Source organism: Muntiacus reevesi, chromosome 6 (genome assembly GCF_963930625.1).
Source record: "Muntiacus reevesi chromosome 6, mMunRee1.1, whole genome shotgun sequence".
Taxonomy (NCBI): domain Eukaryota; kingdom Metazoa; phylum Chordata; class Mammalia; order Artiodactyla; family Cervidae; genus Muntiacus; species Muntiacus reevesi.
In genome coordinates, this window is record NC_089254.1 from 11,303,366 (window position 1) to 11,586,387 (window position 283,022).

At 37.8% G+C, this 283,022-nt stretch overlaps 3 protein-coding genes and 1 non-coding gene across 11 annotated transcripts; 3 read left to right on the forward strand and 1 right to left on the reverse strand.

Moving 5' to 3' along the window:
- Positions 1-28,168: 28,168 nt before the first annotated feature.
- CASD1 (CAS1 domain containing 1) lies at positions 28,169-81,436 on the forward strand. Of its 3 annotated transcripts, none has more exons than XM_065939031.1 (19): positions 28,169-28,535; positions 35,749-35,845; positions 36,381-36,501; positions 47,695-47,739; positions 48,943-49,005; positions 53,753-53,797; positions 54,244-54,367; positions 55,554-55,768; positions 57,411-57,833; positions 58,866-58,955; positions 64,185-64,304; positions 65,608-65,764; positions 67,182-67,261; positions 68,810-68,890; positions 69,486-69,587; positions 70,534-70,674; positions 71,404-71,481; positions 73,723-73,815; positions 79,990-81,436. In XM_065939031.1, exons 1-19 carry the CDS (start codon positions 28,403-28,405, stop codon positions 80,254-80,256), a joined length of 2,475 nt encoding a protein of 824 aa, XP_065795103.1. In that variant the 5' UTR covers positions 28,169-28,402; the 3' UTR covers positions 80,257-81,436. The 3 variants fall into 3 exon arrangements, with proteins under 3 accessions (XP_065795103.1, XP_065795104.1, XP_065795106.1); XM_065939034.1 differs by having other exon boundaries at positions 28,454-28,471; XM_065939032.1 differs by lacking the exon at positions 68,810-68,890.
- Positions 81,437-123,265: 41,829 nt separating this feature from the next.
- SGCE (sarcoglycan epsilon) lies at positions 123,266-194,480 on the reverse strand. 6 transcript variants are annotated; one of them, XM_065939558.1, is made up of 11 exons: positions 194,285-194,478; positions 168,072-168,194; positions 166,284-166,441; positions 158,826-158,898; positions 153,578-153,776; positions 142,670-142,832; positions 140,113-140,324; positions 139,164-139,190; positions 138,245-138,433; positions 126,829-126,872; positions 123,266-123,639 (listed from the first exon to the last, which is right to left on the reverse strand). In XM_065939558.1, exons 1-11 carry the CDS (start codon positions 194,391-194,393, stop codon positions 123,617-123,619), a joined length of 1,320 nt encoding a protein of 439 aa, XP_065795630.1. In that variant the 5' UTR covers positions 194,394-194,478; the 3' UTR covers positions 123,266-123,616. The 6 variants fall into 6 exon arrangements, with proteins under 6 accessions (XP_065795630.1, XP_065795631.1, XP_065795632.1 ...); XM_065939559.1 differs by having other exon boundaries at positions 123,266-123,799; positions 194,285-194,477; XM_065939560.1 differs by lacking the exon at positions 194,285-194,478 and adding an exon at positions 177,641-177,741.
- A 205-nt stretch (positions 194,481-194,685) lies between these two features.
- Positions 194,686-207,468, forward strand: PEG10 (paternally expressed 10). The gene is given in 3 exon segments (XM_065938998.1): positions 194,686-194,904; positions 201,180-202,363; positions 202,366-207,468. Coding segments are annotated over 3 exon segments (2,364 nt in total). The 5' UTR covers positions 194,686-194,899; the 3' UTR covers positions 203,541-207,468.
- A 20,986-nt stretch (positions 207,469-228,454) lies between these two features.
- On the forward strand, positions 228,455-228,565 carry LOC136171268 (U6 spliceosomal RNA). Its single transcript, XR_010663814.1, has one exon. It is a non-coding gene; the product is annotated as a U6 spliceosomal RNA (small nuclear RNA).
- Positions 228,566-283,022: the final 54,457 nt, after the last annotated feature.

The following is a 283,022-nucleotide window of genomic DNA, read 5'->3' on the forward strand; positions in this document are numbered from 1 at the left end:
AAGAAGAATCTTGCAAGCAGTCAGAAAAAAAAATGACACAGTTACACAGGAGAAAATTATTCCAATGATTATAGACTTTTTAACCTAAACTATGGAGGCCAGAAATTCATGAAAGTATCTTCAGGGTGTTGAAAGAAGAAACTGTCAATCCAGAATTCCATATGCAGCAAACACATCTTTCAAAAACTAAGGTGAAATAATGTTTTCAAATAAAAGAAAACTAAGAAAATTTGTCACCTAACAGACATGCTGAAATGTTAAATAAAACTCTTCAGGCTGAAGGGAAATGAAAAATTCAGATCTTCAAAAAGGAATAAAAATACTTGGATATAAATTAAATATCTGAGCTAATATAAAATATTATTTCCTCACTTAATTCCTTTTAAATTATATGTGTTAAAATATACCTAGGTATTTAGGTCAAAAATTATGAGATTTTCTTGTGAGATTTATAATACATATAGAGATAATACATATGAAAATTATTACATAAAGACTTGTTGGAGAATAATAGACCTATACAGCTGGGGGAATAATAGACCTACAGCTGTAAAGTTTTTACATTTTATGTGAACTAGCTCATTATTAACTCTAAATTGAAATAAAAAGTTAAGTATATCTATTAACCTGTGGGGAACCACTTACCCTGGAATTATAATCTCTTAAAAAGATGACCTGTTTTATTCATCTTTCATCCTGAATCATAAATCACAGAGTAATGAATCTAATGAGTAAATAAACATAATGTCTAATGAGTAAACAAATATAATGAAACAATGTTTGTTGAGATGTTTTGAATCAACACTTTTAACTGGCACTCATTCACAGCTGAGTTATGATTCTACTTTTAGCACAACTGGATATAGTAAAGACATAATAAATGCTATTATTAGTGTTCCTAATGATGTCTTTGAAACACAAGAATATCATGGGTGACAAATTTAAAATCACCAAAGAATAATCAATCCATAGATAAGGGCACAGGTTCTAGAGTGCCCAGACTTAGGTTAGAGTTTCACTAACCACCTGTGTGACCTCTTAATTTTTGTCTAAAGTGAGATGATGATCAAACTTGCTTTATAGCACTGTTGAGAAGAGTAAATAAAAATCCATGTAAGTTGCTTAAAACAGTATTTGGCACAAGAAAGTACTCAATAAACACAGGCTGCACTTATTGAATACTTAATACAAGCTAAAAATTTATAATCCAGGGACTTTCCTGGTGGTCCAGTGGTTAAGAATTCACCTTGCAATGCAGGAGACATGGGTTCGATCCCTGGTCCAGGAACTAAGATCCCATATGCCATGGAGCAACAAAGCCCATGTGCCACAACTAGACAGCCCATACGCCACAATTACTGAAGACCATGCTCTGGAATCCAGATGCTACAACTAATACCTGATGCAGTCAAGTAAGTAAGTATACATTTTTTTAAATTTATAATATTCATGGATTATATATATATATGTATATATAGCAACTTCACACTAATTAGAATATTGATTAACCAGAATATCCATTCCCCAATTGCATGTATCACTGTGTCATGTAACTCTATCGAGTTATGAAAACGTCCACATTTTCAATCTAAAATATGACACAAATAAACTTACCTACAAAGAAGAAACAGACTCACAGACATAAAGAACAGACTTACGGCTGCCAAGGGGAAGGGAGATGGGGAGGGATGGGTTGGGAGTTTGGGATTAGCAGATGCAAACTATTACATACAGAATGGATGAACAACAAATTCCTACTGTACAGCCCAGGGAACCATCAATATAGTCACATCCTGTGTTAAACCACAATGTTTAAGAATATGAAAACAATGTATATACATGCACAACTGACCACTTTGCTGTATATTAACAGATATTAATATAACATTGCAAATCAACCATACTTCAATAAATATATCTTTTAAAAAGAAAGTTTCTACATTTTCAAATCATTTGTTTTGTGCCCAACAAATCAAAAACAAGATTGCATCTACAACCCTACCACTTCAAATAATAGCTACCCAGATCGACTATCCCCCTGGCAAAACCTTTGGGACTTGATATTTTTTGGAATTCAGAATATCTCAGGTTTAAGAAAATCATGGCTATCTTATGTAACAACCTTAGCAGAGGCTGTCGGTTGCTTTTAATCAAACATATTAATAATTCTTCAGTCATTAATATATAAGCCCTCTGTATCCAGGGGTTCTGCATCTGGGGATCCAATCAACCACAGACTAACAACATTCTTTTTAAAAAAAGCTAGAAAGTTCCAAAAATAAAAACTTGAATTTGCCACAGGCTGGTAACTATATGCACAGTATTTACATTAGGTTAGGTACTGTAAGTAATCTGGTAATGCTTTTAAGAATATGGGAGGATATGAGTAGGTTATATGCAAGTACTACCCCATTTTATATTAGAGACTTAAGCATCCAAGAATTTTGGTATTCACAGCAGGGTCTGAAACTAGGACCCTGCAGATACCAAGGGACAACTGCATTTACACAAAGTAGGGAAAAGTGAACCTGTAAATTGCCACAGATCATTTCCAGTCAGATCTTACCACTTAATGAGTTCACTACAATAGGCACCAATTTTTTTAGGTTTTCAATTTTAGAAGTGCAAATAAGGGATTGTGGCCCTATGAGAGTAAACACTTAGATTGTGTGTATCATGATCCAAGCGTACTTGATACTTTACATATCAATATATTTGACCCACAACAAGCCTGTCAGGTAGACACCAGGATTATCCTCATTATACAAATCAAGAAAGGAAGGCACAAAGAGGGTAAGTCATTTACCCAATGTTACATACTTAATAAGATGTAGAATCAAGATTCTGTTCCAGGGCTTATGCCTTAACCATCTCGTTTTGCTGGCTTTCTGAAATCTAATTTAAATTCTAATTATCTGTAAAGCAAATGCGTTTAAAGGTCATTCTAAATAACAATTTCAAAATTCAGCTGGATACCAGTCATTTTCTGACCAAGAGACCATTAGGACCATAGAAGCACTTCCATGCTCTGTATGCACTCTTGCACTGTGAACAGAAATAGAAACTTGCTCAAAGTTCCAGTATGTCCAATACCCACCAATATGTACCAATAACCACATTTTTTCCTCTGCCATGCTGGCAGTGAAAGAAATAGCAGGGAGTGAGAAATTAGTGGGAGAGGCAAGCAGAAGGGAAAATAACATGTGAAAATCAATAAACTCCCAAGTGGGTAGCCTTTTGTCATCCCCATGTGTTCAGTCCTTCTCTTGAGAGAACAAGGTGACAAGTATCTGGGCTTGACTGGAAGTTACAATGCACTGGGTCTCCAGATCTCCTCTTGAGAAATTATATAAAAGTCACATTCGAATGCTGGTTATTGATTTAGAACATTTCTCACCTCTGATTCACTCAGTGTATTATATAAAAACAACTTGAAAAACTTTACCAGAGTTTTCTACAACTTAAATTCAATTACAGATACATATTCCTTGAGATCTCTTTAGTAACTGCAGAAAATCAAGAAATAAGCATTTTTTCCAAATTAGATTTCTTTACAGGTATCTAGGAAACACATTTTGTCCAAATATCTTCTGTTTGGGTGACTGACTTTGCAGTTTAGGACATTACTGTTGAAAATGTACTTTTTTAATGAGATGTTTTCACTGTTAGCCAATGAAACAAGGCATTCACTGTGTCCCTTGCCCTCCCGGATACAGTCAAATCTAGGCTGTGCCTGCAACTTGAAAATCATTTAAATTATATGTCTATGTTCCTTTTAGAAAACAATCTGCCTTATTTTACACCCTTGTTTTCCTATTCTCATTTCATGCCCTGGGCCCGCAGGTAAACACAGCGCTGGCTCTTACATTTGAAAAATGAGTGTAGTGAGATTAGATTTGATTCTCTATGGTAAAAAAAAACATTGATTCACTATAATATTGTACCTATGGCATTCAGAGCACATACAGAAGATAAAGAAGTCTAAGAACCAAAGGCTCCACAAGTTACTTAACTCTAAAAAAAAAAAAAAAAGAAAAAGCTAAGATAACAGACCAATTTTGAAAGATCTGAAAAAAAATGAGAATATAACAACATAGGAAATGAACTACTTCCAGGCCCCAGTCTTGAATGCAATTAAGTACTTTTTTTTAAAAATAGAAGAAATTAAAATAAAAAAGCTTTATATTAAATAGATACAAATGGAAAAGGACAAAACTATATAGATGAAACTTTCAACCAACTCAGTAACCCTTATTATCTCTCTCCCCAAGGGCAGAAGGGTCATTACTGCCACTGTAGGACAGTGAAATATCCTCTTCATTGGCAAATTGAACCAATCTCCTCTCTTACCGGTGATCACAGCAAGGGTAAGTACACTAAGCGAATCAGGGAAAGAGACCGCCGGCAGGGATGTCTGCAGACAAGGCGTGAAAGAGCTCTTCTCTAGTTTTTTTTTCACCAGGGTGATCACATTAAGAGAAGAGAAACTTTCAATCAACTAGAATAAAAAGGTCTTATCCTGGAAGTCCTCTTTTTTTATCTGCTTACAATTAAATGTCATGGGTTAGGAAGAGAAGGAAACTAGCATTTGAACACCACAGTGGTTTAGGCACTTTGTTCATGTGACTTCATTTGATGTTATAATAAATGCTGTAACCTAGATGTCTTCTCCCCTCATTATACTGATAAGACTCAAGCAGAGAAGCTGTGCAACTGTCGATTGTTACCCTATTGGTAAGTGATAAGATGGGATTCAAGCACAAGTCTGTGTGACTTCAAAGCCTGTGTCTTTCCCACTGCACTTGGAAAACCTTCCCTCTCAAAAAACAGGTTCCCTCTTTCTTGTTTCTCTTCTCAGAAATATAAGCTCACTCCTCTCTTTACCTGAGTAAAGGATTCTCCTTCAAACTGGACCATGCTTGCCTCCCCTCAAAAAGAGACTCCTCTGTAACCAATCATTTTGCCTTGAACATCCTCAGGAAATCCCACTTAACAAAAACTGAGATTGGACAAATTGCTTCCTAGTTTTCTTTTAATAGTGGAGAATAGTCAACTCGCATTTTTCAGAAGTTCGGTATTACTTAATTTGCTTACCTCACAGGTATTCTGAGAATATTTGTGACTTCTATGTGCTACCTATATATAAGTTTTTAAAACTGCACTTGTAATCTTAATTTATATTTTACTGTATAAATGATATTCCCTGGTGGCTCAGAGAGTCAAGAATCTGCCTGCAATGCGAGAGACCCAGGTTCAGTCCCTGGGTTGGGAAGATCCCCTGGAGAAGGGAATGACTACCCATTCCAGTATTCTAGCCTGGAGAATCCCATGGACAGAGGATTCTCTGGCAGGCTATGGTCCATGGGGTCGCAAAGAGTCAGACATGACTGAGTGACTAACACTTTACACTTTAGCCTTTCCCTTCTCCCAGGGGATCTTCCCATCCCAGGGATCAAATCCAGGTCTCCCAGATTGCAGGTGGATTCTTTACTGCCTGAGCCACCATGGAAGCTCAAATGATAACCAGTTAAAGTTAAAAGTAAACTTCTCCTGAAGTCAGTACATGAAGGATTACAGTTTTCCCTGAGACTGTGAAATGAGGCACTATGAACTTTAAATGGTTAAGCAAGCTTAGGACACAATGACTAATAAGAAGAGATATAAAAGAGAGAAGAAAAACTCTCAGGCCAGTTGAGTTGACTGTGTTCTGAATGCATTAACAGTTAAGGAATGGTTTGTTTAACCAATTCCCTTTGTTCTGATTTCATATTCATCAAATAAGCTTCAGGTTATAATCTTACATCTCATGTTCAATTATCTAAAGAAAGATCAGAGACTATAGCTTTCTAACGAGTATGACAATGCCACTTCCCATTAAAAATTAATACACTGGCACTAAATTTTGGATATCAACCTTGTGAACATGGTTTACATGAAACCATCACTAAGAAATGCATCCATTTCATGAAATGACTAAAGCTTCAGGGCTTCAAGCCTAGACAAGTCAGAGCCAGATCACTTACTGTGATGAATTCACCAAAATAAAGCCCCCTCACAGGGTTCTGTGAGGTGTCTGAAAAGTCAGCTGCAGGCTCGGCCCTGACACCACACCTCTCACAGCCTGGACCTGTCTTCACGTTTCTATGCAACAGAGTTAACCTTAGCAGCCCACAATCACTGGCATCTTAGTCAGCCTCATGGGCAGAAATTTATTACAAACAGAACATACTCTTCACATCTAGTTGGGGGGAAATGCAATTTCGTGGTTTCCTCATCCCACTTGTGTCAGTTGTCAATTGTCACTTTCAACAAGAAAAACGAAATTAAAAAAGGGATAGTCAATAATCTTTGCCCCTATTTTGTCACCAAGAATAGCAAGCTAATACATAAAAGATAACATTCCAAAAAAAAAAAAAAATCCCAGATTTCTACAGGCTTTTTCCAATTTACTATACATGCTTACCTTCACCAATTTTGATAGGGAAATACACAGGTTTTTATTTTCTGTGCAATTTTTCTCTTTCTTGAACATCTAAAAGCAGATAGATTTGCAAATCCGTCATCAAGGTAGGCTACTGTAAATGTATTTTATTCACGTTTACCCACATTATCTAGACAGTTTGCTTTTCTAACTATTTCTAGGGGAAAGTGAAAGCTCTGCTTCTCAGGACTACCACAAACCACCGTAATGTAATTTCATGACAGCCAACACGAAGAAGCACTTCTTTATCAGTTTCCAGGTGTATATTGCATTAAATCAACCAATATTTACTGAGTCCCTAATATGTGTGCTCAGCACAGAGGAATCCCCAAGTTCGGTCATGAAAATCTTATATTCGAAGTATGTTTTAGGTGTCTATTTGAAATTGTGTTGAGACAGAGACAATCAGGGTCTTTGCTTGTTCTCAAGTTGCTATCACAAAAGGTTTCACTTTTATTTATGAAAAATGAAATAAGACCTAACTATATTTCAGTCAAAGGAGAGTTAAAAATTTAAAAAAAAAAAAAAACAGTCTTAGCTACAGAAGTCTTAGGTGTAGGCCTACTGGTCATCAATATCCTTTGAGACTGGTTAATCAAAGGAATCTATGGCTGCCATGCACAGCCATAGAATCTTGTGGGAAGAGTATGCATGCTTCTGTCACTAGAAACGTGAGCAATATTACCATGTAAACCACCCTATTCCATTTAATCAGCAAAATCTTGATTAAAAGGGAGAAGGAAAAAAGTGTTACACAATAATAAATGATAACCACAATAAATGTGTATGATTTCTTCTCTCTTGTATTAGCTCTGTTAGGGCTTCCCAGGTAGCTCAGTGGTAAAGAATCTGCCTGCCAAGCGGGAGACACAGATTCAATTCCTGAGTCAGGAAGACTCTCTGGAGAAGGAAATGGCAATGCACTTCAGTATTCTTGCCTGGGAAATCCCACGGACAGAGTGACTGGCATGCTACAGTCCATGGGGTCATGAAGAGTCAGACATGAGTTAGCAAGTAAATGGCACCAGCATTAGCTCATTTTACATATACTTTTGTGCTTATTATTTTTATAACATAGGGGATGACATATCTTCTGAATGGATGGGGAAACTGAGGAACCATAAATTCCTCAGTGCCCTGGGAAAATGCAACTGCATTTTTAGCAGAGCTTTGGAAAACAAGTGATCTCTGATGAGAAGATACATTTTTACTAGGTTTAGAGAATAGATTGTGTCAAGAGTTACACTGTTCCTTTTCCCACAAGGGACCATAAAGCCCTTCTGAGAACTAAAAGATGCAATGTAGTGGACTAGATACAATACTGAAAATCCCACAGACTGAATTTTGATGGCTTCTGTATGTTTTCCCTTGTGTTTGATTCTTTGGTGAAACATTTTAAGTCTCCCTTCATGGACTTCATCTCAACATCTATTTATCCAACCTTTTCTATAAAGTCTCTCAATAACCAGTATAAACTGAACCAGTTTCTCTAGCCTCAGCAATTTAATACACAGTGGACATTTGTCATTAGCCATCCTACTTCTTGGGCTTCCCTGGTAGCTCAACTGGTAAAGAATCTGCCTGCAATGCAAGAGACCCCAGTTCGATTCCTCGGTTGGAAAGATCCCCTGGAGAAGGGAAAGGCTACCCACTCCAGTATTCTTAAGCTTTTCCCTGGTGGCTCAGACAGTAAAAGAATCCACCAGCAATGTGGGAGAGCTGGGTTTGATCCCTGGGTTTGGAAGGTCCCTTTGAGGAGGGCATGGCAACCCACTGTAGTATTCTTGCCTGGAGAATCCCCATGGACAGAGGAGCCTGACGGGCTACAGGCCATGGGGTGGCAACGAGTCGGATACGACTGAGCAGTTAAGCACATCCTACTTCTTAATAGCACTCTAATGTCCTTTTAGCAAGTAAGTTCTCTTCTTTGTGTATTTATCACAGTTAGAGAATAACTGTGCCTGGCTGTCAAGCTCCTATCTCTAAATACACCCTGAGGGTGGGCTCACGACCTACCATCAGCCCACTGAATGCTTTCATCCTATACTATGAACAAGTAATGGAAGAATAGAACAAATGGTTGATAGTTATACTCAGGGTAACAACATAACAGCAGAATCCTGACAAGACTGTATTTCTCTGCCCTACAGAGTTCCCTGGAATCCTCCCTTTTCCCAAGCCTGGTCCCTGACCTAGCCTCCAGATGATTGTGAAAGTCCCTGATAGCTTTTGCAACCACCTCAGTTTTTGCTTAATTAGTGGACTCCTGTTGCATGCAACCAATATCCCTTATTAACATACTATATGTGAATAATTGGTTATATATTTTCCATAATTTCTGTACTTCAATTTTGTCTCCCCAACAGGATTTTTAGTTACAGAGCTAATATTTACTAAATCCTGAAGACTCTTAGGATAATAGAAAACATAAACTGAAGAGGATTTTAAAAAATAAACTACAGGTAAAAGAAATAAATGCTGTATAAAGTAACTGGCCACAGGTCATATATTTAACAGTGGGATCACAAACTAGAACAAGAATCACTAGCTCTGCTGTTTATTACTTTTTCCACCAGAACCAGCTTCTTTCATATTCATCAGGTGCTTTTTGGAAAACATTAAGACTAAACCATGAATCATATTCTCAGGTGATATTCAAAGAAAATGTAATATGCATTCAAACAAGGAGCCCTAAGAGCAGTTATGGAACAAGCTAACAAAACAACAGGACTGCATCCGTCAGTTTAGGATGTCATCCCACAGAGCTAATGGAACATAGGAAATAATTCCCAAGAATGTGCCAAAGAAAGTAATTTCCCATAAGAACCCAAGGAAATATACTGCTATAATGACTGCAATAACTGATATACTGTTCACAAGTCTTCATTTATCATGAGATTTACATGAGTTATTTCCATGCTGACAGAAGTTCTTCTCTGTTTCTTCCATGAAACAGCTGTGATAGTAAATGTTCCAGGATTAACTAAAAAGTATCATGTTGGATTCAGAGTGACTATTTGCATAAGCATAGCAGATAGAAGTTTCTTTTTTTTTTTTTAATTGGAGGCTAATTACTTTATAATATTGTGGTGATTTTTGCCATACATTCAGTTCATATTAGAGAAGAAGCCCAGAACATTGCTGCTAGAAGGCAATGCAGGAGACCCGGGTTCAATTCCTGGGTCAGGAAGATCCCCTGGAGAAAGAAATGGCAACCCACTCCAGTATTCTGCCTGTAGAATCCCATGGATGGAGGAACCTGGTGGGCTACATTAGTCCATGGGGTCGCAAAGAGTTGGACACAACTGAGCGACTTTACTTACTTACTTACTTACTTAAGAGAGACTGAAAGGGGAGCAGACCAAGCCTTGATGGGATGTCTGTCCCCAGTTCTCTGCTGTTGTCTTTAGAACCTGAAGCACTCAATACATTTTTTAAAATCAGATTTGGCTTCCCTGATAGCTCAATTGGTAAAGAACCCCTCTGCAATGCAGGAGACCCTCGTTTGATTCCTGGGTTGGGAAGATTCACTGGAGAAAGGATAGTCTACCCACTCCAGAGTTCTTGGGCTTCCCTTGTGGCTCAGCTGGTAAAGAATCTGCCTGCGGTGTGGGAGACCTGGGTTCGACCCCTGGGTTGGGAAGATCCCCTGGAGAAGGGAAAGATTAACCACTCCTGTTGTAGCCATGCGTTCCGGGAAACAAACTCACTCAGAAGGACAATGCAGATAGCGAAGTACATACAGTTTATTACATCAGCGGGCCCAAGGCAGAGTATCCTCTTAGCCAAGGACCCCGACCAGCATTTGTGAAAATCTTTTATACCCCATGTATACGTGTCCGAACCCACCACTCCAAATTCCTTGAGACTTACATAAACTAAGGAAGGGTAAATACAATCCAAATAACCCCATCACTCATGTGCCATGTGCTCAGACAGTTAAACAATTAGCCAATAATCAATAAGCATGAGGTTACACTCCAACAGGTACGGAAAAATTTATGACCTGTCTGGAGGAAGGGGTGATTAGTGTCGGCAAGGAGTAACCTGGATATGATCTTCAAGATTCCCCTGTCCGGAGGGGGTCTTATCCTTCTGTTGTCGTTTCCATAGACACTAAACACAGGGTTCAGAGTCCATTGGAGAGGTGGCCGAGCACGATCAGCATGGACAGGCCTGAGATGGAGCCCAGGCCCTATGAAGTCCTTCTTCACTCCAGCATTCTGACATGGAGAACTCCATGGATTGCATAGTCCATGGGGTTGCAAAGAGTCAGACACAACTAAGTCGCTTTCACTTGGCTTCTAAGTCATGAATATAGGAGTAACAAGAAAGGTCTCCTTTACTTAGCATCCTATATTAAACTTTCTTTCACTTCTGCGTGTTTAGTTTTCAGCACCTGCCATAGGAGCAGATCTCTGAACAGGGCAAAGATGCCTGAGTTCACTAGCACATCCCTAGCCTCCTGCAGATGAACTGGCACCTATGAGGCACTGAACAAGGCCGACTAACTGATGGTATGAAAGAAACAACAAGGAAGTTCAAGGAAAATGGTGGTTTAGTGCTGCTCGGTGCTCAAAACAAGGAGATCCTGGATCTACAGTAGCGACCAGACTAACTCTGTGACAGCAAGTTAGTGATCAAGCTGCAACCAGAAGCGGTGTTGCACCTCCTAACACACACATTTTTCCTTTTTCTCTCTTTCTCCTTTACTGTCCTTGCTCCTTTCCTTTCGTCCTTCCTTCCTTAAGGAGCAAAGATATGTAGTACCTCATATTCATATGCTGGATAAACAGAAAACATATGCTAATTTAAGGTGAAATTGTGGAATGTTGGGAAACCAGAAAGGCAAGTTTAGAGCAGACGTTGGTTTTAAAACTGAGTTTCAAAGGACCTTAAGCTAAGCAAACAGTAATATGGTTATAAACAAAGAACCTAGTGTTCTTCATATTTCAAATATGAAAAAGGTTCCTGGTCATATAATTGCCTTTTCCCTCAAACTTTTAGAAGAAAGGATAATGTGTCTTCAGTTCCCCCTACTTTTTTTCTCCCTTAGAATATTCTCTTATCAAATTCACACTGGGGGAAAAGAAAAGTAATGAGCATTGACTCCTGTGATTCCCTTTAGGAATTTCCTAAATTCCCACTTAAATTTTTTGTATGTCCACAAGTGATTCCTGACCAAGTGCCCCAAAAAGGGTGATACACTCTGAGTCAGTTCCAGAAAAGGAAGCTAAAGGATTTACCCAGGAGCTTCCAGGCAGAGTAAGCACACCATTTTCATTTAGGCTGTGTGATTATGTCATGTGGCCTTAAAAAGGGTGGGTCTAAGGATAATGCAATCCTCCCCATCACTACCAAAAGACCTCTTCACCATCACAAAACGTGGGTTTCTAAAATGACCCCTTCTTAAAATAGTTCCCTTGTTTTTCTTTTCATTGACCCCAGCACCCTACAGGTTATGATCCTAGCCCATGTGAAGCAGCCAATGGAGACTGGCAAACACACACAAGTAATGAGTGATCTTTGACATCTCCTTCCCACTCACTATGACATCTGAGCAACTACCAGTTGCATAGTTTCTACTCCAAAAGCAGATCTCAAGTCTGCCCTGCTTCCTTTTCCCATTATGAAGCCAGTCAAGCACACAGTAGGGAAAAAATTATGCTTCAATGTAAAAGAGTATGTATTATTTAGATCAAATCTTTCTAGGTATCTGATTCTAGCCTTTCATTATTCTTGAGCTATCTTACAGGTCTGTAAGTTGTAGATAACTGGTGACAATGCACAATAATCATCGTCTGTAACTGTGCAAGTTCTACCTGGTGGAGAGTCAACTAATTTTTCTCCCTTCCCACCAGCCCCCTTGAGGCCAGTATTCCTTTGATTTGCACATTTATTTCAATATTCCTGATTTGCAAATGTCTTTTTCTTAAATCCTACCTTGAACTTATAATACCTCAACAGTTTCCCATTAATGAGTTCAATTAAAAGCTTAACATCTACTTATTCTTACATCTGTGTGAAAGCTGTAATTTTACCTTTTAAAAAAGAAGTATAGTTTACATTCAGCAAAGATACAGTTGCACATTTTAGCACTCAAGGTTATCAGTTAACATGGCCCCTTTGCCCATCCTACTCCCCATGTAAATTCTTTGATATCAAAATAGCCTAAATCATTGATCCTGAGTAAACCACAGAAACTCTTTGTTTCTCTTCGCTGGTTCTTGGCCAAGTCTATCTATCTATTCATGTCTTGTCTGCCTCCACAGCTGGACCCATGGACCAAGTCGATACACTGGACCACTGGGACAGTCTTGATTTCATAGTCAAGAAGGCATCTTGTGTTCATTTATGCACAGTCAACAATTTTTTCCTCATTGGTAACAACGGTATTTGGGAATTTGCTTTTATGATCTCATCATTAGGTGATCTCTGTCAGAATATAATGGGGAACAGTTAGGTGAGGAAGTCTGATTCTGAGGCAGGCGGATTCTTTACCAGCTGAGCTACCAGGGAAGCCCTAATTAAATCTTTAACATCAACTCATTTTTAGATCTGTGTGAAAGCTGTAATTTTACCTTTTAAAAAAAGAAGCATAGTTTAACACATTCAGCAAAGATACACTTGTACTTTTTAACAAGGTTTGAGGTTATCAGTTAACATGGCCCCTTTGCCCATCCTACTCCCCATGTAAATTCTTTGATATCAAAACAGCCTAAATCATTGTTCCTGAGTAAACCATAGACACTTTTTGTTCCTTTTTTCTGGTTTTTGTCCAAGTCTATTCATCTAGTCTAGTCTTGTCTAGCTTTACAGATGCACCCTGGACCAAGTTGATACATTGGACCATTGGGACAGTCTTGATTTCATAGTCAAGAAAGCATCTTGTGTTCATTCATGCACAGTCAACAATTTTTTCCTCATTGTAACAATGGTATTTGAGAATCTGCTTTTATGATCTCATCATTAGGTGATCTCGCTCAGAACAGGCAAGAGATGATAAAGAGTCTGGTTTGCTAGCATTTGTTTGTTTGAGGAGTATATATGAACTGTACTCAGTCAAGAAAACATTTTATGCTCTCTGAAAGTAGAACATCCCTTGAGATCTGCTTTAATGAGTATTTATGGTTCTGCATTTAATGTTAATCTATGAATGACGCTATAGAACTCAAGCTGCAATCTCTCAGCAAGTCTGTGTATGTCACTCAGAAAGACCTTTGCCTCTCATCATTTTTGATGTTTTCCTGTCTCTAGAATATATAAACTATAAAGTCTCTCAAATACAAATAGTGCCATTCTAATTGGCTTATAAAGAAAAATAAGCACTTATGTAACTCTATTATTCCCATATTTCTCAGGAAATAAAGAAATCAAACTTGTAAAACTAGGTTTTAAAATGAATCTTGCAGAAAGCTCAATGTCAGAAGCAGGTCAATTTAAAAACTTAAGTTCATGTAATAAGGTTTAATCTTTTACAAACTTTTACAAACTAGGCTGGTTTAATAACTTTTGGGTTGAAAACAGCAATGATGCTCCCTTGGTTTTATCAGTGTGGTCTTATGAGTTTACCATTGCTGCATAACAATATTAGCACAAACTTCTCAGCTTAAAGCAATGCACATTTATTAAACTCACAGTTTCTGTTTATCAATCAGAGTTAATTTTATGAGGCCCACTGCAGTAAGGGAGAACACTACCTTGAGAGATTCTAAGGATGTCTCAAACGGGGAGACTGGGGATGGACTTGGGGATCTGGGCTTAAGTGGCTGAAGGCAGGACAGTCCTTGACATAACAGTTTAGGATTGAGAGGCAAAGAAAGTCAGTTTCTTGACATGAGTCTTAATAATGTTTTTTATAAGCTACCTATTTGACCAAGTGGGCAGTCTGTTATCCTGACAGGAGATAGAGTTGTCTGGCCAGATGGACAAGCTATGCAGATAAATCACTTTTCAGGAATTTCCTGAAGCAAGTAGTGAAACTGTTAATTGGCTACAGTTTTTAAATTCCTGGACAAGAATGTCCTGGAACAAATATTAGGTCAAACTGATACAGAGGATCTCAGTTCTCAGTCCCAATCATTAAGCTATGTAAATACAAATGGCCTACACATATTCTTAAATTATAATTCTGATAAGTGATTTTCTAAGTAGTTACATGTCAACTTAAGATCCTTATTTAACCCTAAAACCTTAGATTATGATTTCCTTCCCACCTAGGTCCCCATAGAGCACTGAGTTCCTTGTGCTATACAACAGGTTCTCACTAGTTATCTATTTTATACATTTGCATGCTCAGTCACATCCGATTCTTTGCGACCCCGTGGACTGCAGCTTGCCAGGCTCCTCTGCCCATGGAATTTTCCAGGCAAGAATACTGGAGTGGGTTGCCATTTCCTCCTCCAGGGATCTTCCTGACCCTGCAACTCCTGTGTCTCCTGCATTGGTAGGTGGATTCTTTACCACTGAGCCACCTGGAAAGCCCATTTTATACACAGAAGTGTATATTTGTCAATCCCAATCTCCCAGCTCATCTTACCCCCACTTCCCTCCTTACTATCCATACATTCAATTTTTTACATCCTATGTCTCTATTCCTGCTTTGCAAAATTATCATTTTTCTAGATTCCACATGTAAGTGATTTGCTTTTCTCTCTCTGACTTACTTCACTCTGTATGATGGTCTCTAGGTCTAGACACATCTCTGCAAATGGCACAATTTCATTCCTTTTTATGGTTTAGTAATATTCTACTGTATATTCCATTGTACCACATCTTATTTATTCCTGTGTTGACAGACATGGGCATTCCTTTCACATCCTGGCTATTGTAAATAGTGCTGCAATGAACACTGGGATACAAGTACCTTTCTGAATTACAGTTTTTCTCTGAGTTTATGCCCAGGAATGGGATTGCTGGGTTATATAGTAGTTCTAATTTTTGTATTTTAATGAATCTTCATACTGTTCTCCATAATGGTTGGATCAATTTATATTTCCATGGACAGTATAAAAGGGTTTCCTTTCCTCCACACCTCTCCAGCATATATTGTTTGTATATTTTTTTGATGATGGGCATTCTGACCAGGGTGAGGCGATACTTCAATGTAGTTTTGATTTGCAATTTTCTAATTTTCTAATAATTAGTAATGCTGAACATTTTTTCATGTGTTTTTTAGCCATCTGTATGTCTTTTTTGGAGAAAAGTCTAGTTCTTCCACCCATTTTTTTATTTTTATTTTTTTATATTGAGTTGTTTGCATATTTTGGAGATTAGCCCCTTGTTAGTTGCTTCACTTGCAAATATTTTCTCCCATTCTTATCTTTCTTCTTGTTTGTAGTTTCCTTTGCTCTGCTTTGAGTTTATTTTTGTGTATGGTGTTAGGAGAATATTCTGATTGCATTCCTTTAGAATCTAGATGTAGCTATCTAGTTTTCCCAACTAGAGAGACTGTGAAGAGACTGTCTTTTCTCCATTGTATATTCTTGTCTTCCTTGGCATAGATCAGGTGGCCATAGGTGCATGGGTTTATCTCTGGGCTTTCTCTTGTTATCTTGCTCCACTGATCTACATTTTTGTTTTCGTGCCAGTATCATACTATCTTGATAATGTAGCTTTGTAGTATAGTCTGAAGTCAGGGAACCTGGTTCCTCCCACTCTGTTTTTCTATCTCAAGATTGCTTTGGTTACCCAGAGAATTTTGCGTTTCCATGAAAATTATAAAATTTTTGGTCTTAATTCTGTGAAAACTGCCATTGGTAATTTGACAGGGATTGCACTGTATCTGTAGATTTTGGGGGGTAGTACAGTCATTTTCACAATATTGGTTCTTCCAGTCCAAGAATATGATATGTCTTTCCATCTGTTTGTGTCATCTTTGATTTCTTTCATCAGTATCTTATAGTTTTCTGCATACAGGTCTTTTGTCTCTTTAGGTAGATTTATTCCTAGGCATTTCATTCTTTTTGTTGCAATGGTAAATGGGATTGTTTCCTTAATTTCTTTCTGATCTTTTGTATGAAAAAGATTTCTATGTATTAACTTTGTATTCTGCAATTTTACCAACTTCATTGGTTAGCTCTAAAAGAAGAACCTAGACTATTCTTAAATCATGGAGAAGGAAATGGCAACCCATTCCAGTATTCTTGCCTGGAGAGTCCCATGGACAGAGGAGCCTGGTGGGCTATGGTCCATGGGGTCACAGAGTCGGACACGACTGAAGCACACAACACATTCTTAAATCAAGTTTTTTAATTCATAACCTTGGACACCTAGAAAATCTCTAAGTGAGTGAAATATTAAACTGAAATGTGGTCACCCAACACACACACACACACACACACACACACACACACACATACATGTTTTTGTTTCTTATAGTGGCTAAATATGTTGGCCATGATAGTGATTATATTTATTTTGGTAATTTATAAGGGTGAAAATGGATGTAGGGGACTGCAGATGGTTTTACATGTGTATTTATGAGTTTTGTTAATTTGATGTGTATGAGATTCTGACACTCCTTTCCAGTTTTCTCTGTGAAATAGAAGTCAGTTAATTTGACTGAAAGTCATGAACCACATAGGTAGTCAAAGACTACTAAAGCAATAGTAGCAGAAAATTACAACTGAATGTAAGATAGTGATAGGTGTTTTTGTTTTCAAGAAAAGGAGAGTAGTCTTGTCTTTAAAACTCTAGTTTTTCCTTAATACAAAAAAGGATTATGTAAGAAAAATCTTGAATATAGAAAATTACATACATTGGTGGGAAAAAAATAACTGTATTTGTCTCAAACTAGAAATAATGAAATGGATTCAAATTTTGACAAAGTTCACTCAGTCTTGATGGGTTTATTTATAAGAAAATTTAAAAAGTAGGACAGGGAGTTCATGAATCCTTTACTGCTAAAAATAATATTAATGTAAATAGTAGAATTTTAATAATAGGATTCTAATGTAAATATAGGATTTTATTTTCTATATATTAAAAGTTCAAGTTTATCTTGAACTCTTTAGTCTTCTCTTTACAAGGAGTAGTAAGTAGCTACTTTTTTATATTCTGTGTGATCTGTCTGCATTTTGGAAATTCCACATCCTAACAGAACAGTTTTCTGTCTTTTTTGATGACTTTGTCAAGTACTTTACTATTAGGCAACAAAAACATAACATTCCTCATTTCTGAAAAAGCTTCGATTCCTTTCAACTGTGTTACTTTCTTCTTATTTAGAATATTGTATTGTATTGTCAGTTTGCTTAACAGTTAGCCACCTTATTGTTTCTCAGGCACATCTGATCCTGTCTTGATAAATTATCTAATGTCCTCTGATAACTCTCTTGATTTTGCTTTCCCACACTATCTTTTATTCAGAAAAATAAAATTTTCAGGATTTTCATTACAAATAAAACTTCTTTGAAATTCTCCATAAAATCCCTGGAAATTCATGAAGATTTATTCTCTTGCCTTATAAAATGAGGTGATGCCCCCAAATTGTTTTCTCGACATGTTCTGTATTTCTAGATTAGCTCAAGTATAGTGTAAGCACCAATCAAAAGACTGGTCAAATTAAAGGGTAAATTTTTATATAGACAAAATATTATTCACATATATGTTTCAGAGACTGTATGCATCATAAAATGAATTGGAAGGTCCTGGAGATGTGTCAGTGCTGTCATTGTCTATAATATGTTCTTACTCCCAGGAAGAACACTGATCAAATTCTTACAAAAAATTACATACTACATTTAGTAAAGAATTTCACTGTCTTCAGCTTTGACATTGTTAGTTACCACAATATATTAACCGTAATCATTTAGTCTCATTGACAGATGACTCCTATTATCTTCTGAAGCTTGTCAAAAGGCTCACAGGTTAAACTTTTAATATTCAACAAAGGACAATCTCAGAATTTCATGGGAAAGAATATACTTCGTGCTCTTAATTGATGATAGTTCAATGAATAGGCTCATGAGTAACAACTTTCAAGCATAAAGATGACATTGCTTGCACAACTGTCAGATATATTTGGAAACGAGTTGAGATTTTTCAAGACTCTTTTCTTTTTTCAGAGTGAGATGATTTCATGAAAGCAGACTGATGACCCAAGATGCAGCAGAAAAAGAAATATGTACATAAAGCTAAATGAATTGATATGAGAAGTTTAACTATAGTTATTTGGTCTGGAGTACTGACAGCATTTACTTGTTAACTGCCTATTTTCTGATGCTTTTGTGAAGAAGTCCTTTAGTTGGCATTAATAATTTATGTCTAGCTCTCTAACTTTCAACATCAAATGTAACTTTCAACATCAAATGAAACATTTTAAAAAATGGCTCCTAACTTTCAGTGCCTTCTTCAGAATTTAGAACCAAATATCTTTACTGAGTCTCCAAAGTTACTTGCATAGGTCAAAAAGAAGCTGTCTTCCTTTCAGTTCAGTTCAGTCGCTCAGTCCTGCCCAATTCTTTGCAATCCATGGACTGCAGCACGCCAGGCCTCCCTGTCCATCACCAACTCCCAGAGTTCACTCAAACTCATGTCCACTGAGGGTGATGCTATCCAACCATCTCATCCTCTGTCATCCCCTTCTTCTCCCACCTTCAATCTTTCCCAGCATCAGGGTCTTTTCCAATGAGTCAGCTCTTCACATCAGGCAGCTAAAGTATTGGAGTTTCAGCTTCATCATCAGTCCTTCCAGTGAATATTCAGGACTGATTTCCTTTAGGATGGACTGGTTGGATCTCCTTGCAGTCCAAGGAACTCTCAAGAGTCTTCTCCACATCACTGTTCAAAAGCATCAATTCTGTGGCACTCAGCTTTCTTTATAGTCCAACTTTCACATCCATACATGACTACTGGAAAAACCATAGCCTTAACTAGATGGATATTTGTTGGTAAAGTAATGTCTCTGCTTTTTAATATGCTCTCTAGGTTGGTCATAACTTTTCTTCCAAGGAGTAAGCATCTTTTAATTTCATGGCTGCAGTCACAATCTGCAGTGATTTTGGAGCCCAAGAAAATAAAATCTGACACTGTTTCCACTGTTTCCCCATCTATTTGCCATGAAGTGATGGGACCAGATGCCATGATCTTAGTTTTCTGAATGTTGAGTTTTAAGCCAACTTCTTCACTCTCCTCTTTCACATTCATCAAGAGGCTCTTTAGTTCTTCTTTGCTTTCTGCCTTAAGGGTGGTATCATCTGCATATCTGAGGTTATTGATATTTCTCCCGGCAATATTGATTCCAGCTTGTGCTTCATCCAGCTCAGCATTTCTCATGATGTACTCTGCATTTAAGTTAAATAAGCAGGGTGACAATATACAGCCTTGACATACTCCTTTTCCTATTTGAAACCAGTCTGTTGTTCCATGTCCAGTTCTAACTTGCTTCCTGACCTGCATACAGATTTCTCAAGAGGCAGGTCAGGTGGTCTGGTATTCCTATCTCTTGAAGAATTTTCCAGTTTGTGTTGATCCATACAGTCAAAGGCTTTGTCATTGTCAATAAAGCAGAAATAGATGTTTTTCTGGAACTCTCTTGCTTTTTCGATGATCCAGCAGATGTTGGCAATTTGATCTCTGGGTCCTCTTCCTTTCACCATGTATCAAATTCTTATTAAAAGATTATGTCCTGTACCCCAACACTGAAGATTTTGACATTATCATACAAACTCATACCTGGGAGTCATATTTGAAAATAAATTACAATCAGATATGGAAATCCCATCATTAACAAGCAAGTACTGTATTTTATATGTGAAAACAATGCCTACAATCCCACCTAGAAAAACTAGCCTGGTACCTATTTTATGGTTAAAGCCCCACAAGTCAGAAGCTAGAAGACTTACTGCTGGCCAGGAACCTCAGCATACTTGGAACATAAAGTGGAAAAGAGTTCACCAGAATCTATAAGCCATGAGTGAAATAGGTTTCCTTTGGGCTTGGTTTCCTAACCTTGGGATAGAAGAAAAGAATATATCCTTTTAAATTATTTGAATCTTGACATTTCTTAATGAAAAAACTCAGCAGAAATTAATTCTTTGGCTCTACAGTTGCTCTGTACTGAACACTCAAGGAAGCATACGCAGACAGTTAATACCTTTGGCTGAACTACGTAAACAAACACTCCAAAGCATAATGAATCCAGCCTTTTGTGTGCACGATCAAAAATAAATCTCTAAAGGTTATTTATGATCAAAAGAATGGGTTGTTAAGCAAAAATTAATAAAAATTTATAAATAAAGCAAAAGATGGGTGACAGGACGTCTCACTATCATACTGGAGTATTATTTAGCAGACTAAACCAAAGATTATTTAATTATCTAAAGGAGTGTACCTATGTCTGACTTGGTTATTTTCTATTAATTAAACACACAGTCTCCATGACACATATGCGAACCAGTAGAGAACAAATTTAAGAAAACTTCTGGCAAATTTACCAGTGACAGAGAACTTTGAAGGAAGAAAGAATCTTTTATTAAGCATCAACTAAGTGTCAAAAAGTATACATTACTCATTTAGTCATAAAAACAACCTTGAGTGATAGGTCTTATTATCCTCTTTTTACAAGTAAGAAAGTTGAAGTTCAACAGGTAAAACAATTTGCCACATTGTTTAGCTAGTAAATGGTGGATCCAGGTGTCAAACCTGAAAGTTCTTTCAAAGCCTACGCTTTTCTTTTTTTTTTTTTACTACATTATTCTACTCCCATAGTAAAAACTTTCCACTAACAACCACAAAGTTATACCTGCCACTCTGCAAACCAAAAATGATATCTAAATGTCACCTCAAAAAATATGCTAGTTAGAAAAGCAGAATTTCATGATGGGAAATGTAAGTTTATATTCTGTGTGCACGGAGTAAAAGACCTATGAGTCATCTCCTGCAACCCACTAAGTATTTAGTTGAAGACTGCTCTTCATCATCTAGCTAGATGGCAATTAGAAGCGTGTGAGACAAAGTATCCCTCAGGAAAAACTGGCTAAAGAATAAATCATTTAAAGTGCTTTACAGACATTACCTAATACATTTTCACACAGCTCTGCGAGCTCCACAGCATTATACGCGAAGCGATCCTAATTTGTTTATGGACATTCAGAGGTGAGAGTGTGTAAAGTGGAAGGCCAGGACACTGCTAACAACATTAGACTTACCTGAGGCCTTGGGCAGTTCTGTCTGTTTCAGCTGAAACACCACTAAGTCAATTAACCTTCACTGTTTTCCTTAACCTGTTTAATGAAAATGTCAGTACCACTCGGGCCAGAAGGCTGTGTGAAACCAGGCAGGTCATTTAGAGTTTTTTTTCTTCTCTTTAAGTTGCCCCACTCTGATCTGATCAATGGTTAACATCCTTCACCTTAGAAACAATGCGGAGATATTCATATTTGCCTTCCCTAAGGGATTTTTTCAAAGCAGTGAACTGTGAATTTCCAGATAATTTAAAACAACTACTCTACAGAAAGGAGAATTTGTCTCAGCCACTGAGTAAGACTCAGGGCAAAATTATTGTTATACTATCATCCTTGTCTCCCTTTTTTATTTAACTGTTGATAGGAAACATTGATTTCACCTGAGAAAAATCTGTGTAATTTGGGAATAAAGTGGATGATACATGTTTCTGTCCTGCAGAAAGGGTACTGAAGATGGCAGAGGTGTAGGGCAGAATTTCATATGTGAAAATTTAATATGTATTAATAGATTGCCTTTCTAAATACGAAGAAACTTTGATGTAAATACAAAGAAACTGAAGAACTGTTCTGACGATCTTTCCCACGTAGGTAAGTGATCCCTGAAGCCACCAGTTGCTCAAGCAGAAACAGAAGTCACCCCTGATTCTCCTCCCCCCTTATCTTCCCACAAGCAATCCACTGGCTTGTTCTGTCAGGCTTTACTACTAAAACCTCTCTGATCTGTCCACATTTTTTCCCCTATCTCTTCTGCTTTCACCTTTGTTCAAACAGTGAAGCGGATGATTCTACCAGGGTAGGGTATAAAGAGCTTTCTCAATAGTACAGATAACTGCGGAAAACACCACAACTGGTAGCAGAAGAAAAGTTCAAAGAGATGCTGAAATGGTGTGAGAACCAGAATTGGGATAAACAGAGAATTTAGACAGAAAAGACCTGAGACTTTAAGGTTAACTTTCAGCTGTTTCCCAATCTGAAGACAAGAAGGACAAGTATGAACAGACTGTGAATTCAGGATATGTTTCTTACACATGATATTGAAGACTACAATATCGTGTATAAACTTTTACTTAATACAATTTCCAAATGATTACTGAGATCTGTATAATTTTTAAGATGAAATCTTCCAGATTAAAAAAAAAAACTAAAAGCATGTAATAAAATAACGGTATAATACTTCATAATTTCTAACTATTTCGTATAAGCTTTTTTGACATTTGAATACACACAAATCAGATGGCTTTTGTTTTGTTTGGGGTACACTCAGTCAAAAAATCAAAAGGCCAATACTAAAATTCATTGTGATAAAAACAAGTTTTTCAGTCTCGCATAGGAAATTGTTCATTTGTTCAAACACGCTAAATTCATATTAATATTTCTTAAGTTCAAGGCATTGTATTAAAATATAATTTTTAGAAGAGAATATAGCATAACTTTCATACAGACATAAAATTAATGTCAAAGCTTTAATTTAATTCATTAATTAATGAATGAAGCAGAAAGATATTACAATTGGTTCAAAGAGAATTCAAAGAATCACATATATCTGGGCATTAGGAATGGGGAAATAAATTTGCTTAACAAATTTAAAACTTCAAAACTACTCAATATCCACAGGGCAATAATCAAATGAATCCCAATGAGATACAATTTGCATTTCTATGGACAAGAATCATTTGCATTACTATAAGTATTATATAACTTACAGCAATGCAAAATAATTCAAAGACAATAAAAGACTCAGAGACCAGACAGAATCAGATAATTTGGACAATGCCCAATTTCCCATTGAAGACAACCCTAATATCTTGGTCTATTTCTAAGTCTTTCACAAGTTTTCCCTACAAATAAAACAAAAAGTACTAATTCCCTGTGCCCCAATGCACAAAATCTGGAGGGAAAGGAATGAAGAAGAGGGAGATAAACACAATAACTGAGTAGATTACAAGGCACAGTGGGATATAGTCCAAAAGAACTGATAGTTTCCCAATAAACACAACATGCACAAGGAAGGAAGATATCATACCTACTCTGATTGGGTGCTGTCTGGTGCCGAATGCATATTGAAGCATACACAGAAACAAAAGTACTCTGACAAATCCCGTGCAGGGAAAGAGTGATATTCCCACAGGGAGCCTTGGCGAAAAGGCAAAATGTTGCAGGTTTTTACAGGAGAAAGTTCTTTTGATTGTGTTAATCATTTCACAAAGTATGGTTATATCAAATGATTACTTTGTACCCTATAAACAATTTTATTTGTCAATTATACCTTACTAAGGCTAAAGGTGGGGGAAGAAGAAAGGTTTTAAATAAGTAGAATATGAGGTACAGGAGAAAAAGTATTCAAGCTAAGGGAATAATATTAAGAAAAAAGCAACAGATACATAATGTTTTCTGGCTTGTACTTTAGTATGGCTGGATAATATGAGAGCTAAAGAAAGTAGTATAGGTAAAGTAATAGGAGTAGAAGTCAATTTTCAAGTATTTAAAGAACCAATAAATAGAAAACATCAGGCCAGAAGTTTGACAGTTAAGGGAGAAGAGATTGTGTGGTGAATTAAGGAACATGCTTTAAGTAGGAAGTATTTGAGCTTACACCCTGGGTAAACAGTGAAGAGGGAGCAGTTCATAGGTAAAAATAAAGAAGGGAAACTTATGATACCAGATTCTCAAATGAAATTTTACTGATACAATCAAGGACACAGATGAAAGAAGAGAAAAAAATTGGGAAAAGAAGAGAAAGAATTTCTCAAGTCAGAATGGAAGCATAGTTAATTACACAGTATTGCATATTTGCAAGTTGTTAAGAAAGCAGATCTTAAAAGTTCTAATCATAAGAAAAAAAATCCTGTAACCATGTATGTATGTTGTTATTGTTTAGTCACTCAGGCATGTCCAACTCTTTTGCAACCCCATGAACTGTAGCCTGCCAGGCTCTTCTGCTGGGGTATTTTTCTGGGCAAAAATACTAGAGTGGGTTGACATTTCCTTCTCCAGGGAATCTTCCCGACCCAGGTATTGAACTCACATCTCCACATCTCTTACATTGCATGCAGATTCTTTATGTATGTATGCATGGTTACAAATGTTAACCAGTAACGATTTTGCAGTATATACAATTATCAAATCACATTGTATGCTAGAAACTAATACAATGCCAAATGTGAATTATACCCAAATTTTAAAATCCCAACAAAATGGACACAGTAGAGCAAGAACAGTTTATATCAAAATATTCTCACCTCAGAACTGTGCTTCTCCTATGGTGCTGGTCCTTTTCAGACCTGTTTCCTCTCTTCTTTATCCTCATGACCTCCTGTGGTACAACAGGAAATAGATATTTGGTTAAAAAAGAAAAAAAAAAAAATAGAAGGGAAGGAATAAAGTGTGGTCAGTATTTTTCATTTTGTCTCCTATTAGATCGTTTCTTTCTTTTTTTTTTTTTATCCTATTATTAGCATTGAGATAATATGCTGAGCATTAGTTAACATTCTGGCAAATAAACATGGAGCCACTAACTAGTTTTTAGCATTATGATATTTAAGAAAGTTCAGTCTGGTTAGAGGAATGGCAGGAAGCTGTAAGATTTAATTTTTGAGCCAGACATGAGGGAGGAAAGTTTAAAGGATAAAAAATCCCAGCAAGATATCACACCTTAAGCAAGGCAACAACAAGGGAACGGAGAGATGGCAATATATTTGAGTTATTTAGAAGCAGAATGGGAGTAGAGCAACTGAAGACTGAAAAGTCAACACTATTCTTCCTAGAGCTTGTCAGAGAAGGGACTAGATGGAGAGTTAAACAGAAAGAAATACAGTCCATGGATGGGCTTCACTAACAAGATAGTTATTGGTAGAAGGGAAATGTCCAGGAGAGAGGAAGAGTTTAAAGAAGACACAGAAAGAGAATGACTGACATAGGGATAACTGATGGAGTCATCAACACTCCCAATTAAGGGGGACAGGAAGAGATTCAGAGCAGAGAAGGATTAGCTTTAAACTGGAGGGAAGGATATGCAGATGACACCACACTTATGGCTGAAAGCGAAGAACTAAACAGCCTCTTGATGAAAGTGAAAGAGGAGAGTGAAAAAGTTGGCTTAAAGCTCAACATTCGGAAAACTAAGATCATGGTCCCATCACTTCTGGTCCCATCACTTCATGGCAAATAGATGGGGAAACAATGCAAACTTTGTGAGAGACTATTTTTTGGGCTCCAAAATCACTGCAGATGGCGAGTACAGCCCTGAAGTTAAAAGACGCTTGCTCCTTGGAAGAAAAGTTATGACCAATCTAGACAGCATATTAAAAAGCAGAGCCATGACTTTGCCAACAAAGGCCCGTCTAGTCAAAGCTATGGTTTTTCAAAGAGTCATGTATGGGTGTGAGAGTTGGACTATAGAGAAAGCTGAGCGCCAAAGAATTGATGCTTTTGAACTGTGGTGTGGAGAAGACTCTTGAGAGTCCCTTGGACTGCAAAGAGATCCAACCAGTCAGTCCATCCTAAATGAAATCAGTCCTGAATATTGATTGGAAGGACTGATGATGAAGCTGAAACTCCAATACTTTGGCCACCTGATGTGAAGAACTGACTCATTAGAAAAGACTCTGATGCTGGAAAAGATTGAATGTAGGAGGAGAAGGGGATGACAGAGGATGAGATGGTTGGATGGCATGACCATCTCAAAGGACATGAGTTTAAGTAAGCTCCAGGAGTTGGTGATGGACAGGGAAGCCTGGCGTGCTGCAGTCCATGGGGTCACAAAGAGTTGGACACAGCTGAGTGGCTTAACTGAACTGGAGGGAAGGAAGGGGGGCCACACGTTATTTACAACATTTCAGAAAGCCTTCTGGAAATTGCAATTAAATAAAATGTCAAGTTTTTTTTTTTACTTTTGGCAGGCATTAAATCAACCCTGCAGGCTAACACTGGTTATCACGTGCTGATCAGAAATTCTAATTTGCTGTTGATGATATCATAGAAATTTCCAAGATGTGATTTGGTAGACTGTATAATATTAGCAGAGTTATTTGTTTTTTTTACAATATCTGATTTAATTCTCCCAGGATGTGATCAACCTTGGATCAGGAGAACGACAGCCAAAATTAAGCAACCACTTCCAGGGAACAGTGCCTAGTGTTTGTACACTTATTTAGCTTTATTGCTTATTAGAATTACATCCATGACAGTGATGTATGTAATTTCATTTAAGTGACAAAAATCTTTCAAGATATGGGGTCCATAGATAAAAACATAATAAAAAGAATCCTTGGATGAAAAGAACTGGGATGACAAGATCTCTACAGTCCCATCATATCGAACATTCTATCACTTTAAGAGGAAACTATAAATACAAGTTCAGGAATGGCTAAATGGGAAAGTTGCAAAGAACACCAGAAAACACCCTAACTAATCAGTAACTCACTCAAGTAGAAAAGGAAGCAAATGTAAATAACCATTCCCACATGGAAGGCAGCACAGGGGAACCCAGAAAACTAAATAAATAATAAAATGGGGGAATAAGGAGCGTCTAACAAAGGCAAAGGAGTGCTCCCTTTTTTGATAACCACAGTCACCAACTTCAGGAGCATGAATGATGATGGTTCCGGGAACATATTTTGACGTCTGGCCCAACCACCTAGCCAGCCCTCGTGTAAATGGAAAAAAGTGGAGTTCTTTTCTCACCAACAGCTACATTAAGCGAGGCTCGTTTTGCACCTTCTGCTCTGTTCATTCCAGAAGGGAGAGGTAACCCACTCCAGTATTCTTGCCTGGTGACTCCCATGGACAGAGGAAGATGGTGGGCTCTAAGTTCATGGGGGTCTCAACGAGTCGGACTTGACTGAAGCAACTAAACACTCTTGTACTTTGGTATACTTTCGCTCACTGGAACTGGGTAAACCCAGGACTTTTTTTTTTTTTCCCACCCAGTTTTCAAGAGAAATGGGCTTCTGAGCAGTGAGTTAAGAGTTAAGACTGGTCATCCAGGTGGGTTGGCTGCTAAGGCTGTCCGCAGTGTCTGCACCTGGCAAGCATCTGGGGGGCATCCAGACTGACCAGAGAGCCTGACGATAGCCCCGGTGACATCGGGGTGGCCTTCGCATCCTGCTAGGCCGGTTTAGGGAGTAGAAAGCTCGTTAAAGGGTGTGTTGCAGAAGGAAGGAGGGGAACGATGTGTGCTTTTCTTCCGGAACAGTACTTCTATTGCCCCAACCTGGGCTCAGGTTGCCGCCAGTAAGCTAATTAAAAGCCCAGGAGTCGCGCTCGGGCCAGGGTGGAAGCCTGGTCCCCTCTCCTCACGTCCCCCATGTCTCTGCCGCCACCGCCGCCGCCTGCCGCGGGTGACCCGGTGACCCAGGCGGACAGTCTGGGGTCCGTGACCCCGGAGGACTGGGCAGCCGGACCCCCCTCGCAAGCGCAGCCTCTATTAAGACAGGAGGCTAAAGGGGAGGAGGAGGAAGGGGAGGAGACAGGCGTCCGGGGCGCCTGGGGGACCGGCACGGCGGAGCAGCGGCGGCGGGGCTGCGGGGAGGCCGCCGAGGCGGCCGCGGCCGAGGAGGGGCAGGGAGAGGCCGGGGGCGCCGCGGGGTCAGTGTCCCCGGCGGGAGGCGCGGGTGGCGGCCGCGAGGGCTGGCGGCGGCTCCTCGCCTGGCTGCGGCGGCGGCGGCAGCCCCAGTGCTGCCCCTGTGCGGCGCCCCTTCCCCTCTCCGCCGCGCACTGTTGTCATGGAGGAACCAAGATGGCGGCTCTGGCCTACAACCTGGGCAAGCGGGAGATCAACCACTACTTCAGCGTGAGGAGCGCCAAGGTACTGGCGCTGGTGGCCGTGCTGCTGCTCGCGGTGTGCCACCTCGCCTCCCGCCGCTACCGAGGTGAGCGGGCCCTCCCCCTGCCCGGGCCGGCCGGGGCGGGCGGAGGCGACGCGGAGGCTGGAGGCCGCCCCCCTCGCCCGACACACGCCCACGCTCACGCGGCCGCCCGCCGGCGCGCCCAGCGGGCGGGGCGGGCGGTACCCCCGCGTGCCCCCAGGGGGCCCGGGCGGCGGGCCAGGCGCCCCCGACCGCCCGAGCGGACCCCAGTTCGGGCGGCCCCGGCCCGAGGGCCCGTGGTCCTGGGCACCGCCCCCACCCCGAGGCGCCAGGGCTGGAGTCGGGGGCGCCCGCCCGGCCGGGCCCAGCGGGCAGCGGGGGTCCCGGCTCCTGCGCGGGCTGGGCCGGGGGAGACGCGGCAGGCCCGGGGCTCGCGTGCAGGAGGCGAGCAGGCGGCTCTCGGGGGCCAGCCCAGGGCGCCTGAAGGCCAAGGCCGCCCGGCACGGGGGCACCTTCGCTCCAAGTGGGGTCGCCCAGTTCCGCGCCTGAGGTGCTCGGCCTTTTAGCCTTTGTTTTTTCCCGTGTCTGCCCCTGGAACTGCGGGGCCAAGCTGTTGGACAGCGGCAAGGGCCGCCCCATTTTCTTTTGCCGCCGAGTTGACAGCTGGCAGAAGATGCCCTTGGCCAAATGGAGGAGGTATCACCCAGGCTTTGTGATTCAGAAACGTTTAAAGAGGTCTGGTTGCACACTTTTTACAAATTGAAGCCACTGGTGCCGATATCAGAAAAGAACTCATGGGTTGACAGTTGAGGTGGGCAATGAAAACAAATTGGAAACTGTCTGAGAGGAGGCCTTCGCTGTGGGTTTTGAAATTGGTGCAAAGAGTAAGGAAATATGACCTCATTATTTCAGAACGTCTTATTCAGTAATCAAGGGATATTTACTTGTCCTTCTTGATTGATTTTTTTTTTCCTTTAATTCTCTCTCTAAGAATGTTACTGGGATAGAGGTTGACAGGCGGAGGGAAATTAACAAAGACAGAATCTCTTGTTTGTGGTTCTTATAGCTTTGAAGCCATTATCTGGACACCTCTTGGTGATTGTGAGATAACTGGTCAAGAAGTAATGTGTAATAGGTGCACATTTAAGGTGTCTCCCCTTTAGCTTCACACCTACTTTGGCAAAATATCCAGTAAAGGGGGCACTGGAATCTGAACTCTCTTCTCATTTTAGGAAATCTTTAAAAGTAAAGGGAATTTGATCAGTTGTGCTGGTTTTTTTTGGTTTTTGTTTTTGTTTTTTCTGCAATGCTTGGGAATTAAAAATCTTATACTCTAGTACTGTACTGGATGAATAGCCCTTAATATAAATACACGAAATTGATTGAAAAAGATAAATTGCTTAGACTGTCTTGGCCTTTCTCCTTCAGCTTCCCATAGATCACATTCACATGACCTGGCAAGACTTTGGTTCATTTGCTGTAAGAGAAGTCCAACACTTTCATACACAAAATAAAGCTAGCAATTTGATGCCTTCATGTATTGTCATTTTAAAGAAAAATTTCTGACCACCGACATTTTTGCTATTTTGTTATGATAGTAGTCTAACTCAATTTTATGTATGTGATAGTGGAGATAACTTTTATAACTCTGTGCTGTGGTCCTCCTATAAGTTAAACATCTAGTCCCCCACCACCTCCCTTTTTTAATTGTGCTTTTATCTTTTGATAAACATGGATCCTAATTGCTGTATTTAGATTATAAATTTCATCATTTCAAGATCTGTCCTCAGCAGGGAAAATAGAATGTCAGATGTAGCAATCTGGGATTGTTTCTAAAGATCATCATCAGCTTCTGTAGGTGCTTCAATGTCTTGAGTGTGAAGCAGTACACCTGGTGTGTGGACATGCCCAAGCAGAACGTCAGGAACTTGAGCCAGAGACTGTTTGGGGAAAAAAAGGATCTTACCAGAAACTTTTTAGCCATCCTCATGCTTTAGCAGTGTGAAACAGTCAGATGCAATGCTTTTCACACAAGGATAATCAAACACTTGAATCACAGCATCATAAATCTTTAGAATAAGGAAGGACCTTATATTACGTATAGAGGTTTAGGCTGTGTATTAAAATCTCCAGTGTGTGAGTATGGGTTTGCCACAGGCCAGGAGAGTGAATGCAGTTGAAACACACAAATTCAGTATCTCTTGTTTTACAAACTAAAGAAAGTAAAAAATTGCACACTACAGAAAGCAAAGCTTGGCCAAACTACATGCTATCATTGAGCGCTTATTATATGCCAGGTGCTATTCTACTAAGGGTTTTAAATCTTAACTCATTTTGTCTTTGCAACCAGCCTGTGGGTAGATACAATTACTAGATTTCAATCTTCCCACTTCCCGCCCCCACCATTTTTAATATCTGTAATCAAGATGAGTTTTTAAAACTTTGATTGCATGTCAAAGTTTAATTGATAACATTTTTCCTACTGTTATATAAAATAATGGTGTATTTTATAATCAGTGGTCTTAGATTCAGAGAATTGCAGTATTATTTGTATTTTAAAGATGAGGCATGAGAGGTTAAGTTGCCTAAAGACACACAATTAGTCTGAGCTAGGATTTAAAACCAGTTAGTCGTGTCTCATACCATTATGTTATATTCTGCGCTTCTGGAGCTTCTTAGACAGTAGTAATATATAAAAGGAGTGAGAAAGTGTTTTCTGTCAGAACATGGGTTAAAAGAAATACCAATTCAACCTCACAGTGCCAACCAAGAATTGTCTTATTCATTTTGCAATAAATGGTGATTTTCTAGAAGTTACATGTCTAAAACTTCAAAATCTTACCTGTTTACGTGTTCCTTTAAATCCTGGTTCAGATGTCACCAGCATAGAAGTAAAAATTAGGAATTCAGTGTTTCTACAGTAACTAGTACATGCTTACCATGTTGTATCATAATATATATCTGACTTCCCCACAGACTTTGAGCTTCCAAGGGTATTTTATTCATCCTTAAATCATCAGAGCTTAACACAGAGTAGGAACTCCGTAACAGTTATTGGATAAACAGATTTTTGAAGTCCTTATTTCTTTCTCTTTGCCTCCCTGCACTTGGTTATTTTGGTTTTAATTGAATTTCATGTTCTAAGAGCATATTCTGATCTTAACTTTAGAAAGTAGTGTTTTGTGGGGTTTTTTTTTTCATTAATATTATTTCACATAATATTAAAAAATGACATTTTTAAAAGTTGTTATTCTTTTAGTTACATTTTCTCTAAATTTTACTGTTATGGAATCACAAGATATGCATTAATATTGTGATTACAGACTAAAAGCATCATTTCTGGGATAAGAAACCAATATCAGTAGCCTTAAGAGTAGTTCCAATCTGGTTAAATTTAGATTTTTTAATTGATAAAGTTAACTTGCTTCAAACGTCTTAGTGTTGTTGAATTCTAATTCCTTTCTGTCATAGGCATATTTAATGCAAATGTGAAATAATACTGCATGATTTGGAAAAAATGAGTTCAAAGCTTCAGAAATTAAAACAAGAAGCAGCGTTAGGTCTCTCAGGCTTTTCCTTCTTTGGCGGCTAGAAAAATCCTGATCTACATGACACCGCTTGTAAAGAGGCACTCCTAGCTTATCTAAAGAAAATTGTAAATGGTGATTTTTCAACACAGACAGAAGTATAACTTGCTAAATTTGGGGCAGATAAAATATTCTGCAGATCACATTGTAAAATTTATGATCTGGTATTTTCATGGTTGATAATAAGAAACATACAGCTTTATCAAGATGATTCAGTCTAAAGGTACAGTGTGCCAGAGGTATTCTATTCAATGAAAAATGTAAGCCTCAGTTTATTTAGCAGGTCAGGTGTTTTCTTTAGTTGTTAACATTTTGTTTTTCAGGTTGCTTTTTTTTTTAACTTGTTTACCTTTTTACTTACTTTGTTTGCTCTTAGTATCTTTCTATTATAGAAAAATCATGCATAAAAACCTGAGACTTTAGATTGACAGACCAGGATGCTTATGCTTAAGATAACAGAATGAAGGGAAGACAGCCACTCATCTAGATAATCTTTGTATTAGAGATAGCTGAAGTGGATAATTCTATCCCATTAGTTGCTTTTTTCTTTTTTTAAATTCTGTTCCTAACTTGATTTATCTGAGCACTTGGCAACTTTCATCTCACTGGTTGTATTAAGGTAGCTATCAAAATTATATGAAGCAATTGAAAATAATGACTGCAGTATTTTGTTTTCTTTTGTTTGGGGTTCTTCTGGGTAAATTTTGAAAGGAAAATAGTGTGCCAGCATATGTTAACATGTCGCTAGTATACATAATATAAATGTGTCACATTAATTTAACATTTAGATGTACATTTAGTGATTTGATTTTAAAACTTTCCTTCCCAGGGAAAGAGAACTAGTTTTAGAGTATAGAATTTTGTGGAGGTTTTTGTTTTTGTTTTTCTTCAGGACAAGTTATTTTTAATCAGATATTATCGTATTTACTAATGCTACTATTCTTATTATTTTGCTGACAAATACATAAAAGTCTGTGTCCTCCTAACCTTTTCAGTTATCTACTTAGCGATTCTTTTACTTTCCTAACAGTTCTTCATATTACATTCTCTCTACTAAAATAGCTAGTGTAGTTCTGTGTTTTGAGTAGACCTTAACTGGCTTCCCTGGTGGCTCAGACGGTAAAGAATCCACCTGCAATGCGGGAGACCTGGGTTTGATCCCTGAGTCAGAAAGATCCCCTAGAGAAGGGAATGGCTGCCCACTCCAGTATTCTGGCCTGGAAAAGTCCGTGGACAAAGGAGCCTGGCAGGCCTCGTCCATGGGGTCCCGAAGAGTCGGACACAACTGAGCGATTTTCACTTTAACTGATAAGATACAGAGACTGTTTCAGATAGAAGGTTTTTCTTTTATTTTAATTTGCATCATAGAATATATTATGAAGAGTCACCATTAACTAACATTTATTCAACTACCATATTAAGGATATTTTCCCCAGAAAGACCAGCTAGTTTTTAAAATAGAGTGTTCATAATGTCTTTTGGCTAGTGACAACTTTAAATCTGTCTTGGTGTGAGATTTTTCTAATGTGAGGTCTTGAGATTAGAGCTTTTGTTTTCTACCAGCTGAACTACTGAAAAATAATGTCTGAGTAGGAATATTGAAGAGGGAAAGAAGAATTTAGCATTTTAACACACATTTTCTGATGGAGAAAATTGGTTATTTTAAGACACTGGTGTGGCACTTCCATCTCCACAAAATCATATCGATAACCTGTAGAGATGGTTAAACAAATAGCATAATCTACCACACTGAAGATTGATCCCACTTCTATTAAGAAACAGAAGTCAAGTAACAACAACAGTAAGAAGAAGAGATGAAGAAAGGAAAGCTATAGAATGCCAATTGTTTAAAACTTCTTATATAACTTTTTAATAAAATAAATGTGTTGCTAACTTTTTGCTTGGTTTAATAGATGTATCTAAAGAGATAGAAGTGCTGTAAATAAGGAATTTTCATCCTAATTTTAAACATTTACTGGATTTTTAATAGGATTTTACTATGGCCATTATTAAAAAATGCAGCAGCAGTTCTGTTTTTAGGAAATAATTGTATGTTTCTATAGTCCTTTCTTTACTCCTCCGTGATTGTTTATGTAACTTAATTTTGTTTTTTAGAACTAGCATTAGTTTTTGATAATTGAAAAGAATTAAGAACTGATTATTTATAGTTTCCTTAGAGAGATGTTATTAAAAAATCTTTAAAATACAGAAAAAACTGCTTAGGCTACATCTGTAATTACAAAAATATAAAAATTTATCGTCTACTTTCCTTATCCAGTTTTCACCAACAAAACAGTGTACTATTTTCACTTTCCTCCCTGTTTTAAAATTTATGACACTGTGGTATCAACATTTTCATTGTTTATGCTTCCTTGCCTTGTGTTTGTATCACCTTTTATCTGTGTGTTGTTCAGATAAATGGATGACTGGATGGAGAAAAGAGACGTGTTCTACTTAAAATATCTTTGGCTCTTTCCTATCTCCACCATTTTGTCCTATAGTATTATTTTTACCAGATCCTCCGTTCAGACCTCAACTATTTGTAAAACAAATAGAGATTGCTATTGACTGTTAAAGAACTGGAGATCAAATTTAAAAGCACATTAACTGTAACCCCACAGTTAATGTGCACATCTCATTTCTCCCTCGTCCATTTGACATATTTGAACTTTTCTAATGCCTCCAACCCCCTTTTTAACCACATACATTGGTTATGTACATTAGGCTAATGTACAGTAAAATGGCCAAAGGAAGTAAGGTAACCATCTGTCCCAGTTTACACAGGAGTGAGGGGGTTTGCAGATGCAGAATTTTCTGTTTGAAACTTCTCCCAACCACAGTGGGAGGAGTTTGCTGTCATCCTAACGGTGGAGGCAAGAGACAATCAGAGAAGTAGAGGATGGATATTAATTAGCACTTGTTACTGATAATTGATCATGTGTATCTTCAGCCATCTTTTGACTAACAGTGTTTCAAGTCTTTTGAGATTGTAAAAGGATGACATTTTATTACTCATTTTAAGAAGTTTTTAGTAAGCCTTTCTCTGTTTGCACATTTACAGAGTAGGGATATAGCCCACTTCCTCGCAGGGAAGTTGTGAAAATTTAGGGCGTAGATTTATTAAACTACTTCAATATTTACCAGGTTTCTGATGTACTAATGCATGAAGTACTGTAATAATTGAATAGGAAGTCATTTCGAAAGTCTTCTCGTTTATCTCTTAAACTTCCGTTTCCCCGCTAGAAGTAGAAGTGATAAATAGATATAAAGGCTATTTTGAGAGGAGGAGCTAAGATGGCAGAGGAATAAGACGGGGAGACCGCTTTCTCCCCTACAAATTCATCGAAAGAACATATGAACGCTGAGCAAACTTCACAAAATATAGGCTATTTTGAGACAAGATGTCCTTGGAAGGAAAACTTGCAGTAGAAGGAACTGCCACAGAATTAACGTAGCACTGGGGATGAAGTATATTCTGGTAAATTATCTGTACTAGTGTCTCTTATCATTTTCAATATTAATATATTAATAGTTACTTTGTTTCTCATGGATGAGTCATATGTACCTAGAAGGTATAGTGAAGTGTAGAAAACTCTGTACTCTCATCTCCAAGGGTAAATTGGGGTCAGACAACCAACATATAAAAATGTAACTATTGTTAACAACGTTATTGTGTTTAATTATTACAGGCAATGATTCATGTGAATACCTTCTCTCAAGTGGCAGATTTCTTGGAGAGAAAGTTTGGCAGCCTCACAGCTGTATGATGCATAAGTACAAAATCAGGTATAGTTTCTTCATTTATTTTTTGTTTTTCTTCTTTTCTAAGATGGGTCTTAGTATCTGGTGGAGAAATGTTAATAGAGCAAAGAAAGTGGCAGATGGTACTTCTCTATGTGATGGTAGAGAACTGCTGACAGGGCAGGAGTGGGGGTGAGTCCAAAGGAGTATTCTTGCTCTAAAGCATTAGGGAAACCTTTGGACCAATCTGCTTTATCTCAGGTGAGAGAAAACCAGAGGCCAAGGGCAATAGCTTGTGAATGAAGGACTTTTGCTTTGGGACTTGGATAGCTACCTTGTGCAATTTTTCTGAGAGAGTGGGTATTAAGCACTTACTGTGGTTCGAGTACATATGAAACACTTAATAGAATTAATCAATCATACACGAACTGGTAGGTTAAACAAACCTGGCCACCTGTTCCTAAAACAACAATGTAACTGTGTATAATAATCCCTTACTACTTTCTTCACAAATTATGTGCTTTAAAGATGCCTGTGCTGATTTTCTGTATTCTAATTGATGCTTCCTTGTTGATTTCAGTGAAGCAAAGAACTGCCTCGTAGATAAACATATTGCATTTATTGGAGATTCCAGAATTCGTCAATTATTTTATTCTTTTGTGAAAATAATTAATCCTCAATTCAAAGAAGAAGGAAATAAGGTAAAATCTGTCTATTCATTTCATTAAGGTATTGTTTTAGAAGTTAGGCAATTGAGGAATGTGCCCTTTCACATTAACACAAGAAACTATAAAATTTTTAGTTTGGTTTTGGGAAAGGTGGCAGGGGACACTTTGCCATTACAGAGCCATAAGAAAAAGAAGTAGTGGGTAAAGTATTGGCAAACCTTTTATTGACTTAAACTTTTTGTTTTCAGAAATATTAAAATTCTTTCCATGGAAAAACTTTAAAAAAATTTTTTTAGAAAGAATAAAGAAGAAATATCCCTTATCCTCCTTTTAATATTTTGCTATATTTCTTTTCAGTCTCTTTTTTAAAAAACAAAATTGCAATAGATTAGCATGTACAATTTGATATCTTCTTTGCCAGCACTTATCATAATTTACCATATTATTATAAATCAGTTTAAGTATCTTCATAATCACAGCATACTAGTGAGTGGATATAATGTGATCTTATATAATCTTCCCTTTTCTTAACTTTTTGTAGTTTTCTAATTTTTAGTATTTTGTGATTTTAAAAAGGACATTTTTATTACATTTTTGTGTGAAAACTTTGCTTTTTAAATTATTTCCTTAGGATAGAATCTCTACAGTGCAAATATTAGGTTAAAGAATATAATACTTTAAAAATTATTGATTATATTGTTAAATTCTTTCAATCTATACTATAATCAGCAATGTACATTGGAACCTAATTTTCTGTAACCTTTCTGGCACTGGACATTCATGCTATATAATTAAAATGACAGTGTGGCAAATTTCTGCTCTTTAATTTCTCATTTTAAAAATGTATCTTTAAAAAAAAAAACTAACAAGGATGAACATCTTTCTAAATGTTAATTTGTTAATTAGCTAATTTTTGTGAACTATTTCATCGTATCTGTTTAATACATTTTTAAGTGATCTGAAGTTCTCATTTCTGTCTTTAATTGCATATGGTTGAGAGTGGGGAATAATAGGAAGAAAAAAGTAAAGTACAAGAAAGTTCAGAATTGTAGGGCTAGTAGTTCATAAATGTATGATAAAAATCTGCCTGTACACCTCACCTTGTCCAGTGGTAGGAACCTGAAAAATCAGGGACTTCACAGCCAACTGACTAGTCTCGTCGTGATGATGGTGAGGGATACTGAGTCCTTAGGAACTCTTGTGAGAAGAGTCCAGTACAGTAGTGATTTTGTCTACTGGGAAAAGCTAGTGTAGATTTTAAAGCTGAATAATAGAAGATAACAAAGCCAACTTTTCATTTTATTTGATATCTTAAATGTATTTTGCTTTCGTATTTATACATACAAAACTACACAGAAGATTTGAAACTATTGACTTGAGAGTCTTACAGTTTAAAGTAAAAAATGTCAGTAAACATTTAAAAAATAGATGTCTGAATTTAAAAAAAACAGTTTTGCTATTTCTAGGCTTAGAACAGAGGATTTGGAAATTGGAATAATGCATTTGGCAAGAGTTAGTTGGAAAAAAAATCTGTGGTGGTTTAGTCTATAGCCAGAAGTAGCTACAATGTGGCATGTTGTTCCTGAGCTCTAGGTTTCCGATTTTTATTTTCTAGAGGTTCCTTGTTATCCCAGTTATCAAACAAGATGCATTTTATTTTATATACATTTTGAAAAGAAAGTCTGTTATAGTTTTAAAGAGACAGTTATTGTGAAACTAGTTCAAACTACTGGTGGAGCAATTGCTCAATTGTATTTTACTTATTCTCTTCTCTCTGAACACCTTGAGGACAAAGATTGTGTATTATCATTATTTTAAAAATATGTTTCTTATACATATTTCACAACATAGCCTGGCATGTTGTGAAAGTTGATTAATTTTTTTAGCCTTGGTAATGGGATTCTTTAAGTGGAATAGGAGTATTGAAGATTTTTTTTTTAATTTCTTTTCTGTATTGAGGAAAATTTTTTTAAAAAGAAGCTTTAGAGCAGGATTTATTATTTTCAAATTATGTTTTGTGGAAGACTAGTTCTGGTCAAATAAGTTTGGGCAGAGGCGGATATCATATCCTCCTCTTAGATAGTTTTAGTTTAGGCTGGGATATTAAAAACTTGAGAAGTCTTGCAATGAAGAAAGCTGTTTGTGTTACTTCTAGCCAGAGGGCAAGTTAGATAGTCTGGGGGCCCCTTCCACCTCAAATCAACTAGATCCTAGATTAAAAAATACTTGTTGATGTATTTCTAGACTTTGAAATGGGGGACACATCCCCCTTAAAAAAGGAACGAACTGTGAGGCAAACCCAGTAATGGGAACAATAACATCCAGTGTGCAATAGAGACTTGGGTTGCCCTGAAGATAGAGGCCTGTAGCTATAATGCCTTGTATGAAGCAGACGAAGCTCTGAGCCAGCATATTTCTTTTTTTTGTTGTTTTGAGCCAGCATATTTCTCAACAGTAATATTGGTAGCCAGAGTACGGTACACTGATAGCTTTAAAATTCTGATAGAAAGTGAGTTTTAACCTAGAATTAACATGAATTAATTAACATGCAAATTAATTAATTCATTTATGTTAATTAAATTAACATATGAATTCCTCTATTCTTGAATTACAGGACATTTTAAAATAAACAACTATGAGGGCTTACTGCCATATAAACTTATACTAAAGAGTTTTCCAAAGAATAAACTTCAAGAAGGAGGGAAATAATTCAGAAAAAAAAATGATATGAATTAATGGTTAAAGAAAATAGGAAACATGTGTATGAATCTAAACAAACTATGTCCAATAATATCTTTTTACACTTTACAAAAATAATACTAAAGAACTGACATAGCATATAAGTCAGAGAGGACCACAATTAAAGTATTCTAATGTCCTCTTTACACTTTAAGGTATCATCTTAACTTAGAACTTAAGTTAAAGATGCCCTTTATTCCAAGGGCAAGGACTGAAAGGATAGAATTAGGGTGGATAATTCCAAACCAGAAGAAGGAAAAAATTAAATGAAACCAAACTTATATCAAATATAATACATAAACATACATACATAAGCACACACGTATGTGTGTACTCTGATGCACACATGTGGATACATATATATGTATATATATAAACATTTATATTACACGTTGAAAAATCAGTGTTTAATTTTATTTTTATATAAATGTTTATATACATATAAACATTAAACATATACATATAAACATATACATATAAGCATTTATATTACATGTTGAAAAATCAGTGTTTAATTTTATTTTTATATAAAATATGCATATGTGTGAGGGAGCTAGAAATAAAAAATTATGATGGAAACATTTGTTATCAAAATAAATATAGGTAGTCTAAACTTGCCAGCTAAACACAGATTTTTCAGACTGATTTCAAACTGACTGTCTACTATAGTGGGAGAATTACTCATTGCTCATGTAATTAATGATAGTGCAAGCAAATAAGTAAATATGGCTGTTGTTAGTATGCTGATTTTATAAACTTATAACTCAATACTTAAAGAATACACTAAGATATCAAGAATATCTTTCAAAGCACACATGAAATCCTTTTTTTTGATCACATATTGGTCCATTAACCAAATCCTAACAGTAACAGGGAATTGGTATCATCTCTCTTTTTTAAGTAGGCTACTTTATATTCTTATTCTGATAAAAATTCCAAAAGCCTACAATAAATGTTACAGTGGTAAGATGGTAGGCATATTTCTGTTAAATTCAGGATGTTCATTATTGCTATTCAGTATATCTATTCAGTATTGTGTTAGAGATCCTTAGGGAGACCCAATCCCTGGGTTGGGAAGATCCCCTGGAAGAGGATGTGGCAACCCACTCCAGCATTCTTGCCTGGAGAATCCCTTGGATAGAGGAATTTGGTGGTCTACAGTCCATGGGATAGCTAAGAGTCAGATATGACTGAGCGACTAACTCTTTCTCTCTCAGCCAAAGAAAGGTGGGTACTTTGAAGATGTAAGGATTGGAAAGAAATAACTTGATATTTTATAATACAGTTATCTACATAGAAAATCCCGAAGAACCCTATAGAAAATTTACTAGATATAATAAAAATTTTAACAATATAACATTTGTTATATTTAACAAATTTAACAATTTGTTTTAACAAATTGTTAAATTTAAAAATTTAACAATAATTAGCTAATTATAAGATAAATATATGAAAATTGATTGTACTGACTCAATAAAGCTGTTAAAAATTAATTGCATATCTACTTGCCAGGAATAGAGAGTTCAAAAATGTTATTTAAAATATACTCTGCAATAATAATAATAATAAAACACAGTACATAGGAATAAACCTAGTAAATAAGCATTACATCTGTATGCAGAAAGCTCACAAAATTTTATGAAAAGATAATTTAGTTTTCTGAGGAACCTCCATACTGTTCTCCATAGTGGCTGTACCAACTTACATTCCCACAGACAATGTACGAGGGTTCCCTTTTCTCTACATCCTCTCCAGCATTTGTTGTTTGTAGACTTTTTAATGATGGCCATTCTGACTGGTATAGGCTGGGACCTCATTGTAGTTTTGATTTGCATTTCGGCTCACGGTAAAGCGTCTGCCTACAATGTGGGAGAGCCGGGTTCGATCCCTCAGTCGGGAAGATTCCCTGGAGAATGAAATGGCAACCCACTCAGGTACTCTTGCCTGGAAAATTCCATGGACGGAGAAGCCTGGTAGGTTACAGTCCATGGGGTCACAAAGAGTTGGACACGACTGAGTGACTTCATTTCACTTCTTCAATAATTAATGACACTGAGCATCTTTTCATGTGCCTACTGGCCATCTGTTTGTCTTTCTTTGGAGAGATGTCTATTAAGGTCTTCTGCCCGTTTTTTGGTTGGATTATTTGGTATTTTGTTGTTGTTGCTGCTGAGTTGTATGAGTTGTGTATATATTTTGGAGATGAAGCCCTTGTCTGTGGCATCATTCGCAGATACTTTCTCCCATTTTGTAGCATTGTCTTTTCATCTTGTTCGTGGTTTCCTTTCCTGTGCAAAAGCTTGTAAGTTTGATTGTGCTCAATTGTGCTTAGTTGCTCAGTCCTGTCCAACTCTTTGCAACCCCATGGACTGTATCTCATCAGGCTTCTCTGTCCATTGGGATTCTCCAGGCAAGAATACTGAAATGGGTTGCCATGCCCTTCTCCAGGGATGCTTCCTAACCCAGGAATCGAACCCAGGGCTCCTGCATTGCTGGTGGATTCTTTACCATCTGAGTCGCTAGCGAAGCCCAAGAAAATTGGAGTGGGTAACCTAACCTTTCTCCAGGGGAACTTCCCGACCCAGGAATTTAACTAGGGTCTCCTGCCCTTGCAGGCATATTCTTTACCAGCTGAGCTACCTGGGAAGCCCCAAGTTTGATTAGGTCCCATTTATTTGTTTTTATTTCTATTTCCTTGGGAGACAGAGCTAAGGAAATATTGATAAGATTTGTGTCAGAGAATGTTTTTTATGTTCTCTTCGAGTAGTTTTATGGTTATCATGGAGTTTTATGCTATCATGATATTTAAGTCTTTAAGCCATTTTGAGTTTATTTTTATGCAGGATATGAGGGCGTGTTCTATCAGACAAAACTATAATTCAAAAAGATACATGCACCTGTCATAGCAGCACTGTTCACTAACCAAAACATGGAAACAGCCTAAATGTCCATCGACAAATGAATGCATAAAGATGTGATACATGTATACAATGGCATAGTACTTAGCTAGAGAAAGGAACAGAATAATGCCATTTGCAGCAACATGGATGCAACAAGAATTTGTCATATTAAGTGAAGTAAGTCAGAAAGAAGAATACAAATATTAATAGTAAGGACTGATGACAAAAATTTCGTGGTCTAAAGACATTGAGATCATACAGAGACTGTTCTCCTATCACTGTGGAATTATGTTAGAAATCAATATCAAAAAAGATATTTGAAAATAACCCACATATTTTCAAGTGCATTGTGACCTTTACTAAGAGAGATCTTTGGCTTAGCCATTGAAAACCTCAATAAAGTCAGAAGACAAAAAAACACAGAGGGTGATTGCAGAGAAGAAAGGATTTAAATGAGAAATTAATATCAAAATAAGAAATTAATATCAAAGATACTTTTTAAAAGCCCATGTATTTGGAAATTAAATGACCCTTTTTAAATGATGGGTGTATCTAAGAAGCCATAACAAGGAAAATTAGAAAATATTTGTAAAAGAATAAAAATGAAAAAAGACTACCAGAATTTGTTGCATGCAGCTGAAGCTGCTGTTTTGGATTTGGTTTTGTAGGGTCATTTTCTTCTTCCTTCTTTTTTTATCTTCTGACTTGATGACTGTATTTAGTGTTGTGCTTGGATTTTTTTCTTTTTTGTATGTGTATCTTTTATAGTTTTTTGGCTTGTGGTTACCATGAGGTTTTGAGGTAACAGTCTCTCTCTACATACACACACACACACACACACGGACACATATATATACACGATTGTTTAAGTTGCTGATCTCTTAATTTCAAATGCATTTCAAATATCCTGATTTTGTACTTTTCACCTCTCACAGTTACTGGTTTATATTATATTTGTGTGAGGGTAGTTTCCTTTACTATATGTTTGATTTATCCAATGAGCTTTCCCATTTTGTAATTTTAGTGTTTCTAATTGTTGCCTTCTCTTTTTCATGTAGAGCAGTTAGTTTGGCGTTTGATTTGGTGGTGCTGAATTCTTTTAGTTTTTGCTTGTCTGTAAAGTTCTGATTTCTCAAACAGATCTAAACAAGGCCTTTGCTGGGTAGGGTATTTTTTCATTGAGTTTCTTCCCTTTCATCACTTTAAATATATCATGCCACTCAATTCTGGCCAGTACAATTTCTGCTGAAAAATCAGCTGATAGTCTTATAGGGATTCCCTTGTTGGTTATTTTGTTGCTTTTCCTTCATTGCTTTTCATGTTTTCACTTTGGTCTTTGATTTTCATTAGTTTTACTACTGTGTTTCTGGGCCTGTTCCTCCTTGGGTTAATCCTATATGGGACTCTGTGCTTCCTGGACTTTGCTGACTGTTTGATTTCCCATGATAGGGAAGTTTTCATCTATTGTCTCTTCAAATACATTTTAGGCCCTTTCTTTCCTCCTTCTGGGACCCCTATTATGTTGGTGGTGGTGTATTTGACAGAGTCCCAGAAGTCTCTTAAATTGTCCTGTTTCCTTTTGGTTCTGTTTTCTTCCATAGCAGTAGTTTCCAGCACTCTGGCTTCCAGCTTACTTTTCCATTCATCTGCCTCATTTATTTTGCTGTTGAGTCTTTCTCATGTATTTTCATTTCAGTTGTATTCTTCATCTCTTTGGTTGTTCTTGGTGTTTTCTGACTCTCTATAAACGTCTTGTACCTTCCTGCTCTGTGTATCCATTACTCTTAACTCTTTCCTTGGATATATTGCCTATCTTCATGCCATTAGTTGTCATTTTGGGTGTCTTTCTTTTTGCTTCCTCTGGAACATATTCTTCTGCCACCACATTTTGTCTAAATTTCTATTTATATTTCTATGTATGTGGAAGTTTAATTATGTTTCTCAACTTTGGAGAAGTTTCCTCCAATAGGGGATGCCCTCTGTGTCCAAGCAGTCCATTTCCCTCTCATTACCAAGGTCCAGTGACCAGCTGGTCCCCAGATCGGTTCTGACCTGACTTTGTAGACTCAGTTCCATAGGTGCTGTGTGGTAGTTTTCTTGCTTCTGGTGTCTGCCCTCTGGTGGGTGAATCTGGTCTAGAGCCTTGTCCAGGCTTTCTGGTGAGAGGCTAATGTCTGCCCCCTGGTGGGTGAGCATGTTCCAGAGGCTTGTGAAGGCTTCCTGGTAGGAGAGGCTGTTGCTTGCCTGCTGGTGAATGGAGCTGGGTCTTGGTTCTCTGGTGGGCAGGGCTGTGTCAAGGGCCATGTCTATAGGTGACCACAGGCTCAGAAAGTCTTTAGGCAGCCTGTCTGCTAATGAGTGGCTAGTACTCTGGCCACCTGATGTGAAGAACTGACTCACTGGAAAAGACCCTGATACTGGGAAAGATTCAAGGCAGGAGGAGAAAGGGACGACAGAGGGTGAGATGGTTGGATGGCATCACTGACTCAATGGGCATGGGTTTGAGTAAGCTCTGGGAGCTGGTGATGGACAGGGAGGCCTGGCGTGCTGCAGTCCATGGGGGCGCAGAGTCAGACAGGACTGATGACTGAGCTGAGCAGCACTGCTGATGAGTGGGGCTGTGCTCCTGCCCTGTGGGTCGTTTGGCCTGAGGCATGCCAACTATGGAGCCTACAGGCTGTAGGGCAGGGTGTGGTCCTGCTGCTAATTACCCACGTGAGATGTCTGCCTCTAACAGAGAGTTCAAGGAGAGGCACGCTCCCCAATATTACACTGCCAGCTTTTTTGACACTAGAGAGAGCCACAGCTGCCCCCTGCCTCCACAGAAGACCCTCCAAGACCAGTAGGTAGGTCCAGCCTAGCCTCCTTTGAAGTCATTGCTTTTGCTCTGGGTCCCTGTTCTCATAGGACCTTGTGTGTGCCCTCCACGTGCGGAGTCTATCCCCCAATCCTGTGGAACTCCTATAATCAAGCCCCTTTGCTGTGGAAGCCAAATGCTCTGGGGGCACCTCCTCTCAATACCAGACCCCTACCCCGGGGAGCCTGGCTTGAGGCTCGGAACTCTCTCTCCTGTGTGAGAGCTTCTGTGATATAATTATTCTCCAGTTTGTGGGTCAGGATATGGAATTATTATATCACAAGTGTGACTCTCTTACCATTTTGTTGGGCTTCTTTTTGTCTTTGGATGTAGAATATCTTTTTTGAAAGGTTCCAGTCTTCTTATCCATGGTTGTTTAGCAGTTGTGATTTTAGTGTTCTCGTGAGAGGAGGTGGGCTCAAGGTCTGTTTTCTCCACCGTCTTGTCTTCAGTCACATACATGATACCTGATTTTTATTGAATTGTAGATTAAAATATAAGAACTATAGCGAAGACTTTATTAGGGAAAGTTGAACATGCACTGTATTATTAAATTTGATAATATTTTATCAATGGCAAATTCTTTGGGACTGTAGTATTGCAGTTATGCAAGAAAATGTCCATATTCTTCAAAGATATGTGTTTAAATATTTAACGGTGAAATGTTATTATGTCTGCAGTTTACTTTTCCATGGCTCAACAAAGAAGAAAAACTATGTATATATGGTACATAGAGACACATGAAATTAGTGTAGAAAATACTAATAATTAGTAAAGGATGTCAATTTTGCTGTAAGTCTGAAATTTTTCAAAATTAAAATGGAGTGAAAGCCAACAACATTGAATCATTTAATAAAGATGCATATATGTGTGACAAAGCTGTATCATAAAATAGAAAGCAGAATAAAATGTAAGATGATTGTTCTTTTTGGGTGAAGCAAGGAATTTAGAGAGGGAGAAGCCAGCATAGCTCATTTTGTGTGCTGGTGACACTGATTGTGCCTTGGATTCGTGAGTGCGAATTTATGTTTACTGTGACTTGGGACTCACATATGTGTGATGTGTTATTTTGTATATAGCAGATGTTCTATTAATGAAGAGATTGAATTGACTGGATTAACTGTGCCATGCGAAAAGGAGAAATGTTTCATGACGCACTGTATCTCGGAGGGAGAATTGCTTAAAGGTTAGGATGGGGTAGGAAGAGGAGAACACCTGTGTGGTTTTCTCTGACCCTATTTCCCAGACTTATTTGACCAAGGAAACTCTCTTCATATAACATACCTTGAAGTACTGGAGAAGGAAATGGCGGCCCACTCCAGTATTCTTGCCTGGAAAAATCCCATGGCCAGAAGAGCCTGGTGGGCTGCTGTCCCCAGGGTCACAGTAGCCAGACATGGCTTAGCGGCTAAACCACCACAAGGACTATTGAATTAATGGTCTCAAGAGTCCTTTTGGGAAAAAAGAATACGGGTGAACTTATTAAAGAACAGAAGTAGAGTTGGAGATGTAGAAAACGAACTTACGGTTACCAGGGAATAAGAGGGAGGAGGATTAAATTGGAATATTGGGATTGACATATACATACTGCTATATATACAATATATAACTAAAGAAAGAGGGATAAATGTATATATATAACTGATTCACTTTGCTATACACCTAAAACTAACAGCGCCGTAAGTCAACTTGATTTTTTTTTTTTTAAAGCCCTTTTGGGAAAAGATGCTTAAACAGGACTAACAAGAATTTTAAAATTTAGCCTGTTGATAAGAACGAATTTTATTTCTTAATAAAAATAAATACTATCTGTCTAGTTAAATTAATGAAAACATTTCAACCTTGATTTTAGGAAGACAGTTAGCTTCTTATAAACCATCCCTGTTCCATCCTGAATATTTAATCATGAAATGATTTTTTTTCTTTTTATGAAACACTTAGTTACAAGAAGTTATAGTCTTTGACTTTAATTTTTTTTTCTACAACCTATTTACCATCTTCAAAGTGAAATCTTTAATAATCTAGAGTCCTATGTGTCCATTAATGTTTAGGCAAGTATAGTGGTGAGGATGGACTAGCTGTTGCTACAGCAGTAAACCCAGATCACAGTCTTAATGCTTAGCACTTCTTGTCCTAGCCACCTGGGACAAAGGGCTTTGTTCCCTGCAGTCATTCAGGGATCTCTGCTGTTGGAATTTTTACTGTTTTCTAGTTGTTCCGTTTGGGACATTCAGCCTCCTCAGTCTCTGTATCAGGTTAAACCAGAGGAGCAGAACTGCCCTGGGAACTTCAGCCTGGAAGTGACCCACGTTGCATCTAGTCAGTACACTGGCCAGAACTAGTCATGTGGTCCTATCTAACCAGAAGGGATTTAGGAAATACAGGGCAGCAACTGGCCTCTGCCACAGATAATAATACTAGGACTAAATTGGAATCGTGGGAAGCTTGACAATAAGGTAATTTATGTAGGCATGTTCACATACCTGCTTATTCATAGTGGGAGTTTTATCTTTAACCTACCTCTAAGATGTTGAAGATCACAAAGTTTTTTTTAAATAGTATCACTTATTTTGGGGTAGTCTGTGCAGGTGGTTTCCCCTTGAGGTTGAATATAGATAATTGGGATATGGTGTATAAATGAATCAACAAAAGCAGCTGGAGGAGGAATTATTTACATAAAATTAATCTATACATTAATATTTTTCTGTCATCTCTCCCCCATTATGGTAGCATGAAAACATTCCTTTTGAAGACAAGACTGCATCAGTTAAAGTGGTAAGTTCATACAGTAGTAAGCTGAGTGTTGTGATGTTGAGACTATTCGTTGGTTAATTTACATGTACATGTCGTGGATTAAGAGAAGACAGAGTAAGATCATGTAATGCACGCACTATTTTATGTAATAGAAAATTTGGTCTCTTAGATTTTTATCCAGGAAGAAGTAATCTTGTATGTTAATTTGAAACCAGTGTGTATTCAGGATTACTCTTCATCAGAGAACATTATATGAATTTTCTGAATTCCCAGTGCCTTCTAGGTCCTGAGAATACAGGTGGGGATCAAGACAGCAATGTCCTAGATCTATCTAATGGAGCTTGCAAGTCATTATCGTTTTCTGTGAGCATTTAAGCATGGGATTAGGTGTTAAATTGTTAGTCGCTCAGTCGTGTCCGACTCTTTGCGAGCCCGTGGACTGTGTAGCCCACCAGGCTCCTCTGTCCATGGAGTTCCCTAAGAAAGAGCGCTGGGGTGGGCTGCCATGCCCCTCTCCAGGGGGTCTTCCCTGCCCCGGGATCGAAGCCAGGTCTCCTGCATTGCAGGCAGATTCTTCACTGTCTGAGCCAGCAGGGAAGCTAAGGATGGCAAAAAGGAAAAAGTAGGACATTATAAATGTATAGAACAGGGGATTGAAAGTAGTTTTCCTCCTTGAGGAAGTGATGCTTTACCTGAGGCCTCGAGGAGCTGGGTGGACTGAGGGGGAGAGCTTATGAGCATTATAGGTGGAAGGAGCAGCAGCACAGCCCCAGAGAGAAAGGGACACGTAGAGCGTTCCAAGAGCTGAAGGAGAACCAAAAGTATACTTAGAACAAGCGGGAGAGTGGCAGAAAAAAGGCAGACTATCTAGGCAGAGGCCAGACCTGCAACTTCTTGGAATTTTAAGGACTTTGAAACGTATCCTCAGGGCAATTGATTGAAAATTCTTAAATACTTAAGCAGGGATGTCACAAGATCAGATTTTAAATTTTAAAACATTACTCTGTTGAAAATGTGCGGAAATATTCTAGAGAATAGCAAAAGTGGACATACAGAGAACTCTTGTGAGACTTGCCAGATTGGGATGAGAGATGAAGATAAGGTAGTGTTTGTAGATAAGGTAGTGGTTTACCTTTAACTACTCTGTAAGAGATGTGTTAAAGTTTGTTTTGAATGGTGGACATAGTATTTTCTTTGACTTCTTTTCTTACATTTCTCTCTTAGGATTTTCTGTGGCACCCAGAGGTTAATGGTTCTATGAAACAGTGTATCAAAGTGTGGACTGAGGTCTGTATTTGAAAATATGGCCTTGCTGGTTTTGAGCAGTCAAATTTTGAAAGCTGATTCTCCTACACTCACCTGTCCTACTCTCCTCTACTTTATACCAACCTTCTTGATTTCGACCATGCTAGATTGATTGTCACTTTACAACATAGTTACAGAGAAAACAAAGTTTTGACTCAGCGTCTCTGGACATTACCATTCTAACCCTGTGGCGATTAGGCTTGTAGCACACTTGGCTGATTTAAAGCTTTCGGGTACTGTTGTGTGTCTGCATGCCCAGTCATGGCCTACTCTTTGCGACCTTGGCTCCGCTATCCGTGGAATTTTCCAGGGAAGAAATACTGGAGTAGGGGCATAGCTCAGTTAATTCAAACTCAGATAATCTTTTTATCACAATACACATTTTCTTGAGCATTTTTCCACTTTTTTCTTCAAACTTATGTCCTGATACTTCTGAAAAAAAAAATTTTTTTTAATATCCCTATCCCCTTTTATTATTACATTTGTGACCTAAAAGTCAAGCCTAGTGTGTTTTGGCTCATAATGTTTGGAGATAAATTAGATATAAGACAAGAGTGCTGTTAACCTCAGAAAACCCCAAACTTCTCATAAGTCCACTTTACAATTCCCACAGTGTCTCCATACATCTCCTTGTCAGTCCTTTAATTAAACCTGTATCCTTTCCCAGAGGTATTTGCAGTTGCGATGGATAAAACAATATTCGACTTTGTTGGCCTTGTTTTGCTTAATTACTTGTGTCGCAATGGTATTTTTCTTTGCTTCTTTTCACAATAAGTGTTTTAATACGGCAACTATAACACATTAAATAGAATTTTATAGGATCCAGTGAGAACCTAGTCAACATTTTTAACTTTGTTTCTTTGAGAAAATGTTTAAGTTTTCTAAAAACAAACATACAGACAACTTTTAGAATTCAACTTTCTGGAAAATTTGGATCTCACATAATTTTGTTTTGCTTTTATTAATATGTTTTCAAATGTCCAAAAATAAGAATAATGTTATGTGTATATTTCAGATGATTTAAATATGTTATTTATATTTATGCTGAACTTGATAGTGTATCCATTAAAGTTGTAGAAATTCATAGTTAAACAGCATCAGTGTAATATAATTTAGAATTCAGGCAAGATCACAAAAACCTTTGTTATAACTAAGCTGAAGATATATTGCGTGTTCAGATCTTCTGTTCTTATAATTTACTAATACTTGATTTTGGAGCTTTAGTTTCTATTATAAAACTCCTTTTGATTCTTGGGGGAGAGGAAATATTCTGCTTATTTGGATAAATGGTCATGTAATTACCTGAGATTGACTAGTTGACTGGCTTTAATTATTCAAGGAGTTTGCATACATTCATGTATTTTTTTACTGTTTCCATAGTAAGCTGCTGAATCCTGAGGATACATATTTTTATTGTCTGCTATAACTAGCTTTGTTCTCGGTATTAGGAATGTGGCTGGAAATTAGCCCCAGTCTCAGCCCTCAAGGAGTGTGCAATCTAGAAGGTAGACTAGACTTTCTTATGAATGATGACATGATAATATGAAGGGTAACAATAGACTTGGCCCCAGAGAACTATGAAAGCACCGTGGACAGAGGCACTTAGGATGAGAGTTGTTTAGAGTATAGGTGAAGATCTAAGAAAGCTTTACAGAGAAGATAAGAAGAACATTGGCTTAGAAAGATAGGAACTGAAATAACCTTACAGATACTTATAGGCATAAAAGCAAAGTTGAATTTAACTCCACTGTTATCCAACAGATATTTATAAATCATGTCATATTTTAGGCCTCAGGCTAAACATTGCTGATACTTTAATTAACATAACAGAGTTCCTCTCTCCTCAAAGAACTTCTAGATGACTGGCAGATATGGGTAATTAAGGAAACCAGCAACTTAGATTTATTTCTATAGATGAATGGTAAGCATTAGGTCTGAGTTACTTAGACCAGTTTGGGGAGTCTTGGTATGAAGTGAGGTGATATTTGAAGCTACTTGAATGGAAATAATTGAATAGACAGCAAGTGTAGATTAAAGAAGAGAATGTAGTAATGAAACAGAAAAGATTCTGAGAGAAGGCAATAAAAGAGGAAAGGCAACAAAAGCAGAAAAATAACTATAATATAACACACAGGGAAGGAAAGAGTTTTAAAAGTGGATAGTAGTATCACTTTAGGAACCATAAAGGATAGACTGAAACTACAGGACTTGGCAATTCAGAGTTCATTAATGGGCTCTGAGGGACGTTTTAATGGATTATTAACTCAAAATTAAAACATGATAAATTGAGGCATAGATGAGAAAGCAATTATCACAGTGACAGCCGAACGCCTTTCCGAGTAATCTGTTGGTCAAAAGTAAACGGGGGAAACATTTGAGAATGAGACAGAATTGAAGGAACATTTTTTGAGGATAAAGATGATTTGACATTTTGTATATTGAGAGAAGGATGAAGAGAAGAGGATGAAAGGGATAATTCCAGAGTTTGAGAAGATAACTTACAGACATAGCTCTAGATGTAAAAAGGGAAGAGATACAGACTCGGAGTAACACATTAGCCATTAAGTAGAATAGGGATACGTTTGGTTTACTCTTCATCTATCAGAAGATGACAGACTGTGAGTATATGGATAGAGTTGTGAGATGGGGCAAGGAAGGCAAGAGTACACAGACCAGATGAGTTCTGTTTTTCTCTGTGAAGTTTGAGGATTAGGCGTTATGCCAAAAGTGAGGAGGAGGGCAGGAGGGACCTGTGTAAGAAAAGTATTTAGTATGATTTGGGATTGCTTCTGTGAAGAGTGAGGAAGGGAGCCACCTACAGATGAGGAAAAAGTTTCGGTAAAATAGCAATATAAAATGGGGCATGCTAGCCTGGAAACTGGAATATCTAACAGAAAATAGACTAATTTTGTTATTACATTTCTCTGTTTTCATAGTTCTCTACACTTAGCATGTTTTACCTTCATAATGAGACAGTAACTGTCACTTCTCTTTTTGTGTATGGCTTGGACATTTTCTGATTTCTTAATTGTTTCTTGTGCACACAATCATAATATCAGGTCTTCTGTGTTGTGAAAAGTGCATTGAACTCAGTAGTCAGAGACTTAAGTTCTGGTTCTGTCTCTGCCAGGCCTCAGCATTACCTCTAAACCTGAGTCTATAGCCTTTTTAAAAAACTAATATATACATATGTATATGTATACATATGTATATCTCCCTGCCTGTCTCACATGTGGCAAGAATCTATATTAAAAGGAGCTAATTTAAGAGAAATACTTAGTAAATTACCAAGTACTTTGCAGTTGGTGTGTGTGTGCTCACTTGTGTTTCTGTGACCCTATGGACCATAGCCCGTCAGGCTTCTCTGTCCATGGGATTTTCCTAGCAAGAATGCAGGACTGTATTGTCATTTCCTCCTTCAGAGGATCTTCCCAACCCAGGGATCTCCTTTGGCAAGTGGATTCTTTACCACTGAACCAACTGGGAATCCTCTATATAATTGGTAGTGTTATAAATAATATAATTTGCATTAGGTGAGGATTTCGACCAAATTTCTCCGTGTTTTTTTTCTACATTGTGGTCTATACTAGTCAGTTAACTTTGTTAAATACATACCAGACTAGCTTTCCTAAAAGATCTTGTCTCCTTAGAGCCCTACTTTTATTTAACACTGTAACTGTGTACCCTGTAGGCTTCCAAAGATTCTTTTTAACTGGCTGACATAACAAACTAGAACTTTACACGATTTACTCAGAATTCGGAATATTAGGCCATATTAGATTTTAGTGGTGTTTTTTTGGTTTGGGTTTTATCTTCAGTTCAGTCACTCAGTCATGTCCGACTCTTTCGACCCAATGGACTGCAACACGCCAGGCCTCCCTGTCCATCACCAAATCCCGGAGCTTACTCAAACTCATGTCCATCGAGTCGGTGATGCCATCCAACCATCTCATCCTCTGACGCCCCCTTCTCCTCCCGCCCTCAATCTTTCCCAGCATCAGAGTCTTTTTCAATGAGTTAGCTCTTTGCATCAGGTGGCCAGAGTATTGGAGTTTCAGCTTCAGCATCAGTCCTTCCAGTGAACATTCAGGACTGACTTCCTTTAGATGGACTGGTTGGCTGTCCTTGCAGTCCAAGAGACTCTCAAGAGTCCTCCAGCACAGTTCAAAAGCATCAATTCTTCAGCACTCAGCTTTCTTTATAGTCAAACTCTCACATCCATACATAACTGGAAAAACCAAAACTTTGGCTAGATGGACCTTTATTGGCCAAGTAATGTCTCTGCTTTTTAATATGCTGTCTAGGTTGGTCATAACTTTTCTTCCAAGGAGCAAGCATCTTTTAATTTCATGGCTGCAGTCACCATCTGCAGTGATTTTGGAGCCCAAAAAAATAAAGTCTCTTGCTGTTTCCATTGTTTCCCCATTTATTTGCCATGAAGTGATGGGACCACATGCCATGATCTTAGTTTTCTGAATGTTGGGTTGTATCTTTAAGAACACCAAAGAATTAGCCATACAAGCTTCATGCCACCCTGTGTAGTCATACAACCATGTAAGGTTTTAAGCATAGGATGTCCATCTTGTTGTAACAAGAATCTGATAAGGAACCCTAGAAAATTAAAATGCATTTAAATGGAAGAAGAACTTAAGGGAAAAAAATTAAGTAATATTACATGTATTACTCTCCTGAACTTACTATAACATTATAAAGATCTTTCTTTCTTCAGGATTCTGTTGCAAAGCCCCATGTGATTGTAGCAGGAGCTGCCACAGTAAGTTATTATCTGTACTCTTACATAAGTGATTTTTGTTTCATATACTTAAGAACATGCTAAGAAAAAATTAACTTATGCTAAATAGAATTCTTGATTATACTTATATTTTAATTCTTATTTTATAATTAATTAGACCAATAATTTTAATAAAAAAAGATCTGAATGAACTTAGGAAATTTGATGGTAAATGTCAATATTATTTTTATATCTAAAATTACATTCTTTTTTCTTGAATGTTTTACATTGAAAGTCTAATTTTTTATTAGCTCTTTGTAACTGCCTTCATGTATTTCATGAAATAATTGACCATATTTTATTCTAATATTGAATAAAAATGGAATTCTCTTAAAATAAGAACCTTTTTTTTACAATAGGGGAAATTATATACTTTCATTTTCCTGTGATAAATACTGAATTCATGCTTAATTTTTACTTCCTCTTAGTGGTCTATCAAGATTCACAATGGCAGCAATGAAGCGCTTTCCCAATATAAAATGAATATTACCTCCATAGCACCACTTTTAGAAAAACTGGCAAAGACTAGTGATGTTTATTGGGTCTTACAAGGTAAAAGTAATGAAACAATGTCATTTGTGTGTGTTTTGAGGCTTGGGTTTCTATTATCTATTTCAAGAAGCAAAATTACTACTTTATGAGAATAAATATTGAGGTAAGATTTGCGAAATTAGAGTAAACTTGAGCTATTTATTTTCCTGTTTTGAACTTAAGGAGCAGACAGACTAATAAATATAATAAGTAAACGATTAATAATAAATAAATTCTCCAAGGAGTCTCAGCAGTTAGAATAGAACATAACAAAGAGAATAAGTCCTAAAGGCAAATTAGATGCTTGCCTTTGATTTTATTTCTTATCAAGTTTTTATGGTGATTGGGAAATATAGACAAAATTATCTGGTTCGTAACATTAGGCTCATTGAAAGTAAACATTCTTTGGAATTGACAGAATATATTTAAATTCAAACCATCTAGTTTACACTTGGCAATGAAATTCTTTAAGAAAAAGTTGACATTAGATCAACTTACTTCAGTTTATTTTATGTCCATTATTTAATGCCCTGCACAATATGAAATGGCTTGGGTATTTTAGCAATTTAAGTTGTTGGTCAGAAACTCTTATGATTATTTCCAAGTTTAATGTCAAACTGAGAGGAATAACAAGGATGGTAATAATCTCTTCTGAAATCCCTATTTCATTTACAGACTCATTAAACTTTCTCTTACTAAAGTGAGAAAAAGTTAAATTTAAATGATTATGTTAAGTGGTAAAAAGCTTTGATCATTAGTAATATTACCTCCTAATTGTGTGAATCAAGTGTGCAAAAATTAAGCAGCAACAGGAGGAAAAAAAAAGTTTGCTGTTCTTAATTAGGCAATCTTCTATAATCCAGTTTTGAATTCCCGTTACCTGATGTAATCCAGCATCCAAAATTTTCAAAGTCTTAAGACATGCCAGAACATAAAAATATTTCCTAAAAGTTGTGTACCTGAGAGAGAAGAGGTATAAAAGTCTTTTAATTTTAAAAGAGGTATAGATTGATTCAAAATTTGAATATAAGCTAGGAAGTCTATTACAAAATCTTGGTCAACTGTTTTTTAGAAAATGAATTATTAGGTGCTTGGAATGCTCAACTTTAACAACAAAATATGAAATGCAGCTAACTAACTTGCATGATTATAATTTCTACCAGTAGGGACTTATAAGTGTATTTTTAAAAATATGTTTCATGCGCAGATCCTGTCTATGAAGATCTATTAAGTGAAAATAGGAAAATGATCACTAATGAGAAGATAGATGCCTACAATGAAGCTGCAGTCAGTATTTTGAATAGTAGCACCAGAAATTCTAAATCAAATGTTAAGGTGTTCAGTGTTTCCAAATTGATTGCTCAAGAAACCATCATGGAATCTTTGGATGGCTTACATCTTCCTGAATCAAGCAGAGAAACTGTAAGAATTTTTGTATTTGTCAGTAGGGACCAGAATATTTAACCTATAGTTATATATCACTATAACATGGTAATAAATAATTAATTTAATTGCAGTCAGTTATTTTCAGTTTTTCTGTCTAGACATAGATCTAGAAATAATTTGATTTTCCATCACCTAGCTAAATATATAAGAGTTTTCGTATACTCTATGGAAGAAGGTTATGGAAGGGAGGAAATGCGACTTTATTTAGTCAGTGCTAGTTACTCTTTATAATTATACCTCGTTTCATAAAAAGCTTTTAAGTCCTCGTTACACTCATGTTTGAAAACTACTGCTTCATGTTCTCTTTGCCTTAAACCTTAAAATTAAGCTTCCGCAAAGAGCATATTTTAACATAGAGAACAATTTTTTTTTATTATTTCCTTCTAATTCTGATACCCTAAGCATTAGTCATGGTACAGAGTAGATACTGAACAACTCCGGATTGATGGGTGGGAGGGGATTTTAGTTTAAATACAAAAGAGAACTGGATAATTATAAATTTTCACACATAGTGCAACAGATAAAGCAGTGGTCCTGAATCTTTTTGAGTATCACATAACCCTTGTATCTGATAAAAAGTAATTGTTCCATTCCTCTCATGCAGAAAAATGCATATTTGCATACACACACAGGCACACACACACAACACTTCTCCATATTTTTTCAAGGGCTTTGTGGACTCCCTAGAACTGGTTATGAACCTTGGGATGGAGTTTGTAGACTAGTGTCTGCAAGAGTTCCCGGCTCAGAATCTTCTAAAGTCTTAAAGCTGAGAGAACGAGATTTTCTAAATGGCTGAATACTTTGAATGCTTTAGGCTTAAGTAGTATAATCATCTTAGAGTTCTAAAGGTTTTTAGAACCATGAAGTTTTTATAAAACTAAATTTGACTGAACCTTCAGCTGGAAAGGCTCCTGATAGCTTGCCTAGAATATTTTATTATGATAAAACTATGTTGAAGATTTTCCGCTTCAAGTTAGAAACACTAAAACTATTGAATCCCAAGTGGTCCATAAACTTGTAAACCAAATGAAAGGCATATTATAAATATTGTTAGCTAAGAGTTAATCATTTTTGGTGGCAGTTACTCTACATTCTTTTTTCATATCTAAAGACTGGAAGTGTATCTTAAGTATCTTGGTATTTTCTTTATTGAACATCTGTTAATTAAAATTCTTTGGCCCTTGACATCTGTCAGTGTTTTTGTAACCAAACGTCACGGCCCATTAACAGTCATGAAATCGCATTTTTTTCTTTTTTTAAAGAATAGAATAGAAAAAACTCAGATACATTCCAAGTAGTAAGAATGGGTATTGTTTCTCATATATATATATATATGTATGTATGTATGTATGTATGTATATATATTATTCTGAGTCACATTATAAAACGAACTTTTCACTATGGATCATAACCCAAGAAGTTTGAAAAACCCTGAACTAGTTATTTACAGATTGAAGGACTATCATTATTTACATGATTGTTTGGGAAATGGTAGTAAAAAGTGCAAAAGCATTTTGGTTTCAGTGCTAAAAAGTCAGTTGTATTCACAGGAGAAAATCTAATGGGAAATAGATAACTGACAAGATAATAACGAAATCACTTGATTTGTTCACAGAGTGCAATGATTCTTATGAACGTGTATTGCAATAAGATTTTGAAGCCTGTAGATGGTTCCTGTTGTCAACCTCGACCTCCTCTTACTCTCATACAGAAGCTAGCTGCTTGCTTTTTCACTTTATCTATTATTGGATATTTAATTTTTTATATAATTCATCGTAATGCTCATCGGAAGAATAAGCCTTGTACCGACTTGGAAAGTGGAGAAGAAAAGAAAAATATTATCAATCCCCCTGTGTCTCCATTAGAAATACTTTTACAATCTTTCTGCAAACTTGGCCTGATTATGGCTTATTTCTATATGTGTGACCGGGCAAATCTATTTATGAAGGAAAACAAATTTTATACACATTCAACTTTCTTTATTCCAATTATCTACATTTTGGTTTTGGGAGTATTTTACAATGAAAATACCAAGGAGGTAAGAATCCTTTTCTTTTTAGTTCATGTTATCCTTCTCATCGCATTATAAAGTCTGGATTAAAGAATTAATACCATTTATCATGCCATCATATACAAACATTTACATATATAGAAGAGGATGAAGGAATATTGCAGTTGTACTTCACTTGGTGGACTCTTAACTGTTGCTTTTTTGAAACAGTTTGGAGAAAGTTCAGTTTCATAAAGATTGTTGAAAAGTTGGAAAATAATGACTGAAAAAGATATCGTGACTTGGTGTTATTTTGCCTGCCTGAGGATGGAGAAAGTAGAGATGCTCCCAACTTTGTGATGGTCCACAAACATGAGATAACTATTATCTTTTATAAGTTAAAAGTATATAATTACACTAATAAACACTTTTTCTATTTATATATTTATACACTCAGGCATGCACACACAAATTCGAACTTACATAATAATGTGGGCACTGTTAAAAGTGTTCTGAATGCCTATTTTAGCTTTGCTGTAATTGCTCAGAATATAAATGTAACTCCTTTATAAGTCATGATTTATTTGAATTAATAAATTCTTTTGTAAGAAATAACTTTCATATGAGGATGATTAATCAGTTCTTCATCCCCAGTGGGAATATTCTAGAGAAAATAAAGTATGATAATGGAGTTTTTTTCTTCACAGTACAGTGTAAGAGAACTATGAGTTTTTTCTAACTGAAATTCTAAGATTTTCTTAAGGAAAATTATAAAATGCCATTTTTTAGATTTATAAACACATCTGTCACAGTTTAAAAAATAATATAAAACCATAAGTATCAACTTAAATATTTTAAATCTCTTTTATATTCATTTTTAATTCATATTATACTTAAATAGTTTATTAACTCTCTTATCAAGAAATTAAATGACAGTCTTTAACTGTTTTTCCCCCAAGGTTCTTTTGAAAGGAGCATTAATTTATATCCTATAAGAAAAATTTTAACATACTTAATATATTCTGTCTAAATAATAGCTTCATGATGAGTTTTAAAACAAATATTGATTATTTTGCACAGACTAAAGTATTAAATAGAGAACAAACAGATGAATGGAAAGGCTGGATGCAACTTGTGATTTTGATTTATCATATCTCTGGAGCAAGTACAGTAAGTATTTCAAATTTAAGTTCAGAAAATATAGGAAATAATGTCACTTTAATGTTTCCTTTAGGGCACCAACTCGTTGTGTTTTATATTCTCCACCATTTAGAGACCCATCTTATTTCCCACCCAATCTTTTTGTCTTCCCATTTCTCTCCTATCACCTGATCTGAGAATGTATACACTTAAGGCAAAATAATTATTTTTTTAAAGATAAGGCAATAATTTGTTTGTGTTTACCTGACATTAATTTTAATGCAGTGGGAACAATCATCGTAGGGTATTGTTTCATATCCTGTTAGAAAACTTATTTAAGTTGTTAAGAGACTTTCTGGATGATACTTAGTTGCAAAGGATTTAGAATAGGCAAGTTACTATTAAAAGAAATCAGATTATATGATTATATTTTATATTCTGCCCTTCATTGTATCGTAGCAAGTTTGACCAACTGTTTTTATACTTCTAAAGTTTAAAAATGTAGAACTCTCTTGCCCCAGTATTCAGAATCCTCAGAGACTGATGATCTGCTGTTGTTGACCATGTATTATCTTCCATACCTCCTAAGTATTACCCCTTCCCTGAGATGGAGGACCCTTCCTTACCTCAACTGGTGCCCTCTGTGCCTGGCCAAAATCATTTTTCCTTCAACAGCAGGTGTCTTTTTAAGTCTTTTAGACTTAGGATTCTCATTAACCGGGGTCACCAGATTTGGTAGGGGTAGAAAAAAATGTATTCAGAAGTGTAACATTAGAGCTACAGTTAAAACAAGCTTTAAGAGTGAACCTAGGTATCTAATAACCACTTTTTACACTTTTTAAGTGAAGGTACAAATTGATTTCTATAAAGTTTGTTTTTATAGAAATCAAATTTTATTTGATTTCTATAAAATATGTTTTAAAATTTTAACAGATTCTTTCATAATTTGGGAACTATTGAACATGAACTGGTTTTTATTTTATTTGCTTATATAAAGCACATGTCTATAAACAGTAATTTAACATAAAATCAATATTATTTTGAGATAACAGGGGAGATTTGCCAGAAAGGAGTGTTATGAAATTTCCATAGCAGCAATTAAGATAAATAATACTGGGGTTCGTCAGATATCTCTTAACAATTAGAAAATACTGATGTTATTCTTCATTAAGTCTCTTTATTTTCAAAAATTGCTAGTAATTTTATGAATGACTTGTTTTAAGGGTGAAAGGCAGAGGGAGAAGTGTAACTTTTAAAACTGAAGTTGTCCAGCTCTAGTATGTATATGTGTGACAGCAGAATTCCTGTGACACTGCAGCTGAAGGGGACCTAGTAAGTTCAAGCAATTGTGGAAGAGCCAAGACAGTGAAAGAGACCCAGAGCAAGAAGGCATGGAGATAGTAAGGGTTAGTTTATAAGCCCGGTGCAGAATTTGTGGGATATATTTAGCAAGTTCTCTAAAAAGTAAGTGAAGACCAATATCGAGTCATAGAAATAGCTCTGACACCTGAAGAAAGATTAGATTAATTTGGGGTGGGGGTGGGGAAAGATTTGAGAGGATGTGGAAAGGGTTTTGTTTTAAGAAAATGCCACTTAAAGACATAATTAATTGCTGACATATTAAAGAGTAGTAGTACTGTTTAAAAAACAAGAAACAAACCCAAATCAGAAAGCATTAATGGCAGATTCAGTTTTTCAATTCAGTGATTCCAGAAAGCATTTGGATCATAAAGGGATGAAAGCAGTTTGGCATTCTAGTATAATCATTTGCCAAGTTAATGTTCTAATACATCTTAAACTACATCCCAATTCATTCTAAATTACAATTTTAAAATGTCTATATTCTGGAAAGATATAAGGATCATTTGTGATGATTCACATATCCCTGTTCTTTTATATAGAATTTTGTGGTTAAAAATTACCTGCATCTACATTTGGCAAAGCATTATCAGCATGGGTTATAACATATTTGGGGACTTGATTCTTGGATATTTGTGGAATTACCCTCATTAAAAACTTTTTAATTGTCATGATTATTTTAATTACCTTATATTAATGTTTTATGTTTTGAGTAAAATATGTCAAGCTTTAGTTGTGCCGTGTTTTTATAGTAAAATAGAAACTACGTAAAAAATTACAGAGAATTATTAAAATAATCCAGGTGGGCTGGCAGATTGCAATTGTTGGTGTAAAAATTCCCTTAAAACATAACTTAGATATAGATAAAATACTGTGAAATATAGAGTGTGCAGCAAGTTAGATATATACAGTAGATGACTTTGTGTTCCATTGTGGCTTTTTCTTCTTTGAGAGTTTGTAAATAACTTCCCCGAAGGGACCTGAATAAAAAGGTCTTAAGGGAAAATTTGTGAGGCTAGAAAAAGAACAGAACCAGAAGTCAGCCTCAATATTAATTCTAATGAAGTTGGATACTAAATACATTTTTAATACTAACATTTTGTTGTAATATTTGACTCCTGAAAGACAAAAAAGGAAAACAATTCATATTAAAGGAGGCTAAAGAGGAATAAAAGCCAAATGCAGTGTATGATTTTTAAGGTTCCTAAATTTTAAAAGAAAATTAATAATAAAGGATATTGCTGGGACAATCAAAGAAATTTGTATATGGATTGTACAGTGGATGCTATTATATTCATATTAAATTTCTTGGGTGTTATAATGATAATACAGTTATGTAAGAAACAATTCTTTCTTAGGTGATACTGATAGTTGCTGAAATTTCTAGGGATGGTGTCGTGGCCAAGCAACATACTTTTTAAGAAGTTCAGCATAGTAAATAGGCATTTCTCGTACTATTCTTGCAACTCTTCTGTTGGCTTTATCTTTAAAAAGTCAAAAGTATTATATAACATTTGCAATAATGCAGCATTGATAGAAACTTGGCAAATTGTTATGATAGTGTTTAACTCCATTTAAATGGTTGCATTTCCTGTTTAAATATAACTAAATCTCAACATTGTAAGCCCAGACCCATTCTTGAAGGGGCTCAAAAGCATGTTTCATGGAGAGTGGTTTACGTAATTGGGAATGATTAGCCTCAGTTTGACCTCTGAACGATCAGATGTAAAAGTGATAAAAGGCATGCATATGGCTCTAGAGCTAAACTGTCCATTGTGGTGGCCTCTAGCCACAGGTGGCCATTGAGCACTTGAAGTGCAGTCAGAATTGAGATGTTCTGAAATGTGAAATATGTATCAGATTAAGTATGATTCATTTTGATAAATGCATACAAAGTTCACAAACCTAGTATGAAAAAATATGAAATCTCTAGTATATGTTGGGATGATATAATATTTTGGATATATTTAGTTAAATAAAATTTGTTTATTTAAATTAATTTCACTTGTTTCTTTTAACTGTTTAAATGTCTGGCAGCCACATTAAAAATTTGCCACATGGCTCACATTTTATTTCATTGCACAGCACTGCCCTAGAGAGCTTAAATTGGTAGCTTTTACATAGTTTGATTTCAGTTTTTCATGACAAGGAACTTTATAGCAGTTAATGACCACCTGAAAATGGAATGGATTGCCTTGAGAATTTGTATGTTTTCCACTATTAAAAGGTGCTCACATACTTGAAGGAAATATTTTAAAGTGCATTCGGGAGTAAAGATACAGGTATGGATTAGAACAGTTTTAAGGCTCTTTCAATCCCGTGTTCCCACCTTCATCCCCATGACTCTAATATGTTATACCTGCACTGAAAATTTCCGATCTAATGATAAGACATTTAAAAAGAACTAATGATGAAGAACAATAAATAAAAAATCTGATATGTAGATGTTTGTGCTAAAATACCTCAAAGGAAGAAGAAATAACTTTCATCTGAGAGTAAAAGATTGGAAAATTTCACCAGGGCTCTCGAGAAGAATATGATATGTATAAGTAACATGTGGTTAGGAGAACACTCCAGGGTAGAATGAGCAGGTGAACAAAGGAGAGGTGACAGAAAAACAAGAAGGACCAGTGTAGGAGACAGAGAATCTAACAGTTTGGCTAAAGTGGAGGCTATATTGAAGAACTTATAATTTATTATAATCGGGGGTTTCCTTCCAGAAAAAAATGTTATCCCTCAGAAAAGATAAAAGAAATGTTCAAGGCTGCATTCAAGGATACATACAAAAGATGCATATGTCCAAGGCCTTATTAAATCTGTTTAAGGCATCTGCTCAGTTATGTTATCCTGCAAAGTATCACTTGGGGAAAAAACACTTAGCTAGAGTGGCCATAACCAGTGTCAATGCTGGATAATTACAGAGATGATCAGATGAGTCAATCAAATAGAAGCAAAAAAAAAGTTTACATAGATTTAGTAATTATTCCTAAAAGAATGGCCTTATTATTACAAATGTCGGGTGTCACTGAACAAGTCTTTTAAAGATCATTTTAAAAGGCAGCACCCTACCTGTGTGGTGAAATGGTGAATAGACAACTAATGAACTAAGATGTCGTGGAGAAGTGCAATGACAGTGGTTTAAGGTTAAGAGAATTAGGACTTGTAAATGAAATAATATTTCCAGTGACTCCCATAAAATATAGATGACAAATGTATTTCATTCAGCTTACAGAAGTGAAGATGTGATGCTTTGAAAAATCATGGTAAAGATGAAACATCGAAAAAGGAGGGAAAAATAAATTGTTTTATAAAAGAAGATTAGGAGGGAAATAATATTTCTCAATTATGTTTGCATATGTTTTTTAAATGTGTAATTTTTGCTAAATAATAAGTAATCGTGACAATTTTATTTATGTCTAGATCCCATGTGTTTAAGGGGGCCAAAAATGTAGGATTTTGTTTGGTTTTTTTATCTTCTTATTGAGAAAATGTGAACTCCAGAGTGACCTCATGTTCAGCATATATGATGATTAATAATTATGGATATCATATATTTAATTCAAATTGAATGAAGTATATAAAGCACTTCACATTTATTAAGTCATTCATTTCTCACAAAACCCTTTGAGGAAGGAGAAGATAGTTTCATTTTGCAGTTTAGAAAATTCTAAAGTCACATAACTGTTAGAACCAGAATTTGAATCTAGGTCTATCAGATTCTAGAGTCTACTTTTTTTTTTTCACCCCCGCTATGATGCCTAATTTTTGAGAATAAATTTTTTCATTAAGCTAGCACCGAATGATAATAATGCTCCGTTATCTTGGTTAAATGTACTGGCTCTGATTATTTAGGTATAGTTAATGTCAACATGTATTTGACCTGTTTGTTTTTGTCCACAGTTTTTGCCTGTCTACATGCACATTCGGGTTCTGGTCGCTGCGTATCTATTTCAGACAGGGTATGGGCATTTCTCATACTTTTGGATCAAAGGAGACTTTGGAATCCATAGAGTATGTCAGGTAGGAATGCATTGTTATTCTTTTTCTTTCATTTCAAAGTGCTTTTGTACCTGACTTTTGAGAAAATATAAATGTAGCCATGAATAATTTGATAATTTGAATTTGTGAAATAGCACTTTAAAGTTGTGTTATTTCCATGTTCTATGGTTAATAATTCCAGATAAGTAATTTATTACTGAGGAATGGAAAAACAGAATTTAGATGAATGTATAATAGATGCACACAAGAGAAAAACATTGCTGATTGACTTTGGTTTTGTAGAAATGTACAGTTACCTGGGATTGTTATAATATGCTGTTTTCTCTAAGAGAATAAGATTTATTAAGTTTATACATTGTGCTAGGCAGTTTTGTAAACATTATTTTATTTACCCTTAATTACAACCCTGAGTTATGATCTTTATGTTTACAGACAAGGACATTGAGGCTCAGAGAGGTTAAGTAATTTGCCTAAGCTTCCCTGATTGCTCAGTTGGTAAAGAATCCGCCTGCAATGCAGGAGACCCTGGTTCAACTCCTGGGTCAGGAAGATCTGCTGGAGAGGGGATAGGTGACCCACTCCAGTATTCTTGGCCTTCCCTTGTGGCTCAGCTGGTAAACAATCCGCCTGCAATGCTGGAGCCCTGGGTTCCATCCCTGGGTTCAGAAGATCCCCTGCAGAAGGGAATGACTACCCACTCCAGTATTCTAGACTGGAAAATTCCATGGACTGTACAGTCCCTGGGGTCTCAAAGAGTTGGACACAACTGAGCGACTTTCACTTAAAAAGGTCACATAGTAAGTGATAAAGCTCTAATATTAATCTCAAATTCTGTGTTCTTTAACATCACACCATCTGAAATGACTGTTACGGAAATCCCAAAGATACTTTTGTTTTTCAAAGGCACTTTTTAATTTGAGTGATATTATTTTGTATCTATTAAAACTTTCAACTTAATACCAAATGGGATAAATCAACATCAAATGGAGATCAAATGGACATTCTTTCATTGAGATAATCTAATCTTTGTTTATGAACTGCAGTTCTGGATAGAAGGTTTATGATTCTTTTCCTGCATTTAACAAGATGACACTTGTAGCCCGAGGACTGCTCAGATTGGTGCTTTACTGGGATCCAGTTAATAAAATGATGCATACATATTTTATGTTCAACTCCTTACAGTGATTTTAGAACAAATATGATTTTTTAAGGATTAGTAAATGGTACTTATTTTAGTCTTAAACGTTTATACTCTGTCGGAGAAAATCTGTCTACTTTTCATGCATACATAGAATGAAAACCGTTTTCTTCTCCTTTTTCATAGGTCTTATTTCGTCTCAATTTCCTGGTAGTGGTGTTATGCATAGTAATGGATCGGCCTTATCAATTCTATTACTTTGTCCCCTTGGTCACTGTATGGTTCATGGTCATATATGTTACTTTAGCGCTGTGGCCACAAATAATCCAAAAAAAAGCAAACGGTAAATATATTTTCTTACTAATGTTAATAAATATATTCTTCCAGTGCCAGTTTCTTTTTAGTTGCTAAAGGCTATTATTTTTATTGAGATGTATTGACAGTTTAAATTTATATGTAGCATTGATATTTTGAAAATTTGTTCTTAAATTGTGTTTCTAGAATGTTAGTTATGTGGTTCGAGTAGCATTAACAGTGAGGAACAATAGTTTGCATTTATATTATGTTTTCTGTCTTTAAAGTTAAACTTTCAAAACCATTTTACATATCAGCTAGGGCAACCGTTTTCAAACTCTCTTGTATGGAGCCAGAATGGCGCCCCAGAGGGCCACACGTCCTGCTTCAGTCTTGGCAGCTCCGGTTTACTTGATCCTGTGTCTGTGTGTGTGTGCACGTGTGCATGTGCGTGCGTGTGTGTGCACCAGTGCGCGTGTGTGTAGATTTTGAGTAGACATTCATTTGCAAAAAGGCTTTTTGTGTCAAACAAGCTTAAAAGTCACTAGTATAGCTTATCTTCTAAACAACACTTTAAGGAGTTATTATCAACCTGCTTTATGTTTAAGGAAACGTAAGGGCCCAGAAGTTGTCATCTTCAGATTTGACACAGCTAGGTCTGATGAATGTTCAAAGCAAGGCCACAGTCATTGATCCTCATGCTTTTCTCCGTCAAGATCATGTCATTAAAATTAAAGCCTGGTTGTTTTTTTTTTTTGAAAAATAAATTTTTTATATTTAATAATGTCTTTTAGGTCTTTCAATCAAATATTATATATCAAAAAAATTTTTTCTGTTGGCTTCTATTATAATACTGAATAATTTTTCAGGAAAGAGTTAAGCTCCAGCCTTCAATAAAGTCCATTTGTGTCTTGGAGAGTCTCTGTAGTTTAATTCCTCAACACAAACCCTGCATATTTATAAAATGATAATCAATATGTATAAACTGTGAACACATAACTTAAAATATGCATCCATTAAAATACATCTTATGATTAAACTGGGAAGTTCTTAAGCTGTCTTCTTAAAACTATAATGTTTCATCAGTATTACCTAAGTTATTAAACATGAATGTTTGTTAGAATTACATTGAACCTGTTTTTCCAAGTTTTGTTGTACCTTTCAATAATGAATAGTATAATTGAATCTGGAATGTATTTTCAAATGCATTTATAGTGGCTAAAAATCAGGTATATGGGGTATCAGATTAATGTTGTAGCCTCATTCCTGGTAAGGACACTCCACCTTTTCTTCCTTTGTGTCCCGTTGTAATTTATACTACTTAGACACATTTTGTGTATCCTGTAGGCAGCCTTAAATTATTATAAAGAGCTATGCAGGGTATTAATATGTTAAATAGAGAGTATTTAACATGTTTTCTAATGTAAGTTTACATTTCTTAGTAAATTAAATATTTTCTCTCTTAGGAAATTGTTTATGGCATTTTGGCTTACTGTTGAAACTAGCCTTCTTGCTGTTATGTATATGTTTTTTGGCATATTCTCAGGTTTGTATTGTCCTTTTTGGTTTATATTTTCTTGTATTTTATTCTAAAGTTCAAATCTGTTAAAGTATGAGAGAAGAGTCGGAGCTTTTTTTTTAAGCTTCATTTTTTAATGACTGTAATAAAAGTGTCACTCTGTAGTTGCCTACTCAGTGTAGTTCTTTTGAGACCTATCTACTTTTGTTACCTCTGTTTTTGTTGTAAGAGCAATTTAAAGCTCTTCTTCTGGCAATTGTTCAGAATCCATTTTACTTGACTTTGATCAATCAAACTTTTATTGAACGCCTCTTATAAGACACTACTCTAAGTGAAGATCAAAATTCTCTTGACAGAATTTGCAGCTTGGTTTGTGCATTATTCATGGCATCAAAGTGTTACTTGACTTTTCCCATAACTTCATAGAGCAAAATTTTGGCTGTTAATAAAGCCAACTTAGGGGCAAAGGGTCTTGTTTATGTGTAGTATGTATCTCTAACCTTTTATACCCCTATTTTGATGGTTGAGATTTTCTCAACTATTTTCTCAAGATGGCAAACTGCTACCTGCTGGTCAGTCCATTAGACAGACTTATTATTTGGGCAGCATGATATTTATGACAGTATTTTAATTTAAATGCATTTAGTTGTGACATATTTTGTAGTTTACTCCCATCTCCAACACTGTCTTGTATCTGACTCTACCAGCTGAAAATGCCATATGAGCATTGTGCATGTGTGTGTGTGTGTGTGTGTAAACTCCTATAGAGGGCTTTTCTTTTTTTTCTTATAGGCTTTCCTATTTATTTTCATCCTTAGAAATAAAGTATCTTATATCTGCCTGACTTCTAAGGTTTTTTGCAGGAAATATGTAAAGTAATAAGGAAACAATAGGCAAATGTTAAAGAAATAACCAGTTAAGTGTCATACTACTTGACAATTATTCATTAAAATTCCCAACACTTCCTGGTTCATCTGAGGGAGGGAAAGGAAGACAGACCAGGAGTTCATAAAAAGAATTAAAACTTAGCTTTGAATCAGTATTGACTACTGGATAAGAAAAAAATGTACATAGCCCAGAACAGCCCAGTGTCTTTCACAAATGGATGCTCATTAAATACTGTTGATTACATAAAAAACAAATTTTGATGAGAAATAAACTTGATACATGATCTATGGAATCCTGTATCTCTAGTACATATCGGTGAAATAGAGAAATGTGATATAATAGGTATACACTTTATATTGCAGGTCTTGGTAATAATCATCCTGAGGCATAGACCTTGATAGAACCTATTTTTATAAGTGACTAACATTTTAAATTCTGTGACTAAATGGAGAATCTTACATTTTATTAAAATAATAAAGTTCTTCTGACCGAAAGATTTGATATTACCTAAAACATAATACTGTTTTCATGTTTTACTTTGATTTTTTATTAGCCTTTTAAAAAACTGAAGTTGCACATTTTTTTTTTTAATGCCATGGCATCATGTATAATAATGGAGTTTCCATAATATAGTTTGTTGTCATTCTTTAGTCTGGAAATTGAGTGTTTTGTTCTCTTTTTTGAAAGACTTCATTAATGTACAGAAATGTACCCAAGACTTCTGCCCCTTCATTCCCAGATTTTCCAGACTGTCAGATCAATAAGAAGGTACATTCACTAACTTGACCAGAGTAAAGTTGTAAGCTTTGTTTCAAAGTCTAATAATGGCATTTGGGTATAGTTGATTGAATAAGGTGACTAATTCAGAGGATTCTTTTAATTCATATAGTTCATTATAGATTTATTATTAAGGACACTACATAAAGAAAAACTATAACCATCATCCTTTAGGTTATTGATACCATATTGGCTGAAGTAATTTATAGTTTTGTGTTTTTATCATTAAATAGTAGCTCTTAAAAATAAATAAATAAATAGTAGTCTTTTGTACACTAGATTAAATGGAATAACTTTCCAATTACCAACTTGGGGTTTGTTTTGTTTTGTTTTTTGATTTTGCAGTCTCAGTAGCCTTTCATGTGCTATGAAAGTAAGTTAACAAAAATGTTTTGTTATCTTTACTACCCATTAGTAAAATAAATTTCTTCTCAAATGAAATGACATTGTGATATGAAATAGAATTTTAAAATTATGAATGACCTTAATATAATCTTAACTTTAGAAAATTACAGTTTATAATAGAATTGCAAAAGCCAGTATTGACTTATACCATCTTAATTTATTTTCTGAATTCCTCTCTCAGGGTGCATTTGAGAAGATCTTTTCTCTTTGGCCATTGTCCAAGTGTTTTGAACTGAAAGGCAATGTATATGAATGGTGGTTCAGATGGAGGTTAGACCGTTATGTATGTATTTACCTTGTGCTCTTTTGCCATTTCAAATTATACTTTTTAAATTTATTTGGAAAAATGTAATCTGTTTTTATTTAGTTTTGGAGTAAGGAAACATGTTGATTTGGTAAATCAAAGCAATGCAGCCCACCCCTTGGTTTTCTTTTCTTTTCTATTTTTGCAGTGAGCAAAATATTTTCTTTATTTTTACACAGGTTATCTTAACATTTATTGTTATTGTTTTGATTCATCTGGTCTTTAAAAAATTATTGTTTTTTCATTGAAGTATACTTGATTTGCAATGTGTCAGTTTTTAAATGAAAATTCTTAAATGTTGGGAAGGGTTTAAAGTCGGGAGTATCATCGCTGTTTGGCAACATGTACCTAGGACTTGTTGTTGTTTAGCCTCTAAGTCATGCCCAGCTCTTCTGAGACCCCGTGGACTGTGGCCCACCAGGCTCCTCTGTCCATGGGGTTTCCCAGGCCAGAATTACTATGACTGCAAGTGGCATTTTTCATTCTTTTTTATGGCTGAGTAATGTTCCACTGTATACATGTACCACATCTTCTTTGTCCGTTCACCCACTGATGGATGTTTAGGGGCTTCCGTGTCCGCTGTTGTAAAGAGTGCTTCAGTGAACATTGGGGTGCATGCATCTTTTCAAATTATGGCTTTATCCAGATATATAAAATGTCTTTATTTCCTTACTTGCTGCTGGGACTACTTGAAGTAAACCAGCTTGTCTTGTCATTGCATGAGATGTTAGCTTGTCTATTACAGGTTGTTTCCAATGATCATTGACTTGACCTCATTTCTTGATGTTTAGGTTCTTCATAGAAACTTTGGACCTTTAAGCTTTGAACCTGTATACTTCTGTACATATTGTGCTCCTTTACCAAGTATATTTTCTATTTATTGAAAAGCAGCTATTTAAAACAGGTTTCCCCCCTTATTTTTCAGGTAGTCTTTCATGGAATGTTGTTTGCTTTCATTTATCTGGCTTTACAGAAGCGGCAAATACTTTCTGAAGGAAAGGGTGAACCTCTTTTTTCAAGCAAAATTTCAAATTTTCTATTATTTATTTCAGTAGTTTCTTTCTTGGTAAGTTTCACATGTAATCTTCTAAATTTCCAAAATCCCAAATGGTGCAGAAAATTAACTTTAAGAGATAGGAATTTTATCATTTGTTTTTAATAAATAAAATCTTTTACTTTTGAAATATCTTTTTCTCATTTTAAATTGAGCATAAATTCTAAAGAGAATATAAACATATATGTGTTAAATATGAAGAATAACTTGAGATCTCAGTGAAATAGGAATTTTAAAAGTTGTAATAAGTTTGGGAAAAAAATATAACCTATTTAACAGAAAGAGCCATCACTGTGTTATGATCACTATTTCTGGAAAAACACAGACTTAGGCTCCTCTCTCTCTACTTTGTTATATTTGAGCTTACCAAAATGAGTGAGGGGCAAACCTGTGTACAGTTTTTACTGAACTTCTTTTGATAGCATGATGAAGTATAATGTCGGACTTCCCTGGCAGTCCAGTGGTTAGCACTCTGCCTTCCAATGCAGGAGGTGTGGTTTTGATCCTTGGTCAGGCAGCTAAGCTTCCACATGGCTCCTGGCCAAAATGTCAAAACATGAAACAAAAGCGACCCTGTAATAAATTCAATAAAGGCTTTTAAAATGGTCCACATCCAAAAAAAAAGAAATCTTTAAATAAAATATGAAGTATGTTATAAATAAAGAAACTTCTTAAGATTGAGTGCTGCCTTTTTAAGGCGTAACTGTTTTTGTGAAGTGATCCATACGTTTTTTGTTTTAGACTTACTCCATCTGGGCTAGCAGTTGTAAAAACAAATCAGAGTGCAATGAGCTCCACCCGTCCGTTTCTGTGGTACAGGTAAGTATCTTTATTTAGAGAAACGTTTCTTAATTTCTGATTAGAACAAGGAGTCTTTAGAGACAGCTTTTATATCGAAATCTGTTAATATCTTTCTAAGCCCTACCTTCCTCTACTGTAATAGAGATACTAAAATCTCTTTTAAAGGGGGTGGTTATTAAATGTTATTATTAAATGTATAGAAATGATTGGTGTTTATCACTTGATAAGCACTTAGAAAATGTTAATTCATTTCTCCTGTTTGCTGTTTCATCATTTGTTTATTCAGATTTCTTCATTTACTTGTCTTTGGCCTTACTTATTAATGGCCTTCCACGTGTTAAGAACCATGCTACAGGTCAGAAGTGCATGTAGTTCCTGCCCTCAGAACTTACAGTCCAGTAGAAATATGGATGAACATTTATGCACTTAACAGTTTTTAAAATTCATTTAGCAAGTCTTTGATACTTGTATGTGCTAGATGTTATGCTGAGGGATATAGTGATGACTAAAGCAGATGAGCTCCCTACCCTCACAGAGCCTGTATTCTTCAGTTGCAGATGGTAATCATAATCACCAAGTAATCGTAAACAGAAGTTCATGATGCTCCAAGGGAATACAGTAAGGATATATGACCTAGTTGGAGTTGGAATGAAGGTGGTTAGGGTTCAGAGAAGGTTTCCCTGATAAAGTTAAGCTGAGAGGAGCTTCCCTGGTGGTCCAGCGGATAAGACTCTGTGATTCCGCTGCAGGGGGTGCAAGTTTGATCCCTGGTCAGGGAAGTTCTGAATGCCATAAGGTACAGCCAAGAAGGGGGGGTGGAAAAATTAAGCTAAGGTTGGAGGAATGAAGGCAGGCAATGAGAACTTAGACCCTGTGGGTAGAAAAGAGTATATTCCCATTCAGGGAACTTGAAGAAAGCCACTGGGGCTGGAACTCAGAGAGCCAGAGTCTTAAAGGGAGGCGGGGGGTGGGGGGGGGATTGGGACGGGGAACACATGTAAATCCATGGCTGATTCTTGTCAATGTATGGCAAAACCCACTACAATATTGTAAAGTAATTAGCCTCCAACTAATAAAAATAAATGAAAAATAAATAAATTAATTAATTAATAAAAGAATTATATGGTAGTGACTGGGAGGTGGGTAGAGGCTGCTCAGGGCAGCCCAAATCAGATTTGTATTTTACAGAGATACCTGTGGTTACAGATAGGGCATTGTGATTAGTGTGGTGATGGTTAAGTACAGGGCACTTTAGAGCATTTGGGATTTCTTCCTAATCAGTCTTGATATCAGGGTTCTTGGAGAAAGTTATGTCTAAGCCAAAGCCTAAAAACTGTATGGTTCAACAGAAAGGAACAGGGAGGATTTCTGGAGGATCTTCTTTTAGGTTTTTAGTTCTCTTCAATGAAGAAACTATTTCATCCGTCTTAAACCTCTATATAGTCAGTAGAACTAAGCATATGACCAACTCTCCAAACACAATTGATAATGACATTTTAAAAATTGTACTAAATTAATATAGCATTTTCAGGACTTCCACAGAAGTCATGCTTACAAGTAACACTTTGTATTTCGTATCTGATGTCATTTCTGTAACAAGGTGAAAGGAAGGGGGCTGTCCCACTAACATCACACCAATGTAAGAGTAGCTCAGGGAGAGAGTGACTGCACATAGAATAATGTTAACATAAACCCTGCTGGGCTGCATCACTTTAACTCCCAGTCACTATATGCCACACATTCATCTTTCCTTAGTTACTTTTTCCCACCTTTACATTGCTGTCAGTAGAAGGAGCCTTGAAGAGAGCAAAAAGATGGGGGTGGGCAGCTCCCAACAGAGTGAATACTTTATAGAAGAAGCAAAATCGTATCGTGGAATTTTATTAATTTTGATAGCATTTCTTTCTACACAAAGGTCCTCAAGATGAGTTTATATTTCTTCTAATACATATAAAATAAAACTGTCCAGCCATATAAAACTTGCCCTTGTTTGCACTATATAGACCACATGCTCAGAAATCCAGTTTGAGTAGACTCTAGATCAAAAATAACTTGCATGTAAAGTAATTAGCCTCCAACTAATAAAAATAAATGGAAAAAAGAAAAAAAAATAACTTGCAAATACTTCATCTATTGAGGGAAAAAAAACAGTCTATGTATTCAGTTCAGTAACATAAAGAACAAAGTTATCACTTGAAAGAAAGCAAAATTCTTTTAATAAACAGATTATTAATATTTGCCTGTGTGTTTTTTCTTTAGATTTTAGCCTTCATCCTAATAAGGAATATCCCTGGGTATGCTCGTTCAGTTTACAGTTCATTTTTTGCTTGGTTTGGAAAAATTTCATTGGAGGTTGGTACATTAATATTTTGATCTGTCTCACACTACCCAGTGTTTTATGGAGCTGTGTATATAAATGTATATATAGGTGTGTAACTGACTTTTTTTTTAAAACCAAAGCTATGTTTATGAAATTATAGGCAAGAAACTTTGAACTTAAACAGCAGTATTGTAGAATGTTTTTAAAGTCTTATTTACATGGCTAGATAGAGATGACTTTCACATACTTATTTTGTCTTAAACTTTCAAGTATAACCAAGATGTGGAAATAAGATGAGAAAAAATGAAATAGATACAAATGAAATTTGTAAATAGACATAAATGAAATCAAGCTGAGAGGATTTTGATTTGTTGTTCATTTGTAATTAAATATTATATTGCTGGAATTTAGTTTATTGACACTTATCATAATAAAATTCACTCTTATTGAAAGTTTGGGGGAAATTTTTAAACTCATTATTTTGTGTGCAGTAAGTAATATGACTTTATCCTCAAAATCATTTTAAAGTAGGTATGAAATACATGCAATGTATTCTGAGTTTTATTATTGAAATAGAACACTTTAAAATAGTAGAATTCATTTAATCATAAAAGATACATTTTAGAGTTATAATATGTATTAAGTTGTCTTTAAAATGGGAAAGACTTCTGTGTGATTCAATTATACATTCTTTTTCAGATTCTCTTCCCTTATAGGTTATTACAAGATGTTGAGTATAGTTCCTTGTGCTATTTATTAGATTCTTGTTGGCTATCTATTTTACATATAATCCCAACCTGCTAATTTATCACCTCCCCATTTTCCCATTGGTAACTAGCCATAAGTTTGTTTTCTGTATCTGTGAGTCTCTTTCTGTCTTGGAATTAAGTTCATTTGTTTTGTTTTGTTTGTAAGATTCTCCAGATAAGTGATATCATATGATACTTATCTTTGTCTGGCTTGCTTCACTTATTATGATAATTTCTAGGTCTGTTTTTTATGACTGATGTTCCATAAACACACACACACACACACACCCCCCCTTCTTTATCCTTTCACCTGCCAATGGACAGTTAGGTTGCTTCTGTGTCTTGGCCATTGTAAATAGTACTGCAAAGAAGACTAGATATTTTTCAATTATCATTTTCTCTAGCTATATTCCAAGGAGTGAAATTACTAGATCATATGGCCACTTGAAAAGAATGTGTATTCTGCTTTTTTTTTTTTTTTGACTGTAATGTCCTGAAGATATCATTTAAGTCTGACTATTCTGTTGTATCATTTAGCATTCTGTTGCCTTATTGATTTTCTCTCTCAAAGATTTGTCCATTGATGTGCCTGGGGTGTTAAAGGCTTCTAATTATTGTATTCCTGTCACTTTCTCCCTTTATGTTTGTTAGTATCTCCTTGCAGTGGTCCTTTTTTTTTATCATTATACAGTATCCTTCTTTATATCCTTTGTTTTAAAGTCTATCTTGTCTCATATGAGTATTGTGACTCTAGTCGTTTCTGTTTGCATGAAATATCTTTTTACATCCCCTCCCTTTTAATCTTTGAGTGTCCTTTGTCCTAAAGTGGGTCTTTTGAAGACAGCATATTGTAGGCTTTTGTTTTTATAATCCAGTCTGCCACTCTGTGTCTTTTGGTTGGAGCATTTAGTCCACTAACATTTAAAGTAATTATTGATAGTGATAGTGATAGTGAAGTCAGTCAGTCGTGTCTGACTCTTTGCGACCCCGTTGACTGTAACCTACCAGGCTCCTCCATCCATGGGATTCTCCAGGCAAGAATTATTGATAGATATGCTATTTATTGCCATTTTAAATCTTGTCTTCTTGTTGGTTTTATATTTCTCCTTTGTCTCTTTTTGTTTTTCCTTTTGTGGTTTGATAGTTTCCTTTTGTATTATACTTATGTTCTCTTCTTGCTTTTCGTGAATCTGTTGTGTTTTGATTTGCCATTGCTCTGTTTTCTTCAAGTACATTAACTTCTTCCTATATCTACTTGGTTTAGACTGGTAGTCATACAGGCTCACACACTTGCTAAAAAAAAGTCTATATTTTCGTACTCTCCTCCCCCACATTTTATGATGTCCTCCTTTACATCTTCTTGTCCAACCTGTTGCTGTCCATTGTGGTCATCCTTGCATTCACAAAATTTTTAAATTTTTTAAAATCTTTATACTGGTTTATTTAAGAGATGTACTTTACAATTATGGTATTTTTTTTCCCTATAGATTCCTCTTTTCTATTTAGAGAAGTCCTTTCAATATTTCCTTTAGGATGGGTTTAGTGTTGTTGTATTCTTTTAGTTTTTGCTTATCTGAGAAATTCTTTCTCTCTCCTTTTATTCTAAGTTATAATCTTGCTGGGTAAAGTATCCTACACTACAGGATTTTGCCTTATAAGACTTTTAATATACCTTGCCACTCCCTTCTAACCTGAAGCATTTCTGTAGAGAAATTGCCTGATAACCTTATAGGGGTTCCCTTGTAGTTAACTCTTTGCTTTTCTCTTACAAGCATTTAGAATCTTCTCTCTAACTTTTGCCACTTTAATTATGTCTTGGCATAGGTCTGTTTGGGTTCATCTTGTTTGGGACCCTGTGTACTTCCTATACCTGAGATACCTCTGCTTCCTTCTTTAGGTTTGGGAATTTTTTTTTTTTTTTTTTGGTTTGGACAATTTTTAGCCATAATTTCTTCAAGTACATTTTCAGTCCCCTTTTCTGTCTCTTCTTCTGGGATCCCTACTTGTGGATTGGCATGCTTTATCTTATCCTATAAGTCTGTTACATTGCTTTCATTTTTTTTTTTTAAATTGGCTTTCTCTCCACTGTTCTAATTGGGTAATTTCCATTATTCTGTCTTCTAGATCACTTATTCCTTCTTCTGCATTATCCATTCTGCTCTTCATTGCAGTTCATTCACCTTTTGTCTGTGCAAATGAATTTTCTAATTTTTCTTGGCTCCTTCTCATAGCTTCAAGTCCCTCTTTAACAATAATTTGCATTTCTGTCCATAGCCTCTCTTCATTCCTTCAGTATTTTCACTGTCTCCTTTTTAAACTCAGTATCTGTTAGACTGAAGAGGTCTGTTTTATTGCTTGTTCTTTCAGGGGAATTCTTTTCATAATTTTAATTGGGAGCGGTTCCTCTGCTTCTTCATTTTGCATATTTCTCTTGCTGTCTGAGTTTAGGAGGAACAATCATCTGTGGTCTTGGAGGTCTGTCTTTCTGTAGGTGCGTCCCTATGTAGCCTGCATGGGTTTAGTATTTTTTGGTGCAAGTGCTCGTTTTAGCACGGATGCCTGCCACCCCTTTGCCCAGTGTACGCTGGCCGTTGTCCTCTTGATAGGAGGTGTGACTTGTGACCAGAGCCTGCACTGGGTATGGAACTGGGCGTCCTCCTTGCCCTGTAGCTGTCATTGCCCTGTCGGGGCAGGGTCTGCCCCCCAGCTGCTGGCCTAGAGGCCCCCAGATGCTTTGCTGAGCTGCATTTCTGAGCTACAGTGTGAGGTAGGTGAGGCTGGAGCTCTCCCTCTGGGAGAGCAGCCTCTGAGTCTCCTTGCAGGAGCTGTTGTGTCCCCTTTCACATGTCAGGGCTCACAGACGCATTGTTGTTGGCACTGCCCTCAGCTCTGCCTCAGTAGTGGGAATGCCAGCCATGGCCCTGGTATCCCTGGGGTGTTGTCTTCCCAGGACCACAGTACTCACGCCTCTGAATCCAGTGTGGGAGCTGTGGAGGCATCTCATACCCGGGCCTAGCCCAGCCCTCACGCACGTGTACCCGCAGAGCCCACAGCTGCTGAGGTCAGAGCCCTCCCAGCGGCAGAAGCATCTGTTGTCTATTTGTATGTCCCACAGGTGCTGAATTTACAAAGCTGCCAGTGGAGGTGTAAATCCACGGCTCACCCAGCCATGGGGAGAGGATTCAGTCCTGCTTCCCATGTTGCTTGGCCCCTGGGGCTCAGCTGTGGTTTCAGCCCCGCTTCTGCATGTGGGCAACCCGCTGGCATGGGATCCTGGGGCCTGCCGAGACAGTGGTTGACACAGGGGTCTCCTGAAGCAGCGGCAGCTGGGGTGCACTCTCCTGGAGGCGGAGGAGGCAAGGCATGGGCCAGCATATGGAGCAAGAGGCTGCTGTGGCGGCCCACCCTTCACACGCCGCTTAACAATGGCCCTTCGTTTCTACAGCAGGCCCACGCTCCTGCAAACACCTGCTGTTGCAGCCACACCACACCCCAGCTCCTTCAGGCTGTCTCCATGCATTCAGCACCAGTCTTTTCCCCAGGTCTACCTCATAGTGGTTTTGATTTGCATTTCTCTGGTAGTTAGTGATGTTGAACATCTCTTCAGGTACCTTTTGGCCCTCTGTATGTCTTCTTTGGAGAAATATCTATTAGAGCTTCTGCCGTTTTTTTGACTGAGTTGTTTGTGTGATTTTTAAAAAAATTGTATTGGAATGCAGTTGATTTACCATGTTGTGTTAGTTTCAGGTACGCAGCAAAATGAGTCAGTTGTGCACATATCCACTCTTTGAGAGTAGATTCTTTTCCCATATAGATCACGGTGGAGTCCTGAGTAGAGCTCTACTATGTAGCAGTTATTTGCTACCTGTTTTATATGTAGGAGTGCGTGCGTATCAGTCCCAGGCTTCCAGTTTATCCCTACACCCTCTTTACTGCCTGGTAGCCACAGGTTTGTTTTCTACATCTGTAACTCTGTTTCCGTTTTATATATAAGTTCACTATATATAATGAAGTTCTTTGACCTTTACTTCACTCAGTATCAATCCATCTGTGTCCACCCATGTTGCCGCAAGTGGTGTTATTTCATTCTTTCTTTTGGCTGAGTAATGTTCCGTTGTAAATATGCACCACGTCTTCTTTATCCATTCCTCTGTTGGACATTTAAGTTGCTTCCATGTCCTGACTATCATAAATAGTGCTGAATATTGGTGTGCATGTGTCTTTTCAAATTATGGTTTTCTCTGGATATATGCTCAGGAGTGGGATTGCTGGATCATATGGCAGCTCTATTTTTAGTTTTTTAAGAAACCTTCGTACTTCCTGCATAGTGGCTGTGCCCAGACTACATTTCCACCAACTGTATAGGGGAGTTCACCTTTCTCCATACTCTCTCCAGCATTTATTGTTTATAGATTTTTGATGATGGCCATTCTGACTGTTGTGAGGTGATACCTCATGGTAGTTTTGATTTGCATTTTTCTAATAATTAGTGATTTTGAACATCTTTTCATGTGATTTTTAGCCAGCTGTATATCTTCTCTGAAGAAATGTCTGTTTAGATCTTCTGCCTATGTTTTCATTGGGTTGCTTTTTGATACTGAGCTGCATGAGCTGTTTGTATATTTTGGAGATTAATCCTTGTCAGTTGCTTCATTTGCGAATATTTTCTCCATTTTTGTAGGTCGTCTTTTCATTTTGTTTATGGTTTCCTTTGCTGTGCAACAGCTTTTAAGTTTAATTAGGTCATATTTGTTTGTTTTTGTTTCTATTTTCGTTACTATAGGAGGTGGATTGAAAAAAATCTTGCTGTGTTTTATGTCAAAGTGTTTTTGCTGTGTTTTCCTACAAGAATTTTATAGTGTCTGGTTTTACATTTAGGCCTTTAATCCATTTTGAGTTTATTTTTTTGTTCTAATTTCATCCTTTTACATGGAGCTGTCCAGATTTCCTAGCACCCCTTACTGAAGAGGCTCTCTTCTCTCCATTGTATATTCTTGCCTCCTCTGTCATAGATTAGGTGACAGTAGGTGTGGGTTTACCTCTGGGCTTTCTGTCTTGCTCCATAGATACGTATTTCTGTTTTTGTGCCACTGTCATTTTATTTTTGTGCCAGTGTCATACTGTTTTGATTATTGTCTCTTTGTAGTCTAGTCTGAAATCAGGGAGCCTGATTACCCAGTGCCATTTATCTTAAGATTAGTGTGTCTGTGGGGTCTTTTGTGTTTCCATACAATTTTTAAGATTTTTTTGGTTCTAGATCTGAAAAAAAATGGCATTGGTAACTTGATAGGTGTTACATTGAATCTGTAGTTTACTTTGTGGTATAGGCATTTTGACAATAGACTTTTCAAGGCCGGCAGTGAAACAGTTATGCTATCATATGTTTGAATTGGGAAGATCTATAGTATATTTATGGACTTTCTGAAAATACCTAACTTGAAATATTTTTCCTTCCAGCTGTTTATTTGCCAATATCACATATGGCTGGCAGCAGACACAAGGGGTATCTTGGTCCTCATACCTGGAAACCCTATGCTCAACATTATTGTCAGCACTTTCATATTTGTTTGTGTGGCACATGAAATTTCTCAGATCACTAATGATCTTGCACAGATTATTATTCCTAAAGATAACTCATCTCTGTTGAAAAGATTGGCATGTATAGCTGCATTTTTTTGTGGACTCCTCATCTTATCATCCATTCAAGATAAATCAAGACATTAGGATTCTAAAAACTTAAAACTCTTCAGATTAACTGTGAATCTACCTAGAGGAGAACAGCGTCTATCTGGAGATGTATTGTAAATGTAAATAAAAATTTGTGTGGCAAGAAGATAGCTCAGTGACGTCTGTTGAACATGTGTGGTTGTATATTTTGGAAATGTACATATACAATGTGAAATACTGAAAAAATTGAAGCAGAGTGCATCGTATAGGACTGCATGTGAAAAGTCTTTTCTACTGGATCTACATTTCCATTTAAAAGTGATTTTAAGTTAACATATGAAGGCAGGGAAATAATTACCTTTCCAGTAAAAATACAGATACTTTAATTAGCTTAAGTAACACCACTGAGTGTTTTGATATTTACTAAATTTATGGTAATAAAAATGGTATGCACCTATTTTCATCATGGAACTTCCTACTTCATCGGAAACTTTCTTGCTCAAGAGAGATTGCAGTGTTGTTCTCTTGTATGTGCAATGATGTAGAGTGACAAGCAGTGTGTCTTTTATTGTTCATGCTCTGATACTATGTTTCCTGACATGACTTTTCCTCCTAACTTTGGTTTTCAGGATTATAAGCCTAAAACCTTTGTACACTTTGTCCCAGAGTTGTTCTAGGCTCCATGACAGGCTTTTGTCATTGATGCTCTTGTAGCTTTTTATAAAAAGGCCAAATTTTCTTTCCAGTCCAAACATTCACCTATTTCCTTTCCTTAAGCTACACCAGTGTAATACCAGTGTTACCCTGTGGATTCATCACATATGCTTTCCCCATCCAATTAGTTTTTGTATATTATTTCCAATGTTTGGAAGCTCTTTATAACCATTTTGGTATTTCCTATTACTCCCTCCTATTTTTAAAAAAATATTTATCAACCTAAATGTGTGCAGTGTAGTAAAGATTCAAGATATGTTTGAGATATATAACCATAAGTAGAATTTTAAGTAAACTGGTCACCTTGGTCACCTTGGGCAATGTTTGTTTTTGGTTTTGTTACAGGCTTAACTGTTAGAGGTATAAATTTATTTATCTGTTGTACAGATTTGATTACAGATTTTAATGTTTTAAAAATTGCACTTGTTTGCTGTTACTGTGTATGGGGTAAAATATTTTTTGTTCATGGTATATGAAAATATGGAATAATTTAAACAGTAAATAAACATTCTGTGGATGCTTATTTTTGTATTGTAAAGTATCAATTAAACTATGTGGTTTTTTTAAAAGCTGGATCCATTAATGATTGGTTCAAATGTCTAATTCATTTCCTCAGTTTAAATTTACTTTTTTAAACCTCTTAGCATATATGGGTAAGTCACAGTGATAGTTAAAGAATAATTTAGTTATCAGTGCTTCAGAGGATAATCTGCACTTTCTGCTCATGAGTTAAAACATTGTTTTATTAGTAATGTTACTTGAAGATTTAAAAAATTGAAGTGTATCTTTAGCACTGGATTTAGTGCTAGTGGTATATTTCCATTAATTGACGAGTGTCTCTCAAACAGATGTGTGTTCTTTCCTTTTCTCTCTTCTTCTGCCGTTACTTAGTCTTTTGACATTTCCCAGATAGACAATTGTCATGATTCATTGCTCTGCTTCCTAGACTGCAGGCTTATAAGTAGACAATAGTATAGTTATAAATCAAACACTTCCAAGTACTGTGATCACATTATTCTTGCTAGTGTGGCTTGCCAATGAGTAGAGTGCATTTTAATTTAGCTTGTAAGTTTTATCACCTGAGAAAGATTCTTCCTGATGAAACAACTGAAAAAAAAGATGACCAGTATTTGTCTTTTAGGAGCATTTATGTCTTCTAATAGTGATACCCAGCTGATTACAAGGTTTCTTCCCTGTTTGAACTCAAGCCTAAAACTTAACTGGTGAGCCCTATTTCTTCATCACATGTTTTCATTTAATGTACATATAAAATAACACAGTGACAGATAAAAATTAAAATAATTAAAATATACATTTGTAATTAAAATATTCTATTTGTATTTGATTTTCCTAATGAGTCTTTACAGATAAGAGGTTGTTGTGCTCTAAGTTGCCACAATGTTAGCATCTATGTATGCTGTGTTTTAATATTTTTTTCTGCATTGACTCACATAATGATTATCTGCATTACTCAATCATACCATTCTTCAGAGAAAGATGTTTAACAGAATATTTAGCAATGCTAAAATTTAGATGAAATCACAGGTTCTCTGAAGCTGAGTTTCTATAAATTGCATCACATTGAAAAATCTGTCTTCTGGCCTCTGAAGGCACTTGGCTTACTCAGGCTACACCAGCCCTCCACTGTTGCCTTTGTCAAGCCTTCCCATTTGTATGAACAGCCAAAACAGCATTAAAACTTCAGGGCCTTGTGATACAGCACATTAACAAACTGAAAGATAAAAGCCGTGTGATCATCTCAAGAGATGCAGAAAAAGCCTCTGACAAAATTCAGCACCCATTTATGATTAAAGCTCTTCAGAAAATGAGCATAGAAGGAACCTACATAGTAAAGACCATATGTGATAAGCCTACAGCAAACTTTATTCTCAATGGTAAAAAACTGAAAGCATTTCCCCTAAGATCAGGAACAAGACAAGGGTGTCCACCTTCCCCACTATTATTCAACCTAGTTTTGGAAGTCCTAGTTACAGCAATCAGAGAAGAAAAAGAAATGAATCCAGATTGGAAAAAAAGTAAAGCTCTCACTGTTTGCAGATGACATGGTACTGTATGTAGAAAACACAAAAGACAGTATCAGAAAATTACTAGAGCTAATCAGTGAATTTAAGAAAGTTGCAGGATACTAAATCAATACACAGAAATCACTTTCATTTCTATATTTTAACATTGAAAAATCAGAAAGAGAAATTAAGGAATCAATCCCATTCACAATTGCAATGAAAAGAAATATCTAGGAGTGAACTTACCTACGGAGACAAAGGAACTGTACACAGAAACTTAAAAGACACTAATGAAAGAAATCAAAGATGACACAAACAGATGGAGCGATATTCCATGTTCCTGGGTAGGAAGAACCAATATTGTGAAAATGACTATACTACCAAACGCAGCCTACAGATTCAGTGTGATCCCTATCAAATTACCAATGATATTTTTCACAGAACTAGAACAAAAAAATTTTACAATTCACATGGAAACACAAAAGACCTCAAATAGACAAAGCAGTCTTCAGAAAGAAGAGTGGAACTGGAGAAATCAACCTTCCTGGCTTCAAATTATACTACAAAGCTATAGTCACCAAGACAGTATGGTACTGGCACAAAAACAGAAATATAGAACAATGGAACAAGATAGAAAGTCCAGAAATAAACCCATGCACCTACGGGTACCTTACTTTTGAAAAGGAGGCAAGAACATACAATGGGGCAAAGACAGCCTCTTCAATAAATGGTGCTGAGAAAACTGGACAGCTACATGTAAAAGAAATTTGAACACTTCCTAACACCATACACAAGGATAAACTCAAAATGGACCAAAGACCCAAATGTAAGACCAGAAACAATAAAACTCTTAGAGGAAAACATAAGCAGAACACTCAAAGCAAGATCCTCTATGACCCACCTCCTAGAGTAACAGAAATAAAAACAAAAGTAAACAAGTGGGACCTGATTAAACTTGAAAGCTTTTGCACAGCAAAGGAAACTATAAGCCAAGTGAAAAGACAACCCTCAGGATGGGAGAAAATGATCGCAAATGAAACAACTGACAAAGGATTAATTTCCAGAATATACAAGCAGCTCATACAACTCAATACCAGAAAAACAAACAGATGTTTCTCCAAAGAAGACATACAGGTGGTTAATAAACACATGAAAAGACACTCAACATCACTCATTATTAGAGAAATTCAAATGAAAACTACAATGAGATATCACCTCACACCAGTCAGAATGGCTGTCATCAAAAAGTCAACAAGCAATAAATGCTGGAGAGGGTGTGGGGAGACAGACTGCTCTTGCACCATTGGTGAGAACAAAAATTGATATAGCCCGTATTGAAGATGATATGGAGATTCCTTTAAAAAATAGGAATAAAATCACCATATGACCCAGCAATCCCACTCCTAGTCATATACCCTGAGGAAACCAAAATTGAAAAAAACACATGTATCCCATTGTTCATTGCAGCATTATTTTCAATAGAACATGGAAACAACCTAGATGTCCATCAACAGTTGAATGGATAAAGTCCTGGTACATATACACAATGGAATATTACTTAGCCCTAAAAAGGAATGCCTTTGAGTCAGTTCTAATGAAGTGGGTGAACCTAGAACCTATTACACAGAGTGAAGTAAGTCAGAAAGAGAGAAATAGCATTTTCTAATGCATATATACAGAATCTAGGAAAATGGTACTGAAGAATTTACTTACAGGGCAGCAGTGGAGAAACAGACATAGAGAATACACTTGTGGACAAGGGGAGGAGAGGGTGAGATGTATGGGAAGAGTACCATGGAAACTTACATTACCATCTGTAAAATAGATAGCCAATGAGAATTTGCTTTATGGGTCAGGAAACTCAAACAGGGGCTCTGTATCAACCTAGAGGGGTGGGATGGGGAGGGAGAGGGGAGGGAGGTTCAGAAGGGAGGGGTATGTGTATACCTCTGGATGATTCATGTTAAGGTTTGACAGAAAACAACAAAATTTGGTAAAGCAATTATCATTCAATAAAAAAAATTATTAAAAAAAATTTCAGAGCTTTCACATAAAACCATTCACTGTACCTATGAAGTGAATCCTATTACTCTAGGTGCTAGTATAAAACAACATTTCTATCCTACCATTCCATTGTAAGACAAGTTGCCAGTTAAAATTTTTATAATGGGTGAATATTATTTCAAATGTTAGGAAGCTTTTAAGCATTGTAAAATTAACTTTAACAATAAGCATATATATGTTTGATTATTGTATTTTTAAACTAGATTGTAGAAAATATTCAATACATGTGTAAACTATTAAGCCTATTAAATAGACCATAGGACCTAAGGTAGAACCTTCATAAAACAGACTTAATAAAAGACAGTTTGTCAAGGAACATGCAACTTTTAGGAGAATGCCTCCTCCACTTCAGTTGGATAAAAATGGGAGAGACAATCTTGTAAGCTTGAGAGCCAAATTGGAATTTTTTTGTTGAGCAGTATTAAATCATTAATACACTGTCATTTTGACCTACAAAATGGCATTCAACAGCTTCTCTTGATTAAAACAATTTGGGTAGTTACCTGCAGAATTGATTTTGACACCAAGAATTCTAAATACTCATGCTTGAAAAGCACCTTTAAATCCATTCTGATATTTTAGTGAAATCCCTTCTAGTATCTTACATGCTACACATTAGAATTATAAAACTTGCTTAAAAGTTAGACTGATAAGGTAGTATAAGTTAGAGACTATTTTCTGAAAGTAGAATTGAATATATTATGAGTATAAATTAGCTAATAGATTAAGAAATAAGATTTAAATTTCTGGGATCAAAAATACTTCCAAACAAAAGGACCAGAGAGCTTCATAGGTGAATTGTATGAAACATTTAGAAAAGCATTAATACCAAAACTAAACAAAGATTTCACCAAAACTGATACCAAAACTAAACAAAGATACCACCAAAGAAAGAAAATTATAGGCCAGTATCACTGATCAACATACAGGCAAAAATCGTCAATGAGATCCTAGCAAACCAAATCCACCAACACTTAATTAAAAGGAACATACATGATTAAGTAGGATTTATCCCAGGAATGCAAGGATTCTTCAATATCTGCAAATCAATCAGTGTGATACATATTAACAAGTTGAAGAATAAAAACCATATGATCATCTCAATAGATGCAGAAAACACTTTGACAAAACTCAATACTCATTTATGATAAAAACTCTCCAGAAAGTGGGCATAAAGGGAACTTCATATAAGAAAGACCATATACAACAAACCCACAGCTAGCATCATTCTCAGTGGTGAAAAGCTGAAAGCATTCTACCTAAGACCAGGAACAAGACAAGGATGTCCATTCCCTGCCACTTTTAATTCAACATATTTTGGAAGTTTTAGCAACAGCAATTCAAGAAGAAAGACAAAATGGATCCAAATTTTAAAAGTAAAAATCTCACTTTTTATACAAAATTTATTTTTTATACAAAATTATTTACAAAACACTTTTAAAAATACCATTCTAAAGTATAAACATGGAGTAGATCAACATTTTAAAAGGAAATGCTTGCCTGGCAGTGATTGTCATGTGCAGGCAAAATCTTCATTCTTAAAAGTAATTATAATATTTTAAAATTCAGCTGATTGTATTATCATTTACTTCACTAATACCTGGGCTTCCCAGGTGGCACTAGTGGTGAAGTATCCACCTACCAATGCAGGGGGTGCAGGTTCGATCCCTGGGTCAGGAAGATCCCCTGGAGGAGGGTATGGCAACCCACTCCAGTATTCTTGCCTGGAGAATCCCATGGACAGAGGAACCCAGTGGGCTGCAGTCCATAGGATCTCAAAGAGTTGGACATGACTGAAGCGACTTAGCATGCACACACTAATACCTAATGGTCCTATTCCATAGAAGATATTTGGGAGAATTGTTTTTTAATTTTATTTCTTTTTGGCTTTGCCGGGTGTTCAGTGATTCACTAGGGCTTTTATCTAGCTGCGGTGAGGGGACTACCCTCCCTTGCAGTGTGTGGACTTACTGTGGTGTCTTCTCTTACTGTGCCTCCCAGACTTGGTAGTTGGGGCACACAGGCTTAGTTCCTCCATGGCATGTGAAATCTTCCCAGACCAGATGTTGAGCCCAAGTCCCTTGAATTGGCTCATGGATTCCTAACCACTGGACCACCAGGGAAGTCCCTTGAGAGAATTTTTAAATAATGAAAATCGCTAAAAGGGATCATAAAAGTTGTAACAATTTTTTCTTAATTCTACAGCTACCACAGATGGATTATTTAATTTTTTAAATCTCCACTGCCAAAATAATAAACCAGAACTTAGCTGATGGTCAAAGTTCTCCATGTTTATCTCTTAATACGAGTTCCAGCCAGACCTGTCTTACTGTTCCCCAAATGTACTCTTCCTTAGTTCCCGCTGTTTCCATTCACCTAAATCCAAGTTTTTTAACATAGAATTTAAACTCCACATCCTCTGTGAAACCAACAGTTTATATTCTTTTCAACTATTCTAGCATTAATTGCCTGGTTCCATTATATTGTCATTGTTTTCCACTCCTTCATTAAGATTGCTACTCTGGTGTCAAGATGGATATAGTCACATGCTCTACACAAAGTAGGTATAGAAATGCTTGACCATCAGTTAAGGAGTTCTGGTTTTACTTCTGCCATCTTAAAAACAAAATTCCTCTGTCTCTAGCATTCCCAAAGCTACTGCTTCATTCATCTTCTCCTACAGACCTGAATTGCCTTTTGTCAAGATCAACAAGTGCCTCCATATTGCTAAATCTATTGATCAATTCTTAGTTTCCACCCTCCTTAACCTATGGTTGACACAATCAATTTACTGCCATCTCCTCCAATCTGATGCCAGGATGTCACCATTTCGTCTTTTCCCACTACTCTTTCTTGGACTATGGTACTAGTCAGCTTCTTTTTTCTTTGTAGGTCTGCCATACTTACTCTTTTTACATACCTGTGCTTTTCAGCTTCCATCTTGCCCCTCCTTAGAACATAATCTTTCCAGGACAAAGTTTTTATTTTACTCCCTATGGTATCCACAGCTTCTAGAACAATACCTCATAATTATTTGCCAAATGAACTAATTAATAAAAGCTACAGAAATAGTATCAAGTACTAAAGGAAAATTATTTTCCCATCTGCCTTCTTAGTGATTTGGACAAGAGGCTAAAAATATGCTTTATTTGAGTTTTAGGATATTGATCTGAATAATGTTATAAAAAATTTAACCCACTTACGTGGTCAGATAAACAGTGAGTGCAAATAGTCACATGGCACATAACCTGTGACTGCAGCAAATTAGGGTCTTTGTCAGTTTCCCAGGTGGCACTAGGGGTAAAGAATCTGCCTGCCAAAGCAGGAGATGCAAGAGACCTAGGTTCAATCCGTGGATCAGGAAGATCCCCTGGAGTAGGAGATGGCAACGCACTCCAGTATTCTTGCCTGGAAAATTCCATGTGCAGAGGAACCTCGTGGGCTACTGTCCATGAGGCTGCAAAGAGTCTGACAGTACTGAACAAGTGAGCCTAAGGGTTCTTGTGGCCTGGATGGAAGCCGCTTGCATACCTGAGTGCTAGCCATACTAGGTAGAATAGGCTTTTACTTGCTGTGCATTCTACTATTTTTCCTTTTCTTGCTTTATGCTGGGGAAAATGTCAATTGCACTTTGTCATTGTACTTGGTATTATATTTGTTATTGTAGAGGGAATTATTTGGAATCCTATCTCTACCAAAAGTGGAAAATGAAAAGATAAACTAGGAAGTCTATGTATTTTAAAAAGAGATTGTGCTTTTTGTGGAAGTAAAAAATATTCTTCTGTGTTCAGACAAAATGTGACTGTGTCATAAAACTACTTAAAAATACTACTTCAAAAACCATTATGAAATCAACTCTACTAAAAATTATTGCCAGTACATAAAAATGTATATGTGGGTGCCAGTATAAGTAAAACTCATATTAATGAATTAAATGAAAGCCTGAAATTTCAACAGGACTTTAATGAAAACTTATTAAATAATAAATGCTATGATATATATTAAGTGAAAAAATTGCATCAGAACATGTAACAGATGGTAAGTTTTAAAATCATATCCTTTGAATGTAGCAGAAATTACATGCCAAAAAAATAAGCTTTGAAAATAGAAGGCTAATGAGGAAAAATTAACTCCCTCAGATATGTCCACCTAATTATACTTGTGCTTACATTGAGAATTCTAATGTAACCAACTCAGAAATATACCAATGTCTTGTTCTTTATAAGAAAATGATATACTGATTGATTGAGGTGATCCTAAAGTTTGATATAGGATGAATACAGTCATTGATATCATAAACTGGGAGTGTTTGGTGGCTTATCATATGGACAAGTCAGTGTTTTCTTTGATAAATTGGATGTACCATATGGGAGCCTGCTATATAAAAAGAGGTTCGATGGCATTGTACTTAGAGTTCTTTAGAACTCTTGAAAGAGATTAAACTTTTTACATAATTCAAGAGAAAATGACCATTAGCCTGGTTTCAAAGATTGAACTAAAGATGGCCTGTTTTGATTGGCTATTCAACTCATCTTACCAGTTTGAATATTTCTCTGCAAAGACATTCAAAACTGATTGAATATATGACTTGATTTGTTCATTCTCAGGATAGCTGAGATTCAGAGAAATGTATTTGGCAGCATTTATTCTGGTTCATTTTCTTACACTAAAAATGATTTCTACAGAAGGAACAGTTGGCACCTACATTCCCAAAATTATAGGATTGAAGACTAAATTCTAGAAATTTTTTTCTTGTTTTAAATTTTATAAGATGTAAAAGCACTATTCATTTTCCTTTTCATATTAATAGTGACAGTACAAATGAACTATGAGGGAAAAATGCAAGTTATATGGCTGCCATTCAATATGGTACCAAAACCTAAATATGACAAAATTGGAATGCCTGAATTCTAGGTAACACCAGGAATAGTTGCTTTAAAATATAAAAGTTATACAGGTATCTTATCCATTATGAAGAATTTGGGGAGCTATGAAATAGGATAAGATGAGATGCTTTGTCTTTAAAGGATTCAAAGATAAAATATTACTAAACATCATAATGGAAAAAAATCTGACATTTTTACATCTTAAGAAAAAGTGGTACCAAGATTCTATTTCCAAATTCGGGGTAAACCAACAAAGAAAAACTTTGGCATTTTTTATTTTCAAATTTAAAATATCTCCAATATTATAAACATATGTTATATTAAAAGCTTACACCATCTTACGTTAAAAATAAAAAGGTTATCTGGTAGTTGTGGGTCTTTTTTTTTTTTTTAATTCTTAGCTTTCTTTACTCTCTAATCAAAGTATTTGATTTTTGACCTCAGTTTTTTCATAACTAGGTCAATATGTTTTGTTTTGTCTCATAAATCATAGAATCAGTGTGAGTTGCTCAGTCATGTCTGACTCTGTGACCCCATGAACTGGCCCGCCAGGCTCCTCTGTCTGTGGAATTCTCCAGACAAAGTAAATAAAACTGAGAGCATCATCTACATTCTCCTTCCCTCCCCTCAGAAAACAGCAGCCAACACTTTCTCCTGTGTTTCCTCCTTCAGTGGGAGGTAGCACCATCCTTTTTTCTCCCCAGTGGAAAATCTTGGCATCATCCTAGCCTCTTGTGTCTTTCTCATACACTCCATGCTGTCCATTTCCTAAATCCTTTTCAGTCTTCATATTTTTCTTCTCTTGTTGCCTCTACCTCTGTTCAGGCTCTTATTATTTCTCCTCTCAGTTCAGTCAGTTCAGTTCAGTCACTCAGTCGTGTCCGACTCTTTCTGACCCCATGAATCGCAGCACGCCAGGCCTTCCTGTCCATCACCAACTCCCGGAGTTCACTCAAACTCATGCCCCATTGAGTTGGTGATGCCATCCAGCCATCTCACCCTCTGTCATCCCCTTCTCCTCCTGCCCCAATCCCTCCCAGCATCAAGGTCTTTTCCAATGAGTCAACTCTTCGCATCAGGTGGCCAAAGTATTGGAGTTTCAGCTTCAGCATCAGTTCTTCCAATGAACACTCAGGACTTATCTCCTTTAGGATGGACTGGTTGGATCTCCTTGCAGTCCAAGGGACTCTTGAGAGTCTTCTCCAACACCACAGTTCAAAAGCATCAATTTTTCAGCACTCAGCTTTCTTCACAGTCCAACTCTCACACCCATACATGACCAGTGGAAAAACAATAGCCTTGACCAGATGGACCTTTGTTGGCAAAGTAATGTCTCTGCTTTTTAATATGCTATCTAGGTTGGTCATAACTTCCCTTCCAAGGAGTAAGCATCTTTTAATATCATGGCTGCAGTCACCATCTGCAGTGATTTTGGAACCCCCAAAAATAAAGTCTGACACTGCTTCCACTGTCTCCCCATCTATTTCCCATGAGGTGATGGGACCAGATGCCATGATCTTAGTTTTCTGAATGTTAAGCTTTAAGCCAACTTTTTCACTCTCCTCTTTCACTTTCATCAAGAGGCTTTTTAGTTCCTCTTCACTTACTCCTCTAGAATTTGGAAATATCTGGTTTTGCTTTTATCTTTATCTAGATCATTCTCTTCTTCCTTTCTCTTTCAATGTTGCATATTAAATCAGATTCTAGCCAATAAGGTCAATGAAATTAAAATCTTGTAGGGTAGATGAAGATTAGTATTTCTTATATGTTCTGCAGCCACATAACGTAGAATGTGGCTAGGCTGAGAATCAATGTTGGAGAAATTTCAAATGTCTTTGCCAGGCTTTGTACAAAGTCTTCATGATCTTCAAGATGATTTGTCATTCCCTTCTCCAGGGGATCTTCCTGACTCAGAGATTGAACCTGGGTCTCCGGCATTGCAGGCAGACTCTTTACCATCTGAGCCACCAGGGAAGCCCTAATTAAAAGGATTATACTGTACTCTGAGACTAGACTAGATAGGTTTGGAGTAGCAAGATGAGTTTTTTCCTAAGTGATTCAGGAAAAAAATAGTGACAGCCATCTCTGATGTAGAGAGAGTAAACTAGAATGAAGAACCCACCTCACCTCCTTCCATCCCACCCTCATCTCAGGACACTATCACTAACAAAAGTTAACGGAAAAACATTTACTTGAAGGCCAAAAGGTCCAGCACTTTCAAAACACATTCACACACAAGGGAAATAGAGCTGGAGCACTGAGAGATTATGAAAGTTTAAAGGGAAACTGTAGAAAAGTAATGTATGGGCATGGTTATCCAAAAAAGAATTTAAATAGAAAAATGGAAGGAACACACACATACAATGGAAGGAGTAGGAATTGTATTGAAACAATTGGATGTATAGACACATTAAGCTCTAGCTATCAATGTGGAATATATAAATTAATAGAATATAAAACAAATATCTTAATTCAGAAAATGTTAGAATAAGGTAATATTTGATTTCACATTGCTAAGGAAAGATAGACATAGTCTTTAAATAGTCCTGAGACAACTGCTTAATTATGGGAGTGTGCAGTCGTGTCTGACTCTTTGCAACCCTATGAACTGTAGCCCACCAGGCTCCTCTATCCATGGGATTCTCCAGGCAAGAAAACTGGAGTGAGTTGCCATTTCCTACTCCAGGGGATCTTACCAAACCTGGGGATTGAACCTGAGTCTGAGTGGGGGCAATAAATTCCCTTTCTTACTCAAGACTGTATATTGTCACTCTGTTTATTTAACTTATATGGAAAATATTGGGCTGGGTGAGAAATACTGGGCTGGATGAAGCACAAACTGGAATCAAGATTGCTAGGAGAAATATTCGTAACCTCAAATATGCAGATGACACCACCTCAATGGCAGAAAGAAAAGAGGCACTAAAGAGCCTCTTGATGAAGGTGAAAGGAGAGTGGAAAAGCTGGCTTAAAACTCATTCAAAACAACTAAGATCATGGGATACAATCCCATTGCTTCATGGCACATAGATGGGAGAAAAATGGAAACAGTAATAGACTGTTTTCTCGGGCTCCAGAATCACTATGGATGATGACTGTAGCCATAAAATTAAAAGATGCTTGTTCCTAGATGGCCTATTAAAAAGCAGAGACTTCACTTTGCAAACAAAGGTTCATATAGTCAAAGCTATGGTTTTTCCAGTAGTCATGTAAAGACGTGACAGTTGAACCATAAGGAAGGCTGAGCACCATAGAACTGATGCTTTCAAACTATGGTGCTGGAGAAGACTCTTGAGAGTCCCTTGGATTGCAAGGAGATCAAACCAGTCAATCCTAAAGGAAATCAACCCTGAATATTCGTTGGAAGGACTGATGCTAAAGTTCTAGTACTTTGACCATCTGATGCAAAGAGGCAGTTCATTGGAAAAGACCCTGATGCTGAGAAAGATTGAGGGCAGGAGGAGAAGAGGATGACAGGGGATGAAATGGTTGGATGCCATCACCAACTCGATGGACATGAGTTTGAGCAAACTCTGGGAGTTAGTGATGGACAGGGAAGCCTGGTATGATGCAATACATGGGGTTGCAAAGTGTTGGACATGACTGAGTGACTGAATAACAACTCCATATATCAAAAGATATTTAAGGTGATTAAGGATTTAAAGACATATAAAAGAAGAAGTAGAAAATGTACATTAAGAAGTCCAAGCTCATACTACTCACCACCCAACAGGTCAATTAATTGAGAGATGAGTTGCTAGGCTAAGGGACAGTGACTTTATTTGGAAAACCATCAGAGTGAGAAGTTGATAAATTACTATTCAATGAACCAATGTCACAAAAAACCATGTTCTCTGATTTAGAACTCAGGCTTCTTTGATAGGGGGAAGGGATAGTTAGGGAATTGGGGTGGACAGGTACACACTGCTGTGTTTAAAATGGATAACCAACAAGCACCTACTCTATAGCACAGGCAACTCTGCTCAATGTTATGTGGCAGCCTGGATGGGAGCGGAGTTTGAGGGAGAATGGATACATGTATATACATGACTGAGTCCCTTGCTGTTCACCTAAAATATCACAACATTGTTAGTCAAGTATACCCCAATATAAACGTGTTTTTTGTTCTTTTTTTTTAAGTTCAGAGAGAGGCGATAAGGAATACTGAGATCATCAGGAAGAGAAGGTATTCACACAGTGACAGAGGGAGGGTGAGTTCCCAGGGTCTGCATGCCTCACTGAAACCTGCATAGTTCATTCCCCCACGAACAACCCTCTGCTCCATTCTGCAACCCATTAAAGTTCTGAGAAATGTTAAAAAAAAAAAAAAAAAGAATTCAGGCTTCTTTTATATTAAAACATGGTGGGGGAGGTAAAATCCTAGAAAGGATGTGTTAATTTCTTACTGCCTAAGCCTGTTCACAGGTGGGCCTGGTCCGCATGTTTCCTGTGAGCTAGACAAAGTTATTTTAACTCAGCGCTGACTTCCTGGGTTCCCAGAGATGTGCCATTATGTATAATTAGGCTTATAGGCAATATCCCTTTAGTGGTTAATTTGTAATAGAATACAGAGTTTCTTCCCTATTAGAGTTTTCTACTATCAATGATTCATTTCAGAATCCTGTGGGAAAAGGGACAAAGATCTAATTCCAGCTGAAGAGGGATGACAAAGAGGTGATTTCAGAATGGAATTGATCAACCTTGAACAGAAAATATTCCTTAGAATCTTTTGATCAGTAGTACCATCCTATTTCCTTTTTCATCTACAACTATCTGAACCTGGTTAAAGCCCTTAGCACTTTATTGTTTAATTTAATCAAACTTGGGGTTTTGGTTCCTATTCCCAACACATATAAATTCCTATGCCATTTATTTGGACAAAACTAAATATGCTGGCCCTTCTCTAGCAACCGTGACATTATAATGAACACTTGGCTTATTTTTTAGAGAGCAAGGTAAATCTTCTAAGAGTTCACAAACCCACTGCTCTCCAGGCCTCTCAGAAATAGGGTCATTTTTAGACGATAGTGGTACTGTTTTTTATCCCAGTGTGATGAATCCATGGCTTACTCCAGCCAACTTGACAGATGAATGCATGGTAAACAATAGCGTGTGTGGCCCTGTCCACTTTGCCGTCAACTGATGTCCAGGCCCTTATTCTTCCCAGGTGTGATGAAGGACTCGGTCTCCAGGTCAGAAAGGGTGTAAAGCAACTTCAGTTGGAAAGGCTAGTTTTTGTGGAAGCAAACTCATGAGCAGAGGTTGTTATAGGGTCCAAGGTTTTAACATAATTGGCAATTTCTAGGTCTTTAGAGCATTTACAGCTTCTCCCACCCAGGCAGACACCTGGAATGGCTGACCATACCATATTCCAAAGGGGCTTAATTTAAGCCCACTTCTAGGAGCCACTCGGATCCATAGCAGGGTCATTCTCAAGGCCTTATCCCAAGTTAAATTAGTCTCCTGACATTTTAGCAATGCTCCTTTTTAACAGATGATTCATTTTCTTGGTTTTTTTCTATTGATTGTGGTCTCTGAGATGAACATAGTTTCCAATTAATTTGCAATGCTTTAGACACCTGTTTAATTATACTGGAGACAAAAGCAGTCCCACTGTCATTTTGAAGGGCGTGAGGCGATCCAAATTGGGGAATAATTTCCCTAAGCAGGACTTTAACCACTTCAGAACCTTTTTCTGTCTGCATGGGATATGCCTCCACCAGCCTGAAAAAGTACCCAAAACACTGACAAGTCTATGAAATTTCCTGCAGCTGAAGGCATTTGAGTTAAGTCTACTTGCCAGTCCCCAGTGGGGCAGGTTCCTTTGTGTTGAGTCCTCATCTGGGGAGGTCTGACAGCAGTCTTCAGTTATTTTTAAGCACATTTCATGCAATTCTGAGTGACTTCCTGGATGGTCTTTTGTAGGTTGCTATCTTTCCATCATGTTTGATTCTTTGCAATGCAATGGATTGTAACCAGCCAGTTTCCTCTGCCCATGGGATTTCCCAGGCAAGAATACTGGAGTGGGTTGCTATTTCCTCCTCCAGGGTATGTTCTCAACCCCAGGACTGAACCCACATGTCCTTCATTTGCAGGCGGATTTTTTAACCTTGAGCCACCAGGGAAGCCCAGTGGAATATTACTCAGCCATGAAAAAACAATGAAATAATGCCATTTGCAGCAACAAGGATGGGTCTAGAGATTATCACACTAAATGACCTATAACAGAGAAAGACAAATATTATAACCTATATATGGAATCTGGAAAGAAAAAAATACAAATGAACTTATATACAAAATAGAAATAGACCCACAAACATAGAAAACAAACACGGTTACCATAGCAAAAGGGGAGGGGGAGGGATAAATTAGGAGGTTAGGATTAACATATATACATACCACTTTATATACAATAGATATCCAACAGGGACCTACTGTATAGCACAGGGAACTATACTTATTATTTTGTAATTACCTATAAGGGAAAAGAATCTGAAAAAGAATACATGTGTGTCTGTGACTGTGTGTGTGTATAACTGAATCACTGCTATACACCTGAAACCAATACAACATTGTAAATCAAACTACACTTCGCTTTTAGAAAGTAATGAAAGGAAAAAATGGCATTTAGCTTTGCATCTTCTTTTTGCAGTCATTGTTCCCTGTTGTTGAACATTTTAAAAGCAACATCTACCAACGGAGAAAGGTTCACTCCAAATGCACCATTTAATGTTTGCAACTTTCTCCTGATATCTGAGACTCTTTCCCCCAAAAAGCTGCCTGCAGGTCCGCTCTTGGGCCACGCGGCCGTTTGCAGCACCAGCCCGCCCAGTGTACCTGCGCCCCGACTCCACGGGAGTGCAGCTGGAGACCGTCTTCCTGGAGCCCAGCCCTCCTCCCCCGGAGCAGCCAGACCTGCGTGGTGCACTACAGGAGGCACCTGAGGATAGAAAGAAATCTGACTCCTCCCAAGAGAGAAATAAGCCCTTTAAGTTTGTGCTGGGTGCTGAGTGAGCAGGAGGTGATCTGAGGCTGGAATGAAAGTGTTGCTCAGATGCGTTTGGGTCACAGGGCCAAGTAGTCTCCCCAGATTATGCCTATGGTGCCGCTGAGTATCCAGGCATCATCCCCCAAATGGCAATCTGGTCTGTGTGGGGGCTTCTAAAACTTGGATGACTGGAATGGTCTTCTTCCTGGGCTCCCCATTCTTGGATGTGCCATAGAAGGATCTGGTTCCTCCAGCTATGCACAGCAAGCCTGCAGGTAGCTTTTCTTGATGTTCCACTCCTCTTTGCATAAACATCTTCCCTGGCCGACTGTGCTCTGTCACCGGCTTTGCTCATCCCCTTTCTCCTCACACGGGTGTTGACCTGAACCATGGGCCATAAATTTCGTTACTTGTTTTAGTTTGTTTTCATTTTGAGGTGAAGATTGAGTTTCAGTCTTTTGGATCCAGGTTGCAGTTAGGTTTTAGTCAAGTATTAACAGCACAAGTTATGGGCTAACTTCAGAACAGGAATTGGTATATGTGTGTGTGTGGGCTGGGGGGAGGTGATGCAAGAATCTATATCTTATTTTTCTGGATGAAAGTTTTATTACATACTAAACATTCTTGTTGCTCTTGCACTGCAAAGTCACAGTAGATTTGAGGTGCTTTTGAGGGCCAAATTATTCTCCAAGTTTAGAGATGTCTTTGGGTTGAATTAGAAGCCCAACCCAAAACTAAAATGGGAAGGGGGAGAGTCTTTGCCTCTACTGTCCCACCCCTACCATCCCCTGTATATCTGTCCCCAAGCCAGCAGGGACCTCTGAAGCCTTCTTCATGGCCTGTTGTTTTTTTTAATGGATATTCATGACTCTTATAATCTTATAACCATCCAGGCACCACTTCTTAAACTTTAAAAACTTTAATTGAAAGTTAAATTGAGGGTGTTATTGTAGATACTCAACAGTCATGAAAGCCCAGCCATCATGACAAATCCTGCTGTCTTAAGAAAATGATGTTGGTCATCACAGCTTCAGCATCTCTTGGTTTTTCTGCTCGACAAGTCCTACTGATCTCAGAGTTCCCTGGCTCCTCCTTCTCCCCCACCATCTTGCTGTTCCATGTAATGATTTGGTGAGAGCAATTGCTGCCTATTCCCCCTGTCTCCAGAGGCTTCCCAGGTGGCACCTTGGTAAAGAATCCACCTGCCACCGCAGGAGACGGGGGTTCAATCCCTGAGTCGGGAAGATGGCAATCCACTCCAATATTCTCGCCTGGAGAATCCCATGGACAAAGGAGGCTGGCAGGCTACAGTCCATGGGATTGCAGAGAGTCAGACATGACTGAGTATGCATGAGTGCATGTGCGCACACACACATTCTCCCCCCCAACACACACAGATATGAGTTTCAAGTTTTATTATTGCAATAAAAGTGCTTTATGCTGGCTTTAAAAAAAGAAATGAGGCATCTTTGTTTTTTGCTGAATTTCCTGAATTTTGTTCAAACCCTTTAGCTCTGGTACCTCTTTTCAAAGTCCTGCCAAGATGAACTTATGACAGAGCTCTAATAAGGGCATTCCTCACTCACAGGGGTTCCGATCTGGCTCAGTTGTGGGTACCGGCAAGTGCGCTTCCAGTGCGCCATTTGGGTCTATTAGGTGGAGCTGATACACTTCTTCCGTGGCCTTATCAATGACCATTGTCCTTTCGGCTCCTGCAAGCATACCCTCCCTCTAAGGAGGGCTGCCATCTTTCCAATTAAACAAGTCTGAGAAGGAGAAAGGACCATGGATTCATAGAAACCCAGGTCCCTGTCATTTGTATCAAGACCGCCTACAGAATATCGGCACAGGGGAAGTTGCCCTGCTCCAAAATGGCTCCTGGTTCAAACTGAGAGCCTTGTGCATTTAAAGGCAGTGCCAGACTAGGTCTCTGCGCCCCAGGAACTAACACAGGATTTTCTAATCGACCCTATGAGGAGGTGGAGCCAGTCTGACCACTTCCTAATCCCCAGTGTAGGGAACTGGGACTGGGCAGGATCAGGAGGCAGGGCTTCCTTGGTGGTTCAGTGCTAAGGAGCCTGCCTGCCAATGGAGGAGATGATGCAAGTTCAACACCCAGGTCGGGAAGACCCCCGGAAAAGGAAGTGAAACCCACTCCAGTATTCTTGGCTGGGAAAACCCTTTGATGGAGGAGCCTGGCAGTTAATGGGGAGCTACAGTTAATGGTGTCGCAAAGAGTCAGATACAACTGAGCAACTAAATGACAAAGCAAAGAACAAGAGGCACTGGAAGGAATGAGTGTGTTGGCATAACAGCTAGAGGAGCTGGGACGGCCAGCTCAGCCAGAGCTTGGAGAAACACATCCTCACCCGCATGACCTTTCTTTCCTTCATGTATGACAGATTTTCCCTTGGGGCTTCCCTGGTGGCTCAGATGGTAAAGCGTCTGCCTGCAATGTGGGAAACTCAGGTTCAATCCCTGAGTCAGGATGATCCCCTGGAGAAGGAAATGGCAACCCACTCCAGTATTCTTGCCTGGAAAATTCCATGGACAGAGGAGTCTTGTAGGCTACAGTCCATGGGGTTGCAAAGAGTCGGACACGACTGAGTGACTTCACTTCACTTCTTCTTTCACCATAAAGGTGATGACTGTCTGGCTTTTCCACCCTGATGTAATAAGACAAATGCTGCACATAGAGGATTTCATCTTTCTTTGTCCCTGTTTCTTCGAAGAATAGCTATAGAGCCATTCAAAGGCCACTATAAAACCATAAACAGCAATTGATCATCTCTAACCAAAGAATGCCTTTTCCCCTTGACGTTAGCTAACCAGGGTGAATCTGGGATGGGGTTTTGGGTGATTTTAGGAACCAGGTGGAAACTTTATCTTCTCCCTGAGAATATCCTGCTTTCAGACAAGAACAGATAGGTTTTTTGTTGTTGCTGCTGTTGCTTTTCTCCATTTGACATTAGTCTGTAAATAAAAAAGGGTATCAAGACAAAATGAAAAACCTGAAGACCAAAGAGAAAACCCTAAGTAAACCCGCAAATTTGGTCTCAGGGTTTTACATAACGCAGGAAACATTAACCCCAGGGCAACATGACTCTCGGAGAGCTGCTGGATCCGCACCAATGACACAAGAAGCCACAGATGATGTACTTGACCAGCAAGGGCGACAATACAAGGTGCACAGGATCCCAAGGTAACAATACCTCAATCTATTGCTGAGATGCTACCAGGTATTGTTGCCACACATTGCTACAACAAAAACCTTCCTCTCAGTCATGGGTTCATAGCTGTAATCACTTACCCAAAATGTGTTTCAGAGAACTTGCTCTAGGAATAGTGGAAACAATCCCCATTTTTAAAAGACAGAAACACGACAAACAAAATAAACAGCATACACACGCTAGCATCTAAAGAAACAAAATACCTGTTCACAAATCAGGGAAAAGTCCAAGAACTATTTTCTCTTTCCAACAGGATGCTTCACAGGTGGCACTCGTGGTAAGGAACATGCCTGCCAATGCAGGAGAAGAAAGAGACGCAGGTTCGAAACCTGGGTCAGGCAGATCCCCTGGAGGAGGGCATGGCAGCCCACTCCAGTATTCCTGCCTGGAGAATCCCATGGACAGATGAGCCTGGTGGGCTACATAGAATCCATAGGGCTGCAAAGATTTGGACATAACTGAGGTGACTCAGCACACACACATCCCACTCAAACAGAAAACATGTTTGGTTTGGGAGAAAACCCAAAATGGAAGAGAAAGAACTCCCCGCATTTTCACATACCGGAGCGACGAACCCTACTGTACTGAGTCCGTCAGTTCCTAGACACCCATTCCCGATTCCCGGCTCCCATTCCCCACCCTGGGGCCGCCTGTTCCATTCTGGAAATCTTGAAGGGAAGACCCTCAGGGCAAGCAGCCTTGGTTAAGGCCTTACCTGAAAATTCCCCAACTGAGACTGGCTGCCCACCAGCAGCAAGGCTCCCGACTGGCTTTGTCAATTTGTTAACCAAATCCAAGTTCATACGTCTCACCAAAGCCAGGCAAGTAAATCAAGCGTTGTTGGGCACATCATAGCTACTCTATTTGGAAAACCAGCAGACTAAGAACATGGTGGGCTAGCATCCCAAGAAACCATTTTCCTGGTGAGAACTCAGGCTTCTTTTATACCAAAGGGGATGGGGTTAAAGTCCTGGTTCCACCCAAACCCCAGAGAGGATGCGTTAATTGCCCCTGCCTTTAACTGTTCACAGGTGGGCCTGGTTAGGATGTTTCCTGTGAGCCAATCAAAAGTACTTTAGCTAAATTCTCATTCCCTGGTAGGCAGGGTTCCCAGAGATGGGCCATTATGTATATTTTAAACTTATAGGCAATATCCTTTTAGTGATTAACTTGTAATAGAAGACAGGGGTTATTCCCTACTGGAAGCAAATACCTCAAAATGAGAAAAGAGCCACTAAGACCTAAGCAAAAGATAAAACCAGAATTGTTACATTCCATTACATAGAAATGCCAAACCAATATGCCAGAAGATATTATATAGGAAAACTACAGGCCAGAAAATTTTAGAACATGAGTATTGGACAAAAATGTAATGTCCTCTGTATATACAGAGCTCTTACAGTTTTAAAAAACCAAGGTATTTTCTGAATTTCAGTTGACTCCCGATTAATTCTATACAGAAGCCACTTCATTCAGATACCTTGATGTACATTACGAAAATCATTTAACTTGGAAGAACATCAGGAAATCACAGGATTCAAAGCCAGGTTTTTTGCGGATGTTTTTCAGGAGTTGGAGGGGAGGATTAATTTTAATGGCCACAATGTTTAGTTTGCCTTTCTTACACATTTTCCAGACTAATGTTAATTAAGACTAGGTTATACTGAGCAGAAATTTGGAACCTAAATGGCCCATCTGTCTGAGAGTACATATTCCACTTTTTTTTTTTTTTCTAAAGAGAATCTTGGCCAAACACTAGAGTACTCCCTCAGAAATTCCTGATTATTGAGACTGCTAAATTTACCCAAAAGGTGTCACTCCTACACTTACTCAATGTTCCATTGTGTTACTACTTGCCCCCTAGATCTCTGAAATAGTAGAACTCCACATGGAAGATATCCAGTTTTGAACTTCCAGCTACTAATATCTATCAGCTATGGGTTTACCTTGGGCCAAATGTATAAAGGAACATTAAGGATTTGGTTTTTACTATTTCCTCAGACCCTTTAAAATGTACCTCAGAATGAAAGTCAGGCAGGCACCCAGAAAATTCTTTTTGTACCCTCAGGATTTGTCTTTGGTCTGCATCGTCCTTGGTCAGCACTGCAGGACATTCTGCAAAATGGTTACATGAAGTTTATCATTGTGTCCCTGTAAGAATGTTGTTGATTGCATTGCACAATGGCCTCTTTATATGGACTCTCAGGAGTTATTTCATTCTGCCCTTCGCACTGGGTATTTGTGCTTCTTCTGAATGGTTACTGCACTTGCCACTATCTTATGGACACTGTGAGTTGGGTTTTCAAACTTGCAGATAAAACCTAGAGTTAAGTTTGTGCTCCATCCTAGGATACAGGGCACTTTGGTCTTCCTTACTTATGCCAGCCTCATTCTTGGCCCCTTTATCCCCCTCTCACCTATTTCAAGTGATGTTGAAAGTGAAAGTGTTAGTCACTCAGTCAGGTCCAACTCTTTGCGACCCCATGGACTGTAGCCTACCAGACTCCTCTGTCCCTGGGATTCTCCGGGCAAGAATACTGCAGGGGGTAGCCATTCCCTTGATATTATCTGGCTCCATTTTGCCTAGTGCTGTAAGCCATCTTACAGCTTTTGGGAACAAGGCAATGTGGCGGTCATAAAGCGTCTTCAGACCACACCAGCCAGCATTGCAACAGAGGCACCCCCAGAGTAGCTCATAAAACATCCCGCAAACATGCACAGTCCTCCGTTTAAGTCTTCATACAAACAAAGCTGAGAGCTCTTCTTTTCCGTCTACACTGTTTCTTCCTTCTCGGTCCATACTGGTTCCTTTTTTTTTTTTCCTTTCTTTACCAAAATTTCTAGTAGTATCTGTGCTGACTCCTTTTCTAATTCCCAGTTTTGTTTCCCTTTGAAGGTTACTGCTCTGAGGCCCAGGTTCCAACCCACTGCATCAAGACGTTGATACACATTTGCCCCCCAGAAAGCGCAGTGACCTCTTCTGTGGACACTTGCTTCCCACTGCAACATCGTTATGCTGCTGCTTTGACCACATCTGGCCCCAGCCAAGTGGCTTCATTTTAAAACACGCTCTCCCCACTGCAGTCTCAACTGCCCCCTTTTTCCTGTATCCCAGAGGATGCTGGAGCAGTCAGGAAAATTCTTCTGTTTCTCGTAGCTTTGATTTTCCTGGCCCTTTAGAAAAACTTGAGACACCGTAACAGCTTGGTAGCTCAGGCAGTAAAGTATCTGCCTGCAATGCAGGGGACCCTGGTTTGATCCCTGGGTTGGGAGGATCCCCTGGAAGAGGAAATGCCAACTCACTTCAGTACTCTTGCCTGGAGAATCCCAAGGAGTGATGGGCTACAGTCCATGGGTTCACAAAGAATCAGACATGACTGAGCAACTAAACATGCAACAACTACCTGATATGTTGTTGACTAAAAGGAGAGTAGGATCTGCCCCATGCCAACCCCCACTTACACACAGGGACCTTGAGAGAAATAGCAGTATTGTCATTTGAGGGACTCAAACTCATGAATTCCCAATCTATATCCCAGTAGGAAGTGACCCTTGACCGAGAAGAGTAAGAATAACTTGGCACTTGGAGGAGGTATTGAGTAGACCTCAAGACAGGAGCGTACACTGCTTCCCTCCTCATTCCCTTTTCCATATTTGTTAAAAGGAGGCAATATTACAGAGGTCTCTTCCACACAAAGGTCAATAAAGGGCTCTCTGAGAAGATCATGTTTAAATTCTGGGAAACTTGTACATAGACTTCCCATGTGGTGCTAATGGAAAGAACCCCCCAACCAATGCAGGAGACATAAGAGATGCAGGTTCCATCCCTGGGAAGATGTCCTGGAGAAGGAAATGACAACTCACTCTAGTATTCTTGCCTGGGAAATCCCATGGACAGAGGAGCCTGACAGGCTACAGTTCATAGTCACAAAGAGTCAGACACAGCTGAAAAGACTCAGCACACAAATTCATACATAGCTAAAGAATTCTTCAAGAGAAGGTGTTTTTTGTCTTTAAGTCACAATTATTTATTTTCATTTTTCAGTTTTTTTCTTAATAAAATGCCTACTTCATTTCTCCTTTATCCATATGGGACTAAAAGCTTGCCTTTCTCTCAGTAATCTAATTTATACCATTTTTATTACTCTCTTTCCCTCAAATAATGATATATTTGTGATATTTGTGAAAGGAAAGGGGAAGAGATAGAAATTTGAGGAAGAGGAGTGTTAGCGTGTATGAAACACTAAGGAAGTCTCAACTGGGCTGTTTTGAGGAGCCCTGGGTCAAAGATCCTCCATTCAGAGGAATTCTGCTTGAGTAGGGAATAACTTGGCCAATGGACCCCCATCAGGCTCACTCCTGGCTTGGGGCAGCCCAAGGAAATGAAGACCTCAGCCTGAACAGTGAGGCAGGTACATAGGCGCTGTGTTTGCAGACCATCCACCACGACTTTCTTCCCATCGGGTTCTCTTGAAGGGAGATGTGCAGGGAACCCCCACGACCACCACAGTTCACCATTGGTGGTGGACACAAATCCTCCACACCCACACATTTGTCCGACATAATTTCCATGGGCCACTTTTTCTGATGACAAATTTTCAAAGCAGAAGTGAACAGGACACATTACAGTCCTTGTGTCAGCAGTCAGCCTTTGGGCCACAGCTTATGCTCACATCTCCCCTCTCCACCATCAATTCTAAATCTCTTTTGCCCTTAGCCATGCAGTTCTCGATTGCCCACCTGGAGTTGTGGTCCAAACTCCCCTTCTGGCAGGGTCTGAGTTCTGGTCAATCATACTCTTCTTAGGCGGGGCTTGATGCACTTGTTCGTTGGCAGTTCCAGTAGGACAAGGGAGTAACGAGTGGAACCCGAGTGGATCATCCTGGCTTCACACGCGTCCTTTCCATCTGCCATTGTGGAAAAGCAGCCCCACCTCCTATTGTTGATCAGGTTCTTTTGCCACTTCCAAAGCGGCAACTCCTCTTCTTCTGTACTGGTTCTTCCCGTATATGTTTTGAGGGGAGACTCAAACAGCACACCTCCAGGGCCACCACAGCAAATAATGAGGGAAGTATTTGAAGTCAACAGTAATGAAGAAACCCAGAAGATTACAATTAAATTCATGTGCCACATGCAAAAGAGTGGAAGAAAAATTTGGAAACAGAGTCTTATACAGGATAATTCTTAATATAGTGAACATAGAATTTTATATAAGCAAGGGAAAGAGGGAAAAAATACAACTTAGTTTTAATGTAATCTCTAATACAGAAAGAAAAGCTTAAACATATACCCAAAAGAAGAAAGCGAAATGCAAAGGATTAGGATCGTTGATGTTGTTGTTTAGTCACTAAGTTATGTCTGACTCTTTTCAACCCCATGGAAAAAGAGCCCACCAGGCTCCTCTGCCCATGGGATTTTCCCAGGCAAAATAATGGAGTGAATTGCTATTTCTTTCTCCAGGGGATCTCCCCAACCCAGGGATCAAACCTGAGTCTCCTGCATTGGCAAGCAGATTCTTTACTCCTGAGACACCTTGGAAGCCCAGGATTGAAATTGTTGTTGTTCAGTCACCAAGTCGTGTCCAACTCTTTGAGACCCCACGGACTGCAGCACACCAGGCTTCCTCACCTCACCTTCCCTCACCATCTCCCGGAGTTTGCCCAAGTGCATGTCCATTGAAGTGGTGATGCCATCCAACCATCTCATTCTCTGTAACCCTCTTCTCCTTCTGCCTTCACTCTTTCCCAGCATTGAAGTATCCCATCACGATTGGGATATTAATTTATTTTGTAAAAAAGGAGAGTATTTTTCTTGGTCAAAAGAAATGCCATGAATAACTTAAAAGGCAAATTTTAAAATAGTTTTAAAATAAGTAGACCTGCTTTTAATATTCTTATATGAAAAACTCTTACAGTTTTACTTTTTAAAGCAAGATTTTCTCCCACTTATGACTGGTGTGTAGTTTGTGATTCCAAATCACTTCATTCCGTTACTTTGGCTACATTACATAAACGGTTTAACTTGGAGGGCACATAGGGAAGCAACAGAGCTCAAAGCTGGTCATTCTATGGGAGCTTTATTGAGTTTTTCCTTTTTCTTTTTTTCCCCAGTGTGGCACAGTGGGCTTTTGGTTACACCGTCCTTAAACATTTTACAGAATAAAACTATTGAGTCTGTGCTATATGGAGCAGAAACTCGGGTCCTCAATGGCCCACGTTTTGTGATTTAGAGTAAATTCCAAGTTTGTTCCTGAGGAGCATCTTGGCATGGTCCTTACTCCCACGAGCCACTCCTCCTGGTCCACCAGAATGATGGCTCTTTTGGTTTTCAAGACACAGAGAAAATGTTTCCTTAACCCTGGTCCCCTGCCAGGTAGTGTTTAAATTTGCACTCTGAATCAACCAAACAGAATAGCTGTAGGCCAGATATTGCCAGAGGGGTTTTACACTTTCCTTTTTATACTGCTAACTGTAATTTTTTAGTCTTACTACTTCCATCCTGTTTTAGATTATCTGATTACTTTCTATTGCTGTGATTTATTTTCCTCTAACATATTATAGTCGTCCAAATTTTTTTCTTTTCTACAGATTTAAACTTTTGATATCCCCTTTTTACCAGACCAGAGGTTATCTTTAATTCTTTTCTCAGAGTTCTAATTTTATCTGAGTGGAGACATGTAAAAGGAACAGGCATATTATTGGAACAAAAATTAAAATTGCCCATCACTTCCCACATGAAACATGTGTACACTTCATCTTTGGCAAGGCACTGCTTTGAAAATACCAATGGAGTTATAAGGGGATATCAGAAAGAAGACACCAGAGGATTGGTAAGCCTCTCTCTCAGCATTCTGCTCGTCTTTAAAATACCAGGGGAGATATGTGGCGATAACCAAAATAGGAATGTATACTGGCGCCAGCCATGTCCCTTGCATCTTCCCTCAAGGTCAACTTCCTGCATTATTTATTTCCACTTATTTATTTTTGAATAGAGAATATATTTAGATGGCTCAAAAATCAAAAAAATATTAAAAGGAAAGTTTTTCTAGGGTTGGTCGAAAAGTTCGCTCAGGGTGTTTGGTGAAACAAAAATCTGAACAAACTTTTTGCCAAGCCCAATATTTTTAACTCCACTCTTCCTCATCTAATTCTCATGATGGCTACTCCTCCATTACATGTAGCCACTTTCACTAGTTTTTCATGTGTTCTTTCAAAGTCCCTTTATATAGCACAAGGAAATACATATTTCCATTTCTTTAACATAATATATACTATCCAGGTTTCTGTACTTTTTTTTCCCACTTATCAATATTCCTTGCAGATCTCTCCCTATTCATGCATAGTTTTCCCACTATTTGTAACCCCTCAGTAGGGTTATATGGCAACAGCAATCTACCATTCCCTTATTAACTCCCACCATTCTCTTATTAATTAGTTCCAACAAATTACTATTACAAATAAAACTTATAGTGACTAGACTAATTTATATGTCATATTCTACTCATGGAAAAGCCCCTGATGCTGGGAAAGACTGAAGGCAGGAGGAGAAGGGGATGACAGTGGATGAGATGGCTGGATGGCATCACCGACTAAACGGACATGAGTTTGAGTCAGCTCCAGGAGATGGTGATGGACAGGGAAGCTTGGCGTGGTGCAGGCCATGGGGTTGCAAAGAGTCGGACACAACTGAGTGACTGAACTGAACTGATTCTACCACTAGAAATCTATGTATAAAAGTTAAGTTCCCAGATGTGGGATGACTGGGTCACAGGGTATACGCATTTTCAATTTTGATATTTATAGCAAGATTGCTTTCCTTAGGGACCTTCACAATTTACACTTACAACCAACAATGCATCAATGCTTGTCTCCCACAGCCTACACCCCAGATACAGTGTGAAAAAAAAGTGAAAATGTTAGTCACTTAGTTGTGTCCAACTCTTTGCAACCCCAGGACTATTGCCCTCCAGACTCCACTGTCCATGGAGTTCTCTAGGCAAGAATACTGGAGTGGGTAGCCATTCCCTTATCCAGAGGATATTCTCAACTCAGGGATTAAACCTGTGTCTCCTGCTTTGCAGACGGATTCTTTACAGTCTGAGCCACGAGGGAAGTCTATCTAGTCATATATTTAAAAGCAATTACTAATTCAATTGCTGTGACTACTTTGATTATACTGTTTGCTCATTTATGTATTGTAGGTCTTTCTCTTATCAACTTCAAGGAATTCTTCACATGATCCTATGATATAAAATACAGATAATTTCCTCAGTCTGTCTTTTGCTTTGCTTATGGGTTTTAGCTTTGTAGATGTTTTATATGCATATAAAATTTTGTCAATCTTTTCTTTTGTGACTTTTGGCTTTTGAATAAAGAAGATCTATCCACTCCAAACTAATAAAGTAAATCCCTTGTAATTTTTTCCTATCACTTATGACATGAAAAGGGGCTCCAACTTAATTTTGTTTCAAATGACTATCTACTTGCCAGTATTATTTGTTGAATAGTCCATTTTTTCCATCATTGACTTTAGATGTTATCTATAGTGTATACTAAATTCATTCATGTGTATGTAACAATTTATGTACTTTTTACTCTGTATCACTAGCTACTTATGCAACAGCCCTATGTAGTTCTAATTATAGAGGCTCTATTATATGTTATATTATGTCATAATATGTTATAAAATAATATAGTGCTAAATCTAATGAAAGTACACTTCTTGTTACAGGTCTTTGATCCATTTGGAATTAATTTTTGTATGTGGTATAAAGTAAGAGTTCAACTTCACTCTTTTGCATGTGAACATCCAATAAACATCCAATTTATCGCAAAACTGTCCTTTTCCCCATTTAATATTCTTGGCACCCGCACTGAAAATCAATTGACAACTTTCAACCTATATGTGTCATTAGATCTGAAGTGACATTCTTGTATACAGTATAACGTTGAATAATTTTTTTCATTCTGCCAATCTCTGACTTCTGATTGAAGAGTTTAGTCCACTTAACTTTTACAGCAATTGCTTATAAAAGGACTTCCTCCTGACATTTTGTTCACTGTTTCAGATATTTGTTGTTGTTCAGTTGCTCAGTCGTGTCCGACTCTTTGTGACCCCATGGACTGCAGCACACCAAGCTTCCCTGTCCATCACCATCTCCCAGAGCTTGCTCAAACTCATGTGCATTGAGTCAGTGATGCCATCCAACCACCTCATCCTCTGTCGGCAGCTTTACCTCCTGCCTTCAATCTTTCCCAGCAGCAGGGTCTTTTCTAATGAGTTAGCTCATCAGGTGGCCAAAGTACCAGAGGTTCAGCTTCAGCATCAGTCTTTTCAATGAATATTCAGGATTGATTTCCTTTAGGATGGACTAGTTTAAACATATCATGTACCTTCTATCTCCTCATTCTTCCATCACTGCCTTCTTCAGTGCTTAGTTGATTTTTTGCAGTGAAATTCTTTAATCTCCTTTTCATTTACTTTGTGTACATTCTATAAATATTTCCTTGTGGTTACCATAGGACTCATGACTTTCCTAGTGGCTCAGACAGTAAAGAATCTGTCTACAATGCGGGAGACCTGGATTTGGTCCCTGGATTAGGTAGATCCACCGGAGAAGGGCATGGCAACCCCCTCCAGTATACTTGCCTGGAAAATCCCATGGGCAGAGAAGTATGGCCGGCTACAGTCCATGGGGTTGCAAAGAGTCAGATAGGACTAAACTCCTAACACACACAAACACACACACACACTCATACCACACACACCAGAGGACTCACACTTAACATTTAAATTTGAATTGATACCGCCTTCAATAGCATACAAAAATTCTGCTACTATAGAGCAGTACCCCCTTTATGTTATTGACAAGACAAACTATGTTTTTATCTATTATGTCACATAACAAATTTATATAATTATTTTTATGCATTTGTCTTTAGATTATGTAAAAAATAAAAAGTGTAGTTATGTTACAAACCAAAATTACAGTAACACTGGCTTTTAAATTTTCCCAAGTATTTCCCTTTATTGGAGATCTTTATCTCTTTATAATGCTTCAAGTTATTGTTGAATGTCCTTTCATTACACCCTGAAGGACTCCTTTTAGCATTCTCATGTGCGTGCATGTTCACTTGCTAAGTTGTGTCTGACTCTTCGTGACCAAACGGACTGTAGCGCACCAGGCTCCTCTGTCCATGGGATTTCCCAGGCAAGAATACTAGAGTGGGTGGCCATTTCCTTCTCCAGGAGATCTTCCTGACCCGGGGACGGAACTCCATGTCTCCTGTATTGGCAGGAGTGTTCTTAACCACTGAGCCACCAAGGAAGCATATTTAACAGTTAAGAAAAAAAGGCCTCCCTCAGCTATTGTTTATCTGGAAATATGTTAATTACATCCTCATTTTTGAAAAACTGGGTATAGAACTCTAAAGTTTTTTCTAGGAAGAAAGAATTATGAGGAACATGATAGGAAAAGACTCAGTTTCCTGGAATGGACTTTTAGTAGAAATCTGGATTTACAGATACTGCTGTTTATAGATACTGTAAATCTGGATTACAGAGAGCTCAAAAAAATGGTAAGGAATTGATTATTTGAAATTATAGGAAGATATATTCTTGTTGTGTACTGTCAGAAAGCTTAGAAAAATTGTGTCCTGCACTAATGTGGAAAACGGAACTCACAAGCTATAAATTTGCATATATAGATAAGGAGATTTTCAAGAAAAATTGTTGAAGATACTCCTGGTTTGCCTCCAGTTAAATGTGACAGCAAGGAGAAATTGAGGGAAGAACTATTATATACAATATATACTAAAATTTAACTTTTGAAATCCTAGCCTCTCTAGGTGACAAAAAAAGCCTAGATACAGAAATGGCTACCAAGTGTGGCATAAGGAAAAAGGTGGATGAGCCAAATGGTCAAACGTCTCTGATTCACACAACTGGCCCTCTAAAGTCAGTATTACTGGCATATTTGCTTGTCCCTTCAAGTAAGAAAACTGAGGTCACAGGACTCCTCTGGAGGTCCAGTGGTCAAGAATCCACCTGCCCACGCAGGGGACGTAGGTTCAGTTCCTGGTCCAGGAAGTTTCCACCTGCCACGGGGCAACTAAGCCTGTACAGCATAACCACGCACCTAGAGCCCATGCTCCACAACAGAAGCCACCTCATCTAGAGAGCAGCCCCCACTCACCACAATTAGAGGACGCTTATGCACAGCAATAAGACCCAGCTCAGCCAAATTAAAAAAAAAAAATTTTTTTTTTAAAGATGGCAAAGAAAAATAAAAAAAAGGAAACTGAGCCCCCATGGCTAATAGGTGGCTGAGCTGGGATTTGAACTCAGGGAACCAGTGTCTATACTCTTTACCACTACATGACAATCACCCTCTCCCCACCCCAGAGGGTGCTCATCCTGCCCTTTTCACGGTTAAGGGAACAGAGACCCACAGCCTATTTCATAGAACCTCACACAGCTCGTGAGGGGAGTAAAAACAGAGTTAAACTCATGTGTCTACTTCCAAGTCTTAGGCTCTCCTATACTGCACACCACCCTTTGCTTTCCTAAAAAAGAAAACATTTAAAAAAATTTAAATGTATTCAGTCACATAAATGACCACTGCAAGAGACTAAGGGTGTGCCTCCCAGATCTTTCCAATCAAACCACAGGGCCTCAAACAAACATAAAAGCTTTGTCCCTCGGCCATCTCAGCAGGAAAAGAGATAGAGAGGATATCTTTATGAAAGACAGAGAAGGAATTATCTCAAAAAAGTCTAGGGATCTGGCTTTTGTCTACTGAAGCTGATCTCCATGAGATCCATGGAAAGTCCATTAAGTTCTTGAGAAAAGGTATAGATAAAATTTAAAGGAAATTGTTTAATACCTCCCACACACTCCTAAATTCTACTGGCAAGAAGCAGGCTAATAATACATTCTGCTGCTGCTGCTAAGTCGCTTCAATCGTGTCCGACTCTGTGCGACCCCATAGACGGCAGCCCACCAGGCTCCCCCGTCCCTGGGATTCTCCAGGCAAGAACACTGGAGTGGGGTGCCATTTCCTTCTCCAGTGCGTGAAAGTGAAAGTGAAAGTGACGTCGCTCAGTCGTGTCTGACTCTTCACGACCCCATGGACTGCAGCCCACCAGGCTCCTCCATCCATGGGGTTTTCCAGGCAAGAGAACTGGAGAGGGCTGCCATTGTCTTCTCCCAATAATACATGCTACCTTTCATGAAATTAGAATGAGTGACTTCAGATGGAAGCAAGAGTCCATACAATTTTTCCCAAGCCTTGAAACCTAATTTCAGAAAAAACATTTGCCCAGCTGGATTTCAAGACTGTTAATGGACCAATGTTTCCTTTTAATCTACTATTTTCTCACCCTTTTGAGCCAGAGTGTTGGTAACTGTTACCCTACACTTTTGTAGGCTACACGATTGTAGCCAAGGTGTGTTGGGGGGAAATAACTTGTTTCTTTGGATTCATAGGGTCACAGGTTAAGAGAAATCAGACTTCAAGAACTTCACTTAATAGATGATATCTAGGAGCCTTATTTGCACCTTTTTAAAGTAATGTTTGATAATGAAGTTTTGGACTTGGAGCGGATAATATCATGAAATTCAAACTTAGATGATGAGAATTTTTTCTTTTCTTTTTTTTTTTTTTAAACAGGTTCTATACTAGGATGATATTCCTAGGAATATTGCCCCTAGGAAAGGAGCAAATGTTTGGAAAGGACATGAATCTTTGGGAACTAGTGGAAGGACTGTAATAGGTAGAATTTTAAGATAACTTCCATTATTCATACTTGGTATAATTATACCCTGTATAACCCCCTCTCATTGAGTATAGAGGGGACTAAGAAAAGGGTGTGATTTGGTGACTAACCAGTTGACTCTGAGTTCATTGAAAAAGTGATTGTCCTCAAGTCTGACCTAATTAAGTGGACCCTTAAAATAATGTCTGAGCCATTCCTAAAGAGAGAAATTCAAAATGAGAGAGGTTCTCCTGCTGACCTTGAAAAAGGAAATACCACATTGTGAATAACTATGCAAGGGACAAGGAATTGAGAGTAAAACTGAGGACGTGAGAGTGGTCTCCAACCTATAACCACCAAGAGAGCAGGGATTTCAGTACTACAACCACAAGGAACTGAATTCTTCCAGTAACCCATGAGCTTGGAAGAGCACCCTGAGTCGCAAATGAGATCACAGCCAGGCCAGTATCCTGAGTTCAGCCTGGTGAGACCCTGGGCAGAGGACTCACCTAATCCATACCCAGACTCTTGACTCTTGGAAACTGTGAGATAATTGTGTTGTTCTAAGCTGTTAAGTGTATGATAATTGCTATATAGTGATTGAAAACCAACCATTGATTATTATACATCTCCAGTGCTTCCCTCTTCTAAAAAGAAGTACCAATTTTATTTATCAAGTCTCTATCTCATCATTCTATGAGAAACTATGGAAATGAAACCGATTACTCAGTTTAGTATATCTTCACATCAAGAGGGGCCACACCCAAGGAGAAGCAGCTACACCTGATGTAGATCATAAAATCTTGTACTTTAAATCCGTTGCTGTATTAGGATGAGAATTTGGAGCCTGGAAAGGGGTTTAGTAGAGTTTGCGTGTGAAAGGAACATAAACAACCAGGGCCGGTGTGCAGACTATGGTAGATTGATTATGTTAATGGCCCCAGTTAATAACTGCACCATATTTAGTATGCCTGTCATCTTATAGGGGTAATCATATTCTTCTCCTACTCTGATTTAGGGCTCAGTCAGTTTACTTGCCTTGACAAATGACATATTAGAAACTGTGTCACAAAGTGTGGCTTGAAAGAAGTAGATTTCCCGTAACCTTTTTGTGTTTCTGCCATGCTATGAGAAAATGCCCGTGAGTGAAAATGCCCAATTAAATGAAGTAAACTTGGAGGAAACCAAGCTTTCGCACCATACCAGTTGAGGCCATCCTAGATCAGCAGTCAGTCTGCACCACAACACATGAGGAAATTTAACTGAGACTAGAACAAACTTCTAATAAAACCCAGCCTAAATGGTTGGCTCAAAGTGAGCCCAAAAATGCTTATCATTTTGAGGGTAATTTGTTACACAGCAGAACTGTAGCAGTAGATAAAATGACACATCAAGAAATAAGATACTTAGCATAATCTAGTTGAAGCCTACAGCTTCCATCCCATTTAAAAAAAACTTAGGCACTTGTCATTTCTCACAAAATAGGCTTGTGAGTCACCCTGATGCAGAATTTGTCATCATGGTCGATCCAAGCTCTTTTAAGAAACACCTCATATGTACATCTAATCCATGATTATCTGATAGCTGTAGCACCAATGATACTGGTATGTCTCACTAGAAATTCCATGTACAGTCAATAAAGAATTCATTGAGATGACCCTGACTTCCTAGCTTGGCCTGCGGTTCATGATCTCAATATTTAGATCCCTGGACACAAACAGGAAGCCATGTTAATTATTCACTTCAATTTTTCAATAATGTTCACAGATGAGGAATCCCCACAGACAAATTAAGCCATAACTATTTACTTTTGAAATGTGTTTGTTCTTCTTCAGGTTTGTCTAAGATAGCCCCGTGTTACACATTCACCTGAACCAGGACTCCTGGACTTCATTATCTATATCCATAACAGAACCTTTGGACACTTTGCACTGAAATAGACATTGCCACACATCAGTATACATGCCCAGTTAACGTTTTACTATCTGTGGTAGCCAACAGAATCTGTTTCAGAGGCTTACCACCAACTTATATACACAAAAATTTGGCAAATGGCATAGAAAATTCCTGAGACAGCATGTCTAACCTTGCTCTTTGCACCGGTAAGAGCTATCTGTCCTTTGTAATTAGGAAAAACAACATTCAAAACTAAACTCTTGGTTTTATCCTTGACATATATTCTTTGCTCAACCTTTTCAAACTCAGTAAATAAAAAATATACCCAAGAACTAGGACAAAGCTCTGGAAATTATTTTCGTTCCTCCTTTCCTCACATTTTCAAATCATCAACAAATCCCATCAGTTCTATATACAAAATATTTCTCAAAGACAGATAGTTCTGTTTTTTCTTCCTTATCTGCATTCTCAAAAGTTGCTCCTCTATATTTAACCCCTTGCTCTTTTATCCGTTCTTAACATTTTAGTTAGTGCTATCTTTAAGAATTTTTATTTTGAGATAATTTCAGATTTGCAAAGCATTTTAAATATAGTATAACTTTACCACATACTCAAATTTATGAAACATTAATATTTTATCACACTTGAATTTTTATTTCTATCTACATATCTATCTCTCTAGCTATAAAATTTATTTTCTAAAAGAGCTGAGAACTCCAGCTCAAGATACACATTGCATTTGGTTGTAATGTCTCTTTAGTCTCTTTTAATCTTGAGTTCTTCAGATATATATATATAAATTAGCTTGATAACTTTTGAACAATAAGGCCAGTTATTTCATAGAACATCTCTCAGTTTGGTGTTATCAGATGCTTCTTCTTGTCTAGATTCAGGATAGGTATTTTTGGCAAGAATATCACAGAAATGGTGGTCTTTTGTTGCATTCTTTCAGGAAGCATGTGGTATCAATTTGTCCCATTAATTACTGGTGATGGTAACTTTAATAGCTTGGTTAAAATAGTGTCTTCCAGACTTTTTTTTACAGTAAAGTTAAGATATATTGATCAAAGCAGGATATTGAAGAGATATTTACACATCCATATTCACTTATTCACTGCTCTATTATTTTCAATAGCCAAGGGGTAGAAGCAAATCAAATGTCTATCAACAGATGAATGGACAAAGAAACTGTGATATAGATATACAATGAAATATTAGGCTACCTTAAAGAAAAAGAAGGAAATACTGTCATATGCTACACCAAGAAGGAACTTTAAGGACATTAGGCTACCTGAAATAAGTCAGTAATAAAAGGACAGATACTATATGATTCCATTCACATGAAATAGTCAAAAATCATAGAAATAGAAAGTAGAAAGGTAGTTGCCAAAGACTGAGACAAGGGTGAGGAGAAATGAGTGCTTAATGTTTATACAGTTTCAATTTTGGAAGATGACAAAGTTCCAGAAATCTGTTGCACTATGACGTGAATACAGTTAACATGATTGAACTGTACAGCTAGAAACAGTGAAGATTGCAAATTTAATGCTATGTGTGGTTTTTGTTATACAGTAAGAAGAAAAAACAAGATGGCCAGAACACTATGTAAAAAATGTTCGTCTTTAATGGTAATCGAACAAATATTAATTAGCAAACAAACTTGCAGGTTGCCGGGGGGAAGGATGGGTGGAAGGAATTGTTAGATAATTTGGAATCAACATGTACACACTACCATATTTAAAATGGATAACCAACAGGACCTACTGTATAGTGCAGGAACTCTGCTCAATGTTATGTGGCAGCCTGGATGGGAGGGGTGTTTGGGGGAGAATGGTTACATGCATATGTATGGCTGAGTCCCTTTGCTGTCCACCCGAAAATATCACAATGTTGATAATCTGCTATACGCCAATACAAAATTAAAAAGAATTTTTAAGAAGATTGCTTTGTCAATCTACATTCATTTTAAATGGTTGTAGGAAAGTACCACAATTTATTTATCCAATTTCTCATCTGTAGTATTAAAAATACTTTCAAAATTTTGCTGCAATAAACAATCTTATGCGTAAAAATATATATGTATTAATTAGAACCAATAGTAGCAATGAATATTATCATTATTATCATCTTTGCCAACCAGCCTTTGCACGGATTAGGGTGTAAATTGATATTATCATCTTTTTTTTTCTTATTGGACTATAGCTTGGTATTGGGCTGTCTTTCCCTGGTGGCTCAGCGGCAGAGAATCTGCCTGCCAAAGCAGAAAAACAGGTTTGATCCCTGGGTCAGAAAGACATCCTGGAGAGGGAAATGGCAACCCAGACCAGTATTCTTGCCTGGGAAATCCCAAGGACAGAGGAACCTGGTGAGATACAACTCATGGAGTTGCAGAGAGTTGGACACGACTTAGCATCTAAACAACAAACATAGTTTGGTATTACCTTCTTGAAAGCATTTTGACAATTAATACATTAAATGTGGGGAAATAAAAAGTTACAGTGAAGTCCTAACTCCCAGCACCTCAGAAGTGAATTTATTTGGAAATAAGGTTGTTGCAGATGTAATAGTTAAGAAGTCACACTGAAACAGAGTCAGCCCTTAATCCGATCTGGTGTCCTTATGAGAAGAATAGAAGAGACACAGACTCACAGGGAGAGAATGCCATGTGACAATAGAGATTGAAGGGATGCAGTCGCAAGGAAGGAATGCCAAGATGGCCAGCAAACCACCAGAAACTAGGAAGAGGCAGGAAAGGATTCTCCCCTAAGGTTGTGGAAGGAGCATGGCCCTGCTGGCATGTAGATTTCAGCTGCTAGCATCCAGAACTGTGAGACAGAAAATTCTGTTGTCTTAAGCCACCCAGATTTTGATACTATATTAGAGCAGCTTTAGGAAACTAATATAGTACTTAATCATTACATTATAGGGAGATATTTTGGGACTATGTAAACACCCTATTTTACTGTAGAGATAGAAGATGTGTGTGTGTACACATACACATCTACATATTTTCTAGCTGTGTTCATTGGGAGGGCTTAGAAGCAATGATACTCTAGAATATCTAACATCCAGATCTTAGTTTCTACTTAATTATCTATGGTTCTTGTGTTAAGCAGTTACCTCTGTGGTGGTTCCAAAATGATGATTTGCTAATGCCATCATTATCTTCTACATTAGTTGATATTTTACTGTAATGAGGAATTTATTCATTCATGCATGCATGCATTCACTCATTTTTTATCAGCATAGATTCAGGGACTCTGATCTATAGTTTATAATATATTACTATACTAATTTTGTTACCCAAATGGTCCTATATTCAGCCAGTGTGAGCCCCTTCTAGCTGGCTCCTGAATTCTCTTTGGTAAACCTCCATTATTTTTTGGACATCTAAAAATTTTCTGGCATAAGAAAGTGTTCTGGGAAAAAAAACAAAAAAGAAAGTGTTCTGGGTTCATTTTCATGCTATTTCATCTGATACAAATGCTAAGCATGACTTGCATGTGATCATCTTTCCAATTTTATCTTAAATGTTTTCTCTTAAGATAGACCTATTTTCATCTCCCTTCTTCATTCCCTATTGCAACACTCCTTTAACCTTCACAGCCTTTACTTATTAACATTAGATTAATTCCCTCAACAAATATTTATTTAACACCAACTAGCGCCAGACAGTGTACTAGACTTTGTTTATTGTCTTTTGTAACATGTTATGTCCATTTTATTTACCAAGCATAAGTCAATGCCCAGAACATAACAAGTCCTAAATAAATATTCACTGAATGAATGAATGAAATGACCTGATACTAAATCCAATAAGAAATTTTTTGATGGTTTGAGGGGAAAAAAAGGAAGAGGAAAATATATTATTCTGTTAGACAAATTTACCTCAATCTTGCCTTATTGTTTTAGTACTTAATTTGCTTTAGACACATACATGGGCCCCCAAATTTAGGCAATAAAAATAAGCTTGTCGTACAAAAGTCATTAAAGATATTATTTATAAAATTACTGATGTAGGTCCACAATACATTACTGAAAACTCTTGAGAACAGGTATACTTTAATATTATTTTAAGATTCTTTAAGTGAAATTAATATAAGGTATGTTCCTTATATTATGTAATGTCAATAGGGTAAGGGCAATACCCTATAATAAATGTTAAACTTTCTATAGCAAAGACTCATACCAAGTAGGATTGAGATGGATAAGCTTTCCTATTTTTGTTCAGGTCAAGTTCTATCATTAAATGGATTTTCTATGAAGCTATTTTAAAAATTGATATCTTTGGATTTGGAAATAGCAGATAAGGACTGTGAATTTAAAATCATATAGTTTTCTACAATAATTCAATGCAGAATTTCTACAAAATATGGTTTTTTTTAGCTTGATTTTTATACCTAGGCAGTTTCTTCCTTGTTTTTAATCCCACTTAATTAAAAATGCTATTTGACAAATGAGGTCACAGGAATGACAGAACTACTTACCTGCAGATGTCCTTCATTTTCACCTGTAGCTGTTAATCCGTAAGCACTGATCACATGCTGTGTCCAGTCTGCATCTGTGGGACAAGGCATGTGTTTACCGCACTGCTTTTCTTCCTGAGTAAACAGGAAGACTTATTTCCCAGCGTCCATGGTGAGTATATCTGGGTAATAAGATATTACCAGTCAGTAGAGTACAGATAAGAGGGATAGGAGCCATTTCGAAGACCATCTCTTACAAACACAATCCACAAGACCTTTCAGCTTTAATTTCCTATTCTATAGAAGTCCTGGATTACATGTGTTCCAAATCATTCAGCCTATGCAATGGAGGAAGGCTGACATGGAGCGGGGGCTCTGATGTGACTGAACGGTAAACTTTCACAAGGTTAAGACACTGATTTCAGGGATATGTTTGTCACATCAACACAATTCACAACGTAATCTTCTTCCTGCATGAAAATCAATCCTACATGAAAATTGAGGCATGAGACCCCAAAGATGGAGCAAAAATTGACCAGGCAATTCTTCCTTACATATGACTCTCCTGCATACCACACGTTAACTGGCAAATCGTGCAAAACTGTGGACTGAAATGTCAGCTAGTAAGTACTAGTGATGATAATTGCCTTTAAACCCTGACTGTCAAGAACCCTTGATCAAGACATTTTGCTAATAGCTCATTCAGCTTTCTTTCTGAGTTTCTCACCTCCAGTGTCCATAGCTTCTCGGAGCTGCTCTGACCTGGGTTTTTCTCCAGAACACCAGCATCTCACCCAGCCAGAGCCTGGCAGTGCAGGGGAGTTAATGCCCCCCAGAGCAACTCAACTACAAGATGGTGAATCAGTGGATGAGAAGTCTAACCTTCTGTCATGTGGTGGGAAAACTCCGCGGTTCATGCTACACAGTTCACTAGAGGATCCCAGTGGGACTGAGTCATGCTTTCCAGAACAGCCAGATTCAATGACATATCCTTGATTATCCTTCTAACCTCCTCACCCTTTCTGCTTCTATACTCTAGCTTCCTGGGATTACCTCCCAAAATGAATGGCCTGTTTTGGAGAGAACCAAGCTAATTCAGTACTTCTGTGTTGAATTTATCTATAAATTCAATCCATTTCATTCCCAATTGGTTTATTAAAAAGGAATTTTGTATTGTTTGCAAAGGATGCAAAAACAGACATTAGTCAAAACGGACAACAAACTAGTTATTGAGGTACTAGGGAACAGATTTCTGACCCAATAAAATCCACTTTTAAGGCTGGTACTTTTCTGTTTGGGCTTCTTTTATGTAAAATCCTCACCAAAAATCATGTATTCTAGTACGGAGAGACTTACAGTCTGTATTTTCAATGGGAGTCCTAATCATTTCTTATGTTCGTGGCATTGCTTTGAATTATAGTATGTGTACCTATTGGCATAAGGCGCTTATTTGTTTATCACTTTTTTCCTTCAGTGAGCCATTTTTGAACCATTGATCCACATTTGTGATTGGGAATGTAAAGCAGTATTATAATGGTCAGCAGGAGCCTCTGAAAAGTAGATGCTGAAATGGAATTGCAAGTTCAAATGTTTATTGGGACCTAAGCTGTGAAAGAGGGGATGGAAGCAGAACTGGGCAAGGAAACTCTTCAACCTCAGGGAAAATCTTCAACCCAATGATGGGAATCTGACTTCTCTGAAAGGAAAGCGGGTGGAGAGGAAGCAGGATTGGGAAGGAGGTCATCTGACCACAACACACATCTGACAAAATCACAGCCAACCCAATAGAAAGCTCCTAAATAAAGATTTCCCACTCCAGTATTCTTACCTGGAGAATCCCACGGACAGAGGAGCCTGGCAGGCAACAGTCCATGGGGCCGCAGTCACTCATGACTGAGCGCACGCGCACACACACACACCCACACACCCACACACACACCACACACACACACACCCACACACACACACACCACACACACACCACACACACACACACACACACACACACACACACACACACACACACACACACACACACACACACACACACCAGGCCCTGGAACTCAGATCATACTCAGTCACGGCTGGAGGACAGCTGCCCACACACACACACACACACACACACACACACACACACACACACACACACCAGGCCCTGGAACTCAGATCATACTCAGTCACGGCTGGAGGACAGCTGCCCACACACACACACACACACACACACACACACACACACACACACACACACCAGGCCCTGGAACTCAGATCATACTCAGTCACGGCTGGAGGACAGCTGCCCACACACACACACACACACACACACACACACACACACACACACACACACACACACACACACACACACCAGGCCCTGGAACTCAGATCATACTCAGTCACGGCTGGAGGACAGCTGCCCACACACACACACACACACACACACACACACACACACACACACACACACACACACACACACACACACACACACACACACACACACACACACACACACACCAGGCCCTGGAACTCAGATCATACTCAGTCACGGCTGGAGGACAGCTGCCCAGGAAGGCTCTGCCTTTCCTCAAAGGCCAAAGGCAGATTCTGAAGGTGCTAACAACTGGAAGCTCTCAGCTAACCACTCTCCTTCCAGCTGAATGGCAAATTCTTTCCTGAAAGAAGATCCAAGCAGCACGCCACCATGGCTGCCATGATATTAACAAATATAAACATCAATATGAAAACTATGTGATAAATTACCTACGGTGAACTGCAGCCTATTAATGGAACGTAAAGTGAGATGATCTAACCACAGAAACCCTTGTTGCCCATGTACGATCTTTTAAAACGTGAGACTTATTAATAACATAGTAAGATTTCAAAAACATAAGTAACATTTTAATTTTGTGAAATGTGAATAAAATACCATCCCTGCCTTTTTCTGTCCATTGGATTCTGGCGAACACTCAACCTTATGTACCCTGCCCTTTTGCTAGCCATCGGAGGGATAACTGTAACACAAACTGTAGCTTATTCGTGAGTGTTCAGGGCTTCCCAGGTGGTACTAGTGGTAAAGAATCCACCTGCCAATGAAGGGGACATAGGAGATGCAGGTTCGATCCCTGGGTAGGGAAAATCCCCTGGATGTGGAAATGGCAACCCACTCCAGCATTCTTGCCTGAAAAATCCCATGGACAGAGGAGCCTAGCAGGCTATAGTCCATATAGAGTTGTAAGAGTCAGATATGATTAGTAACTAAACCACCAACACCACATCCTCTGTTAATTCCCAGGAAGGTGTGGTTAGGAGAAGTTTCAATGTCAAGGACAAGATAGAGTATGCCCCTCTAAGTGGAGACAAGTCGTTGCACACAACACTGACAGGGAATCTTTTTGGATTCTGGAATCAGATTTACATAGCATTTGTGTACCTCTGAGCAATTAATTAATAGGTAACACAGAAATCTGCCCAGAGCAGATTAAGAGATTTTCCAGATGGTCTAGACCACAAGGTTTCCCAGACAGCCTATGAGCTTATCTGATGGACACACTGGTCTAATAGTGTCCTCGATGCATGAGGCAGGCCAATATGTTATAAAGACACTCTGCTAAGCCTTGAAAGTAGTGCTCCCACAGGAGATCCTGGGGTTTGGGAGCTAATTCATGTCACCAGCAGCAGGTAACTATTCTCTTTTTGAGTAACAACTCCTGGCATGCTTCTAAAACCAAATATGTGATTATAGAGTCAGGGCAAGTATGCAGTCTGGGCAGCCCTTCATGAACTGTAGATCTGAACTGTCAGATCCAAAGAACCACATTTACTAAAACACTCCAAGAAGTAGTTTATAAAAGAACAAGCTTTACAGGCCACAAAGGTATTTAAGTAAATGTGTTACTCACTTGGAACACAGAAGCATACATTTATATATTACAGGAAGTGCTTAATAAAAACCTCATTAAATAAAGAATAAATAGGTGAACCTGTCCTAGCAATGAAAGATTCCCACTGTACAGGCGGCAATCAAATAGTTTCTGAAGTAAATCTTGCCAGACATGAGGCTTCATTAATAATATTTATTTTAAAGGGGCACTTTTTATTGTAACAAATATAAAGTCATCAATGTTTTACAAATTGTCAAAAATGCCTTAAGTACAAAAAAAATTAGTAAAATGAATGTTATACTGTATATTATTTGGTATATACTTAATACTGTTAACATGCATACCATATGTCAGAAAAGCTCATGCATTATTGGAAGAGAGAAAAAAAATAAAAGTGCTATATTAAGACTTCCCAGGTGGCTTACGTAGTAAAGAATCCACTTGCAATGCAGGAGATGTGGGTTCAATCCCTGGGTCGGCAAGATTCCCTGGAGGAGGGCATGGCAACCCACTCTAGTGTTCTTGCCTGGAAAATCCTATGGACAGAGGAGCCTGGTGGGCTACAGTCCACGGGGTCCCAAAGAGTTGGACACAAGTGAGTGACTGAGCACTCACGCACGCAAAGCAAAAGTGCAGACTGTCTGATTACAAATTCATTGCTTCCGTTAGTTTTCTTTCTTCAGGAATACCATTTACCTGCAATGTGTAAGAATGAATATGAGTGTGAGTTAGACATGGACAACTTTTAGACTTTGAGCAAAACAAATTATGGCAAGGCGTAATTTTCTATCTTCTTAACATAATTATATTGCATTATTTCTTTGCATTTGGTTTTCAAAAACAACAACAAAAAACAGGAAAGTCTAAATTAGTCCTCTCCTTCCTGGAGAAGGAAAAGGCTACCCACTCCGGTATTCTGGCCTAGAGAATTCCATGGACTATATAGTCCCTGGGGTCGCAGAGAGTCAGACACGGCTGAGTGACTTTCACTCTTGGGTCAAAGTTATAATGTTTTATATTTCTCAAAAGGTACGGTCTGAAAATTCCTCCCATATTAAACAAAAAGAATGAGTCTTGACTGTGGGATGCTTGACTGCATTGTTACGGCTCTTTAGAAAAAGTCATGTGGGTAGGAAGGACAGAGAAAGTGAGAGAACCTGAGGGGACATCGGAACTGCTGGCTTGGGCCCGGTCTAAATGGCAGTTCTACTGTCTGCTCTTAAATGCTCTATTATCTGAGCTAGCGCTTAAGTTCAGGATGACAACCCCAGCAGTTAGTTCATTTCTTAAAGTTCTGATGATCTTTTAAGAGAAAACAACTAACTAAAGAAAACAAACTTAAAAAAACACTCTCCATTGGCAAATTCCATAGAGGAAGCTCAAATAAAATACTTTGATATCCAAGCAACAGACACTGTACTTAAATTACCTTTATAAAGAAAACTGTGGTACCAACACAAGGCTTCGAGGTGCTTGCAAAAAGCAAATTATGTAAACCCTGCACAAATGCTGTTGCCTCCTTGTGATAATAAGATAACCAGGATGGAGGGACAGAAAAGTTGTTGTGCCCATGAAAATACTGAAAAATCCATAGCACTGAATCTATGCATGTGCACAGAGAATGGAATAAAATTGAGAAACAAACTATTTTCTCATTCAAATGAATAGAAAGGGAATAAGGAGTGTAACGTGCCCATTGAGCTCTTCTCTCCAGGAGTCACAAGTCTATTTGGTGTTACATTTATCAGAGGAAGAAACACAACAATCTATCATAATTATAAAAGATGCTAGGGTGGTTTCTCTCCCTTTAGCATTTAGGTACTTTGGGGACTCACTGAAAACGAGAACAAGTCGAAAAGAACCAACAAGAGATGGTGCAATAATATACCCCAAATTACAGAAAAATATAAGAAAACAAGAAGGTAATAGGCTGTAGTGTTAACTAAAAAGGAGATGAAAGCTTTCCTGACTGAAGCAAAATGCTTGTTTCCCAAAACCTGTTTTAGAAAAATAACTTAGAAAATTAGGCTGAACAACCTAAAATCCCCCTAGGGAAATTCATTGGCTCTTATAACACTTGCTCAGGCATAATCTGTCTTTTTATTTGGAAATGGTGCCTATTACTAAAATGTAGCAAGCTAGCAAGTCTACTTGCTAAAAATTTATGAAGAAGTGAAGTCACTCAGTCGTGTCCGACTCTTTGCGACCCCATGGACAGTAGCCTGCACCAGGCTCCTCTGTCCATGGGATTTTCTAGGCAAGAGTACTGGAGTGGGTTGCCATTTTATATGACTATTAAATAAATCTCTCCAACATCATATACGTAGGTTTCCTTACTTCCCCCAATGGAAGGGGAGAGAAGTAAAATTTAGATTTTTTTTTTATATATTCAAAAGAACTATCTACTATTTTTGTAGATATGGTCTTCCTTCATTCCTTGTCTGAAATAATTAAGAAACAGAGGAAAGACCTCTTAGGAGAGAGCGAAACCTGAGGTTAATGAGGAAGAAGTTCTAGCATTTTCATTGTAGAAATACCCTTTTAAAATTTTATCTCTTGGAAAAAAAAAGTCATGAAATTAGAGTTAGTAAAGAGTCATTTATTTCTTTGCTCTTTAGACAACACACATTTATAGCAGTTTGTTCCTTCATCAATCACCTGAATGCTCACATGGTAGAATCACTGCATCAATATATTGAACAGTCTTGTTGAAACATGTTAACATTTAATTAAAACAAAGCAATCAAAATTGTGGGGAAAATTCGTATAAACGTTATCTCATGCTTAACATCTGATGAACAACTTCATTATACTTGCCTCAAATCTTTGAAAAGTTGTCAAACGAAAATCTCCTTAAATTCCCGAAAGCATTAATAGAGAAGATAATTTTTTGAATGAAAATATGCAGATTTTCTATATGTGCCTAAAGTTTTAATGAGACTTACTTAATAGCTTCCCCACCACAATACCACTATTCATACTCAGAATTCCACATCCAACTTACAGTTTTAAAACTTCTCTTGCTTTTCCAAAAGAGCTACAAAGGCATTACTGGTTGCTTGGCAATTAGAACTAGGAATCAACCACTAATTAGAAGACAATCATGAATAAGTTATCTACTTGGTACAGAGATGAATGAAATAATTGGCTGTGGAAAATTTTTAGGGACACTTGAAAGAAATAAACTTAAAGAAAGCAAGTCTTAGGGAAACAGAATAGTCCAGGGAGAATTGTCCGCCATCTTGTTATTGGTCATGTTATAACAGCTTTTTAAAGCTGCATTAAAACCAGGCCAACCATTTCTCCTTTATCCCCCTGAAGCCTCAGTGATTAGTCACAATGGTTTTCTTTTGTAAGAGTCAGTTTCAAGCTGCTCACTTACTGAGACAAATCCTGGAAGCATCCAAGCTAAGAATCTTTCATACCAAGGGGAAGAATAGGGAGCTTCGCTGAAGGAAGGGGATTTTATTCAGTCTTTCTTAATTAGACAGGACCTCCATGGACGCTTTTGCTTTAAGATCATTTACTCTATGTTTATCACTCTGATGCCAATCTATGCAATAATCTAAGCTATTATTCTGAGGTTCTAACTCTGATTAAAGAATGACACAACTGTTTTGTCTTACTTGGTAAAGCTAAAGCTTCATAAATTATCTACTACTAAAACAATCTTTTAATCTATTACCTTCATTAATAAACATCAACTTACTACTTTTAGTACTCACCTGTGGTCTGCTGTTGGGGAATTTGAGTCTGATGTGGCAAGTTCCTAGAAATGATTAACAATTTTTAGTAAAACTATTTTTATTCACACACATGTAAACAGAGAGCAGACACATTAGAATGAAAAACTTTACAGCTAGGAAGGACCCCAGAAATCATCTAATCCAGCACAAATATGGTCCCCCAACCCTCACAAGTTTATGGATGAGGAAACTGAGGTCTGAGAAAGATGAGTAATAACAATATTTGATAAGATTCAAGGAGCTTCTACTACCTGTTAAACTCCATCTCGCAAGAACACAAGGAGGTAGGTATCAATATTATTTTTCCCAACTTACAGATGAGGAAATAGGCTTAGAGGTCCAAGGCTACATAGCTAGGAAGTGGTAGATAAACATGTGAATGCAGGGGCTCCTGGCCGTGTGCCTATAACCTGTACACTTTCAGATCCAGGTCTAGATCACATATACACACTCACAGAACAACATGTATCACCATCTTCCATCACTGTGCCAAATCCATGCTCCTTCATCTAACTCCCACAAATGACACTGGCTATCCACCAACTGGACAAAAGTACAGAAGTCCTCACTGACTGTCATCCAGTTCCACACCCAAACACTTGGGAACCCTTCATGAGTCTCCTTGGTCTCCTGAGAATCTGCTCACATCTTCTCCATCTCTACTGCTGCCTTGGTGGAAGCCATCACCATTTCTCATTCGGATCTTTGCAACTGGTCTGAATTGTTTCCTCATTCGCATTCTTGCTTCCTTATCATTTACTGTGCACATTGCAGTCAGACGATCTTCCAAGGCGCCAATCTGACTATGTCATTCAAATGAACATGTATCATTATTTGCTTACACCTACCTATGAACTAAGTTTCAAGTTTCTTAGTGTGGTATAAAGTCCAACCCAATATATCTAGTTCCTATATGGAGCCCTCCCTGCACCGCTTGAAATGGAACCACCACCACCATGGCCTCTATTATCTCTTGCCGCCAACTAGTTCGCATTTACTCTTGCAAACTCAACCCAAAATTTCTTAGAGTGGCCTTTGGTTACTCCCATAATTTAAAGTGTTCCATAAGGAATGTTAATTAAAATATTTAACTTATTACTTTTAATTTATAAAGTAACATCTCAAGTACCACCTCTTCAATGCCTCTTTCCTCTCCAAGAATTCCTTCCCCAATTAGGTTACCATTCATGAAAGCATACACATGCTGACTGTCATTGTGTTTCTCCTCACTTAATATTTAATTGCCCCAAAGTGCCTTACAATGAGAATGTTCCTATTTTGTATATAGCTAGCAGTAAGTATACAACATTTGAATGAACACATACAAAGATGAAGATACTTAAAAAGATTCACATAATGTACATGTTCACTGACACACATTCACCCACTCATTTTCATATTTTGATATGAAAACTAGTTTACAACAATGTACAACTTAGATTCTGTGTAGAAGAAATTCTAGGAGTCAATCTTGCAACAGAGTAGGGCTTGATCTAAGCCAGGGATTTTCAAGGTTTTTTTGTTTCTCTTCAGGAATGGAATTCCTTTTAATTGAAATCCTAAGCAGAACTCTTGATGTACAAAAGAGATAAATGTGAGGTTGCCTGGGTTGAAACAAGGGAGCCAGGAATGCCGCCTCCTTTGTTTTCTTTGCATCTCATGCTGGCCCCTAAGGCATTTTAAAGAAATCTCCAAGAAACAGAGTTTGAAAACCACTGATCTGAATCATTTCAGCCAGGCAAATATTATGCTCCAAATACAAGGACCTAAACTGGAAAACAGTACATGCTAGTTAAACACTGTTTAAACTCTTAAGCTAATCCATAGGAATGTTAATGACTTCAAGTGATTTTTTTTTTTTTAATTTCAGTTCTATTTGAAAGATATGGTTAAGGAAATAAAATCAAATTTAATTCAGTTTGAAGAAGTTACTTTATAACTCATCTCAATAATCACATTCTTTTTTTTGCTATTACCTATCAGCCCTATTTATCCTTGCGAGGTCTCAGGGAGTATTTTCCTTTGTTTATTCTTTCAGTACTTCACACAAGGTATTTATAGTGCTTTTGATCACAAAAGTAAAAAGATGAATTTACAAATTACGGAAAGGACATTAAGTTATAGATTTAAAGAGGGAAAAACAAACATCTTTACTACCAAAGTCAAAAATGCAATTTCATTGGTATTTGGGAAGGGGATATTTGCCGCTTCAAGGGGAAACAAGAGTTCTGTTTTAACATCTCAGGTATAACTAACTTTGGGTCTATTCTACATTAGAAACAAATACAATATACCTCACACACACACACACACACACACACACACACACACACACTTTCTCATTTCCTATCATCTCTAGCTCTATTTAGCCTATTAATGGATTTCATCAATACATTTTGACAAAACAGAGACACCATATAGGACAAAAAAAGTCTCTCAAAAACCCTAGATAAAGATAACCAAACTCAAAACTCAAGCTGTGAATGAAGTAGCTGCCCCCCACTCCTACCCCACTCATTGGCCAGCCCCCTTACCCTTCTGTGGAACAGTTTTCAAACCATAGATCAGAGTCAACCTATGCCCTGTAATTTCTTCTCTAGCCTTCATTTTTCCCCCCTCTTCTGCTACAACTTTCTAAATAGCAATGGGCTTGGTTAGGTTTGAAGAGAACTGGTTAGTTGAGAAAGTGCCACACACAAATCAGCAAAAAATTCAGAGAAGTACAAGCAATTGTGTGTGCTACATTGGTTTAGAGATTTGAAAGTATCTGCTGAGTGTGTCCCAATTGGTTAACGATGTACATACGCTCCTTGCAACTCCAACGGAAACTTACATGAGTTGCATATATATAAGCACAGTGTGTACAAAAAAGGTGCTCAACAAAAAACGTGTGGAGATTCAACACCCTCTGTCTCCAAGGTGTATACACATAACTGATTTTGAGGTTGTCCAAACTTGTGGCTACATGTGAGCCTATGAGTGTTAATGTACCTATGATGGGCATATTTGAAGTACATATTTTATTTAAAGGCTGAAGGGAGATACCTCATAAGAGTGCTGCTTCGGGCATACTGAAAAAATGCCCACTACTGACTTTGCTATAGCTGAGCAGAGAATGCAGTAAGAAAATGGAAACGTTTTCATCTTTGGTGAAAGCAGGCTGCTAAAGGCAATTAGACAGGAGAGTGGGGTCTGACTTCAAAGAGAAGTCCTATAATCCTTCAAAGAAAGGACCTTTACAAAGTCATAAGACTATTTAGAATAATGAAGTTATTAAAGGACTAACAGAAAGATTATTATGAGTAAACTGAATTATGTAGAGAAAAGATTTACAAAAACTGTAATTCTCTGAATTATTAGCATTAATTATTGTCTATATTTACTATCATTAATTACAGGCATTTAAATAGAAAATTATGTAAATTAGCTATTGCACAGACTCTATCCTTTAAGATAGCAAAGGTAATAACTTGCAAATTAACAAATAAGTGATTTGGGGGGAGTACACAATCATTTATTATTTGTATAACCATTTTAAGGTAATTTGATGCTCTTGGATACCCTGTAGAGTCATCCTGTGAATAAGGCAGATGATTATCAACTCATATTCCCACTTGCTTGAAGACCCAGAGCAAAGAAAGGTTAAGTGATTTCTATAAAAGCTACAGAATCTGTGCCAGAGTTGAAAACAAATGACATTAGTTTAGTTACAGGGAACACAAAACACTTCTCTTGTGAATTAGTATGGATTCATTCAACAATACGAAATAGTAACATCTTTTGGGGATGTCTCAATTATCAACAAAAACTGGTATTACCAAACCTTAAATTTTCTACAAATTCTTTTCTATAGAAATGCTGATTTGGGTCCTATGACTACTTTTACTAAGGAATCAAGTCATTATTTGGCTCAAAGAAGGAAGGATGGACACAAAGAAATTGGAAACATCACCACAATTTTAAATTTCAAGATCTAATTTTAGTTAAAATCAATGTAGAATATACATGCAATATAAAGAATAAAGGAGATATTAGTTTATTTTAGGTTTTTCCCTCCTACTTTTATAAAGCTTTTATACAAGTCTAACACAACTTTAAAATGGAGCCCAAATCACTAGAACCAAAATCCATCAGAGAGATATACTTATCGCTTTTAGTGCATCCTTGCTGAATTTTTTAAAAAGCCAATGACTCTGACATATCCTTGGCTGCTTGACACTTCTTGTCAACAAAGAATTATTATCTTCATCTCCAGAAAGTCTCTTCAACTGATAATAACTTTTATTGAAACTTAATTTTTTATTTATGGAATTTTACCATGAAGTTGGTTCTCACTATTACCCAAGGGAAGACAAATGGAAAAATACTTTAGGTAAAAGCAAAATGATTAGTTAATAAATATCTATAATTAGAAGACTTAATTCTACTTTTATACTGTTAATTTGTAAAAGATTAAACAGAACCTACTTCCTGTTTTGAGGGAGACCCAATCACCCTGGATTAAGTGTTATGTTTAGCATAATGAATAAGGAAAATTTTGGAACAGCCAAGTAAAACCTTCCTGGAAAATGTTTGGGTACCTTCCCTTATCATTCCTTACATAAACTCCTCATTGAAGATGCCTCCCATGCAGGAAAATCAATTGATGTTGATGTTGGTATTAGAAAAGGATAATGAGGAGGCAGATCTATCCCAAAAAAGACCGCACAATACATTAAATTTAAGAATAAATCATTTTTTAGAAATTTGAATCTTGGGGAGCCTCCAGTCAACGCTTTCCATAAAACTGCAAAGTGAGTGCAATTTCCTGGGTGGTTTTTATCTTTTCAAGGTTTACCATTTCTCTGTCCCATTAAGACATCATTTTCTAGTCATCACTCACCTCTCACTTCTCCACACCATCCCCTTCAGCAATTTAAGGGGGTGTGAAAGTACAGAGGCTGATGGGCATAATAAACTCAGGAAGGCCAGCACTCTAGACTGCCCCATTCTCTTTTGCACAGACCCCTCAAGGGGAATTAGGAGAAACTGTTCCCCCTCCCACCACCCCTAGCAGAAATACCAGAAAACCTGAATCCTAAAACGGAAGCTCTTTAAATATTTAAAAGCTGGGATTCCCAATTTTATTTCTCTGGCTCCACCATAATACACCCTAGAGGCAGGGCCCTGGGATCTGTATCGTTAAAGCCTCACAGGGGAGTGTGGCCTGAAACTTGGTTTGGGAATAACCAGACTAGATTATCTCTCAATAGTCCTTTTAGGGCCTAAAATCCTATGCCTTGGAATTTGACTTTCTTAATTTAAATTATTGTGTGTTGGTCGCTCAGTTTTTTTTTTTTTTTTTTTTTTTTTTAATATTATTTTATTAGTTGGAGGCCAATCACTTTACAACATTTCAGTGGGTCTTGTCACTCAGTTATGTCTGACTCTTTGTGACCCCATGGACTGTAGCCTGCCAGGCTCTTCTGTCCATGGGATTTCCCAGGCAAGAATACTGGGGTGGGTTGCCATGCCCTTCTCCAGGGGATCTTCCTGACCTAGGGATCAAAACCGGGTCTCCTGAATTTCAGGCAGATCTTTATCATCTGAGTCACCAGGGAAGCTCATAATTTAAAATAATATAAAAGCTTATCTTGGAGATACATCATGTGTGCTAAGTCATGTCAGTCGTGTCTGACTCTTAGCAACCCTATGTACTGTACGTAGCCTGCCAGGCTCCTCTGTCCGTGGGATTCTCCAGGCGAGAATACTGGAGTGGCTTGCCATGCCCTCCTCCAGGGGATCTTCCCGACCCAGGGATCCAACCTGCGTCTCTTACATCTCCTGCATTGGCAGGCAGGTTCTTCACACATCAGTTAACACTATATTATGTTTTTGATACTACATCTTTTGGTAAGAAACATAACATCGAATCACAGCAATGATTCTTTGGGCAAAGAGAATTTACTATGTTTTTAAGTTTTGTTTTTTTTTTTGATGTGGACAATTTTTAAAGTCTTTATTGAATTTGCCACAACATTGCTTCTGTTTTATGCTTTGGTTGTTTGGCCAAGAGGCATGTGGGATCTTAGCTGCCCAACCAGGGATCAAATCCACACCCCTTGCACTGGAAGGGGGAGTCTTAACCATGGACCACCAGGGAAGTCCCAAAAGCAAATTGACTTTTAAGAATTACTTGAGAGTGTGCTTTCTAGCAATAAATTGTAATAAGTCAGGGAACTGCTTTTAGTGGAAAAAATTCTTCCTATTAACGGTCACATACTCACTAAGCTACAAAGATAAGCAATTAAGCACAGATGTAAGAAGTGTGACTATACTTCAGGATGGGGGACACCTTACAGAAGACCTGGCCAGTGCGCCTCAAGACTGTCAAGGTCATGAGAAACCAGGAAGGTCTAAGACACTGCCTAGAGCAGAAGAGACTAAAGAGATATGCCGATTATTGTGTCCTAGACAGAATCTTGGAGAAGAAAAAGCTCATTGAGGGAAAAACTAGTGAAATCTGGGGGTGGTGGGGGGTGGTGGGCAGAAACAGTCTGAAGTCTGGTTAATAGTAAAACAGAAATGTTGGTTTCTTGGGCTTCCCAGTTGGTGGCAGTGGTAAAGAATCTGACTGCCGATGGAGGATACACAGGAGATGCAGGTTCAATCCCTGGGTCAGGAAGACCCCCTGGAGGAGGGCATGAAAACCCACTCCAGTATTCTTGCCTGGAGAATTCTATGGACAGAGGAGCCTGGCGGGCTATAAAGATGTGCAAAGAGGTGGACATGACTGAAGCGACATAGCACACACGTGATGTTGGTTTTTTAGTTGTGACCAATGTATTATGGGGTAGTAAGATGTTAACAATGGGAGAACTTTGGTGGGGTATCTCTGTGAACTCTGTATTATCTTTGCAACTTTTATGTACCTTTTAAATCATTCCAGAATTAAAGTTTATTGAACAATAAAGACATTGGGGCTTCCTAGGTGGTGCACGTGGAAAAGAGTCTGCCTGTCAACGCAGGAGACACAAAAGATGTGGGTTTGATCCCTGGGTCGGGAAGATTCCCTGGAGAAGGAAATGGCAAACCACTCCAGTATTTCTTGCCTGGAAAATTCCATGAACAGAGAAGTATGGTGGGCTACAGCCCATGGGGTCGCAAAAGAGTCAGACAAGGCTAAGCACACACACCAACAATAAACACATTAGCAAACAGCAAATAAATGTGCTTTATATTTCTATACATGTAATAATTTTAAGCCTGCCTGTGCTGTCTCTCTAATCTGAAAAGGAGAAGGAACAGAAAATAACTTCCTGTTTAGCAAGTGCCCTGTCTCCGGACCTGCTCCAGTTACCCTTTCTACTATCTGTTCAATCACCTTGCTTGTAGCCTGAATCAGAAATCCTATAGGTCAATGATCACAGTATCTATTGCTGACTTGATATCAAGACTGGTAAATAATCTAATCCTGGTTTTGACCTAATTTAAAGTCTCTTATCCATATCTCAGTTTTATTATCTGCAAATGATTAAACATTTTTTACTATCTAATTTAAGGGGCCAGTCTGGAGTCATATGAAGCATTCGACCAAAAAGAAGATTGTGTAACTGATAAATAACTGTGGCAGCCTCCCATTACACAGCGTTCCGTAGACTGCGCTGTTACAAGGATTGCTATACATCAGATTGACTTGTTTAAAAGACCCAAACAGGTTTCTATGCAGCTCTGAAGAAAAGCTTTGGATGTTCTTGAGCCTTGCTTTAGTTCAGTTCAGTCGCTCAGTCGTGTCTGACTCTTTGTGACCCCAAGAACCGCAGCATGCCAGGCCTCCCTGTCCATCACCAACTGCTGGAGTCCACCCAAACCCATGTCCATCAAGCCGATGATGCCATCCAACCATCTCATCCTCTGTCGTCCCCTTCTCCTGCCCTCAATCTTTCCCAGTATCAGGGTCTTTCCCAATGAGTCAGCTCTTCAAATCAGGTGGCCAAAGTATTGGAGTTTCAGTTTCAATATCAGTTCTTCCAATGAACACCCAGGACTGATCTCCTTTAGGATGGACTGGTTGGATTTTGCAGTCCAAGGGACTCTCAAGAGTCTTCTCCAACACCACAGTTCAAAAGCATCAATTCTTCGGTGCTCAGCTTTCTTTATAGTCCAACTCTCACATCCATACATGATCACTGGAAAAACATAGCCTTGACTAGATGGATCTTTGTTGGCAAAATAATGTCTCTGGTTTTTAATATGCTATCTAGGTTGGTCATAACTTTCCTTCCAAGGAGTAAGCGTCGTTTAATTTCATGGCTGCAATCTCCATCTGCAGTGATTCTGGAGCCCAGAAAAATACAGTCAGCCACTATTTCCACTGTTTCCCCATCTATCTGCCATGAAGTGATGGGACTGGATGCCATGATCTTAGTTTTCTGAATGTTGAGCTTTAAGCTCAACTTTTAAGCCTTGCTTAGAAGTCAAGATAAACTTGCAACCCTATCTTATGCCTAAATATTTCTGATGTCAAATCTGAAGGATAAATACAAAATGATGTAGCTATCCACATTATGAAGAATAAATTCAGTAAAGTTAGCATGCCTCTGTGAAGATGAAACTCACGCCCTTTCAGAAAGAGTTTAATAAATACCAGGCAGCTCTATCCAAGGATATACCTGGTTATCAAGTTCTGTAATGCCTCATCAAATATAGTATCTCATTTTAAGACTGAGAATTCAGTTTTATCCAAATGACCACAATATTTATATATGTGTGTACCTGAGCTGAAACAAACCTTCAAAAACAGGTTAGGAGCAAAGGCTGAATTCGCGTAAAGGACAATTGTGATGAACCTGATACAATAAATTCCCTATTTTCTGGCATGGTTGGAAAATGAGGTTAATCACATATTCTGGCTTATAGAGAGTTACCATAGAGACCATGCACATATTATCCATTTCCAAGAATAAAAGAAAGATAATATACACTCAACACTGAAACTACATCGAATGTAATTTAATTTTCCTCTGATGAGTCAGACGCACTTGATGATCTTACAATGCCTCAGAATAATCATTGTGAACATCATCAATTATCTATGTACCCTATTTATATAGAAGTGCTAGTTAATGGACTTTTTCCATTAGCAGAAATCTGAATAATATAAAGGTTTTCTGGACTTAAAAATACATGTATGGTCAAATTGTTGCAAGTTCAATAAAATAATCTATTGCATTTGCAAATAGAGAGATCTGGTCAACATAATGACAGTCTTGATGGGGTTATGGAAGGACCAGGAATATACATTTAGTTATAAACTAGATAGGAAATTTTATTTTGCTTGGGTATTAGTAGCAACATTGCCAAATCCTAATCACAGAGAATCAAAATAAAGCTTAAGGAGTTATCCTTATTCTCAACATATATAGTTAGAAAGTACACCTAAAAAATGACCCAGCCTTCTATCCTCCCTTAAAGTTTTACTGACTTTTTGTAAAATCATACTCCATTTCCCCATCCATTATAATGAACATTCTCCTCTTCTAAAATTTGACAGGATTTGTTATTTTGTCAGTAGAAGATTCCCAAACTTCTTTCTTTAGATAGCTACCTCTTCTGACCTTTTCCCATGGATTCACAGGGCATATCAATATGCTAAAGGCTCTGAGGACTCCCCCAGTTTAAACCAAAAAACAAAAAGTTCTGTTTCTCAAATTTACTTGACTGTTTCTTTTTTGAAGATATATATCATCAACCTTTAAAGAACAGGTATTGACATTTTACTAGCATTCTTAGGGAAAGGATGTGAGAAATAGAAACTTTAAAGAACTCTTCAATTCTTTTCAGCTTGCATATAAATGATAAAGCTGTTCATCATTTTCATCTAAGAAAGACAGGAGAGATTGCAAAATTGTGAACTATTACAATATTCTTGAGTACTGTAATATTCAACATTCTTGAATTTCCAAATTTTTCTCAATGGTTCCTAATAATCCTGGCAAAGAGGTTTCACAGTGACCCCACTAACCATTCAAGGACATAAAAATCCATCAGTTCCATTCAGTACAACTCGATTTTGTGAAACTTTAACATTTATATCCTTGATAGAATATGGTTTCCAAAACTCGAACTTTTAAATATATGCCATTTTCCCTACTGCTAATAGATTGAATCAGTTACTTACACCCACCCCCACACACACACGTACACACAAATATATACCTTGGCCTATTCAACAATAAGGGCATACTGCTAGAGGACTTCAGGAAACTATTCATAATACTTTTAAGAGTTTCATGCTCTGCTGACTGAGCTAGCTAGGCATACTGTCATAATACTTTTAGATTGTCAAAGTCTTTTGGACAAATTTATAGTCTGTCTATACTACTCACTATTTTAATTACTATTTAATCTTCAAATTACCACATGTCATTTACATGGCTGTAAAACAAGCATTTGCAAAGTAAAAATGTACCTAATATGCTGTCCAAATAAATCTCTAATGAGTAAGAGGTTACTTTTATATCATATCCTAACATTTATGTGTGAGTATCTCTGTATGTATGTATGTCTGTGTGCTGGGGGTGGGAGGGATAGATATATTCATTCTATCTACAAAAGTCAACTGAAAAAGAGAAGATTCTCAAAAGCAAACTGTGACTTCCTTAGGGAAACTGAATTTAACCCATTTAACATATGTTTAAAAAAGTAAGAGTCATGTTCTTCGAAATGTATGACACTTTGACCTACAATTTCTTTACACTAAAATGGAGTTTCTAGATATATAACGGGTTCTCAGGAACAACTGGGCAATCTCCTCAACTAATTTTCTCTACACTTACCCCTTACAAAGGCCTCCTCCAAGCTTTCTGACCACAGTCCTTCTAGCACAACAGAGAAGGTCTGTACTAATAAAGTGTCTTTACAGCCAAAATTGGAACTACTCATTTTAATATAGAAGCAAATCATTAAAAAAATAAATAAAGCCTTAAAAACTCTGAGGCAAAAAATTTAGATTAAATAGCTCTCTGGTAATAACCTTAAAAAACAGGTTAACAGAACCAAATAATTCTAATCATAGCTTTAAAAAATAACCAATTTGCTATGCTTTAGGAAATGCCTCTCTTTTCACAATTAACTCATCTCTGAGCAAGCATATGTGGAGGTCATTCCTTGTGCTAACGTTAAGGTGAACGTCATCTTGTTTAGATTAGTGAAGGAAAAAAAACATTTCCTCAAAGTAATTTTATGTATTTGCCGTGGGGTTAGGATCTACACTGTCAGTGTTCTTTGGGTACTTTTCTCCTCCAGTTATAAACAAACAAATAAACAAACGCAACCATAATGAAGAGCTCTGTCTTGAAAGACATTAAGCAGATACATTCACGCATTAACAATGACGGTTCCAAGCGACACTTACTGCTGTGTCTGCATCAGTGGCATATTGGTGCTCTCATAACTGTCTGTGTGTAGAGGGGGTATGATTTCTCCAGTCACAGGATGAAATACAGGAAGCGTGGACAGGGGCCATGCTATCTCTCTATTCTTGGACATGTCACGGAGTTCTTTGGTAGATTTCTGAATAGCACTATGATGGACCAGCTGGATGCTAGGTCAAAAAGAAATAAAACAGCACAGATTTAAAATCACACATTAGCTCCACAGATTATCAGTTTGAAAAAGTTACAAAATACATATATATTTTTAAGTAAGACGACATTATTGCACTTTGGGCATTCTACAAGTTATTTCAGAAAAAGATAAGTTTCACATACTTTTAACATAACAAAACTGAAAATTAGAAACTAACTTTTAAATAAACGTTATTTCTCGTTAAACTAAGCTATAAAGCACTGTGTTAATATTACAGCCCTAGGTAGCAAACTACTCTTCTATTTAATCTCTATGATTAAGACAAAACTACCATAGCTTTTATACTGTTGCTTCTGATGGGGCATTTATACATACTCACATAAGTTTCATTTTATGGTAGGTTATTACTGTAGATTCAGGAATACGTGTATGAAAGGTCTTTTCATCTGTTCTCTGGTTTATAGAAATGCAGATTGGGAAATCACATCATATAAATGGCAAGTTAATATTCTGAATCTGAAATAGTTCAGGTTTAATTTTTACCTATATCATCTTAGTTTTCACACCCTTTTTATTCTCTACCCCTCCTAAATTTCTCTGTTTAGAAAGCAGCTTTCACATTTATGAAATTAACTATGAAAGATGATGAATGAAAAAAAAGCGTGACACAGATGTATGGCGCGTGATGAGCAACTGAGGCGTGAAAAAGAAATGACAAAGAAAATAACAGGAAAGAAGACACTTACTCTGGTGTTTGCATGTTTCTCTTTTCCCTAGAAACAAAACAAAATTTATGAATTAAATAATAGCATTGAAATTTGGAACATTAAGACTATATGCTCATGGATCGCGCATGAGGTGGAAATGCTGACATTGTTACTATTAAGTGCAACCAGGCACCATTTGCCAGCAGGTTTATGACATTACTTGGATGAGTACACATACAGAAATGGAATACTGATGAGAAACACAGGAAAAAATGGGAAAAAATGGAGACTAAGCATCAAGCTCTTGGAAACAAATTCTATGACATAATGAAATCAGGCTACATGAAAAAATGGAAGAATTTGTTACTTGCTGCTTTATTAATATTTTATCATTTGCTTTGTCACCCTGACTTCCAGATAATCTCGGGAGATTATTTTAATTGACACAGATGTCCTGAAAGCACTAACTATTCATGAAGTAAAGACTCAAATTATCATTTTATTTTCATTAATTTACTCCTAGATTTATATATATCTACATATGTACTTTTAAACATTTAGGTTGCACTGCCCTGATTGACATCCAGAAAAATTGCAAGAAGAAACCTGACCATCATTTCTGATCAAACTGAGGGTGAGACAATTTATTTAAAGTACAGTTACCATGACAATAGGTCCCGCAGTCTCTGCTTACACAGGACGGCTTATATAACCAAAATACCTAGCTTCAATTATCCTTGGGACTGTTTTGGCAGTATGAGTTTACATTTAGCCTTAATCATTTTTGAATATAATAATTACAACCTCTAGTTTACTAGACTCAAAACTATTTTAATTCATTTGAAAGGAATAAAGTACTGTAGTTTGACTTGAACATAATTTCATTTATAAGGTGTTTTATGAACTAAATGAAACTTGGGTTTTAATGGAATCTTATATATTATCTTAGAAGTTCTATAATTCTTTATTAGTGTTTTAAAGTACTCACACTCCTTCCCGTCGGCAGCACATGACATAAGCAAGTATTAGAAAAAGGACCAATGCTACTGCCGAGGGCACAGCCAGTGTAACTAGGAAATCCGTGTAATAGTCTCTGCTTTTCAAAGAATCAGAAGGGGGTTTGTACTCTCCACCATCAGGCAGAATCCCTTCTCCACGAATCACTTCCTGATAGGTGGACACTTGCTTTGTTTTATCAACCTGATACAAAAGAAGATAATTACACATGAAATTAATAGTTGCAAATATGACAGCTTAAGATCTAGACATACCAAGACAGACTAATTTCTAAAAAGCAACCTTTCCTGATTGCTTTATCACCTTGAACTTGCAATTATTTATGGGAACTAGGAAAAAGTAATGAATGAAAGTAACAAGTTAAAAGTTGATATTGGTCTTTCTAGGTCCTTCCGACAACACATATACATACATATATACGTACACAAAAAATGTGTACATGTATGACTGTCCTTTTTCACTTTACTTCCCCCAAAGCAAAAATCCTCCACATGACTATGCATACTTCTTGTTTCCTAGTGACAAATCTCTAGTGCAGATGTCAACAAACCATCAACTGACTGATAACCAGCATGCAGGTATGGTTTCTAAGGTTAGTAAAAGAGAGGAAAAAAGAAAGAGGGAGAGAGATGGTTTCTAAATATCTACAACTTTAATCCTCTGCCATCCAGTAGACAGAAGTCATTTTTAGGAAAAATAAACTATTTTCCTTAAAAATAGTTTAAGGAACATTCAATGCTATCGCCTCATTAAATTCTATCCCAGGCTCAAAACATGTACAACACTTGTACTATACTAATTTACCTCTACATTAATTGAATTGCTTTCACTGAGCTGCATTTAATTATGCTAAAGGTTTTACTGGAGGACACAATAAAATAGCCATGGGAAATTTGTTACTACATTTGTTCCCTGCCCTAAAAAATGTTGGGAGAATTATCTGCAGCATTTTTCGGTATTCTCGCCCTTAAACACCACTTGAAGAATTTTGCTAATGATACAGTGCTAATAAAAACTTTATCTTCTGCCAAGGAATTGATGCTCTGCCTCCTTTAAGAATGAGAACTAAATAACAAATTAACTTCCTCATTTTACCAGGGACATTAGGAGGCTTATTATCAAACTTGACCTTAGGCTTTATGTTTTGGTAAAGAGCAGGTCCTGGTTTTCCAGTTCTTTTATATTTGCTCTATTATGCTTATTATCTGACTCTTATGTAAGCATCCTGAAATCTTCTGTGGTAAGATGTAACCTATACATACATACATGCAAAAGGAAAAAACAAAAATTCCCAACCTTTCTTTTTATGCAGTCTCGCCACAGAAAATGCAGTCTTCAAAGCATGTCATTTTTAACCCTTTAGAAATTAGATAATTTTCCTAAACATGAATAGTGTACAGCTCAAGCACAGGGATAACGGCATCACCAGGGTTGTCTGTCTACTGCTCTGATGAGAGGCACCTATTTAAGGTACGACTGTAGCCACTCCATCTGTTGTGCCCTTCTTATCATTAGCACATGGCCAAAATATTGAGCTTTGCAAATTCAACATTCATCGAATAGAACACATAAACCACACAGCATCTGCATACTTCTACTGAATTTGCCAAAACCGAGAAAGAAAGAGCACTATTTTCCTAAGGCACATGTGACCTGGAAAGAGGAGTCTGGGGCGCAGGGCCACGGGTGCTAAGTGCTTCAGTGTGAGCAGGGTGTTCTCCCGTCCCGCATCTGGGAAAGGCGCCTGCAGCTGGTTTTCTAAGACATCACGTGACAGTTGTGTTTATGCGTCAGTAACTTTGTTAAATGTCAACTTTAAACTTAGACCTAACTCACCACCATCTTTAAGAGTGGACTGAAGTTAAATCTAAGGGTCACTAGACAAGTAAACTAACTTCCAGAAAGGAGGATCAAAAATATAACAGAAATTATATGTACAATATCATATGTATCTGACATACACATGAAATCTTACTCATATGTTCCTAAGTCTTTGAGCATGCTAATTAAAAAATGATTCGGGGAAAAAAATTAATATTTAAGGGGCTCTGGGTAAGATTCTAACTTTCCTCTTCCTTTTATTCTTTGATCTTTCCCGACAATGAGTTTCCAGGACACCGAATCATAGCACAATTTTGCTTTATTTTCAGATTTATCATTGCACTCCAGTCTTGCCTTCCAAAGTGGGCCAAGGCAGCATATTTGAGGCTTCCTGCCCATATTACACTGACTCCAACACTTGACTTAGTAGCCACCTGGATGTCCGGGGGATCGTTCAGACCACCTGCCAAGCTAATCCGGCCCCAACAAGTAATCAAGAGTAGACTGAGTACAAAAGTGGAGGTACAATTTCTTAAACACATGCACTGTCAACGGTCTCACCAAACCCTTAAAAGTCAAGGGACGTCAACTGCAGTTAACAAAGGAAACCCGGGATATGTTCCTAAAAGCAGTTCAGGTTTTAGTCAAATGCTATCTTCGGCCACATCACTGATAGTTATAGTTGTAAAAACAAAATAGAAACTCACCAATGAGATTTTGCACCAGTCAATGTAAAATTGAGTACGGAATTTTTTGTCACATGTTATCACAGGCTCCATTTCTTGACTGCATCTCAATTGATTCTGTGGATTTTCAACTTCTCGTAAACAAGAAGAAAACGGGACGTCGGCACCAACCATGACATAAACGCTGCAAAAATGTGAAACTCTCAGGTTATCCTTTAAGAAAATTGGAAACACTGAAATAAATCTACCCTGAAAGCAGGATTTATCCTTTTGAATTGAGGGATTATCTAGAATCATCCCTAAGGTAGGGGCCTGGGCTTTAAAAGCAGTGATTCATGTAGGGGCTTCTTTTCATTCTTTCCTTTATTCAACCAATATTTACTGAGTGCTTCGGTGGACAGACACTCTCTTGACTCTGTTACTTTCTAAAAATTTTTTCACCCTGTATCACATTTGATTAGGTTTGATAGACTCCATTCAAAATATTCTTAAATTGTTTAAATAATATCATCACTAAGATAATTATCAGTAATAATTCTTCATCTAATTTCATTTTAATAAGATTGTGATACTACATCCTGGCTTGTGGAACTGCAGGAGATCTATTCTTTCTAACCGTTTCAGGCTTTTCTACTGCACAGACATCCTGACTGTTAGATTCCTCACACAAGGTCTCTAAATCTTTATCTAAGAAGCTAATGTAAGACGAAAAACTACTGTTTGGTAAACACAAATTAGGCAAACAAAATTTATTTTCTTGATATGTATCTTGGCAACTAGGGGAACTCAATTGACTAACAAGAGTTTCATAATAAAAGAGAAGACAGAGATAATAGTGTTTAATCTTGGAGCAGCTTGAGCAGCTAGGAATTTCAAAGGTCTTTTCAAAAGAAAAGGGAAAACCAGAAAATTACTCTAAATAAATATTATTTCTTTTCTTAATGACAGTGCCATAATTACTTATAAATGGAATAAACCCATCAAAATTCCTGCTTTTTTACAGAAATTGACAAACTGATCCTAAAATTCATATGAAAATTCAAGTGACCCACACAAAATTCTTGAAAAAAGAAAAACACAGTTGGAAGACCCACAATTACCAATTTCAAAACTTACCACAAAGCAATAGGAATAAGGAGAATGTGGTACTATCAATAAGGCTTGGCATGTAAATCAATGAACTAGAATTCAGAGTCCAAAAATAAAATCTTTAGCAAATTGATTTTGTCACGGGTGCCAAAACAATTCAATGAGGGAAAGAACGGTCTTTACAATGGTACTTTAGAACAGCTGGATACCCACATGCAAAAGCAATAAACTGGACCCCTACCTCACACCATATAAAAAACTGACTCAAAAAAAAAAAATCAAAAGCTTAATGTAAGGGCCAAAACAATTAAACTCTGAGAAGAAAGCAGGAACAAATTTTAATGGCCTTGGATTAGGCAGTAGTTTCTTAGTTATGACACAGAAAGTTCCAGCAACCACAGGAAAAAAATTAACTGTATTTTATCAAAGTTTAAAACTTCGTGCTTCAAAGGGCATCATCAAAAAAGTGAAAAGGCAACCCATAGAATGAAAGAAAATATTTACAAATCATACATCTAATAAAGGACTTACACCTATAACATATAGAAGACTCTAACAACTCCATAACAAAATGACAAATAACCCAATTTTAAAATGACAAAGGATCTGAATATATATGTCTCCAAAGAAGAGATACAAATGTCCAATAAGTGCATGAAACAATGTTCAACATCATTATCATCAGCAAAACAGACATCAAAACCACAATGAGATACTACTTCACATCCATTAGAATGGCTATATTGAAAAATACAGACAACAGGAAGTGCTGCCCATGATGTAGAGAAATTAGAGCTCTTCTACTCTACTGCTGGGAATGTAAAATGGTGCAACCACTTTGGAAAACACCCTGGCAGTTCCTCAAAAGATTAAATACAGAGTTATTATATGATGTAGCCATTTCATTCCTAAGTACATACCGTAAGAGAAATTTAAATACATCTATCAAAAACCTTGTACAGAAAAGTTCATAGCAACATTCTTCATAATAGTCAATAAGTAGAAAAAATTTAAGTACTCATCAACCATCAAATGGATAAAAAGTAAAATATCCATATAATATTACTCATCCAAAAAAAGCAATGAAGTACGTGTACATACTACAACATGGATGACCCTTGAAAACAATATGCTAAGTGAAAGACTTTGGTCCCAAAGGACCACATATTGTGTGATTCCATTGATATGAAATGCCCAGAATAGGCAAATTCATAGAGACAGCAAGTAAGTAAATTGCGGTTGCCTAGAGTCAGGGGTTGTAGTGGTGGTGACTGCTAATGGGAGTGAGAAGGGAGTGTTAGAAGGATAAAAATGCTCTAAAATTGACTGTGGTAATAATTGTACAACTTTGTTAATAAACTAAAATACACTGAGTTATATATACTTTAAATAGGTGAATTGTATAATATGTAAAATATATCTCAATAAAGCTGTTTTTTAATGAAGTGAAATAAAAGCAGGGCACAAAAATTCAAAGTTATGTTACTATGAAGCCACACCCTTAATTAACAGCTGTGTCCCAGAGCACAATTACACAGATTCATCTGGATGCGCTTTATGTCAAGTCAAAAATTTCAGAAAAAGTTCAGAAAAAGTCGATGTAAGAAACCACTGGTAAAGAATTCACATGATTAGTGAGTAGAAATACATTCCATTTACAGGAATATTGCTCCTTCATAAAAAAGAACAAAATAATATCTGCTGCAGCATGGGTGGCCCTGGAGATCGTCAAACTTGAGTTAAGTCAGACAGAGAGACGAACATCATATGGTATCACTTATAACAGAATCTAAAAAATAGTACAGATAAACTTACTAATAAAACAGAAATAAAGTTACAGATGTAGAAAACAAACTCATAGTTACTGGTGGGAAGGTAAAGGGTAGAGGGTGCGAGAAGGCATAAACTGGGAGATTGGAATTGACATATACACATTACTACGTAAAAAATAGATAACGAATAAGGATCTACTGCATAGAACAGGCCACTCTACTTAATACTCTGTAATGACCTATGTTGAACAAGAATCTGAAAAAGAGCAGATATACATATATGTATAACTGATTCACTTTGCTGCATACTTGAAACTAATACAATATTGTAAATCAACTACTCTGCAATAAAAATCTTAAGAGAGAAATATATTCCATTTAGAACAACTTGTTACTTTTAAGCTTCATATTAAGCCAATTTCTATCCCCTTATTAACTGCCTTGCAAAGACCATATTTTTCCTTGATAACTGTGAAATATATTTGTAAATACAGAAATTAAATATTTCAAAAATTGTTAAAAGTCATCTTGCTTTTACATAACATTGATTTGCATTTATAATTAGTAAGGTTTTAAATTAATTCACTTCAAGATAACATAAATAGGCATAAGCATAAGTTTTGGGTGCTCTGAAGTGTTTTATTTTTTTCCCTCAAATTATAAAAGCAATATAAAAACATTACATAAAACTTGGGATATAAAAACAATTAATTTCTATTACCAAGATCATGATTTTCATTTTCCAATGTACCTTGCAGAATACTTTTCAAGTGCATATATTTTAACCTAATTGCAATCATCTCCAAAATATAATTTTGTATCCCACTTTTTCATTTAATACATCATAAGCATTTTCCTCATAAGCATTTTCCATATTTTATAGTCTTTGTAATTACTTTTTTTATAGGAATATAATTTTTAAGTGCACATGGTTTATTCATAATTATTTCAGAGTTGGCCACATAAGTTTCTTCTAATGTTTTGATGTTATAAATAATACTGTAAAGATGATCTCTGTGCACATTCTTTAACATTACTATCTTAAAAGAGATGCCTAGAAGTGGAAACATTTTTATGACAGTTGACACATACTGCCAAATTACTTTCATCCCCACTTGGATGATAACAGCAGCTTCACAAACTTACTATGTTCTGAACTGAGCTCATCATCACCCCATCCCACCTCCACCTGTTGCCCCTTCCATCTTCTCTCTCAGTGATTGGCAAGGGCAGGTGCTCAAGCCCCAACATCATTGACTCCTGTCCTTTTCCCTATCATCTGTCTCTGACATTTACCCTGAAACACTCTCACGCACACCTGTCCACTCTGCGCCTTCCCAGAGCCAACATCCCCGGTCTAGTCACAGGGAGTGAAGCAAGAGCCCCTTGACTATTCGCCTGGAACTCAGCCTCTCCCCCTGTCCTCAGGGAGTCTATTTGTAGCATGGTGATACCAGTTTAGACATAGAAGCATTTGTATATTTGAAAGTAAGAAAGTTGTTCTTACAAGTTCTCATCACAAGAAAATAGAAACTAATTGTGAGGTAATGGATGTTATCTGAAGTTATTGTGGTGATCACTTCATAACATATACTTATACCAAATCTTCATGCTATGCACCTTAAACTTATCCAATGTTATATCATCAATTATAACAAAACTGGAAAAATAAACAAGCTAATTTAAAAATTGCAAACAGACTACTCAAGAGAAGTAGGTACTGGATTAGACTTTTGGGTTAAAAAATAGGTATTTATTGGGTTTTTTTTTTGTACAGCCAGTAAGTTTTAACATCTTGGCTTTTTAAAAGACAAATTTGTATCAGGCCATGTATAATAATTATAATTTCATGCTATACATGCTGAAATAAATTTTTCATAATCTGCTATTTTCCTAGATCTTTGATATGCAGTTTTTGATTTACAGCTATTTTGATAGGCTAGCTTTTTAATAAGCAGAAATTCAAAATGTTTATGGAGAGAAATGAGGATGATCTTTACATTTATGATCTTAGCCATGCTTTCAAGCTTTCAAACATATGTAAACAGATGGCATGGCAGTGTATTATCAAGTACAAGGCTCTCAAGCAAATGTTAACAAAACATGGTGACTCATAATCTTAGGAATTGAGTAGTCTAAATAAAACTTGCTCCTGTGAAGAATTTTTTTCTTCCAATTTGAACAACTCAATTTCTCTTGAGGTAAAACCCATTTACTATGGTCTTTACACATACAAAGTGGAGAACCATGTTGCAGGTAAAAAATATTATGTCAAAACTCTCCTGTTTTTCCAGCAATAGTCAGATAAACAGATCCAATGATTATATTTTTTACTTAGTCGTCCAAGTGATGAATGTATTTTATTCATGATTTTATGTACATAAGAGACAGAGGATGGTTTAGAGAAGAAAGTGTCCAGGTACGTTACATGCTGCCTGGGAACTCCTGAGCTCTTAAAATGCATTTTGATTCTTGCCTCTGTCCTTGACCCCACTCCTCTGTTCTGTGCATATCAATCAATTAAAAAATAAGATGAAAAACAAAGAAGACGTAAGACTAAATAAAGCATCTAATTCACAATAAAAAATAAAGAATAGAGGTCATTTCTAGACTCTACTTCTACTACTGTTTGTTACTCCTCTTTACTGAAGAAGGGAAGAATGATCTTATCAACTGGCACCCAAGACTCAGACCTTTCTGGGGGATTCTGTGGGAGGACTTTCTTGCTTGAACAAAGGAGGCATTTGGGTTCGATCTACTCTTTTAGCTCGTGCAGTGCAGTGGGGCTCAGCAGGCTAACTTGCTAAAATGAAAATGTTAACATACATGATTGTTTGCAAGATCCCTAGTGCTACACGAGATAAAATTTAAACAATTCTTCCTGGAGTATGAGGTCTTCACATGGCCTGGTCTTTGCCTTTTTGGTCATTATTATTTGTTGGTCCCTGTTCCCCATTTGCACACACAAAGCAGCTTTCCAAATCCACTGGGCTTCTTCCTACCTAACGACTCTTGTTCAAGCTACTCCCTCTGCCCAAATTATCCCTTTATCATTTTTTGAGCTGGCTAATTTGTTCATTTCAGTTCAGCTCAGTCGCTCAGTCACATCCGACTCTCGGCGACCCCATGGACTGCAGCACGCCAGGCCTCCCTGTCCATCACGAACTCCCAGAACTTACTCAAACTCATGTCCATTGAGTCGGTGATGCCACCCAACCATTTCATCCTCTGTTGTCCCCTTCTCCTCCTGCCTTCAATCTTTCCCAGCATCAGGGTCTTTTCAAATGAGTCAGTTCTCCACATCAGGTGGCCAAAGTATTGGAGTTTCACCTTCAGCATCAGTCTTTTCAACGAACATTCAGGACTGGTTTCCTTTAGGATGGCTAATTTGCACTCATATTTTAAACCTCATCAACTTTATGAACCCTCTGACATGGACCAGAAGTGGGGGAGGAGTCATCTCCATGAATACCTTAACTACGACACATACAACACTGTTTTCTAGTTATCTGATTATTTTCTGGTTCCTAAGAGATGTGAGCATAGACTATACTCTTTATTTTTAAAATTGAATTGTATTTTTAATTGGAGGATAATTACTTTATAATCTAGTGATGGTTTCTGCCATACATCAACATGAATCAGCCATCCCATCCCTCTAGCTTGTCACAGAGCACTGGTTTTGAGTTTCCTGCATCAGACAGCAAATTCCCACTGGCTGCCTATTTTACATATGGTAATGTATATGTTTCAACTGTACTCTTTAAATCACTATACCCTAGAGAGTAATACATTATTCCCCTATAAAAAAATTTTACTAGATGCTAAACAATGGAAGAAAAAAAATCAATCTATGCCTAGAACTTAGAAGAACAGAAACTAAAGACATATAGTTATAGACATATAGGTACAGAGTTGCATGGATTTTTTTAATTGACATATTTTTATATTTATAAAAATGGGGTTATATTGGCTTCCAATTTTATTATTAAAAGCTCAAAAATTCCAATCTCTTATCATCATTCCATAAAAGAAAGAATAGCTGCATCAAAAATATAGGAGGCACATTATTTAAGAATAAAAGACTATCTCACAAACCACCAAAGATGAGGACTGACTGAGCACTACAGACTGGCCCAGGACCACGGCCTTGCATCAGATGAGCCTTTGGCAGCCTCTGACTTACATTTTCTTCTCCAAGTGTGACTTCTCTTTGAGCCCTTTCCAGGGCAAAAAGCAGACAATTAATTAGAGGGCACACTCCGTGACATTGTCTAGAGAATAAAGTAGGATTCTCTGTTGCTGATTGAGGCTAGATCCACAGGCTTTGGTAACCAGAGGAAACAGTGGTAGGTTTGACAATCTCTTATGAAAAGTGAGTATATTCTTTAATCCTCACACCCCATCATTCCCTTCATAACCACCATTTACACCACATCACTCACCCTGAGTTGGCAGCTACGCTGTGCCCAGACTGAAATATGAACCTGCTCCTCTTTCCCCCAGCTTTATCCCAGGCTAAATGCATCCGCCAGTCCTCAGTCTCCGGCTCAACGTCAGGAGCAAAAGCAGCCATGAGACCACACCCAGAGAGAGCGCTCCGTTGCCCTGGGGTTATGGGGCTGGAAAGTGAAAGGGAATCTTTTCAGGAGGTTCAGCTTTCCTTTGCAGGAGCTTATTCACCCTGAAGGAAATCTTTCCACTGGTTTCTGTTAAATTTAGAAGTTTAAAAGCTGTCAGTGAGGTCTGCAGAAATGAGGGGGAAAAATGCACATCAAGCAGGACGAGGGGCTTGGGCGCTGTAGCAGGAACTCCTGGTGACTGATACTTAATGGCACTGTGGGCTATAGAAGGGCTGGAGGCTTACTCTGAGGGTCTACTACTGAGCGCTCCTCTTGGCCATCTGCTGTGAGTTTGACTAACGTGGAAAAATTTTCAGTTAGTAAATTGTGGCTGCCATGCATCATAATAGGAAACAATTTAAGGAGATTTTTTAAAATCACGGACTGAGACTCACTCAAAGTATAAAGCAGAACACAGTTAGTAGGTGTTTAATACTTCTGAAGTATATTTTTAAATAAAATTTTAGAAAAGTGATGCGATTCCTCTGCATCTCTGACCATATGCTTGATCTTTCCAGTATTTCATTTTTAACGACATTTATAAGCCATGTTACTTTCAAAAGTACAGAGGCAAAAAGTTTACTAAGTGGATTAGGAATCATGATGTTGTTGCTCGGTCACTAAGTCACATCCAATTCTTTTATGACCCCATGGACTGCAGCCCACCAGGCACCTCTGTCCATGGGATTTCTCAGGCAAGAATACTGGAGTGGGTTGCCATTTCCTCGTCCAGGGGATCTTCCTGACCAGGGATTGAACCCACATCTCCTGCACTGCAGGTGAATTCTTTACTGCTGAGCCACCTAGGAAGCCCCCCGCAAAAGTTCAACAAGTGAATTAAGAATCATGATATTCACCATTAAAAAGGAAGGAAGGCACAAGAGGTGAGTTAAGCACTGAATTTATTATAAATTTAAGGCAAATAGGGTAAAAAAAAAAAAAAACCTATTTTTGTTACCTTGACATTACATAACAACCAAAGAAAATATGCAAAATTATTTCCAAGGACAAATTTTTCTTATGCAATTATACTCAAGTAGGATCTTACTGCATTGGTGCTCATATAGGTACACTAGAGTAATAAAGTTGGCAGTGGGTACAATTTATAGAAATTCTATTTTAAATGACTTACCATATGAATACTTTGTAAAGGTGACAGCTTAACATTAAATTGAAACTCATGGAAAGCATTTCTAGTTGGGAAGGGATCTGAGACAACAGGGTCCAAATAAATGCCATGGGGCTGACAACACATGCCTTCTGCTAGCAGGTGCTAGGGGTCAGTCAGCTAATGACTGGATTCTCCAACAAGTACTTGTAGGACAAAAAATTCTGTTCTTAATTTAGACTCACATGCTCAGGCCCAGCCCTAGACTCAAAAGATCCAGAATCTCTAGGGGGGGATCAGAGGCCAGGAACCTAGGTATATTTTTAAAATAAATCTCTACTGGCAATTCTCAAGCTAGACACATTTGAACCGTACTGTTTTAAGTCCGAGTTTGGTTTAGAGAGGTGTTAGCTCAATTTAGTCTCTGTGCTATGCTTAGCCACCCAGTCACGTCCAACTCTTTGCACCCCCATGGACTGGAGCCTGCCAGGCTGCCCTGTCCAAAGAGATCCTCCAGGCAAGAATGCTGGAGTGGGGTGCCATGCCTTCCTCCAGGGGATCTTCCAGACCCAGGGAGTGAACCCAGGTCTCCCGCATTGCAGGCAGATTCTTTACCAGCTGAGCCACCAGGAAGGCCCTTAATTATAGTCTCGTGGTGGCGCCTACACTACTGATTAGGGAAGGGGTGAGTCCAGAAGAAAGCACGACTACAGCAAACTCTACCAACGACTGGTTTCCCTGTTGCTTCCTCCAGCATCTTTTGGTCATTGTTTTAACAACACATTACTTTAAGAAACTGTTGAAAAGACTCCAGGGACTTCCCTGGCAGTCCACTGGCTAAGAATTTACCTTGCAATGCAGGGGACGTGGGTTCGATCCCTGGTGGGAGAACTACAATGCCATATGCCATGGAGAAACTAAGTCTGTGCACTCCGACTTCTGAGCTCAGATGCCACAACTAGCCTGTGTACGGCAACCACAGATCCTAGATGGCACAGCTAAGGCCCAACAGAGCCAAATCAATCAACATTCCTTCAACAGACTCCACATTTGGAGAACGTCTTCAGGGGAGATACTCCTGTTCATCTCCTCCTATGGTTCTACTTTAATTACTCACTGGGAAAAAGATCCATGTTGTACCTCTGAAGTAAAATGTTAAGCCTAGAATTCTGTTTTCACAGAGACAGCCAACCAGAAGACGGGCAAGAAATAAAGCCACTATTTTTCTCCGAACACTTGCAGGTATGCTTGACTGACTTCAAAAACCCATTATTGTGCCATACGGGATACAACTTAATTCTGAAATTTGTAAGTTGGACTTCACAGGTCATTGCTTATGCTTCCATCCCCTTTCTGACTACTCCCCCTACCTTATCTGTGTCTATTTGGGATTTCTTCCCTTATTTTCAACAAAGTTCTCCCTCGAAGTTGCCCTTAAATTTGATTCTTATTAATCCAGACATTCTGGTTAATTCCAGATGTCCTCTGTATAAATGTTACCAAGAATATGGATAAAGGAGGAGTTAGAAAAGGATATGTTACGCACAATGTGATTTATTCTGTATCTCGTACTTTTACAGGATTTAGTTTTTTTAAAAAAAGCAGATCCACCTCAACTTGCAGATTTGAAATTAAAGAGCAAAATTCCATTGATGTGGGCATTCATTGTACTCAGGTATAAGTATTTTATAACCCCTACAAGGGTGTAAGTCACATTCTATATCTGTAAGACTTGAGAATCGACAAGTCCCTTTCAAATGCATTGTCTCTTTAATCCTCACAACAACCCCGAGGTCGCTCCCATTGGAGCAGACGAGGAAGCTGAAGCCCAGAGGGGTGCAGCAGTTTGCCCAGTGTTACCCAGCTTGTGAGTGACAAGGCCAGGCTTTAGGAATGGGCTTCACATCCACCCAGTCATCAATCACCGCCACATGGTGGAAAGAATGTTAAAGGCGAAGAAATAGTTTCCTAGAATAAAGTTACAGCAATCTGTATGTCCTGCAGCTGATAACTGGGGCATCAATTTCCTTTGAAACTCGGGGCCCTAAATAATCAGCTTCTCTACAGAAGGTACAAAAAAGCCTCAGCACTGTAATTTATGATGCAAGTCCTGATCTACAATTAGCTTTCAAAGGACCTGGAACATCAGATATAAAGGACCATTAACGTAACCTCTTTGTCAATACAGAAAATTGCTATTTTTTTTTTCACATCTCTGCAATATCTATCGCTTATTAAAAAGAAAAATGCCACAGGCCCTCTCCCATCTGCACTAAGTTTGATAATATCGCCACATTTAAAAATCCACACTTAGGGCGATGAGATGAAGTCCACTTACCCCTCCTTCATGTCGTTGATGGGCAGGGGGACCCGGCCACCCCGGTCGAGGGCCGACGTGATGTTTATGGCGTTCAGGCGCTCGGGCTGCCACACATTTTTCACGGCCCCCAGGAAGTCTCCAAGAACCTCGCTGGCCAGCATTTCTTCTACGTTCATATTTTTAATGAAGAATTCTGCTTGATAGGGTAACGGGAAGTCTAATTTTGGTGGGAAAAGGGTATGCACACCTTTAATGAGGGAGTCTTTTGAAAGGGAAACAAAACAACGATGAGATTTGTTGACGTGTCACAGTCCTGGCTTGGGGAACAATATTATTCCTGACTTCAAAGGCTTTCCGTGTAACAGAGGCTATCTCTAAAAACACCACATACATTTGACCCAGAATTTTATCTATGATGTAATCAAATCCAAGGGACAGCAGGGTAGTTCATAATTATAGGAAAGAGAAACAAACAAAGAAAAGGAAAAAATGCCAAATCTCATATCTGTCTCTAACTTGCCAGTGACTGCCAGCCTTCTCACCTGGCCAACGTACCCAGGTAGAAGCAGCATTTCCAGAACTGAGAAAAATACTTCGTGTTTGTAGTGTTTTAAAGTTGACAGATCTTTTTCACACTGTTTAATTTAATCATTACAATCCTAGGCAGTGCTATTTCTATGTGAACAGAGGAGGAAGCTGAGACACAGAACAATATCATTTCGAACAGAGAAGATAGGACAAAATACCTGGACTTGTTTGTGGGTTGCTTATATACAATATGGAAAACCATATTTTTAATTTGCAGTATTACTGATCTTTTTATAGCATGCTAAACATTAAATTTAATGAAAACAAATATTGACTGAATTTTCAACAAGTACTTTGAAATCATAACTATTTCATTCTTTGGATCACTCCATAATTAGATATTCTAGAGAAATCGTATTTAAAATTTCTCATGAAATTCCATATCTCACATTGTTAGAGATTTACTTAGCTTTTTTCCTCCTCAATGTCTCATCAATAATTTCTCTCTAAAGATGCCAAAAAGAATATTTTAAGCCAGTCCAATGTCCAATTCAGACTCTCAATATAAGAAACTTGAAATAAATATAATTAATTTCAGTTTCTCGAATGTTAGTCTTGAATTACAAACTGCCATTTCCTATATTCTGACTGTTCTATTAAGACAAAGAATAGCTTTCTTCTTGTATTGTAATATTTCTGTAATAATAAAAGCTACTTTCTTTTAATACTCTGAGGTAGGTCCTGCTAAGGGAAACAGGTAAATTACCATATTTAACACTCACAACCAGAAAGTGACTAGGCACTTGTATTTTTCTCCATACTTTCAGAAGAGGAAGCTAATTTTTAGATTATATGAACTTACCTCACATGATTTTTACCTAAGCTAAAAGAGATTGTGTATGTAAAGTGCTCACCAGAGTTCCCAATATACAGTAAGAACTTAGAAAATATTAAACTTTAGCAATTATTATAATAATAGGCACAGGTTACTTATTTGGATTCTGCAGTGAAAATTTCTGGACTGTCCACAGATTTAAAGTCCCCAATAATAGTTATATGATGTATAGTTGTTGTTGTTCAGTCGCTCAGTCGTGTCCAACTCTGTGACCCCATGGACTGCAGCACGCCAGGCTTCCCTGTCCATCACCAACTCCCAGAGCTTGCTCAAACTCATGTCCGTTGAGTCAGTGATGCCATCCAACCATGTCATCCTCTGTCGTCCCCTTCTCCTCCTGCCCTCAATCTTTCCCAGCACCAGGGTCTTTTCCCTTCTGACTTATTATAACTCATGTGCTATCTGTCCATTCTTATTTAATAAACAAAAAATTTAAATTATACAATAAATAACTGAAACCTTGATGACCTCATTTATTATGAAACCTCTTTAATATTAAAGGACATTTGATGCCAGAGCTGAAGTCAGGAGATATTCTGGCTCTAGAGTTTTCAGGAGAGTTTTCTGGAATGTAGTGTCTCTAAAGATTTTCAAAACCCTAATCACAGAAGGCTCTTCACTCTTCTCCTACACTGTAATTTATTCTGCTTATGATTTTGTTAGATTTGTTTGATGTATAGCCCATCTGTAATCTTCTAAAATATGCTGTTTATTCTCTTTAATGTAGATAAGTTTCCTGTTTTATACAGATACATTTCCTGTTTTATATAGATAAACAGTAGCTTAATCATGTTACATTGCCCGCCCCATACTGAGAAACAGTCATGCAGAAAAATGTCAGGAAGAACAGTTTCTTGGCAATAAATAATATTTATAAATAATGCCAAGTATAGTTTGTTGAGTAGGCTAGAATTCTATCATCTATTCACTTCATTCAGTGTTTTTATATCCACTTGTCAAAAAAAAAAGCATGCAAAACTTTTCCTGTTTATCATCAAGGCTCCTCCTTGGAGAGCTGTTCCCTGGCTTTCCCTAATGCCTGTGACCTTCCATGGCTCCTAAAGAGGCTGGCGGCCGCCACGCCCTCCACGGCTCCAGGCAGTGGAAGTTGCCTGCCATCTACCCAGCCAAGCGCTCTTGCCAGGTCTCCCAGAGATGAGTCATGGGAGCTTTCTAACTTTGGGGAAATCCCGTGCCTGCTATATTTGGACATCCCAGAGGCCAAGGGAACAGTAGGCCAACAGAGTGCTGGCACTAAAACCTGATTTAGAGAATCACTCTACGTCCTCTCCTTGAGCTTCACGTTGTGTGATTCTACACGACTCATTTCCCATTAGATCTCCCAGAGCAGGAGACAGAACTGAGCATGGTTATCCTGATACTCAACTCCTGTTACTGCTTTTCCTCACCTGATCTGGGAGCAATGGCCACGTACAGGTCATGCCGGCAGACGCACACCCTAGTGACCACATGCATTCCATCAAGAAGAGAAGCAAAATGCCTGCCTGTTGGTACCCTGGTTTTCCGAGTTTTGGCCACTGCTGTCGTCCACTTCCTCAGTTGTGTCCGACTCTTTGTGACCCCATGAGTGGCAGGCACACCATGCTCCTCTGTGCTCCTCGATCTCCTGGAGTTTGCTCAAATTCATGTCCAGTGAGCCTGTGAGGCCATCCAACCATCTCACCCTCTGTCCCCCCTCCTTCTCCTCCCCTCACTCTTGCATCTAATGCAATCTAACCATCTATAAAAGGAGGCTTTCTAAACCCAGATATTCGTCCTCTCCCAACCCTGACTTAGATAAATACCCCTCAGGCCAACTTTCAATCCTATAGTCACTAGCAGTCTTCCATTAGTATCTGCTTGAATATGGTTCCCACACGTCAGCATCACCTGTTAGGATATATTCTGTGTCGACTGGACCAAGACCAGACTTGAAAAGAAAGCAGTTCAAACCACAGGCCAGGTTATGTTTCAGTTTGTTGTTGTTGTTGTTCCGTCGCTAAGTCGTGTTCAACTCTTTGCTTGTAGGGATTCCCATACCTTGCAAAAAATTTCTGAGTCCCTTGGAGAACACACTAGTGTGGTTAGTGGTCCAAGTCCACTGTAATATAAGTATATAACTAAACTGATGGATTCCCAAGGAAAGGGTAAATATCACAATCATTCTGCTCATTAAGGATATTCCAGTTTTACATGGACTGCTTGGGCTGGATGCAAGTACTCAATTACAATTAGAATAAAGAGTAAAAATCTCCTTAATCCAAATATGAGTACCTTACAAAAGCCCTTGGGAAGTGGAAACAGGGACAGAGTATCTTCTGTCCTGGCCAGAGCAATGGGCACTTGGACTTTCTTCTCATACATGAAAGGAACAGGGAAAGTCGCACGGTGGTGTTCAACTCTTTGCAGTCCCATGGACTCTAACCTACCCGGCTCCTCTGTCCATGGAATTCTCCAGGCAAGAGTACTGGAGTGGGTTGCCATTTCCTTCTCCAGGGGATCTTCCCAACCCGGGGATAGAACCTAGGTCTATTGCATTACAGGCAGATTCTTTACCAACTGAGCCACTAGGAAAGGTCATTTTAAACTTTAAACTAGCACATTTGTTGTCTGCAATTAATACAGCTAAAATGCCAACAGGAAAAACTCAAGGGGTTCAAAATCATGAAGCATTCTCCTCAATTATGTATTGTATTACATTTTCATTTCTATTGAAATTACTTTCTTTCATAGAGTGTAAAGATAACTTTAAACACAGCCTTTACTGAATTACTATGAATTCCAAATTAGTAGGACCTGATAAAATGTGTTGTACTAGTAAATAGAAGTAAGAATTTTCCTATCCAGGATACACAATTGTTTTTCGTGCTGAGGTGGGAGGGAATATTGTATCAGTTCTTCTCCCATCACCCTCATAAATGATATCTGGTATAGTAGCCCATGATTTATAAATTTTAACCACAACATTTTTAGGGGTATGTCTTTCCCAACTGAATGCCAAAATGGCATCAGAATATGCTAAGTGTTGGAGTAACTCTTGTGTTCCTAGCCTTCTAAATCCTAAGGTCTCACTTACCAATTTGAGCACGTGTAAACCCCTGGTGTCTTAGAGGGTAAAGCGTCCGCCTGCAATGCAGGAGAGCCGGGTTCAATCCCTGAGTCGGGAAGATTCCCCTGGAGAAGAAAATGGCAACCCACTCCAGTACTCTTGCCTGGAAAATCCTATGGACGGAGGAGCCTGGGAGGCTGCAGTCCATTTTTCTCCCAAAGAGTCCGACACGACTGAGCGAGTTCAATTTCACTTTCAATTCTAAATTGCTGATGGACTCTAGCAATTACTCCAGCTAAATGTTTAGCTATTTAGAAAGGAAACTGTGACCCAAATGATGGTTTATTTCTGTCCATCGACATCTCTTTATCATCACATACAACTAGACTACAAGCTATGATAGCTTTTAAAGTAGAATCATACCAGTGATGAATTCTATGACCAGCCCTATGTCAAGCACATTTTGAGCCTTAAATTATCGCTTCCTTACCTCAGTCTTACAAGAGGAATGTTATAAGTCCCACTGAACAGATGATTTAACCAAGGCCTGGAGAAATAAGTGGCCTCTATATTTGGCTCCCTATCCTGAGGTTTTCAGCACCAAAACAAATCATGATATTTTGTCATGAATTAAATATTGCTTAGTTTCATTTTCAACATTTTACTATTTTATTAGGTATGGTAGGTATGTGGAGTTTTAAAATCCTGAACTAGATTTTATATACCTATAAAATATAAGTGAAATACTTCTTGCAAATAAGGAAACAATCAATAATGTATTTTTCCATACCTACCTTCTGCTGACATTATATTAATTATCAAATTGTGCCTTGCAGTCTCAAAGGTACGCCTATTATAGGCAGTTATCTATTAGAAAAAGAAAGTCATATTAAAGAAGTGAAATGTTATGTGAAAAATGAAATTCATTAAGGGCTAAATGAAAACAAATTGTCGTTCTTTCCATTTTCATTATTTGTCTATATACTTACAAAATATTCCTTCTCTGAACAACAGGAATCAGAGCTTTTAGCAATATTATGGGAAGTAGATAATTAGTCAGGTCTATTAAACATGCTAAAACAAGTTAAAATCAGAAAAACTCTTTTATGGAAGACTACTAAGTGCCAGTAGCAATGCAGATGCATCATTAGTAAATGGATTAACTATTATGAATTACTTACCAGAGCCATTCTAAACTTGAATTAAAAAAAACATACAAAATCTATTTCTGTACTTTTGAATGGAACTTAAGGATCATATCAGAAAGTACACTTTAAAACAAGCACATCTCTGTGTTGTCTGCATTTAGTACCAAACTGCACACCAACCAGTCAGGGACTGTCAGGACCCCTTTGGATATCATATCTCACAATGGAACACAGCAGTAGGGATCACAGTCTGATGGCACGTGCTCAAAACCACAAATCAATTCCTTCACAAAAAAATATCAGTAAATGTTTGTGGAGTCAATGAACTTACATCAAAGTCAACTCAGAAATAGCCACTGCAAACAACAAACAAAGCAAAGGCCAACAGCAGGATGTGGCTTCGAAAATCTAAGAATAATTAACTTTATAACAGATACGAAATCACTCAGACAGGCCTGCGGTACCTCAAAAAGAAAATAAACCAACAACCAAATGATTGTCTTAGCATCCCAGCACTGTCCTTCCGGCAGTAATCGCAGCCACTGTTGACACGGAGATAAAAAAGTAGGACAAAAATATCTTGCACACTCAGAACCAGTATCAGGATTTTAAGCATCATATATGAGCTTTAAATATATCACCCTCATCAGAAATATCATTTGAGACAACAGTGAAAATCAGAATTTGGGAATTAAAAATTCTAAAACTTTAATAATATTTAAAAGTACATATTCTGAAAAGTTTATTATTCCACCAAGATAAAAGAACTTCTCTCTCCACAATCTGTCAGATTTCTTTTAGATTCAGTGACTTTGTTGCTGCTCTCTGTTGGGACACATGATCAGTGAGGTGTACAACCAAACACTAAAATTAAGACTAGTCTTTATATAAATGGGGCATTACTGTTTGCAAAGAAGCAAAAGACATTTGGGAATGCTCATGAGTTTAAAAGTTTACTCTGCAAGATTTTAATCATGTTCTCAATGGAAAAAAATACTAAATACTATTTGCTATAATATCTTAAGGATAATGCTCAGGGAAAAAGAGTTATACATTTTCAAATTAATGGTAATATTTTTCTGGCCAGCCTTCCCATAATTATCAGAAAGTTCACTATTGTAAATTCCATAATTCTAACAAGTTTTTTAAAATCATAGGCTACATAAGAGAGTGAAGAACCTCTTCATAAATCAGGAGGAAGCATTTTATTATCCAGATTTATATTTAATGCTTAATTTTAATAGCTATAAAAGAATGCAATTCTTCTATCATTTCTAGTGAGATATTTAAATACTATAATATCATCTATCAAAGTCTACTTATCATGATGTGAAGCCCTTCATAGCAAAGAGATATGCACGTGTGTACACTTTCGGATCCCCTATTTCTAAAACAGTGGCTGATTTATTTTAGATATTTAATAAATATCTACTGAATAAATTATGGATGTAAATGGCTAAATATTTAAGATATGTAAAATCTTTTCACTATATTATTAACAGAATATTTTTAAATTCTGAAAATATGTTTTTATAGATGGATGTAAAATGAGTTATTTACAGATAAAACACTACTAGTGTTAGATGAAAGATATGTTGTTTTCACCTTTTTTAAAGATATTATTTGATACTTATTCATAACCTTATATGTTGGTAGTAAGGTATAATGAACCCCTGTGAATCATGGCTCAACATATGTGTTTCTCTTCTGTCCCAGCTTCTTGCCTCTCTCCCACCAGAGAAACCACTTTGGATTTTGTGTTTATCATCCCATTAGTTTTAAATATAGTTTTATTATACATGCATGTTTGTTTAAAATACATTATGCACTTTGATGGCTTTTGAACTCTATAAAAATCATAAACTAGTCTTCAAAGGTTTGGGGTTTTTTCCAACATTATGTTTAAAGCATTTATTCATGCTGCCAGGCAAGTCTAACTTCATTTTTGCTGTGTAAGTGTTTACTGTGTGAAATAACAATTCCAGGAATTATTGATCTATTCTCTTGTTGATGGACTTCTGGGTCTCGGTTGGTTTGTGGGTTTCCACTGTTTTCCCAGGCAAACATTGCTCAAGGAACATGACTGTGCATGCCCTTGGGTGCTGGACATTTGCAAATATTCCTTTTTTTTATATTTTGGTCACACCACGAGGCTTGCAGGATCCTAGTTCCTCGACCAGTGACTAAACCCCAGGCCATAGCAGTGAAAGCCTAAGTCCTAACCACTGGCATGCCAGGGAATTCCCTGCAAGTATTGAAGTCATATGCAGAAGGGGGATGACTAGATTATAGGGTACCATATTATTCAACTATGTAAAATACTCTGATCTCCAAAGTGATTACTCCAATTCCCATATCCACTGCCAAAGAACTTTACTGAGGGTAAAATTCTCACTGCAGTCTTAATTTTAATATTCCTTCTTATATTGATGAAAGTAAACTTCTTTACTTAAATGCCATTTATGTCTTCTCTTTGGTAAAAATGTCTGTTCATGTCTTTTTCTTACTGAAATTGTAGGTGTCCGTTTTCATATTTTACACACTCATTATTAGTCAGTTACACATATTTCAAATATCATCTTCCAGTTTGTGGGTTGTCTTTAAAGTTTTTTTTTGATGAATGGAAGTTCACAAATTTAATATGGTAACTTGATCAAGTATTTCTCTTTTATTTAAGATATCCTTTCCTACCCCCAAATTCAGAAAGATACTCCTCTACATTTCTTAATTTATTTTAATTGGAGGCTAATCACTTTACAATATTGTGGTGGTTTTTGCCATACATTGATGTGAGTCAGCCACAGGTGTACATGTGCCCCCCATCCTGAAAACCCTTCCCACCCCATCCCTCTGGCTCTGGGTGCCCTGCTTCATGCATCAAACTTACACTACACATCTATTTCACATATGGTAACATACATGTTTCAATGCTGTTCTCTCAAATCATCCCACCCTCGCCTTCTCCCACAGAGCCCCAAAGTCTGTTCTTTACATCTGTGTCTCTTTTGTGGTCTTGCATATAGGGTAGTCATTACCATCTTTCTAAATTACATATATATGCATTAGTACACTGTATTGGTGTTTCTCTTTCTGACTTACTTCACTCTGTATAGTAGGCTCCAGTTTCATCCACCTCATTAGAACTGACTCAAATGTGTTCTTTTTTATAGCTGAGTGACATTCCATTGTGTATATGTACCACAGCTTTCTTACCCATTCATCTGCCAGTGGACATCTAGGTGGCTCCCATGTCCTAGCAATTGTAAACAGTGCTGCGATGAACACTGGGGTGCACGTGTCTCTTTCAGATCTGGTTTCCTCGGTGCGTATGCCCAGCAGTGGGATTGCTGGGTCACATGGCAGTTCTGTTTCCAGTGTTTTAAAGAATCTCCACACTGTTCTCCCTAGTGGCTGTATCAGTTTGTACTCCTATCAACAGTGTAAGAGGGTTCCCTTTTCTCCACACCCTCTCCAGAATTTACTGCTTGTAGACTTTTTGAGGGCAGCCCTTCTGACTGGTGTGAGACTGTACTTCATTGTGGTTTTAGTTTGCATGTCTCTAATAGTGAGTGAGTGATGTTGAGCATCTTTTCATGTGTTTGTTAGCCATCTGTATGTCTTCTTTGGAGAAACATCTGTTTAGTTCTTCGGCCCACTTTTTGACTGGGTCGTTTATTTTTCTGGAATTGAGCTGTATGAGCTGCTTGTATATTGGAGAGTAATTCTTTGTCAGCTGTTTCGTTTGCTGTTACTTTCTCCCATTCTAAAGGTTGCCTTTTATCCTTGCTTATAGTTTCCTTCATTGTGCAAAACCTTATAAATTTAATTAGGTCCCATATGTTTATTTTTGTCTTTATTTCCATTACTCTGGGAGGTGGGTCATTGAGGATCTTGCTGTCATTTATGTCAGAGAGTGTTCTGCCTATGTTTTCCTCTAAGAGTTTTATAGTTTCTGGTCTTACATTTAGATCTTTAATCTATTTTGAGTTTATTTTTGTGTATGGTGTTAGAAAGTATTCTAGTTTCATTCTTTTACAGGTGGTTGACCAGTTTTCCCAGCACCACTTGTTAAAGAGATTGTCTTTTCTCTATTGTATATTTTTGCCTCCTCTGTCAAAGGTAAGGTGTCCATAGCTGCATGGATTTATCTCTGACTTCCTGACTTCCGACTATATCACAAAGCTACAGTCATAAAGATACAGTATAGAACGGGCACAAAGACAGAAATATAGATCAATGGAACAAAACAGAAAGCCCAGAGATAAATCTACATTTTTATATAATAGCTTAAAATTTTGCTAAATCTTCAATATACCTAGACATGAGTTTTGTATTGCTTGGGAAGTAAGAATCTAATTTTATGTTTGCCATGTAGCTGAGTTTCAGTCAATAGGCTTCCTTTTCCCTAATCTGTGGTATGTGGCACCATTTCTTCAGATATATACTGTTGTTCTTTATGTAAATGGACCTGTCTCTGGGCTCCCTATTTTATTCATTGGTTAATTTCTCTATTCTTGTATCAATACAAACTTATGATTGGTTACTACAGATTCACAATAAATCTTGATATCTGGAAAAGAAAGAAATCTTACTCCCTTATTTTCCCTCTTTAAAAGTGTCTTGATTTTTCTTGTTTGTTTTTTCTTGGTTATTAATTTCTTTATCAATTTTAGACTTAGACAATTTTAGTTGTCAACTTTCGTGAAATAACCTGTTGAGATGTTTTTATTTGAACTGCACTGAATCAGTGCAGTGATCAATTAGGGAGAAAGCGATACTTTCAGGATTTTGAGTCTTCCTATCCCTGAATGATAGAATAGCTTTTTATTTATACAGGTGCTATTTAATATCAATGAATTTTTATAATTTTTCCCATATATACCTTTTGTTAGATTTATTCCAAGTACATTAGAATTTCATTACTAAAAATGGTATCTTTTAAAAACTTTCATTTTTCTCAATACTTGTTATTTAATAAATAAATATAATTAAGTTTTTTATATCAATCCTATAACTTACTGCCAGGCTTTCTTAACATTTTAATAGCTTACAGACTCTTTATATCATTGACAATTCCATTTCTTCCTTTCAAACACTTATAAATTTTTCTTTATTTACTGCACTAGATAGGATTTCTAAAATACTCTGTAACAGATGTGATAAAGGGAGTTATTCTTGTTTTGTTCCTGAATTTAAATGGAATTCTCCTAGTGTTTTCCCATTAAAAAACAATGTTTGCTATTAGTTTCAATATATAAACTATTAGGTTAAGGAAGCTCAATTGTTCTCCTAGTTTGCTCAGAGTTTCTTTTTTCTTATCAAGAAGAGGTGTTGAATTTTAGTAAATGCTTTCTTTGAATCTATCCAGGTGACTGTGTTTTTCTTGTTGAATCTAGCAATGTAGTAACTTCCATTTATATATTTCTTTTATAACTTTACTAAATATTTTAAAAATTATTTTGACAATAACTCCAAATAACTTTCCTATATCTATACATATTCTATCTTATATCAACACTGCCTTAAGAAAGCAGATTTAGAAACAGACATCATTGAAAAGTCATGTTAATACAAACTTCAGTTCAGATGAAGAAACACCTTCTCTCAGTCAACATGGAAGTTCATATCCACAGCCCATGGCTGATTAAAACTTTGAAGAAAAACGCAAAGCATGTAGCCTCCTGAGAATTTGTAAAATTACCACAAATTTCTGGTGGTAGAAAACATGCCACCCATGACCTGCACAAACCCCTGGCAATTTCACAAGCAGTTCCGATGCTGGCGCCTTGCTCACTACCAGCAAGTCTTTACCTAATTGGAGAGTTAAGTTCAACAGGGAGGGGACGTAGGTAAACCTATGGCTGACTCACGCTGATGTCTGGAGGAAACCAACACCATACTGTAAAGCAATTATCCTTCAATTAAAAATAATAATTTTTTTTAAAAAATTCCAATTTACGATCTTAGAGGCATTAAGGCCTAAAACTGTAGTAGACCTCTCTTGCCATTAATTGCCAGTGTAATTCTGATTTTGTTAGGTAAAGAGTGAAACACTTTTAGCTCTTATATCCATTCATTAAAAGAAAATTAATTCCCATTAAAGGCTTGATGTCATCATTGTTTTTACTGTCTTAATTTCTTTTTTTTTTTGGCCATGCCATGTGGCATGTGGAATCTTAGTTCCCTGACCAGGGATCAAACCCATGTCCCCTGCAGTGAAAATGTGGAGTCTTAACTACTGGATTTAACCACTGGACTGCCAGGCAAGTCCTTATTGTCTTAATTTCTAATATCTTCCAGGTATGATGTCAGGTACTGATAAAAGTCTGATTAATTATAGCACCACCATAACTCCCAAAGTCAAGGTCAAACGTATCTGCATGGCTTACAGAGCCCCCAAGATCTGCCTGTATTAGCATCTACACTTCTGTTCCCGTCAGTTGCCCTCTGGAATGCATGCTGTCCTCTAAAAGCCCCTGAAGTTCTCTAAGACCATGTGGTTGTTTATGTCTCCAAGATTTTGATGTGCTGTATCTTCTTCCTAAAATAGCCTTCCTTCTACTTAGTGAATTTCTATTTACCCTCTTACAACTCGGCATCAGACAGCACCTTCTTACTGCAACAGTTATGTCAGTGTTGGCTAAGTCTGAGTTTCCATTCCAGGGATTCAACCTCAGAACTGTAAGACATGGCAGGGGATGGCTACTATTCATTTTTCTACCATCGACGCCTATCATAACGCTCAGTACATGGTAGGGGCTCAAAAGACATCTGCTTAAATGCTTGTATTTGAATGAACATGAAATCTGAAATTAAAATTTGGAGGAAATAAGTGCATTCATCTTCTTAAATAGAATTCATAGGAGTCTATTTATTTTAAATGTCTTTTAATTTTTTTCACTAATTTAGACTGCCCTTTTTTATATAAAAGCTGAAACAGAAAACTCTGTAGATGAACAGAAAGAAATGGTATATTTCCAAATGTTATCTCATGTGTTTCCATGAATAAAATACTGAAAACCACTGCCACATAATTTTAATTACATTTGAAACTCAAATTACAAATAAACAAGAATATAATTTTTCTCCTTCTAAGTAAATTACCTCAATGACTGTTGGTTTCCCCACATTTTCGGCTGTTGGAGACCCATAAAGGACTCCATCACTATATGGTGTCCTTTGGATATATCGAAGCCATCCAGGACGGTCTGGGTAACCCATTAAATTTGTGTTAAATGTTATGGGATCATTACTAATCTCACCTAGGTAAGAAACACAGAAGTAAGATATAAAACAGTTATTTTCACGTGTTGCTTTGATAGTTTCAACAAAATATATGTCTGTCTAAAAAGCCTTTTCTTAACATTTGTAGCAAATAAAATAAAATCAAAAGAAATCCATCTGAGAATTTACATTAGGACCTCATGTAAAGAAAAAAATCTTTTTGGTGGTTTAGTTTGTTTAGAAATCTGAGGCAACAAAGAAAGTGTATTCATGCAATTTTTTTCAAATTGTCTTTTCCTTTCTTTAATTTTTTTGGGAGGCGTGGGGGTCACATAGCACTGGAGAAGGTCTATCAATGAGACAACTAACTTTCAGGAAAATCCCCTAATCATGTTGATATGTTCATTCTTTTGAATCTTTCTTTCATTAAACTCTGAACACTATCAACCTAATCTTAAGGGATATCTCAAAATTATAAAGGTATCATCAAAACAAAAATAATGTAATTCCAAAACACTGGAGGATGAGTTGAAAAATCCAAATCTAAAAGAATGTCAATAACATGACATTTATTAATAATAAACAATAATAATAGCATCATTTTATTAGCATGTCCCAAGACCCATTGTTGTGTCTGGCCTCTACAGGCACTATTATTTCATCTGATTCCAAACATACCAATAAAAGTAGTACTATTATAGCCATAATTTTATCGACAAAATATGTAATTTTCCAGTTAACTCCTCATAGTCAAATTTAATGGGGAAAGGAGAATTTAATCTTGGTTGACCCCAGAAACTATGCTCTTAACTATATGAAACTATATGTTTTCTTCTCTGCTTAAAAGGTTTAGCTATAGAGTTCTGCAAAAGTACAATACCTCATGAGAAAACATTTTATAAATAACTGATGAAAAGATTGCCTTTTTTTCTTGAATACTGGTGAAAACATGCTTAACTATATTTTATGAGTATTTTCAGGTATGCTATTCATCATATAATCTACAAAAATAATATTTATGCCATAATTTTCAGAAAATTCATTTTTGTTACTTAAGTAAGAGTCATAATAACAATATATTTTCTCTTGCTATTCTTTCTACATCTTCATTAACTGGATGGCATTTATGACAATCGAACAAAACATAATTTAAACCAACAGATGATTAAATAAGACTTTGTAATTGGTATAACTTTGAAGAAATATTAATCTCCATTATATTATTATGAAGTTATATAAAATTATTTCATATTGTAAAAGTTTTTTTGAGAACTTTCTTAATACCATATTTCATTCTGTTCTATGATATATGTATAATTTTCCAAAAGTCAATGTCCTAGGTAAGACTCTAATGTGGAAAATCATAATTTTACAGCTATAATTATTTCTATGAGAAAACGGGTAGATGATTTGTCAGAGGTACAAAACTCAAGTCTAAATAATCAGAAATACTCTTTCTTCAAAATTAAAAAATGAATTGTTTTCTTCTGTAATTAAATTTCAAATCTTAAAATGGGAAATATCCTGTAACAATCAATTTAGCATATATTCCGACCATATCAAATAATGTCAGAAATATCTGATTAAATGTTACCTGGATTATGCACACTGAATAAAAGGAAAAATTTAATAAATTAACCTCTTTTTTCCCCTCCACCAAGAACATACCAGGTTTGGGGTAAGGTGGAAATTCCCCCTTAAAATACTCTCTTTCCAAAACATGAACAAAGAGGACGCCGGCGGAGGGGTAGACATTCCGATCGGAGTGTACCTTGGACAAAATAGTGTACACTGCAAACAAAAAGGGAAGAGAAGAGATGGAAAGACAAATAATGAGGTCTGTTTTTGCAGATTCACTTACACTGTCAAACCACGTTTCACTATAGACATTTCTGAGAAAACTGAAGCAACATGCAAATACTGTTAAGTTCATTTTAGAACAAAACATGGAACAACTCTCAACTTGGTGTGTTTACAGACTTTTCAAGTACTATGTCAGCAGAATTAGGCACAATTAATTTTTTAAATTGTTATTAAATACTAAAGACAACCATAACTTCTCTTTGGTAATTTTTATGGAGATTATTACCAACGAAATACATCATGAGAAGTGATCAACTATATAATTGCTACAGTATCTTTTTCATTTTACCTCCTTTCAAAGAAAAGTATAAAGAGCAACTTTTAAATGGTAAGAATCTCCATTGTATTAACTGTTTGCCAGACAAAGCATAAACACCATTGATAAATGTAAGGTGACTTTCAGAAATACTTATAAAAAGGCATTGGGTACTCTTTGAGTATTAGTTCTCATATCTCTCCTAGAAATGATTTATTCCACTTTACCTGATCTTGACATTTAATAATTCATGCATATAAGCTAGTCTATTATGCTATCTCCTAAATAAGTAATAACAATTACATAATAAAATTCAGGGCAAATCACTTCTTTAAGTGAAATGGGGCAGATTTTATGATTTAGTGGTTTCTGAAGACACATGATGTGAGTACATTAAAATGACCAAATTGGTTTGTTAGTTTCAACTTATCATTTTTTTCCCTCTGATGTCATCATCTGCACCAACACATTACTGCCATTACCCTTGTCACCTCTCCAATTTCTTTTGGGTTTTCTATCTTCTTGTTTGGCTAGTGGTTGCAATTTTTAAACAGATAAACCCTATCAGGCAAGTTCTTTCTCTTAGTCACTGATGGATTTGTAAATGTAGTAATTAACCTTAAGAACCCAAGGCTGCTCACTCCAGGCTCAAAACTAACTAAAAGCTCTGAATAGTAAAATCACGGACAGTAACTTTTCAGCATAAAAATAGGAACCCACAAAAAACGTTGCTTTATCTGTGAAAACTTGTCCCTGCAGTTCCATGGATGGCTGCCAAAAATGGGGAACTGAACTATAAAACATTTGGCTGGTGGCTTCATGTATCCATAGCTTTACTACGAAAAACACAACTTCAAAAGCTAAAGTAACAGAGGGAGGCAAGCAGCAAGTAGGTGTAAATTGGGTATGTAGGGAGACTTGCTTCCGGACTTGTTTGGTACCAACACTAGGAAGCATTCCCCTTAAGTACCCAGTCTTTACCCAAGAGCAATTAACTCACCTGTGAATATGGCCTCGTTCCCCCCCCAAAAAAATAAAGAATGAACAAATGAATCGTAAAAATACAGTGGGGATGAGAGAGCTGGAGATTTTTCACCAACCAGATTCCGGTGTCCCCCGAGCCCTAGGCACTATGGAGACTGTGAAGACGAAGGAGACCCAATCGCTGTCTTCTGTGAGTTCCCCTTCTGGTTTGGGACACCACCACCCACCTAACTAGGTGTGATTCACAGAAAGACAAACTGCTCTGGCAAGACAGTGAGGAGCAACGGAAGCTGGAAAGATCTGGTAAAGGTGTTCAGAAAAAGTGGAATTCAATATGGCTTTTTAAATACCAGCAAGATTCTGAAACTCAGAGATGGACAATTTCAGTGGTGAAACATGCAAGATACAATCGTGGGAGACTGTGGGGCCCTTTTGAGAAAGGGGATTAAGCCACTGATGCTAGATCCTGGTAGGGAGACAAACACTGGGAAGAAGAACCAAATTACAGAGAACTGTCAACTCCTGCTGAGAAGTTAAACAGAAGGGTGTTTAAATTCTAGATCACAATCTTACATCCAAAGCACAGGAGTGCTTTACATCATTTAAAGGAGTCTCTTCAGAGCTTATCCAATTCATTCTTTCTAGAGATTAAAAACATGTTGAAGTCCAGCATTGAACTTTATTTTCCTTTTTTTTTTTCTTTCCTTTTTTTTTCTGGGCACCTAGGAGGTGTCTGGCATATGTGAATAATTTTATAAATGCTTACTGAATGGATTAATACAATCTAGTACATAGCATGGTAGAAGGAAACAGTTCTTATGTTTGTGTACTAAATATGTATAATGCTTAACTTCAATTTCAGTTTTATAACTTATATTTATTCCCATATATGTGTAGCAGTTTATGGGTTACCATTCTTCGTTTACATTATAAACTACTAACAGTCTCCCTTAGTTTTTGCCGCCATAAGGTGGCAAATGCTAGCTTCTGAATCAAAAAGAAAGGCTGTTCACGTTAAATAATATTGAAATGATTCTTTTTTCTATATGGCCTGTAGCCGGGCCTGACACAGAACCATAAAAGGGGCCTGTCACTGCTTATCATCTCTCTTCAAGGACTAGTATAGAACATCTCACTTTCTGCTTCCACGAACAAAAAAAAATGTTTCTATGATCTACAGAGCCAAACCACAATCTACCATAGCTCTCCTGGGTTTTAAGATGACATGCACATTTCTTTATTCATGTGTACTCAATTGCCTTTCTGCAATCTGCTGAACTGCATACTTGCTGGTCAGTTTCCTTGGTGACTCCGCTTCGCTTTTAGTATGCCATTCACTTTGAGAAAAACATGATACAGATGTACGACACATTCATCATCTAGAAATGGAAAATGACTAAGCCACTATGTTTTGTTTGTGAAAATAATACTTCCTTTCTGTAGCATCAGTTTAAATTATGGGCACCCACACAACATTTTAGAGAAGTGCCCTTTACCTTACCTTTCCCATTTGTTACTTGCAAAACAAACAGCTCTTCAATAGAGGCTATTGGGGCAGTATTTACACCTAGCTTCCTTTCAAAAACAACAAATGACACAGAGAACTCAAAGTGATGAGCTCCTATTCTAAACATGAGCTATACAAGCAATACGGAGCACGTCTGCACGAACACCAACAAAGGCTGTTCCGTAACAGTGAACACATGTTGCACTCACAGATGTCTAGGTAGTCCTCATAAACCGTAAGTTTGGAGTATATTGTTTTCTCTCAAAGCAAGTTTTGAAAATCAAATTTAAACACTCGAAGAGTCTCTGAAAGACATGTCTCTGAAATACGCTGAACAGTCTCCGAAATATACAAGCATACTGTGCCATGCTAATCAAGCTGAGGTCACAGGGTCTGGCCACTCTGTGTAGCGCATGGCTCTGCAATCGTCTATGGCTGCAAATCTATCACCTCTGCAAGCACGTGCCGTTGGATACAAATGAAACAGGAAACCAGTTTGTTGCTAAATCCATGCAAATCCATCACCACTAATGGTCAAAACAATTAAACCAAAAGTCCCACTCACAGGGGGTCAAAAACATCATCTTCAAACCACAAGGGTAGCTAGATATGCAAAGATTAAAAATTGAAAACAAGTAATCATAAGTAACAGAATTTTTTAAAAGAAAAATTACATATCTGAGTTAAGAAGAGCAAAAGAATATGTGGGTGCAAGTGGTTGGTGTAATATTTCACCATCCCGATGCAGCCCCAAATCCCTCGTTAACATGCTAGCAGGGTCTTTCCATAAAACTATATTCTCTGTATGCTTTCGTCATAAGGCATAGAAACTACAGACCATTTTCAACAATGTATATTATGTGAACACAGAGCCAAGAACCAAATAACAGACAGTGATGGCAGTAGCAGTAAAGTGGGACCTCATGCTAGCTAAATAGCATCCTGTCTTTCTTTATTAATAGTCCATTTGAAATTTTCTCCCCATGGGAGCAACACTGAGATGAAAATAGGAGGGTGCATATTTGTATGCTTATTTACAATTACTTAAAAACAAACGCAAATCTGCATGTGTTAACCAAACATCAAATCTGAAAGGATTGTGGTGATACACTGCCAACAAATCTAGAGCATGACACTTCATAATTACCAAAATGATTTTTCAATGGCATATGCATGTGCACAGACATATATAAAGTCCACTCTCCACAAAAAAGTCCAGAGAACACTTGCATCAAGAATGAGGCGATGACTATAAACTGGCTGCTGAGTGTGGGACCAAGTCTCAGCTAGATTGAAATCTTAAAGCCTCCTTTCCTCTGAAATCTTTAAGAAGTCATAAAGGATTGTCAGTATTCACATTGAGGTGACCTTTATTAGGCAGCTATTATGTTGATCGCTCTCTCATAGAATGCTTATCAACAAATTAATCACTTTCAAAGGTCCACTTACATTATCATCTTCTAATTTTTTTGTGGTTTAAGAGAATACGGTAAAATCTCAGTTTACCAGGAACCCCAAAGAAGGGAACAATTTAGAGAGCTGAGTTTTCTAAAGTACTTGGCGGTCGATCCTTTTTCATTATGGGTATAAGATCATCATTTAGCACATCAATTATTGCACTCTGTTCTATTATACAATGACGCCCTTATGGACTATTTGGTTGCCTTGCCATTTACCGATCATGCTAGCGCTAGCAGGTAGCCGTCCGCTAATGCGTTTTGAGGTTGTGTGTTTTATAGATTTTCTGTTTTCTCATCTGTAGACAAGTTGTCAGCTGTCATTTCTCATTGCTATCAGTAATGTTTCCTCTAACTGCTTCTCTGCCTTCTAATTTGCGGCTATTAATCCGCTGCAGGTTTAGAAACCAGACTACCAAATGAGGTGGGATTGCGTGTTAAAGCAAGAACAAATCTGTACTGTCGGATCACTCATAAGGCTCTGCTAGAGCTGAAAAAAGAAGCCTGCATCTGCCACGTCTCTTTTGGCAACCCAGAGACCCTTTGGTGGCATATTTCCCGATTCTTCGTTGACACAGTATATTCTGAAAAGATGATCTTACTATAATTGGGAGCCAGCCATGATTTGAGGAGATGGCAGCATAAACTCTACATATTAAATGTATTCAGAAAAAAAAGTGTACCATAGAAAGCCTTTATTTAATCCATATGTTACATAAACAAACTGTCAAATCAAAATGAATGGATTTAATGTGCTCTATAAAATAATTTCTTACATATTTGTTGGGGGGGAAATACACTGCACAATTTAAACAAAGAGAACTATTGATTAAGTGATCTATTACCCTTAGCAATAGCTAAATCAGTCTAAGACTATAACACACTAAAATAAGTAATTTATTAATAAGAAATTGAAGCCTATTTACAAGAGCATTTTGTTAATTGGCCTCTCTTGTAAGCCACTCATTGGGAAGCATGACAAGGGTGCCTTAACCGAGTGTAAATTAGTTAAATAATACTGCATGTTTTTCAAATGTTCACAGTACTGCTTTAACAGTAAGTATTATTGAAAAAAATTTTGGATAAAAATGGTGAAGAAGACTTTTAAATATGTTTAAGATACAAAGATAATATCAAATAGCCACTTACCTGGTACAGATTCTCAAATAAACTTTTGCCGGAGCAACTAAATTTCCCAATTCCTCAAAATCCTATTTATAGAAGAGATACTTCTCTGCTAAAGTGAAGAATTGGATTATTACTAAAAAAGAAAGTTACACAAAAAATACAATTGCTGAAAACCTATTTTACTGTATGATCTTTGCTGATAATTGAGAACTGTAAGTACTGACAGAAAAAATAACCCTTGCCTTCTCTTTTTTAGTTTTAATATATAAAAGCTCTTTATGAGGCTCAGAGCCCTGTATACCCAGCACTCCAAGAAGCTTCTACTGAAAAAAAAAAGAAAAAAAAGAAGAAGCTTTCTCTGATTAATCAGAATTGATTGTAAGAGATGAATTCCATTTTGCTATCTTTGCATCAAGAGAACACATTTTAGGGTTTTCAGAGCCTGATAGACCTATGGTTTGCTCCCTAATTTATTTTTCAATGTATTATCTCTACTGGCTAATTAAAATTTAATTATTAAACCAGATAATGTCTATAGAAAAATATTTTGAAAGGCATCAATATCCAGCTGGTATACAACCTGTTTTGCTTTTTTTTTTCCTCTCTTTAAAAGTTACTGTGTGTTTTATCAGTCCAGCTTTATAAATCTTGGTTTAGAATCAAAAGTTTTTCTCGACAGTCTACCTTTCACCCCTCGAGTTTACTCAGCATCAAAGTCCTGAAGACCATTCATTCAGCAGTGGTCAGCTATTGTTTTTATTTCAGTCCCAGACAGTCCACACTTGGGCTGTAGAATTCATCACCCGGAAGGCATTAAATTGCCTTTTCAAACGTCATTCCTCTAAGAGAGAGGACCACTTTTCTTTACATGAGGTAGAAAAGAAACCACCACCTGTATCTTTTTTCTACAAAAAGCAGAAAGGTTGGTTTCTTCCTGAGATTTTTCCTCCCCAACCAAAACCACTTACTAAAACCATTTGTCTACATGGAGTTAGATATCTTGATTTTTCCATTGAATGATCACATGTGTTTGTTCTGTTGTTATTTTTTTTCATAAATGTCAGTTGGAAAGTGGTTGCAAACCATTTTTAATTCGTAATCAATAAACTTGGTCTCATAGAACACTGCAATTGAGAAGGGCTTTATATGTCATCCTGTTGGGATGTGCCAAACACCTTTCTCTACTAACCGACAGATCATTGCATTACTTCTTATTTGGATATGGCCTCAGCATTCTAGTCAACCCAGGATTCCTGTTAGTTAATACCAATCAGAGTTAGCATCCATAAAAACAAGTTCAGCCCTCCAATTTTAGAGTTAACAACACTGAACCCAGAGAGACTTAGTGACGGGTTCAAGCCTACAAGACTAGCAAGAGGAAGAGCCAGAACTTGAGCTAGGGGTAGTTATGCATTTCGTTGATTTTGATAACATAAGGTGATACACATGGTGGCTGTCCATTATTATAACCCACTACAGTAAACATAGTGCTCTCTGTATATACATATTTTAATAATGCAGAACTATAGCAATAGGATTTAAATTAGAGAAGGAGACCAGAAAGGGAGAAAAAGCTAAAGAGTGAGTTCAAGAGAAACCGGGGAAATCAGAGAACGTGGTAAACTGAACTGATTACCTCGGTAGATTCAAGATGTATTGATCATTTCTATTTTGAGAACTGTAGTTACGGCTCAGGTTCCAAGGAGAAAATCAGTGTGAGGTCCAGTGGGAGCATGAAGTTTGAAGTAGGAAGACATAAGGATCTCTTGGAGATTCTAAAAAATGTGATAGTAAAAGCCTTGGAAGAGTATATTTCACTAAGAACACCACCATAGTGGGTGATTCAACTGAGCTTAACAGCCTGTGAGAGAGTATCTACAGAAAATCAAATAGGAATGGAGTGACATGCTGAAAGAGGACAGAAAGTCTAGGGATCAAAGTTAAAAACAAGAAACCACAGAAAAGGGAAAGAAGGCTGCAGGTAAGTGCAAAATAGTATGAAGTCCAGAGGAAGGGTTTTGGTGATCTCATGTGAAGCAGCAGGAGTCAGGGCAGATCCCAAATCCTTGGGAGATGACAGAATAGAAATACAATGCCAAATCTGGGGCCATAACTAGAAAGATTAGAAAACAGGAAGAGTGGATGTGCAAAAGAAGCTGAAGGCCCTCAGCTTGATTAAGGAGCGACCAGATAAGGTGGTGCTAGTGGTAAAGAACCTGCCTGCTAATGCAGAAGACTTAAGAGATGTGGGTTCGAAGCGTGGGTCAGGAGGATCCCCTGGAGGACGGCATGGCAACCCACTCTAGTATTCTTGCCTGGAGAATCTCAAGGACAGAGGAGCCTGGCAGGCTACAGTTCATAGGGTCGCAAAGAGTTGGACATAACAAGCGACTTAGCCCGCATGCACGCAGATCAAATATTCAGAAATGAATCCCTTGAAGGAAACAGAGAAAATCCCTTGAGAATATCTAAGGAGGGTGTAGGGAAATGACTGTGGGACAAATCGCTTAGATCCTAGAACAAGTGCATCTACTGCTTTTTTCTTCCACAAATTTTTGTGAACTCTCCATGAGAAGTTACTGTCAAAAAACTCTGTTTTCTTTTAGATATTAGAGATGAAAATTCCTTAAACATGCAAAGGTGTTCATGGATTTGTTTCAAAGACAAAAGAGCAGAAGAGATCCTGGGAGCCTTGGTCCTACTGTGAAACCGATCTGGGAGTAGAAGATTTCAGCTGAGAGATAATTTGATGCAATCTGGAAAAAAGTTAGTACCCCCGACTCCGGAATGTAAGAAGAAAATGAAGCAAGCCAGGAATCACTCCTATAAATTCCAAGAAAGTCTTATATGGCAGCAAGTCCATTTTATCACAAAAAATTCCTGTTCTTTTCAAAGTATTTTTAAATTGTCGTTTTTTTTAATAGATAGTTTGACTACCCCAAAGTTATAGAAACTAACCTATTGTTCTGCTACTGTTCCTGACCACATAGAGTAGAAATTTGGGGTGGGGGTGGGGAGGTGGGAGGAGTGTGGTTAAGAGGGATTGTAAAGACAAATAATCCAGAAATATTAAGTGAAAGCTCATGATGATAACTGATATTTTTAACACAACTAATCTTTCCGTTGTTAAGTAAGTCTTTTTCTCCCTGATGAAATGCATTATTTCAAAGGTCCTGACATATTGCTAATGGACACATTAAAGATGGGGAAGAAAAATTTAGAAGGACAATCAATCATTCAAGGGTCAGGACATCTTTTCAATAGAAAACAAATGCCATCTAATTATTTAATAACAAAACATCCTAATTTGGTTTGGCAACAAAAATCATTCAAAAAATCATTGATAATTAGCCAAAATACTTTATGACTTTATGACCATTTTTCTCAGTTCAGTTCAGTTCAGTCACTCAGTCGTGTCCGACTCTTTGTGACCCCATGAATCACAGCACGCCAGGCCTCCCTGTCCATCACAAATTCCTGGGGTTTACTCAAACTCATGCCCATCGAGTTGGTGATGCCATCCAGCCATCTCATCCTCTGTCGTCCCCTTCTCCTCCTGCCCCCAATCCCTCCCAGCATCAGGGTCTTTTCCAATGAGTCAACTCTTCACATGAGGTGGCCAAAGTATTGGAGTTTCAGCTTCAGCATCAGACCATTTTTCTAAGGTTATGCAAATACTGTTTTTAAGTGATTTATATTAAACATACTTCTTAATGTTTTTCAATGTTACAAATAAATTGTTATAATAACTGCATTGCAATAAATTGTGTAAGTGGCAAGCTAGTGACTGGATAGGTTAAAAACAAAGTATTATTTTTAGTTTAAAAAAGGGCAAAACTACAGCAAAGAAAAAAAAAAACCTGGAGAATAATGGATTAAGAACACAGACAATCGGAAGTTTTAGAAGATTAGGAAAATAAAATTTTTTTCAGATTGACTTATTAAAAAAAAAATCCACACATGACTAAAAAAGCAAAAGGACTATTGGAAGCGGACATTTATCAGCTCCCCAAAAGGGATTCAGATTACAACCTAAACTCACCATCTTTCTTCCCAGCACTCATTTTTCTGCTGATAATAAAACTGTTGGCCTGTTTGGTCTTCCATTTAACTGTTCCACTTATGCCATCAGCACAGCTTAATAAAAAAGCTTTTCAGAATGAAACAAATGTACAAAAAGTGAAATTAATATCAAATTAAAATGACTATCACAGATTACCTATTACTTATTAACTGGGATCAGATTCCTTCCAGCGCAGCAAGCTACTGATTTCCATTCAATAAATGTTTGCTGCATGTCAATACAGGGAATATGTGGGGATACAAGGTAAAGACACAGTTCCTGCCCTCCAAGGAGCTTACAATCTATAGGGACTGATACTTCATGTACAGAAATACATATGTCATATATAGAAATACACATATATTAAAATATATAGAAATATATATATATTATATAATCTCTTCTCAAGTGGTACAGTGGCAGAGAATCCACCTACAAGGCAGGAGGCGTGAGAGATGCAGTTTCAGTGCATGTGTCAGGATGATCCCCTAGGAGTTGATGATAGGAGATAATAACCCGCTCCAGTATTCTCGCCTGGAAAATTCCATAGACAGAGAAGCCTGACAGGCTACAGTTCAAAGGCCACCAAGAGTCAGACATGACTGGGCAAGCACACAAGAGACATGTAATAAAAAAAATTATATATATAAATATGCAATATACATGCATGTACAGAAATATACAGTATAGTGTATATGTATAGCAATTACACATATACACACAGTGCTAGAAACCGTAACTGCTACTGGAGGGAAGACGATTTTCCCTGGTGAGGAACGTCACGATAACTTTAGCATGTCTTTTAAATCTATAGTTGAGCTTTGGAAACATTACACAGAAGCAATGAACAGAAAATCGGAGTAGGGGACACAAAATAGTGGCTATCTCTGGAATGTAAAGCAGCAATCAGGGGTTGAAGAAAGGAAGAGTAAAGGTGTTATAAGACGTCATGGGAGATAATACCGACAATCCTTTCCAAACTGCTGGATGTGGGTGAAAAGAAGAATCAATGATGGCTTTGAAATTTTGACCCAGAATGACACAGAATGGTACTATATTGAGTGAGTGAGTGCAAGCCTCTTTGTTTCCGACACTTTTGCAACCCCATGGACTGTACCCTGCCAGGCTCCTCTGTCCATGGAGTTCTACAGGCAAGAATACTGGAGTGGGTTGCCATTCCCTTCTCCATCCAACCCAGGGATAGAACCCAGGTCTCCTGCATTGTGGGCAGATTCTTTACTATCTGAGCCACCAGGGAAGCCCCCAAAGGAGTTCAATTCAGGAGAAAGAAGATTACTTTAATTTGGAATATGTCAAATTTGGAGTACCAATTGGATATTCAGGTGAAACCAGCTAAGAGGAAGATGGAAATAGAGCTCTGGTTCATAAGAGAACCTAATGCAGGCTTCAGATACAGATTTGAAGTTCATCACCAGAGAAATGATTGCTGAAGCCAAAGTCCCAGTGTAACTCCTTAAAGAAATCATACCCTCAGGTAACATGTGTGCGACTGTCAGGCACAAAATGATCTGGAGAAGATATATATTCACATTCTTGGCTTATTTGCCTATCCTATTTCCAATTATCCAAACTGCCAATCTTACTGCTTACTCTCCCATCTTTCATCCTCATCTTCCAGACTTGGTATTTGGGTACCATTTTCCTAACTACAACATTGGGTCACTATCTCATTCTTTTTCCCTCTAGCCATCTCAGATATGTTCCCTCTGGGTTTAGTTCAGTCCCCAAATCCCCCTGGGTGTACTCCATACCTCTGTCCTAGCTTCTGGAGCTAAAATACACAGCAAGAAGGGAGCCACAAAAAGTGAAAGGGACAAAAAAGGCAGAGGAACATATTAATAAATACATTCATGTAGCAAAAACACAAGATGATCCAGCAAAGAAATAAGACAAAGCAGGCAGAGAGGTTGGACATCTGAGCCTGAAGTGTCATATACATGTTAACGGGAGAGATGCCAGAAAGGAGTGTGATCAACATCCTCACTTACTGTGAAAAGGTCAAAAAGGATGGGAGCTTGGAAAAGACTGATAGATGTGAAAAGGGAGAAGTGAGCGGTGACTCCTTAAAATGAAGCTCCAGTAAAGTGATAAGAGTAGAAACCAGAAGCAGAAGGCCAAGGTGTCAAGATGCAGATGCAACAGATGCAGTTAATCTTTTAAGAATACTGGCCGGAATAGGGAAGCAAAGAAATAAAATGATATGGCAGGCTGTAGAGCAGCAAGGTAGAGAGAAAGGTTGGTCCTTTTAGTGCAGGGGGACAGATTGTGTTTATAAGCTGAGGAAAAGACATAGGGAGTGAGAAAGACACTAGGAGTAAGGAAACAGAGCATAAATGATGGGACACAATCCCGGAAAAATGAGAATAGGTGGGACCAAGCATATATAAGCAAAGAAAATACTTCATGAACCAGAGAGTAAGGACAAGTGAAGACAGAAATATTTGTTGGGGGTACAGAACACCTAATGATGAAAGGGCTCCTCTAGTGAATCAGAGATGAAAAGTTTATTTTCTTTTCAACTGAATTTTGAGTAAAATTCTGAACTTTAAATTACAAGACATACCAAGTCCCCTTCCAAAATGAAAAGAGAATACAATTCAAAACCCAAGTTATTGAAAATAAAACAACTGAACAAAACCCCAGGTGATCATTTCAGTGATATCTGGGAGTGGAAAGCAAAGGCCTTAGCATCCCAAGTGAATAAATGACTTGGTTGGTATTGAATTTTTAAAACATGCAAACATAAGTATACTAATCTTCTATCTTTTAAAAGATCATTCTCATGACTGATTCACCTAATAAATGGTTTTTTCACCTAAGAACTGAAGTTATGTCCTTTTAAATCTAGATGATGAATATTGTAGTCATTTCCCAAATAATTTAACATGAAATAGGGTCAGCAGTGTTCATGGTCTCTTGTGGCAAAATACCCCACCCCCCAATTTTTGCTAATTGCTGGGTTCCAAAGGCAACCTGCTGGTTACACAAGAATCATCTGGGCAGCTCTCTAAAAGTACATATTCTCACACACCCTATAAAATGTATAACAAAAAATTTTAAAATACATATTCATGATTCCACCATGGAGAGTCCAGCTGAGGTGGGTTACACAATTTCATCAGGTGATTCTCACACAGAAATACAAACTCTAGAAGACCAACAGAAGCCCTACAGAACCCAAGAGTATATAAGATATTCAACCAAGGTGTGTCAAAGGTGCCAGATGTAGGGGTGACCTTATACCTGAAACCCTCACTCTCTCTTAACTCCAATTGGCCCATGGATGTAGCCAATTTGCAAGAACATCGAAGTCACTGTTGGGAAATCTCAACCTAGACAGACAGGGAGCAGGTGGCCAAATTCTTCTCTACAACTCTTCCAAGAACAAAGTATCTATGTGGACCTGACAAACAACACCTACATTTAAATCTATCACATCACTTGGTCCTGAGCTAGGTGCTTTCATGCAGATTGTCTACTTCAATCCTTACAAAACCAAGAGAATGTATCAGCATATCTGAAGGTTACAGACACTTGATCCTACAGCAGAATGGAGTAAATGCCGCAAGCAAGCAGGCACTATCAGAGTTCTAGACTTCTTCATGGATTGGGGAGCTACCATAGAAAAAGAATGGGGTGGGTGTCTGCAAAGTACCCCTTTTGTTCCTTTCTTTATTCTAGTCCAGGGCTTCTTACTGTGCCTATGAGTGATTGTTCAGTTATATACACAAAACTACACATATGTACTTTATACATGTACTTGATAGTAGCTTAAAGGATCTACTAGGGTAACTTAAGTTCATGGAACTTTTTTGGTCTTACCCTCTGGCTTTCAGAACCTCACTGAACCCGTAAGATTTAATGCCGCTGCCCACTCTTGCCGGTGAACCAGCATGCCATGGCTCATGCTTTCCAGGTCCTGTATAACTGCAGTCTACTTGACTTTTACAGACAAATTTCAAAATTCAAATCTGCCTGGTGCTTCAAGTGTTAAAAATTAGAGGCAGGGTAAAATATTTTAAAGGGCTTCCCAGGTGGTTCAGGGGTAAAGAATCCTCCAGTCAATTCTGGAGATGCAGGTCCAACCCCTGGGTAGGGAAGATCCCTTGGAGGAGGAAATGGCAACCCACTTCAGTATTCTTGCCTGGAGAATCCCATGGACAGAAGAGCCTGGCGGGCTGTGGTCCACGGGGTTGCAAGTAGTTAGACACGACTGCCTCGCTGAGCACGGCGCAAAACAGTTCAAACACATCCTACAAATAGAGCTCTGTTTTAAGGCTGGCCTTGCTTTGAGCATGTTCATTTTTTTCAACTTTACATTGATCCATCTAAAGCCCTACTTTGACCACATAAGACCAGAGTCCAATACATCTCAAGAAAAAGACAACTTCTTACGCCTCTGCTCACCAAACAGTATCAATAAAGGCAAGACACAACACCATGGATAATATGTCTGCTTAAACATTCAAGTTCCATACCTTGAGGGAGAAATCTCAGTAATACTGAAATATCTATTTTTCATTGCACCTTCAAGATCATGGATCAACCAACTAACTTCCTGTATAGAAAATTATTATAATCTCTATAATGGTGACTATTGTCTTCTTCCTTGGATCTTGAATTTCCTCTTTAGTTCATTTATGTTTAACAACAACAAAAAAAACTTTTTGAAATTTATTCTTTATTGACTAAAAGATTATTTAAATTAAAAAAAGAAAATTATTACAATCTGTATATTAAGAAATGGAGAATACTTTACTGGTGGAAAAAAGCTAGTATTTTAATAACTTTGATTTTCATTGAAAAAGATCACCCCATTTTTTTCTATGAGAACAAATTTCCTTAGTTAGGATGGGAAAATATGGCTCAAATTTTTAAAATATTTATTCTATACATTACATTTCAAGATTACACCTAGTGTTTAAAAAGAAAAATGTGAGCCTGTATAGACTGGTTCTTGGACTTTTTCCAAAGATAATGGACCATCTTCAGAAATCCTGAAAGGAACTCCACTGTGCTCATTGGGTTCATGATAATCTATGCTGCAGTTGTACCTGGATGTGAGTTTCGCTCTAATTCATAAACACAAAAGCAAAGAATAAAATGAATCTTGTGTTTACAGAGCCTAAACTAAGACAGTCACACAATTAGCTAACATAGCATGGTATACAATTTAACCAATTCTTCAACGCTCCCTCTCAAAAATCCTCAAAGCCTGAATTAATCCAATGATGGCTGGCAGAACCCTAAATTCCCTAGAAACCATTCAATACTTAAAGTTTGTCTTAAGGTTCCATGATTCATCTGGAGTCTTGTATCAGCATGACTACATCTCATCTGGCCAGGGGCAAACACTCTCTGAAGAAACATTACTCTTTCCCAAACCTGAATAATTTGCTGACTTAGGGAGGTGGGGTTTGCTATTTAATAAAAGCCATTGAAGAGTTGTGAATAGTGACTGATTGCTAATGATCTAATCAAAACGTCAAGGGATAGAAATAATAAAAAATAACTTAGTCCGACATCACTGTCCAAGCAAATAGCAGGATACGCCAAATGAAATGTAATCTCATTAACATACTTACCTTAGAACCAAACTGTCAAGTCTTCTCTGCCCACTGTTTCATCTGCCTCTTTTGCTGTTTCACTCAAAGGGGACACAGATGGGGACGCAAAGGGGAGTATAAATGGGATACACAGCGCATGCCCTCCTCATCTCTTCCCCTCTCTCACCATTCCCCACGTCATTGTGTCTCTCCTTTGCCCTCTGTTTTCCCTTCCCTTTTTCATGCAACTATCCTTAATATTTTGAAAACTGTCTCTTATACGAAATCTTATTTTTATATTTTTCTCTAAAAAATGTTAGCTGACATTGTCATTGGCTACCAAGTTTTGTGTGTTAAGTGCAAGGTACTAAAGGTTTTCTATATAACTATTTCAATCCCTACATCATCAACTATGTAAAATAGGTATTACTAGTTCCATTTTAAAATAAGAATAAGGACTCCTAGGAAATTATAGAACTTAATCCCAGACCATATGCTTACTAAGTGGCCGAGTTGGATTTTGAACCCCTTTCTTGGCTGACTGCAAAGTCTCCATCATCTACTTATCAATACTATCCCCAAATGGTTAAATGAGGATGCAATTTGTAAGCTATATTTTTATGCAATTTGAGATACTATTATTACCAGTAGGTCCTCTTCAACTTGTTTTTCTTTCTAGACGAAAATAAGTTTTCCCTGGCTGCTAGATTAGAAATAGCTAGCAACGAGGAAATGCCCATGGAAATTAATCCTGTGTGTTAGGTACAGACACAAACAATTCACTAAAAGAAGAAAGTTAAAAGGTTAGTTGGAACCTACGGAGAGAAAAATGGCTTTGTTGAGAACTGTCCACCCCAACCTCCAAGGGAGTCAAGGAAAAATATTCCTAAGAGAAATATAACAGCAAGAATTTAAACCGAGAATGCCATAAGAAGAAGCCTCTAAACTTTGTTAAACAGCAGAGCCTGGCAGGGCAGAGCATAAACAATTATTTAATATAATTAAAGTTATTAGAATTTCATAATTTTAGCATAAGCTTGGTAAGATTTTAGGCTTCAGAGTGAACTAAAAATTAAGAATACAGAAAGGCTGGGGTTTAGTGTTTAAAATCAGCATCTCTGGAGACAGAGCACCTGGCTTCAAAGTCCCACTTTCTGTCCGCTGGGCAAGGTATTCAAGGTTTCTGAACCTCCGTGTCCTCATCTGGTGGGAACAAAACAGTGCTCACTTCATAGAGACAGTGTGAATATATGTAAGACCCTGAGAAGAGTGCCTAACACACGTTCTCAAAAAATGAGTTGTTATTACACTTAAACTTCACTTAATATGAAGGAAATTTTAGATTTCTTTAAATGCGTTTTATATTCTTAAAAAACAGACATTCAAATGAAAAAACCACTGTCACTACAGTTGGCATTACAGAATAGAGAATTCTTTTTTTTTTTTTTTCCTCCTTCACAGTCAGGAGACACATGAAAAAATGATATTTGTATGGCAGAGTGGAGTAAACGCTGGAGGCTGCCTCTCCAGCCCAGACAAACGCCCAGGGGTTCCAACCATTCCAAACTCCACAGGGCTAAGAAGATGGCATGTTAGCAAGTCTTCATTCCCAGTATCTGTCAAGGCAAACTGGTGCAGAGATGCAGTTTAACCCTTCTGAGGAAAGCCAGGTGCAGTGAGAAGCAAGTTACATTGATATCTATACTCACTGACTCATAAACTCTTAGGTATTTATTCCGAGGAAATAATGCAACAAACGCAAAAAGTGCATGGGCACAAGAGTCAACTCTGCACCACACATCTCCAAATTGGAGAAAAACTGAAACAGCCAGTCAAAGAAGCAGCATTGGTTTGATAGAATAGTTTGTGGAGAAGGGAAGGTTATCCACTTCTCTTTGTGGTTTTACCCTGTTGCTCAAACAGCCCAACCAAGGCACATACTGGGTTTTCATTGACAGTACTATCTATATTCTATCTCAAAAATACTAGATGAAGAAGGAGCACCACTGAGATCCTTGAAAATGGGATGCATAAAACATACAATAGTTATATGCATAACAACTTAATGTCCCCATCTGCAAAATGTTGGACTGTTTTGAAATTATTAAAATTAGTGAAAGGTAGAAGACAAAACACTATGCAGACTGAAATCTAGCCTAACAGTGCAATCTAGCAGGAAAGGATTAAAAGGCAAAGCAGTAAGAGCGACTGGGTTCAGGAAGTAAAACTGTAGGAAAAAATTCTGTCCAAAATAAAAAATATATAGTAATACAATGAGCCTTTATTTGAAACTGTCATTATTTTTCTTTATTATAGAAGCCACACATTTTCACTGTAATACATCCAAAGAGTATAACCAGGAGGGTATGAAATATAAAAGTTCCTTCCTACATATCTATTGCTGTCCCTCCAACGCCACTGCTAAGGGTATTCCCTCTCAACAATCCTCATATCATTCCATATTCTATGCATATATAAATGTATGTTTGTACACAAATGCATACAAACACACACACACCATGCTTTTCTTTCCATGATGTGATCACACTTTTTTCCCTAACATATATCTTGGACATGTTTACATGATATCACATTGTAAAACCGCACAGCTTTATGCTTTGTGGCTCAGTCATAATTTATTTATCATCCCCTCAAGCTCTTGATCTTTCCCTTAAAGTCTGATCTTCTTCCGGCATTCCTTATGCTGAGAATGGCGTCACCATTCATTCTCATGAATACAACATAAATCTAGAAATCACCCTTGATTTTTTTCCTAGAGAAATCGTCTCTGGTAACTCTCCACCCAAAATTCAACCCCTGACCCACCCCTATTGCTGTTTACCCCTCAACATGTTCTTCCAAACATCTCCCCACCACCACTCTAGCAGGGAAGGTCATCTATTCCTCTCTATTCTGGATTACTAAAGTAGACTTGGAACTACTGCTCCTATTCTGACCCCTCCAATCCTTTCATCGCAATGCAATCAAAGTGCTCTTTTTGAAATACAAATTTGATGAAGTCCTGCTTAAAGCCCTCCAGAGAGGTAGGTTTTAGATTTTAGGATGAAGATTACACTCTTTAAGGTAGTCTAATAGGTCCAGCAAAACGTGCTCCCTGACCCCCGCATCCAGCCTCTTCATACTGAGCTCCCCCTTGTCCCCGGGCACCAACCTCACAGGCCTTTCTAGAGCACCTTCTATTTGCTGGCGCACCCTGCCCCAGGGCCTCTACAGAGCTCTACCTTTGACCTCCGATATACCTTTCCTCTTCACCTCGCTAACATCTACTCACCCTTCAGGTCTAAGCACCTTCTCAGATAAGCTTTCCTTCATCCCCCTGACTGGCCAAATCCCCTGCTTAGAAATTCTATTAGTATTGGTAACACTTACCATAGTTCTAAGGGGACATTGATATGTGTGATTGATTAATCTTTGTCAACACCCTAGTATAAAAGTCCCCTAATCTAGGACCCTGTATTCCACAGCATTTAACACAGTCTCAAAACCAGTCAACGCTCAAAAAATAAATGAATAAAAGAAGTACTAGTTAGTAAGAGGGGCCACTATTTTTTTCTAATTTTTCATTACTACTATCAATATAAACATCCTTATACTTTTATTTTTTCCTCACCTAAACGAGTATCTTTGTAAGCTAAACTCCTAGAATTTAAATGGCTAGACAAAAAATAACCTATATCTCAAATCTTGATAAGCACATGGAGCAACCTGTTTTGTTTCTACTTCTGCAGTACTGGCCTTTGATTAGAATCAGCTCTGTAACTACAGAAGATGAAAGATGTTAAAGTGCTACATCGATTAACTCTTTCAGAGGAGAGAAAAGCCACTATGATTTTACTGCACAGTGAGGAACACCAATTTGCTAAGGAGAAAAGAAAAATGAAAAACCTTGGGGTTAATTTTTCTCTCCCTCTGCATTCTAAGGTAAAAAAAAAAAAATCAACTTTTACTTCTCTGCCTATTGCTGAAGAAATCCCAGAGAAAACTAAAATATTTCACTTTAACTGCGATAGCAAAATTAACTGTGATCTCTTCTTTCAAATGGACAGTGAACTCCAAATCTCCATAAGAATCAAAGTGGTGACCAAATGAATGAGTGGAGAGCTAAAGAATGGGAAAGAATTTACACTGGAGCTGCCTAACTCCTAAACATTTTTGAAATGAGCGGCTTCATTTGTCAGAAAAGAGACATGTCTGCCTTCTGTGTCACAACATAAGCCGGGGCAACATCCGTGGTACAGAATGCCAAAGAGCTAGTCTAAAAAAACCTGATTAGTCCAAGGCAATTAACTAGAAAACGAGACATGCTAAAGATGAGTGCTTTTAAAGTGATGAAACACATTTAAAACGCTACTGCATAGATACTGCATAGGCATTCTCAGATGAAGACATAAAACGTAAGATTTTTACCAAAGTAACCCAAGAAGCAAACAGCACTTTTCTAACATTGAGTTTGGTAAGAATATAACATTAACAAGTATACCAGGAGTACATGTTTCACAGCAACCTGCTTATTTCCTGAGATAACTTCCTGAAGTTTGAAAATTTAAACACTGGGGATTATTTACTTCCCAAACCCAGCAGCAGGAGCAAGTATTGCATTCAAGGAATTGCAAGTAGCTGCCTGCAGATCAGGTGCCCGAGCGTTGACAAGCCAGGCACTCAAGCTTGAGCATTTCTCTCTCGGAAATATGAGCTCAGCTCAGGAACGCCTGTGGCATCTTCAACAACTGGGAGCCCGGCCATCGGCCATCGCAAGCTGCCCAGAACATTACTACAATCCCACAAAAGTGCATTACACTTTTATAAAAGATCGAGAAACTACGAAGAGAACGTGTTTAACATTAAAAATGCACTTCACGTATTCAGGGTTCGAGTGATCCTATCTCTGACCTCACAATCTGAGTGGAGGAGAAAGCTCTGGGTGTGGGGAGAAGAGACAGGAGTAAAAGAAGCATGACAATGTTGATTTTAAAAGATGCCTGAAGAATGGTCTCTTTCTTCACATTTGTCATCAGAATCCCCTTAGTTTTCAAGGGTCACTCACAGGCATAAAAATCGTCACCGTGGAGTGAGATGTGTTGGGCTTGTCACTTCTTAGAACTGAGGTCCTGTGTGCCGACTCCACTGAGGAACTTTGAGCAATCCCATTTTCACAGTTGGAGATAGTCGTCAAAATAAACAATCCATAGGCAGGTGGAAAGAAAATCTGCCCCAAGACATGTTTGAGACACGAAGCCGGTGCTCCTAGGGCAGTGAGGAATCGGGCTCACTTCAAAGGGAGTTAAAAGAACACAAGGTCAGCGGCCCACTTTTGATCGAAAGGTTTTCGAGTGAAAAGCTAAAAATTGTCACTGTTATGTATTACAAGGACACAGAAGAGGGGACTGCAGAGGGAAGAAGAATGGCCTCGCATCTCCCCTGGGTAAGAGGCTCTAGCAGCGCAGGGCTCAGCTGTCGTGTCCCAGCGGCGGCAGCAGCCTGCTCCCCTTAACCCAGGGCGCCCCCGGGGCACCCGCAGCGAGAAACACCAGGGGAGGAACAGTTTCAGGAAGCAACTGAAAGCCACTTTAGTTCTCGGAGTTTCACGTTTGAAATGAAATGAGAAGGGAGGAGAGGATGCGTTAAAATGTCCAGTTGCAGCTGTTTTCAAGTTCTAAGAAATCAGCCTGCAACACACAGGACTACTCTTTCTTTTAGACAGTTGGTTAGAAAAAATAAAATGTTTACACCGTGACATCAGTGTATCTCTGCTGTCCTGCACTACAATGTTATCATGGCCTCAAATTAAATATTCATTGCAAGAAGGGTAAATATTTCTGACACTTGAAAATAAGAAACCAAGTAAAGGCGCTAAGTTGACTCCCTTCTTGAGCTTCACTGTTAGAAAGGTCTCAAGTGGAAACCCATCTCTATCTTTCACCCACTACAGCCGGGTCTGCTTTCTGAAGCAAACAGAAGAGAGTTTACGTCTACTTTTAGTCTTTAAGCTAAATGTTTCCAGACCCTTTAAGGATACCTCCTATGACAAGATGGCCAGACCCCTCACCATCCCCACGGATTGTTCTGGAAGTTGTCTAATTTGTCAATGTCTCTCTTTAAATGTGACGGCCAGAAAAGGACACAATACTACAGATGTGGTTAATCAGAGCAGGCTACTATTAATTTTTGTGACACATGGACACTGTACTATTACTGGAATCTAAATTTGATTTTTTAAAAAAATTTTGCAGCCACATCATGCCACTGGTTCATATGAACTGTCCTTCTTCTCAAAAGCTGCTACCATATAAAGTCATCTCCTTCCTTTATACAGGCCAATGAATTATGAGGCATTTGCTGCTACAAAATATATTTTTGAATAGCACTGCAGCATACTTAAACCATATTAACTCTCAATTCTGTTATCTATTTGTAACAGACTTTTTTGAAGTCCACCATGGATTTTAAAGCAAGCATCTTAGAACTTCATCAAAGTTATCCTTAAAAATGTTGAAAAAGAGAAGACCCAGGGCAAAGGCTTGTGATCCTTCACCAGGGACAACTCCCAGACCCAAACCCAGTAACCAACACAGCTTGCCCGAGGCTCACAAAGCAAGCCTGCTTGTCTATACAACATCTTACATACGAGAGCCTCGGAAAAGCCTTGACAAATGCTTAGCTGAAACCAAGATTCACTTATCTTTCAAAGCAAAGTGTAAAAAATCTACACACATGAAAATTAAGAGTCAAGTGAAAATACATATGCACATGGAACAAAGACTAGAAGGAAAGTCACATCAATGCAAATGCTTGTTCTCCTGTCAGACTGTGGAGACTATTTTTTATTCAATACGGTCTTCACTATAGTTACATTGTTTGAAAACCTGAAGTCCCCAGAATTTTGCTTAGACAGAAATGTGCGTGGAAGCTGTTCAGAAGCTATCCGCGTGAAACAGCTTTAAGAGCACTGAGCCTCTATCTGATTCTACCAACCTGAAAACCCCAATCGGGAAAACCAGTCGCTTGAAAAGACTTGTTGATCTTTAGAAACACTAGCTTCCTTTTTTCAATTCTGCAGTGCTGCTTGTGGCTTAATATTTCTAGAAATCAGGGAGGCAGCAAACTGAAGAACTGAATCCCTAAAGTTTAGAAAAAGCCTCGATGTCTTGCATGCGTGGGTGCGCATGTGTCTATCTGTCCACGTCTCTATCTGTCCACGTCCCTCTCTCTGCCTGCCTGCCTGCCCATGTCTGCCGGTCTTTCTGTCACGTCTCTGTTGGAGAACTTGGAAAGGATAGAAAGAAACAAAAAGCATCATGTTAACATGTCCGTGAAGCTCTGGACTTCACAGAGCTCCAGCCCAAGAATCTGTAGTGGACATGTTATCTATTCACGTAGAGTCCTTTTTTACACCAAGAGTGGGTAATAAGATCAACAACAAAATCTACACTTGGGTGTTTAGAACTGAGGTAACAGTAAGTGAAAAGAAAAGGGACCAGATAGGGTAAGCATGGACGCTTAGTAAAAAAGGAAAAAAAAAAAAAAAAACAACAACAACAAAGTGGTTATTTCAGAGAAAATGTGATCCATAAATACTGCACTTAAAACCCCAACCCATCTGAATAACTGACAGAGAACTTTTTAACACGTCAAGGTTTCTTCACTGCTTCAACATTTTATTTCAAGCCTGGTTTTCATCAGTTAAAATCAGTGCTAGAAACTGGATATGTGTTATCTTTCTCATCAGTTTTCTCTGGTGCTGTTCCTTGCTAATTTTCAATGTCCGAGAGACAAGTGAAAATTTCACTTTGCTTAGAAAAACAATTTGCCTACCACACTAGAATTTAAAGTAAATAGATGGGGTCGATCAACAGTTTTTAGATTTATGGCAAACTCTTTATAATAAATAGATAAAATGATCAAGTATTAAGTTCAATTAATATTTGACAACTGAAAATTTTACTTCACTGAGAAATAAATTTTTCCTACCACACTAAAAGTTAAGTCAAATGCATGTAGTAAACCAGCAGATTCATAGATCCAAAGCAAACTGTCACCTAAAACAGACAAAATGTCTAACTAGAAAGTCCAGTTATTGTTTGGCAAGTGAAAATTCCACTTTTTATGAAATACATTTTTCCTATTACCCTAGACAGTAAGCTAAATATAAAAGGTAAATCAACAGCTTCACAGATACATGGCAAATTGTCTTAAATAAGTAAAATATCCAATTAGAAAGCTATTATATGACAAGTGAACATTCCACTTGGGTTTGAAATACAATTTTCCTACTACACTTAAAGTTAAACACAGGTAGTTAATTAACAGCTTCATAGATCCACAGGAAATTCTCATTAAAATGGATTAAAGTGTTCCCATACAATGCCCAGTTATTATTTGATAAAATAAATAATGCATTTTAGCATCTCTTTTTGCTATGCATGTAATCTTGTGCAAGACGGGTAAGAAACATAACACTGGGAACAAATATCCGAGAAAATCCAAAATTCACTTACGACATCAAATATCAAAAGAGTGTTTTAAATTCTAATGTATTTATGTGGGGTGATTTTTAATGTTGTTCTGTGCTTTAGGTAACATAAAAATGTCATCTCAAGTATTTACCTATTAACATTGCATTTTTATTTTTATGTTTAAAACTGTTTTGCTGTTTTAGATTAAAATTTTTTCTCAAAGCTGATTATCTATTGTTGCTTTTTTCCTCAGAAAAATCTATTTCTAAGCAAAGTAAAAATTTTTTCATATATATAGAATAAAAAACACAAGAATATATACCAGATTACTATGTGTGTGTTAGAACAGTGAGCTCAGAGGAAACTCTCACTTCTTTGGTTTTAAATATTTTTGTACTAATGTTTATTTAAATTTCAATTAGAAAAAGTAAGGACTATTTTTTCCATTTTTAAAAAGATTCTGAAAATTTAATGTTATTTAGATAGCTAAGGCTCCTTGAAGAGAAAAAAATGGAGGAAATTAACTTGATCCCATTTTTAATTTTTAAATATTATACACATGCAACTCTATGAAAAATATATATTATTTAGGCACGTGTATATGTATAGAGAAAGTAGAGTCCATAATGTTTACTGGGGTTGTCACAGGATAAAGAGGTTACAGGTGATCCTGATTTTCTTTTTGAGTTTTTTCCCCCAGTTTTCTGGAGTTTTCCCCCCTAAACTTTGTACAGTGAATAGGAATTACTTTTATTATGATAAAGATAACACTAAAGCTGGGTTTTTTTCTCCACCCACTCCACCAAAAAAAGTCCTGGCTAACATTCTGAAATAAAAATTCAAATAGGTTCAAACTAGTTCAAACTTTTTAGATTTTTAAACCTGAGTTTTCTCTATCACCTATCCTGTTTTTTAATCTCATTTTGTAGAAAAAGAAAGTCTATCAGTTACCAAACAACTAGATGAAGTAACTTTCCGGGATTTAAAAAAATGGTAAGAATTTGACGGTCTGGCGGTCACCAGAACAGTATTCTAGAAAACATAAGAAATCCTGAAAGCATTCAACATTGCAGGGAAGAGTGAACATCCTAAGCGTGGAAAAACACTAAGGCACTTCTAAACACTATAATTATATTCACCCAACTTCCTAGGAAAATCTCTCTCAGTGTTGGAAATCTGCACTTCATTTATTCATATATCTGATGGTCAATATTTTATTTCTGATTAAAAAGTAGAGTTTCAATAAACGTGCTAGAGTTTTGTTTACTCTTAGAAAGGCTGGCTTTAACTGAGATCTCTACCATTCTGTCATCTACAACGGGTCAAATTCTTATCTATCCTCTACGTACAAATTAATATGTAGCAATGTTACTCAAATCTGCTATTTTAGCCTTTAAATACAAATATGTCTCATCTGTGTCTCAGGAACCTCACTCAGTTGTAGCCAATTGGTTTTTTCATTTTAACTTAAACTTCTTTTACTAAGATTATCAACAGATTGTCCCTTTTCTCAATGCCTAACACTTTCTTAAATTGAAATCCACGTTAAGGTTTTTTTATTTCAGCATCTTTCCTCATCAGTATTTTAGTCTTGTAACTCATTGCAATTTTTTCTAACGTAAAATATATACGTTTATAAACATACACAAATATTTGTGGCCAAATCTTGGCAACACGCTTCAAAGCATTAAACTTGCGGTTACCGTGACTAAAGGTATTCATTCACCCTACAAGATCTGGAAAAACAGAACGTTGCAGGGAGATCCATGTCTCCGCGTAAACCTCGTAATCATCACCAAAAGGCCGTAGCTGCGAGTCTCCGAAGCCCGCCAAATACACTGGAGGCATCCACAGCTGTTTTTAATTGTCTTCGCTTCTCGAAATAGCGTACTTGGGGCAAACCGTTGTGTTTGCAGCGTCTCTGGCCCCCAGCCGAGGTTAACCCTGACCTCAATGCCCTGTTTAGCTCCTAGCATTTCACGATTCCGTTTCCCTGCTCCGCAAAACCTAAGAAAAATGAAATTTCCGTTGCCGAGAAATTCGCTTAGGAAGAAAGGAGAATTAGGCGTGTCAGATGCATATTTTTATGTTCTCTCCAGATCGGATTCAAGAAAAAGGGGGAAAAAAAGATGTGGTGTGTTTGTAGAGCTGAGCACAGCTCGACACCCATTTTCTATGGCTCGCCTCTGGGCCACATTCGCAAGGTGAGCCCCCACCCCCCAGATGGTCGACGACCCCCCGCCTTTGAGGCAGGGATCCGGAGAGGTTCACCACCCGGCCTGCTGGGGATGGGTGGGGGGCACTGGGAAAGGAAACTGGAGATGGAATTTCGGCGCTGCTGGGTAGGGAGGGGCCCGCGGGGGCGCAGAGAAAAAAAGGCCAGGGGTGAAGCCTGGCTAGGGAAACACAGGGCCCCAGAAGTGGGGTGCGGGGCATCTCGGAGGAAACGTGCACTGGGGACTCCGCAGCACGAGGGGCTCATGCCCAGGAAATGCACCCAGGTCCCCCAAACCCGGGAAGGGGGGCTGGGGAAGCAGCGGCCTGTTGGCCCCAGGACCTCCCGTCGCGCGCGGGCCACTAACCTGTCAGCAAGAAGGTGCCCGTGGTCGCGGGGCTCATCCTGCGTGTCCCCCGACCCTGTCCCGTCCAAGCACAAGGGTCTCCCAGCTCCCACCACCGGGGCAATTGCATTCTTGGCCTGGCTAGGCCGGCCGTCCTCGATTCTCCCCTCCCCTCCCTTTCTTCTTTCCTCCCAGCTCGGCCAGTTCAGCATCGGCACCCTGCACCCCCTCCTTAATCCCGAACTCCCTCTAGCGGCGGGCCACTGAAGCGGGGCCATCGCCCCCACCCCCATCTCCCCCATCCCCCCGGCCCCTCCGCCCCCGCTCCCCCTCCACCCCCCCGGCCCGCGGAGCACGCTGGGATTTGGCGCCCCCTCCTCGGTTCAGCCTATATAAGGCTCACGGTCGGCGCTCCTGGTACACGCGCTTCAACTTCGGTTGGTGTGTGTCGAAGAAACCTGACTACGACCTGAGGAGACCAGCGGAGACGGACCACCGAACCTCGAGGAAGGTCCGCTGAGCGGGCTCGCGTCCGGAGCCACTCCGGGCTGCCGAGCAGCCAGCGGCGCCCACGCCTGGCACAGGTGTGGGACCCCGTCGTTCCAGCCTTCGCAGAGGAGTCCTCGCGTGGTGAGTATGCGGTGAGGATGTTTCTTTTTCTTTAAGATCACGCTCTTTCCCCCTTCTTATCGAGAGCTGCAGGAGATGGAGTAGCGCCCCGAATGTCTCCATGCACACCTTGTCACGCCTTCACTGGCTGCACCCCAAAACTGCGTGAAGAATCCAAGCCTTCGGGGCTTTGATTTCTAGTACCTGAGTCTAGATAGGGGTTGTAGACAGATATGAGCTGCGGACAAACATGAGCTGCAGACGGACATGAGCTACAGACCAATTTGCAGATGTGCTGCAAAGTGATATCCGCTACAAACTAATAGGCGCTTCAGATGCGCTACAAACTGATGAGCGCTTCAAATGCGCTACAAACTGATAAGCGCTTCAAATGCGCTACAGACCCGATAGGCGCTTCAATGCGCTACAGACGGATGGGCGCATCAATGCGCTACAAAGCGATGGGCGCGTCAATGCGCTATAAACTGATGGGCGCTTCTTTTGCACTGAAACCAGTGTGAACTGCAGCGATTTATGAATTGCCGCGATTTATGAACCACAGACTGATGACTGATTTGCGCTTTAAATGCGCTACAAAATCTGAACTGTAGAAGACTAGCGCTACAAAAACGATACGATAGCTCTACAACGGCGCCTCGTTGCGCTACGAGACGCAGGAACCGCAGGGGTGCACGAGCTGTGGAACGGTTTATACCTAAAATGCGCTACAGAGTAATAACAGCTGCAGAAATAGACAAGCTGTACTGTTTTGCGCTACAAAGAAACCAGTTGAAGCGGACTGGAGCCGAAGAGTAAGATCACTCTGTTCTTAGAGGAACCCCACCCTTTGTCTCTAACACACCTTTGGAATGGCTCCCACTACGTTTTTCTATAGGACGGTTGTCTGCATGATGGTGCTGTTAGACAAAATGGAGCCCGGGGCAAAAATTAGTGTTTAACATTCTGCCCACACCATTCCTGCTATGGCAGTGGCGTGGAGGGGCTCTGACTGTGTAAAAGGGAATCTTTTGGTGGTGGCAGGGCTTCCTTGCTGAGTTGCGCTTGACTGAAGTGGTGGTGTAGTTGTAGTGGTGGCGCGAATTGGCATTCCAGCAACAGTTTGTGGAAACTGTTGGTTTGCTTAGTATTGGGAGACGTGGGGTGGGGGGTGGGGGACTGGATCTGGGGGTGATTGCTCTTGTTGCACAAAATGAATCTGGCTGGTGGAGGCTGGTGGGAGGGGTTTGGGGAGGGGGGATCCTGGGAGAGGCATGCAGCCCGTCTTAGACCTGCCCCGCCCATTCTAGCGCGCCTTCTCTGCAGTATCTGCTCAGAGCAGGCTTGGCGCCGCCCAGCGCCTGCTCGGAGCGCGCCTCCTCTGGCGCGCCTTCCCAGAGCGCGCCTTCTAGATCCCGCTTCCCTAAGCCCCGCCTTCCCCTGAGCCCGCCTCCTCTGAGGCGGCTTCCCTAAACCCCACCTTCCCCTGAACCCCCCCTCCCTTAGGTCGCACCTCCAGACCCCGCCTCTCTCTGAGCCGCCGCCTCCGAGGTAGCTCGTCCAGACCCCGCCTTTCAAAACTTGGCCCCACCCTGAGCCTGCCTCTTCTGAGCTGGCCTATGGCCCCGCCTCTCCAGAGTGCACCTGCGCCTGCGCAGTGTGAGCCCCCAACCTTCTCGTCAGGGCCCCCCCCCCCCACCTCCTTTGCGCCTGCGCACCCTTGCTGCCTGAGCCTGGCTGCACAGCCCCGCCCCCCTGCGGTTTCTCTGCTGTGGTTTCTCTCATGCGCAGGTTTTGCCTTTTATCCACGGGTGTCTAATAAATAACATAATAATATATAAGGACAGTTAACAATAATGACAATTATTCATGGCATTAAAAAGCCACTTTTTATAAGCACTTTGTATATATTAAATAACATAAACCCACAATTTAAATTCCTGATAGTGGGTTATGAAGGGTACTTCCAAACTGACATGGCTGGCGCCTCTAAAGGCAATCTAGCTAAATATTTTTACTACAAATGAAAAATAAAATAACATTTTTAAGTTTTAAAGTTTTAAAAAATCTTAATAGATTCATATCAATGTATGGCAAAACCCACTGAAATGTTGTGAAGTAATTAGCCTCCAACTAATAAAAATAAATAAATAAATAATCTTAATAAAAATTTTTTTTAATTTAAAAACTTTTAAAAGTGTTTTGGACACTAGTGGACCTTTGTGGTGGGACCCAATGGAATCATATGCTTTGGCGAATACAAAATAAAGAACTTTGTTTCACAGGAGTTTTAAGTAACTTTGTTGGTGCTGCTGGCTTGGCCTCTAAAGGAGGATGAGGTGTATTTCTGGATTTTTTTCTTGGAACTCTAGGGCATTAGCCCTGGCTAACTTGCCTACATATTATTAATTGGGTCTGGCATATTGTAGGCATTGGTTAAATAAATGATCAGAGTAAAATGGTTTATTCAGTGTCTTCCTTGGTGTATGCAGGTGTTTTCTGATTTTTTGTTCCTGGCTCTTTCCTGTGGTGTTTTGCTGTCCTGGGTTGTCCAAGACGCTGCTTGTTTTATCTTGCTCACATTTAACAGGATCTTAAAAAAAAAATTGCATTTTTAAACTTGAATATGTAAGCTGTAATTATAATTCAAAACAGCTAAATTAATTCAAAACACTAAAAATAATTAGCTTTTTTATAAACTAAAAAGCAAAGCTAATTATTTAAATTTGGGGCAAGTGAATTAGTTAATGGTACATAATTGTCTAAAATTTGTGTAATGTAACAAAATGGTTACATTACAAAATATAGATTGAAGGTTTTAGCTGGCATTTTAAAATATCTGCATAAAACAAATTTATAGTTTACTGCCAGTCAGATATTTATGTTTCTAATTAAATGAAGAAATTTTAAAGCCTGGTTCCGTATGTAATAAACCATGAACCAGGACTGTTACGGGGCATTTGGAAGCATTGGCTCCCCAAATTTGTCACTCCCCACCAGTCACCCCCCCCCTCCCCCCGACACACACACAGCCTCCAACAAGTATATAGTCTATGGATAACATAATTACAGCTTCAAGTCCCCAGGTTCCATTTACCTACCTTGCTGCCCTAACCCCGCTTCTCTTTGGAAACTGTGTCTGCATTATAAAAAGGTTCAAAACAATGGTTTTTAAAATGTGCATATTATTAGAATTTACATTTCACTAACTGTACAGTTCTCAAAAAGAAACGTGGACATTTGCAAATGTAAAACAATTAAGCGTTGTTTGGTGAAGTGTCATTTACTAGTGTGATACTTAATGTGTGATGGTTTTTTGCTACTGTTGTGCTTTGGTGTCTTTGGTGGGGAAATTGAGGGAGGGTAGGGTGGGGGGAATAGAAAGTTTCAAAAATCCTTGTGAAGAATCAAAGGTTAATCAAATGTATTTAATTCTTAAATAGAGTGATACTGAATTGTTTTTCATGTGTAAAGGTGGTGTCTGCCCCAGGTGGCTTGCCTATATGCTGTGTGTTCTTTGAGGTTTTATTTTAGGAAGGGGGCTTTTGACCCCACCTCTGCAATTGAGTCCCTACTAAGGAGGCATTTAAGGAGCCATAGTCCTGTTGTTCAAATCAAATCACAGTGCCCCTGTTGCCTGTCATCTGCTCCAGTTGCCTCCTAAACATTTGTAAACTTTACTTCTGCTCTTCACTTGCTTGCCCACTACCCTATCAATGTTAATGGTTAAACAACTCTGTTCTGAGCAGTTGACCCTTTTAGGACTTAAGAGTCCCACCCCAAAATTACAAACCCTGGGGTGGGAACCTTAAGCCGGATACTGGTAAAAGTTAGGGACCTCAAACTAGTGACCTCATAGGTCAAATAGGGCCCTGAATTTGTTCGGACCGGCACTGGATTTAAAAATCATGCAAGGTTTAAAAGTTTGGGGCGGGGGGCAGCGGGTGGGGGTATTCATCCCCAAGTGAAATAACTGTAGCCCCTCCCTATTGTCCAGTCTCTTTGCACATTTCTATTACCTTCCTGTCCCCAAAAGCATTTGAATTTTAAGGTCTTGCCCATCTTCTCTTTCCATAAACAATTCAGTGATTGTTTACTGATTTCCTAATGTATTGTTATTTTTGTCCTGTCCTTGTGTTTTGCAGATGTGAAAACCATCAGACCTGGGCCTCAATAAAGCCCACCCCAGTGACTGTGATTGACATATAGGTGGTTAACCTTTCTGACCTGCTCCAGCCATGCTGTGAAATGCCTTTTCCGAAGTCTTGTCTCTAACTTTTGAAAGTATTAGTGTTTTGATGACAGAAGTGGCACTTGAGTCATCGTGACATGACACCATGACCTGTGCTTATTAGTTACTTTTTAATGGGACATTAAAACACTTCATTTAATTAATAAAAATGGCATCATTTTGTGACCTCATATTCTGAGTGTCACCAATGTAATCGTCTTTAAGCAATTGGACATGAAACAATGTCACAGGCTGTGATGTGTTAATTACATCTCATTTTTTCTAAACCCGAATGACTTACCTTGTATGTCAACTATTCATTGTTTCCGTAGTCTTAAGTCATTAAAGTAATTAAGTGGCAGTTTAAAAATATTAAAATGGCACAGTAATTCTGTCCCTTAAGGACTCTGCTTGCTGCCACTCCTTGAAGAGGCAGAACCAACAGCCCAGGGCATAAGGGAAGATGGCTGTGGGTGGTGGGGTTGGGGCAGGGAAGGGGCCTAAAGAACTTGGAGGGATCTCAAAAAGAGGAGGAGGAAGGGGTATTTCTCTGTAGCCAGGCACCATGTTTAATTACCATCACTCCCCCCCCCCCTCCCGCGCATACCCTATTGATGAAATATTAGCAATTTTTCACCTCACTTCTCTAAATAGCATGTTTACTTTGGTGGCTTTATTTTACATAATTAATTTGGTGTCTGTTTTTGCCTTGGTGGGTCAGAAAGGAATAGGTGTCCAGGACTGCCCAGTTAAAATGTAATGAATAGGCAGTCTACCGGCTTTATATACTCTATTTTTAAAGTTTTGAGCACTTTCCTAGTTTTCCAAATAAGAACACTTAATGCCCATTTTAAAAATCATTGATATGTTACCATAATTACTCTAAATGAATTGAACCCTATTTCCAGGCAGTACACATGCCCCTGTGTGCTGATTTATTTATTATATGTGTAATTTATTGTTACCCTTCCCATAATTAGGGCATTAAGTCCGCTCATCCCTTCCCCCTCACAGTCATTCACTGCTATGGACACAGTCTTTTCTTTTTCTTTTTTTTTTTTTAAAAAAAAAAAACGAGTATCTTTAGGTGGGATGTGGGACCCAGGTTACCATAGTTGCAGCCCCTCCCTGTTTTAATCTTAGCCTCACTATACAGAAAGTTAAAGTTTCTGTTTTTATTAGTAACTTTATTAATATCAGCTAACAGTTGAATATGCACTATGTGCTTTACTTGCATTATCTAATGAAACACCCTCATTGTAAGTCTGAGGGGCACTGTTATTGGGCTTCTTTGAAGGTTCTGTTTTATAGCCCAGCTACTTCTAAGAGGCGTCAATCAATAACTGTGGGTTGACTGCATGATAAGGAGGGAAACCAATATATACAGGTTGCTGCCCAGTACCATTTCTGTCCCAAAGGGGAACTCTAATTAGGGTCTGAAAAGGAATTTAGACAGTTCTCTGTTGGCTTTGTGGGGTTGTTGTTTGTTTTGATAACTGTTAATCGTTACCTTCGCTGTAAAGGTGGATCAGGGTCCTGACAGTGGGCCAGAGTGCCACCCCCCCTGGATGGGTTGATGAATACAGGCGTTATGATATTTAAACATCCCCCCTCCTTCTTTTTCTTGCTTTTCTATTGGCTGGAATAGTAGCTGTTTTTCCAGTAACAAGTAGTTACCATACTGGCTTTATTTTACATAATTTTTTGGTATCAATCTTTGCCTTGAAGGTTTCTGGCTCTACTTATAAAGTTTCTTATTTGGAGTGTCTCTAAATTATTTATTAGTCAGTAAAGGTAATCATGCTGCTTTTAAGAGTCACCTATTGTTAAATTATGATGAACAGGTGATTCTTGAGGAAAGGATCATTTGAACATCAAAGAGGAGGATCTTTTCATTGTCCGCAGTCCTTTGATAAACATCTTTTTTTGTGGGGCTTTGGTCTGTTTAACTATCGATGTAAACAAGGGGAATAAAGCGATACTTTAAATACTCATGTATTTAAAGTACTTTAGCAGATACTTCGTATTGTGGTGCTTTGAATGCATGTGTTGAATTTATGCTTTTATCTTCACTTACAGAAACAAAAAGCTTCTGAAAACCAGAAGGCGAAAAGGTGGACGCGGAGGCCAGGACACAGGCCTCCATTCCCACAGGAGTGAAGCTACTTCGCCCGGGAGGTCTCCTCCCACCTCAACCATCACCCTGGGGCCCGACTGCCCACCTCCTCCACCTCCTCCTCCCCCAAACGATCCTTCCTCCCCCTCCAACTCCCCCTGCAGCAGCCAGAGGGGCCAGTACAACCCCAACCTGGGAGAAGGCCGGCGTGAGGATCTCTCGCAAGAGATCAACAACCTCAGAGAGAAGGTCATGAAGCAGTCCGAGGAGAACAACAACCTGCAGAACCAGGTGCAGAAACTCACGGAGGAGAACACCACCCTCCGCGAGCAAGTGGAGCCCGCCCCCGAGGAGGAAGAGGACGACATTGAGCTGTGCGGGGCTGCCGCCGCCGCCGCCCCAGCCACCCCTATCGAGGAGGAGTGCCCAGAAGACCTCCCCGAGAAGTTCGATGGCAACCCAGACATGCTGCTTCCCTTCATATCCCAGTGCCAGCTCTTCATGGAAAAGAGCACCCGCGATTTCTCCCTCGATCGCGTGCGCGTCTGCTTCGTGACCAGCATGATGACTGGCCGCGCCGCGCGCTGGGCCTCGGCCAAACTGGAGCGTTCCCACTATCTGATGCACAACTACCCAGCCTTCATGACCGAAATGAAGCATGTCTTTGAAGATCCCCAGCGGCGCGAGGCCGCCAAACGCAAGATCAGACGTCTGCGCCAGGGCATGGGGTCGGTGGTCGACTACTCTAATGCTTTCCAGATGATTGCGCAGGACCTGGATTGGAACGAGCCCGCCCTGATCGACCAGTACCACGAGGGCCTCAGCGACCACATCCAGGCAGAGCTGGCGCACCTCGAAGTGGCCAAGTCGCTGACCGCGCTCATCGGCCAGTGCATCCACATCGAGAGAAGGCTGGCCCGGGCAGCCGCCGCCCGCAAGCCGCGCTCCCCGCCACGCGCGCTGGTGACCTCGCATGTCAACAGTCACCACCACCACCAGGCAGACCCCACCGAGCCCGTGGGGGGCGCCCGCATGCGCCTGACGCAGGAAGAGAAGGAGAGACGCCGCAAGCTGAACCTGTGCCTCTACTGTGGGAATGGAGGCCACTACGCTGACAACTGTCCTGCCAAGGCCTCGAAGGCTTCGCCGGCGGGAAACTCCCCGGCCCCGCTGTAGAGGGACCTTCAGCGACCGGGCCGGAATTAATAAGGTCCCCCCAAGATGATGCTGCATCATCTCCACACTTGCAAGTGATGCTCCAGATTCATCTCCCGGGCCGACACAGCCTGTTCGTCCGAGCCATGATCGATTCTGGCGCTTCTGGCAATTTCATTGATCACGAGTACGTGGCCCAGAACGGCATTCCTCTGAGAATCAAGGACTGGCCCATACTTGTAGAAGCAATTGATGGACGCCCCATAGCATCGGGCCCAGTGGTCCATGAAACACATGACCTGATCGTCGACTTGGGAGATCACCGCGAGGTGCTGTCGTTCGATGTGACTCAGTCTCCGTTCTTCCCCATCGTCCTGGGGGTGCGCTGGCTGAGCACACACGATCCCAACATCACGTGGAGCACCCGATCGATCGTCTTTGATTCCGAATATTGCAGATACCACTGCCGTATGTATTCTCCAATACCGCCCCCTCTGCCACCACCAGCGCAGCCGGCGTTCTATTACCCGGTCGAGGGGTACAGAGTTTATCAGCCTGTGAGATACTACTACGTGCAGAATGTGTACACCCCAGTGGATGAGAACGTCTACCCAGACCACCGTCTGGTGGACCCAAACATAGAAATGATCCCCGGAGCGCACAGCATTCCCAGCGGGCATGTGTACTCACTGTCCGAATCTGAAATGGCAGCCCTGCGCGATTTCGTGGCCAGACACGTGAAGGATGGGCTGATCACCCCCACCATCGCGCCGAACGGAGCCCAAGTTCTCCAAGTGAAAAGAGGGTGGAAGCTGCAAGTTTCTTATGACTGCCGGGGTCCCAACGGTGTCACCATCCAGAATCAATATCCCCGACTCACGATTCCAAATTTAGATGACCAAGCTCACCTGGCGACGTACACTGAATTCGTACCTCAGATTCCAGGATATCCGACCTACCCCGCCTACGCCGCGTACCCGACCTACACGGTAGGATTCGCCTGGTACCCCGTGGGGCGAGATGGACACGGGCGATCCCTCTATGTCCCCGTGATGATCACCTGGAATCCTCATTGGTACCGCCAGCCGCCAGTGCCCCAGTACCCGCCGCCGCAGCCGCCGCCGCCGCCCCCGCCGCCGCCGCCGCCGCCGTCCTACAGCGCCCTGTGAACTGGCATCCCGCCCTTCAGGATCTCCAGCCTCAGAATGAACTGTTCAGCGTCGCTGATTGTGACTGTGTGCTGCATCGGGCCGCTGCGCCTTCAGACCAACCTGAGCACAGGCTCTCCTCTGAAATGGTCACAGAAGGCCAGGGCCACCCTGGACTGACACCCATCTCAAAGCACCCGCTGACCTCCAGTGTTTGGTGGGAGCAACAGAATATTTACCAACAAATTATCTCTGGTTTTCCACCTTAACTGCCAACCTAGTTAAAATCCATCACAAGTTTACTTCCCAGCAATCCCTGGAAACCTGGATTTTACCTGCTGAAACCTCAGGCACCATCTGAATGATGGGCTCTCAGTTTCCTCGTTAAACAGTAACTAAGAAGCTGATGCAGCAAACACAGGAAATGCTGTTTTCTTTTCTGAGGGGGAGGCGAAGAGGAGGACTGACTTTCCCTGCAGTTGAGGTACCTTAATGCCTTGGAGGAGCAAGGCCTTACTAAGGAAGCCACAGTTACTGGTGCAGTGCCAATGGCTTCCGTGATTTTCTGGCTGCACCGTTTGAAACTTCATCTCCAACCCCCATTTTCGTGACTGAAAGAGTAGCAACTTGACCAGTTCTCCGCGGAGCAGGCAAAACCCCTTCAACGGAACACCTCAGGCTTCAGGAGGAAGTGTTCTCAGAGAGACGTGTGCATGTTTGAGTGTGCCTTCACATCCTGGTGCAAATCACATGTACCCAATAACTCTGACTTTGTCACAACACCTTACCATCACCATGCCAGCAATGGCTTCCACACAAAACAAAAAGCCTGGTAACCAGAGACTGTTGGTGGCTCCAGGTGGTTAGATATTTGTGAAATGTCATGTGTGAGGGCTAACGAGTAGCTCGTGAGGACTCCTGAATCCCTGTACCCAACTCTTGAAGGAGAGACTCAAAGTTAATGGTACCACCTTGACCTGAAGTTCAGAAAGAATTTTCACGAGCATTGTTCACTGGCTGGAAGGGTGTCACCTGAAGTCTTGGGAGCATCTGTCCTTGTCTCTGCCTCCATATGCACCTGGGCATTTCATTATCAGTCCCCTCACTAGACTATAGCACTAGGATGCTTGAGGGGGGAGTGTATTTTAGCATCCTCTAGGGGATGGAGCCGATAAGGTGCCAATGAACGAAAGGCCTCAGAAAGCAACCCAAAGCAGCAGATACAACGAGGGTTGTCTTCAATCTGGTGACATCAGCTGGTGTCTCCTGGATGCTTTGTGCTAGCCCAGGACTGCCTGACTTCCTTTAGCCTGGTCCCTTGCTACTGCCTTGAACTGATTACCTAACCGCTGTGTCTTGTTTAACTACTGCCACTTAGCCTGCTGCGGGACTTGACATCCTGCCTGCCTGGTTGCTGAGACTCCATTTTGCCGCCTTGGCACGGAGAAGAAGAAGAGGCAGGCTCCTGGGAGCATGTGTTTCAACACACAGTCTGCAACAGTCTGAGCAGTAGACAACAATATGGTGTACATTTCAAATAGTTATCATAAAGAGGGGTCCCGTGAAGTTTCATTTTGCATCAGCATCACCCTTCACATATTCATTATCACCCTTACCCTTGCATGTTTAAATACTTAAAACTTTTAGCTGTAGGTTGATAGTATCCTTTAATAGTGTTTTAAACTAGTGACTCTGCTTTCAAAGTTATTTCCATTGAATTACTATCCAACTCTTATTAAATCAATTAAAATTGATACATAAGGTAGTGTAAAATAGCTCTTTACTGTGAACTTCTCTTACAACACTGTGAATAAGAGGCTCCTCAGACTGGAGTACTTGTATAATAGTTCATCCTGTTCATCTTCAAACTTCTATTTTAACATCATCTATAGTTTAAATTTTTTTTTTGATTGGGCCTTTAAAAATCAAACAAAATGATACACAAATTCAAACGAAATACCTAATTGCCTAATTGACTATTTAATCCAAAACAACTTTTCCTTTTTTTTTTTTTTCTCAATGGAATCTGAAAGCTTGTCAGTCACTCATGTGTTTTAGGTTAATTTCTTTTTAAATGGTGCATTTGTGCTTCTGGACTTTTTGAAGCATCACGTCAGTTTACCTCAATCAGTCAATCCATCCTCCATACATTTGAATTCAAGTTGCTTTGTGTCAAATTTACAGTTTTCAGTTGATCTTCAAGCTGCAGAAGGCCTAGAAATGGGCTACTGTCTGCAGCCCCAGCATGTACACACGGACATCGCCATGACTGCAAGCGCAAGTCTGCAGACGTGACAGCAGCTATCACGAGGGAGAATGGTGGTGTGGGTTAGCAACTCACAGAGGAAGTCCCTGACACACCTTTGGCTGTTTCGGTAGAGCTTGTGAAAATCTGTTTGGCAGTGTGTACCATGCATTGTAGCTATATATACTATCTGTATGCGTAGGTAGATGTTCAAGATAAGTAATCTCAAGCTTATTCTATAGAGTTAGAATTTTGTTAAGTTTCCTTTAGCTCATGTGTTTTCATCAACTTTGTTTTAATTGGATACTTTAAATTGTTTTGGCATTTTCCAACAAGATGCCTTTATTCGTAAGAAAGGAGAAACCAAATTAATCTCTAAAGAATATGGAAAGGGAGCAAAATAAAGACAAAGATGAGAAATAGAACATCAAGATTATTAGCAAAGCCAACAGTCTGCCTTTTGAAACAATGACAAAATTGATTGACTTTTGGCCCAAATTTTCAGTGTTAGTTAAAAAAAATGAAGGAAGAAGATATAAGCTCCCATTGTTAGGCAGACCTGGAGAGACCTAGCTAAGGTCACCATGCTAGGTTGTTGAAATGGAGGAAGTTTAGGTACATTTCTGAAGGGTCAATTTAGTTTGAGCAATGAGGTACTTGTATTAGATACTGGAAAACGGAGAGTTAGTTGGAATAAATCATGTGAGTTGGCACAGTGAACTTCAGGTGGACAAAATAAGAGGGGCACGCCTACACAGTGCAGTGAGTATTTCTGCTTAAGTTTGCAGGTACCTTTTGGGCTCCTGAATTGATCCAGTTGTCATCCACCACAGACATCTAACATCGGAAGTCCAAGATTGGCAACAGAGAACACTCTGCTAGAAAGACCTGGGCAGAAAGGAAGAGAACCACCTGCAGAGATGAAGAGCCTGATGGGAGCCATGCTACACTCTCATCTTAAGGAAAGAAGGCACATCAGTTGGGATTGAGAGTTCTTTGTTGTTTCAGATTGTAGAATGCTATCAGATTGGTCTGTGGAAACTTTTTTTTTTTTTTTCTTTGCATAACGATTTAACTGGGGATATATATAATCATAAGTATTTTAGGGGGGGGGACTATTAAGTAATCATAAGTGGGTGGGATTAGTTAGAAAGCATGATACTATGTTATTAGATACCTCTATAAGTAAACATGTGTACCTTCTTGTGATTCTTTACCCTATGATTGCTACCCCTAAAGATTTCAGATAAACTTGAAGGGAACTGCAGGGAGATCAACCTTTTTGGGGCTGTTGGATAGAAACTAGTGGGAGAAAGTTCAGGGATGATTGGATAAATAATCTAATAGAGGCTCTTTGCCCTGAGTGTTAACTCTGGGGATTGAGATTGTAAGCAGAGTCTTTAGAGAGTTAAGATAGATAGATGCCCTTTGAGAAATCATTGCTGGAGTGATATTGATAACGATAGATGGTAAAGATTCTTGGAGGTTACAGAAGAGTGATAAGAACCGTTGCTTATGCCCCTGCCAGTGGCCCTTCTCCTCACCCCTGCCCCTTCCTCCTAGCGCTGCACTTCCATCTTCCCTTGCACCACCTCCCTACCCTTCCCCATTTATTGCTATTTACTCTGTATTTCGCTCTATTGACTAATGTATCGACTGATGCTATAATAAAAATTCAATAAAGATTTAGTGGTTAAGTGCAAACTGTGTCTTGATCATTTCAGCGTACACTGGACACCGAGTGGACGGGGTTGGGGGAGGATGGGGAAGGGGAAGGGAGAAAGGAGGTGGGGTGGAAGGGGAAGGAGGAAAAGGGGGGAGGAAGAGGAAAGGACGGGTGGAGAGGGGAAGAGAGGGTGAAGGAAGAAGGCGGAGTGAGGAGGGTAGGGGAGTCTAGAGGATGGGGCTGGGGATGGAAAGGCAGTGGGGTGGGAAGGGTGGGGGTGCTATATATCAATCAAGCAACACAGTGTCCATTATTTACCCAGAATATTCCAAGAAATTGATGAAATCATTCCCAATGCAAACCTTTAATATATACAATAAAGCCCCACAATTAATAGCAACTCTATGGACCTAATATTAAAACCTTTCTAAGCTGAAAAACATTAACATGAATTAAGGCCACACAATTAATAGTCTGTTAACATGTATAACTATTTTTATATGAATTTACCATGGGGTCACAGAGTCTGACACGACTTGTTGACTGAAGGACAATTGTCAAACTTGGAATACCTGAGATTTATTAATAGAAAATGATTAAAAACTTAAGGATAAAAGAGAAGACATATCAAATGTACTCATGTATGACATGAAGGGAAATTAGCAGACAGATGCTTTTAACACCAAATAACCCTAAAACAATATCAGAGTTACCATGAAAATCATCTAAGGTGACAAATGAGATTGAGGAGGCACTCATCCTATCGAATTTTATAACAGTTGTAGGATAATAGCTTGTGTATAGAAAACCTGATCTAAAGGTATAATGATAATCATTTCACAAAATATTTGTTGTCAAACTATTAACGCTGCTCACCTTATATAATAAATCTCAATAAAACTGGAAGAAAAAATAACATTGCCAGCTTCTGCCACTCCTTAGAAAAAGAAACCCTGATAAAAGGACTCAGTGATGTGCAGGTTTTGAAGGGTTACTGGGTTCATCGATGGGGTAATTATGTAAATGCAATCATTTATTGGGAGTTACACATGGGAGACCACTAAACGGAATGATCTGGGGTAAGGATGGACACTCACAACCTGAAAACTTTCACCTTAGACGCATACCATCCTGAAGAGCTACTCATCTAGCCCAGGGTTCATGGGCTTCCACAGTGCGCTGAGTGGTGGGCGGGATTTGCAAAATTGGTGGTGGGACGCAATCAAATGCTTACTTGGGGGTGGGTGTTCCTTAATTTAAACCAAACCGCTTTGAAAAGAAATGGAAGTATCCTATACATCCCTGTGTTGTTGCACCTAGACTCCTCCCCTTTCTGACCCCCACCTCGCTTCCCAAACCACAGGATTAAACAAAACTTAAGGGAAAATACACGAATTATAAAAACATATAAAAGCAATTAAGTATTCATGTGGGAAACTTTTTGATCCATACCTCAAAAAATACACTGGTGAATTCCAGATAGATCAAGAACTACAGAAAGGAAGAAGCGCATAATGGCAGAAGAGGGTAAACAAAATTATTCATGGAATTAAATCAGCAATCGCAACTAAGACCAGTGGTTTTGAATTCACAAAGAACTGTTCAACATAATGAAAAAATACATGGTATACACCTATAAACTATGTGATAACTAGCTTATTTACCAAGCAACTAATATTCTTCCTAGAGACATTAAATACCCAGCCCCCACCCTTTACTCATTTTGGGGCTCCTTTAAAAATATATAAAGAATAGAGATGGGTAAATAAATAATAAATTAACAAATGTGTGCACGTGTATATGTGTGTGTGCGTGTGTGTTCTGGCTTCCTTGAATATATACAAAGAAAAATCTATATGGATAAAAAATGTGTGTGTGTGTGTGTGTGTGTGTGTGTGTGTGTTCTGGCTTCCTTGAATATATACAAAGAAAAATCTATATGGATAAAAAATGTGTGTGTGTGTGTGTGTGTGTGTTCTGGCTTCCTTGAATATATACAAAGAAAAATCTATATGGATAAAAAATGTGTGTATATGTGTGTGTGTGTGTGTGTTCTGGCTTCCTTGAATATATACAAAGAAAAATCTATATGGATAAAAAATGTGTGTGTGTGTGTGTGTGTGTGTGTGTGTGTGTTCTGGCTTCTTTGAATATATATAGAGAAAAATCTTCATGGATAAATAACTAAATACGTGTGTGTGTGTGTGTGTGTGTTCTGGCTTCCTTGAATATATGTACAGAAAAATCTACATGGATAAATAACAAGTAATAACTTAATTAAATAGAATAATTAGGTGTGTGTTCTGACTTCCTTCTATGTATGTAGAGAAGAGTCTAGTTGGATAAGTAATAAATAAGTGTGTGTGTGTTTCATGTGTGTTCCGGCTTCTTTGAGTACATATAAAGAATCTAGGTGGATAAATAATAAATATTTAAATCAATAAATAAAGTTGCAGTCAATAAGTATGAATTTCTCTTAATGTGCCAGACACTAGGCTAGCTTTGGGGGAACACAATGGTGGGCCCAGACCTTGCACTGAGATACCTCCTGCACTTAAATGATAAGTACCCAAGGATTCGCTAGCCAGGGTACCCCAACCTTTTAGGCATCATAGTTACCCAAGTTATTTTTGACCAGGCACAAGCTAACCATTTACTGTAAGAATCTTGCTTAATTTGTGGCATTAGATATTTTTTCTAGAATACACTAAATTTCTCCAGTATTTGTTTTTATTAGTGTTTAAATGAGAATTAGAAAGGATCAACAAAAGAAAGAGTGCCTAGATGGCTTTTCCTCCCAAATTAATCTAAGAAACCCTTTCAGTAACAGTAAACCTCCTCCCTAGTTCTATTCCCAGATAATCACTAGAGTTGGATGATACACGTACATCAGAAATCTTGCTTCCTGGAACTCATAGTAATTTACAGAATAACATTTTTATCTAAGCAATAGCTATTATGAATTATTAATTATTCTGAAAGATCATTGATTACTATTTTTTTTGTCTTACACTATTTTGTCTTATTATTATTGTCTTATAGTCCAAACATAAGACAGTAGCTGGATTAAAATGATCACTTATACAACTGTGTATCACTGACTAGTTCTTTTTTTTTGACTAGTTCTTTTCAAGCAGTCCATGTCATAAATAAACCAAGACTGAAACAGATGCAAGTTTTACCTAGAGACAGACACTCATGAAAGTTTATAATGGATAAAATGCTTTTCAAAAATAACAAAAACATTTTTTCTATTCTAAGAGGTTTCATCATTATGGAAGGAACATGATGTTAGAATAAGTCTAATAAAAAATACAGCACCTTACCTTCTAAGCCTAACCAAACTTCAAGACTATGTATTGTTCATTTCTGTAACTTTGAATCACCTGAGCCCCACCACCTTAATTTTCATCACTGCCTGCACTTCTTGAGACTCATCACAAACAGGGTAAAGGCATTTCGCTAGGTTTAGGACCATAAAATCTGTATATCAAATTACCAATTTTGTGTCAATAAAATATTGAAATAATGCCCAATTCTGAGAACTAGGTTTAAACTTTGTTACTAGGTGCTAAAACATTAAAATCAACGTTGGGTTTGGGAAAGTTCACTGATTACCTTTCTCCTCTTTTGAACCTACTTGAGGAATGAACACAGGAAGCTGGATGTGGATTAAAGTGAGTCTTTTTAAAACCAATTTTTATGGAGATACAATTGACCTAATGTTATATTAATTTCAGGTGTTCATCAGAATGATTCTACATATGAATATATTATGAAATGACGAGTGATAAGTTCAGTTGACATTCATCACCACACATTTTTTTCTTCTAGTGAGGAATTTTAAAATTTACTATTTTAGGAACTTTCAAATGTATAATACATTATTACTAAGTATTGAAACCATGCTATACATTATATCCCCAGACTTACTCTTTTAATAATTGGAAGTCAGTACATTTGAAAACCTTCACCATTTCATACACCCTCCATCCGCTACCTATAGTTCAGTTCAGTCACTCAGTCGTGTCCGACTCTGCGACCCCATGAATCGCAGCACGCCAGGCCTCCCTGTCCATCACCAACTCCCGGAGGTTACTCAGACTCACATCCATTGAGTTGGTGATGCCATCCAGCCATCTCATCCTCTGCCATCCCCTTCTCCTCCTGCCCCCAATCCCTCCCAGCATCAGAGTCTTTTCCAATGAGTCAACTCTTTGCATCAGGTGGCCAAAGTATTGGAGTTTCAGCTTCATCATCAGTCCTTCCAATGAACACCCAGGACTGATCTCCTTGCAGTCCAAGAAGACTCTCAAGAGTCTTCTCCAACACCACAATTCAAAAGCATCAATTTTTCGGTGCTCAGCTTTCTTCACAGTCCAACTCTCACATTCATATGTGACCACTGTAAAAACCATAGCCTTGACCAGACCTTTGTTGGCAAAGTAATGTCTCTGCTTTTTAATATGCTATCTAGGTTGGTCATCACTTTCCTTCCAAGGAGTAAGTAAGTGTCTTTTTATTTCATGGCTGCAATCACCATCTGCAGTGATTTTGGAGCCCAAAAAATAAAGTCTGACACTGTTTCCACTGTTTCCCCATCTATTTCCCATGAAGTGATGGAACCAGATGCCATGATCTTAGTTTTCTGAATGTTGAGCTTTAAGCCAACTTTTTCACTCTCTTCTTTCACTTTCATCCAGAGGTTTTTTAGTTCTTCTTCAGTCTCTGCCGTAAGGGTGGTGTCATCTGCATGCTGTGGTTATTAATATTTCTCCCAGCAATCCTGATTCCAGCTTGTGTTTCATCCAGCCCAGCGTTTCTCATGATGTACTCTGCATATAAGTTAAATAAGCAGGGTGACAATATACAGCCTTGACGTACTCCTTTTCCTATTTGGAACCAGTCTGTTGTTCCGTGTTCAGTTCTAACTGTTGCTTCCTGACCTGCATACAGGTTTCTCAAGAGGCAGGTCACGTGGTCTGGTATTCCCATCTCTTTCAGAATTTTCCACAGTTTATTGTGATCCACACAGTCAAAGGCTTTGGCATGGTCAATAAAGCAGAAGCATGTTTTTCTGGAACTCTCTTGCTTTTTTGATGATCCAGCAGATGTTGGCAATTTGATCTCTGATTCCTCTGACTTTTCTAAAACCAGTTTGAACATCTGGAAGTTCACGGTTCACGTATTGCTGAAGCCTGGCTTGGAGAATTTTGAGCATTACTTTACTAGCGTGTGAGATGAGTGCAATTGTGCAGTAGTTTGAGCATTCTTTAGGATTGCCTTTGTTTGGGATTGGAATGAATACTGACCTTTTCCAGTCCTGTGGCCACTGCTGAGTTTTCCAAATTTGCTGGCATATTGAGTTCAGCACTTTCACAGCATCATCTTTTAGGATTTGAAATAGCTCAACTGGAATTCCATCGCTTCCACTAGTTTTGTTCGTAGTGATGCATTCTAAGGCCCACCTGACTTCACATTCCAGGATGTCTGGCTCTAGGTGAGTGATCACACCATCGTGATTATCTGGGTTGTGAAGATCTTTTTTGTACAGTTCTTCCGTGTATTCTTGCCACCTCTTCTTAATATCTTCTGCTTCTGTTAGGTCCATACCATTTCTGTCCTTTATCGAGCCCATCTTTGCATGAAGTGTTCCCTTGGTACTTTTCTTGAGGAGATCTCTAGTCTTTCCCATTCAATTGTTTTTTGTCTATTTCTTTGCATTGATCGCTGAGAAAGGCTTTCTTATCTCTCCTTGCTATTCTTTGGAACTCTGCATTGAAATGGGAATATCTTTCCTTTTCTCCTTTGCCTTTCCCTTCCCTTCTTTTCACAGCTATTTGTAAGGCCTCCTCAGACAGCCATTTTGCTTCTTTGCCTTTCTTTTTCTTGGGGATAATCTTGATTCTTCTCTCCTGTACAATATCACGAACCTCTGTCCATAGTTCCTCAGGCACTGTCTATCAGATCTAGTCCCCTAAATCTATTTCTCACTTCCACTGTATAGTCATAAGGGATTTGATTTAGGTCATACCCGAATGGTCTAGTGGTTTTCCCTACTTTCTTCAATTTACGTCTGAACTTGGCAATAAGGAGTTCATGATCTGAGCCACAGTCAGCCCTCGATTTTGTTTTTGCTGACTGTATAGAGCTTCTCCATCTTTGGCTGTGAAGAATATAATCAATCTGATTTTGGTTTTGACCATCTGGTGATGTCCATGTGGATTGCCATGATATTGAATTGTTTGCCTCGGTAACGAACATATAGTGAGAACATATAGTGCTTGTCTTTCTCTGTCTGACTTATTTCTCTTAGCATAATGCCTTCAAGGTCCATCCAGCTTGTCTTAAATGGCAAGATTTCATATTTTTATGATTGAATAATATTCCATTGTATAGGTGTGTACATATGTATATATATTTTTTCTTTATCCATTCAGCCATCAATGCATGCTAAGAGTGTTTCTTGGCTATTGTAAATAATGCTGCAATAAACACGGGGTTGCAGATATCTTTTTGAGTTAAAGTTATCATTTATTTTGCATAAATGTCCAGAAGTAGATCATGTGGTAATTCTGTTTTAATTTTTTGAAGAACCTCCATACTGTTTCCACAGTTACTGCAACCAATTTATATTCCATTTTCCACATATCCTTTCCAACTCTCATTTCTTACCTTTTGGGTGATATTCATTTCAAAATGTGTAAGGTGATATTTAATTGTGTTTTTGTTTTGCATTTCCCTGATGATTACTGATTCTGAGTATCTTTTCATGTACCTGCATGTCTTATGTGGGACAAAAAGTCTATTCAGATTTTTCACATTTTTATATCAGGTTGCTTTTCTGCTGTTGAGTTGTAGGAATTCTTCATATATTTAGATATTAACCACCTATCAGATATATGATTTGCAAATATTTTCTCACACTTGGGTGACATATTCAGTTTCTTCATGGTTTCCTCTGCTGTGCAGAAGTATTTTAGTTTGATGGAGTCCCATTTATTTATTTTCACCTTTGTTGCCTTTGCTTTTAGTGTCAGATCAAAAAAGTCATTACTAAGACTGAGATCAAGGAGCTTATCATCTTTTTTCTTCTAGGAGTTAAATGATTTTGGGTCTGACGTTCAAGTCTTCAATTCATTTAAGTTGATTTTTGTGTATGGTGCAAGATAGTGATTCAGTTTATTCTTTTGCATGTAACTTTCCTGTTTTTTTTTTTTTTCAATACCATTTATTGAAGAAACTATCCTTTTCTCATTATATATTCTTGGTTCATTTGGTGTATATTAATTGACCATATATATGTAGATTTATTTCTTTGCTCTCTGTTCTATTTGATTGATCTGTTTGTCTTCACATCTATACCATATTGTTTTGATTACTATGGCCTTTTTGAAATATAGTTTGAAATCAGGAAGCAAGACACATCTAGCTTTGTTTTTTCTCTCTCAAGGTCACTTTGACCATTCATGATCTTTTGTGATTCCATACAAATTTTAGGATTGTTTATTCTGTGAAAAATGCCATTGGAATTTTGATAGAGACTGCATTGAATCTATAGATTGCTTTGGGCAGTATGAACATTTTTTTCTTCCAATCCATGAGCCTGGAATATATTTCCATTTGTTTATGTGATCTATTTCTTTCATTAGTATCTTAGCTTTTGGTTGACAGATCTTTGACTTCTAGGTTAAAATATTACTAGGTCTATTATTCTTCTTGATGCAATTGTAAATGTGATTGCTTTATTAATTTTTCTTCCTGATAGTTTGTTATTAGTGCACAGAAATGCAACTGATATTTGTTCATTGATTATGTACCCTGAGGCTTGGCTGAATTTATTTAAAACAGTTTTTGTATGCAGTAATTAGGGTTTTCTATATATAATATTATGTCATCTTCAAGTAGAGACAGATTTACTATTTCTTTTCCTATTTGAATGACTTTTATTTTTTTTCCCTTGACTAACTGCTCAAGCTGAAACTTCCAAAACTATGTTGAATAAAAGCAATGCGAGTGGGGGCATCCTAGTCTTGTTCCTAATTTTCAGCTTTGAGTATGATGTAAGCTGAGAGCTTGTCGCATATGGCATTTATTATGTTGAGTTACATTCTACAAATAACAAATATTGGCAAGGGTGTAGAGAAAAGGGAACCCTTGAACACTATTGTGTAAAGGTAAACTGATACAGCCACTGTGGAAAACAGTATGGAAGTTTCTAAAAAAACTCAAAATAGAGTTACCAGAGACTCAGCAATTCTACTCCTGGGTATATATTTGAAAAAAACAGAAGCACTTATTTGTAGATACATGCACCTCAATGTTCATAGCAGCATTATTTACAGTTGTCAAGATTTGGAAGTAGCCCATGTGTCCATCAACAGATGAATGGATAAAGAAGATGTGGTATATATATACACATATACATATTACTCAGTTATTAAATAAAATAAAATTTTGCCATTTGTAATGACATGGATTGACTTGCAGGGTAATATGCTATGCTTTTCTCAGTCAGAGAAAAGACAAATACTGAATGATGTCACTCATATGTAGATTCTAAAATGTAAAACAAACTAATGAATATAACAAAAACAGAAAAAGATTCAAAGATATATAGAATGAACTAGTGGTTACCCATGGGGAGAGGGAATCCGGAAAGTTCAAGATAGGAGCTGGGGATTAACAACTTAGTGACCAGAGATGTATGTCTTTTGTTACCTGAATGTTATTGACTGGACACATTTCAATATTCACTTTCATAACAAATGGCTGGCTACAGGCATTAGTTTCTGCAAAACTCCCCCAATCAGTAATGTTTTAAGAGCTGCAAACTACTATGTATAAAATAAATAAGCAACAGGGATATATTGCACAGCAGAGTTCTCCTACTGAGAACTTCCCTACCGCCCACACGCGTCCTCCCCCTTAACCCAGGCCAAAAAAGAGCACTAACCTAAATGTGATGGCAAAAAGCTTAAAAAGTGTTTCTTGTCAGGGAATAATGGGCATCTTTCCTGAAGGACCCAGAGATATAAAGTGAGACAATCTGCTGACCTTCCTAAAATGGTGAAGTAAGCAAAGGTTCCTGGTGGTCCAGTTAATTTAAACCTGAAGTTACAAGTCCTTTGCTGTTTTCTCCATGCCCATTTGTGTCCATCTGAAGATCAGATTTTTATCTAACTCCAGCCCAGGAGGTCATGGTGGATTTTCATTTTCCACGAAGTAGAATTTGAACATTATTTAACTCTTCTAACTGGAGCTAGCTGTAGGCTTGAGAACATTCAAGTTGGGACTGTCCCAACTATTGCACAATTCTTTAATTAACTGGCTTCCCAGTTGACATGTGGCCAGCTCCCATTAGCAACCCCGCTGATTCAACACTTTGCATTCCTTTGCGCTTTCTAGCACTCATCCTGCTAGCTACTTTATATTTTTAAGAAATTCCTCAAATTTTCAGTATCATTAGAACATCCTGCTCTGTTCCCAGTGCTGTAATAGATTTGTTGCTTTTTATGTATCATTCCTATTTTTCAGGATGACCTTAGAGATGAAGGAAAACAATGTCTGTCATCTTGGTGTGGAGGGCACATTTGTTTTTTTTCCACTTCACAATGGGTAAATAAAGCAATAGGTAAAATCAGAATGAACAGGCTAAGTTAGACTAAATAGGCATTGGTCTGATCGAAAATTCAGCTTTTAATCAGGATTTTTGGAATTTGTGCTTGTGCCAGGAATAATGGACATGAACATCTTTATTACTTTTAAAATGCAAAGTATTATTTGATGTTTATACAATTTGATGTTTGTACAATCATTTCAGTACTCCAGAGAAATTTTTTTCTTAGTTCTTTTCTGAATCACATCCATGTCCATTAACATAAAAAACATTAACATAAATAGATTTTTATATGAAGCTGAAAATATTTATTATGGTTATTTTGGAAGGTGAAATTTTGACTGACATTATTTTTGTTTCTAAACGTATTTTCTAAATTTTCTACAACAAACATGCTTGTAATTAAAAGGGGGATGTTTGTTTTCTTTCAGTTTGCTAGACAGATGTTATACCATACCCATCGCTACATAAGAAAAGTAATTACATTTTTGAGCAGTAAATTTAAGGTATGGAAAATCTAAGGCATGAGCAGTCTTATATATTCTGGTTGCACAGATATTTTTTTGTGAAGTTTAAAACTTCATGCGTTATTTCTTTTCTACTTTTTCCTGCCAGCTGCTGACCTTCAAAGTAACATTATTATTGAGATGACTCGTGAGACTCAGTGTGAAATAGAACATTTTTCTGCTGGAAGTTCTTAGATTGCTTAGTACTATTTGGCAGTATTGTATAAAGGAAGAACAAAGTTATAAAAACTAAGATTAGAAATTAGCTCTGTCAGCACACCTTAAAAGAACTATAATTTTGTTAGGAATATGTAACAAAAGAGTCAGTGTTAACTATTCATTTAACAATAACATTTATTATGCAGAAGAAATAATGTGTTACTAGTATTAGAAGATGAAATCTCTTCTAAGGTCTAACCTGGCAAACACATCTTTTTAAAAAATATTTATTTATTTGTCTGTTTGACTTTGCTGGATCTTAGTTGTGGCTTGCGGAATTTTTAGTTGTGGAATGCTAACTCTTAGTTGCAGCATGTGGGATCTAGTTCCCTGGACTGGGGATTGAATCTGGGTCCCCTGCATCTGGATGGGGTCTTAGCCACTGGACCACCAGGAAAGTCCCAAGATAACATCTTTTAAAATAAAACATGTTTTCTGTATCTCTTAACTGTTTACTGAGTTGTATTATATGAGTATTATTAATCAGAAATAATTTCCTCCTTGTTATCATTTAAGTAGCTTGTAAAGAGTCCTTTTCACATTAATGTAGAAATATACATTGTGGTTCAATGTACATTCCTCACAAAAATTTGGTGGCATCTATATTATTAGCAGGTAATAAAGAATACACATTTTTGCACCTAAAAATAATAATAGAACATGGAAGCTAGGAGTTTATGTGTTTTTCCAGAAGTTAAGTAAATAACTGAGCTATTATGTAGTGACCAGTTCAACTCCCAATTTATCACTACTTTCCTGTGAGTCCTGAGAAATCCCTAAGTGTTTTAGTTCTTTTGTATCACTGTTGGCAATACAATGACAAATACAGTAACATTTGTAGCTATATGACATATTAATTTTGAGAAGCTATAGGTAACATTTATAAATTGGATGGTCTAGTGAAAAAAAAAGCAGTATTAAAATTGTAGTACCTTCAAAACCTCCATGAGATAGTATTTCACACTTGTTAAAACAAGTACCATTAAAAAAAAAAAGCAAACAGAAAATAACAAGTGTTGGCAAAATTGGAACCCTGATGCACTGTTGGTGGGAATGCAAAATGGAAAACAGTTGGAAAACTGTATGGAAAATAGGGGCCTCAAAGTATTAAAAATAGAATCAGCAAGCCCGCTGCTGGGTATATACCCAAAAGAATGGAAAGCAGAATCCTGAAGTAATATTTATACACCCATGTCTATAGTAGCATTATTGACAATAGTTGAGAGTTGAAAGCGATCCAAAAGTATGTGGTATACATAGAAAGGAACATGATTCAGTTTTGAAAAGGAAGGAGAGCGTGTCACAGGCCACAACATACATGAATCTTGAGGACATCATGCTAAGTGAAATCAGCCAGTCACAAAAAGTCAAACACTGTATTATTACACTTATTCAGTTCAGTTGACTCACTCAGGCGTGTCTGACTCTTTTCCATCGCATGGACTGCAGCACGCCAGGCTTCCTTGTCCATCACCAACTCCCGGAGTTTGCTCAAACTCATGTCCGTTGAGTCAGTGATGCCATCCAACCATCTCATCTGCTGTCGTCCCCTTCTCCTCTTTCCTTCAATCTTTCCCAGCATCAGGGTCTTTTCCAATGAGTCAGTTCTTCGCATGAGGTGGCCAAATTATTGGAGTTTCAGCTTCAGCATCAGTCCTTCCAATGAATATTCAAGACTGATTTCCTTTAGGATTGACTTATATAAGCTATATGATTACACTTCTATGTGTTATCTATAGTAGCCAAACTTACTGAACAGTAGAATAGTTGTTACCAGGGGCTGGAATGGAGGGAGAAATAGGGAGTTGCTATTTAACGGTATGGGATTTCAGTTTTACACCATGAAAATGTTCTGTAGAGGCACTTCACAACAATGTGAATATATTTGACTTTAGTGAACTGTACACTTAAAAGGAAAGCTAATATGGCAAATATTATGTTTTTTTTTTTTTTACCACAAATGAAAATAGAAAAAAGTATATAAATCTGTCTGGATAGGATTAACTTTATGACTTCATAACAAGGCAGCTATAGGAATGGAGAACTCACTAAAGGATTCTCTTCTCTCTAGTCTCTCTTTATGCTTTAAATGCCTCCCTTAAAGCATCATTCATTGGGTTATAGCATATTCATTATTGTGAGTAAATAGCTAACATAATGACCCATAGTCAAGTATTTACATTTTAAGAATATTTATATCAGATTGTTAAGAGTAAGCTTTGATAGAATAGGGCTTCCCTTTTGGCTCAGCTGGTAAAGAATCTGCCTGCAATGCGGGAGACCTGGGTTCGATCCCTAGGTTGGGAAGATCCCCTCAAGAAGGGAAAAGCTACCCACTCCAGTATTCTGGCCTAGAGAATTCCATGGACTGTATAGTTCATGGGATCACAAAGAGTCAGACACAACTGAACAGCTTTCACTTGATAGAATAAGGGAGGAAAGAGAGCAGAAGGGAAGGTGTCCTTGGCGAAGGAGGAGTCACAGCCTGGTGAAGACTAGCTGTTTACCAAGAAATTCACCTATTGCTCCATCTCAGACCTGCAGAAAAATTTTCCCTTCCTATTTCCTGTTGCCCTGGTGAAAGATTCTGTTACCACAGTAAACAGATTCTCTATGTGTAACCTATGCATGCCTTTCCAGGGGACACAGCAGAAACAAGGGAATGACGTTCACAGCTCTTCACCTCTGCTCCACCACTGTGCTCCGTTTTAAGCAGCATTTTTCCTGTTTTTGAACTTAAATCCCACACTGATTGTTTCTTCTCACTTTCACATCTTCCTTTAGTTCGACTGTAGAACAATCCGTTATGATCATTACAAGGGAACCAGAAGTGGCAATTCATTTTAAGATCCATTCCATCACAGATCACCCACCTCCCAGCCTTGTGCTGTGGGACTCTCTTCTGGAAGAAACTCCATTTTTCATTTTCTGATTTCTACATATATGAATACTACCCCCCCCCCCAACCAAAAATAATGGTTACAATGGAAACCGGGGAGTTAGTAACTTGGAAACTTTAAAAGAAGCGTTTAGCTGCTGTGGCCAAAGTTGTGATAATAAACATGCATTTACCAGGGGAATACAGAACTTTCTGTCATAAAGTTGGCTACTTTTTCTGCCAGGTGCTCCATAACTCTTCTACAAGTGTATTCCCAATGCAGGAACAATATTTTCTCTATTAATGATGTAGGAAAATGTTTATTATTTTGACATAGCAGTATGGTGGTTAGTGAAAAAAATTAATTAAAACTTGATTTATATTACCTTATGTGTGTACATCTTTCCCTTCTCTTCAGCCTAAGCCGTCAAAAGGGCATCCTTGAGAGTTTTATAGGTTTAAGTTTCCTTTATTTTTAGTTAAGAATTGAAGTGATTTATTACACGAAATTTGGATAGCAGAGTAAGTTACAAAGGTGAACAAAACCCATAAACTTATTCTCCTAACTCATTTTAGTAAGTAACTGATCTATGTTCTTCCAGTATTTTTTCTTAAGCATGTTTTTAATGTAGTTGAGATTATTGAAGGCTTTCATTGCAATAAATCTTGTTTATCACCCAGATCTTGTACCATCAGATCTTCAAATTGATGGTCATCTATTCAGCTGTTTCCTATTCTTTAGGTTTGATAATAGGAAAGGGTTTGACTATTGATAATAGGGGATGGAGAAGGGTGCATTATCAATATGTAAGACTTCCTTGTCTAGTCCGAATATTAAATGCTTCAAGTTCTTCTTCCTCTAAAAAATGCTCCTAAAAATACTCTTTGTCCAAAATTGTTCCATGGTCATTCTTGTTGTTCTTGAAATATTTCTTCTGGTTGGAGCCCACATCAATCTCTATTCTTTCATATTCTTGTGGCAACATAAACAGCATAAGCTGTAGCCCAGAATTCACACATGGAGTCTGAATATACTAAGTCAAGACTGAAAAAATATGCTATGTAAGTCTTTGATCCTCAGTATGACACTTGAAGGCACTGTTGGGAATCTAGAAATCACATGTAGGGGCAGGTAGATAAAGAGCTTTCCTCACAAATAAATTCTGAAGCTGGAGAGATGCTGAGCAATTAGCTAAGATGAGGGTACCAAAAGTATTCTCAAAACAGCCCTGTTTCCTGCAGTCTCTTTGCACACATAAAATGATAAAAATAATACTCTTTCAAAGGCCCAGAAGCCATCCCAGGTCTTGCCTACAAGTCTCAAAGAATAGGAGGCTTTAACATCCCTGAAAGTCCCAAGCATAGTGAATTTGTCATTAGCAAAATATTTGAACTTCTGAGGACCAGAGGCTGGAGAAAAAGAAAGGGAATTTATCCTTAAGCTGAAACTACAAAGGCTATATATTATTTTTTATTTTTAGCTGCCAAACTGCTACTATGTAAACATGGCTTAGAATGCCTCTTTAATCTAGATGCTCTATAAAATGAATAAGATGTCAAAATACTCTTCTAAAACAAAGAATTCTAAAGTTCAGTAAAACTTAAAAACTGAGCAGTGTTGGCCTACACCCCGCACAGTGCTGCAAAAAAAATAAAAAATAAAATAAAGCTAGAATTCATTAGCTGGGACTTGGGGCAAGTACGTAGGAAGGTCGGTAATGTGACAGGGCACAGGTGAATTAATCTTTGACAAAGGAGGCAAGAATAAACAATGGAGGAAAGTCAGTTTCTTCAGTAAGTGGTATTGGGAAAGCTGAATAGCCACATGTAAATCAAAGAAGTTAGAACACATTCTTATACCACATACAAAAATAAACTGAAAATAGCTTGAAGACTTAAATACAGGACTCGAAACCATAAAACTCCTAAAAGAGCACATAGGCAAAACATTCTCTGACATAAATCACATCAATGTTTTCTTAGGTTAGTCTCCCAAGGCAATAAAAGTAAAAGCAAAAATAGACAAATGGAATCTAAACAAACTTATATTTTGCACAGCAAAGGAAACCATAAATAAAATGAAAAGATAACCTATGGACTGGGAGAAAATGTTTGCAAATCATGTGAAGGACAAGGGATTAATTTCCAAAAATATACAAACAGCTGCTATAACTCAATAACAAACAAAACAAATAAACAAAAAAAATGGGTAGAATACCTAGACATTTCTCCAAAGAAGACATACAGATGGCCAATAGGCACGTGAAAAGATGCTCAACATTGCTAACTATTAGAGAAATGCAAATCCAAACTATAATGAGGTACCACCTCACATTAGTCTGAATGGCATAATAAATGCTGGAGAGGATGTGGAGAGAAGGGAAACCCTCCCCTATACTGTTGGTAGGAATGTGAATTAGTGCAGCCACTAGCAAGAACAGTATGGAAGTTTCTTAAAAAACTGAAGGGAGTTGCTCTATGATCCAGCAATCCTACTTCTGGGTATATACCCAGACAAAATTATAATTGGAAAAGATACATGCACCCCTACATTCATAGAAGAACTATTTACAATAGGCAAGACTTGGGAACAACCTAAATGTTCATCATTGGATAAAGGAGATGTGGTGTGTGTGTATGTATATATACACACACAATGGAATACTACTCAGCCGTAAAAAAATGAATGAAATAATGCCATTTGCAGAACATAGATCAATCTAGATATCATCATACCAAGTGAAGTAAACCAGAAATAGAAAGACAAATGCTGTATGATATCACTTGTATGTGGAATCTAAAATATGACACAAATGAACTTATCCATGAAACAGAAACAGACTCACAGACATAGAGGATAGACTTTCATTGCTAAGACAGAGGGAGGTCCGGGGATGGAAGAAGGGAGTTTGGGATCAACAGAAGAAAACTGTCAGAATGGATAAATGACAAGGTCCTACTGTATAGCATAGGAAACTACATTCAAAATCCTGTAATAAATCATAAAACAATATGAAAAAGAATATATATACATAATTGAATCACTTTGCTCTAAAGTGATTTAGAGCAATAAGTGATTTAGATCTAAAGCAAAAATTAACACTCACAGCATTGTAAATTAACTATACTCAATAAATATTTAAAAATATATAGTTACAGAGCCCATTACACAGAGTGAAGTAAGCCAGAAAGATAAATACCAATACAGTATACTAGCGCATATATATGGAATTTAAAAAGATGGTAACGATAACCCTATATGCAAGACAGAAGAAGAGACACAGATGTACAGAACAGACTTTTGGACTCTGTGGGAGAAGGCGAGGGTGGGATGATCTGAGAGAATAGTATTGAAACATGTATATTATCAAGTGTGAAACAGATCACCAGTCCAGGTGGGATGCATGAGACAAGTGCTCAGGGCGGGTGCACTGGGAAGACCCAGAGGGATGGGATGGAGAGGGAGGTAGGAGGGGGGATCGGGATGGGGAACACATGTAAATCCATGGCTGATTCATGTCAATGTATGGCAAAAATCACTACAATATTGTAAAGTAATTAGCCTCCAACTAATAAAAAATAAAGGGAAAAAAATAAAAAAAAATATATATATAAATAAAAATATATAGTCACTGAAAGGTACAAACTTTCAGTTGTAAGACTAAGTCCTGGCATCCCATGTACAACACAGCAATTATAGTTAATAATACTGCTTCATATACTTAATGCTTCTAAGAGAATAGATCTTAAATGTATACACCACAAAAAGAAATTGCTAATTATGTAACATGATGAAGAGTTAGCTAAGATGGTAATCATTTTCAATATATAAACATATCCAATCAATAAGTTCACCTTAATTGTATACAATGCTATTTGTCAATTATATCTCAATTAAGTTGGAAAAACAGCAGCAGTGATAACAACAACAAAAACCGTAGTCTCTGGCAAAAAGCCAGAAGCAAATAATTGTGAACTGTTTGCTTTACTAACAGAAAAATGTATGATTTAGTTTTCCTCTCCTAAGAAGGTAAAAGTAGGTAAACTTAGACCTGCCCAGCAATTAATGTTCCTTTATCTATCCGATTTGAAATGGCTATCCAAATAGTCAACAAATTCTCTTCAGTTTAGTTTAGTTAGGAAAGACCCTGAAGCTGGGAAAGATTGAAAGAAAAAGGAGAAGGGGCGGCAGAGCATGAGACGGTTAGATAGCATCACTGACTCAACGGACAGGAATCTGAGCAAACTCCAGGAGATACTGGAGGACAGAGGAGTCTGGCGTGCCACAGTCCATGGGGTCACAAAGAGTCAGACATGACTTGGTGGCTAAACAACACTTGCAAGTTACCAAAACTCTGAAGACTGCTTTAGACAGACATTCCCAAGGCATAATTATTTCTAAACAGTTTTAAAAGGGCTTCTTTTTACCTCTTCACCCTTAGAGATCACATAGGAATAAAGTTTCTGAGAGCCCAAGTAGATGATTTATATCTCAAAAGCACAAGAACAGAAATACCAATTCCTTCTAGAACCCTAACTTCCTCTAATGATATATGCAAAGTCCAGTTTTAGAAGGGTAAAACAATTCCCATCTTGGCCATTTTCAGATATTTTTTTCCTAGGTTCTAAACAAGCCAGTTCAGCTGAAAGAAATAGCAACACTACATATCATTCACTCACGTTCATATGCCTCACTTTCAGAGGAACAGGAATCAGAATGCAAGTTAACCAATACCTCAACTGTTAACCTCTGTGGCCTTTTTTAAATAGAAAGCAGTTGCTAGCCTGCAACTGTGGCCACCACCTTATTGTCTGTTTCTTTTCTGTAGAAATGGTGGCCAAACATCCCCACAATAACCTTAGGAGTGACTGTGATTTCTCGGTCCTCTCAGTGGCCCCCATTCATCAAGGACAGTCACCAAAGGGCCGCACATACCAGCGGGTGGCCCCCAGACCAGCTGGGTGGCCACGCCAGGGTTACACCACCTGCAAAGTTCAGGCCCCACATGCTAGGTCCCTGCAACTTTCCACCCCCCATCTTTATTTCCCAACAGCTGGTGGCTCTTGGGAGTTTCCTGGGTCTCCTGGCCGGTCATCTACTTGTTGTGCCGCACCCTGAGGCCTCCAAGGCCTTGCCCAGCTCAGGACCAAAGAATGAGCCCGAAGGCAGTCACAGGGACATCAGTGGTTTAATGCACAGGGGAATCTTCATCTGAAGCAAGGTCCTGGAGCGAAACCCCGCCATGTGCAGACAGCAGGACTTGGCAGCAGTGTTTGCTGCCGGGGTCAGGAGGAAGTTATCTACTAGGGGAGGAATTGACATCAGATGAGCTCATAGGTTATCAGGGAACCAAGCCTTTGACAAGCACAGTGAAGAGTTCTGATCTAAAGCTAGAAATCATTAGCCGGTGCCTGGGGCGAGTATGTAGGAAAATCAGCTGGTTGAGTAGGGTGTAGGTGAAACAGGCATTGGTCAAACGGGGGACATACAGTCAACAAAAGGACAGCCACCTTGGGAGTGCCCTGGTGGTCCAGTGCAACGGTGAGATGTGTTCACTGTTGTGGCCCCAGGTTCGACCCTGGTCAAGAGAGCATCTAGAGTGACTTCACCAGACAAGGAGCTACAATATGTTTTAAATGGTACTTTACCACTAATATCAGTTCAGTTCAGTTGCTCAGTCGTGTCCGACTCTTTTGTAACCTCATGAATTGCAGCCCACCAGGCCTCCCTGTCCATCACCAACTCCCGGAGCTTACCCAAACCCATGCCCATCGAGTCGGTGATGCCATCCAGCCATCTCATCCTCTGTCGTCCCCTTCTCCTCCTGCCCTCAATCTTTCCCAGCATCAGGGTCTTTTTCAGTGAGTCAGCTCTTCACATCAGGTGGCCAAAGTATTGGAGTTTCAGCTTCACCATCAGTCCTCCCAATGAACACCCAGGGCTGATCTCCTTTAGGATGGACTGGTTGGATCTCCTTGCAGTCCAAGGGACTCTCAAGAGTCTTCTCCAACACCACAGTTCAAAAGCATCAATTCTTCAGCGTTCAGCTTTCTTTATAGTCCAGCTCTCACATCCATAAATTACTACTGGAAAAACCATAACTTTGACTAGACGGACCTTTGTTGACTAAGTAATGTCTCTGCTTTTTAATATGCTGTCGAGGTTGGTCATAACTTTCCTTCCAAGGAGTAAACATCTTTTAATTTCATGGCTGCAATCACTATCTGCAGTGATTTTGGAGCCCCCCAAAATAAAGTCAGCCACTGTTTCCACTGTTTCCCCATCTATTTGCCATGAAGTGATATAAATCTTATGAATGTCTAGGCACAACTAGAATGTGTGTTTATATCTATTCTTTCTATTTAGAATTATTTTATTATAAAACTGTGGGCTATTTTTTGCACTAACATAGATGTATTACTGGGTTTCCCTCATGGCTCAGTGGTAAAGAATCCGCCTGCCAATGCAGGAGATGCAGCTTCAGTTTCTGGGTCGGGAAGATCCCCTGAAGAAGGGAATGGCAACCTACTCCAGTATTCTGGCCTAGGAAATCCCACGGACTGAGAAGCCTCATGGGTTACAGTCCATTGGATTGCAAAAGAGTCAGACATGACTTAGTGACTAAACAACAAGATGTTATTATTAGATTTTATTAAGAAACTTTTCTATAAAGTAGATAGCCCAACATTTTCTGTCTTATGAACTCTCCAAGTGTTAAAAATCATTTTAGCCATTTTGTATGCTATACAATAAAAAAGTAAATTCAATAATTTATACAAATATTTTATTTTGCACATCAACAAAAATACAATAAAATATTCATTCAAATAATAATTTTAATACTTAAAATATTTAAAATGTCAATATTTGATAATTTTTAGAATACATAAGGATAAATTTAGACCCTTTCCTATTGATTAAGAAACAAAGGTGCTTAACTTTCTTGCATTAATTATGTAAAACAATGCTTACTATACTTAAAATAATATTTAAAATGAAATAGGTTTTCTTTGGGGACTGAATAGATGTTTAAAGATGTTTTAATGTGTAACTAAATGTTATACTTCAAAAAAAGCAAAAATGACTTTGCAATTTTAACATAGCCTTCAAAAAATGAACTGTTTTGTTAATTTTTAAAATTATAAGTCCAAAGCTGTGTTTTCAGGCAATTTCTGGAGATCTTTCCAAAATAAAATTATAACCTTGGGGTATAGTAATTATTGATATTTTACAACACGTGGCTAACACATTATGTTTTCTCCTTTTAACATAAATTTTTTAAGTCCTTCTCTTGAAGAACTCTTTAAGAGTACTATAGCTCCTGGATTTGGTTAAAAATAGCTTTTCTATTATAACCCCTAAGGAAGCAGAACTGCCTACTTCAGAGTATGATTAAATTTATGAGATTGATTTATTACAGTGACAAACAATATCAAAATTGAAACAGTAAACTTTTCCATTAGAGTACAATAGATTAAAATTTTTTAATATAAAATATTCCTTAGGATTAGATTCCATCATGGACAATGAAGGCATTAACAAACCTCTTGACCCTGTCAATTTATTCTGCACAATGTACAGTCTCAGAATATTTTATATGAATTACCTTTTCATTTGATAATTCTAATGGATTCTTTATATAGTGATGAGTTAGTTCAGAAGTATTAATATAAAGTATATCAACATAACCTAAAATATTTCTGGCATCTCTCTTTTTATGAGATAAATGTATAAATCATTGTGATTTTCCAGGGGCTCTTTGAGAAATGCCATAGATAATTTTAATTTTGAAAGACATCTAATGCTCATTTTGACAGCAACTAAACTAAAATTGGAATGATAAGCATTCCAGAGATTAGCATGGCCCCAGAACAAGTATGACATTTAAATCTGTAAAGTGTTCCATATTTTTTCAGTAAATGTTGCCAGAAAAATTGACTATTCACATGCAAAATCACGAAGTTGAACTCTTGAAAGTGAAGTGAAGTCGCTCAGTCGTGTCCGACTCGTAGAGACCCCATGGACTGCAGCCTACCAGGCTCCTTCATCCATGGGATTTTCCAGGCAAGAGTACTGGAGTGGGTTGTCGTTTCCTTCTCCAGGGGATCTTCCCGATCCAGGGATCGAACCGGAGTCTCCAGCATTGTAGACAGACGCTTTACCGTCTGAGCCACCTTACCTGACACCATATACAAAAGATTAACTTAAAGTGAATCAGAGACCTAAACATAACAGCTAATACTAAAAAGACACTTGGGAGAAAACCCACTTAAGGTAGTTAAACTCAGAGGACAGAAAGGAGAATGTTGGTTGCCCAAGACTGGAAGGAGGAAGGGATGGGGAGATACTGTTTAGTGGGTATAGAGTTCCAGCTGAGGAAGATGAAAATAATCTGGTGACAGATGGTGGTCATGGTTGCACAATAATGTGAAGTGACTTTTTGTACCTGATGCTATAGAACTGTATACTTAAAAGTGGTTAAGATGGTAAATTTTTTGTTACCTATGTTCTGACACATACAAAAATTAAAAAGACATCCTAAAATTTTTAGTTTTTTGAATTTAGGATCAGTAATTCTTTAATAATCTTGAGGAAGCAAAATAAAAGTTATCAACAGGATTTGGTCATCTGATTGAGACAGGAGCACACTTACCTGTGAGCAGGGATGAGGATACATAAATCAAAGTAAAAACTATATTTTACAATAAAAATAGAAGGTAACAAAATAATAAGGAAATGTAGCTGTTCTGAAGAAATGAATTAAAAAAAAAATAATCAAGGACATAATAAAGTCAGCACAAATTACTAAGAACTTATTCTGGCAGTATACAGAATTTCTGCTAAACTTGCAGATTACACGGAAGGTAAAGAATAATCTTTTATCTCCCTTCTTAGTAAAGTAAAGTTGCTCAGTCGTGTCCGACTCTTTGCGACCTCACGGACTATAGCCTACCAGGCTCCTCTGTCCATGGGATTTTCCAGGCAAGAGTGCTGGAGTGGGTTGCCATTTCCCTTTCTAGGGGATCTTCCCAACCCAGGGATCGAACCTTGGTCTCCAGTATTGCAGACAGATGCTTTATCGTCTGAACCACCAGGGAAGCAGGCTAAATATTTCAAGGATGATTTATATTTTCACAGGCAGAAAATAAAATTCCAGTATTGCATTAATTTAGTCTTTGGCAGGAAAGGATATTAATGTATCTTTACAAACAAACTCATCAAAACTAAGCAAAATTTCACCAAAATTTTTAAGCATTTTGTCTATGTTCTTTCAGACTCAGATATTCTAAAATATTGCAAATAAAATTCATTTATCTTAAATCATCTACAACTTGCTATAAACACTCAAGTTTTATATTTCACTATGTTCTTTAAAATTCTATAATAAACTAAACTTTACTCTGAACAAATTAATTGTGTTTTACCTCAAAAATAAAAAAAAAAAATGCCAGGCTACCTTGCCTGATTGTCAAAGTTTGTAATTCTCCTTCTCATTTTGTATGAGTTTATTTTTTTTTTAATTGCTGAGATTTTTTAAATGATCCATGGTATGGTCTATTTAGAGAATGTTCTATGTTCATTTGAATGATCATCATAAATCTCTTTTTATCCTGGGTAATATTTCCTTTCTTTAATGCCTACATTACATGATATTAATATAACCACTCCAAGTTTCTTTTGATTATTATTTATGTAGTATATCCTTTACATAATTTTAACCTACTATTGCAGAGAAAGTAATCAATTGCAAACGAGCCTGAAGAAATTTGGGCATTGATGGCAATATTCAGTATATTGACTGGCAATGATATCATAAGAGTTATATCTGTTAAAATTCATCAAATTGTATCCTTGAATTGAGTGCAGTTTTAGTACAAAAATAATACCACAACAAGATTGATTAAAGACAGAACATAATATAAAAAAAAATCTAGAAGTTCTCTAAGTATTTGGAAATTAGTATACTTCTAAATAAACAGGGGTCAAAGAAGAAATTGCAATGATAATCTAAAATATTTTGAGTTGAATTAATATGAAAAGACTTCATATCAAAATATGCAGAATGCAACTAGAGCAATGTTTACAGAGAAATTTATAGTTCTAAAAGTTTACATTAGACATTTAACAGCACTGATCTACACTTCTACCTTAGGAACCTAAAAACAAAAGTTAACTCCAAAGTAAGTTAAAAGAAAGGAACAATAAAAATCAGAGCAAAAATCAATGATATTGAAAATGGCTGATAATGGAAAAAAATTAACAAAACAAAAAGCTTGATCATTAAAATTATTAATGCAATTGATGAATCCCTGGATAGGAAACTTGCTGTTTGCTTTCTCTAGGACCTGAGCAAACTTATCAAAGAAAACTGTGTATCTTGGTGTTCTAGATAATATCTTTTTTTTCCTTGAACATTACCAAGAGAACTATGAATATTAGTCTTAGCAAACTTAGTGTTAGCAAACAGTGTGGGTAAGATTATGAAGGATGCTGTTCACCATACAAACAGTAAAGGTTGGGAAAGAACATTCTTCGTATCCATGTAAAAGACATCAAATTATGACCAAGTGTATCATGTTCACAGCTTATGAATAATCACACAAAACTTAGAAATAAAGCCAAGAGAGTATAGTGGATCATTATTTAATAAAAACACGACTTTATTTTTAAGAAAATGAAACTGGCACTTTCACCTATATTTTACCATTCTCTTTCCTATTTGACTAGAGCTCAGACAATGTAAAATTCATGTGATTTTGTAGATTTCTATGTGTTAGAAAAGTTAACTTCCAGAATTATGTTTGGGGGGTGGGGGGTTGTTCATTTTTTCCTGTGAAGTGACAACTTTTGCATCTCACCTAAAACCTTACTCTAATATTGGTGCCTATAAATAATTCCTCAAAATGTTCTTGAATTGGCTTTACCATCTTACTTGCTAATGTTAGGGGATAATTCTCCGTGGGTCTCTCACATTTCTGTGTGTCTTATGAGCAGAGGTACTAACTGCCTTTGTTCAGGGCTATCTTTTAAAGAATGTTTGTATAGCAACAGCCTTGGAACACAGTATTTGCTTCCAGAGAAAAGTGCAGGTTTGCTTAGAGTCTTGGAACATAGAGATAGGTGCCCCTCTGAGTGGGATGGGAGTCAGGCCTGCGGAGCTGGCACTGCGTAAGCTGAGCTTCTCTCCTGAAAGGCACCCACTGCATGTGCAGGAGTCACCTGGCCTTGTTCATATCACTGTGTGGAAATTGTGGCTTGAAAAACTGGCAGCAAATATGCTTATGTTCATATAGCTTGTTGAGCTGTGAGTAATATATTTCTTCTTGCCTCTGACCCAAACATCTTGTGTCTTCAGCTGGCTACCATGAATCCTTGGCAGGCAGCCTTTCAGCTTCTAACTAGGGTAAAATCTCCGACCCTTCACAGTACTTGATAGTTTCTTCACTTTTAAAAAAATAGGCAAAATATGGGTTCATTCTGTATTGATAAGAGAGCTGTGTTTCATTTATTTGAAAAACGTACTTCAACATGATGATAGATCATCCACTGAAATACCCCAGTGGCCTAACCTGCGGGTTCAGCAGAACAGCATTGTGCAAGAACTGAACTTAATGTGTCGTAAAGCTGAGGCATGTCTTTTCTTGACCCCTGCAGGGATTCCCAATCAACTGTAGAAACGTAACATTTGTTGACTCACTGTTTCTCCAGGTTTTTCCTTTCTTTCCCCTCTCCTGATTGTTGTTTTCTTTCTTGGTTAAGTGTGTGAGTTGATCTATCCTTTGTCTAACTGCGTGTTTGGGCTAAGTTGCTTTTCACAGGGACAAATGGTCTAATAGGTCATCTTGCTTGCTTAATCAGTTGAGCATTTGATGTGTAAATGAATTTGATTTGTGTGTGGCTGATCAATGTTTCCTGATTGATTGCAAGAATTTCTGATAATCTCTTTGAACTGTCCTGACATTTAGTAATCTCTGGGAGGGTGATGGAGATCTGTTCTTTGTCAGATGAGAGATAACAGAGAATCTGGTTTGTTTTCCTTTTTGACTATTTGTGAACCCATATCAACTAAGAAAATATTTCTGTGTCCATTGGAAAGGAAAAAGAACTGGGGAGTTTTTGTGCTCCGTGTTTACATTTACCCGTAGCTGAGGTTGGAGCAGTAAAGCTGCAAACTTCTTCTGTGGTTTTTGTGACTGAGAAAAGTCTTTAGCTCTTTCAGGGTGATTTCAAATATTTTTCTATCTCCAGAGGGTATTAATAAACTGCAAAGTCTTAAAAAAGCAGAGTTCTGTTCTGATTGTTTTATATAACTTAATAAGTTATTACATACATATAATGTTCCCAGAATTTCTAGAAGTTAAATAAACTAAATTTTAATATTTTATATAGGTTAGTCTTTTAAAAATGCATTTCTAAAGCAACTTAGTTCAGAAGCATTTTTATATAAGAATCCAAAATCTACATTATGAAGATGAAATTTTGGACAAATCAGACTGGATTTGTAATTTTGGTTTAAACTAGGGTTTCTTCAGTTTGGCACTGTTAACATTTTAGACCACATAATAAGAATTTAAAAGATTAATTTTCATTTAAACATACTTTAGTATTTTTTTTTAATCCTAAAAATACTTGTGGAAACTAAGATAACTTACTGGATCCATGGAACCGATGTAGGAAATCTTAGACATTTAGATCATGAAAAATTAAACTCATCTTGTATTTAACTAAAATCTATCACTAAACATTGTATATGTTGATAAAATTAGCAAGAAGACATTATGTCGATTTTAAGCTACAATTAAATTACTCTAATTTGTCCAAAGAATTATCTTTTTAAGAAGAACATCTTCCTGGTTTTTTTATATATAAGTAAATCTCTGTAATAATCTCAAAAATTTTAAAGACTGTGAAATTTTGCCAGAACTTCTCAATGTTGAATTTTTCTTTCTAGCTGGGAACCGCATGCATTGCTTAAAATCACAGTTAACTTTTCTTTTGAGTTTCACTCTTGGCAAGGAAAAACATACAAAAGAAGCACAAGTTATTTCCTACATCCCCATTATATTTTAGAAACTTTAAGCTTTATATCTGCATTAGATATTATAGAATTTATACATCATGACTGAGCAAAGTTCATGAACAAATTAACTTCCAAATTTCCAAAGAGAAGGAAGGGAAAAATAAAAGGAAAAAAGAAATAAAAGAAAGTCAGCTTAAGAGAGAGATAGAATTATCAATAAAAGGCTAATTATCTAACCTCCGCAAGGAAGGGAAAGGGGTCAGATGAAGGAAACTCTATTTTTACAGATATACACACAAGATTAATAAAGCATTACAGTTTTATCTGAATAATAACTAGGGTTTTTAGCAAAACCTCATGATTAAAAAACTGGTACTCAGAAGATCCCCTGGAAAAGGGCATGGCTAGCCACTCCAGTATTCTTGTCTGGAGAATCTCATGGACAGAAGAGCCTGGTGGGCTACAGTCCATGGAGTTGCAAAGAGTTGGACACAACTGAAGTGACTTAGCACACATACTTAGTAATCACCAAAGTGGGAAAACTTAAGAGGGTAGATCTCTTATGTTAAAAAGTGATCTCTTTTACATATAGCTGTCCAGTCTTCGCCGAACTACTTAGACACCATCTTTTATCCATTGTATACTGTTGCTTCCTTTGTCATAAATCAATCGACCATATGTTCATGGATTTATTTCTGGGATTTCTATTCTGCTTCATTAATCTGTTTGTCTGGTTTTTTTTTTTTTTTTTTTTTTTTTGCCAGTACCATGCTGTTTTGATTACTGTGGCTTTATAGTATAGTCTGAAGTCAGGGAGACTGATACTCTGGCTTTGCTCTTTTTCTTCAAGATTGCTTTGGTTATTTGAGGTCTTTTGCAGTTGCAAACAAATTTTAGTGTCATTTGTTCTAGTTCTATTAGAAAGTCATGATTATTTTGATATTTCACTTATATGTAGAATCTAAAAAATAAAATAAATGAATGACTATGACAAAACCTAAGTAGACTCACAGATACCATAAACAAACTAGTGTTTACCGTGGGGAAAGGGCTGGGGGAGAGGCAAGACAAAGAAAAGAAATTAAGAGGTAAAAACTACTAGGTATGTAATAAGCAAGATATAAGGATGTGCACAGGGAATATAGCCAATATTTTATAATAACCTTAAATGGAGTATAAACTATAAACATATCAAATGACTATGTTGTATACTTAAAACCAATGTAATACTGTAAAACAATTATAACTCAATTATTTTTTTTAAGTTACCTCTTATTTGGACACATAAGTCAGAGAGTCTCCTCCCAAGATTTTCTTCCCATTTTCATCTTGTTCATGTCAGGAATTCCCTGAAATGGCCAGAGTAATTCTAAATCCTCCTTGGTGAAATAGGTTAGTGAGAGAAATTCATATGCACATGAATGAAAGCATGAAGGCAGTTTATGCGTGCCTCAGAGTGTCAAAGACCTCATGAAAACCACAACACTTGGTGAGAACCTGGCCAGTCAACAAGCCTCACAGCCTTCATACTTCCATCTCCAAGCAAAAGAAGTGAAATTAAGTGATGAAACAAAAGCCAGACAGAGAAACAGCTTTATGAGGTTTGGATTGGTGGCGCAAGGCAAAATCGGTCCTGTAAGGATGTGGGTCTAATAAGGTGCTCTGAACTTATCAGCATTCAGGGATGGATTGAGAGACAAACTACAAAACCTATGCTAATCCTTCCCCCTCTAAGTTTACTCTGATGGTCTCACAAAAGAAAAGTGACAAGAACATAGAAGGAATCTTAATGCTGTGTGATGAATAACAAGCTAGGTTTCCCTCCAAGCGTGGAGTTTTCAAATTGGGCCCAAAAGACAAGGGATTCCCAGGAGGAATTCTCTTGTTCCCAGGAAACAAAATAAACTAGACTGAAGAGTTTTTCACATAAATCTACTGGACCTGAGCACCAATGCAGGATCTACTTGACCACTGCAGAGGAAGAGATCCCTGAACAGGATGTTCAAGAAGCCTCAAGGATCCATGTGGTTTCAGAGCTGAGGATCTTGGGTTGTGTCAGCCAGCTGGTCTTGATCAGATCTTCTTGTGTCTCCGGGGCTCTCAGCGTCAATTCACCAAAAGAACAGCAGAGAAACCTATTGATCAAGCGACACTAAGGTTATTAGAGCTGCTGTCACAAGGGGGAGCACCCCCATGATCTTATATGAGAAGGAAGATTTCAGGAAGTAATATTTGCAGGGTTTAAGAAGCTGGACTTACAAGGTTTAGAGCAAGTCTCTCATGTGAAGTTGCTCAGTCGTGTCCGACTCTTTAGGATCCCATGGACTGTAGCCTACCAGGCTCCTCCATCCATGGGATTTTCCAGGCAAGAGTACTGGAGTGGGTTGCCATTTCCTTCTCCATAATAAAGAAAGTGAAAGTCACGTCCAACTCTGTGACCCCATAGGTAGAGTCCATGGAATTCTCTAGGCCAGAATACTGGAGTGGGCAGCCCTTCCTTTCTCCAGGGGATCTTCCCAACCCAGGGATCGAATTCACATTGCAGGTGAATTCTTCACCAGCTGAGCCACAAAGGTAGCCCATGAATACTGGAGTGGGTAGCCTATCCCTTCTCCAGCAGATCTTCCTGACCCAGGAATTGAACCGGGGTCTCCTGCATTGAAGGCAAATTCTTTACCAACTGAGTTGTCAGGGAAGTCTTTCATAGCAGTTTATTTTTGTGATAGTTTTGAAACAATAATTTGGAATTGATGGTGTTTTGATGACTAAACTGCTGAAGGATAAGGAAGCTCTTTGCCCAAACCAGCTAGCTAGTATTATCTCAATAGGAAAACTGTTTATCCAAATGAGCAAAGTATATACCTGAACAAAATTGGTTTGCAGAAATTCACAGAACAAATAGTAAAATTTACTGATTTACAGTCTTATCTCCTTGGGGCATGAGCTTCCCAGATGGAACAGTGGTAAAGAACCTGACTGCCAATGCAGGAGATGTAAGACATGGGTTCAATCCCTGGGTCAGGAAGCTCCCCTGGGATAGGAAATGGCTACCCACTCTAGTATTCTTGCTTGGAAATTTTCATGGACAGAGAAGCCTGGCAGGCTAGAGTCGCAAAGAGTCAGACATGACTTAGTGACTGAACATGTACACACGCCATGGGCCAGAGTTCTCTAGAACACATGGTTGCGTCATGATGGCATAGGTGGTCTGAGTTCTCAGAACCTTTCTGTTCTATGATCCCTACTATGACTTGCCTAGTGGCATACGTGGAAAGTATCATTGCTTTCAGATGATTTCCCTTATAAAAATTAGTAAATATCTTTCATAGGAATAATTTTCTTCTCTTTTCTCAAAATATACCCTTTCTTTAGAGTGGTATTATCCTTTCATTGATCTGGTAATGTTTCATTTTTCCCTTTTCTTGCATGTAAGTTACTAGTTGTTAATAGCACGCATGCGTGCTAAGTTGCTTCAGTCATGTCCAACTCTTTGCAACTGGAGAATATTGGAGTGGGTAGCCATTCCTTTCTCCATGGGATTGTCCCAACCCAGATCTCTTGCGTCTCCTGCACTGACAGGCTAGTTCTTTACCACCAGTGCCACCTGGGAAGCCCAGTTGTTAATAAGTTAGAAGTTTTGACAGGGTTTAGATCTCAGATTCTTTCCAGCTTCCTGGGCACACTGGGGTCTCCTTCCTTAATCTGCTCCCATTTATAGCTAGCAAGCGTTCATCAAACTTCTAAGGATAGTAACAATCTTTTCTGACTTTAATATTTTGCAATTATTTCCATAAAAAGCTAGGTTGAAAAAAATTAACAGTTTGACCTTATGGCCCTTTTGTAAAGCAAACAAGTTAGACATTTTCATTCTAACATGACCAGTAAAATAAAAAATAAGAATACAGATGACAGAATCTGGCCACTGTAATACGACCACTGGCCACTTTGTAATACAACTGCTTCATAGTTGTGGATGACAGTAAAAATGTTTTCATCCATTGTAATGAAGTAAAGTAGCCTGAGATACATATGTTACTTCTTGGATTTATTAAAACAGAGAATTAAAACCTAAATTCTAATATTGCTAAATATTAGAAACATTTCTAGAAACCATCTAAAAGAGCTTTTTTAATTCGAGTCAGATTAAGAGGGAGACAGAAATAGACAATACAGATACAAAAGGAAAATGACCACATTGTGTGTCCAAGTGTCAAGAGGAAGATTTTAAAAGTCAAAAGTGCAAAAACTAAAAAAGCTATGGGGATGTCTGGAGGGTAATTAGATATTTTCTAACATGTATAACAATTTGAGCCCTAGAAGATAGAAAGAATATGAAAAGAATGCAAGATAAGGTCACGTCCAAGGGTTTTTTTTTACGAGAAACAGGAAGCTATTTAAGTATGTTAGGACACAAAGAAGTGAAAAGCCAAATAATATGATCAAGCAACAGGCAACAATCGGTGCGGGCCCCACACTCCTTTTGGAGGACAAAAGTAGGTATCTTCTGATTAATGTCAGTAAACTGCTCCTGACAATCAGCACTTACCCACAAAATTGTTACCAGAAGCCTATGTCCAATTATTTTAAACAGGAACACATTTAATATGTTAACCATCAACTCAGTGCCTCCAACCAGTATCTTAAAATACAGAAAACAGTTGCATATGAGTAACAGGCTCTAACATCAGGATGCAAAATTATTATAAGCAAATGTGTTGTGTGCAAAAATGCTACTACGCTTTTCTTTTTTAACACTATGGGCATCATAAGAGTCACAATAAAAAAGATTTTTTATTGACATTATGTTATGCTTGTCAAGGCTTCTACTCTGATTCTGTCGTTCTGTCAATTGTATTTGGATCACGAGTCAAAACTTTTCCCTCTCATCATTTTGATTTAAAAAATATTGCATTGAGCTTTGGGTATAAAAATATACATTCGATCCCATATAAACACCAGCCTAAAATATTGTTTTGAGAAATAAATATGTTTTATGAAGTTAGGGGCATTAAAATCCAAGAGGCATCCTAGTGGGAAAACCTTAGGAAAAATCAGCGATTTATGCCTGTACTTAAAAAACGGTGACTTATTTGAGGCTTAAATTCGTAATCTATGTGAAGCTTCTCCCTCCCCTTTTGAAAGGTACAGTAATTATAACTAAGACTTAGTTTGAGCCCCCACACCATTGTCATTAAGAATTATTCTAGGGACTTCCTTGGTGGCCCAGTGGCTAAGACTTCACTCTCCCAATGCAGGGTGCCTGGGTTCGATCCCTGGTGGGGGAACAAGATCCCACATGCCACACTAAGAGTTTGCATGCCACGACTAGTAATCTCATATGCTGCGACTAAGACCTGGCACAGCCAAACAAATATCTTTTAAAGATCATTCTAGAATTTTTCTTAACTAGGAAGAAAACTCTGATATACTACTGAAAGGATGAATCGGAGAGTATTAGGCTAAGTGAGATAAGCTAAACACAAAGAGACAAACACTGTAAGATGCTCCATATATGAGGTATCTTGAGTGGCCAAATTCATGGAAAGAAAAAGTAGAAGGGTGGTTGCCAGGGTCTGCAGGGAAAGGAGAAATGGGGAATTGTTTTTTTTTAATGGATATAGAGTTTCAGTTTTTTCCCAATGAAAAAGTTCTGGAGATTGGTTGCCCAACAAAATGAATATACTCAACATTACTGAAACGTAAACTTATGATACAAATGGTAAAGAGGGTAAACTTCATGCTATGCAATTTTTTTTTTTTTTTTTTTTTTTTACAAAAAGAGGAAAAAAGGGGGGGCGGGGAGAATCATTCTAGATGCTCATCTTACTCAGAAATCATCTCTAAATATTCTTGGTATGACATATTATATCTTTAGTGATTAAGCATCTTTTTGCCCAGGAAGAATCAGGAGTATGTATTAAAATCTTAAGATAACAAAATCCATAGTGTCAATATTTTGCACTAAGGAATCTTGCATATTTGCCTCTGTGATGGTTTAGTCACTAAGTCGTGTCTGACTCTTATGACCCCATGTACTTGTGAGCCTTCCAGGCTCCTCCGTCCATGGGATTTCCCGGGCAAGAATACTGGAGTGGGTTGCCATTTCCTTCTCCAGGGGATCTTCCCAACCCAGAGACTGAACCCAGGTCTCCTGCATTGCAGGCAGATTCCTTACCGACTGAGACACCAGGGAAGTCCTATTTGCCTCTATATTTTCTTTTTTATTTGTATTAATACCCTCGTAATTCAATTTGCTAAAGTGTACTTGTGTAATTGATTTAGGCTTGTGGTATTAAATTCAATTCTTACTAAATTTATGTACATTCTTTAAAAATTTAAGATAACTGAGTGAGATTAAGAAGAGTTAAGTAGACAGGAAGACTGTATTTAAGCTAGGCAATTGTTCTGCCAAAAAGAAAACTGAACATTCTAATGTAAAATGCTAAACGTAAAAGGCAATGTAATAAATAAACTGAGATGTTTAAGGGAATTTAATAAGGTTCTAAAATCCAGTTTAAAAGCAACTGTAAAGATTTTCTAGACTTTTAGAAAGAATTCAAAAACTATAAAGGTACATTAAAAGCTTAGGAAAGAACCAAGTAAATAAAATATTCATTTAAAAAGTAACCGAAGTAAACCTCTAAATGGCCTTTTCTACACATAAAAGCTGTCTTTGAGGGCAATTTAAAAAAAAAACAAACACCTCACTTTCACACAGACAATAACACGGAATGTAAGGAAGGAATGAGAGCTGGGTTGTAGCATCTAACAAGTAGTTGTGAAACACCACTGATGTGTGAGCAAGACAGGTATCTGGGAGGACAGAAATAGAATTAAACTCAGTGACTGCAGAGAACCACAGCTAAAAATGGACGTGCGGACTGTTTTACTATTTAAATTATATCGAACTCTTCTTGATAATTTTTAACCTCAGAGCCTTTCCTCAGTTCTTTATTCATTAATTGCCTCACCAGCTGGCAATTTGTGAGTTCTAGGGTCGGCCTGAACCTGTAGGGCTAAGACTACCAGGAGCCTTGATAATGAGCAAGGCTTAATGCTCTCTTCCTCGCAGGGACAAAGTAACTTATAATTCTGCTCAGGTGCAAAAGCAGTTTGAAACTGTCTCTGTCTCTGGTTCTCAAAGATTTTTCTCACAATCAAAGAATAGATTTTCCTTTCTTTTTAAGCAATCTGCAAAGCACCCCACTCAGTAACATGTACATTGAATAATTTGGGGGGAAGGTATTAAGGATGGCCTAGTGTGATACCATTTTAATGAGCCAGTTTCTCTCTAAAAGAGCTCTGGGCTTTGGTGAATCAGAGGCACAGTTTTAAATGAGTCAGAATCATGTATTGATCACCCTCTGTGTGTAGATGATCGTGTTAGTGTTACTGACAATTTAAATGAATAACAAAAGAAAAAGCCTTGGATTTCAAAGAGTTTCTAACAGCCCTTTTGGAACACGGAACACTTACAGACAGGTAAGCTCAGGGTGACATGCTGCAGCCATATGTCACTTCAAGGCCTTGAGTCACACAGCAGGAAAAGAGGAAAGGAAATGGGGACTCCAAGTAGGCTGTAAAAATGAAGCTGCCTTCAAAGGAATCCTCAGACCAGCCATCAGATGGAAGATGTCAAGCAGGGACTGGAGGAATCCGTCCAAAATTATACCTCTCACTGAACACAGAACTTGGTCCAACTGTCAGTTTGATGAAGACTTTGCAGATTAGAAAAACGAAAAGTCACTGCCCCCAAGGAGAGGCTGAAAATACTTGGAGATAAGACCAGGACGTGTATCACGTACCGCTTCGCCCCAGGCCTGGACAGCAATCAGCCTGAAGAATCACAGCTGGCCAGCAACTGCCAGCTTCCTCTCACTGGGGGACCCAGCTTGTTGTGCAGGACCAACCAGAGAAAGCAAAGTATGTGTGTTAGTCGTTCAGTCGTGTCTGACTCTTTGCCACCCCGTGGACTGTAGCCCACCAGGCTCCTCTGTCCATGGGATCTCCCAGGCAAGAATACTGGAGTGGGTTGCCATTCCCTTCTCCAGGGGATCTTCTTAACCCAGGGATTGAACCAGAGTCTCCTGCATTGCGGGCGGATTCTTTACTGTCTGAGCCACCAGAGGCCCAATATATATTTGTATATATTTATATTCCCAAATCAGTCATGGAGGAGGACCAACCGCTCCTCAGCCCACTTCTGGCTGCCCCCAGAGGCTTATCCTCCCCTCCTCCCCTTATCAAGCCTCCTTTCCTGTCTTGGAGTCAGTGCTAAAAGCAAGTGATTGGGTTTGAGTGCCCCAACTGGTAGCAAGCTCTGACCACATCACCTTCTAGAATTCTAATTCGGGTGATATTCACTCATTTCCACAGTTCTGGTGGAAGCCCCACGCAGACACTCTGTGCTCCGTATGTGGCCGCAGACCCCAGACTTCAACCAGACACAAGAGACCCCCCACCACCCCCGAGGGTGCCCCAGGTGGCCTATGGAGGGCATGCCAGAACAGTGGGTCAAAACTGGGTGAGGAGTCAGCACTGGGTCTGAACACTGCACTCTTTGCAGAGTTCCTCTGCTATTTATCCTCAGATTACTAGGCAGGCTTTGTTACCGGTTCTCATTTGTTTGGTGTCCTTGATGGGATCAGGTCATTCCTCTTCACCCTTTTTTGTAGTGTTGTGCGCCTTCTGTTTTGTGTTGTACTGTCTGAAAGTGTTGTTTGTTATAAGAAAGAGAGTCCCAGTTGAAAATACAGGCTGGGTGTCTGTCAGGGTCCCACTCAAACATACCCTCTTTTGGGCTTCCCTGTAGATCAGGTGGAAAAGAACCCGCCTGCAATGCAGGAGACCTGGGTTCAATCCCTCAGTTGGGGAGATCCCATGGAGAAGGGAATGGCAACTCACTCCAGTATTCTTGCCTGCAGAATTCCATGGACAGAGGAGCTACAGTCCATGGGGTCACAAAGAGTCAAGCACTGTGGAGTAACTAACACTCCTCCTACCAGGCTCCATAAGTCTGTTCGGTTACTTCACAGACCCGTGTATTTGTTCTTCTTACCCAACAGGCATTCATTTGAACAAATTCTGCTAAGGGTCACCAGAAACCTGATGAGTGTTTTCTCTCATCCTGACTTTCTATCTTGAGAGCTTGGCTTTGATCTAGTCTGACTGTTCACTATGGAATTCTGCCTGTGGGGTGAAGAGTTTGAGGGGAGGTGTGAAGATTATTGGGTCTACATTTGAAGCTAGCCAGGCAGCCTTCTGATTAAGAGCCCAACATATGAGGAGCACAGGCATCATATTAGTAGCTCTCATGGCATCATCTAAGCCAAAATCCTATCCTTGGAAAGAATCTTCCTCTGCACACTCCCATTACCATCCTTTTTCCTGGGCCTTTCTTACTAAATGACATAACTTCACCAAGGATGATCTGGGTCTTCAGGGGCACTCTGGAGAATATTTGACTTGAATGAAATTCTTGAGTCAAGAGGTGCCTTGGAAAAGAAAGAAAATAAGATTTTGGGGGGCCTGATGGGCAACAGTTTTTTGATTGGTATGCAGAAACCTCTAAATGAAATCCTAAATCAAAATTTGCTTCACTAAAAGAGTCTGACCAAAAACAGTGAGCAATTTAACAAACTTAAGCAAAAATAGACTAGTCTTATTTCCCTGGTAGGGTCTTCAGTTGCCTCCCTGTATCCCTTCCCTTAAACTCTGATCCCTCTCCTTCTTCTTCCCCTGGTCCAGATCCTCTTTCTCCTAATGATGACTCCCCAAAGACTCTAAAATAGCACTTGTTTCTAAAGATCCATGCCTCCCATGAGCCTGGCAATGCAGACAACTATAGAATTTAAACCTTTGAACCAAGGTGAATTAAAAGCTGTAATTAAAGATTTCCCCAACACAGACAAGACCAACAACTATTCATAGATGAATATAGAATTATTTCAGATGCATATGACCCAGGGTTATCTGGTCTCTATCAACTTGTACATATGGTAGTCAGAACTTCAGACCTAAATCCTAGATGGGAAAAGTTGATTGAACCAACTCAGAAAGGAACCAACTCAGAAAAGAATAAAATGTCCTTCTGCTTTTCAAAAAAGAATTAATGTTTAATTCTTTGTACCACGTTTTAGTTGCAGCAGCACGTGGTATCCAGTTCCCTGACCAGGTATTGAACCCTAGGCCCCCTGCATTGGGAGCATGAAGTCCTAGCCACCGGATGATCAGGGATGTTCCCAAGATCTCTCTTCCAACAGTCAACCTGAGGGAAGAAGCTCAAAAAGGAGAACAAAGTATTCTAAAAGCCATACCTAAAACATTTCCAATAAAAATTGTATGGACCCTAATTGACTCATACAAACAGAAAAAAAGATGAAACTATAGGAACAGGTTCTCAGTCAAGATTTAAAAGATCTAAACTTCCCCTGTGATTCAGTTCTTACACAACATATAGATGACGCATCCTTTGTTCAGAGAACAAGGAAGTCTGTGAAAAAAAGATGCCATTTGCAGTCACAGCAGAAAAAAAGACATCAAGTTTCTAAAGACATTACAGTTTTTCCAAAATATTACTCATTATTTAGGTCATGACCTAATTAAGAAGAGGAAAAAATACTCTCCGAGTAAACTAACAATATCCAAATTTAGCCTACAGTCTTTTTAAAATGACAGTTGAGAAAATTCCTAAGTTAACTGGATGTTGCAGACACTTGACTGCCACATTTTTTTGAGTTTCTAGCACTTCTTTATGAATTGAAGAGTTTGCAGTTCATGACTACGGAGATAGCTGAACAATCTCCAACTGGTGAAGATCTGGGTCTCTAGCCTTCCCTGAACGGGTCAGCCTCTCACAAGTGATAGAGGGAGCAAAGTGTGAGGGAAGGGGGACTGAGAGACACAGATGTATGCTGGCCAGATCCTATGTGCAATCCAATTCTGACCCACAACTTCTGCTGCCGTTGGCCCAGAGCATCAAAACTTGGCCGTTGACTACCAGCTTACCTAATTTTTGCCCTAACTTCCAACTTGGGAGGAACCAGAGAAAGCTAAGTAATCTATACCGAACTAATTACATAGGACGCCCCATTTCTAGTGAGCCCTTCGTTTCCTCCATAAAGCTTTTGCACTCCCCTGGCTGCCTCTGAGTCTCTGTCAAGTGATGGAGATGGCCTTAGTATAGCAAACTCTGAATAAATAACCTCTGTTTATTCTCACTTGGGTTGTCTTATTTATTTCCACATCTTCCATTCAGAATTTTCCCATTTGAGAAATTTTGGTTTCTAGTTATAAAAGTTTCTAAGCACCATCCATCACACCTAGAGCCAAGATAAAAAGGATGCAACTTGATCCCAAGGGCTTCCCAGGTGGCTCAGGGGTTAAAGAATCCACCGGCAATGCAGGAGCTGCAGGAGGTGCGGGTTCAATCCCTGGGTTGGGAAGATCCCCTGGAGGAGGGCATGGCAACCCACTCCAGTAATCCTGCCTGGAGAATCCCATGGACAGAGGAGCCTGTACAGTCCATGGGGTTGAAAAGACTCAGACATGGCTGAACGCACAACCACTGATCCTGAATTGCAGTCAAAACCTCTGGGTGAAAATGCCATTTTGTCTTACTCTACCAAAGTCACACTCTGAAATACCAGCCACCCCTGCAATAAAGATAACATATTATCTCCATCAACGTGATAGAAAAGTAATCCAAAAACCAGAAGTAGGTAAAAGTGAGTATTGGGTATTCTCTAAGCACAGTGCTGGGTTTGCTGCTTTAACTTCCTCTTGCCTGCACTATTATGTAACTCTGTAAGGACAGAGGTTAACATGCAGAATTTTTGTTCAGTAGAGACATAAATAATTTCTATCCTATATCATTTATTGTCCTGTAAGATATGAAACAGCTTAGTAGCTACCTCAGAAATCTACTAGTAATATTCTTTTATTAGATTAAAATTTACATTCCTGGCTCCTCAAAAGCCCTCTGGACTAGTTTTAACATCTTACTGGCTCCCTCATTGATTGATAAATTGAATAAAATCTTTAACACATGTTCATTTGATATTTTCCTGAGACACAATTTTGTTTTATGAAAATTATACTTTAACCATTTAAAATGTAAGCTCTTAAAGGAAGGATGTCATGTATTTTTTTCTTCTTAAATATTGTAATATGATAATATATACTAATAGGTGTCCTAATATTGACTCAACTGTGCATTCCTGGGATGTAGTGTACATGATGTTGTGGTGCCAAATTCTAAACTACAAAATACGCAATTAGAATTTGGCACCACATACATACATACAATGGAATATTACTCAGTCATTAAAAGGAATGCATTTGAGTCAGTTCTAATGATGCAGATGAACCTAGAACGTGTTTTACAGAGTTAAGTCAGAAAGAGAAATATAAATGTCATATACTGACACATATATATGGAATACAGGAAGATGATACTGACGAATTTATTTGCAGGGCAGCAATGGAAAAACAGATGCAGAGAACAGACCTATAGACACAGGGGGAGGGAAGGAGAAAGAAGGTGAGATGTATGGGGAGAGTAACAAGGAAACTTATCATACCGTACGTAAAATAGATAGCCAATGAGAATTTGCTATATGACTCAGGGAACTCAAACAGGGGCTCTAGAATCTAGAAGGGTGGGATGGGGAGGCAGATGTGAGTTTGGAGGGGAGGGGACATGGTTGTACCTATGGCTGATTCTTGTTGATGTTTGACAGAAAACACAATTCTATAAATTATTCTTCAATTGAAAAATAAATAAAGTGGCCAAAAAAAAAAAAAAAAGAAGAATTTGGCAGTACAAAGAAAGGAAACCAGGAAAATGATATTTCAATAAGGTAGTAATAGCAAGGAGATAAAAAAATATACGAACAAACAGTACAGCTAGAGGTGAAAAACACAAAAACTGAAGTTAAAAATTCTAGAGGTATTCACTACCAGATTTGAGGAGGCAAAAGAAAGCATCAGATAATTAAAAAATAAGTCAAATGAAATTATGCAGTCTGAGTAGAAAGAAAATAAAAGGATGAAGGAAAATAAACAGAGCTTAAGAATTGTCGCATACTGTCAAGCATGTGAACAAATGCATAATGGAAAGCCCAGAAGAAGAGGGGAGAAAGAAGTGGAATAGTTGAGGATACTCAATATTTCAAGCAATAGTGGCCAAAAATTTCTCAATTTAAAAAGACATGAATCTATACATTCAATAAGCTCAACCCTGCCTGTTCATTTTTGCTCATTTTCTCATTTTAAAAATATTTTTATATATATTTCATCCATTCTATGGCTTTGTTTATAGTGTTTTATTAATAGATGATTTAATTTTTATATCAGCAGTTCTTTTTGTTTATTTATATTCTGTGGGCTCCTGTATTGCTTATTAGTTACTTCATTCTCTTCAATATTATATAATTATTCTGTTACATTTGCTTCTAATATTTCTATAGTTTAATTTTTAACATTTAAAACTTGATTCCATCTGTAATTAACACTTCCCATCTGAGAGATCAGGGAAATAAAACCTTTTCTTCTAAATGTTGAACCAGTTGCCCTGACATAATTATTGAATAATATATTCTTTTCCCCACTAACTTTTCTCCCCTTGACTAACTTCTAATGCTACCTATCTCTACCCCTACCCTTTAAGATTTAACATATACATGGGAAAATATATAGACCCTTTGATCTGTCTCTTTCTATACCAGTATCTATTCAGATTCAAGAAAATTTTTATATTTAACAGCACGACTACCTCAATATTATTTTTTTCCACAAACTTCTTGGCAAGTTTCATGTATTTATCGCTTTACATGAACTTGAGAATTATTTTGTTGTATCAAGATTAAATATCTTTGGAATTCTGATTGGAATTGTATTCGATTTATATATAATTCTGAGGAGGATGGATATGAAGACTTCTCATCCTGGAAAATGATGTCTTTCTATTTAATAAGATTTGGCTTATAGTACTTAATAATTTTCAAAGTTCTTTTTACAAAATCTCATTCTTTTTGTTAGATTCATTCCTGCATATCATATAATTTTTTCCTGTATATCATATAGTTTATTATGGATGCAGGAAGCTTTTCCATTTTGATTTCTACCTGGTGATTTATATCATAAAAACTATTAATTTTTGTATGTTTTTTGTTAGCTGTTTATTAAATTCTCCAACTAGCTGTCATAGTTTACAAAGTTGAGCCTCTTTGATTTTCTTGGTATATACCCATAATAACTATAAATAATAATAATTTCTCCTTTCAATAATTATTTCTTGTACATTTTGTATTAGCTACACTCTTTAGGAAAAAATGAATAACAGTGGGTGAATAGTAGATATTCTTAGGAAAAAATCAGTAATAGTGGGTGAATAGTAGACATTCTTGTCTTTTTTACTTGTTTTAATGGCAATACCTTCAGTATTTTTCTATTTTGTATGATTTTTGTTGTTGGTAGTAGTTTCTGACAAAACATTTTTTCTGTCTTTAAGGAATTTCTCTTTCTTTTTGCTTGGCATTTTAATCAGGAAAGGCTAATGAATTTTACCAAAAATTATCAATTGATATCACATAGTTTTGCTTTTTATAATTTTAAGTATTACCTTGACAGATCACTTAGCTATAACTGCCTTTCTAGAATAAATCCTGCTTATTTTTGAGTAAAATCCAGGGTATTAAATCATGCCCTGCAGGATCTGGTTCTTACCTATTTTCAACACCTTTTGAAACCAATTTCCCTCTTAGCCCTTCCTCGTTACTATTCCACCTCACTAGCCTAACTTCTATACCCCAAGATCACTAAGCCTTTCTTGCATATCGCTATATTTGCCAGGAGTGTTTTCTCCCTCCTTCCTCACAGGTCAGACAGTGTCACCTTACAGACCTCAGCTTCTCCTCAGAATCACTTTTCCTGACTCATCTGTCTAAAAACTTACTCTTCTGGGTATTGTTTGCCTGATTCACTGATTTGATTTTCTTTACTTCGGTTTTCAAAAACTATTATTATCTTGCTGGGGTGTTTTTGTGGTTTATTTCAGGATTAGCAAATTTTTTTCACAAAGTGGTAGATAGTGAATATTTTAATCTCTGGTTCTTATGGGCTCTGTCACAGAGACGCAATTCTGTCACCCTTGTGTGTAAGCAGCCACAAGCAATGCATGAAGAAATACATGTGGCTTTGCTCCAAAAAGCAACACAGGCCTTAACCCTGGGATGGGGTTTGTTGACTTATGGTTGTTACTTTAGTTGCCTTCTCTCAGTTTTCCAAACTGAGTATGGATCAAGATTTCTACATGAAGCACGTGTTCAAGCAGAGGTTTAGCTGCATTCTTTTAGGTTTTTATCCAAAATGCTATCTTTTCTTTTACACTCTGGGTGACTTTACATTTCATTTTAAAATCACATTTCTTCTTGGAATTATATTGAAGTGTGCTTTCAATTATGAAAAAGTTTATATTTTTTCTTTGTTACTCATTTTAATTTTTTATATTTTAGTGGAAGAATATTACTAGTGTTCTTTATTCAAAATTTTTCCAAGCTTCTTATCTGCCCAATTACAGGAAATGTTTTACAGTTTTTTTGAGTGAAATAAAATAACAAATACATATAGTGATAGAGTTATAAAATATCATATACATATATATATATGTTCTGTTCAAATGAAGAGTATTCTTAGTTATTTGATAAATATCAGTGATTATCATATCAATTTTGCTGTATTTTTATCATTACAAATATTCCTCTTTTGTAGAATACTTTTAAATTCTACTATATCTGTTATTAGTAATATCATCCTCTGATTTTTAATTTGTGTTCGCCTAATGTATCTTTCTCCATCCCTTTGTTTTTATTCTTTGTTTCTTGCAGTCAGTTTATGGCTAGATTTTGTTAAACCAGTCTAAAATTGTCTTTTTATGAGGGAATTTAACCAAATCAATTGTTGACTTCGATTTTATCTAACCTAATTTATATACTCGTTTATATATTTTGTTATAACCTTGTTTCTCTTTCTAGGGGCTTCGTGCACTGACTATTTAAAAATTATGTTTCCCTTGGTAATGTATTCTGTTATATAGCTCTATAGTCCTATTTTAATCGACCATATTTAAACTTATAATTCTCTCTAATGGCATGCCAAAATGAAACAATTTTTGTAGTGCTGTGTCCCAACTCTCTTCTATCATTCTTTTTTTTTCTGATTCTGGGGATTGCTGGTCTCTGCCTAAGAACTCTGGAGGCAAAATATCCACTCAGATATTCTCAGGGTCTCTTAGATATTCTAACTGAATGTAGATAGAGCTAATGAGGAGGGGAGTCTGGGAACAAGAATTTCCTCCCTCTGAATGTATCTACAACGAGAAGGTGATGTCCAGCCAATTTCCGGTTGTTGACCCCCTTCCTGTCAAGGGGCTGCATCCACTCCCCGCTGCATTGTTCCAGGGCAAAAGGTCAAGCATTCACTGGCTATGATTAGACTTGTTTAAACCTTAACATCTGCTTGTAATTAGTATGAATCCTTCCAAGTTTCTGATATATGATGAATTCTAATCCTTAGTTTCCAGAGCCATTGCACATGTTTTTCTAACGTGTGTTTTCATAGCTATTTTATAAAAATCTGGGGGTTTCTTTAATAGATATTTAAAAAGTAACACATGTTGCCTAACGTTTAGAAAGTGTAGAAAAGTCCCCAGAAAGAAAATATCCATAACCCATTTATACAAAGATCATTTCTTTTATCAGACTGTTTATATATGTATTATTCTAATTCTGATTTTATATCTGTTTTTGTAATACTAGAGTCTATTTGCAAACTGTTCCATATTTTAAATTTTTATGTACATGAACTTTTTTCATTTCATTTAGTATTCTTCAACAGCATAACTCTTATTGCTACGTAGTAGTCAATCTATTATTTCCAGAGAATTATTTTCAAATTTATTGGTAGTGTTGTGCTAGTATTTTACTTTTACCCTTTAGTATCCCCTGGACTATGCAGATATCTGCTTTCTCATTCTTAAATTTGTTTATTTGCATTTACTTTCTATTTGTTTATTTGCATTACTTTCTCATTCTTAAATTTGTTTATTTGCATTTACTTTCTATTATTTTTATTAGTTTATGTAGAGGTTATTTTAAAATCAACACTTTTTAAAACTTCGGTAAAATTTTATTTTAATGTAATTTCAAACTTGTATAAAAATTGAATGAGTAGGAGGACTTACCTATATGCCCATTACCCAAATTCACCAATTGTTTGCATTTTGCCTGCTTGCTATATTACTTTATATGGGCATATTATATATATAATATGTACTGCTATCACTATTCTGCATCACACTATTTTTTTTCTGAGCCATTTGGGAATAAGCTGAAAATATGCCTACTTTTCCCTAAATACTTCCATGTGTATTTACTGAGAACAAGGATATTTTCTTACTTAACCATAGTATAGTTGTCAAAATTAGGAAATTAGACATTTATACACTATTGTTGGCACAGCAACCCACTCCAGTATTCTTGCTTAGAGAATCAATACTATGGATAGCAGAGCCTGGTGGGCTACAGTTCATAGGGTCGCAAAGAGTCAGACACAACTGATATGACGTAACACATGCACACACATTATTGTTGAAACCATGGTTCATATTCAAACTTACTTATGCCTCAATAATGTCCTTTATAGCATTACTTTAGTTATCACATCTTTTTAGGATTTTTAGTCTGGAAGAATTCTTTCGTGAACTTAATGTTTTGAAAAGGACTGTTATTTTTGTTGTTGTTATTTACTCTTTTTTAAAAAATTAATTTATTTTAATCGGAGGCTAATTACTTTACAATACTGTAGTGGTTTTTGCCATACATTGACATGAATCAGCCATGGGTGCACATGTGTCCCCCATCCTGAACCCCCCTCCCACCTCCCTCACCATCTCATCCCTCAGGGTCATCCCAGGGCACCAGCCTTGAGCACCCTGTCTCATGCATCAAACCTGGACTGGTGTTCTATCTCATATATGGTGTTCTATCTCATACATGTTTCAATGCTATTCTCTCAAATCATCCCACCCTCGCCTTCTCCCACAGAGTCCAAAAGCCTGTTCTTTTTATCTGTGTCTCTTTTGCCGTCTGGTATAGAGGGTCATTGGAGAAGGCAATGGCACCTCACTCGGGTACTCTTGCCTGGAAAATCCCATGGACCGAGGAGCCTGGTAGGCTGCAGTCCATGGGTCGCTAAGAGCCAGACACAACTGAGCAACTTCACTTTCACTTTCCACTTTCATGCATTGAAGAAGGAAATGGCAACCCACTCCAGTGTTCTTGCTTGGAGAATCCCAGGGACGGGGGAGCCTGGTGGGCTGCCGTCTAGGGGGTCACTCAGAGTCGGATGCAGCTGAAGCAACTTAGCAGCAGCAGCAGCAGCAGCAGCAGCATAGAGGGTCACATATGAGCTTGGCTTCCCTGGTGGCTCAGAGGATAAAGCGTCTGCCTGCAATGCGGGAGACCTGGGTTTGATCCCTGGGTTGGGAAGATCCCCTGGAGAAGGAAATGGCAACCCATTCCAGTATTCTTGCCTGGAGAATCCCATGGACAGAGGAGCCTGGTGGGCTACAGTGCATGGGGTTGCAAAGAGTCGGACACAGTTGAGCGACTTCACTTCACTTCACTTCACTTCATTTCTTCATAGAGGGTCATCACTACCATCTTTCTAAACTCCAAATATATGTGTTAATATACTGTACTGCTGTTTTTCTTTCTGACCTACTTCACTCTGAATAATAGGCTTCAGTTTCATCCACCTCATTAGAACTGATTCAAATGTATTCTTTTTAATGGCTGAGTAATATTCCATTGTGTATTTGTACCACAGCTTCCTTATCCATTCGTCTGCTGATGGGCATCTAGGTTGCTTCCATGTCCTGGCTATTATAAACAGTGCTGCGATGAACATTGGGGTACACGTGTCTCTTTCAATTCTGGTTTCCTCGGTGTGTATGCCCAGCAGTGGGATTGCTGGGTCGTTTGGGAGTTCTATTTCCAGTTTTTTAAGGAATCTCCACACTGTTCTCCATAGTGGTTGTACTAGTTTGCATTCCCACCAACAGTGTAAGAGGGTTCCCTTTTCTCCACACCCTCTCCACCATTTACTGTTTGTAGATTTTTTGATAGCAACCATTCTGATCAGTGTGAGATGGTATCTCATTGTGGTTTTGATTTGCATTTCTCTGATAATGAATGATGTTGAGCACCTTTTAATGTGTTTGTTAGCCATCTATATGTCTTCTTTGGAGAAATTGTCTGTTCAGTTCTTTGGCTCATTTTTCGATTGGGTCGTTTATTTTTCTGGAATTGAGCTGCATGAGTTGCTTGTATATTTTTGAGATTAATTCTTTGTCAGTTACTTCATTTGCTATTATTTCCCCCCATTTTGAAGGCTATCTCTTCACCTTGCTTAGTTTCCTTCATTGTGCAAAAGCCTTTAAGTTTAATTAGGTCCCATTTGTTTATTTTTACTTTTATTTCCATGAAGTGGGCATTTATTTTAGAGAAAGTCCCTTAATGTAACTTTGTCTGGTCTTTCTTCATGAGAAGATTTAGGCTGTGCATCTTGGTGGAAATATCACAAGTGATGTTGTGTCACTTTCCATGCATGATATAAGGAGAAATGATGTTAGTTTTGGACTCTTGGTTAAGGTGGTATCTGTAGGTTTCTTCACTTTAGAGTAATTGTTTATTCCTTTGTCATTCATAAGTAATTGTGGAAAGAGAGTTTCAGACTATGAAAATGTCCTGGTCTTTTCTGCCCATTAATTTTAGCATCTCTGATTGGCTGATTTTTAACTTAACCACTCCTACATTTATTGCCATTTTACTAGAAGAAAGCTATTTATTCTTTCCTTTTTATTTTTACATCTGTGGGTATATTTTACCTCAAGAATTCTTATGTTATTAAATTGGTTATAAATTACTCCATATATTTTGGTATACAACCTATCCCAAAGTTACCAAATGTGAATCCCTTAAAGCTGTCTTCCATATCCTTTCCTTTAAAATAAACCTTCATATTATACTGCTGTTTTCTTGAAGAGATCTCTATCCTTTCCCACTCTATTTTTTTTCCTCTATTTCTTTGCATTGATACTGAGGAAGACTTTCTTATCTCTCCTTGCTATTCTTTGGAACTCTCCATTTAAATGGGTATATGTTTCCCTTTCTCCTCTGCCTTTCATTTCTCTTCTTTTCACAGCTGTTTGTAAGGCCTTCTCAGACAACCATTTTGCCTTTTTGTATTTCTTTTTCTTGGGGATGGTCTTGATCCATGCCTCCTGTGCAATGTCACAAACTTCTATCCATAGTTCTTCAGACACTCTGTCTATCAGATCTAATCCCTTGAGTCTATTTCTCACTTCCACTTATAAGGGATTTGATTTAGGTCATACCTGAATGCTCTAGTGGTTTCCCCCACTTTCTTCTATTTAAGTCTGAATTTGGCAATAAGGAGTTCATGATCTGAGCCACAGTCAGCTCCTGGTCTTCTTTTGCTGACTGTATAGAGCTTCTCCATCTTTGACCACAAAGAATATAATCAATCTGATTTTGGTGTTGACCATCTGGTGATGCCCTGTGTAGGCTTCTTTTGTGTTGTTGGAAAAGGGTGTTTGGAATGCACTATAACCAGTGTGTTCTCTTGGCAAAATTCTATTAGCCTTTGCCCTGCCTCATTCTGTACTCCAAGGCCAAATTTGCCTGTTACTCCAGGTAACTCTTGACTTCCTACTTTTGCATTCCAGTCCACTATAATGAAAATGACATCTTTTTTGGGTGTTAGTTCTAGAAGGTCTTTTAGGTCTTCATAGAACCATTCAAATTCAGCTTCTTCAGCATTACTGGTCTGGGCATAGACTTGGATTACCGTGATGTTGAATGGTTTGCCTTGGAAACGAACAGAGATCATTCTGTCATTTTTGAGACTGCATCCAAGTACTGCATTTCAGACTCTTTTGTGGACCATGATGGCTACTCCATTTCTTCTAAGGGATTCTAACCCACAGTAGTAGATATAATGGTCTTCTGAGTTAAATTCACCCATTTCAGTCCATTTTAGTTGGCTGATTCCCAAAATGTCGATGTTCACTCTTGCCATCTCCTGTTTGACCACTTCCAATTTTCCTAGATTCATGGACCTAACATTCCAGAGTTCTATGCAGTGTTGCTCTTTCCAGCATGGGACTTTACTTCCATCACCAGTCACATCCACAACTGGGTGTTGTTTTTGCTTTGGCTCCATCTCTTCATTCTTTCTGGAGTTATTTCTCCACTGATCTCCAATAGCATATTGGGCACCTACTGACCTAGGGAGTTCATCTTTCATTGTCCTATGTTTTTGCCTTTTCATACTGTTCATGGGATTCTCAAGGCAAGAATACTGAAGTGGTTTGCCATTCCCTTCTCCAGTGGACCACGTTTTATCAAACTCTCCACCATAACCCATTCATCTTGAGTGACCTACAACCAGGCCACTTTCAGGACAGATCATATCAGCAGCTCTGTAGTCCTCCACTAGGATCACATCTGGATGGTTTGGACATATGACTCTTGGAAAAGCATCCAAATGGCTGGTAGACACTATCTTCACAGCCACTGAGGCTCCAGATACAATGACAGATGCAACCGCAAATAAAGGACAGAAATGGTATTCACCTAACAGAAGCTAAAGATATTAAGAAGAGGTGGCAAGAATACACAGAAGAACTATACAAAAAAGATCTTCATGACCCAGATAATCACAATGGTGTGATCACTCACCTAGAGCCAGAAATCCTGAAATATGAAGTCAAGTGGGCCTTAAGAAGCATCACTAGGAACCAAGCTAGTGGAGGTGATGGAACCCCAGTTGAGCTATTTCAAATCCTGAAAGATGATGCTGTGAAAGTGCTGCACTCAATATGCCAGCAAATTTGGAAAGCTCAACAGTGGCCACAGGACTAGAAATGGTCAGTTTTCATTCCAATCCCAAAGAAAGGCAATGCCAAAGAATGCTCAACTACTGCACATCTGCACTCATCGCACATGCCAGCAAAGTAATGCTCAAAATTCTCCAAGCCAGGCTTCAACAGGCATTGGCAGTATGTTCAAGCTGAACTTAGAAAAGGCAGAGGAACCAGAGATCAAATTGCCAACATCAGTTGGATCATCAAAAAAAGTGTGAGAGTTCCAGAAAAACACCTACTTCCGCTTTATTGACTATGCCAAAGCCTTTGACTGTGTAGATCACAACAAACTGTGGAAAATTCTTCAAGAGATGGGAATATCAGACCACCTGATCTGCCTCCTGAGAAATATGTATGCAGGTCAAGAAACAACAGTTAGAACTGGACAGTTAGAATTGATGCTTTTGAACTGTGGTGATAGAGAAGACTCTTGAGTGTCCCTTAGGCAGCAAGGAGATCCAACCAGTTCATCTTAAAGGAAATCAGTTCTGAATATTCATTGGAAGGACTGATGCTGAAGCTGAAACTCCTGTACTTTGGCCACCTGATGCAAAGAACTGACTCATTTGAAAACACCATGTTGCTGGGAATGATTGAAGGTGGGAGGAGAAGGGGATGACAGAGGATGAGATGGTTAGGTGGCAACACCAACCACCAACTCGGTGGACGTGAGTTTGACTAAGATCCGGGAGTTGGTGATGGACAGGGAATCCTGGTGTGCTATAGTCCATGTGATTGCAAAGAGTCAGACACAACTGAGTGACTGAACTGAACTGAACTGATACTGCTTTTTTTTTTTTAGCTCTATTAACTGGACATGGACCAACAGACTGGTTCCAAATAGAAAAAGGAGTACGTCAAGGCTACATATTGTCACCCTGCTTATTTAATTTATATGCAGAGTACTTCATGAGAAACGCTGGCTGGAAGAAGCACAAGCTGGAATCAAGATTGCTGGGAGAAATATCAATAACTTCAGATATGAAGATGACACCACCCTTATGGCAGAAAGTGAAGAGGAACTAAAAAGCCTCTTGATGAAAGTGAAAGAGGAGAGTGAAAAAGTTGGCTTAAAGCTCAACATTCAGAAAACTAAGATCATGGCATCTGGTCCCATCACTTCATGGGAAATAGATGGGGAAACAGTGGAAACAGTGACAGACTTTATTTTTTGGGCTCCAAAATCACTGCAGATGGTGATTGCAGCCATGAAATTAAAAGACGCTTACTCCTTGGAAGGAAAGTTATGACCAACCTAGATAGCATATTAAAAAGCAGAGACATTACTTTGTCAAAAAAGATCCATCTAGTCAAGGCTATGATTTTTCCAGTGGTCATGTATGGATGTGAGAGTTGGACTGTGAAGAAAGCTGAGTGCTGAAGAATTGATGCTTTTGAACTGTGGTGTTGGAGAAGACTCTTGAGAGTCCCTTGGACTGCAAGGAGATCCAACCAGTCCATCCTAAAGGAGATCAGTCCTGGGTGTTCATTGGAAGGACTGATGCTGAAGCTGAAACTCCAATACTTTGGCCACCTCATGCGAGGAGCTGACTCATTGGAAAAGACCCTGACACTGGGAGGGATTGGGGGCAGGAAGAGAAGGGGACGACAGAGGATGAGATGGCTGGATGGCATCATCGACTCGATGGACATGGGTTTGGGTGAACTTCGGGAGTTGGTGATGGACAGGGAGGCCTGGTGTGCTGCGATTCATGGGGTTGCAAAGAGTCAGACAGTCTGAGAGACTGAAGAGAACTGAACTGAACAGAACTGTTTCCTGTTTTTAAATTTATTTCCATGTATATTCATGCTTACATGATTAATTGTGTATATAGCAAATGTCTCATGAAATTTCAACCTTTTACTCAAAGGCCTTCAGTGAGAATAATCTTGACTTGGTAAGAAATAATTTGCAGGTAAGACAGAACATGCATTCAGACGTCAAACACACTAATCTTCTATTGTTTGTTTTCCACCATTTTAGCATTAATGCAGTAGCTTGCTGCAAAGCATCTGTTGTTTTTATCTTTAAGATAACTGTTTTCCTATGGGATTAGGATCTCATTGGATTTTTTAATATTCTAATAACACTACATTAGTGTTTGAAACATGAATCTATACTATCCACTACAAACATTTGATTTTCAGTACCATTTTACTCTCTTTCATTGTATGAACTTGTAGATTGTATGAACTTGTAGATCTTTACTCTTTATATACTCTTTACTATTTCTTTACATTCTTTTGAAAATTTTTATTCATTACTTTTATAGTGTATCACAAATTAGTGAATATAGTTCCCTGTATTATACAGTAGGACATCACTGTTCACAATGATAATGAAACTAGAAATAAATATATAAAACTAAAATAAAACTAATATAAAACTAAAATAAATTATAAAAGGAAAATTATAAAATTCTCAAATGGAAATTAAACAATAATGGAGATTAAACAACAATTGATGGGTCAAGTCTAAAATCAAAAGAAAAATAAAACTTATCTTGAGATGAATGAAAATGGAAACACAACTTACCAAAATTTACTGGAGCAGCAAAACAATTCTAAAAGTTAGTTTATAATAATACTCCTTTATTAAGAAATAAGAAAGATCAAAAATAGGCTTTTTTTTATACCTCAGAGAAGTAAAAGAATTAGACCAAACACAATCCAAAATTGCTAGAGGGAACTAAATAACAGAGATCAGAGTGGAAATAAATGAAATAGAGACTAAAAGACAATAGAAAAAAATAAATGAAATTAAAAACTGGTTTTGGAAAAAAATAAATAAAATACAGAACCTTCAGCTAGACTTACTCCCAAAAAAGTGAGAAAATTCAGATGAATAAGATTATAGAGAAGATACATAGTAGATGTAAAGCAAATGCAAAAGATCATAAAAGACTTCTGTAAACAATATACAGCAACAATTGGGCAATCTTGAAGAAATGGATAAATTTCTAGGATTATACAACCTACCAAGGCTGAATCATAAAGAGATAGAAAATCTGAACCGACCAGGTATTTTTAAGGAGATTGAAAATTAACAAAAACCTCCTAGCAATGGAAGTCCAGAACTAGACAGCTTCCCTGGTAAATTCTAACTAACATTTAAAGAAGAAAAAATAATATCAATCCAATCTTTTGAAAAATAGAAGAGGCGTGAACATTTCCAAACTCATTTTTATGAAGCTAGCATTACCCTGATACCAAAGCCAGACAAGGATGCAAAAAGAAAAAAAAATTATAGGCCAATATTCCTAATGAATATAGTTGCATAAATGCTCAACAAAATATTAGCAAACTGAATTCAACAGTAAAATGAAAGGCCTCATACACCATGATCAAGTAATAATATTTCAACATATACCAATCAATGTGATACACCAGATTAAGAAAATGATGGAGAAAAATCATAGTATCATCTCAATAGATGCAGAAAAAGCATCTGACAAAATTCAACATAGATTCATGAATAAAAACTCTTAATAGAGAGAGTGTACCTCAATATAATAAAGGTCCACATATGAGAAACCCACAGCTAACATCATACTCAGTGATAACAAGCTGAAAGGTTTTCCTCTAAGATTGAGAACAAGACAAGAAAATCTACTCTAGTCATTTTTATTCATCATAGTATCTGATATCCTAGTCAAGGCAATTAGGCAAAAAAAGAAATGTGTGCATGCATGCTAAGTCACTTCAGTTGTGTCCAACTCTTTGTAACCCTGTGGACTTTAGCCCGCCAGGATCCTCTTTCCTTGGGATTCTCCAGGCAGAAATACTGGAATGGGTTGCCATGACTTCCTCCAGGGGAATCTTCCCAACTCAAGAATTGAACCTGCATCTCTGATGTCTCCTGCATGGACAGGCAGGCTCTTTTCCACTAGTGCTACCTGGAAAGCCCCCCAAAAAGAAATAAAAGTCATCAAATAGGAATGGAAGAAGGAAAGCTCTATATATTTGCAGATGACATGATACTACACATAGAACCCCAAAGACATCGCCAAAAGTTCTTTAGAGTTAATAAATGAATCCAATAAAGTCGCATGATTGAAAATCACTATACAAAAATTATTTGTGATTCTGTACACTAACAACAAAATATCAGAGAGGAATCAAGAAAAAGCTCCCACTTATTCAGAAAGAATAAAATATTTAGGAATAAGTTTAACAAAGAAGGTGAAAGATCTATACACTGAAAACTGTAATATTAATGAAGTAAAGTGAAGAAGATACAAATGTAAAAATATTCCATTCCCAAGGATTGGAAAATCAATATAGTTTAAATGTCTATACTACCCAAAGATTGAACTCTGATCCACAGATTTCAATGCAATGACCATCAAAATTCCAGTGATTTTTTTTTTTAACAGAAATAGAAAAAAAAATCCTATAATTTGTATGGAACCACAAAAGACTTGAATAGCAAAGCAATCTTGAGAAAAAAGAATAAAGCTGGAGGCATCACACTTCTCAATTTCAGAGAGTCCTTTGGACTGCAAGGAGATCAAACCAATCAATCCTAAAGGAAATCAACTCTGAAAATGCATTGGAAGGACTGATTCTGAAGCTGAAGTTCCCATACTTTGGCCACCTGATGCAAGGAGCCAACTCATTGGAAAAAACCCTGATCCTGGGAAAGATTGAAGGCGGGAGGAGAAGGAGAAGACAGAGGATGAGATGGCTGGATGGCACCACTGACTCGATGTAGATGAACTTGGGAAAACTCCGAGAGATGCTGAAGGAGAGGGAGGCCTGTAGTACTTGCAGTCCATGACGTCGCAAAGGGCAGGATCCTGGCAGTTCAACAACAACAACAAAGTTATAGATCTTTTTACATAATATATGTTTGGATTAGAATTGCCATATAAAGTACCTACAATCCCAAAATTACTGAATCCCTAAGTTAAGTTCTTACTTAAGTCTAATGTCATTTTCCATCTGATACTTAAATCCCTTGAAACTAATCACTTATTAGTGATTTTCAAAACTAGTAAAAATACAGTGAAGGAACTATAGGTACAGCCCATTCTAATTTTGCATTTTTCTAATATTTCCCTTAACTCATTTACTATCAGTTTTGTTTGTTGTGATTTTTTCCATATTTATTTTTCACTAAACAAATTTTTTTAAAAATAAAGACTTATTGAGAGAATGAACTTATTATCAAGTCAAATTACCTCTTTGGAACTTCTCTTTTCCTTTGATAATCAAACTAAAAGACATAAGTTGATGATTATATTTAGATGAAAAAAAAGTGAAAGTGTTAGTCGCTCAGTCGTGTCTGACTCTTTGAGACCCTGTAGATTGTAACCCACCAGGCTCCTCTGACCATGGAATTCTCTAGGCACAACTGCTAGAGTGGGTGCCATTCCCTTCTCCAAGGGATCTTCCCAACCCAAGGATTGAGCCTCGGTCTCCTGCATTGCAGGCAGATTCTTTACCATCTGAGCCACCAGGGAAGCCCTTATATCTAGATATTACTAAGTAATAAAATTGTGTACCTAGAAGATGAATGGGTGTTCAACTTTAATCAACCAAATGCTAGGCTGATATTTAAATGAGTCTATTTTAATAACTTTTTATAAAAAGCAAAACAGAGGCTAATGTTGAAATCAAATTCAAAATTACAACTTAAAGAGGGTTTGAATTGAGTAACTCCATTATATGAAAAAGAAAATTTCTCTTCTTCACAAAAAGTGTTTGTTGTGGTAATGGATCAGGATTGAGATTTGGTTATAAACTTATGTTTAGTTTAAAATAAATACAAGATGATTATATATATAGAGATGAATATATTTGTTTCTCCAGTGGTTGATAGACACATATGTATCTCTTGCTCTGTCAGCTAAGAGGGCTTCAAGCAGTGATACTCCAGTGGCAGTGGGGAACAAGGCTCCTTGGAGAAATGGCTGATTCTAGGGCAGGGGCAGGAAGTAAGATAATCCTGGAGCATATTACAGTGCTAGAAATATGAAAGAGGCAAAAACAAAATCAAAACCCCACATGATGGGGCACTTCAAAGGGACACACAAGCAAAATGAAAGATTGACCGGTGGTCAAAGCTGCAACAATCTGGGCAACTAAAAAACAAAACAACAACAGTCCTGGGCTGTAACACAAATCATAAAATAAATATCTGTAAGTCTATATTCTTACAGAACTAAATGATTAAACAAATAAAGAACAGAAGAGATAAATTTCTTGTGCAGAGAGTTTTAAATAATTTTTGCACATACTCTGATGTCGAGAAATGGAGGCAAAACCCCCACTCTTTTAATGTGGACTGTACATAGCAACTTCTTTCCAAAGTATACAATATGGAAAGGAGAGAGGAAAGTGTCTTTACAGTGGATGAACCCGGCAAACAATACCTAAGGCTGCTGACTGAGGCTGGCATGAAAGTCTGTGTTCACTCAGTCATGTCTGACTCTTTGCAGCCCCGTGAACCACAGCCAGCCAGGCTTCCGTCCTTGGACTTTTACAGGCAAGAATGCTGGAGTGGGCATCTGTGCCTTGCTCCAGGGGATCGTTCTGTCCCAGGGATCAAACCCATGCCTCTTGCGTCTCCTGCTTCAGCAAGTGGATTCTTCACCACTAGCGCCACCTGGTATCATACTGATACAGTGTCAACAAGGAGACCTGGGTGTGAGGGCAAAGCATTCGGTAAAGCATTATCATCTTTTTTTTGGAAATCTAAAACTATCTTAAAAAATAAAGTTTATGTTTTTAAAAGTATACGCTGAAGTATGAAAAGTCCACTTGGTTTGGACTGTACGTATAAATTCTTAGCAGTCTAAAAAGGTCAGTTGAGACTTTCTAGTGAGTTTGAGCAAGCTCCAGGAGATGGAGAAGGACAGGGAAGCCTGGTGTGCCACAGTCCACAGAGTTGCAAAGAGTCGGACACAACTGAGCAACTGAACAACAACAACAAGATCAATTGTACTGAGTTACTATTTATTATTCATTCTTCGGAGAAGGAAATGGCAACCCACTCCAGTACTCTTGCCTGGAAAATCCCATGGACGGAGGAGTCTGGTAAGTTACAGTCCATGGGGTTGCAAAGAGTCGGACATGACTGAGTGACTTTACTTTTCACTCACTTGGTTTGCAACATTTTTTTGATAAAATGATTCAAAGTCATTTAATGTTTTTACTCCCTCAGGCAAAAACTTCTCCATATGCTCTTCAATATGCTATTCTGTAATCTTTTATTGCAATACTTTTTAATAAAAATTCTTTGCAGAAACAATACATTGTGGAGTTGGGTTTTCAACTTTATTGAGTAAAGGACATTAGTTCTTCCCGTTGTAGGTTCCAATAAATCCCGCATTTAAAATATAGGTCTCATATAAATTACTTTTGTTCTGAAAAGGGAAATGTGCCTTGTGAGATAAACAAAATACAGTGCAATATGTGACAGTTGTGGATCTGGAGGGCGGAAAGTTTCTTGAAATGAGGAATTTCAAGTATAAGATTGAACAAGTTATCCCAATGATGATCAAATAATGGTAGCCAGGACATAAGGAACATAATTCTAAGCAAAACAAAAATCTAAGAAACTCAAAACACATCATAAATTTATAATATTTATACATATTAGAAACAACGTCCAAATAACAAAGGTCTTCACTTTTTAATGCTTTCTCAATAAGGCAGAGGGAGACAGGGCCCTTTTTACCATATTTATGTAAATAGAGCATTGATTCCTTTTTCTCTATTTTGGGGACTTTTACTAAGATCAAAGACTCTTTCCTGATATTAAAATTCTGCATAACCTCAGAAAAATTCCAGAAAGAAAGTTATTTCCCCCTTTGTTCAGGACTGCATATTCTGTGATGCAAAGGGGAAGAATTCAGTTCAAAATAGGAGTTTTCTACTAAAGGATGATGATGTGACAAGTACAGAAAGCAGTCTTTAGATACTGGGTAAAGAAACTGGTACTGCTTAAAAACTACACCTATTTGAAATAGGACAAAAGCATGACTGTATGTCATTTCAGAATCCTACTGAACACTGTCTGATGGGACCACCAAGGATTATCTAATCCTCTAGGGGACAGACCTTTGTTTAACTTACTAGTTACCTTAGATTAAGACCCAGATTCTGTGAATTGTATGTCAATGATACAGATTTTTTTTTTCCAATAAAGGTGCAAGTGGTAGAAAAGATAATACAAAAGGTTATGGTTTTATTGCCCTGTAGGATATTAATCAGTTTTATCTCTCATTGATTACTTATTGCAGAAAGTTTTTTCTCCTTACTGACTTGATATAAATCAATGTTAATCTCCTTCTCTCTAGCTCTCTTTCTCCATGTATATATTCCAAAGGTTCTTTAGGCCAGATTAACTATTCTACCGCCACCCTTATTAGGTCAAAGACATCTTTGATACATGTTTGTTCTACATCTGTGTGAGAGTCATGCTATAATAAAATGATTCAAAGTAATTTACTTTTCCAAGTGAGAACTTCCACATACTTTTCTCACCCTCTAAAACAGGTTACTGGAAAAAAAAAAGATTTATGCCTAAACACACTGGTTTAGGGCTACATCACTGTAACTATCATTCACCTCTTCCTTACTGTTACATATGTCCTAATTTATTTATGACAGGGGTGCAAGACAGTATTTATGAGCTAGGATCAGTGGTGACAAGACATAGATGGCTTGATTTTCATGAAGTTGAATAGTTTACCTTGTGATAGATGAATGAGTTGAATATACATAAACTTTCAGAGCTTTAAGCAGTTATCAGTTGCAGAAGATGTTTTTGTTTAACATTTACACTTGAAACAAAAACTATTTCATTAATGAAAATCATATTTAATCACCTCTCATTAAGTATTATTTTCAAGGGAACAAAACAGATTTCAATCTGTGGGTTATATGAGGGGGAAAGAATGTAATCAGTTAGCATAATAATAATTTATTATCTTTTCTACCAGAGAGGAATAATTTATCAAGTAGTCAACTTTATAAATTGTACCTCTTGTGATACAATCATGACATGATCAAAGCACATTACATATAGACATTTGACATAAATGAAACAAGGGCAGAATAACTATATGGTGAATTTCATTAGATAAATATGTAGGCAGATTAATAAACAACAAATCATCTGGCTACTCAGGCAGCCTAGGAATACAATTTCATGACAGTTGTCCTTCCTGGAGATGATCATATTAAAAGTAAAGTAAGTCAGAAAATGATAACACTTACAAGTGGAATCTAAACAGAAACAGACTCAGGGACATAGAGAACAGACTTGTGACTGACAAGCGGAGGTGGGTAGGGAAGAAATGGATCGGGAGTTTGGGATTAGCAGAGGTAAATTATTATATATAGGGTGGATAAACAGCAAGGTCTGTGTCCATTCAAATTTATGTTTCATGACAAACACCATGTAGTCAAAATCTGATTGTTTCCCACATATTTTCTGTTCAAAATATTTAGTTATGGCCACCCATGTTGCAGTTTTTGAAACACACATATTCAGAAAACTAGAGGGTTTATCCTACTTTTACTGAAGCACTGCCTTTATTACCAAGGCAAAGTATACTTGGGACCAAAGACCAACAAACCCTAAAGACCAAAGCTTTGGGGCTTTTCAACTACTTTAAGAGATGTATTAATGCAGAGCACTACCATTTGGATAGTCTTCAAATATAAAGGTGACATAAATAAGTCAAGTGAAAAGACCAGCCACACTATATTAGGGACTAAGAACCTTAGTTCTGATAACATTCACACTACAGTAAGACATGATACAATAATGAAGAAATCACCTCGGACTGCTTTCCTCCAATCAGAGGGCTGGACTGACTTTGAGAAAATTGTCTAAGTTCTTTCTCTTCCATTTCATAATTTATTGTCTTCTCTAAATTTTTCCATCAACAAAAATAAATTCAAAGTAAAATTTTTATGTTTGTGAACACATAAAAAAGAATCTGAAATTTAAAGAGATATTTCTGCAACAGGGGAACAAAGAAATAGCTGTCATAACTATATCTAATTTTACACTCGATCTGAAAAACTAATATGTTCTTTATATAATGCAACTATGAATTTTTGATACTGGAAAAATGTTCAGTTTATTGTAACAATACTTGTATCTGTGCCAAGTAAGACAAAACTATGAATATCACTTAAACTTGGACATTAGGAAATATTTTTGATAAACTGACTAAAAATTTAATTATATTAAATGCTAAGGATTATAAAAAGCTTTTAAAAATAAATTGATTGTTATTTATTTACCTGAGAACAATATAGATACAAACTAGCATGAACTATTATAGCATTCACTTTTGAATACGACTGATGAAATCAATAGTAAAACCTACTGAAATGGTCAACTTTGAAAAATTAAAACTTGTTTGCCAATGTGGATTCTATCAGCTTTTGTTTTCCAATTCTCTAATTTTTTTTTTCCTATCAAAAAAATTTCCCACATGTATTATCTTTAGAATCATTAATATCTAAGTCAAGTCGATGTAGTCTAATTAAATAATTTGGCACCTCAGGTAAGGAAAAAAAATGCAAATCATTTCCAGAAGAATTAAAACCTGGTTCTTTCTATTATTGTTGTTATTTCAGTTCTTCCCAGAGACCCTCTTAAATTTAGCTGGAGACAGCTTCTACAGTAACTGAAGAATATGCTCTGATGAGTCTTGAAACAGACAAATAAGAATATTTGCTTCTTAGAAGTGGGCAGAAATTTGCCTCTCTGATGCTTAATGGGAGACCTTGGAATCTGTTTTGGTTTCAGGCAAAAATTGGGGGAAAAAAGCCAGTTCGGTCAAATATACAAAGTCTGAAATGTAGGTATCAGTAAAGTTGAGGTTGGCATAGGATGCTGAGATACATCCCAGCTTTTAGCCTTTCCATATTTTTTCCAAAAAAAAATAAATATCTTATACTACCATGAAGAACTTTAAAAATTAATTTTCTTGATCTAAGCAAATATATCACTTTCTATTCTCACTGCTGGTTTTTAATTACTTCCTATGGAATCTAAAATGCAAAGTCATGACACTGAAAAAAATCAAAATGGTCTTTAATTTTTTATGTTTTGGTAGAGAAAAAGTGGGGATGGATTAGTGGGAATGTACAAGTTGGTACATAAAGGAATGAAGCACTTTACTGAGCTGAAAAACACATACAAACTTTCAAAATCTAACAAAATCCCCATGAATGTAAAAAAAAGGGATTTTTTTACATTGGTAAATACATTGAGTAATACATTGGTATTACTCAAGAACAAATCATGACCCTACTTGAAAATATCTTTGCATAAACTTCTATGGAAAATGATAATACAAGCAGATAAATCTACCGCAATCTCAAACCAAAATCAACAGAAAGACATTCAACTCCCCCAAGGGGAATCTGTTTCTCTTCGTTGTGACATTGGTTACTAAGGTAGTGATTATGTTTGAGAGGCTCCCGGCTACAAAACCACTCTTTTGAAGACCTTCAGTGGAATCTAATCAGACTTGTATGAAGGACTCACATGTGCTCTAAGTGCGCAAAAAAACTGAACCTTAGCAAATGGAAATTTCTCTGGTCGCAAAGCAAAGGCAAAAGCCAAGGTAATTATTGAAAATTTCGGCTTAAAGCTGCTGTTACCTCAGCTCTTCAGAACAAAAGGTTAGAAGATGTCTATCTGGTATCATTTAGAACCCTGTGACCTAGGCATTGCCGCTGGCAGGATAACCAGTAGGTCGCATGAATATTTATGTGATGTGGAAGATACGACTGCTGGTGTTGGGACTCACAGCACGCAAGCACAAGCTGGATTTAAGCTCTCCCTCACTCTTCATCCTGGCGCGTTTGTGCAGTATGTAAGCTGCTCAACCGCACTCAGCGGCCCTTGCGCTGGATCTTCAGTATGCAGCGATGAGCAGAACAGGCCAGCCAATGCCAACAGAAAACAAGAACTGGAATCTGGCTATTAAAGGACTGTCATCATTAAAGGACAAATATCGTAGGATATCGCTTATATGTGGAAGTTAAAAAATGAGTGATACATATGAACTAATTTACAAAAGAGAAACAGACTCACAGACTTAGAGAATAAACATAGTTCCCAGAGTGGCAGGAGGGATAGACAGGGAGTTTGGGATTCACTACTACCTACTATCTTTGGAATTGACAACCAATAAGGACCTACTATATATAGCCCAGAAAACTCTACTCAATATTCTATAATAACCTAACTAGGAAAAGAACTTGAAAAAGAATCGATAGATGTTTATGTGTAACTGGACCACTTTGCTGTATACCTGAAACTAATGACATTGTTAATCAACTATAATATAAAAATTTTTTTAAATACCATAAAAATAAAAAACAAAACTGCAATGACTTTGAAAAACTATCTTTTAGGGAAATAGGATTAATTTTTCAACATTTTTCTTTCTGGTTCATGCAATGTCATATAAGCATAGCTTTCCTAAAAACTTAAAATATTATGTATTCATCAAAATAAATATTAAAATTTTAAAGGACCACCAAAAAATAAAGTACTATTCATATTTAAACTAATTTGGAATGCTACCGTCTAGTCAAGGCTGTGGTTTTTCCAGTGGCATGTATGGATGTGAGAGTTGGACTGTGAAGAAAGCTGAGCGCCGAAAAATTGATGCTTTTGAACTGTGGTGTTGGAGAAGACTCTTGAGAGTCCTTTGGACTGCAAGGAAATCCAACCAGTCCATCCTAAAGGAGATCAGTCCTGGGTGTTCATTGGAAGGACTGATGCTGAAGCTGAAACTCCAATACTTTGGTCACCTCATTGCAAAGAGTTGACTCATTGGAAAAGACCCTGATGCTGGGAGGGATTGGGGGTAGGAGGAGAAGGGGATGACAGAGGATGAGATGGCTGGATGGCATCACCGACTCGATGGACATGAGTTTGAGTAAACTCTGGGAGTTTGTGATGGACAGGGAGGCCTGGCGTGCTGCGGTTCATGGGGTCACAAAGAGTCAGACACGACTGAGCGACTGAACTGAACTGAACTGAACTGAAGATGGAAGCTAAGTACTACAGAAGGACTCTCAGTAGGTAATAATTCCTTCAAACCTCTACACTAAGAGACTTTTACCAAACCACTCAGGGCTTTTGGTTGGCAGCCTAAGGCCACAGCCCTGGGATACCCAGCCCTTCTTTGAATTTCTGCCTGAAAAAGCCCAAGGCTATCAAAAGAATTTCAAGTTTGTTCTAGCCAACACTTGACAGTAGGCTCCTGCCACATCCCCTAGAAAATGTACTAAAAGAAAATAAGCTTATAGTTATAAATCCTTCATTCATCCCTTTGAGATATATGTGTATATAGCTCCTATGACCATGAAGTGGCTTTCTCAAGGACTGAAAGCCATTCTTTTAAAATGTAAACTTTAGAAAGGATAGGACCTCTGTCTCCCAGCCTCAAGGGATGGTATAATCCTAACTTCAATCTCTGCTAGCCAGGAGAGACAGCTCGCCTAAATGCTTGTCCACTGATGGACCCTCATCCCCAAGTTCTCATAACTTCCCACTCCCCTGACACAGTTTGAGCTCTCTCCTTCCCTAATCCCTCATTCTCCCTTTATTTTTATTAAAAAAATTTTTTTTTTCCATTTATTTTTATTAGTTGGAGGCTAATTACTTGACAATATTGTAGTGGTTTTTGCCATACATTGACATGAATCAGCCCTTTAAAACACATAGTCACTTTTGCACAAATTGGAATGAAGCTCAGCCCTTTCCCCTATCATCAGTAGTTACTGAATAGAATCTGTTTTCACCACTTTAATGTTTGGCTCTGTCTTTGACAGATCCAAAGAAAATATTACGGTGTGGGAAAATGTGTTCCAAAATGGTAATATAATACAGAATAAATATGTTCTGGTAGTATATTTGATTAATTAAATTGAGAGTATGTGATATAAAGCCTGCACATTGGTGCAGATGATAATATAATACCTAATAAAAAAGGAGACATTCATTGGGCAGAGGAAGGAAGCAGTATAGAAGGAGAGGAAATTTATCTGGGCTTTATGAGTTTGGATTTGAACAAGGGAAATAAAGAGAATTGAATTTAGCATTGACATAGGTTCATATTATTTCAGAAGATGTAAGCATTATCATAACCATAGCAATAAATTCCAAAATCCACAAAGGGAGAGATCTTGTCTGATTTTTTTTTTTTTTCCTATCTGGATTGTATGGAAGTTACAAACAAATGGGGTATCATTTTAAAAACCTATATATTTGTCTATTTATTTGGCTGCATTGGGTCTTCGTTGCCTTGCAGCACACAGGACCTTCATTGCAGCATCTGTTGAGGCCACATAGGATCTTTTGTTCTGGCAGGACGTGGGCTAAGTTGCCTGTGGTATGTGGGATCTTAGTTTCTTGACCTGGGATCGAACCTACGTCTCCTGCCCTGGAAGGTGGACTCTTAACTGGGCCACTAGGGAAGTCCCTGAGGTACCATTTAAAGAGAAAGTAAGTATATAAACTGAAAGGAAGCTTATACAAACAATCAGAAATGAAATAAGAGACATTACAACTGATACCACAGAAGTAAACAGAACCATGAGATTAGTATGAACGATACACCAACAAATAGGACAGCCTGGAAGAAACGGGTACTTCCTAGAAATACACAACCTACCAAGACTGAATCATGAAAAATATAGTCAGAAGAAACACATAACTACTGTGGAGATGGAATAAATAATTAAAACCTCCCGTCAAAGAAAGGTTTGCGACTAGATGGCTTCACTGGGGAATTCTACCAAATATGCAAAGTATCAGCTCCAATCCTTATCAGACTCATCTAAAAAACTGAAGGAGAGAGAACACTTTCAAACTCATTGTTTGAGGCTAGCATTACCCTAATGCCAAAGTCAGAAAAGACACCACCAAAAAAGAAAACTACAGGTCAATACCCCTGGTGGATTTAGATGCCAAAATTCTTAACAAAACACTGCAAGCCAAATTACTAGCAAACCAAATTTAACAACACATTAAGAACATCATGCACTATGATCAAATAGGCTTAGCACTGAGAGGCAAGGATGATTCAACGTATGAAAATCAATTAATGTGATACGCTACTTAAACAAAACAAAATGTAAAACCACATGTCCATCTCAATAAATGCAGAAAAAGCATTTGACAAAATTCTGTGCTCTTTCATGATAAAAGCTCTCAGCAAACTTGAAACATACGTCAGCAAAAGAAAGGTATGTGTGAAAACCCACAGTTGACATTTTAATCAATGGTAAAAAACTTAAGACTTTTCCTCTAGTATTATGAACAAGGCAAAGATGTCCTTCCTATTTTTATTCAATATAGTACCAGAAGTCCTAGTCAGTGCAGTTAGAGAAAGAGAGAGCAAGAAGGAACAGGTATCAAAATTGGAAAGACAGAAGTAAAATTGTCCCTGTTTGCAGGCATGATCTTATATACATAGAAAATCCTAAAGGCTTCATCACAACATTGTTAGAAGTAATAAATTCAATAATGTTGAAGAATGCAAAGTCAGCATGCAAAAATCAGTTGTGTTTCTGTACACTAATAATTAACTATCTGAAAGGAAAATTAGGAAAACAATATCATTTACACTAGCACCAAAAAATAAAATACTTAGGAATAAACCTATGGAGGTGCAAAATTTATGTTCAGAAAACTACAAAACATTGATGAAATAAGCATGGGGCTAAAAAACTCACAGCGGAAATTAGAAAACGTGAACTAAGGAAAAATGAAAAGAGAATATAATAAAATTTGTGGGATGCAACTAAAGAAATTATTTGGAGGAAAATGTATAGCTTTAAGATCTTACATAAGAAAGAAAAGTCTAATATCTGTTATCCAGGATTCTCCATTAAGAAGCTATAAAAAAAGAAGCAGTCTTGAGCATAATATAAGTTAAAAATTATAATAATAGCATAAACCAGTAAAATTTTTAAAAAAACATAAAATAGAGAAAATTAACAAAACAAAAAAGTTGTTTCAGAAGGGTAATAAAATTGCTAAAACTCTAGCTGAATTGAACAATAGCCAAAGAAAAAGATAACTCAGTTTCTTGATATCAGGAATAAAAAAAGAGAAATGGCTAAAGATAGCAAAGTCATGAAACCTTACTTTAAAAATATATACTAATAATGTCAATAACCTAGATGAAATGAACAAGTTCTTGAAAAACATAATTTACAAATACATTCAAGAAGAAATAGAAAAGCCAAATTGGTTGAGGTGTATTTTTTTTTTAGAAGAAACAAATTTACAGACTCCTGAACCAAATAGTCAGAAAGCTCTATATTTATTAAAGAAATTAAATTTCTGATTAAATATCCTTTATAAAGAAAACTACGCGTGCGCCATAAGTCAAGAAAAGGAAGCAAAATGGCATATAGATAGGTAATGAAGAAGTAAACTTTCTTCATTCACAGTTAACATGATCATCTATATAGAAAATCGTAAGAAATCTACATGAAACTACCACAGCTAATAAGTGAAATTAGCAAAGTAGTATGACCCAAGTCAAGATGCAGCAATCATATTTCTCTGTACTAGCAATAAATAAATGAAAAATGAAATAAAATATATAAAACTATCAAGTCCAAATCTTATGACCCCATGAACTGTAGCCCACCAGGCTCCTCTGTCCATGGAGTTCTTCAGGCAAGAATACTGAAGTGGGTAGCCATTCCCTTCTCCAGGGGATCTTCCTGACCCAGGTTTCAAACTCTCCTGCATAGCAGGCACAGTCTTTACCATCTGAGCCACCAGAGAAGTCCTATATCATTTACAACACCATCTAAAAATATGAAATAATTAGGAATAAATTTAGCCAAATAAGGAAAGGAAGTATAACTGAAAACTAATAAACATTGGTGAGAAAAATCAAAGGGAATGAAAATACACATATATTTGTTAATGGATTGGAAGACTAAATATTTGGATTTAGATTTCGGCAAATTAATAAACAGATGTGATGTAATCCCAATGAGAAACTCAGCAAGAATTTTTATAGAAATTGCTAAGATGACTTTAACATGTATATAAAAAAGCAAAAGACCTAGAAGAGCTAAAATAAAAATTGCAAAGTTGGAGAAATTGAACTGCCATATATAAGACATATAAACTATAGTACATGGGCACATATAGACAGACAAAGGAAATGATAGAGAATCCAAAAACTAACCTATGTGTCCATGGTCCTTTGATTATTACAAAGGTACCAAGATAATTTAGAGGTAAAGAATATTGTTTACAAAAATGGTGCCAGAACAACTAGATTTCATTATTTTCTAAAATGAAGTTATCAATACTTTACAACACATACAAAAATTAACTTGAGATAGATGTTAGACCGGACTTCCCAGGTGGCGCTAATGGTAAAGAAACTGCTGGCCAAGGCAGGAGATGTTAGATACCTGAATTCGATCCCTGGGTTGGGAAGATCCCCTGGAGGAGGGCATGGTAACCCACCCCAGTATTCTTGCCTGGAAAACCTCATGGACAGAGGAGCCTGTGGGCTACAGTCCATGGAGCTGTAAAGAGCCGTACGCAGCTAAAGTGACTGACCACATAGACCGTAGATCATAAACCTAGCCATAAAATCTAAATTACAAATTTTAGAAGAAAATCTCAGTGACCTTGCTATTTGTTTCAACAGAACACAAAAAAGCATGACTATAAAAGGAAAAATTGATAAGTATACTTCATAAAATTACAAATGTCTGCTTGTAAGTAACTGTGAAGGATCTCACATTTTACCCAACTTGCAAATGAATGTGTTAGCCTGCCATAGTTTCATAAATGCTATCATCCAAGACTCGTATTCAAAGCAAGCTTTATTACTCAAGGCATAGCAAGTAGTGTGACTATTAGCATCTTTCCACCATTTTCTTTGTTCCCAAAATCCCACAGGGATGAGGCAGATGAGCCCAGATAGATATTTGAACATGCAGTTAGTTGCAAGATAGAGGTGCATTCTTGCCTGCATGCTCAGTCATGTTGGACTCTTTGAGACCGATGGACTGTAACCGGCCAGGCTCCTCTGTCCATGGAATTTTCCAGGAAAGAATACTGGAATAGGTTGCCATTTCCTACCCCAGGAGATCTTCCCAACCAAGGATCAAATCCTCATCTCCTATACTGATAGGTGGATTCTTTACCACTGAGCCAACGTGCGTTACAGAGGGGGGAACTCAATCTTCTATGATGTGCAATGTGCTATGGTGGCCCTTTGCTCTAGAAGGAGACATTACATTTATTATACGGGACAGTTGATGTGCCTGCCTTTTGCTCCGGAGGGAGATAACATCTGTTGCTTCCAAAGCTACTTGCTATACAAGCATCCATTAAAAGATAGTCTAGAAAAAACTTCAGGTAGTAACTTACCCACAATAAATGAAGAAACACGAGAAACCTATGAAGAACTGTCTCCCTAAGCTGTTCTTGTACATGAAAAAGGAAAGGCACAGAAAAGAAAATACTTACAACACATATATGTGACACAGAATGTATAAATAAGTTCTACTAATTGATAAAAATACAAACAACCCAAATTAAAGAATAAGCAGAAGATTTAAGTAGGTATTTCACCAAAGATGTCTGAATGGCCATCAAGTATATGAGAAGACATTCAATATCCTTAGTCATTATAGAAATGCAAATTAAAACCACAATTTGATAGTACTACATATTCATTAGAATGGCTGAAATACTGCTGGTGGGGGATGCATAACAGTAGACCCATTTTGTAAATGTGCTTGGTAATTCTAATAATATTAAAAATACACCTACCCCATGACCCACCAATTTTAATGTTAGGTATGTAGCAAAAAGAATTGACCTGCCCAATAAAAGAAATACAAGAATAAGACATATGAAAATAGAAATACTTACAATACTAGCCCAAATTTGGAAACATCCCCAATGTAAATGAAAAACTGTGATATATTCATACATGAAATACTACTTGGCAGTTAAAACAAATAATACAAGTACTTCCAAGGTATACAGTTATACAGATGAACTGCAGAAACATTATGTTGAACAAAAGAAACCAGATACAAAAGACCATGTATTGTATGATTCCATCTTACTAATTTATTAGAAGAGACAGAATTAATCTGCAATGGCAAAAAGGAGATCAGTGGATGCTTTGGGATTCAGGATAAAGCTCAACTTCAAAGAGCTCCAAGGATCCTTTTAGAGTAATTAAAACTTTCTGCATCTTTGATTATAGCGGTGTTTACTCAGTTATATACATTTGTCAAAACTCATTAAACTGTACACTTAAAATGTGTATTCCATTGCATATAAATTATGCCTGTGCATGCATGCTAAGTTGCTTCAGTCATATCCAATTCTTTGTGACCCCACAGACTGAAGCCCACCAGGCTCCTCTGTACATGGGTTTCTCCAGGCAAGAATACTGGAGTGGATTACCATGAGCTCCTCCAGGGGATTTTCCCAACTCAGGGATCGAACCCTTGTTTCAAGTATTTCCTGCATTGGCAGGTGGAATTCTTTTCCACTAGTGCCACCTGGTAAGCCCATAAATTATGCCTACTAAATAAACTAAATAAAATTAAGTTTATTGAGGGTATAATCCAGGGTACATGGGGGTACATGAAAGATGACTTGAAAGAACAAACTCACAGGTAAAGACATTTTGAACAGCAAAAAAAATGTGGTGTTAGATTTGAATACGGTGAAATATGTGTAAATATAACCATTTAGTATAGATGATTATTCTAGATTCTATGAAAAACAAAATGCCATTTTTTATCATCAATGTAAAAAAGATATTAGTAATTTTAAGACAATTCAGTAAGGTAGTAGAGCACAAAATTAATATTCAAATTTTAATTGCTTCGCTATTCATAGTTTTAAAATGTAATAGTGGATATTCCACTCAAAGTAACACCACAGCCAAAAAATCTCGGGACTATACTTGAATGGAAATGTAAAAGACTCACATAAAAATATTTCGTAATTCTGCTGTGGAACATGATATATTTGAAGAATACGGCAATCTTGGTTGACTGGTGCTGCATAACAAACCACTCTGAAACTAGCTGGCTTAAAATGTGTACTTATTTGTAGATTTCCTGGGGTTTAGAAGGCAATGGCAACCCGCTCCAGTACTCTTGCCTGGAAAATCCCATGGATGGGGGAGCCTATTAGGCTGCGGTCCATGGGGTTGCGAAGAGTCGGACACGACTGAGTGACTCTTCACTTTTCACTTTCACGCACTGGAGAAGGAAATGGCAACCCACTCCAGTGTTCTTGCCTGGAGAATCCCAGGGACGGGGGAGCCTGGTGGGCTGCCGTCTATGGGGTCGCACAGAGTCAGACACTACTGAAGCGACTTAGCAGCAGCAGCAGTAGCAGCTAGCCCGAGAGGAGCTTGCTGGGCAGTTCTGTGTGTCCCTAGAATTCTTCTAGCTGGTGAGGGTACCTCTTCATGTTGTAGCAGCTGGGTTGGATCTGCTCTACACGTCACTAACCCTCCTGTTGGGATGCTAGCAGATGGATAATGTTCTCCTAATGCCAGTCGTAAAGGTAGTTTTATGACTCAAGAGCATATGAAATTTTATGTTACTTCTTAAGGTATTTTTAGCCAAAGCAAGTCTGCATGTTCATGGCCAAAGTCAATGCACAGGAAAAACCACTTCTATGGAGGAATGGAAGGCACTGCAGTGTCACATGGAAAGGTTGGTTTATGGGCTGGATGTGCCCCCCACCCCCAAATTCATATGTTGAAACCCTAACTCCCATTGCGATGGTAGGGGGGTGAGGATGTGGGGATTAGGGAGGTAATCATATTTAGATATGGCCATGAGGGTGAAGACTCTTGAAAGTCCCTTGGACAGCAAGGTGATCAGACCAGTCCATCCTAAAGGAAAGCAATCCTGAATATTCATTGGAAGGACTGATGCTAAAGTTAAAGCTCCAAATCTTTGGTGACCTGATGTGAAGAACCGGCTCACTGGAAAAGACCCTGATGCTGGGAAAGACTGAGGCAGGAGGAGAAGGGGATGGCGGAGGATGAGATGGTTGGATGGCATCACTGACTCAATGGGCATGGGTTTGTACAAACTCTGGGAGATAGTGAAGGACAGAGAAGCCTAGTGTGTTGCATGCAGTCCATGGGTTGCAAAGAGTTGGACACGACTTTGTGACTGAACATCAGTGAGGGTGGGGCCACTATGATGGGGTTTGTGCCTTTATAAGCAGAGGAATAAACATCAGCTTTTCTCTCCAGCATCCAGCAAAAAGGCAGCCTCCTGCCAGCCAGGAAGGGAGAGAGCCTTTATGAGAACCTAATCTGCTAGCATCTCGGAATTTCCTGCCTCCAGAACAGTAAGAAATAAACATCTATTGTTTAAACCACATGGTCTCTAGTATTTATTAAAGCAGCCCAGTCAGGTTGTCATTAAAGGGATAAGTGAAGAATTGGACTAAACCAAAATCATACCTGGATTTTGGATAGAGTCAGTGATTATGGTGATTTTTAAACATATACCCAAATTCTTTGACAAAAATGAATTCTTTGACTTCTTCCATGAGGAGGATCCTGTGATTCTTCCACTTGACCCAGGAGAGCCATTGTCTGTGAATAGAATGTGTTAGGAAAGATGCTACATGACTTCTGAGGCTTTGTTAGCAAAGGCTGTGCTTTTAAAAAATGCCTCAGTACTTCAGAATGATTGCTATTGTGTTAAATGAATTTGTTACTTTGCATAATGTGTTAGTACACACGTTTTCATTAGCATGACTAAAATGTATCCAATAATTAACACCTACATTTGTGCTTACCTTTACATTTCAAAAATTGTTTTATATAAAACCCATAAACAAATGTAAAAATAGACTTTTAGGTTTGCTTCCAGCATTCAGCTTTCAAACCATATGAGTCACAATAATTAAGAATACAAATAAAACAAATGTATAGGACCAATTTCTCCTGATTATTTGATGAAGTCACAAGGAGCTGACTGGTGGCTACATTGTTGGTATAAGGTCAAGCTAGGAGTAGATGAATTTAAGAAAGCTAAGCCCAGCCAAGTCCCAGTAATAAAGTTCACAAGGCAAGTTTGTGACATCATAGAGTCCTGAAGGTGGAGTCTGTGTGGGAACCATGAAGCTGAAGTGGTCCTGTCCTAGACTGAAGCCCACTCAAAGCCTTTCATCTTCACTGTCTTAAGAAAAAAGTATATTAAGGTCTTGATATGAAGCCAGTCTACTCACACTGAAAAGATGGATTCACAGCATAAGGAACCAACTTGTGGGAACATGTATGAGATCAAAGGAGGTAAATATTGTTAAATGGTGTCTATATGTCGTACAGAATTAGGGCAGCCGCAAGCAGAGCATCCAAAATCAAACTGATGGAGAAAACACATAAGCAAACCTGGAAGTAAAGCTGCTGGGCAATAGAATGTGGGGAGGATGGGTAGAAACTGGCAACAGCAACTAAATTTGCAAGAATCATAATCAACTTATTGGATTTTTTTTAAACCAGGACCAAGATGTGTTGTCCATGAAATGGAGAGCACAAATACACAAGTGTTGAGGGTAAAGACTATAGCTTCCCAGGAGAAGAGCAAGACCTGTTCAGTCTTCCTGTTGCTCTAAACCACAACATGAGACTGTATCTACCTTATGGTTTCTCTCTCAGTTCAAGCTGTTCTTCCAATCTGAAATAACTTCTTCCTCTTGCCAGTATGAAGACTTCTGCCACCTGAATGTCTGGTGTAAACCTCCTTGACTGAGCTCTGCTCAATTTCATCAAAGTCTCACTTGCTTTAATACTTTCCATGAATTAGCATCCATTTTGTTGTTACTTTGTAAGTATGGCCAACAGTTATTGATATGTGCGTTCTGTGATTTTGACTAGATTCTAAACTCTGACTTTTTGGATGTTTTATTCAGATGAGCATCCAATTTTCCCCCAACCTTATTGAGATATAAGTGACATATTGTTGTGTAAATTTATGGTGTGTTGATTTGACACAACTCTAGATTACAGTATGATTGCCACTGTGACATTAGCCAATGCCTCCATCACATCACACAATTAATGCTAATTGTTCACTAGAACAATTAAGATCTAGTCTCTTAGCAACTTCAAGGAATAAAGCAGTATTGCTGACTATACTCACAATGCTGTGCATTAGATCTCCAGGACTTATTCATCTTATAACTGAAAGTGTGTAACCTCTGACCATCATCTCCATAATTCCTCTGTCCCTGGTTCCTGTAACCACCATCCCATTCTCTGTTTGTATAACTTTTTAAAATTCCACAGATAAGTGATATCATATTTAATTTATCGTTCTCTGACTTATCTCACTTAGTATAATGCCCTCAAGGTCGATCCATGTTGACTCAAGAGGCAGGATTTCCTTCTTTCTCATGTTGTTGTTGTTGGGTCCCTCAGTTGTGTCCAACTCTCTGCGACCCCGTGGACCGCAGCTCCGCAGGCTTCCCTGTCCTTCACTGTCATCTTCCCGAGCTTGCTCAAACTCATGCCCATTCAGCTGGTGATGCCACTCAGCGATCTTATCCGCAGTCTTCCCCTTTTCCTCCTGACCCCAATCTCTCCCAGCATCAGGGTCTTTTCCAATGAGCCAGTTCTTCACATCAGGTGGCCAAAGTATTGGAGCTTCAGCTTCATCATCAGTCCTTCTTTCTCATGGTTGAATAACATTCTCTTATATGTCTATATCTATTTATCCATTGATGGACACTTAGGTTTTTCCTTACCTTGAATGTTGTGAACAATGCTGCAATGAACACAGGAGTGTAGGCATCTTTTCAATATCTTATTTCATTTCCTTTCAATACATACCTAGAAGTAGGATTGCTGAATCATATGGTAATTCTACTTTTAATGTTTTTAAGGAAACTCCATTCTGTTTTCCATAGTGTCTGAACTGATTTACATTCCTATCAACAGTTCACAAGTGTTCCATTTTCTACACATCCTTGACAACACTTGTTATCTCTCATATTTTTGATGATAGCTATTCTAACAGGTGTGGATGATTAGTGACATTGGTATTATTTTATGTATCTGTTGGCCAGTTGTATGCCTTATTTATAAAATACATTATCAGACTGAATTCAACAACACATTAAAAGGATCATACATCAGAATCAAGCGGGATTTATTCTTGGGATGAAAGGATAATTCAACATATATAAACCACATTAAGTGTTGGATCCACATTAAAAGAAGGAATGTGGTAGCCATATTAAAAGAAGGAAAGATAAAAGCCATCCTTCTCGACAGATGCAGAAAGAAGCATTTGATGATCTTTTAATGATAAAACCTTCAACAAATTGAGTATAGAAGGAACATACCTCAACATAATAAAAACCATATACGAAAAGCCACATATCCCATCCTCGGTGGTAAAATTTTGAAAGCTTTTCCTCTGGGAACAGGAACAAGATAAGGGTACCCATTCTCACCACCCTCATTCAACAAGGCACTAGAAATCTTAGCTTGAGCAATCAGGTAAGATAAAAGAAGAAAAAATTATCTAAATCAGAAAGGAAAAGTAAATTTTTCTTGATTTTCAGATGACAGGATTTTATATATAGAAAACCCTAAGACAACCAAAAAACTGTTAGAACTAATTAACAAATTCAGTAAATTTGTAGGCTATAAAGTCAACATACCGAAATCAGTTGTGTTTCTATACACTAGCAGTGAAATGACTGAAAAAAAACCAAATGAAAAGAGGACTCAAGTAGTTTATATTAAATCATCAGGAACCCAGGCAGGAAAGAGAGGAAGAGGGAAAATGAGGCAGAAACAATATTGGAAGTTGATATCCAGGAATTGTCTTCAACTAATGATATATATAAACACACAGAGGTCAGAACTTCAGGAAGTTTCAAGCAAGATAAAGAAAACCACAGACGCACGTGACGGTGAAACTGCGGAAAACGAAAATGAGGAGAATCTCATAAAAGCAGCCAGAGAAAAAGGCCCAGTGCACTGCAGTAATAGAAATAAAGCTGACAGATGACTTTTCAAAAGAATCATCGGAAGAAGATAATCACATCTTTAACGTGCTTAAAGAAAAAAAGCTAATAATTTACTACTTCATATTCAGCAAAATATCATTCAAAATGAGATAAAGATGCTTACAGACAAACAAAAACTGAAATAATTATCAGCATATAGTACAGGAAATGCTGCAATTAATTATTCAGGCTGAAATAAATTGATGTCAGATGGAAGCACTGAACAATAGAAAGTAATGAAAAGAATTCAAGGAGGTAAGAATGTGGGTAAATACAAAAGATTATCTGTTTAAATCATGAATAACATCAATGTCTTTCAGTGTATATAACAAATGTAAAAGTGAAATGTATGTTGGTAATTGCATGAGGGCAAGAGGTTTTTCAGTATAGTTAAACTAGTGAAAGATTTCTGAATTATTCACAAAACAGTAAAATTAATAATATGACAGTCTGAAATAAGTTCAAGGATGACTTATAATGGGCAACATAGCACTTAAACATTAACACAAAGAGTGTATCTAAAACATTGGGAGAGATAAAAGGAAATAATTTTTAAAATACTTGTTTAATACAACGAAAAGACAAAGAAGAAAAAAATAGAGCAAAAATAAATGGAACAAAAATTGGAAACAAATAGTAAGATGGTAGACTTAAATCCAGCTATACCAATATTTATACTGAATGCAACAGTGATGAACTACTAAAATTAAGAAAAGGTAGTGAGAAAGATTTTTTTAAATGACTCAGTAGATTCTATTCACAATAGACACACTTAAAATATGAAAATTGATAGGCTGAAAGAAAAAGGATGAAAAAATGTGTAACATGGGAATATTAACCAAGAAAGAGCTGACAGGCCTATGTTATACAGGACAAAGTAAACTTTAATACAAGTAGTATTACTAGAGTTAAAGATGGACATCTGATGATAAGAGAAACAACTCACTAAAAGGGATAAAAATACTAATTTTATTTCCGTCTAATTATGGTTGAAAACTGTTAGTCCCTCAGTCATGTCTGGCTCTTTGTGACCCGTGGACTGCAGCCCACCAGGCTCCTCTGTCCATGCAACTCTCCAGGCAGGAATATGGGAGTGGATAGCCATTCCCTTCTCCATGAGATCTTCCTGACCCAGGGATTGAACCCGCATCTCCTGCCATGGCAGGCGGATTCTTTACCACGGGGCCACCAGCGTTGCACCCTGGGGTCTGTACTGTAGGCTAAAGAACCAGAAAAATACAAAGCTGGACATTTAAATAGGAGAAAGATAGCTATATGACTTTCCCTTCTGAGAGCATAGAAGACTTAGTTCCCTATTGTAAATATTCCTTGCAAAGAGAAAGGGAGTGATCTTGGGCTATTATCTTTTACAATGTAATGTGTTTAGGGGAAGATAAGACAAGAATCTTTGAGTTAATTATCAAGATTTTTATCTTCCTGGCTCCAGAAGTCACTCCCTTGAAATAAAAACTCATACCTCTGTGAAAGTAAATCTCTTTTAAGTTCTCACTATCTGTTTGGTTACCATTTCATTTTCAAGGCTTATGTTTTAATTCAGGTTTCATATTTCTTTGCTTTAGAAAGACCTAATCATGCCCCTACCAGAAAAAGTTCTCCATAGCTTTGTCACTACTATTCAAATAACAATTTTAGATGTCTTAATAAATGTCCACAGACAATATTTATTTTTAAGATCTTAGTTATTAGAAAAACTACCTAAATATTCAATGCAATTGAATTCAGTTTATCACAATTCCAGTACAAACCTCAGAAGTAAATTTCCACAGGAAACTGTAAAGCTGATTTCAAATTTATGGGAACCCACAAAGATCTAGAATATTTAAGAAAATTTTGAAAATGACAATGATGAAAGGCATACACTAATAGATTTGAAGACTTACTAGAAAGTTGTAACCATTAAGAAATATTTTAATAGTGAAAGAGATACACAAAGAATCAAATGGAATAGAAAAGTGTACAGAAACAGACCATACAAATATGAGTAATTGATTTAAGACAAGCATTTATTTCATTTAAATTCAAAACTGAAAGGATTTGCCTCACCTGTGAATAGTGCTGGACCAACTGGATATCCATATCCATTTTCGAAAACCCTAAATTTAAAGTAGTAACGCTTCTGGGATATAACATAGGAGACACTTCCATGATATTGGAATAAACAGTAATTCTTAAACAGAACACAAAACCCAGTAAATTAATTAAAGTAATAAATATTATTAAATGACCAATATTATGATTAGTCTTCAGGGAAATGCAAA

Excerpts from the sequence above, each read along its gene's own strand:
- CASD1 (XM_065939031.1), top strand. The coding sequence starts at position 28,403 with ATGGCGGCTCTGGCCTACAACCTGGGCAAGCGGGAGATCAACCACTAC. Across the intron at positions 36,502-47,694 it reads TCAAAGAAGAAGGAAATAAG|CATGAAAACATTCCTTTTGA; the intron begins GTAAAATCTGTC and ends CCATTATGGTAG. Across the intron at positions 64,305-65,607 it reads GAATCCATAGAGTATGTCAG|GTCTTATTTCGTCTCAATTT; the intron begins GTAGGAATGCAT and ends CCTTTTTCATAG.
- SGCE (XM_065939564.1), bottom strand. The coding sequence starts at position 194,393 with ATGCAATTGCCCCGGTGGTGGGAGCTGGGAGACCCTTGTGCTTGGACG. Across the intron at positions 166,442-168,071 it reads TCCACCTTACCCCAAACCTG|GTGAGATTAGTAATGATCCC; the intron begins GTATGTTCTTGG and ends TTTCTTACCTAG. Across the intron at positions 140,325-142,669 it reads ACTGGTGCAAAATCTCATTG|GTTGATAAAACAAAGCAAGT; the intron begins GTGAGTTTCTAT and ends CTTTTGTATCAG.